We start from the raw sequence: 288358 nt of genomic DNA, 5'->3' as shown, positions 1-288358 counted from the left end.
ACTCATGTATAGGAATGTTTAAATTAGCTTTATTTGTAACAACCCCAAATGGTAAGCAATCCAAATGTCGTTTAGTGAATGAATGGTTAAACAAACTGTGGAATATCCTCACCATGGAATACTTCTCAGCAAGAAAAAAGCACCATCAATGCACACAGCAACTGGGATGGATCTCTCAGGAATCACTCTGAGTGCAAAAGACAACCTCAAAAATTTCATATTGCATGATTTTATTTATTTTTTTCAGACAGTTTCACTCTGTCGCTCAGGCTGGAGTGCAGTGGTGCAATCTCGGCTCACTGCAACATCGGCCCCCTGGGTTCAAGCAATTCTTGTGCCTCACCCTCCTGAGTAGCTGGGATTACAGGCGCAAGCCACCACGCCCAGCTAATTTTTGTATTTTTAGTAGAAAAGGGGTTTCGCCATGTTGGCCAGGCTGGTCTCAAACTCCTGACCTCAAATGATCTGCCTGTCTCGGCCTCCTAAAGTGCTGGGATTACAGGCGTGAGCCACTGTGCCTGGCCTGCAGGATTTGATTTTATATAGAGACAGGGTCTTGTCTGTTGCCCAGGCTGGAGTGCGGTGGCACAATCGTGCCTCACTGCAGCTTCAAACTATGGGCTCAAGGGATCCTCTTGCCTCAGCTTCCTGAAAAGCTGAGACTCTATTTTTATTTTATACTAAATAAAAATATATTTGTATAGAGATGGGGTCTGTCTGTGTTGCCCAGTCTGGTCTCAAACTCCTGAGCTCAAGTGATCCTCCCACTTCAGCCTTCCAAGTAGCTGAGATTACAGATGCAAGCCACTGCACCTGGCAATAATTTTACAATGACAAAACCATAGAGATGAAGAACAAGTTGTGGTTTCCAAGGGTTAAGGTGGTGGTAGGAAAATGGGGAGAGACAAGTGTGGCTATAAAGAGGCAGCATAAGGATCTTTGTGATGGTGATTCTGCAATTTTGGGTCTGGGTATATACTCCAGAAAATCGAAAGCAGGAACTCCAATGGATATTTGTACACCCATAGCAGCATTATTCACAATAACCAAAAAGGGAAACAACCTAAATGTCCATCAGTGGATGACTAGATGAGCAAAATGTAGCATGTGCATACAATGAAACTTCATTCAACCTTAAAACAGAATGAAATTCTGACACACGCTGCAGCATAGATGACCCTGGAAGACATGCTAAGGAGACAGGCTGGACATGAAAGCTTCAATATTCCATGATTCTGCTACCTGAGGTCCCTAGAATAGTCAAATTCGCAGCAGCCGAAAGTCGAGCAGTGATGAGCAGGGCCTGGGGATGGGGGAACCGGGAGCTTGTGTCAAATGGGGACACAGTTTCAGTTTGAGGTGATAAAAAATCCTAGAGATGACTGGTGGTCATGGTTGCACAAAAAGATGTGAATGAGGTTAATATCACTAAACTGTGCACTTAAAAATTGTTGAAATGGTAAATTTATGTTATGGATATTTTACCACAATTAAAAACAAAGCATTACTAGAGGTAAATAGGGTCACACACACACAAAAGGCAAACGTTGTCAAATACTTCCTCTCACTCACTATATTTTTTCTTTTGGCTCCAAAGATGAGTCAGTTTTACCACACATTTAAGTAAAATAATAACAGAAGGATGAATGGAAAACTGAAATAGTGCCAAGCAATGATTAGAAAAGTTAAACTTTCAACCTGGTATTTGCAGCTCTGTGCATTTCAACCTAAAGTCACAATTCCTGTTGTATTTACTTCTCTGGCTTCATGGAACTCAGTCTGATGAGGCTACTGTGGTGTTCTGAATGCACCTTATTCTTTCCCGACTCACACCATTTGTCCTCCCTCGAATGACCTCTGTTCTCTTTTTCTTCTCCACCTGTCCAAATAGTACCGTCCTCCAGATTCAGCTCAAATTCCACCTTCCCCAAGACAGTAATTCGGTGATTTCTCTCCCTCCTCTGCTCACCAGTTTTACTTCTTGTCCAGATCCGTGTTTCGGAATAGGCATTTTTTTTTGGTTAGATTTACAAATGCAGCTTTCATATTCCTCCAATTAGTGTGTAATATCCTCAAGGCACAAAACAAGTCATCAATCTCTTTGTAGCCACCAAATAAGTCAGTGCTGCGAATTTCAGAGTGGGTACCTGGTAAACTTCTAGAACCGATTAAACAGAAGTTTTCATCCATTTCCCTATTCAATTCTGAAACATTTGGGAAAAAAAACATAAATGAGAGAACTTAATGAAGACCTGGTCTATGAAGGATGGAGATACCTTAAAAATTCATGTTTATAGGCCGGACGCGGTGGCTCACGCCTGTAATCCCAGCACTTTGGGAGGCCGAGGCGGGCGGGTCACGAGGTCAGGAGATCAAGACCATCCTGGCTAACACGGTGAAACCCTGTCTCTATTAAAAATACATAAAAATTAGCCAGGTGTGGTGGCGGGCGCCTGTAGTCCCAGCTACTCAGGAGGCCGAGGCAGGAGAATGGCGTGAACCTGGGAGGCAGAGCTTGCAGTGAGCCGAGATTGCGCCACTGCACTCCGCGAGACTCCATCTAGAAAAAAAAAATCATGTTTATAGGAACTTTCTGATGTCTGAGAGTAGTGAGGAAGTGCTGGGATAAGAGATTTATGCTTTATAAAATCACAGATGGCTAGAACTGCAGGGAACCTTAGTCATTATCAACTGCAATGTCTATATCTCACAGAACAGGAAACAAATGCCCAGAAAGTCAGACATTGACCAAGAAACACACAAATGGTGCAGAGCTGGGTCTAGAACCCATGTCTTCTTCTAAGTTCCCACTTTTTTTTTCACTAACCACTGCTGCCTGATGGAATTATTTTGTTTATGTATGGGATATATGGTACATAGAAATGAGAAATGTCCATTATAATTTTCCACCTATGATGAAGCACATTAAATTAATGGTAAAAATAACCTTGAATGTTGAAATTAGTAGGTCCGTGGATGTAAACATGTTGTGCTGGCTGAGCTGAGATGCAGATGACCATTTGTGGTGTGGAAATGAAGACCACCCAAAGAGAACAAGCAAAGGCTATTTATTCAGAGCTTGCCATTGCTTGTATTTGGCAGAGACTCAAAGGCAGGCAGAGGAGTGGGAAAGCTTTATAGTGGAAACAAGCGAGAGCTTCAGGTGTGTCCTGGTAGGAGGCTGTTGGCCTGGGAAGCTGGAGGTGGGCTAACCAGAAGTGAGATCTCATCCTATGAGATTGGCTCAGGAGGATATTTGGCTTTCTCGGTCTGCTCCTAAGTTGGGAGTGGGGACAAAAATTAGGGAAGTTGTCAGTTATTAGTCAAGTCCTGGGCTTTTTGGGCTAGTTGTTTCAGAGGTTATTGTTTGGCCTCTTGGACCAGTTGCCAGAGATAGTGGTCTGACGTGTAGATTGTTGCTGGCTTTCTGGGCTGATTCCTATAGGTCATGGGTTGGTTTCCTGGTCTGGTTGCTGCAGATGGTGGGTCAGAGTTTTCATTCAGTCTGAGCATTGTCTGTTTGTATATTCAGTCTCTCCGCAGTTCCGCTTAAGGAAATTGGCTGCTTCTTGTTCTGTGAATGAGCATCACCCTCCTTAACCTGCCTTTTATAAGTCACAAGGCCCAGACTAAATTGAAGGGGCACGTTCAGGAGTCAAGTATGTTTTCCTGCCTGCTTGTCCTCAGGGAGCAGATCCTCTGCTGTATACGATTTCCCCAAAAGCCTTTTAAAAACCATTGCTGTTCTCATTTTAATCCCCTGCTAAAAAAATGTGCACTACCTCTGGCCTGGGTCCAACCCTCCTGTCCACCCTTTGGTCCTCTGTGGCCTGTGTCTGCTGCACTTGCCCAATGTTCCCTTCTTCCTTCATGCTTGGGGTGGAAACTTGGCTTCCCCAGGCAGATCCTGACTCCCCTGCCCTTCCCTCCATGGCTTCCAACTTCCTAAAATGCCTTCGCCTCTCTTCTCCAAATCCTGCCCGTCATTCAAGCTCCAGTCTGGAACCCGCCTCCTGTAGGAAGCATTTCCTCATAACTCCAGTGCATGTGAAAGTCTCCCTTTCCTGAACCCTGAGGGGCTGAACTTGCATTCCTTACTTGGGGTTTCCAAAGGCTTTGCATCGGAGATGCACCCGGGGAAGCATGACGGAAATGCAGAGTACTGGGTCCCACCCTTAGAGATGCTGGCTTGTTAGAGGTAGATCGGGCAAGTCACATTTGGACTTGCAGAGAAGAGAGGAGAGAGTGATTTTGTTCAAAAGTAACCAACATGAACAAAGGCATGGAGGTGGGAGAGTGTGCCCGTGTGTGTGTGTGTGCACATGTGTTTACTGCAAAGGAGGGAAAATTGTGAAAGACTGTGAAATGGACCAAAATGATAACTGGATTTCCCTCCTGCACTGTGGAAGGAGCTACTTGCATCTGTGGTTTATGTACATCTCTGTTCTTTGGTTTTTCCTTTGAACCAGTTCTAACATCTTCCTTGTTCTCTAATTAATTAAATAAAAATATTTGGCACAAGTCCATTTTCTACTTCTAGAGTCACAGTTACCTCTTTTAAAAAATTCTCTCTGTTATGCACACACACACACACACATGCACACACGCACACAGACACCATACACATGCACGTTTGTAAGCCCTGCGGGGCTCAGCCAACTCACCCTGAGAAAATGGTTAACTCGGTGAGAAAGACTGCGATCTGCTGAAACGCCAAACCATGCAACATGAATTTTATTAGGTAGTTTGCCTTTAAGATGGCCCTTCAAACTGTTGGAATCACCATTTTATAGTTATTCATCCCTCTAAGACACCATTGAACAAGAATGCATAGGAAGCATTGCTCTTGGATTTTTCTGTACATTTCTGGGAACTTGCCTCTGGGATTCTCAAACTGCCATACAAGGTAGAGTTGAGTAAGCTTTTCCATCTTTTCACGGCTGGTTCAGCAACAAATGCTGTTGGTTGCTTTGAGTTTCCTCACAGAATGTCTTGACTCTCTTTTTTTTTTTTCAGACAAAGTCTCACTGTATCACCCAGGCTGGAGTGTAATGGCACAATCGTGGCTCATTGCAACCTCTGCCTCCCAGGTTCAAGTGATCCTCTCACCTTAGCCTCCCGAGTAGTTAATTTTTGTACTTTTCATAGAGGTGGGATTTCGCCATGTTGCCCAGGCTGGTCTCGAACTCCTGGGCTCAAGTGATCTCTGCCTGCCTTGGCCTCCCAGAGCTCTGGAATTACACACAGGAGCCAGTGTGCCCGGTCTATCTTGACTTTTTCATCTGTAGGGGGCCAGAGAGAAAGAGAGAGAGAGAGAGAGAGAGTTGGCCTCGGGAGCCCACAGGCCTCTGCCTCCCCTGCTGTGTTATGCCTTCCACTGTGCTCTAGTGGGCCATGGTGCCAGAGCCACTGAGCCATCCTGAGGCCAGCAGCACCCCTGCCTAGTCACATGCACACCAAAGACACCCACCCCTCCCGGCTCAGGGCTGCTTCACTCTGTTTCTGGTCCTTGTTTTAAAACCATGAAGCAAAGGGTCCAGGTGCTTCCTGTGCCTTTTGCTTTGCAACTTTCCACTGACATAGGCTCTCTCCTTGACCATACTTTAGCTGGGCTCCCTGATCCCTCTTCTCAGTGAGGCCTCATCCTTGAGTCCTGCCTTCAACCTGCCTTGCCCAGTTGTTGCAATGATCCTGCTAAGTCAGTTTGGAGAGAATTCTACCACCCTCGATGCCTGATCATTCTTAAGGAATTTGATAACTGCTCAAATTCCTCATCCCCTACCTTTGGCATCTGATCGCCCTTGCCTGCCTTCAGCAAGAATCCTGGTAAGTCAGCATAGCAGCAATTCTCTCAGCACTTTTCCACCCACTGACCTCTCACTCTGCTCATCAGCTGTAAATCCCTAGCTCTCTTCCTTGCCTTCGGAGTTGAGCCCCATCTCCTTCCCCCATTTGATAGTCTTGACATCTATAGAAATCATCCTGAATCAAGTCTTCCTTATATTTTACCAAGTGTGAGAATAATTTTTTAACACCGTAAGGTCTGAGTCCAAAGAGTTGACTGCCCAGGCCATTTGGACCCCTATGGAAAGCTGACTTGAGCTGACTGGGGCCACATCCTGCTTTCTGAGACCCAGCCAAACCAAATCACCATCATTTGGTCTTCCAAGGCATCCTGTGGTGTGTTGTTAAGGGGATCCCTCTAGTCTGCCCTCCTGGAAGAGAATCACCCATTCCCCTTTTGCCTGGAAAACCTCTTTATGTGCAGACCGTTGTTTCAATTGCTGGAACATCCTGGACTTAAAGATCAAGGGAGATTTTGACCTCCAGGCTGGTGATCTCTGGCTTGGCTGAATGCTAAGCAGCCAGACCTCATGCACCATCTTCCAGCCCAGACTCCACATGCCATCTTCTAACCCAGACCCATGTGCCGTCTTCCTACCCAGACCCCATGCGCCATCTTCCTATTCAGACCCCACGTGCCACCTTTCTATCCACTTCTCTGTGGGTAGAAGGGGTCTGATGACTTTGTAACCCACCTGACAGGACCCCTTCGGGAGGCGTCTTATTCTTTAGAGGGAGGGAATTCTACATGCTTGGGACATTTCCCCCCCTTAATTTGCTCAGCCTCACAGAACCCAAACAGAAGTTAACCCCCAAGATGTGCAAGGACAAAAGGGGCAAGGAAATGGGCCTGAGCGGCTGAAACAACAAACCCTTTTCCTAAAGGGCAAAGAATGATTTCCTATGTTAGAAAGAATTTACAACCTCGGCTGCTTTCCTTTCTTATTTCTTTTTTCCAGCTTCCTCCTTCTCCCGCAATAAAGGAGACCCGTTTGTCCCAGAGCCCCTTCTTTTTGATGAGAGTCTGACTCTGGGAGAAGGACTGGGCTTCAAGGAACACATAAAAGTAAGTAGTAAAAAACAAAACACAACACACAACGCAATGCCACCCGCAGTCACCTCTGACAGGCAGGACCTTCTGGGGCTGGGTCCATCTGCATTGTGATGAGAGCAGTTTGTGAGTGATGTCAGCCTAATTAGGCAGGCTAATGTCTGGTTTCCTGGAGCGGGCTTTTGTGAAGTAATTGGCTGCCTTGGGGTCAAAATGCAGTAATTATAGGTCTTACAAAAAAAAAAAAAAAAAAACACAAAACTAAATGAGATAAACAGCCTTTGAATTCTTCAAGCAAGTAAGCCAATCACACCAAGAGACTTCTCTTTGTGCCCAGAACTGCAGTGGGTATTTTGACAGGTGATTTCAATACCATGTAGCTATTTATTTATTCTGGGTTTGGGACATAAACACAAACATCTTGGCCTACAATTCTACATGTTCACCAAATGTGGGGATTGCATGGCAGAGGGCCTGCTTCCAGCACTGAAATTGGAGAATAAGGTCAGCAGGTATTTTGAGCTAAAGCAGAAATTCCACCACAATTTTAAAGCTAACAGAAGAGAATTATCCATGTAAACCAGCTCCCTTTCTTCCAGTTGTTTGCTTATTTTCTTTGTAAAAATCAACAACAGGAGAGTCTGGAAGGCCATGGAAAGCTAATAAAGTTTGGAAACATCATTTCGATCTCAGGAGGCGTGGAGACTGGATCAAAGCTGAGCAGGATGTGAGCCTATTTTTACCAGTCCTGGTTGAGGTGAGGGTGGCTGACCCCACAGTTGTGAAGACCTGGAGATAGGAAGTGGAGAAATGTTTTATAGATGAAATAAGCCCTATTTCCGGGGTCCCAGTCCCTCCCACTGCATCACAAGCTGGCTAACCCTGGAAACCCCACACTCAACCCCAAACTGTGTATGCAGAGCCTGAGGCCCACTGCAGATCATCTGCATTATAATCTGCATTTTAACACAGTCCCCAGGGATTCCTATGCTTATTCACATAAACTACTTTGTGATGGGGTTTGTTCCTGATACCAGTGGCCCATTTTGAGCAAGTACATTGACAAGGCAGTAGTATGAGGGCAAAAGGTAAGTACCAGGGTGACAGCCTGCTCCATTTTCGTCTTTTAGAAGAGTGATTTGCAGATAATCATAGCCCACTTTTCTTAATGGTGAAACTTCTGTTGGTTGTTTGTGGGAATTTGAGCACATCCTCCTCTCCCTCACTGCTCCACCCAGGACACCTGACACCCAAGCGTGAAGGGTACAAGTTGGCTCTATCGCTGTCTCTGTAGATGTGGCTGTAGATGTAGCCTGACATTATAGATCAATCACCATGCATCAATTACCACCACTTCTCCCTAAACAAATTAAAAAAAATAGATATCTCTTAGCACTGACCATGCATATGGAAGTCTGGTAATTAACAGCTCGACTTGGGTCTGCATCTCAGCATTACCGCAACCTTAATGATTTACCTACCATGCTAGGCCTCCCTTATTATCTAATTTAATCCCAATACCCCACCATGTCTCTAAGAGGACAGGACCTACCCTAGCTTTCATGGAGCTTCCCATTTCATGGAGAAGCCAGACAATAGAAAATTCATTGCAAGTCTGATGGGTTTTACAGAAGGTTGCAATGGGAACATATCCGAGGGGGATCAAAGGCTTCCCAAATAAGTCATGTTTAAGTCGCAACTGAGAACTCCCGGGATAGGATTTTCGTGTTGAAGCTGGAGACAGATCAAGGTGAGCTTTGGTGAGCCATGAGGATGATGTTGGCAATGGAAAGCTGTTAAACTAAGGGAGAGAGTAATCCAATCCAACGAGAAACAACAGCAGGGCTATGGTTTAGAGAATGGATGGCTTGGAGGTGGCCAGGGAGGGTAGGGTGGGATGAAGATGGCTTAGGCTGGAGTATGAGCCATGTGATGAAGAACTATTTAGATGTGGGATCAGTGTCACTTGATTTAGCTTGGGGAGCAAGGGAAAGAGAGACTTTGACTCCAAGGTGTGAAACATATGTAGTAGTCTTTAGTGTAGACTCATCAACTTAATGAAATGTAATCAAGTATTACCAGTCATGCTGTAGAGAACCCTTTCTCCAAATTTTACCACCCCTATTGTGGGCTAGGCACTCTGCACAATGGCTTATCTACCTCTTATCCTTAATCTTCATTGACAACCCTTTGAGGCTAGCGCTGTTAGGATTCCCATTTCACAGGTGAGGAAGGCGAGGCTTAGGAGAGTGAGGAGGAGCTACGTTAAAGCTCAGATCTATCTGAGCATGGTCCTCGTGTCTCTGTTTCCCAAACTTATATGATGATAAGACTCACCTGGGACACTTGGTAAGTGTCCACACCGCCCAGTCCCCTCAGGCAGCTGCTGATTTGGTGAGTCAGAGCCCCAGAATCTGAGTTTCCATAGACCTTATCACCAGGCCACTTTGGGAAGCGCTGACTTATGCTGCCGAGACTTGGCCACCGAAGGAGCATTTGCCTTCATCTTACCCCTCACTCTGACTAGTTTTTATACACAGAACTTATTGCAACTTGAAATTTTTCTGTATTCTTTATTGATTTATGGTTTTTCAGCCCCTCTAGAATGTAAGCGCAAAGAGGGCAGCGATCAGACCAGCTCCTGGAACATGGCAGGACCAACACCCTCATCCGTGTGCCTATTCTCTTCCTGGAGGTCCTCCGGAGACTTCCTGCTCCCATTCTTGCTCCTCCTTCACCCACTTTCCATTTCCTGTGTGAAATGTAAATCTCATCCCCCATAGTCCTTAGAGCCAGACTAGCTGGCTTGGCCCATGCCCGCCCGCCCCTCCTTCCCAACTTTGTCCCTCAGCTCCAGGCTGCCACACAGGCCTCCAGGGTGTTTTCCAATCCCTCCAAGAGATCTTCAGCTCCCCAGGGCACCTTTCTTGGAGGGGCCAGTGCCGTTTGGTGGGGCGGCGAGGTTAAAGACCGCTCTCTCTAGTGACCACCCCTTTGCCCACTATCTTTCCTGGGCCTCCCCTGAGCTCTTCAAGAGAGAACCACTTGCTTAGAAGAGGCTTGGGAAGGATGTGTACAGTGGCCATGCCGCAGACCTGGGGTGGAAGGTGCAAGAAGGTGTCCTGAGCAGGAGGTCAGGAGGGCCGCTGAGCCATTTCCGAGGGGAACGGCGGGCCTTGGCTGGTCAGGGAGAGGGGAGACTGCCGGGAGGTCCCCTGCATGAGAACTCTGTGGCGGCTCCCTGGGTGGGCCAGGCCGGCACAGCCTCGCTGTGTTCTGTGCAGTTGAAAGAAAGCTGCGGAGCGGAGGGGGCCTGGCTGCTCGGGCCGCGGCCATGGGCTGCGCCACACATGGCTAAAGTACACAGACTATTAGCAATCAAGGAAAGACCTCCCTGCGAGGGAAAATGACATAGGGGTTACTTCACTGTAAACATCCCAAGAACAAGCACTGGTTCCTTTTAAGGGCTGTCTTTACTTCCTTTGAGAAGTTGCAAATGCACCCATGGCGGGCTTTGGCGCTCAGTCACACGTGGGGGAGGAGGGACTCCTATACACACAGTCACTCCCAATGGGAGAAAGCCCCAAATGCCATGAGGATTTGCCAGGAGTCTGCACCCTGAAATGGATTCTGCTGATGCATAGAACCAATAGCGCTTGCAACAGAAAACAGGGCTGCCTGCCGAGAAACGCAACCCCTGACAGCCGGGTGCAAACATTCTTTTCAGTTGCGTCCTCCCAGCACCTTTGTTTTACAGGTTGCTTTTAAGAGAAAAAAATGTAGTATTTGCTCCTTGCTTGTGTAAGAACAAATTGAAATCACATGGGTCATCTGTCAGGCTCTCGTGAGAAAAGGAGGGACAGAGACTTATCAGGTGTTTGGAACCTCAAATCCTATCCACGAATGTGAAGCCATAGCCCTCTGGGGTCTTTTCAATAAGGGGCTACAAGTTGTCTCCCTTCCTAGGAAGCTTAATAACGGCATTTTTTTTTTAAGAGGCAGGGTCTCAACTGTCACCCAGGCTGGAGTACAGTGGCACAATCATAGCTCACTGCAGCCCCCAACTCCTAGGCTCAAGTGATCCTTCCACCTTAGCCTCCCAAGCAGCTAGAACTATAGGCACATGCCACCACCCTTGGCTACTTGTTTTATCTTATTATTATTTGTAGAGATAGGGTCTTGCTCTGCTGCCCAGGCTGGTCTCAAACACCTGGCCTCAAGTGATCCTCCTGCCTCGGCCTCCCAAAGCACAGGGATTACAGCTGTGAGCCATTGTGCCTGGCCAGCAATTTTTGGAGAAAAAGATTTGTAGGTTGTGTTGATGGCTATTAAACTTGTGAGTGGCAGAAGGCCCTACACTAGCTTAAACAGAAAAGGACCTTTCTGGGCTTCTGTAGCTGGGCAGTTCGGGGACTCAGGGACTCAAGTGGTAACAGTGGAAGCTAATATGTATTGAGCATGGGGCACAGATCACACAAGTCCCTGCATCTAACCCTCACCAACTCATGACACAGGTTCTATCCTCAGGCCATTTTGCAGATGGAGAATTTGAGAAGCAAGAGTCACAGCTAGAAAGCAGCAAAGCCCAGCTGAGTCCCTAAGCCCTGCTCCGACTCAGTTCTGAGACCTGCATCCTCTGAACTTATTCCATTTTCTCCTACTGCTTCCTGCAGGGAGAAAGGCAGTGCCTGGAAGCCCCTGCTGGACAGCCTCCTTGCCCAGGGACTCCAGGCCAAGGGCAGTCTCCCCAGTTCGCTCTGCAGAGCAGGTCACAGGGCTCCACGGGAAGTAGAAATGTGTCTGGGTGCTGTGACAAGTGCAGATTCTGTGGCCCAGTCACAGCATTCCAGAGATGTAGTCCACTGTTGTCAGAACCTCCAATTCTCAAGAAAAGCCAGAAAGCTGGATTTTTTAAAATAAAAGTTTCTGCTTTGGGAAATGCTATGCAGTCCTGACAAAATACATCTTGGAGTCACCAGTATCAACCTCTGCTCTCCAGAAGAGCCCTGGAGAGTTCAGCTTCAGCTGCTCACCCACCCCTGAGGTAGACCCGGGCCTGGGGTGTTCTGCCCCATGTGGGACCTGGATCTGCTCCCTGGTAGAGGAGGGACTGTGACTGACAGCCCCACCAAGCCACCTGGTGTATGGACGGAAAGTCCCCAAAGAAGCCACAGGGTAAACTCTAGGCCTTTTCTAGAGCCACGTGTATGAATCCGTAGTCCCACAGGCCAAATCATCAGAGAAAATTATTCCATTCAAAAGTTGAAGTTGCTTATTTTTTTGAACAGTATCAAAGCAGAGATGAATACACTGGGCTGCTGTGAGCAGCAGTGCCTCTTCTCCAGCCTCCTCCAAGGAATGTGCCTTAGTCAGAAAGTAGGGGACCCTCTGAGGTTGAATTGAAAGTGTGTTTTTCATTTCCTATTCCCGTTTCAGCCTGTCTGATGAAATGAATACAAAGGAACCAGATCCCGCCCCTTTGTGACATTTGCTAATTACTCCAGAGACTTTGCTTGCAAGGCATTCCCACCTGGGCTGGGGTCTGGACTAGGATTAGCAACTTTCTGGGCCTTCCCAATTTCGGTTCTAGCTGCATAGCCCATCTGGAAGAAAATGTGGTGTGTGTACACTTGATTCATGGTAAACCTCAAGTTTATAATTGTTTAGTTCTCCAGAAATAAATCTTGTGACTATTCTCTCACACTTGATAGAAACCATCATTTCGAGCGAGGGCTTGATGTTGAGGTGTGCTACGTGGTGCAATGAGTTGAGTGCCAGCAGGGGACCCTTCTGACCTCAATCTTCATGCCCCTCACCCCCCGCACTTGTCACAGAACCAAATATCACATTAGTATTTGCTTTCCTCAAGTTGAATGCATTGTGCACCTATGTTAGCTTAAATGGGTTACACAGATCAGGGATGACAGTGTATTCTTACCTATAACATGACCTGCTATGGACTGAGTCTGAACTGTTTCATGTACTACACATACCCCTTTCTTTCATAACCAATCTAATAATGGGTATTTTGGGCCCATTTTTCTCAGAGGAAGAAACTGAGTTTTCAGGGCTTGAAATGAATCTATATGTGTGTGTATACACACATATATGGTTTTCTGTAAACTATATATTCCTTATACAGTATAAGCTCCTAATACAGGAGTATCAGGATGTTTTTGGCTACAGCTAATATAAACCCCCAACTCCAAATGACAAGGAAACATTGAATATAAGCATAAGTCCAGATGGATGGCTCTGAGGCTGGTTAATTTCACATCTGAAATGACAGCCTGGGAAACCCAGGTTCGTTCTTTCTGTCTGCCATCCTTGGCAGTAGCTGCATCCCATACAGATATGCCCTCACCCAGAGTGAGGGAGGTGGCCCAAGTGTGTTCTTGGGTGCCCAATTCCCTATTTCACACTTGATGTTCAACATTCTGCACCTCAGCCTCTCTGATTTTTGGTACCAGTGACATCAGTAATACCCATTTTCTTCCAATTAACAAGGAAGTTGAGAAGAGTTCTTAGCTTATGTTTTAGACAGGATGTGTGTATCAGTCAGGGCTGTGAACCAGTGAGAATTTTCTCCATTGAAAGTGACTCAAGTCGCGTGTCCTCATTTCTGGCTTCTGTTCTCTGTATTGATAGAGAGCTTGGATTTGGAAATCTGGTTCCACCACTTACAAGCTGTGTCTTTGTGCCTCAGTTTGTGCATCTGTTTAATGGGGATCTCATTAGAACCTGCCTCTAAAGGTTGCTGTAAGGATTAAGTAATTTAATACAGGGGAAATCCTTAGTACAGGGCCTGGCCTGTCGTAAATTATTAATGTTATTATCTAAGCTTCCTGCTGCTGCAGGGGACATGGAAGAAAACGCTCTGACATGATATCTGTACAACTTGTGTTCCAAAGGAAAAGAGAGGGCTACTCCTCCACCTCTGATCCCAGGGGAGGACTCCATGGGCCTGGATTGTGTGTGGTGCCCTCCTGCCAAGGCTAGGCCCTATGGCAAGGCCCTGTGAGGAATGTACTGAGCAGATAATACTCCAGGTGACCCATGACCACTTGGTTTCTTTTTGAATCCAGAGGAGTTGTCATTTTGACTGGATATGTTGAACATATTACATACCGTGTTAGCTGCTGTGGTTCTAACAAATATTTGGGTCATGATGTAATCCTTTATTCTCAGCTCTAGAGTGCAATCACATGTCTAACGATTCTCTCTGTATTTGATAGAATTTATATTGCTGAAAATGAAAATTTTGGAGGGGCAAATAACACCTTCAGCTTTAACAGACATTTAAAAAAACTGTTGTATTTTTTGTTATATAAGCATTACATATGAATAAAATTATGTGCAGATCTGAAATAACGCAGGCAGCAAAAGTGTGTCTCACTAGGGTAATGTTAATAATGTGCATTGCTTAGAAAGCACATGAAATACTTACATCAAAATGACCACCTTAGACTGTCCTGTGTCCTCTCCCACAGTGCTGTGGGCTCCTCCCAGCACTTAGCTTCTCCCACAATGCCGTGGTATCCTCCCGGCCCCGAGCTCCTCCTACAATGCCGGGGCTCCTCCCCAGACCTGGAGCTTCTTCATCAATGCCGGGGCTCCTCCCCAGACCCCAGGCTTCTCCCACAGTGCTGTGGGCTCCTCCCCAGCCCCTGAGCTTCTCCCACAATGCCGTGGGTTCCTCCCCAGGCCTGAGCTCACCACAGGGGTTTGCCTGCACCACCAGATTCTAGGATCTTCACGGGTAAAGAGGGAGCTTTTTCCACCTTTCTATCCCCAGCCCTCTCTGCAGTGACAGGAACACAGTAAGTGCTCTACAGCTGTTTTTTGAACAAAACTGATACTGTATATCAAAACGTATTTTTCTTTCTTATTTGTTTACTCTCAATTTGCAAATAAAAATTGTATATATTTATCATGTACAACACATTTTAAAGTGTGTATACATTGTGGAATAACTAAATCAGAGTAATTAACATGCATTACCTTACATACTTAGCTCTCTTTTCGCAGTGAGAACAATTAAAATGTACTCTCAGCAATTTTCAAGAATGCAGTACATTGTTATTAAATGGGGTCGCCATGTTGTGCAATAGATCTCTTGAACTCATTCCACCTATCTCACCAAAATTTTGTATCCTTTAACAAACATCTTCCCAGCATCCCTCCCCCATCCAGTCCCTGGTGCTCCTCTGAGTTTGACTTTTTAAGATTCCACATATGAGTGAGATCTTGAGGTATTTGTCTTTTGTGCCTGGCTTATTTCAGTTAACGTAATGTCCTCCAGGTTTACCCATATAGTTGGAAAATGACGGGGTTCCCTTATTTTTTTAAGGCTGAATACCACATTTTCTTTATTCATTCATCCACTGATGGACACTTAGATTGATTCCTTATCTTGGCTATTGTGAATAGCGCTTCAGTGAACACAGGACTAGAGGTATCTCTTGGGCATACTTAGACATACTGATACCATTTCCCATATCCACAAGTGAGATTGCTGGATCACATGGTCATTCTATTTTTAATTTTTTGAGGAGCCACCAACTGTTTTCCATAATGGTTGCACTAATTTACATTTCCACCATCAGTGTGCAAGGGTTCCCTTTTCTCCACATCCTGGCCAACACTTATTATCTTTCATCTTGATAAAACCCTCCTAACACATGTGAGGTGACATCTCATTGTGGTCAAACCACATTTTCTCAGGAGGGATGCAGTATAAATCATCGTTCTGGTGCCTAAAACTTGCCATGTGTGAGCAAGTATTTAGCAAGTACTTTAAAAAATGCTGATAGCATTGTTTCCTAAATGTCAAAGTCAGAGACCTCCAACAAACATTTTAACTTTAATTTTTATCAACATATGAACATAGTTTAATACAATTTTAAAAGTGAACGGATTTTACAACAACACAAAACCAAAGTAGTCTTGTCACCCGCCCCACTCACCCTCATTCCCACTCCTGTGGCAAACATTTTAACTCTTTTAGTTCTTTCTTCTGATGTTTATGTCCATACTGTGAAGCAACAAGTTTACGTTGCTATTTCCTAATTTTTTCAGTTTTAGATCTCAATTAACTTCTCACCATTAAATATAAATTTTGACTCCTTTTATTTAGACTTCCTCTCCACACTCTCCCAATATAGTTACCTCTACAGTTTAATTTTTGGTTAAATCAAAGTTCGGTTTTTACAATATCATGGTTATATAAACAACCAAGTGCAATAGTGTACTTTTTTTTTTTTTCTTTCATGATCACTGTTTTGTTTCCCTGGGAGTTTCTAGTTGCCTTAATTTTCATTTCCTATTGTGTAATATACCTGTCATTTACTCATCCTTAAATTCTTAGCCTGAGTATACATTTCTCAAAACGTTCCAATACATCAGGTAATCTATGTGACTCCTGTTTTTCTTGGTGATTATCTTCCTAGAGATTTCTGTTTAAATGTATCAGATATTCTACTCAGTTCTCCCTTTACCATAGATTTCTTTTCCATATCTTTTCCAGAACTTTTCTCTTCCAGTACGGACTGATGTTTCCTTAGGCCAGCTATAGGGCTGTCATCAACCTAGGGTTCTTCTCCATCACCCCCGGAGTTCTCATTTTTGATGGATATCCTGTTCCTGTGTCCTACATCTTCCTCATTCCTGGTATGTTTTCTTGCTTGATGACACACAACCTCCACCAGCTTCCTGAAAATAAAATCAATAAAAAGTAGTGGTGTTTTAATTAATATTTTGAGACTGGCATGTCTGAAAATGTGTTTATCTTACTTTCACACTTTTACTGAAAGTAAAATGTTTTTACATTGTGGGTTGGGGGCTAAAAATGCTAGGTTGGAAATCACTTGGAAGGCATCACTCTTCTGGCTTCTAGTCTTGCTCTTGAAAACCCCAGTACCATTCTGATTCCTGCTTGATATGGTTTGGCTGTGTCCCCACCCAAATGTCATCTTGAATTATAGCTCCCATAATCCCCACGTGTTGTGGGAGGCGATTGAATCATGATGGCAGGATTTCCTGTGCTGTTTTTGTGATAGTGAATAAGTCTCATGAGATCCGACAGTTATATAACGGGAAGTTGCCCCACACATGCTCTCTTGCCTGCCGCCATGTAAGATGTGCCTTTGCTCCTCCTTTGCCCTCCATCATGATTATAAGGCCTCCCCAGCCATGTGGAACTGTGAGTCCATTAAACCTCTTTTCTTTAATAAATTACCCAGTCTTGGGTATGTCTTTATTAACAGTGTAAGAACGGACTAGGGAGGCCGAGGCGGGTGGATCACGAGGTCAGGAGATCGAGACCATCCTGGCTAACACAGTGAAACCCCATCTCTAATAAAAATACAAAAAATTAGCCAGGTGGAGTGGTGGGCACCTGTAGTGCCAGCTGCTAGGGAGGCTGAGGCAGGAGAATGGTGTGTAACTGGGAGGTGGAGCTTGCAGTGAGCCGAGATTGTGCCACTGCACTCCAGCCTGGGTGACAGAGCGAGACTCTGTCTCAAAAAAAAAAAAAAAAAAAAAAAAAAGAATGGACTAATACACTGCTCCTTTATGTGGCTCTGGTTTTCTCTCCAGAAGATTTAGAGTTTTCTCACTTTTCCCAGTATTTTGAAATCCCAAGGTGATCTGTTGTCATAATACTACAGTAGTTGGTGGGACTCTTGTAATAGATTCATCTGCCCAATGCACAGCAGGTCAATATGCTGAGACACCAGGGAGCAGCAGAGAACAAATTAAATAATTATAGGGCAGCCTAATGAGATGGGAGGAAACCGCATATCCACCTCCCTGAGGAGTTTGGGGCTAGGGATGTTAAGGGGTTTGGAGTGGACTGAGGTGTGGGGATCATTGATTGATTGATGAATTCAGGGTAAAGTCATGGGAAGGGGAGATGAAGAAACATTCTCATGCTGATATAGTTCTTCTGTAAGGGTTTTCACACTGGTTGATGTCAGCTGTTCTGCTAGAATTCAGAATCTGAAAAACATTGTAAGCAATTCTTAAGCAAAAGCTCTATGATTCTAGCATCAGAGATCCTCTTTATCTTCCAACTTTTATGAGGAAGTTTTAAAATTTCATGTTGTCATTTTTATGTGTTCCTCTTAATATGGCACCTTGATCTTGTTTTATGGATGCAACATCTCCCTTTTTCACTAAAAAATAAGTTACAAATTTTATAAAGGTATCTTGTTCTCTATATTACCTCTCATTCCTTTATTATGTTTTTTTCTTTCTTTCGTAAAGACTTTCCTCAAAAATCTGCTACTCCTGAGTTCATTCATATTTAAAGGACAAATGGCTAGACTAAAAAGATGATTGGAAGCCAGGTGTGGTGGCTCATGCCTATAATCCCAGCACTTTGGGAGGCAAAGGTGGGAGGATTGCTGGAGCCCAGGAGTTCGAGACAAGCCTAGGTAACAAAGCAAGACCCTTTCTCTACAAAAAAAATTGAAAAATTAGCTGGGCATGTTGGCACATGCCTGTAGATCCAGCTACTTGGGAGGCTGAGGTGGGAGGATGGCTTGAGCCTGGGAAGTCAAAGTGGCAGTGAGCCATGATAACCCCACTGCACTCCAGCCTGGGTGAAACCACAAGACCCTGTCTCAAAATTTAAAAATAAACAAACAAACAAATAAATAAGGTTATTGGAAACTCTGCATGCAAAGGTTTTTCTTTCAGTAGGACTTCCCAGAAGGAAACTGGCTATTTTGTTGAGGAACTCTTAAACATTATTATCTGCAAATCCTATCTCTGGGATTGATGAGTTTCCCCAGAAAAGAATTCTCTAATTTCCTGAGCCTGGCCTAGTTCACAGCCAAGTGAGGAAAGGGGATGCCACAGGGCTTGATTTTTATTACACTCCACTGTTTTCACCTAGACCTGGGTCCTGAGCCTGGACTCCCTTTCCTTTGTCCTCTCTAGAAAGTGACAACAACTCCCCCCATCCACTTGTCTTCTTCTGGATGAGGGAGGGGTGGTCCCAGTCCTGAGTGAGGTAAGCAAGGGAATCTCTAACTTCTTCTTTTATAGATTTTCAATTAATCCTCTTGTTTTTAGCCCACTGGGATATTCCCCATGAGCAATGCCCTATGCTTCCACTTCCCGAGACTCCCTGGGTTCTGCGTTGTGAATCTGCCCAGCAGCTCCTGCCCCAGCCCTTGCAGTGCTAGCTTTCTGCATCCTGTGGTCTGCTCACTTACTCACTGCTAGATCTGACTTCCTCCTGCAGTCATTCAGTTGACCTCTCTCTGTTGTGACTCCTTTCATGTTCTCTTTGCTTTTTTGCGCCAATGTCTTTTTGTCTCTTTCCTGTCACTTTCATGGAGGGTTAGGAGGGAATAGAGACAAATGGCTGTGTGCAATTCATCATGCTTACATAAATTTCCATAAAGCCACAGCTCCTGACTTCGTTAACCGGCCCACCTGTGTGTTTCTTATCCACCCTCACCCCGCACTGGGGACAATCCCGTTGTCTCCTAACTGCTTACCACATTTCCAGTGAAATGACCTTGCCTTTCATTTGGATTTGGGGAGGGGCAGTGTGTTAGGATCTGCATAACAAGATCCCCCACTTTCAAAGTAGAATCAAGAATGGGAAATAAAGCAACCCCTGCTAGTTTCCAAAGTATTAGATACCACTCCTGGGTCTCAGTAACTCTGAATATGCCAGACTTTTATCAAGGAGTAAAACAGTCACCCACGCCTTTGTGAAAGCTCCCAAGTTTGAAATTGTGCCGAATGAGGAAAAGCTTCCACACCAGACAGTTCCAGGTGCCCCTCTGAAAGAGTTATCTCTTTGCCTCAAAAACAAAACAAGACACTACAAAAACAAACAAAAAAACCCCCCAAGAAACAATGACAACAACAACAACAACAAAACCCTCTGTGGTCACAATGGAGAAAAGGTAGGACTAGGGGGCAGCGGGGCTTGAGAACCCTGCCCTCAAATGTTTATACAAAAGGAAGAGCTGCCTGGCACGGTGGTAACTGAGCTGTGTCCCTTCCAGGCTGAGCTCTGTCTTCAGCTGGACAATTTGAGCCAGCTGTGCCTGTTTCTTCCCCAGGGCTGAGAAGGCTTTTATTCACAGGCAGTTTCCTGGGATTGCCATTAGTGAAGACAGGGATCAAGGACTCGCAGACAATGCCCTGCAAAGACAGCCACTCCCTTGGCAATTGGGGCAGAGTTTGCATCTTGGAGCTGGAACCTTGGCGGCCCCTGAGCACAGTGTTCTGGAGGAGTCTGTGCTGAAGGGCAGCCTGGAAGCCTGTGGGACATTGGGAACGGTACCAGCTGGGGCCTGGGCTTGCCCCTGGGTACAGAATGTTTTATTCAGTGGGCAAAGCAGTGCCAGGGTGGATGAATAAAGCCTTCAGATTCTGCATGGGGGTTTGTTTAACTCTCCCCCTTCTCATCCTCTGAACACAGCCAGAGGCATTTGGAACATGGCCCATATGATCATATCATTGGTGACAATGGAATCCAGGCCACCCAAAATCAATGAGTCTCTAACAAGGCACAACTGGCTGCTGGGACTTGTCTCCAGCATTGCAACGTTGCCAGCTATTCTTTGTCTAAGTGCACTCATGTTAATGTGTAAGCCATTTCCTTCCCAGTGAGAAGGTTCTTTGTGAGATTGCTCTGTATGCTCACACTTGGAGACTGAAAGTTGGACTCGTAGGTACTGAGCGTCTTGTTGTGGAGACCAGATGCAATGCCTGGGCCTCCTGCTCCAGCTCCCGTCCAGCCCTGGGTCAAAGCCTGCAGGCGAAGGACAGGACAGCAGAGTGAGCTCCAGGATGTGGAGGAAGGAAGATGAGGTGTGGTGGGGAAAGGGTAAGTGGGTGTGGAGGGTAGAAAAGTGTCCCCGAAAAGATAGCTCCAAGTCCTTACCCCGGTACTTGCAAATGTGACCTTATTTGGAAAAGAGATTTTTGCAGATATGATCTAGTTAAAGGTCTCAAGATGAGATCATCCTAGATTTAGGGTGGGACCTAAGTCCATTGACTAGCAGGTATTTTTGCAAGAGAAAGGAGAAGATTTGAGGCACAGAGAGACACAGAGGGAAGAAAGCCGTGTGAACTTGCACGCAGAGATGGGAGTGATGCTGTCACAGCTAAGAAATGCCAGGAAGCGCCACAAGTTGGAAGAGGCAAGGGAGGGATCCCCCCCAGAACCTTCAGAGAGATCGTGGCTCTGCCAACACATTGATTTTGGACTTTTGGTCTCCAAAACTGTGAGAGAGGAAGTTTCTCTTGTTTGTTTTTTGTTGTTGTTGGTGGTGGTTTTTCGTTTTTTGTTTTAGACGGAGTCTCGCTCTGTCGCCCAGGCTGGAGTGCAGTGGCGCGATCTCGGCTCACCGCAAGCTCCGCCTCCCGGGTTCACCATTCTCCTGCCTCAGCCTCCCGTGGAGCTGGGACTACAGGTGCCCGCCAACACACTCGGTTTTTTTTTTTTTTTGTATTTTTAGTAGAGACGGGGTTTCACCATGTTAGTTCTCTTGTTTTAAGCTGCCACATTTGTGGTACTTTTGTTATGGCAGCCCTAAGGAGCTAATTCACAGGAGAGATAGGGGAAGGGAAGAGGCAAGAAGATAGAAAGATGAGGAGGTGGGGACAGGGACAGCCATGCAGGCTGAGGCAGCAGGGGTGGAACAGCTCCCCTCCCTGTCATAGTTGCTTCATAACAAAATATCCTGGACTGGTGGCTTAAACAACAGAAATTAATTTTCTCAGAGTTCTGGAGGCTGGAAGTGAAAGATGAGGGCGCCAGCATGGTCAGTTTCTGGTGAGGGCTCTCTTTCCGACTGGTAAATGGCTGCCTTCTGGCTGTGTCCTCGTAGGAGAACAGAAGGCAAAGGAAAGCTCTCTAGCTTCTCTTCCACCACGAGCTTCAAATCTAAACCTGATTATCTCCCAAACACCATCACTTTGGGGGTTAGGGTGTCAACATATGAGTTTAGGGAGGATGCAATTCAGTTGATAGCAGGCCTTCAGTGCATGGGTGTCCCAGCATAGGTCTGGCAGTTTAGAGGCCAGAACTACATGGAATCTTGCTATGCAAAATAGGCAAAAACACCATTGATAGAAGGATAATTTAACCCGGAGCAGAGAAGTTACACTGAGAATCAAAGAATGACACCCTTGCCTTGGGGTTAACGAGGCCGAAAATAAAGACTAAACCAGCAGTAGTCTGGATGAAGGTGAAGGCAGGTGGGGCATCATTCATCAAACCTGGGAAGTGGGGGCGCAGGGCTTATCTGTTTGGGCCTCATCACTGCTCTCCCTATCATCTCCTGTAAGAAATAATTCCCTGACTGGTGTCCCTTCCGTTTCGGGATGAATTGTCCTCCAGCTGCTCCTGATTCCTATGTTAAAGTCCTGGTGTGATGGCTCACATCTCTCATCCCTGCACTTTGAGAGGTGAGAGGATTGCTTGAGGCCAGGAGTTCAAGACCAGCCTGGGCAACACAGTGAGACCCCATGTCCACAATAAAAGAAATTAGCCAGGCATGGTGGTGGATGCCTGTAGTCCCAGCTACTCAGGAGGCTGAGGCAGGAGGATTGCTCGAGCCCAGGAGTTGGAGGCTACAATGAGCTGTGATTGTGCCACCGCATTCCAGGCTGGGTGACAGAGTGAGACTCTGTCTCAAAACAAAAACAAAAACAAAGACAAAAACAAATGCTAACCCTTTAGTACTTCAGAATAAGACTGTATTTGGAGATAAGGCCTTTAAAGAGGCAATTATGTTAATGAGGTCATTAGGGTGGGTCCTGATCCAATATGATGGATGTCCTTGTAAGAAAAGGGGACTAGGACGCAGACATGTGCAGAGGAAAGACCATGCAAAGACACAGGGAGAAGACGGCCCTCTGCCAGTCAAGGAGACAGGCCTCAGAAAAAAATCAATCCTGCCAACACCTTGATCTCGGCAAAGCTCCAGGCATGTGAGAAAATAAGTTCTGCGGCAGCCACCCAGGCTGTGGTAGTTTGTTATGGCAACCATCACCCACTAAGACACCGTCTCCAAGTCCGTCCTCTATAGACAGACACCTGATGCCCAGACCACCCCTCAGATGCCAGGGGAAGCTGGCTGGGAAGAGCATGGGCTTTGGAGCCACCAGCTACACCCTGGAATCTCTGTTCATGGCCTTCTAACTGTGGGACCTTGAGCAAGTTACTCCATCTCTTTAGTCTTGGAGATCCATGAAGCTGGAGGTAATGAACTCTCCCCAGAGCTGTGCAAATTAAATGAACTAACATGTAAAAAGATAGATTTATTTATTTATTTTAGACAGGGCCTCCCTCTGTCACCCAGGCTGGAGTGAGTGCAGTGTGCGATCACAGCTCACTGCAGCCTCGACTTCCCAGGCTCAACTGATCTCAGCCTCTGAAGGAACTGGGATTACAGGTGTGTGCCACCATGCCCAGCTAATTTTTTCATCTTTTCTATGTTGCCCAGGCTGATCTCAAACTTCTGGGCTTAAGAGATCCTCCTGCCTTGGCCTCCTGAAGCGCTGGGATTATAAGCATGAGTCACCTCGCCCAGCCATGTAAAAAGATTTAATATGCCTGAGGCCCAACGACTCTAATACGTTCTCCAATTTTACCTACTCTAGGGGACATTTGCTGTGTTTTGCAGCCACACTGGGCAGCCTGTATCTTTGGAGGAAATGCCAAGATCTGCGGGGGTGTGGCCCTGTTTCCCACTGTGTGCAGATGAATCTTCTAACCACCTGTCTTCTGGAGGTGGGGACTGGAAGTGGGGACAGGAAGTTGGGACAGGAAGTGGAGCCAGTTCTGCCAGGTCCTCCCATTCAGATGGTGGGCTCCTGAAGAAGTGACATAGAGAACTCATGGAGGTGACAGTGGAGACAGGCTCCCAGCGGAGGGCAGCAAGGACCAATGATGGTGTGAGTGTCCACTGAGAGTGCCATTGGTGGCGTCCCAGGCAGCAGGTTCTGTAGGATGACCTCACTGTCATCTATGCTTGTTTCCCTGCTTGCAGTCAATCTCCGTGTCCTCTGCCTTGTCCTCTTGGGGCCTGTTCTTGGCTGGCAATCATATTGGAAAGTTATCTAACAAATTATTTCACACTGAAGTGAGAAAGATTTAGATAAGTAGTCATTTTCCTAAAGGCACTTGCATTTTAAGAAAGGAAAGGAAACAGGTAAGGCTAAGCATTTCATTTAACTGGCAGTGGAAAACGTAATCACTTTTTAAAATAATTTATAATTTTATAATTTTTAATTTTGTTTTTATAGAGACAAGGTCTCTCTATATTGCCCAGGCTTGTCAACTCCTGGCCTCAAGTGATCCTCCTGCTTTCGCAAATCCCAAAGTGCTGGGATTACAGGCGTGAGCCACCATTGCCCGGCAGGGAAAGTTCATTTTTAAGGCTGACTATGTATGTACCAGGGGCCTATTATGCCCCTGGGATGCTAGTGTTCAAGGCATTGTCTAGTCTGGCATAGCTGAGGCACATTCGAGTGGCCACCTCCCATGTTGCCTACTCGGCTGGCACGGTGGAGAGCTTAGCTGTCTTTTGAGTCTGTGACTTGTTTAGACTTTACTGGTTTAATCAGAAGGCTCTGAATTTCTTACTTAAATTCCCATTCAGGTGTCTGGCTGACCAACATTGGCAGGTAAAGGTGACATTTTGGTCAGATGAGGAAGGGGGTGCCGGGAGGCAACAAAGAGGTATTTTCCCCAATGTCTTACCCCTTTGTTCAGTTTTGATGACATGTAGCACGACTAAGAAAAGAACTTCTAGGCCAGTCCAGTGGCGTAGGGTGTGGGTAGGGTGGAGAACCGTACAAGATTGAGATCCCAAAGAGAGCCTGTGCCCAAATGCAAATTCCTGGTCAATTATTTCAGCCAGTTCACAGTGACTGCCTGCTTCTCCCCGCGTTATTTTCACTGGGACCTGAATCAACTCTTGATTCTTGAATCTAGAGAAGGGAAAGGAATCCAGGGCAGAAGGTGGGCAAAAAAGGCAGGAGCGTGAGGTGGCTGGGAAACGGGTGTTCTCCATTCATTTCTCACTTCCAAGTCTGACCTAAGCAGGTCTAGCAGGAAGGGCAGATTATCACGTGCAGCAAAGAGACAGGACTGAAGTTTGGCAAGTAGCACAATCCCATCCTCAGGCTCTTTATTTATGTCACTGCCATGAAATCCACTTTGTGAAATAAGGGGCCTTGTCTGTCTGCTCAAGACATGGTCTGGGAGAAGAGGTGGACACCTTCTCCACATTGAGAAGTCAGGGTGCCCTGAGCTTCTGCTATGGCGCTTACCCAGAGCCTGGGGAGAGGGGCTGCTGCCAAAGAAACAAATACATGGGTGTCTTTCCTGGTTCCCAAAGGGCTGACCTTAGAGTCACCCGATTGTGCTGCTTACATCCCTCCAGGGCTTTGAAACACATGCTTAGCTCTTGTGGCTAAGAAATGGACGCTGCTGAAATGGACGCTAAGCTCTTGTGGGGAAGCTCTTGTGGTGCCTAACTGCGTCAGAAGGCGATTCTGGCTTTGAGGCTGGGAAACTTTCGGAGGTGCTTTTCAAATGCAAGCTTATGTCACCTTTAGGAACACTTTTCAATTCACTTTCTGCTGGTCAGGCTTGCAGCTCCACGCTGTCGCCTGCTCCTGCCTCTCTGTGGCTCCCAATGTCCAGCAGGCACAGACTTGACGGTTGTCTCTGTGCAGAATTCCCCTCACTTTCTGCTTCCACAGGCTGACTTCGTTCATGCTGTTCCTGCTTCCTGCTCTGGTTACAGCCACAGGCTCCTCCACATTCTTCTGTCTGCCTCCAGTTTCTTCTTCTCACTTTAATCAGTCTTGTCCACCATTGCCAGATAATTAAAAAACAAAACAAAACAAAAACTAAGCTTCCATGTTACCTACAAAATAGTCAAGGTCTTTCTTCCATGTTATCTACAAAATATTCCAGGTTGTTCTTAGCCTTTTAGGAATCAGAGGAGAATTTCAACCCATTATGGGTTTAGGCCTCCAAGACTCTAACAGAGGAGTGACACGGTGGAAGAATAATGGGAAGTGGAAATCTTACCCCTGGCAGGGTGTCCTGGTTCTGGATGCATGCCCAAGGAAACACAAACGATAATTTTTACAAATCAAAGCCATGCAAGTCCCATGGAGACATATTAGAACATGTTTTCTTAGATTTGTAAGTCATAGGACCAAAATTGGTGGCTGAATGGCACCGAGGGAGAGTCTGATAGGTTACTAACTAAGGGGTGCTCTATGTTGCCCCAGACTAGGTGGAAAAGGAAGGGGTAGGGAAAGCCAGGGTGGTGATCCTGAGAAAGAAGTTGGATGAGAAGACTCTGCACCTTCTAGCCATGCTCAAATGCTAGTGATAAACACACACAGACAACATATAGTGAAGTACACAGACACAGAGTCTCACACACCTTGCACACCAACTCATTCATGCTCTTGGGCATCTACAGCACTCATTTCACTGTCAGGTTTTGCCTTTTCTTTGGACGTCGCTCTTGGGCGTCTAGAGCACTCATTTCACTGTCAGGTTTTGCCTTTTCTTTGGATGTCATTTTTCCTTGTGTGCATGTTGCCCATTCCCCTAAGAAGTACAGGAGAGGTGGGCACGGTGGCTCACACCTGTAATCCCAGCACTTTGGGAAGCCGAGGCGGGAGGATCACTTGAGGCCAGGGGTTGGAGAACAGGCTGGGCAACATGACGAGACCCTGTCTCTGCAAAAAAATCTTTAAAAAATTATCCAGATGTGGTGGCATGTGCATGTGGTCCCAGCTACTAAGGAGGCTGAGGCGGGAGGATCGCTTGAACCTGGGAAGTTGAAGATGCAGTCAGCTGTGATTGCATCACAGTACTCTTGCCTGGGCAATGGAGTGAAGCCCTGTCTCCAAAAACAACAAACAAACAAAAAAACCAAAAAACAAAATAGCAAAAGAGACGTACAGCAGATATGGAGCAGAAGTGCGAATGGTCTTCTAAATAGTCAATCTTTGGGGGCATCCTCCCCTCTCTTCTCCCCTCCCCTCCTTTTTTTCTTATACTTCTTCTTGCAGTCCAACATCCTTAGCAGTGCAAAATGAGTCAGAGGTTCCTCAAACTTTTGAGTGCTCAGCATTATATAATCATCACTTCCAAGTAGCATTCGGAGATGTCTTTAAGCTGCAACAGCTATTGTTAGTTGTTTAAGACACTCCATCACTGCCTTTGATCGGAAACTTTCTCATCACCATTATGTGCATCGGTGCAGGCACCTTAAATTTCACTGGGTCTTGGGATTAGTCATATTGTAGAGAGACACAGAGATGTGAGAAATAAATTGAAAAAAGGTCTGTAGCAACAGATTTTACACCATAAAAGAGTAAATTATTAGGTGTTGGGAAAAATATAAATGTTGCAAACGGTGTGTTTTATATACTGTTGCCAAGAATAAAAATATGCCAAATATGGGGGAAAAAGGTGTTGGTTAATCAGACTTCTGGCTGGCCCCCACCCTGCAGCTCTTAGCACTGCTGGGCTGTTTTATAGGGCAGTAACCCAGTCACCAAAGCAAAGAGAATTTGAATAAGGGACTTGGAAGATATGCCAACTTGGGGACTAATTATTGCCTTGTTAAACAGTGAGATGGGGTTATTGTACATTTTTGGGTATGGTAGTTAAAATGTATTTTAAAAAAGAAGTTTTTAGAAACCAAGAATTCCCCAAATTCAAGAAGTAACTGATAAAGTAGTTTATGGAAATGTAATCTCCCCATAGAACCAGATTGTGCAACAAAAAAGGAGAAGGAACGATGTTAAATGGGAAACAGAATGGGGGTGACCCTTCCAGATGGCTTTCTGGAAACTCCTTTCAAGCCAGCCACCCACCAGACGATGCTACCAAATGGCCCCTGTATTCGTTTTTTAGGGCTGCCATAACAAAGTGTCACAAGCTGGGTGGCTTACAACAATAAAAATCTACCATTTCTGGAGGCCACAAGTGTGAAATCAAGATGTCAGCAGTGCCATACTCTCTCTGAAGTCTGTTGGAGAGAACTCTTCTTTGTCTCTCCCAGTTTCTGGTGGTTTCCAGCAATCCGTGGCTTCCTTGGCTTGTCGTCGCATCATTCCAGTCTCAGTTATCATGCGGCCTCCTCACTATGTGTCTGTCTGTGTTTACATTTTCCTCTTCTCATAAGGGCAGCAGTAAATGGATTAGGCATGCTAGTATATCTTCTTCACTTGATGGCATCTGCAGACTCTGTTTCCAAATAAGGCCTTGTTCATGGGTACTGGGGTTAGGACTTCAACACCTCATTTCTAGTCTCCTATATCACCATGAAGAAAGCTATGCTAGAAAGCTGTGTCTTTGTTACTTATATAAAATGGTATTGATAATAGCTACCTACTCAAAACTACTCAGAATAAGATCAGTTTCTAGCATGACAGTATGAGGAGCCGCCTGACCCACTCCTCCAGGTAAACTGGTAAAAACAGCCATTTAAGGCTTCTGGAAATAGTCCCAAGGAAAAACATCAAAGGAAGGAACCTGTATTCAAGAAAATGTACTAATTTAGTAGAAGAGGTGAATCTGTGGGATTTGAAACAAGACCACTTCTTTCCTCCCCACTCCCAGCTCAGCACGGTGGCAATTTCCCTCCAGACAGCTATTGCCGAAACACAGGTCTCCTCTCCTCCCAGCACAGAGGGCCTCCTTCCAGGGAGGAGTAGGATGGCAGTGTCCTTCATCCTGCCTCCAGCTCCCTGTTGCTGAGGCTGTCTCAGATGAATGCAGTTGAGAGGTGGGGGCTGCCACCCCTACCTGCTACTCATGGAAGGAGACTCTACCTTGGGTGTGACATGCTGAGAAGACTGTGGCCCTGGTCACTTTTGCCCTGGCTCTTGAGGTGGTGTTTCCATGCCAGAAGCCTCAAGTTAAGAAAACCACTGGCTATCCCCAACTCCTCCACCAAGCACCCAGCCGCTAGGCAGGGGGTGTCACTCAGAGAAAAGCTTACCATTGTTTCTACCCCCAGCTCCAGAGCTCTGGTTCAGATATTTTGTTGCAAGGTAGGGGAGAAGAAGCAGTTCAGAGAAAAAAAGGTAATTCTTAATCTCTTCCCAAGGGAACTGACTTCATTTTCAACAGAGCTTGGAGAAAATTAAGCCTAAGGATGCTCTGAAAACACAGTGGAGGTTGTGGTGAACGGCAATTGGGAGAGGCTAGTTTGCAGGAAAGAACCCAGAATAAACCACTGGGAAGGAACCCTTCTGGGGGTCAGAACAAATATCAAACACTGACCTCAGAAACTATTCTTTCAAAGGAGCCACAGTTTAATGGGGTTAGTTTGTGGAACACTTTATGCCCCAGGATATTGTTGAAAACAATAGGGCAATTGGCCACCAATTAATGGAGCTTAACAGCTGGATGTGGTTAGGGAAGTGCCAGAGAGCCCTAGCAAAACCACTGTCATCCCAGCACGACTGTGGGCATATGCAAAGCTGAACCTCTTTAGGGAGCAATATGAGAGGCTTAATGCTTTGGGAGGGAAAATATACAGTTGACCTTTGGACAACACAGGTTTGAACTGCGTGAGTCCACCTATATATGAATTTTTTTCCACCACTGCTAACCTTGAGACAAGACTGACCCCTATTCTTCTCCCTCCTCTGCAGCATACTCTACATGCAGATGATGTGGATAAAGATCTTTATGATGATCTACTTCCACCTAATGAATAGTAAATGTGTTTTCTCTTCCTTAGGATTTTCTTAATAATATGCTCTTTTCTGTAACTTATTTTACTGAAAGAGTACAGTATATAATACATATAACACACAAAATATATGTTAATTGACTAGCTGTGTTATCAGTGAGGCTCCTTCTGGTCAACAGTAGGCTATTAGTAAAGTTCTGGGGCATCAAAAGTTATACACAATTATTTTACTGCATAGGCAGTCAATGCCCACAACCCCTACTTTGTTCAAGTGTCAACTTTACTTCATGAAAATAAACCAGCCAGTCACTAAAAAAAATCAATAAGCAAATAACCATAACAAGTCCTGAAGGAGGGGAAGACCAATATCCAGAGTCAGTAGAATATATTATCTAAAATGTCCAGTTTCTCACAAAAAATTACAAGGCATGCAAACAAACAAGAAAGTATAATATGATCCATACACCTGAAAAAAAGCAGAGAAAGAAACTAACTTTAAGAATGATAAGACATAGGCTGAGTGTGCCTGTAATCTCAGCACTTTGAGGGGTTGAGGTGGGAGGATTGCTTGAGCCCAGGAGAGTGAGGCTAGGCATCTATCACACCACTGTGCTCCAGCCTGGGTGACAAAGTGAGACCCTGTCAAAAAAAACAAAAACAAAAACAAAACCCTCAAAAAACCTGTTATAAGCATGTTCACAGAGCTAAAAGAAGGGATGATGACCATGTTCCATCAAATAGAGAATGCCAACAGAGAGATAGAATAATCAAATGGAAATTCTGGATTTGAAAAGTATAATAATTGAAATGAAATATTCACTAAAGAGGCTCAAAAGTAGATTTGAACTGGCAGAAGAAAGAATATGTGAACTTGAAGATAGATCAATAGAGACTATGCAAGCTGAAGAACAGAAGAAGGAATAATGAAAAGTGAAGAGCACTTCAGAAAATGTGAGACACCATTAAGTGCACCAACATACATGTAATGGAAGTATCAGAAGGAAAGGAGAGAAAGGAGTAGAAAAATCTTGAAGATTAAGTGGGAAGATCACTTGAGCTCAGGAGTTTGAGACCAGCCTGGGCAACCTAGTGAGACTTCACCTCTGCTAAAAAAAATTAGCTGGGTGTGGTGATGTGTACCTGTAGTCCCAGCTATTCAGAAGGCTGAAGTGGAAGATTTTTGTAAACTCGGGAGTTCTGCACTACAGTAAGCTATGATCGTGCCACTGCACTCCAGCCTGGGTGAAAGAGTGAGACCCTGTCTCAATTTTTTTTTTTCTGAAGAACTAGTGTCTGGAAGCTCCCCAAATGTACTGATAGATATTGGTCTGTAGTTTTCTTTTCTTGTAATGTCTTTTTCTGCTTTTGGTACTAGGATAATGCTAGCGTCATCAAATGAGTTAGAAAGTATTCCCTTTTCATCTATCTTCTGAAAGAGCTTATAAGGGAATTGGTATAGTTTCTTCCTGAAGTGTTGGTGGAATTCACCAATGAACTCATCTGGGCCTGGTGCTTTCTTCTTTTGGAAGGTTATTAATTATTGATTCAATTTCTTTAATAAATATAAGCCTATTCAGATTGTCTATTTCTTCTTGTGTGAGTTTTGCTAGATTGCATCCTTCAAAATATTGGTCTATTTCATCTAAGTTATCAGATTTTTGGGCATAGAACTGTTCATAGTATTCCCAAGTTTATTGAAAAGCAATAACCTACACATCCAGAAAGCTCAACAAACTTCAAGTAGGATAAATAAAAGCAAAGAGATACTAAACAGCCACGTCATAGTACAAATGCTGAATTAAAGATACAGAGAAAATCTTGAAAGGAGCAAGAGAAAAATTACTCTAAAAAAAAAAAAAAAAAACTATAAACCAAGAATTCTATATCCAGCAAAGCTTGCTTTTAAAAATGAAGGCAAAATACAGACTTTCCCAGATAAACAAAATGTGAGAGAATTTGCTGCTAGCAGACCTGCCTTACAGAAAATAGTAAAAGAAGTTTTTCAGGCTGAGAAAAAATGACCCCAAAATGTAATCTGAATTCACATGCAACAAACAAACACCACAGGTAACTCTGTAATTATAAAAGATAGTTTAAACGCAAATTTTTCTCCCTTCTCTTAACTGATTTTAAAAGTTAGTATAAAATAATATGTATATAATATATTTTGGGGTCTATAATGTATAAATATGTAGGATATACATATTTACCAGTAATGCACAAAGGAGGTGGGAGAAAGCAAAGCTCTATTGAACTAAGAAAGTGAAGATAGATGGTAAAATAATAATTATAAAAATGTATTGTTGGGTTTGTAACATTAATAGATCTAATATGTACAATAATGATTCTGCAACAAAGATGGGAGAATAGGGAATATAGCTATATAAGCATAATGTTTCTACATATCATTGGAATTAAGCTACTAATAGTATAAATCAGAAGTTGATTCTGATAAGATGTATAGGGTAAACTCAGAGCAACCATTAAAAAAACTAAAATAATATAGTGAAACAAATCAGTAAAGAAGATAAAATGTTACATTCAAAGATATTCACTTAATACAAAAGAACAGTAAAGGGAGAATAGAGGAACAAAAAAGATATGAGACATATAGAACATAAAAAGCAAAATGTCAGACATAAATTTAATTATATCAATAATAACATTAAAATGTGAATGAACAATCCAATCAAAATAAAGAAATTGTCACACTAGAATAAAAAAGACGTGATCCAACTATATGCTGTCTACAGGAGACACACATTAGATTCAAAGATACAAACAGACTGAACATAAAAGCAAGGAAAAAAGATATATTATGCAAACAACCACCACATAAAAGCTAGAGTGGCTATACTGATATCAGACAAAATAGACTCTAAAACAAAAACTGTTATTAGAGATAAAGAAGGATATTTTATAATGATAAAAGATCAACTCATCAGGAAGATATAACAATTATGAACATAAATCCACTTAATAATGTACTAAAATTCATGAAGGAAAAACAGAAAGAAATGAAGGGAGAAATAGCCAATTCAACAATAATAGTTGTAGACTTTAATACCTCAATTTCAATAAGGGATAGAACAACTAGACAAATGATTAACAAAGAAATAAAGGACCTAAACAACACTATAAACAAATGATACCTAACAGACATCTATAGAACACTCCACCCAACAACAACAGAATCTGCATTCTTCTCAAATGCACATGGCATGGTTTCCATGATAGGCCATGTGCTAGGCCATAAAACAAACGAGTAAATTTAGAAGACAGAAATAATACAAAAGTATGTCCTGTGACTGCAGTGAAATGAAAGTAGAAATCAAAGTAGAGAGTAGGAAGAATTTGGGAAACTTGTAGATAAGTGGAAATAAAACAACACACTCCCAAATAACCAGCAGGTCAAAGAAGTCAGGAGGGAAATCTGAAAAGAGTCTGAGATGAATGAAAATCAAGACCCAATATACCATAACTTTTGGTATTCAGTGAAAGCAGTGCTTAGAGGGAACTTTATAGCTGTAATGCCTATATTAAGAAAGAAGGCCGAGCACAGTGGCTCACACCTGTAATCTCAGCACTTTGGGAGGCTGAGGTGGGAGGATTGCTTGAAGCAAGGAGTTTGAGACCATCCTGGGCGACACAATGAGACCCTGTCTTTACAACAAAATAAAAATAAAAATTAGCTGGGCCTTGTGGTGCATGCTAGTAGTCCTAGCTACTTGGGAGGCTGAGGTGGGAGGATTGCTTGAGCCAAGGTTGAGGCTACAGTGAGCTATGATTGTGCCACTGCACTCCAGTGTGGGTGACAGAGCGAGACCCTGTATCCAAAAAAGAAAAGAAAAGGAAAGAAAAACGAAGGCCGGGTGCAGTGGCTTATGCTTCATGCCTATAATTTCATCACCTTGGGAAGCCAAGGTAGGATGATCACCTGACACTGGGATTTCAAGATCCGCCTGGGCAACATAGTGAGACCTTGTTTTTACTAAATAAATAAATAATTTAATGTAAAGAAAAAAGAAGAAAGATTTTAAACCAATAACCTAAACTTCCACCTTCCAACGTTAGAGAAAGAAGAGCTAAACCTAAAAGAAGCAGAAAAAGAAAATAATAAAGATTAGAGGCTGGCCCGATGGTAGTGGGTTATCAGAACTTATTAACATTAGTGCCACTGAAGCTGGTCTACTATCCCCTGCTCCTAAATCTGATTTTGTAGATTAATGGCTGCCTAGAAGTGGGGACTGGGAGTGCTGGAGGTCATGGTTAAAGAGTTTCGAGTTCTTTTTGAGGTGATTAAAATGTTCTGAAATTGACTGTGATGATATATGCTTCTGTTCACAGATACACATATCTGTGAATATACTTAAGCCCCCTGAATTGTACACTTGAAATGAGTGAATTGTGCCATATGTGGGCATTGGAGGGCATCCATAGTTTGGATGTCCCCTCCAAATCTCATGTTGAAATTTGATCTCCAGCATTGGAGGTGGGGCCTGGTGGGAGGTGACTGGATCATGGGGTTGACCCCTTACAAATGGCTTAGTGGCATCCCCTTGTTGGTGAGTGAGTTCTCACTTAGTTCACATGAGATCTGGTTGGTTGAATGAGTCTGGGTCCCCTCCTTCTCTCTCTCTCTCTCTCTCTTTTTTTTTTTTTTTGAGACAAAGTCTCACTCTGCTGTAGCCCAGGCTGGAGTGCAGTGGCACGATCTCAGCTCACCACAACTTCCGCCTCCTGGGTTTAAGCGATTTTCCTGCCTCAACCTCCAGAGTAGCTGGGATTACAGGTGTGCACCACTGCACCCGGCTAATTTTTTGTATTTTTATTAGAGACGGGGTTTCACCATGTTGGCCAGGCTGGTCTTGAATTCCCAACCTCAGGTAATCTGCCCGCCTCGGCCTCTCAAAGTGCTAGGATTACAGGCGTGAGTCACCATGCCCGGCCTCCTTCTTCTCCTTCTGTCTTGCTCACACTTCTACCTGCTCCCCCCTGGCCTTCTGTCATGATTGGAAGCTTCCTGAGGCCTCACCAGAAGCAGATGCTGGTGCCATGCTTCTGGTACAGCCTGCAGAACCATGAGCCAAACAAACCTCTTTTCTTGTAAGTTTCCCAGCCTCAGGTATTCCTTTACAGCAACACCAGAACGGAACTGTATCTTAACTAGTGAACTATATCTTACCTATATCTCAATTAAGCTGTTAAAAAAGCTAACAACAAACTACCCAGAGTGAAAACACAGCTCAGCACCAGAACTCCAGCCATTTAAGGCATCTTCTCACAATAGGGGTGTTACTGGAAAGGGGTCCTGATCCGCACCCCAGGAGAGGGTTCTTGGATCTCTCACAAGAAAGAATTCGGGGCGAGTCCATAGAATAAAGTGAAAGCAAGTTTATTGAGAAAGTAAAGGAATAAAAGAATGGCCACTCCATAGGCAGAGGAGCCCCAAGGGCTGCTGGTTGCCCATTTTTAGGTTATTTCTTGATGATATGCTAAACAAGGGGTGGATTATTCATGCCTCCCCTTTATAGACCGTACAGGTAACTTCCAGATGTTGCCGTGGCATCTGTAAACTGTCATGGCGCTGGTGGGAGTGTAGCAGTCAGGACGACCAGAGTCACTCTCGTCACCATCTTGGTTTTGGTGGGTTTTGGCCAGCTTCTTTACTGCAACCTGTTTTATCAGCAAGGTCTTTGTGATCTGTATCTTGTGCCGACCTCCTATCTCATCCTGTGACTTAGAATGCCTTATCTCCTGAGAATGCAGCCCAGTAGGTCTCAGCCTCATTTTACCCAGCCCCTATACAAGAGAGAGTCAATCTGGTTTAAACGCCTCTGACAGAGGCAGGCCAACCTGCAGCAACTATGTGCAAAGTCCCTATAAGTGGAAGGATGGCTTGAGATAGGAGAGGGGGCTGCTTTAATGCCACTTTCTTTTATGGAGTGCACTCAAGATGATTAGGGGCGTCCCACCTACCTTCTTCCCCTTGTTTTCCTCCTATTCTGTTATTCTTTTTCAACTCAGCTGCACAAAACCTGAAGCAGGGTATCCACTGGGACTAGAATAGTCATGGTGCTGAGGCCTGGGGAAGTAGAAACATACCTTCTATTTGTCTGCCTGAGGAGAGTTCTGAGCAGGAGCTGGTTGTATTGATGGGGGCTCCTGTCAGGCCTGGCAGAGAACAGAAGAGCATGTTGGACCCTTTCCCGTTACCCTCAGACTCTCCCATAATCTATAAGCTCTGTGGTTTATTTGTTCTTTAAAACCCTTTCTTTTTTTCCCCTTTTCGTTTTGCTTTATATAATGCACACTTATGTCATAATAGAGCCTGATTTTCTACAATGGGCTTTTTTGTGTGCTTTCGATTCAAACATAAAAAGCTCCACTTCAATGTAACAAATAAATTCCCAGCCATCATTGTACCAAATAATCCACAAACCTCAAACACACTTGGACTGGAAGGCACTTCCTGTTCCCCCTGCTGAAGCCACACACCCCTCCCCCAGCCTCACTGAGGAGCCTTGCAGACAGGAGCCTGTTTGTCACTATTTTGAGTATGAATCAGGTTGCTGTTGGGTGTTAGCCTGTCTCGGGACCCCCAGCCCTGCATCTGGACATGTCACTGATTTGCTTGCAAGCTGATTCTGTTTAGAGCATTTTCTGTGCTGTGGGCAGGATTCCCCACCTCACTGCCCACGTGCTGGGGGTGGGGGGCCTGGGGAGGATACAGCAACGTGGAGAGCCTGCCTCACCCGCACACTGTTCCTTTCTGGGCACCGCGGCTGGTTCTCATCTGCAGGCATTCACCCTCTGCCACAGAACCTGCCTTGGCCACCTCAGTTCACAGGTGACTCCTGGCCTGGGGCAGCCTCTAGGGGGTCGCCCTGTGTGCCCTCGCATTGCTGGTTAGCTTCATTAGGAGACGAGTTTGTGGGTCCACCTTCCCAGGGCTTCACTGGCCCTCTCCCGCCCTTCTCTGCTCTGCCTCCACCAGCCTGCTGCAAATCCATTGTGGATTCCTGGAAGGTAGAGTCCAAATATTAAAAGTCTTTATATTCACATGGTAGCCCCTCTTCTAGCCCCCAAGACCATATCTTTCAACCTATTTACATAAGAAACCCTTCTCTTTGCAAAGTCCACCCCCACCCGTTTCTGGGAATGCCATGGGGATGGCTCATCGGTGCCCATGGAAAGCCTCCATCCAATCCCCATCCACCAAGCACTCCTCTCTCATTACCTCTGCTGTGTCCACAGGGCCTCACTCCCTCTTCCTCTCCACTGTTCGGGATGCTCTTTTCCAGGCTGTGAGAGAATTTTACCAAATTGGGCTGTATTTCCTTTTGTTCTTACTGCATGCGAGTCAGAATGTTATGCGCCAGTACATGGAATGTCTGGTCCATCAGCTGAGCCCACACTCTATTCATATACAGGCACACCCGCTGGGGTACAGCTTAGGCTGAGAAACAAATGGGCCCCCAAATATGACAGCTTAAACCAGGGAAGAGTTTCTCTCTTCTCTAAAGGTAGGAGGATTCGTGGTGGGGCTCTTCGGCTGGCTCCATGGTACCCAGGCCCTGCCTCCTTTTCTCCGTGACTCTGCCGTCCCTTACAGATGTGTTTCTCACACAATCTGGAGTACGACTGTCATTATTTCTATTATCATTTAAATTTCCAATCGATCTCAGACCGCTATGTATCTTTATTGGGCTTAAAAAGTGCTTGACTCATGCCCAGGCCTGGTCAATATATTGAGGTGGGTCCACAGATCATATGCTTGAAGGTCAAGGCAATATCAAGGTACTATGAAAGTTTATCAAAGCTGACCCAATTTCTGTCCTTCTCACCTCACACACTGGGAGCGAGGTTCATACAGTAGCTCCTGTGTGCAGGGCAGATTGTGTGCAGAACCGCCCTGAAATGACACCTCTTCCATGCAGCTGAAGGTGCTCACCACCATGCCCGTGGCGTCCACAGCACCTATAGTGCCACAGTGTCTACTGCAGCAATTTTCTGGCAAGTGGAATGGAGAGGAGCGCAAGACCTGCTCCTTCCCTGCGTGGGCCATCTTCCTGAGCACACGTCTCTTCTACCCACATCCCATCAGCCAGGATTTGCCCACACACCACACGGAGCTGCAGGGGTGGTGGGAAAGGAAAGTCTTTATTTTGGGCAGCTACACACCCAGGTAAATTTCAGGGGTTCTGTTGCTAAAGAAAGAAGGGAAGAATGAATGTTAGGAGATGTGATACTAAATGTAAAACTACCCCAAGTCCCGTTGGTCAAATTCATAGGCAGTGCAGAGGCTCCTGCCGGCTTCCTTGCTTGGTCCAGATGCTCTAGGGCTTCCGCGTTAGCTTGGCTGAAGGAGCAGGAACTAAGCTGCATGCACACAGAGATGAAGAACTTCCTGGGCAGGGCAGAGTACAGGTCTCCTTAGCAATGGGTGCCTGTGCACTGCTGCTGCTGGTGGCCCTTGAAACACTGACCAGTGGGCATCACTATCCCCAGCAACGGCATGTTCCCAGTGAGGCACTTTGCTCTCCTCTGTGTCACTGACCAGCCCCTTTGTTAATTCTCCATCATAGCAGAGACCAGACGGTACCCTCTGTTTCATTTGTTTTTGGGGCAGAATCTTGCTATCACCTATGCTGGAGTGCAGTGGCGTGACCCTGCTCACTGCAGCCTTGGCCTCCTGGGCTCAAGTGATTCTCCCACCTCAGCCTCTGAAGTATCAGGGACCACAGGCGTGCACCACGATGTCTGGCTAATTTGTTTATTTATTTATTTTTTTAGAGATGGGGTCTTCCTATGTCAGCCAGGCTAGTATTGAACTCCTAGCCTCAAGCGGTCCTCCTGCCTTGGCCTCCCAAAGTGCTGGAATTACAGGTGTGAGCCACCGTGCCCCACCTCGGACTGTATCTTTTTATAAGAATAGGCTGAAGTTTGGCCAGGCGCGGTGGCTCACGCCTGTAATCCCAGCACTTTTGGAGGCCGAGGCGGGCGGATCACAAGGTCAGGAGATTGAGACCATCCTGGCTGACACTGTGAAATCCCGTCTCTACTAAAAATACAAAAAATTAGCCGGGCGTGGTGGTGGGCACCTTTAGTCCCAGCTACTCGGGAGACTGAGGCAGGAGAATGGTGTGAACCCAGGAGGCGGAGCTTGCAGTGAGCCTCTGAGATAGCGCCACTGCACTCCAGCCCGGGAGACAGAGCGACACTCCGCCTCAAAAAAAAAAAAAAAAAAAAAAAAAGAATAGGCTGAAGTTTGAGAAGCGCAGGATGGAAATACGGCACAGAGGAGAATTTACAGGAAATGCGTAGTCCAGCCCCTTCTAGGAGTCCTCACCAGGAGCGCTCTCTTCCTGCTGTGGGAAGTGCTCTGAGCATTGCTGCACTGCAAACTCTGGGCAGAAATGACCCTGAGGCTCCGGGGAGGAGGAAGCACATAATCCCATCTCTAAGCTCCACTTCCAGACCCCCTGTTTCTCATACTAGAACCTCCCTCTTCCCAGGGCAGTGACCATATCTATTCCTTATGGAACCATCCACAGGGTGTGGTATTAGCCCACAGTCCCAATAGTAATTACATAATTGTCAGACAGAACATTCCCCAGGTCTGGGCTATTAAGTTGTAAGCACCATCGCATGAAAGACAGATCAGCCCAACCCAGGTAGGGCTAAAACGATTGCAGTCCAGCTTTTATATAGCATCAATTATTCAATCCAGTTATTCACTCACCACCTTAGCCATATTAGAAATAAAAGGAATGCCTTCCTTTCTTTCCAAAGGACTCAGATTTAAGCCACAGCTGTTGGCTGGCAAACCAGACCCCTGCGTCGTTTTTTCCATTTCTCTAACTCGATACAGGATCTTCATCAGTTAGGACGGGTTTCACTGCAAGTCAAGCCTCTAGTAGTCAGAGATTCTAAGGTTGGCCTGATCCTGAAGACAGAGGGAGGCTCCGTGTAAGAGGTCACAGGAAGCTATACAATAGCCCTGGGTTATAAATTCATGTTCTGGATTGGCTTTTGGCAGTCCTGTCTGCCTAATTTATGATGACAATTTCTCAGACTCAGGACTAGTGAGCAGAGATGGAATTACCTAGGAAGGGGCTGATATCCTTCTGCACCCATGACTTTTATACCCAGAGCACACTCTTGAAACTGCTTCTGCCTTCTAAAGCAGTAGCTTCCCAACCCAATTCATTAGAAACTTGTGAGACCACCTTGGAGAATCCTATAACTAAAAAGCCATGTTCTGCAAAAGGGCAGTCCTGAGTTGTGCCTAATTTCATGCGGGATTTTGTTGTTTTCATGACACCAGTGCAATAAAAGGGCCCATCTCTTAATAACGTAAAAATCAGTGATGGTAATGTTCATAGCGGGCTTTTACACTAGATGGCAATGAAATCCTCAGCACATCTGCAGCTCCCTGCTCTTCTGTCCCTGGAATCTCCAGTGTTTATTTTATGTGAAGGAGGAACCAACACAGAACTTCTCGAACCCTTTATGTGGTTGAAATTGGGCCTTCTCTTCTATTAGGTAGTGTGTGTCTATATCACGTTCTTGTTCCTATGCCAGAAAAGCTTGACACGTTTTATTATTCATGGCATTACCTTGCTGTTTGAACTCGGAATTTCTTTGCCTGGAATCTCAAGTGTAATGAAATAGCAGGAAAATGTTCCAACCTTTGGTGGTGAAGTCTTCAGGTGAAAGAAATGGAGAAAAGAAAGGTGGAAGAGTAGAGATGGTAGGTCCTAGGAAGGAAGCCTTTTCTGTTTTCAGCAGAAATGTCACTGTGCCATGTGATGAAAGAGGAGGCCTCCGTGAGGCCCAGGGTGTGACACCTGGCAGGGAGCCCTGGTTCTTTTCTTCTCTGAAAACTCTCAACTTTTACAAATTAGAGTCTGGGCTTACAAGGCCATGGCCTTTGAGTTTCAAGTGTCTATTCAGAACTGAAAATCCAAGAATTTGATTTTTTGGTCTCTGTCTTTGGGTCCGTTCACCCAGCCATGAGTGACCAAGGGTAAGGAGGGCCACACAGCAGCTTCTGTGTGAGGATATAATTCTCTATCTCAGAAAGTTGTACCAGCATCCTGAGCTATAAATACTGGACAGTTCCAGATATGAGAAATTTCTATGGTGGTCACATTTTCTGACCCAGAAATGACACTGTTCTCTTCCTTATGGTGTGAGCACACTGAAAATTCCAATTTATATTTTATCACTGTATTAGTTCATTCTCAAGCTGCTACAAAGAACTGCCCAAGACTGAGCAATTTATAAAGGAAAGAGGTTCAATTGACTCGCAGTTCTACAGGGCTGGGGAGGCCTCAGGAAACTTAACAATCATGATGGAAGGGGAAGCAAACATGTCCTTCTTCACATGGTGGCAGGAAGGAGAAGTGCTGAGCAAAGGGGGAAATGTCGCTTATAAAATCATCAGATCTCATGAGAACTCACTCATTATCACGAGAACAGCAGCATGGGGGTAATTGCCCCCCATGATTCAGTTGCCTTCACCTGGTCCCACCCTTGATACATGGGAATTATTATAATTCAAGGTAAGATTTGGGTGGGGATACAGCCAAACCATATCAGGGAGAGCCAAACTGTGTCAATCACGTATCAACCTCTGAGGAAGACAGGGAGGAGAAGGAGGCACATGATAATGATGAGACTATTTTTGTCCCATTGGGAGATATAACAAGTGTATCTAGTGAAGAAGAAGAGGAGGAGGAGGATGGGAAGGAAGGAGGGGAAAGAAGGAGGAGGAGGAGAGAGATGATGGTCACTGGTGTTGGGGGAGGTGCCATATCCCTGTAAGTAATGGCACCAGGGCCTTGCTGATGGCAGGGAACATGGGACTCTGGCCATGAACACTTCCCTGGAGGAGCTGAGCATTTGTGCTATATGGAGGGTGAGGTTGGGTGAATTCAATCTCAGGGAGACACGACCTCAGCCTGCATTTATACACTCACACTTCTCAGGCTTCTCAGAGGAGCCACCTCTATTCTCCCAACATCCTCATGCCCTAAAAGGCTCAGCTAGACCTTTCCAGGGTCCCAGTGAGCACCCAGCAGTGAGGGCAGGACTGGCAGCATGGGTCAGGGGGTGCAACAGTGAGCAGTGCCTCCTGCACCCCCCCATATTTGGAAACGTGAGGGGACACGTTCAGTTGTCACACTGTGGGCTATAGTTGAGAAGCGCCTCCTGAATCAGCACTGAGGGCAGATGGTGGTAGCGTGCACGTGCACAAGCTCCTTCCCACGCAGAGTGCCATTCGGAAAACTTCCTCTGTGGAAAGAAATGGGGAGAGTGTGGATGGAGCCCATGGCGCATGGACGTCATGCACCTTGGCTTCCCCGTGTTCCAGGTTGTGGGATGAAACCAGCAGTGCCTGACTCACAAGCAGAAGGCAGAGGTTGGAAGGGGCAGAAAATGGTCTCACTTTCTGCCCTTTCAAAGCTTGTGAGCTCTCATTTTGAATCCTGAGTTAAATGGACGTCCTGCAATTCGGTAAAACAACCAAGTGACTTCTGCAGGGGGACATGAGAGGGGTGATGAGTGTGCTCCCCCCGCCTCCAGACCTGGGCTGCAGAGCCAAGCAACACTGCCTCTCCATCTCATGAGCGTGACTGAGGTGAGTGACTTTTAATTCCTCTGTGCCTCAGTTTCCTCTCCTGTGTGTTATGAAAGTATTTCCTCCTACAAGGTGAGACTCCCTGGGAAGTCTCACCCAGAAATGGAACTCACTACTTTATCACCACCCCAGGGAGCCGGTACAGCCTAGAGATAAGAGTTGGGGAGGAGCGGGGCCTTTGCTTTCTCATCTGTGAAAGCGGGTGGCTAATAGCCCTCTCAAAGGTGAGGTGGGAACCAGTGAGCTGAAACATGAAAAGTGGGGCTCCAAGATATTACCTGACGCTCTGGGGCCTCGAGAAAATCCAAAGCCACAGGTTGTAGCAGGCAGCACAGATTTCATTCTAGGTTTCTTGGAGACAAGAGAATGTGGTTAAGTGATATGCCACAAGGCAGTCTCCTCATTAACCGTGTCTGTCCTCGCCTTGACATTTCCCTTAGGCTGCCATCCATGGGAACCTCCCCTCCACCATGTTTGCCTATCTTGAATATTACTGTTACTATTATGGAAGTTTTATTTGGGATAATAGTGGACAGTCTTAGCAACACTATTTTAACAGGAGGCAGGGCTTGTTTAAAAGCAATCTGGCAGCAGTTTTATTATTATTATTATTATTATTATTATTATTATTATTATTATTTTCACTCTGCAACCTCCACCTCCTGGGTTCAAGTGATCTTCCTGCCTCAACCCCAAGTAGCTGGGATTACAGACACATGCCACCATTTTTGTATTTTTAGTAGAGACGTGGTGTCACTATGTTGGCCAGGCTGGCCTCAAACTCCTGAGCTCAAGTGATCTTCCCGCCTCAGCCTCCCAAAGTGTTAGGATTACAGGCATGAGCACCATGCCCGGCTAGGCAGCACTTACGAACACACGAAGCCCGCATGCAGCAATTCTGCTTCTACCTGCTTACGGGTCACGGGGGTGATGTCCCCCTCAACTGTGTGCTTCATTGCAGCACAGTCTAGAGGAGAGGGGGACTGTATGTGAGAGGTGCCTGAAGCAGGCAGTTTACGGCACTTAAAGGCAACAGACTAGGTGTACTGCCAGCAAGGAAGGTGATCTTGTAGCAGTTCAGAGTGAAAAGGCAGAAGCCAAACGCAGTCTAGAGCCTGTCACTGTAAGTGAGGGTGGGCGCCAGTGGCACAGGCAGAAATGCAGATTCTGCCTCCACCTCCTGAATCTGAATCTGCGGACAGGATGCCCAGGTGGGCACATTGAAGATGGGGAAGTGCAGTCTGTGGCACACAAAGCAGTGGCATTCTCCCTACAGCCACACATCAATACCTTAAGTCTTTGCCTTTGTGGGAAGGGTAGTGGGAGAGAACAGGGGAAAATGTTAATGAAGTTAAAACTCAGGCAAGAACTACACGGAGGCAGCACATATGTTTTCTCATGGTGAGCAAGGTTCTTGCAGGCACCTTCTACAAGAAAGATTGCTGAAGATATGGACAAGTTCACCAACAGCCCGTGTCTCATCCTCCCTCCCAGGCCTCAAGCCCCAAAGGTAACCTGTGATCCAAGAACAAGCCTGGGTCCAGGGTCCCAGCCCTTTCAATCCACTGCTTGCTGTTCTCACCTTGGGTAAGAGTCCCTCATTGTGCATTTGCTGCAGTACTCATTAAGGCAAAGCGCTTGCACATGAAGTCCTGTGGAAAAAAGGGAGGGGCATTTAAGGCCTAACCTTTGCTAGATGCAAACATAAGAAGGGAAGACTTTTTCATCAAACATTGATTCCCAGTCAAAGCAAAATTCCAGAGATTGTGAAGGGTGAAATAGATTAGTATTAAGCTGAAAATAATTTTGGGTTCTGTATTTCAGTACTCTGCCATTTGCTTACAGTATGTCTGTTGCCTTAATATAGTTACTTCAAAGCACTGGATGGTGAGTTAAGAAGGAACAATTAGTAACAGAAGCATGGTTTTAAAAAAACGTCTTGGGGAGTCAGGGTGGAGGTGGGGAGATGGGATAATCCCAGACCACTTCAATAGTTCCCAGAATATCTACATGAACTCCTCATTTATGGAGCTGGAAATGTCCATTGCAAGATACTGCTTTTTGGCATCCTTTTCCTTTCTCTCTCTTCTTTTCTTTCTTGTTTTTTGAACTCTTCAGCTCAGAGTCAGGAAAACGCTGGCATGATAATATGCTACCATTGGCAATTGTCCTTCCAAGATGGTTTATGCAGGAAACATCACGGAAGCAACTTTGCAAACCCGAGGCCTACATCTGCCCGGCCACCCTTCAGCTGTGGGGCCAGTAATAAAATGCTGTGGCAGCGATGGGTGAGACAGGGTCATCATAAACAGGAGAGAAGCAGCAACCTTTTAGAAAGGAAACAGAAAGTTGAGGCATTGAGTAGCACTGAGCCTGGGCAAAGGCACTCAGATCCCTGTTGGCAGCAGAGAGGAGGTGGCTGGGGGCTACTGCCCACTGATGAGGAGAAAACCTTTTACGGAAACTCATGAGGTCCTCATTGTCACTGAGTATTATTACTGCTCTACAGATGGGTTACAAATGAGTGACGGGAATTTATATAATCCAAGAGCACTAATTTCTCCAAACACATTGCTTGGGTATAGTAAAAAGTCTCCAAAATATCCAAATGTGTACATATATATTTGTGATTATCTTATCCTGTTCATGCTGCTATAACTAAATACCTTAGACTGGGTAATTTATAAATATTAGGAACTGATTTTTGGATTCTGGAGGCTGGGAAGTCCAAGGTCAAGGCACTAGAGATCCAGTGTCTGGTAAGGGCTGCTCTCTGCTTCCAAGATGGCACCTCTAGTGCATCCTCACACCATGGAGGGTGAAGGGGCATGAATGCTGTGTCCTCACATGGTGGGAGAGAGGGAAGGGCAAAGAGGAACTAGGGCTCTCCAACTTTTTTGTAAGAGTGTTAATCCATTCCTCAGAGTGGGGCCCTCATGACTTAATCACTTTCCCAAAAGTCCCACCTCTTAATACTACCACATTGGGTATTAAGTTCCAACATGGGAATTTTTGAGACACGAACATTTAAACCATAGCAGTGATCCTTGGAATTCTGTACTTGTTACCATTAATCTGTAAAATGCACAAAGTATCTCTCCTGTTTATCTTGTGGTGGTTCTAGAAGGATCAAAAGTAAAAGTAAAAAGGGTGTGCAAATACAGTGTCTACCACAAGAAACGAGCATAAGATATTTGTGCCAATAAAAGATATATTTGATGCTGTATTGATTCCTCTCACCCGAAACCCTTAGAGGGAGGCCACCTTCCTCCTGATGGCTCCATTTCTAGGTGTTCTAATGCTCTTCCCTCTCTTTTCTGTCCAGAACCTTCAATTACTCCATACAACTACAGTGAACCCTTCTAGGAGATAGGGGTTTCCAAATGCTAGCCCCAGAGCCTCTGCTCTGGAGGTGAAGTTTTCATGGTCCTTGGCAAAACATTAAAAAGCTCAGCATCACTGATCATTAGAGAAATGCAAATCAAAACCACAATGAGATACCATCTAACACCAGTCAGAATGGCTTGATTAAAAAAAAAATAACAGAAGATGGCAAGGTTGTGGAGAAAGAGGAACACTTATACTCTGTTGGTGGGGTGCAAATTAGTCCAGCCATTGTGGAAGACAGTGTGGTGATTCCACAAAGACCCAGAGACAGAAATACCATTTAACTCAGCAATCCCATTACTAAAGGAATATAAATCATTCTATTATAAAGACACATGCATGTATCATGTTCATTGCAGCACTAGTCACAATAGAAAAGACATGGAATCAACTTAATGCCCATCAATGATAGATTAGATAAAGAAAATGTTGTACCTCTACACCCTGGAATACTATGCAGCCATAAAAAAGAATGAGATCATGTCCTTTGCAGGAACACAGATGGAACTGTAGGTCATTATCCTTAGCAAACTAACACAGGAACTGAAAATGAAATACTGCATATCCTCACTTATAAGTGGGAGCTAAATGATGAGAACACATGGACACATAGAGGAGAACAACACACATTGGGCCTTTTCGGAGGGTGGAGGGTGAGAGGAGGGAGAGGATCAGGAAAAATAACTAATAGGTACTAGGCTTAATACCTGAGTGATGAAATAATCTGTTCAACAAACCCCCAAGACACAAGTTTACCTATGTAACAAACCTGTACCCCTGAACTTAAAATAAAAGTTAAAAGTAAAATAAAATAAAAATAAAGGCAGTGATGTGCATTTTTCACACCAAGCCAAATTTACTCAACTGAAAAAATTGTCATTGATTCTGAGATTGTCTTTCTTTTACTGGTGTTAAAATATCATTCTAACATGATTTGGTGTGAGAATGATAGGGCCCGTAGATGCTAGGTTTCTTTTTTTTTTTTCCTTAATGTGTTTACTTGGAAAAATTACAAGTTGGCCATCTTATATAGGTGCTCCAGTTCTTTTGTTTTAAAATTTTGATTGGCCTGTGAAATTTCACAGCCTGGGAATCACTGCTGAATGTTCCATTGCTTACTTTCCCAAGGCCTGAGGTGTGCCTTCAGGAAACGATGACAAAAACACACTAGAAGCTTTATCCAAGAGCCTGATGAAGAGGAACATGGGCTGGGTGTCTCTGACTTAGGAATGTGCCTTCCCAGAACTTTGGCAAGGGCATCTGTAGCTGGCGCCAGTAAGAGTGACAGAGCTCCATGGGCAGCCACCCCACCAAAGCTCAGGGGGCGCCTGCTGTGTCCTGCTGCTCTGGGGCACAGTCTTTCCCCAGAATCCTTAGTTAAAACTAACAGAAAGTAACCTTTGAACGGCCACTAGGGGTGATTCAAGCCACACTTTGCTCAACAGGTATAGTGCCCATTAATGAGAGCTTGGTGGGAGGGCTCAGGGCACCTATGGCAATTTATAGTTGTTTCTGAGGAAAAATGTATTCTGAGTACCAGGTTGCTAAATTAAAATTAAAGTCTTGGAGTGTTTCATACATTCTTGGATGGGCTGGAACCCATCCAAGAGGCTCAGCTGAATCCAGTAACAACAAAAGCACTTCCCTAGTGGGTCTTGTGCTTTACAGTCCTGGTGATCCCCATGGAAGAGGGTTGAAAGAGCTGGGTTCTAGAACTTCCAGGTCCTCTGTGTAGCCACCAGCCTCATGTGGCCATCAAGCACTTGAAATGTGGCTGGTCCAAGCGGTGATGGGCACTAAGTGTAAAATACACACTGGCTTTCAAATATGTAAAAAAAAAGAAAAAAGAATGTAAAATATTGATTACATTTTGAAATATTTTGGGTATATTGTGTTTATAAATACAGTATTAATTTCACTTAATTTTACTTTTAAAATTTGGCTAGAAAATGTTAAATTATACATGTGGCTCACATTTGTGGCTTGCATTGTTTCTACTGGACAGCACTCCTTTAGACCACATATAAGAAAACTATGGCCCCCAGGCGAAATCTAGCTGATCTGGGAATATTGTAAATAAAGTTTTATCGGAACACAGCACACAAATTTGTTCACATACTGTCTCTGGCTGCTTTTGAACTACAACAGCAGAGCTGAGTAGCTGTCACAGAGACTATATGGCCCACAAAGCCTAAAATATCTACCATCTGACTTTGTATTGAAAAAGTTTGTCCACATTTGGTCTAGACTATCAAGGTTCAAATCCTGGTTTCCCACTTAAGCTGTGTGACTTGGGCAAGGGCCTTTCTCTGTAAGTGCCTCCACTCCTCATGTGTTAAATGGGGATAATGATAAAGCAGACCTCCCCCCAGGGGTTCTCGTGAGGAATGAATGAAATACCACATATCAGCCATGGAGTAAATGTTGAACAGATGCATCATCCTCATATCATCATCATCGTCATCATCATTATCATCAAATCTCATTGTCATCATATCATCATCGTCATCGTTATCATTGTCATCATCTCATCATCAAATCTCATTGTCATCATCATATCATCATTGTCATCATCATCTTATCATCTCATCATTGTCATCATCATCGTCGTCATCGTCATCATCATCACTATCATCATCAATTCAGAGCACATGACTGGGCTCCGAGAGTTATCTGTGGTCCCTGGCCACAGTCACTTGGTTGGTAGGCAAAGAAAGTGAGGTTTCAAATTCTTGTGTTCTATCTCATATTTTATTATTTCATCCTAAGGCCCTCAGGAATTTGCAGCCGTTTTCAATGCACAACATATGGATGAAGAGCAATATGTCTCTGGTATGAGAAAACAACAGAGCAAATACAATCATAAACAGCAACTGATACTCAGCCTTTGGTATCAGAGAGCCAGAGGAAGGGGAGGGCCTGCCCAGGCATTTGTTGCCAGGAGGGAATGGAAGCCTACCATCTCCAGACAACCTTCCAGTTTCCAAAAGAAGGCTGAAGTATAAATTTCCATGTGAAATCTGCTTTTCCCAATGTAAGCCCAACCTTTAAAATCATATTGCCTGGGACAAGTTGACCCGTGAGCTTCTAGTTTTCAACACCTGCTTCACACTATTCCTGGGACGGCTCATCTTTTATGTGAAACACCTGTTGGCAAGATAGTCATGGGCAACTCATTCATCAGAGTACGGCACTGCTTCATGGTTGGTAAGAGAGGGAGGAAAGAAGAACAAGTTAATTATCGTGGGGCTGGGGAGTCACCAGGGGAAAAGGCGTTTCTATCATTTATTTACTAGTATTTACTCGCAGAGGAATAAATCAAAGTCACTGGTCCACCAGGAGCAGCGGGAGTGTCGGCAGCCGTGCCAGTCAGAATGCTCTTTCTTATGTGATGCGCACCTGGGGAGGGCTGGCTTCCAATTATCTCATGCAGCTCTTATCAGATTCCAGAGAAGAGAAGACAAAAGGAGAGGAGGACAGCCACAGTCACTTGAGAGATGCGCTGCTATCTGGAACAGGATGGAAGGAACAGGGCAGGCAAGGGAAGCCCCTGCTGGAGGAACCCCCAGAATCAGCCCACCTGAGGGCTGATCCATCCACCTGGGCAGGAGGCTGTTCCACCCCTGCCCAGCCCAACTCCCGAGGCCAAGGCCTTTTCTCACCATGGGAATCAAACAGCATTCAGTTCAGCAATGGTAGAAAAAAAAATCCTTCTTGTAGTATAATGAAGAGATACTCACGTTGCAGAGCTCCAGAAACAGACCTTGGCTGTGGTGGGTGATGGAGAGAGCATGTTGAAGTCCACACTTCGGCCACGCTGTACACATCCAGCGATTCCCTGAGTGTGAGGCCCCAGGCGACTGCAGCCTTCTGATGGGTGGCCCGAGGGGACAAAAGCCGTCCTGGGAACCACACCCCTCCAAGGTTCTGCTCAGGGCACTCCGGGGGGTCAGTAGGAGCCAGGGGTCTCCCCTTGCCTGCCATGCCCCCTTCCTTATAGTATCTGTGTGTGCCTGCGCCAGGGGTAGGTGTTGAGTTTGCTCGTTCATTCATTCAGCAAATGCTTATTGAGCGCCTTAAGGAACCAGGGCTTTCCCAGGCTCGGGGCACACAGCGCTTTCTTGGAGATGTCTTGGGCTCTCCTTGCAGGACTTTAGACCTCAAAGCTGAGGGGGATGGGCCATAGGTCAGGGAGACACCCAGCTCCTCTGTGACTGCTGGGTAGGTGACAGACAGGGCTTTCCATCCCAGTGTCCTCAGGGGGTCATATTTTCAAATGCAAAAAAGAGTTAAATTTTAGAAACATGTTTTTTTCTCACCTCCACTTCCAGGTGAAAGAGGCAGTCCGGGAGATACAGTTTCGGTAATGAAAATGGTATTTTCCAAATAATTTTGATGGTTCATGAGGACTGCTGGTTAGGGTATTGGAAATTAGGACTCCATAACACATTCCATGTGGGGTAAAATACACGTGGGATGAACATTAGAAACATGGAAATATGAAGGAGTGAGAATTGTAACTCTGGGGATAGAATGCTTATTTCTGAGGTGTGTGTAGCAGTAAAAAGGAGGATATTCATTGCTGGATGGGAAGATGCATTTATTTTGCATATGAGCATTAGTAGAAGTAATTAATAACTAATAATGGATAACATTTTTGAGTTCTTACTCTGTGTCAGATAGTATCTTTTTTTTTGAAACAGAGTCTTGCTCTGTTGCCCAGGCTGGAGTGCAGTGGTGCGATCTCAGCTCACTGCAACCTCCACCTCCCGGGTTCAAGCGATTCTTCTGCCTCAGCCTCCCGAGTAGCTGGGACTACAGACGCCCGCCACCAAGCCCGGCTAATTTTTTCTATTTTTAGTAGAGACGGGGTTTCACCGTGTTAGCCAGGATGGTCTCGATCTCCTGACCTCGTGATCTGCCTAACTTTGCACATATTATCTCACTTAATTTCTTCCGATAACCATCTGAAATGGGCACCCTTATAGATCCCACAGGTGACACATACAGGCAAAGCCTCCGGTTCCAAAGTGTCAGAAGCCTGCCTCTTGGACAATTGCTTGCTGCGCACTCTAGGCTGAATGTATGGGAACAGATGCTAAGTGACAGCTCCTCATGATGAAAAGCCTTGACGCAGAGTCAGAAAAGCCTCCTGTGAGCCCCATGTTACCACGTGTTGGCTAGGTGGCCTTGGCAAGTCGCTTCCTGGCTCTGCTGCCCAGGTCCCCTTCACTGGTTCACTCTGTCTCCCTCCTGCTCAGATGAAAGCCACGGGCCAGTGGCGCACACTGAGCACTTCTAGGGGAGACAAAGATGTGTGCAGTAAGGCTGTCTGCAGCCCTGAAAGCATGCCTCGAGGGAGGACACAGAGCAGGGAGCACAGGACTGCAGCTCTGTGTGACAGCAGAGCATACAAAGGGACGCACCAGTGACCACGAGTGAGCTGCCCGCATCTGGAGGGAGGCTCAGGGGAGGGCTCCAGGTCAGGTGCGGGAAGCTGAAGACTCCCCTGACCCCAGGTGGACGCAGCTGGACGTGGAGGGGCAGGTGCGGCCGCAGGCCAGTGAGAGTGTGGTCACTCCCAGCACAAGGCCCAAGGCCGGAGGCCTTGAATGCGAGGTGAGGACTGTGGCCTGAGCAGCTGTCAGTGATGAGCTGGTGGCAATAGGATGGGACGTACAGGAGCCATGCTATCCACCTTCCCATGTGGAATTAAGGTTAACTCCGGTGGCACAGGAGGGGCGGCAGCCATGGAAAGAGGTGGGAGGAATGGAAAGGGCAGGAAAGTGGAGGCAGGTGCCCCTCTGAGTTTGTTTCCAACTGGCCTCATCTAAACCCACCTCTAGGAAACTTTGATATGTGTAATTTGCAGTTGGAATTCAAAGCAGACTGAAACATTCCTTTTTGTTGTATTTCGTAACATAAAGAAAAGAAAAAGTGATTGCCTTTAAGCAGATGTACAAGATAGCTCAAGAGTATTTAAAAGTATTTAGAAGAGCCAACTATTTTTGATAGCTTGACCAATATCTTGGGAGAGGTCAGCCAGTGAAGTGCAGAAGGGTATTTCCTATTTATTTGATCAAGTTTGACCAGAACACCTTGGCAATGCTCTGCGACCCATGAATACGCACTGCTAGAATGGAAAACCATGAGAACACGTGGCCACATCTTTTTCTTTTTTTTTTTTTTGAGACACAGTCTTGCCGTGTCACCCAGGCTGGAGTGCAGTGGCACAATCTCGGCTCACTGCAACCTCCACCTCCTGGGTTCAAGCAATTCTACTGCTTCAGTCTCCCAAGTAGCTGAGACTACAGGCACCCGCCACCACACCCAGCTAATTTTTTTTTTTGTATTTTTAGTACAGATGGGGGTTTCACTCTGTTGGCCAGGCTGGTCTTGAACTCCTGACCTCATGATCCGCCTGCCTCAGCCTCCCAAAGTGCTGGGATTACAGGCGTGAACCACTGCGCCCGGCCGTGGCCACATCTTTTAACATATATCGCATAACACAATCATTTCCCTGCGTCTTTGGGTTCTCTCTGCCCCACCCGGTTAGCCTATATCAATGCAATTTAAAGTACCATCTCCAGCCAATTTCATTTCAGCACAATGAAAGCTAAAGGAACTTAATGGCCAGCAATTGAGGGTTCTGCTGAAATTTTCTTCTGGAAAAAGATGTAGAAGATAAAGCTTTTGATCAGCTTTGAGAGCATTCTTGCCTGCAGGCTGACCACAGTGGTCTGGACTTCCTCTGTGTTTATAGGAGTGGCGCTCCTGTCCTGGTCTTCCACCGCAAAGCCACAGGCACATCTGCAATGCCTCCACTTTTAGTGCCTGCAACTGAAGGGCTCAAAATATTCCATTTGTTTCCCGTGGCCCACCCCTAATTTTAGTTTAGTATTTTTTTTTTTTAACATTCCCATGCCCATAGGGAAACCGTTGGCTATTTTTGGCTAGATAAATGGTTCATCATCTACTGCAGTTGACTTCCTTTTATGATCAATTAGTTTGAGGTTGTCAGTGCTGCTTCAAAGCTGCTATGTATCTTTCACACCTCTCTACCCTGTAATTTATAAGCACTATGGGTTTCAAAAAAAGAAGAAAAAGAAAGAGAGAGACAAAAAAGAAACCCTACAGTACTTTTATTAGCTGCTGAAATGCATTAGGGTGCATATACTTTGAACTGCACAGGGGAAGATAACCGTGCCTGTAATTGGAATAACTCGCATCCGTCCCCTCTCGGCTCCCTTTAATAACCTCTGCATTGTTTTATCCCCAGGATTTATTGATGACCTGCAATGGCCCTCTCCTGGGCCCCCGCCCACTGGGGTGTTTGTGGGGGAAAGGGCAATGCATGTGGCCCACTCCCTGACCTGCGCCTCTCCATAAATCAGAGCCTGCATTCGCCCGTGATGGGGAGCCAGCTGGCAGCTGTTGTTGGAGGAGCTCAACAGGAATCAAGGCCTGTGATCTTTCCTGTTGCTAACAGGCCTGATTTTTTATGGCTGTCAGCATCCTTGGAACGGCCAAGGCAGGCACGAAGGGAGGCTGGGAGGGCAGGGGCCCGATGGCCCTGGATCTGTGCTTTCTTCTCCCAAGGGGGCAAGCCACAAAGGTCTCTCCCTCTTCCTCCCTAGCTGGGGGGCTTGGCCTTATATTCTGTTTCTGAAGAAGTTTCCTAGGGTGTGCGAGTGGTGAAGCTCAATGTAACCAAACACCTTCTAGAAAGGAAAATGGTGGCCAGCTTCCCTTTGCCGATGGTTCATGGACCTTTAGTGTCATGGCCCTATCTGAAAAATGACAGCTGTCCCTTTCCACTGGAGTGATGTCTAAAACAGTCTGGTCCTAAATGCCTTTGATGCTGAAGTAAAAGCCATTTCTTGAAACTACTTGGTGAGTCAGCTGGGCACGGTGGCTCATGCCTGTAATCCCAGCACTTTGGGAGGCCAAGGCGGGCGGATCACGAGGTCAGGATATCAAGACCATCCTGGCCAACATGGTGAAACCCTGTCTCTACTAAAGTACAAAAATTAGCTGGGCGTGGTGGCTCATGCCTGTAGTCTCAATTACTAGGGAGGCTGAGGCAGAGGAATCACTTGAACTCGGGAGGTGGACATTGCAGTGAGCCGAGACCGCGTCACTGCACACCAGCCTGGGTGACACAGCAAGACTCTGTCTCAAAAAACAAACAAACAAGCAAAACTACTTGGTGGGTCCAATGTTTGGATGTTTTGCTGTTTCAGAGTGTATGGACAGAAACTGCAAGGAAGATGAGACAGTAGGAGGTAAGGGGAAAGGATGAAAGGCAAAGAGCTTGCCAGACATGGGGAGAAACCCCAACCAGTTTTGAGGTGCCTAACTGGGGGCATTCACTGCAGAGATCAGTTCTTGAGGTGGAGCAGCGCCACGGTGGGTGCATGGGACTGGGCACCAGTGGGCGCAACCAGATGATGGGCAGTCCCTGTGTGGTCCGCAGTTTGCCTCCAACAGGCTCCGCCTCCAGCAACAGAGCCGGCCACAGGGCAGGGCTGTGTAGTCAGCACCGAACAGCCTGCAGAAGCCTGGAGGAGACAGGCATAGAATCCCAGGCGCAGCCCAGTGCTTTTATAGGGCAGAGAGCGAGTCTATTTATTTATGAGGGCTTGAAGCCAGTGTCAGACCCTAGGGATGCTAAACTTACACAGAAAGCAGACATACCCAAGATACCACATCCAGAATATTCCAGGGGACAATCCAGGTTCTTAGAGCCGTTTAGGTGCTGGCTGGAAAAAAGCCATTCAGGTGTTTCCCAGGAAGGGTGGATGCACACCTCTCTGCAGTCCAGTCGACTGCAATGGGCAGCAATGGGAGCAGAGGTTGCAGTGATGTGAATGTGGCTGGAAGGGGCTGCGAGCCAAGGAATATAGCAATCTCTAGAGCTGGGAAACAAGGATGTGGGTTCTCCCCTGGAGCCCCAGGATGCATGTAGTCCTGCAGGCACCTTGATGCTAGCCCACCACAGCCCATTTTGGACTCCTAACATTCAGAACTATAAGAAATAAATTTGTGTTGCGTTAAGCCTCTAAGTTTTTGGTACCTGTTACAGCAGTCGGCCTCTGTATCTGCAGGCTCTGCCTCCACTCATTCAACCAACCATGGGTAGGAAATATATAAAAGAAAACAATAAAAAATAACAATACAACAATAAAAATAATAGAAATTAAAAAGAATACGTACAACAACTATTTACATAGCGTTTACATTGTCTTCGGTATTGTAATTCATCCGGAGATGATTTAAAGCATTGGCAGGATGTGTGTGGGTTATATGCAAACACGACCCCAGTTTACATCAGCAACCTGCACATCCTTGGAGGTCCTGGTGCCGATCTCCCACAGATTCCGAGGGACGATTGTACACTCATCTTCATGCGATGGCTTTTCTCCATGTTAATTTCACTTTTTAAAAAAACATTTTTCCCCTCATACAAACTCTCAGTCTCCCTGTGACTGAATATTGCCAATGATGTTCTGAATGACTCAGGTGAAAAGTGAAGGATTGAGGTGGAATTTGTTGTTTGAGAACAGATCTAACAGCCGGAACAAATAAGTCTTGCATAGGAAGCCAAGTTGGGAGCCAGCGAGGAAGGATAAGGGGGCAGGGACTCAAAGTAGGCGGTCCACTTTCCCTTTGGGGGTAATTTCACTGGCACGGGGTGCTTTGTACAGGGCCCTCTGGCCATCTCGGTCTTATAGGTCTGGACCGGTGTTTGAGAGAGAAGTGACTAAATTTTTTTTTTCTAACTGATAAATCCAATTTAAGGAAGCAAATAAGCACACACAAGTACAGGCATACAAAAGCCTCACACATGATTTGATCCCTGCTGATTTCATTTCACACCTGAAGTATTGAGCTTGGCTTTCTACACAAGCTGTTGCACAGGTACGCAGTATCTGACAGTGGGTTAAACATGGGTGGGGTCTGAGAACTGGGGTGAATCAATGGCTTCTCTTCTTATTAGCTAGGTGACCTTGAGTAGTTCATGACTCTCACCAGCTCCATTTCCACGATGTGGTCCCACCTCATAGCATTGCTGAAAACATTAAATGACACTGATGCCCGCTGTGCCCTTATCACAGTGCTGGGCACACAGGCACACAGGCATGCTCCACGAATGTGAGTTTGTTATGTTAATAATTAATATTTGGCAGAACTAAATGCATGGCTTAATTATTCTTTTAACTCAGGTCATAATCTAACCCACAGACGATGAAGGTGGTAACGATAAAAACAGCCAGCATTTATTAATCACCTGCCATGTGCCTGCCAGACACTCTTTCAAGCCCTTTACATATGGAGTAATGAAAGTCCAGGGTGTTTCGGTAGCTTTCTGGATCACCTTGCTAGGCAGTGGCAGCACTTGGATTCGAACCCAAGTGGTCTGAGCCCAGAGCCTGACTGGCCTTTTGGTCATGCTACCATTCCAGGGAGACCTGTCCCGTGGCCTGACTAGGCACAGAAGGGCCAGCAGATCCACTTCTGCTCCTGATTTCCTTATGATCAGTGAGGCGCCCTGGACATTCTCCTTAAGATTAAATGACACTGACTAATATCTTGGAGATGGCAGCCAAGAAAAGTCTTGGCTTTCGATGGAATCTGGGAGGAGAGGTGGAGGAGGCCAGTTGATTCTTTAGCCAGGTGAGTTGAGGTAAGTCTTCTGGGAATTTCTCCAGCATCGTGGTTGGGGCAATCCCTGCGACTTCTAGTGATTGCTTAGAATGATTCACCTTGGCACTGCCTTCCGGACACAGGGTGAGTACCAGGGTGCTCACCTTTACTGAGTAAGTCATTGCCATGATTAGAACAGGAACTACTGTACTTTCCGGGATGTTGGAAAATGCGGATACAGAGCTCAGAGCAAGCCACCTTAAGGAAAAGGGTGACAATTTCGGGAGCTGATATTTGAAAAAGTACAGGACAAGTAGGAGTTAGGGAAAATAGGTAATACCGAATATCCTAGACATCAGAGAACAAAGTTATCACAAATGCCCAGGAAAGACTAAATCCTGGAAGAGGTTAAAAATCCGCTTCCAAAAATCCGCCTAGAAAGAGAAGTGAACACCGTGATTAAAATTCCTGATCTGTGATGAGACCTGAAGCGGGAAGACTAAGGATGAAGTGGGTAGCTGGGCTCAGTGACCTCACATATCCTTCCCAACTCAGGTTCTCTGATTCCCTCAGCAATCCACATCACGTAAGCTGTAGGGATTTCCCTTGCTCCATATAGCAGCTGCTCCATTTTACCCGAAGGAAAAATATTTCAGAATAGTTTCTAAACTAACTGCATCCTGCCTCCCCTCCAGTCCTATTGTTTGAGGAATTCTTTCATTCCTCTTCTTCAACCAACTCCTCTCTGCCTCCTTTTCTCTTTTCTCCCTTCATTTTCCTACTCCCTCCTTCCTCCTCTCCTTCTTCTTCTTCCTCTTCCTCCCTCTTCCTGCTTTCCTTCTACATTCTCTGCTTAAACTTCTGACTACTAGAATAATTTCCAATAGGATACAAAGAAAATGACCTGGCTTCGAAGATTTCCATGCTATCTGATACCACCTTCACACTGCACAGTTGGCAGTGCCCAGGGAACTGAAGTAAAGACATGGGTCTTCTGCTGAACGAAAGGCTAAATTAAAAAAAAAATTTTTTGGCTGTCATACTTTCAGTTTAAATCTCGCAGTTGTATTTTCATAAAATAAAAAATTAAAGTGAATTGCTTATGCATTGCAGGGTGATTAGGCTGTCCTTGAGGTTTGAGAAAAACAAAGTATAATTTAGTTCAAGCTCATGTTTTGATTCCGTAGTGGGAAGGCTGCAAATTTCCATTGCACAATAATAACATTTCAGCCGTGGCTTCTGAACCTGGGGGCGCTGTTGCTATAAATATTATTTCCATTGGATTATGTTGTGTTGAGGCCTGGATTATGTTAATATTTTAAAAGTCTTATCTCAGCTCTTACATGTTTTAAATACCAGGAAGAGTGTAATGGGGAAGCCAAGGTTATGTAGACTAAATGAACTGCTTAAAACGAGCTGTGCTTTCTCCCTGGTTGGTTACAGTGCAGATTGGGAGAGTTAGCAACTCTTTTCTCAGAAGCAACCACACAGAGCCAGCAGGAGCCTGCGGGAATGGGAGAAAACCTAAGCAGACAATGGAAACTCGGGAGGAGCAGAACTCACAGAGGCCAAGGACAGAGCAAAATAAATCAGTGGCAGAAGAAATAGGGCAAAGTTGATTTTCTACCCTCTTAATCCCTTCTTACATAGCCCAAATATCCTATTCAGTACTTCATTCATTCATTCATGCCACCCCCATCTTATTATCAGGAGAGATTTAGAGACAACGGAACCTCAAAAACAAAAGCAACAGCGTGAATGAAATGAACGTGGGGAACACGCAGAATGCAGCCGAAGGCATGAAGCCAATAGGAAGCTGGACAGTGGGATGTTGGTGGAGGGTTTTTTTTCAGTTTGACACAATCAAATTTCCTATTTCGTAAACTTTGGTTCTTGTTAGCCTAAATGCATTTTGATGCTTGCTAAAAAAGAGTAGGATAAATCCAACCACTTTGTTTATTTTCGTATTCATTTCAACGGAAATAATGGTGGGATTAGGGAATGCAAAGAGAGGGAGCTCTGTAGGTGTGACGATGAAGAGAGTTAACAGAGGATGGAAATCCGATGGGAAATGCAACAGAAGATGGATCCAGGGAAGCGGAAAAGGAGAAGAGGAAGCACCAGAGACAGCCATGGGGTGCCATGTCGGGGAGGACCCCTGGCCTGGGCTTCCCCAGCAGCCCAGGTGATGGGCAGCAGAAGGTTCCAGACTCCACCAGAGGCTCTGTTTAGCTTCTGTCACCTCAAGAGTCTTATCAGTTTCTACCTAGGTTTCCAACACAGTAGATGTTCCATAAATGCTTGTTACACTCAACCAAACTAAACCACTCAGGTCTAAAAGCGGTGAGTAGAAGAACTGCAAGGAAAAAAACCATACATTGTGTGAAATAGATAATAAAAAATAATAGTAAGAGACAAATCATAAAGGACTAAAAGAAGGGCGCCTTTCAGATGGTGTATGGGTCTTTCCTTCTAGAGTGGAGAAACCGCCTCCATCGCGGGCTTCCACGGCACCGTGCCCTATCTACTCCACAGTTCATAGAAACCTGGATTGTAAGTAACCACCGGGTCATCTTCCTTCCGACTGGACTTGAAACTTTGAGCAGATGGTGAGCGTGTCGGTTTTGTTCATTGTTGCACAGTGAGTCTAGCATGATGCCTGGCTGAAAATAGTTGCTCCATATATGTTATGTTGAATGAATGAGAAAAGGAGGCAAACTTAGAAGGGGCTCATGAAGAAATAGGGGGAATTTAAAAAAATTACTAAGGGCAAAAAAAGATGTTGAGACGTTTTGAATGAAGAAATTTAACTTGAAAAAAATTTTTTTTAAAAGCTCTGCAGTGAAAAAAGGAAAGAATGTTATCAATAATAACAAAAATAATAAAGATGTGTGTATAATCTCCTGGCATTTTCGTTTCTTTATCTGTAAAATGGACTTAATAATATCAACCTAAGAGGATTTTTTGGTGAGGATTAAATGAGACTATGTGTAAAATGTTCAGCATTTGTTGGTCTTTACAATTAATTAATATTGTTAAGTTGGAAGTGATAGAAGCCAGTTTGAACTTATGGGGGAAAAAAAAAAAAGCAGGGGGTTGCTTTACCTACAGTGTAGAGAAGCCAAGAGGAGGGCAGGGTGGGTGTGGGAGCTGGGAAGGCCTACCGGTCCCCTGGGTGTGTTGGCTTCGTCCTCACCATCCACAAACCTGCCACCATGGCCCCAGCCGCTCCAGACCCCTGTCTCAACAGCTTCACAGGTAGAGAGGAATGGACGTCTCTTCATTCAGCAGACCCCGAGGTCTTTGAGGAGCCCCATCTGAAATGTGTGCTCACCTCTCTGCCCCTCGCTGTGGCCAGAGACGGGATGTACCATGACTACCTTTGGCTGGGTCACATGCCCACCTTTCAAATAGAGACAGAGGTGCAGGGACCAGCCCCACAGGGTCGGTGGCTCTCTCCCCCTGTGCGGCGACGAGAGAGTGTAGAAATAAAGACACAAGACAGAGATAAAAGAAAAGACAGCTGGGCCCGGGGGACCGCTACCACCAATGCGCGGAGACCGGTAGTGGCCCCAAATGTCTGGCTGCGCTGTTATTTATTGGATACAAAGCAAAAGGGGCAGGGTAAAGAGTGTGAGTCATCTCCAATGATAGGTAAGGTCACGTGGGTCACGTGTCCACTGGACGGGGGCCCTTCCTTGCCTGGCAGCCGAGACAGAGAGAGAGAGGAGACAAAGAGAAAGACAGCTTACGCCATTATTTCTGCATATCAGAGACTTTTAGTACTTTCACTAATTTACTACTGCTATCTAGAAGGCAGAGCCAGGTGTACAGGATGGAACATGAAGGCAGACTAGGAGCGTGACCACTGAAGCACAGCATCACAGGGAGACGGTTAGGCCTCCGGATAACTGCGGGCAAGCCTGACTAATGTCAGGCCCTCCACAAGAGGTGGAGGAGCAGAGTCTTCTCTAAACTCCCCCGGGGAAAGGGAGACTCCCTTTCCCGGTCTGCTAAGTAGCGGGTGTTGTTCCTTGACACTTTTTGCTACCGCTAGACCACGGTCCGCCTGGCAACGGCGTCTTCCCAGACGCTGGTGTCACCGCTAGACCAAGGAGCCCTTCTGGTGGCCCTGTCTGGGCAAAACAGAAGGCTCGCACTCTTGTCTTCTGGTCACTTCTCACTGTGTCCCCTCAGCTCCTATCTCTGTATGACCTGGTTTTTCCTAGGTTACGATTATAGAGTGAGGATTATTATAATATTGGAATAAAGAGTAATTGCTACAAACTAATGATTAATGATATTCATATATAATCATGTCTATGCTCGAGATCTAGTAAAACTCTTGTTGTTTTATGTATTTTATTATACTGGAACAGCTCGTGCCCTCGGTCTCTTGCCTTGGCACCTGGGTGGCTTGCCGCCCACACAGAGGATTGAGGAAATCCTGGTAGACCAGGCAGTTGCCCCAATTTGTGTCTAGGATCTTCAATCCATGAAAGCTATGAATGGTGTTAGCTAGAGTAAAATGCAGTGGAAAAGCAACGGGAAGGAAACGTGCAGCTTTTCCTCACGATTTCCACTCTGTACATAGTTGAGTAAGCAGGTGCCCGCCACTGGCTTTGCGTCTTGACTGCTGCTCTGATAGCTTAAAGAACTAAGAAGCCAAATGTGAACGTGGTGAAATTCAATGTCCAGTCCTGCATGGTCTCAGAGTAGCTGCCCCTGGAAGCTGCCTTTCCTTTCCCCTCCTCCTCTTGTTTAAATAATTAAACATCAAGTTTCACAGAAGCAGCTGGGCGCATTGGCTCACACCTGTAATCCCAGCACTTTGGGAGGCCGAGGTGGGTGGATCACCTGAGGTCAGGAGTTCGAGGTCAGCCTGGCCAACATGGCGAAACCCCATCTCTACTAAAAATACAAAAATCAGCTGGGTGCAGTGACACGCGCCTATAATCCCAGCTACTCGGGAGGCTGAGGCAGGAGAATAGCTTGAACCTGGGAGGCAGAGGTTGCAGTGAGCTGAGATCGTGTCATTGTACTCCAGCCTGGCGACAGAGCGACTCCCTCTCAGAAACAAACAAACAAACACAAACAACAGTTCCACAGAAGCAGGCATCACAGCTTCTATTTCCCCTTGCATACTTCACATTAGACAGAGTGCCATGTTCCCGTGTTTACTGAGTGCTTTTTAAAAACAAATGGATAAACAGATGAGTAATATCATCCAACACCAACCAGCTTGCAAAATGAAACCATCGTGTCAAACTGGTTTCTGTGAAAGGAACTCGCTGAAAATAATGGAAAGTTTTGCCTCAGAAAATACGTCTCCTGACCTAGTTTAAAGTCCTTATTTGGATGCCGAGGATGTACAGATCTACCAGTGTGGCAGCCTCCTGAAGACACAGGAGATTTGGTCTCCGAGAAGGTTCCAATTAAATGGCTTCTTTATTGTTTTAAAGTAAGCTATTTTAATATTTCTCAGTGAAAGATTAATTTATCCCCTTGTATGTCAACCCTGAGCACTTTTTGCTATTCCTAAGCAAAATCTAGTCTGAAAAGGCAGCATAGAGATCCAAAGAACGCACTGACAAAGGAGCTTGCCACCAAGACCACAGTAACACAGTCCCTTGAACAGCTCCACTCGAGGCCACCCTGGTGGAGTGAGTGGATTCATGCGGTCCTGAAACGGCTCCTAAATAAAGTGAGCTTTGAATCATATTTTACAGAAAATTGGGGCTGGGCGTGGTGGCTCACACCTGTAATCCCAACACTTTGGGAAGCCAAGGTGGGTGGCTCACAAGGTCAAGAGATCGAGACCATCCTGGCCTATATGGTGAAACCCCATCTCTACTAAAAGATCAACATCCACCTGGCCAACATTGTGAAACCCGTCTCTACTAAAAATACAAAAAAATTAGCCAGGCCCGTGGTGGTGGGTGCCTGTAATCCCAGGTACTCTGGAGGCTGAGGCAGAAAAATCACTTGAACCTGGGAGGTGGAGGTTGCAGTGAGCTGAGATCGTGCCACTGCACTCCAGCCCGGGCAACAGTGCAAGACTCCATCTCAAAAAAAAAAAAAAAAATAATAATAATAATAAGTTAGAGCCATGCATTGAAGTCAAGAATAGGGCAGGAAACTGGAAAAATAAATTATCTAGTCATAAGCATGACTTTTAAAGCAAGACAGCTCTCTTTTTATCTGCCTTTAGGACAATATATTCCTCTGAGATTAATGAGGGGAAGGGAGGGGAAGTGTGAGATCGGACAGGGAATGGCTGGGAAGTTGCTCCAGTGAGCTGCCTCTTCCCTTTGGGCTATGTCCAGAAGCAGGATTGGCGTGAGAGGTGGGCACCGAGAGAGGGGCTTGGGAAGCCAGGGCCAGAGGAGCCGAGGTGTGAACACTTGGAGGATGCAGACAAGCTGCGGAAACTTGAGATCTCTCAGGGTAGCAAAGACAATCCCAGGGGTGGCTGGGAAGAGATAGGAGGGTAACTGGAAGAGGCCACAAAACATGTGTGAGGCACTTTGAAAGCAGCATCCAAGGGTCAATCTGGATTTACCAAGGTGATTAGAGTGAAAAAGAAGTGAGAGAGGAGGGAGGGAGAAAAACAGTAGGAGATAGAGGGAAGGAGAGAGGAGGGAGGGTACTGCTTGGTCAGGACAGTCTAGGTAACTTTAGTAACAGATAAATCCTGCACATCTGTGGTTAAACAGCCAAGGTTTGCTTTTTGCTCCCTTGCACGTCAGCCTCCCAGTGACTCAGAGGCCCAGCTGAGGGCATGCCAACTTGAGATATGTTATCACCATTGAAAAAGCAGGACAAGAACTGGCAGTTCTGGTTTTCAAAGCACGCACTGGCCCTCAAAGCTTCCTCCAGGAAATGGTGCACGTCTTTCCCACTCACATTTCACTGCAAGAACAAATCACATGTGCGATGATTTCAAAGGCGTGGAGAAGGTCAAGCCTATCAAATTCTGGAAGATATGGGGAGAGAAAATTGTGAACAGCACCACGGCTGACACAGGGAAGAATGGCGAATGCATAGCCGCAGAGGAGCTGCTGTAGCGACCTGGTGCTTGTAGAGAGCTCACCCTAAAAAGGATGCTCTGCCTTCATGACCCCGGGACAGTTTCTAGCCCTCTCGTCTCAATAAGACATATTTCAAATTCTCAAGCTTAACACTCTACAGTTTTCAATGTAAAATTAATCTTCATCTGCACAAATGTTAAAATCTGCCTGAAGAAGCTGTCCTCGGTGAAGGAGGCCTGTATTGTGTTCTTGGGCGAATCATCTGTGCTGAATGAAGGGCTGTGTGACAACAGAATATTCTTCGGGAGGTAGAGGCGTCAGATTGAGAGGCTGCCACAGTTTAGTGAAGACTTGCCACGGGGACCCCTAAAGAGAGGCACCGTTGCTTTGCGTTCTGCGGGGGCAGGCCCACAGTCAGGGCGCGGCAGAGCTGTGGGGGCCAGCAGCCCCCAGCATGGGCAGAGAGAGTGCCCAGGGAGTGGGCTGGGGGCTGATCAGATGTCTGCCTCTCTCAGGCTCTCTGTTTTGGTGGTAAGGCAATTGGGACAGTGATCTGTCCCCTGTCTGATAATCTGTGCCAAAATTTAGGAAGTAACACGTCCTTCAGGGATTAAAATATAAGATTGAAACACAGTGGTGTGGAGCAGTCATATGCAATGCGTGCTTGAAGGAGACGGGTGACCCTCAAGCCACCAAGGCCTGTATGTCCCTTAGTCATCTATCAAAAGCTTACTGGGCACCTCCTATGGACCAAGGATGTTGTGGACACTTGAGGTGTAGTGATGGGCAAGATAGACATGCTGGATGCTCTGATGTGCCCCCCAGGTCACCCTGAAGGAAGGACACTGCTGAGGACATTGCTAGCAGGGAGTCCTCAGCTGTCAGCCTTTTTGCGGACTGCCTGAGCCACAGGGAGCTGCTTCCCTCAAGATCACAGCGCATTTAGAGAGCAGCCCAGCACCAGTGACGGACCAATGAGGAGCACAAAGCCCAGTGGTGTGTGTGCTGACCTGGGACAAGGCCGCAGGGATAGCCCACCCTCAGAACTCTCTGCAGGGATAGCCCACCCTCAGAACTCCCTGCAGGGATAGCCCACCCTCAGAACTCCCTGCAGGGATAGCCCACCCTCAGAACTCCCTGCAGGGATAGCCCATCTTCAGAACTCTCTGCAGGGCTGGCTGATATTTCTGGTGAGCTGGCTGTGGTGTGCTTTCCCTCCTACCCAGTCCTATTCCCTTCCCTTCTCTTCCCTTCCCAAGATGGGGTTCCCGAGAGTACACCCTGGTAAATCTCCATCCTTGTCTCCGAGAGTCTGCTTCCTTGGGAGTCCAACCTGTCCCAGACACAGCCTGTCCTCATGGAGCCTACACACTAACGAGGAAGGCAAGTATCAAACAAGTAAAGAAACAAGCAAATGTCAGATGGCCATAAGTGTTATCAGGAAAATAAAACGGTGTAACAGGATGGTTACAGAAAAGGCAACACTGGGTGGAGCCGTCTGGGAGGGTTTGGTGGAGACATGATATCGAGCAGAAACCCGATTAATGGAAATCTAGAGGACAACATCCCAGAGAGAAGAACAAACATAAGGGCCCCAAGACTGAAAGAGGTCTGATACGTGTGAGAAAGGAAGAGAAGTGCCTTATGGCTAGGGTGATGTGCACAAGGGGAGGTCACCATGGGCTTAGTGAGGTCAGTGGGGGCAGGCCATTTTGGATTTTATTTAAGGGCAATGGGAGAAAGGGGGATCCCAGTCTATACAGGGGCTTTCTGTGATTTAGAAAAAGGAATCCCTCTCTTAAGTAAAAAAAAAAATCACATGAATGACTAGTTCAGTGCAGGACTTGAACAACCATTCACAGTGTCCCTGCAGGGGATAGTGGGAACTGCAAAAGGCTGAGCACTCAGCAGAGAATGTAAGCAGGAGAGGGGAGGGGAGTGAGGAGATAGAAGAGTGTCAGCTCTGGGGTTCAATCAGCAGTGTCCAGCCTAGTTTGCCGAAACAATCATTCCATGAGCCAAACTGCTGTTTAAATCGATGGCCAGACACATGCATCCTATTAGGAATTAGGCAAAGCTGCTGCTGGGAGGAGGCACTCCTTGACTCAGCCTGGCTTTCTCAGCCTGCTCACTGGTCACCCCTCAGCATGGGGTGCACATGCATCAACAGTGTGCCTCTGCCTCCCACAGACCCCCAAACCTGTACATGCCCCAAGTTGTCTAGCACAGCTGAGAGGCCTGTGTTTCTTTGGATGGTTAGCTCCATATCTCTAAATAATAAGCTCCATGTCTTATATTAGATAGAAATTATGTTCAGCTGCCAGCACAGAGAGCCAGCAAAAGTTGCTTAAACAAGATAAAGATTTGTTTCTCTGTCACATAAGAGAATCCATACGTGAGGAGCAGAAAGATGGAAGGAAATTGGACCCAAATGATTATGGATCCGCCGTAGCAACCCTGAAGTCCCCACATCTGGCAAGAAAGAGGCAGGAGAAAGGAAAAGGGGGATGTCCCAAGTGTTTTTTGACCTTTTAGGGAGCATGTTCATAAGTCCTACCAACAACTTTGGTGCAGACTTTATTGGCCCTAACTTAGTTACCTATGTCCTTGCCACCTCTGTCCTGATACAGATGTATCACTATTGTCGTTAAATTAAGAATCAAAATTTCTATATATATATATGTATTTTTGAGATGGAGTCCCACTCTGTCATTATCTCAGCTCACCGCAACCTCCACCTCCTGGGTTCAAGTGATTCTCCTGCCTCAGACTCCCAAGTAGCTGGGATTACAGGCACCTGCCACTGCGTGCAGCTAATTTTTGGTATTTTCAGTAGAGATAGGGTTTCATCATGTTGGCCGGGTTGGTCTTGAACTCCTGACCTTGTGATTTGCCTGCCTTGGCCTCCCAAAGCTGGGATTACAGGCATGAGCCACCGTGCCTGGCCCTCAAAATTTCTATTTTTATGACTACGTGGGTATTGTTTACGCTAGCTCCATGAAATACATCATTTCTTTTCTTATAAAGTTTGTTTTTCCTAGAGTTGTGAATAGGCTTTGTTTTTGTACTATCTGCCATCATCACAGCTTCAGCCTCCCTGCCCTCCTGTCTCTGCAGTCTCCATCATATCAGGTATTCTCCCTTTCTTCCTCACAAAGGCCTCCTCGCCTATGGCTGATATCAGGGTCCGCAGCACAGCTGTTATTCCTGGACTTGCTGTTACCACTCTTATGGGTTGTAGGCACTATTTCCTGGGTTCCATGTCTTTTTCCTTCATTTACTGGAATTTCTTTTCGCTGGAACTTTCCTGCTTGATTACTCCTAGAACAACAACCCAAGAGGTGCTGGTCCAGGCTCCAGACATACAGAGAAGAATGAAGCATAATCCCTGCCCTGAAGGGTTTCACAGCCTGTTGATCAGGAAGACATGTGGAAAGATACATAATAACACGTAAGTGCGCTTACATGCTCTGTGAGCAGGACAATGACATCTATTCTTGGGATCAGGCAAGGCTTCAGAGTAGAGGTGACACCAGGTTTTGAAAGAAGACTGACTATTTGTTCAGTGGAGAAGTAGAGGAAGGCAATTCCAGGGAGAGGTCACCACATGGGCAAATGCACCAAGGCATGGCAGACAGAGCCAGCTAGCAGAATGGTGAGTTCAGTGATGCGGAAGCATAGAATACGTCGCGTAGGTCAGGGCTCAAGCATACAGAACCGAGCATGCTTCCTAAGTTGCACACAACCCATTTGTAAACTGCTGAGCATGTCTTCTTATTTGCAAATTGTGGATGACCTAAGCAGGTCTGTAGAGGCGGACAGGGCATTTAAAAACCCATACATTTCTGCCCAGAAAATCAGGTCTCTTCAATTCTGATTGCCAGCTTTTCAGTCCCAATTCAGACAGGAAGCTGAAGGGTTTCCATCAGACCTACACAGCACTCAACGAGAAATCGCTTGAGTTTTCTCAAGAGATAAAGACTTTTTATTACAATGTAACGAAGTATAATTGGCTTAGTTAACCTAGTATGCAAAATCTTGGGTGTTCTCGTGGTGCTGTGAAATGTTATGATTCAAAAGAATTTCGGCTCCCTCTAGCACTGCAAACCTCCCCTGCCTTAAAGTGCTAAAATGTTTCTTACTTAGACTCACACTTTGATTTTCCTTCAAAACACAGAGCTTGCCCAAGTCACGGAGGGTAAAGACGTCCCTACCCCTTTCCCACCTTTTTGGATTATTGGTTTTTTTCTATATTCGTCACATTTCTAAGTGCTTCAAAGGGGACTGGGGCAGACATAACCTCACCTCATAGACTCCTTCTGGCTCCACATCACAAGTCTCCTGGGTATTTTTACATTATTATTGGTTGAAACATATTTAAAATATCTTTCCTCCATAAATGTGTGTGTGTGTACAGCTTCCCCGTCTCCCTGAAATGCCCATTTATAGGTAGGAAGTAGCCAGTTGGACAACTGTTTTATGGAGAGGCTCATACCTCAGAAAAACTATGGTCACACCCCTTCATATCAGAACCCAGAAAAAGGTTTTTATTCTCACTGTCATTTCAAATTGTTTTTGCCGTTATAGATCAAGGTGTTCCAGTGATTTTGTCAGGATAGCTCTTTAGAAAAAAAGGAATCAGGGAGGAAACAGCCAGTTAAATGGGTTGAAGGAACCATGGGAAGGTGTGTATGTGAGTGGGGAGGGGAGAGGGGGCTTAACACTAATAATATTTTGAAATGTACCTCTAAACTTGAAACCTAGTTGATAAATGTTGTTATGGAAATTCAAAAGTATTGGGTTTCATTTGTTTCTTTCTAGCAAATATCGCAGGAGCGCTAGTCAGATGCTGGGTGGTTGCCAGACAAGCAAGCCAGAGGAACACGAAGGCCCTGCCATCGAGGAACGTGCCAGATCTCAGGGCCCCTAGATCAGGAGTCCTTCAGGGGGGCCTGCCACACTCCTCATGTTTCAAAATGAATTTCCATGCTTAACATTACACCGTCTGTCAAGTTCAAAGAGCCTTCGTGTGTTGTTTGAAACCGGGTGTCGTTGTGTCGCCCAGGTTGGAGTGCAGTGGCACGACCTCGGCTCATTGCAGCCTTGACCTCCTGGGCTCAAGGGATCCTCCCACCTCAGCCCCCTGAGTAGCTGGGACTACAGGTATGTCCCACCACACCTGGCTAATTTTTGTATTTTTTGTAGAGATGGGGTTTTGCCATGTTGCCCAGCCAGATTGGTCTTGCACTCCTGAGCTCAAGCAATCCTCCTGCCTCAGCCTCCCAAAGTGTTGTGATTACAGGTGCGAGCCACTGTGCCTGGCTGCAGAAGATTTTCTTTGATTAAGCCCATCTCACTATGATTTTTCTTTCTATAAAACCCCCAGCATTCCCACTGAAGACCCTTGTTGCTTCTGGAAAGGAGTATTAAAGTATCAGTCTTCCTTTCCAAAATTCAAACCCAAGCCCATGTCCTTCTGGAATCATTTCTAGATGTGTGTGTGTACAGATATATATATATATGTATATAAGTATTTACATATTGTGTGTATATATTAAAATTTATATATTTACTCACATTCATGCGTGTATACATATATATTGTACACACATATGTGTATCTATGTATATGTATTTAAATTTGTTTGTGCCTCATTTTTTCTTCATACTAGAAAAATGCAATATTGAGAAAATCAAACATAAATTGGTTTGTGGTTCTAGATGTCACAGCAGTGATTGCAGGCATTTTGTAATGGTCACTGGGTCATCTCTCTAAGCCTGCCACCGTTTGGAAGTGAGTAATATTATACAGTTCCAGTTACAAAGCCACTGCACTTAACTAAATCCTCATGTGGCAGAGAGAAGCCCTCTGCCAGGGGGAGAAGCCCAGTCCCGTGATCAAATCCCTACTGGGCTGATCAGCTATTGGCAAGTTCCTGGGCATGCTGGCTGGGGTGCTGGGGGGTGTCCTCCAGGACAAGTTCTCAACTTCAGCGGCACATCGGAGTCACGGAGAGCTTCCAAAAACCCTCCTGTTGGGGTCCTTCCTTTATGGAGTCCCCTCTGATGGGCACGGGTGGAGGCTGGCTCAGGGATTTTGAAATGTGACGCCTATGTTGAGCCCAAGTCGGGAACCCTGGCAGCAGGGGTCATTGGTATTTGAGGACACAAAGTAAGAAGGCAGCCTGTCTTCTCTTTTCCCAGAGGTGGAAGGTGGTGGGAAGGAGCAGGAGGGGCATGTGCGGTGCCCCTGGAGGCCACCTGCCTGGGCTTTTTCGGGGCCAGCAGCCTCGGAGGCTGTGTGGAGGCTGCTGCCGCACATCTGGCCCTCAGCACTGCACAGACTGTGGAAACCCTGTAAGATAAGCTCCCAAGAATGAAAAGAAGGCGGTCTAAACTTTCTGGGTCCCAGCGCCAAAGCAGGAGGTCCCAAAACCGCAGGGTGGGGGCGGGATCATTTGCGGACACCAAAAGCCAAAGGCCAAGAGGACTCTGTTTTAGCAGATTAATTTATAAGAAAAATATCAGAAGCAAAGGCACACATGGGAATATTGTTATTGGAAAGAACATTTTGCAAAGGAATTTTTATAAATGGAAACTGCTTCAAGTTCAAGCCATATTTAAAAACACAACCACATGGGTGGCAGGAAGGAGGGTACCAGCTGTGTTCATATATTTTCCTAAAGGGACACCCAGCCCCCCTCAGCTGTCCCCAAAGGGGGCAGGAGGGTCTGTGGGTCCTGCTTACTTTGGGAGCCCTGGACTTGGCCCTCGGAGGCCTTGGTAGCCTGGTGAGGATAGTAAAACATGGGAGCTGTTCTGGGAGCGCCTTCTCCAGAGATAAAGACTGTTCTTCACCAAGATGATTCCAGGAAAGTTCATTTTAGAAATGGAGAAGAGAAATGGAGACAAAGTATGTACGAATCGCACCTGAGTGCAGAGTTAAGTCTATGGCATTTGCCCAAAGAATCACTCAGGAAATCTTCTTTCCCTTCCTTTGACTCACAGCAGAATAAAGGAGATTAATTTTGGGTGGACGGTTGGTGGCAGAAGTTGAGGGAATTTTGGAACATTGAAGAAAATAACTATTTGAATAGACCAGAAGTGAAGGTTTGCTGTGGTGTGCAGCCCAAAATCTAGTTCAGGCCATCTCCTGTGACATTTTTTTAAATTGCTGTGTTCGACACAACCTTAGGCCTGAGAAAACTTTACTTTCCTAGAAAAGCACATTTACATGTGAAACCCGGCATATGCCCCAGCACTCAATTGCAGGGAGTCGGCCCCCATTCCTCATGGCATCTGCGGAGCAGTGGCTGGCATGGGGCAGTCCCCCCAAGTGCATCCGTGCATAAAAGAGGTCCGGGAACACCTCCCCTGTGAAAGCCCGGGGAGCAGTTCTGAGGTAGACAAAAGACCCTCATGTATATTAATACATTTTCCCCCAAATTAATAATTTCGGTTCCAGGAAACAAAAAAAAGACTTTTTTGGACTTCTATATATTGCATCATAGCATATCAATGTAATCAGTAGAATCAACTCTGTTCCTCTTATTACTAACAATTAACACATTGTGAGCACACACTATAGACTCAGGCATTGTTTGAGAAGACTTCATTCGCATATTATTTTAAGTCTGTTTTCTATTGCTTGTAGTAGAATGCCTGAAACTGGGTAATTTATAAAGAAAAGGAATTTACTTCTTACATTTCTGTAGGCTGGGAAGTCCAAGTGGAGGGGGTGCATCTGGTGAGGACCCTCTTGCTGGCGGGGACTCTGCAGGGCCCCAGGGTGGTGCAAGGCATCCCATGACGAGGGGGCTGAGAGCACCAGCTCAGGTCTCTCTTCCTCTTCTTATAAAGCCACCCATTCCACTCCCTAATAACCCATCAGTCCATTAACCCAGTAATCCATTCATCATTCATCCATGAATGAATTAACCCATTCATGAGGGCAGAGCGCTTGTGACCCAATCACCTCTCAAGGCTACCACACTGGGGATTCAATTAAAAAGGAGTTTTGGAGGGGACACATATCAAAACCGTAACACATATATGAACTATGAATGCATTGTTATCCTCCAAACTGTATAAGAACTCCTATGCCCATTTCAGAGATGAGGAAATGGAGGCACAGAGGATTTAGTAATGACACACAGCTAATGAGTGGTGAAATGGAGACCCCAGCACAGGCAGCCTGCCCCTGAGCTTTGTCCCTCTAGCCACTCCCGCCTGTCCACTCTGAGGTTGTTGAGTGGATGCCCATGGATTTGCCTGCTCACACCTTGCGTCGAGATGCCCTGCCACGCACCACCAACATGGCTCCATGGCAGCTTTGATAGTATCGCCTGGCCCTGCCCCTGCCCATAGTTCACTGCTCTACAGACAAGCCCTGAACTCATTGTTAATGAATTCTTTCCCCAATATATTTGAACTTGAAACTACACAGGAGACAGGGTCTATTTCTCGCCAATAGTTGTAAAATCTGGAGCTGTTGGGAGCTGTATTTGTCACCACAGGGAGGAATGCACTCCACAGCCAGAGAGAAGGAAGCCAGGGCTCCAGAGAAACAGGAAGCAGAGGCAAGGAGAGTCCTGGGGCATGGAGCCTCTGCTTCCTATAGTGCCCAAGGCTGCTGCCTTCCTGCCACTGGGATCCACGATCACAGTAATGTTTCTCCTTTTGGCTGAAGCTACTTTGAATGGGGTTTCTGTCACTTGCAACCTAGATAGTTGTAACTAGTTAGAGGCAGAAACTCCATTCTGAGCCCCAAACCAAAGATGTCAGAGTCCTTTTGTCCTTTTTTTTTTTTTTCCTACAAAGAAGGCCTTTGTCCAGAGAGGAATGCAGGCCTCTCCTGCAAGGTCTTCCCCATAAAGCCAGGAGTGGTCAGGAGGACTTCACACCTGTGTTGCTACTCCAACCACTTCCAAAGATGGCTGCATCAATTTAGCCCATGATCTCGTGTGATGTGACTGTGCCACGACTTCCATCAGGAGGTGGAATCTGTTTCCCTTCCTCTTAAATTAGGGCATGACATGTGGCTTGCTTTGACCAACAGACTGCATCAGAGGTGGGGTTATGTGATCTCCAAGGCTTGACCTCCAAGTGGACCTTTCAGCCCAGCTGACCCTCCAGCTGAATGCAGCCATGGGAGCGAGCCCAGGTGAACCAGTGGAGAAACCAACCTTCAGAATCAAGAGCGATAATCGATTGTTGTCATTTTAAGTCTCTAGGCGTTCAGGTGGTTTCTCTCATAGCAGTAGAGAAGTGATACATCCAGCAGCCACTCTGGCCTGGGAGAATGGGCATGTCAGTTGCACAACGTGACTCTAACTGGCTAAAGCCCTGGGTGTCATGAGTTCTGGTGCAGCAAAGCTCCCTTGCTGGAAGGAGGCTCTGGGTTTTCGCACAGTGAGCCCAGAGCCACACGGCTCTGCATTCACTCTTCCAGGCCCACTAGTGCTCTTGCTTCGGGTGAAACAGATCCAGGTTTAATTACTAGTAGTAGCCAAAAACACAGGCTATGTCATATTTCCAAATCTGGAGTTCTTGTATACAGCCAGGGTGTTTAGAATTGTCACAGGCTTTACACCTTTTTTCCCGGTTACACCAGTTAGTCCAAGGAAGGCCTTTCTAATACTTTGCTGTTCCTCCCCCTAGGTATTGCTGGGGAGTTACGGGAGTTCAGAGCTGCAAGGCAGTAAGATACAATAGAGTAAAACTCATTTTACAAGAGAGAGGGAGCGTCTTGGATGACTTGAGACTCAGAGTTGGTGGGATGTGGAGTTCTGTGTTGGTTCCCAGGGGGCCTTTGTGTGCTCTGGGCAGACAGAACCATCTTAATTGTGACTAAGTTCTCAGGGTCACATAAACTGGAGTCCAGTCGTCTGGCCTGAATTTCCTAAGACCCCACTCAAAAGAACTTAAGCCACAAGTGAGATTCAAAAATGTCCGAAGGACTTGGGACCCTCTTGGAAATGGGAGTGCAGAGAATCCCCTGAGTAGGAAACTTCCCCAGGTAAGGAAGGCCTTCAGCACACTGGGTGGGTGGGACACTGGTGTGCCGTGAGAAGAGAGTGGCACACCCAGGCAAAGATATCTCCCTTACAGCTCCCTGAAGACACCAAGCCTTCCTCACCAGGGAGCCTCACTCTCATGGGGGCTGGGAGATAAAATGGGATAAAATACAGCATTCAGTCTCCAAGCACAGGGCCGTGGGAAGAGGCGTGTTCCCGGCCATGGGGAGATGGGCAGTGATGGCAGGCAGAGACGGAACTGGCTCTCCTGGGGGTCAAGGGAGTCAGGGACCAAGGGCAGGTGGCTGAGGCATGGAGCTCACTGTGAGTGGCACCTGCATGGAGAAACTGGGCCATGACACTGAACTGCTTGTGTAGAGCTTGAGCAGTGGGGCCCTGACTTCAGTGTAGACTAGTGGGGTAAACACAGACAGGTGGGTGGGCAGATGAGGAGGCCACACACAGCAGAGAGATTATGGGATTATTTATTGATATATGTGCACGCACACAGAGATGTATACTGTATTCACACACACACACATTCACACACATTCACACACACACATACTCAGGATTCCAGGAGACACAGTAAGAGAGGGCTGATGCGCCACCTCAGGGCAGGTGGGGATTCCAATCGAATTGTTCCAGTGACTCTGCTTGGGACCTGTAAACTGAAAGGTCACAGGGGATATTTGGAGAACTCATAGATGAAGACATTAGGACTCAGAGAGGTGAAGTGACTTATCAACAAGAGGTTTGCAGGCCATAGGAGGTTGAGGCTGCAGCCGGCTGTGATCGCACCACTGCATGCCAGCCTGGGTGACAAAGCCAGACCCTGTCTCAAAAAAAAAAAAGAAAAAAAGAAAGAAAGAAAAAAGAGACTTGCCGGCCAAATCTGGCCCACTGCCTGTTTTTGTAGGTAAAGTTACAGTGGGACGCAGCCGCACCATTTGTCATAACAGCATTGTCAGGAGAAGGGTAGCACCTCGCTCCATTGTGACCTTTGTTCCTGAGGTAGTGTTCCTTGCCCCTTCTACCAGGATCACAGAATAAGGGCAAGGGTGAAGCCCAGTGATGGTTCTGAGTAGATGTCATCGAAATAAGGGAGACTTGGAGCAAAGGGTTTTAGAGACTGTGTATCTTATAGCACCCAAGGCCGAGGACTTCACGAGGGCAGACTTAGGCTCTCACACTGAAACAATGGCTTGGCATGGAGTCAGTACAAAAGCATGGCTTCTGTGGGTTCCCTAAACAAGCATGTTTTAAGTTAACTCATTTCCAGTAATAACGTGCAACAACTTCAACTTTTGCTGATGCAAGCTTTTCTGGTGGAGGGAGGGGGACATGACATAATGAACATAAGAAACTTACAAAAAGCTTCTAGAGAAGATATGATCCAATCTTTGGCAACACTGACTGGATCCAGAGCTTTGTAAAACCAAAAGCACCAGAACTCTCTCTACCTCTATCCATCACAAATATGCAAGACGGGGGAGCAAGAAAGATTTAAATTGAGGAGACGAGGAGGGAAAACAGTGAAACAAACCAAATGGCTTCATAATCTTGCAACAGCTGCTTCAGAACCTCTAGGAGTTGACAGTCCCCAGAAGCCCAGTGACCAGTCACCCAAGCACATCCTGGAAGGCAGGGATGGCCCAGGAGCAAATGGAGGGGGAAGTGCTGAGCTAGGCAATGGCATCTGCACCCAGGAGGCTCGTGGCCATGCTGCAGCTACACACAGGGCTACGTCTGCTTCCCTGAGGCTGCAGCAGAATGAGATGTGGCTGGCTGTGCTGATTTGCAAAGCCAACGCAGCTATGCTCTTTCTTCACTAGCCACCAGCAGCCTCACAGGGACTGGGGTCCAGTCTCCCTCCCTCTCTTCCTTCCTTTCTTCATCCTCCAAGAAAGCAAATGGTGAGTCATAAGAAAGGACTCTGTAACTTCAGATAGATCATTTCAGCGGGCATCAGCACGCCCGTCTGAGAGAAGTGTGGATAAGAATAAGGAACTTCCAAACTTTTCTTTTAAACCAACCAATATCATTTTTCAAAGGAAATATTCATCAAGGCAAAGGGGAAACATTGTGGTTGAGGGACCAGGAGGGGGAGCAAGGAGCCTAATCGGGTGGCTGTGACAAAGCACCGCAAACAACAGAAGTTCTCTGTCTCCCAGTCTGGAGGCGAGAGCCACAGGATCCAGCATCATCAGGGCTGTTCCTCGTGAGGCCGTGAGGGAAGATCTCTCCCCTTTGCTTGTAGATGGCCGTCTTCTCCCTTCACATGGCCTTCCTTGTAAGCATATCTCTGTGTCCACCTTTCCCCTTTTCACAAGGACACTGGTCACACTGGATGAGGGCCCACCCTAGTGAGCTTACCTTCACTTGATGACCTCTGTAAAGCCCCTGTCTCCAAAGATGGTCACATTCCGAGTACCTCAGGGTTAGGACTTCAACTTAGGAAACTTGAGGGGACACAATTCAACCCATAACAGAGCCTTTCCTGCTCAGATCCATCCCCTCTGATGGGGGCTTGCAGGACAAAACCATGGAAATGTTCCTGAGCTGTAAAATGGCCAACAGAAAGATGGCAGACAGGCTGGAAAGGGGGAGAAACACAGATACAGCCGCACGTTGATGCCCAGGGAAGGAGCACCTTTAAAAGGCACCACACCCTTAGGGGCAAGGGCAGGGCTTGGGCTGGGGACTGACTGTGGCAGTTTTTTTGTTGGGAGAATGAGTGACACTAAAGGTACCATCTTCAAGCAACAGTAATCAAAACAGTGTGTCCCTACCATAAAGATAAACTTACAAATCAGCGAAATAGAATTGAGAGGTCAGAAACACACCCTATGTTCTCTCTCTTAGATAGATAGATAGATAGATAGATAGATAGATAGATAGATAGATAGATAGACAGATAGATAGATGCTAGAAAGATGACAGATACAGGCCGGGCGCAGTGGCTCACGCCTGTAATCCCAGCACTTTGGGAGGCTGAGGCAGGTGGATCACGAGGTCAGGAGATTGAGACCATCCTGACTAACATGGTGAAACCCTGTCTCTACTAAAAATACAAAATATCAGCCAGGCATGGTGGCACATGCCTGTAATCCCAGCTACTCGCGAGGCTGAGGCAGGAGAATCGCTTGAACCCGGGAGGCAGAGATTGTAGTGAGCTGAGATCGTGCCACTGCACTCCAGCCTGGGTGACAGAGTGAGACACCGTCTGAAAAAAAAAACAACAAACCAGAAAAAAAGAAAGATGACAGATACATAGATGATAGATATAAATAGATAGATAACAGAGAGAGTGGTATAGCAAATGTGGCAAAATGCTAACAATGAGTGAACCTGGGTGAAGGTTATATTGGTGTTCTTTGTATTAATACTATTTCTGCAAATTTTCTGTAATTTCTGTACATTTGAGCTATAAAAAAAAAAAGAATACATGTGGTCTAATATTACTTGTCAGCCTGGGTACAAGGCTCACGTCATCCAAAAATCCAGACCTGGGGACTCCGGCTGGGGAGCAGGAGTGTGTCTCCACTCAAAGGGGTACCTGTTTAAGCAGCTTTTGTGTTCTCACTCACGAAGGGCCAGTCTGCTCATTTAATATTGAAACCTCAGCACTAGAGAAAGCAGCCTGTGGGTTGAGCCTTTGTTTTTCGGTTTTCATCTATTTTTCTCTTTGGAACAGCTTTGATTGAATACCATACAATTCACATATTTAAAGTGCACAATTCAATGGTTTTTAATATATTCACAGAGTTGTGCACTCATCACCACAATCAACTTTAGAACACTCATCACCCTAAAAAGAAATGCTGTACCCTCTAGCTATCACCCCTAGCATCCCCACTGTGCTCCCAGCTCTGGCAGCCACTCATTTCCTGTCTGCGCTATAGATTTGCCTGCCTCATCTGTACGTTTGGTGTGGAATCATATTGTATGCGGTCTTCCATGTCTGGCTTCTTTCACTTAGCACAATTTGGTTGGGGTCATCCATTGTAGCACACACCAGCACTTCCTTCTCCTTGTATAAATGAGCCAAAGATGGCTTCTGAGTAGTGGCCTCTAGGTTGTTCATTTCTTCACTGAAGGCTGAGACCTCTGAGCTCAAAACCCCACTGGCATCAAACTCAGAAATGTACACATCCAGTTGTTTTGAGAACTGCAGAAACAAGCAGATTTTTAGCCATTTAGGGCCTGCCTGCTTTGCATTCCCCAGGAGACCTCACTCACTACCTGCCGGACACTGATAAGATTGAGCCTCGTGGTTTTAAGAACAGCCCCAAGGTGCTACTACCTTCCAAGGCTCTCGGACCCAGAGACTCCCCTCCATGCTGCCAAGCAGCAGCTCCTAGGCACAGAAGCCTCCTTTTTGGCCCCCTTCCCGTTTCCCTTGCCTCCTCCCCTTCTGGAAGGTGCAACCCCCTCCCCCAAGCCCCTGCCATAAGCTGCTCGAAGGTCTCATGCTGCAAGGGAGTTCCCTACTCATGCAACGTTGTCCCAGCACCGCCCAGTAAAGCTTGCGTGTGTCACTACCCCTCATGGTCAACCTCTTTTTCTTTGATCAGCCCCCAAATCTCTCAAGCCCTCTACAATTCCTTTTTACTGCTGAATAGCGTTCCATTGTACAGATATACCATATTTGTGTATCCATTCATCCACTGATGGACATTTAGTTATGCACACCTTTTGGCTATTATGGACAATGCTACTCTGAACATTTGTGCTGTTTTTGATTGAACACCTGTTTCCATTTCTCTTGGGTATAGACGTAATGGTAGAATTGCTGGTCATATGGCAACTCTGTTTAATCCTTTCAGAAGCTACCAGCCTGTTTTCCAAAGTGGCTTCACCATTTGCATTCCCATTAGCAAAGTGTATGATGGTTCCAATGATTCCACCTCCTTGCTAACACTTGTTATTGTCTGACTTTTCTATCCTACCCATCCTAGTGGGTGTAAGATGGTTTTGATTTCACTTCTCTGATGACTAATGATGCCAAGCATCTTTTCATGTGCCATTTGTATATACCTTCCTTGGAGAAATATCTATTCACACTTTGTGCTCATTTTTCAATTGGGTTACTTGGCTTTTTATTATGGAGTTGCAACAATTTTTTACACATTCTCGATACAAGTCCCTTATCAGATATATGATTTGCAAATATTTTTCCCTTTCTGTGCATTATTTTTTCACTTTGTTGATGGTGTCTTTTGAAGCACAAAAAATTTCTAATTTCAATTTATCTATTGTTTTCCTTTGTTGCTTATGCTTTTACTGTTATATCTAAGATACAGACTGTATCTTCATTGCCAAATCCAAGGTCATGAAGATTTACTCCTATGTTTTCCTCTAAGATTTTTATGGTTTTAGACCTTACATTTAGGTCTCTGATCCATTTTGAGTTATTTTTTTGTATATGGTGTTGGTTCTTTTGTGTGTGGCTATCCACTTGTCTCAGCACCATTTGTTGAAAGATAATTCTTTCCCTGTCAACTAAAAACCTTGTCCGCAATCAATTAAACGTACACATACAGGTACGTTTCTGGACTCTATTCTGTTTTGTTGATTTATGAGTTTATCCTCATGGCATGTGTTAGTCCATTCTTTGTTGCCATAAAGGAATACCTGAGGCTGAGTAATTTATAAAGAAAAGAGGTTTATTTGGCTCATGGATCTGCAGGCTATAGAGGAAGCACAGCACTGGCAATGGCTTCTGGTGAGGCCTCAGGAAGCTTCCAATCATGGCAGAAGGCTAAGGGGAGCCAGTGTGTCACATGGCAAGAGAGGGAGCAAGAGAGAGAAAGAGAGAAGAGCTGCCAGGCTCTTTTAAACAACCAGATCTCATGTGAACTCACAGAGTGAGTGAGGACATCACCAAGCCATTCATGAGGGATCCATCCCCATGACCCAAACACCTTCCACTAGGCCCCACCTCCAGCCCTGGAGGGCACATTTCAGCATGAGATTTGGAAGGCACAAAACACCCAAACCCATATCACACGCTGTCTTGAATGTTGTTGCTCAGGGGTGGAGCCTTTCATGTGACTCATTCCCCCTGCTGATGAGCTCCCAGTCAGGGCCCAGCCAGGTCCTGCCCCTGCCCCTGTGAGAGTGGGGCCTTTTAAAGGTGCTGCTGCCCTGGGTATTAGCACCTGACTATGTCTCTGGCCACATCCTGTGTTTCTTCTCCCTTCCGGCCCTTCTGTTGGTCTTCACAGCTCAGGAGCATCTCCATCAACCCATGGGCATGGCTTCTGAACACCTGGAGCAGTGTGAGTTTTGGTGGAGGGCAGTGATCACCCTGACAGCCTGCAGGAGGCAGGGGCTTCCACCACACTTCCTGATCCCCACCAACACAGGCCTTTGGGGTTGGCTGTACTTGTTCAGCTCTGGTGCAAGAATATCAAAGTTGAGAGACAGAGAAGATATTCCAATAAGAGAAGTTATACCTGAAAGAAAAAGAATATGGCCCAATCCCTCTTAACACTTAGACCACTAGGTGTCAAATATCCCTAGCCTTCCATCCTTTCAAAGGGAGGTCAGAAAAAGATGCTGAGAAGCAAATCCATTCATCCTCGGGAGTATCATGGCTTTAAGAACCTTCCTCAATCTGAAACTTTTCTTCAAAGAGAACGTTTACAAACTCACTAGAGAACACAATGGAATCTAAAACTGGAAAGACACCTGAAAAGGGGAGAAGATTGCTATCTTCAGGAGAGAAGTACCAGGGAAAAGACACGTCCCAAAAGAGTGCTTTTCACACAAATGAGGGACAGGCAGAGGGCTTGGATTGTATGTCTCCAGAACGAGGTCACTCAGGCGCCTTGCTGGGAAGTGAGAAGACCTTATATGATCTGGGGATGTCTTTAACCAAAGGATCACTGGCGATGGTTATGGACACAGAAAGCGTTGGCTAATCTATGTCATCTGGAGCCCAGCTGGAAGGGATGGGGGTGCAGGCAGAGAGTCCAAGGACACCCTGAAGGGCCTCTTTGTTTCCTAGACTAGGAAACAGCATCATCATTTTGCAAATAGGAAGTGAAACATAAGGAAGGCAGAGACCAATGCCTGGCTGAAGTTGTAAGATCAGAATTCCAGAATCTGTACCAGCACTATCACCACTAGCCCCACCCTTAGAGATAAGGGAGAGGTCACAGAAGGGAAGAATGTAAAGCCATAGAGAAAAGGTCATGGCACACAGGGCTGGCTTACACAGACCTGCCATGTCCAGAGAGGCTCATCTCAGGTCCCCAGTCTTCTATGCTGAGACGCTGGGGCCAGTCTTTTTTCCCCCCTTGCCTTTAACAGTGCCTTATTTCCAGTAAGCACTAGGAGAGTCCAGGGCTGCAGTGAGGAATTGAAGAGTGGACTTGAGGGTCTCCTTTGCACAAGGATCAAAGAATGCAAGATGGCGAGGGCCCCTGTGGCTGTGCTCTGTGGTGGTCCTGGGGCTTCAATCTGTTTCTAAGGTGTTGCAGGCAGGGATTTTCTTTCATACCATAACATTTTTTTTAGATGATAAATACATGTTCATTTTAAAAATGTGTTAAATCAAGTTTCACCTGAAGCTGCCTCCTTAGCTATTTTTAGTTTGGCCTAAAGGTTTTTCTGTACATCGTGAACTATAACAAGTATAGGTGTAAACAGACCTTAGCCTCCACTTGTACCAATCACTGAGTTTTGGCCAATCAAATGTAGCTGTTTGAACTCTATTCAAATAAGGCAAATGCCAAGCTGTAACCAATCTGGCTGCTTCTGTGCCTCACTTCTATTTTCCATAGGTCACTTTCCTTTTTCTGTCCATAAATCTTCTTCCACCACGTGGCTGCGCTGGAGTCCCTGATCCTACTCTGGCTGGGAAGGCTGCTCCATACATGAATCACTCATTGCTCAATTACACTCCTTTAAATTTAATTCAGCTGAAGTTTTTCTTTTATCAAATGCAAATAAGCAAAAGGATAATGACAGTTACCTGGAATCCCACCTGCCAAGTTAACTATTTGTGTCATTTTCATACCTTTTCTTCATGACTTAAAAATACACACATGCATGTAAACACACACACATATGATTTCTTCAAAAAATGGCATCTCACTACAATGCTCTTTTGTAAGTTTTTTTTTTTTCATTCACCTATATATGACGAATATCTTCCCATGTCAACTGGAGTCTTCCACGCATCCTTGTTTAGGCTGCTGAATGTTCCCTCCAATGGATGACGCATCTCAACCTTCTAGTGATGGTGCACCAGACTAATCATTATAAGTTGAGCAACACATTTTTGCCTCTCTTGCACACAGTTTACAACTTTTCTCAATGAAACAGAGGCCTAGAAAAAGGAGGACCAGCAAAAATAGTGGTCCCATGCCAGGCAAACACTGAATCCTGTTTACGAATTCCTTGTTTTTGATGGTTCCCTTAAGCTCCAGTGAAACCTATGGATTCCCTGAAATAGATAATACTTAGTGATCTGCAAGGTATAGCATTGCTATATAGTTGTTACACTAATAATAATAGTACTGTTATTATACATTAAGTTCTGGGCTTTGAGTCTATAGTGGAAACCTATAAGAAGCTTTAGAATTACACAAAGTGGTAGGCCTGCTTCACATGAGCCACAGATGTGCTCCTGAGAGTCTGGGACAATCTAAGTGTTTAATGGCTCAAATCATACATTTCCACTTAAACTTGGTGATATGGTTTGGCTCTGTGCCCCCACCTAAACCTCATTTTGAATTGTACTTCCATAATTCCCACGTGTTATGAGAGGGATCTGGTGGGAGATAATTGAATCATGGGGGAGGTTTCCTCCATATTGTTCTTGTGGTAGTGAATAGTCTCACAAGATCAGATAGTTTTATCAGGGGTTTCTGCTTTTGTGTCTTCCTCATTCTCTCTTTGCCTGCTGCTGTCCATGTAAGACATGACTTGCTCCTTCTTGCCTTCCGCCATGATTGTGAGGCTTTCCCAGCCACGTGGAACTGTAAGTCCAATTAAACCTCTTTCTTTTGTAAATTGCCCAGTCTTGGGTATGTCTTTATCAGCACTGTGAAAATGGACTAATACACTTGGAAATGGCTAAGTTCCCTTTTTAAATTGGTTTTCAATTTTCCCTGCTGTTAATACTTTAAAATTCTCCCAAGAAGTTAAGGCTGGGTGAACATTTAAACCTTCCAGAAGAACGTGCTAAAGGGTCATCCACGTGCAGAGTCCTTGTGTGCTGCTTCTGTCACCCCCAGACCCACTGTCCACCTGCCAGCCCCCTCCTGCCCTGGAAGCCTGCCCTGCATGGCTGCATGGACTGCACTCTACAACTCCTGGGCCCTCTGGCTTCTGGGTGGGTTTGGCCAGGGGTCAGGGGGAGCCCCAGCAGGAGTTCAGGGGGAGAGAGGAAGGTGAGGCTTCTCATTGCTCTGCATCCCCCGACTCTGTAAAATCACCTGTGGAGGGCCTGTCCTCCTCACAACTTTCTCCTTCCATGTTTCAGTTCTGATAACCTCTCCCTCCCTCACCCCACTGGATCTGGTGCGAGTGACAGCTCACCTGCTGTGGCCTGGGGTTCCTGCATGGCTCCCCTGCACCTGCCCACACCTTGTAGGTAGTCCGTATATAGAGAAACTCTCCTCTATGATGCTCATTTGAGTGTGCCTTCTGCTTCCTGTTGGGACCCTGCCTGATAAGGTCTGGAGAGCTTAGAAATCCTTTGACAGGAGAATGTGCCTTACCTCAATTTACCAGCAGCTTGAGGGCTTGAAGCCAGCAGAAGCTTTGCTACTTCTCACAAAGTCTCTGCAGAGTTAGGGATAAGGGCACATGAAAGAGGGATAGGTACAGGGGCAGCCATCAAGGTTCTGGGTGCTCATGGCAGAACCATCATCAGGGGAAGAGCAGAGTGCGTAGATACGTAAGTTTTGGTGCCGAGATGCCTGCATTCAAATGTAGTGCACCACTTACTGTGGCAGACAGACTCAAAGATGGCCTCCAGCCATCTTGGCCTCTTGGTGTTTTGTCTGTGTTCAGTCCCTCCACTTTTGAGTGTGCATGGGACTAGAGATCACTTCTAACCAATAGAATATGGCAAAAATGATGAGATGTCCCTTTTGTGGTGATGTTGCATGAGACTGCAAGTTCTTTGCCAGCAGGCTCCCTCCCTGGCTGGCTCTGAGCATGCAAGCTACCATGTGTAAGCAACCATACAGAAAGGCCGAGGAAGCAAGGAACTCTGGTGGCCTCTGGCCAATATCAGCAGGGAACTGAGGTCTTGGCTCCAATGGTGCTCAAGAACAGCCACTTGCCAAGAGCCACCGGGCTTGGCACCAGATCCTTCCCCAGTCAAGCCTCCAGATCAAACCCCAGCCCTGGGTGACACCTGGACTGCAGCCTCGTGAGAAGCCCTGAGCCCGATCACTCAGTTCAGCTGTGCCCAATTCCTGACCCACAAAATCTGGAGGACAACAGATGTACTTTGCTTTAAACTACCAGTAATCTGTTAGGCAACAATAGATACTAATAAACTTACTATCTGTGTAACCTTGAGCAAGTCACTAAATCAATTCATGCCTCAGTTTCCTCATCCATCAAATAGGAATTAAGATAATAATCATACAAATCTACTTTGCAGAGCTAAGGTGAGGATGTAATGAGTTGAGATACGCTTAAAGCAGTGCCTGCCACAGAGGTGGTTTCTCACACATAAATGTAGGCTAAGATTTTTGCAGCATCAACAGACTCTGCGGCCCCTTCAAGGATACACCACCGGGTTAGTCTGTTTTGCATTGTTATAAAGAAATACCTGAGACTGGGTAATTTATAAAGAAATGAGGTGTATTTGGCTCCTGTTTCTGCACGTTGTACAGCATGACACCCACATTTGCTTGGCTTCTGGTGAGACCTTAGGAAGCTTTTTCTCATAGTGGGAGATGAAGGGGGAGCTGGCTCATCACATGGTAAGAGAGGAAGCAAGAGAGAGAAGCCAAGCTCTTTAAAACAATCAGATCTTACAGTAACTAATAGAGAGCTCACTCACTATTATGAGGACAGCACCCAGGCTTTCAATGAGGGATCTGCCCCCCTGACCCAAACACCTCCCACCAGACCCCACCTCCAACACTGGGGGTCACATTTCAACATGAGATTTGGAGGGACAAACCTCCAAGCCATGTCACCCACCTTCCCTGCTTCAGAAGATTTGGTTGGCCCCTCTTCCCCTGTTCATCCCCCTGAGGTGCCCCAACTTTCCCCTAGTCTGTGTATTCGGTAAGTCTGGCAGGGAATGAGAGGACTTCGCAGAGCAGAAGGCACATTGCTGGGAAGCGCCGTGGCCCCCTCTGTCACCCACTGTATGGGTGCTCTCTCAGCTCCTCAGAAAATCAGCTGGAAACCTCGCTTGGCTGATGTGTGCGGAGCCCAGATGCAGAGCACAAATCTGGAAGCTTGTTGGTTGGCGTTTATCATAAGGCATCCCTGTGAGGCTGGCAGAGCATCAGCAGCTCCATGAGGCAGCTGGAGAAAACCGGCTTCCTGCTCTGCAGACCCCAAAACACAGCGTGCAGCTCCCAAAGGGTCATTCCACTGTTCTGCCAGACCTCAGATCCTTCTGTCCTCCTGGGGTTTGGTAAACTTTAGATGTCAAAGATCCTTTCCTGTCCATCTTCCTTACTCATACCTTCTCCTACAGAAACTCCAAACTTCCCTATCCATCTTTTCACCAGAGTGAGGCCAGGGCCTCTGAATGCCTTCCTCTCATTTCCTGTACCCACCCACCTTCCTTTTTCCTCACAGCCGCTCACAACCTAGACAATTTCTACTTTCCCACCTGGCAAGAAAATTCACTTCTACCTCCTGATCCCACATTGATTTGGTGGACATGGCTGTTTTTCGTTATCCCCAAAAGTCATATGCCTGTTTACCCATGTGTGTATGCCAGAGAGAGGTCCACTGCTCAGGTCACTTAAATCCTCTTCAAATGTACGTTGCCCCTTACGCTGCGGGGGAGGAAACAGACCCAAAGAGGAAGAGGATCTGCCCTGAATGAGCTGCCAGCTAGCCGTAACCCTAGGAATAAAACCCAGGTGCCCTGACCCAAACTGGAGACTGCTGGACAACAGAACTGGCCTGTTAGCTGGGTGCAATCAGCCAGGCAGGAATGATGGTTACTTCTCCACACTGCCAACAGGATCAGCTCCCGGTGAGCTGGACCTGATGAAGTAAGGGGCAACCTCCTATTGACCTTCACTACAGAGCCCTGGCTGTAGGAGATACCCAGGCGATATGGGTTGACTTGAATTCATCATTTATTTCAAAGCAGAGGGCAGAGGAGCTGGAAGAGGTCAGAGCTAGTTTGCCGACACAGAAAACCTCACTTCCTGGTGGATTCTTTCTAGGAGGTGCATTTCACAATGGCTGTTTCACCTCTTAGTGACCTGGCAGCTTCCACAGGGCCTTACTGCACACGTTCTGAGCGCCAGGAAAAATGATTCCTCTCACTGCCAACCATGGTTTTTAATATGTGAGCATATGGCTCTGCTGCTTCTTTTCAATCTCCCTCCACTAGTGCTGAGCTACGGCACTGGGGAGGAAACCAGAAACGCAGAGTGGGTTTGTCTGATTTGTCCAAGGGTGTATTTTAGTATTGGTAGCAGAATTCCCTCCGCTCCCCTCCCCTTTCCTCCCTCCCTCCCTTCCTTCCTCCCTCCTTCTTTCCTTCCCCACTTCCCTCCTTCTTATTCTCTCTTTCTTCTTTCCCTTGAGAGACACTGCAGCCATGTGGGTGGGTGGGCAGACAAGTGGGTGGATAGTAAGATGGAAGAGGGAGTTTCCTTCTTGGGATTCTCATAATTGGTGTGTGATTGACATTCCATTCATCTGGAGGACTGTGATATTAATCGGAAACAGCTTGAGCTAAAACTGCCTCTAGTGTCACAAACATGCTGAACTCGGGCAGGGTCTCCTGTCTCCCTTCTGCTGAGCAACTCCTTCTCTATTTTAAACAACACTCCCTCCAAGTGTCCTTCGCCTCGAGTAACCAGCACATGCAGTTTTTCTCATTTAAACTAAAAAGAACCCTAAACCGTACAGTGGAATGTACAGTGAAATTCCAGGTGCCTCTCCACACAGGAAACTTTTAATTGTTGTACACTGGCAGAAAAAGGTTCACTCCTAAATCAGTAAAGATGATGTGCTCCCTACTTACATAAAAGGAGTTTTTCTACACCCACAACTCCGGCCCTTGCTGATTTCACCTACTTCATATTAGAGATCACTGCAAACCAGCACACGGCCATTCCAGTTTACTCTTGATTGTGGCTGTATTGTATTCCATGGCATGGTTCTATTTAATTTGTTCAACCACTTTTCTACTAATGATCTTAGTCAGCTAGGGCTGCTCTAACAAATACCACAGAATGGGTGGCTTGAAAAACAGAAATGTATTTCTCACAGTTTGGAGCCTGGGAAGTCCGAGATGGAGGCACCAGGAGACCTGGTGTCTGGTGACGGTCCTCTTCCTGTTTTGCAGACAGACGCCTTTTTGCTGGTGGAGAAAGAGTCCCTCCTCTCTCTTCTTTTTTTTTTTTTCTTTTTTTTTTGAGACGGAGTCTCGCTCTGTCGCCCAGGCTGGAGTGCAGTGGTGCAATCTCGGCTCACTGCAAGCTCTGCCTCCCGGGTTCACGCCATTCTCCTGCCTCAGCCTCCCGAGTAGCTGGGACTACAGGCGCCCGCCACTGCGCCCGGCTAATTTTTTGTATTTTTAGTAGAGATGGGGTTTCACCGTGGTCTCGATCTCCTGACCTCGTGATCCGCCCACCTCAGCCTCCCAAAGTGCTGGGACTCTCTCTTCTTATAAGGGTGAGAAGTGAGGCCAGCTGGACTTCCTGGGTCAAGTGAGGACTTGGGGAGCTTTGCTGTCTTACCAGAGGATTGTAAAATGCGCCAATCAGCGCTCTGTGAAAGGCACCAATCAGTGCTCTGTAAAATGCACCAATCAGTGCTCTGTAAAACACACCAATCAGCAGAATTCTAAAAGCAGCCAATCGCAGGGAAGATTGAAAAAAGAGCACTCTGATAGGACAGATACAGAACATGGGTGGGGACAATAAGGGAATAAAAGCTGGCCACCCCCCCAGCCAGCCTTGGCAACCTGTTGGGGCTCTCTTGCAGTTGGTGTGGCTCTCCACAAAAAACCTTGCTACAGCTCGTTCTTTGGGTCTGTGCTATCTTTAAGAGCTGTAACACTTACGGAGAAGGTCCAGCAGCAAGACCACGAACCCGGCAGGAACCAACTCTGGACACAAGGGCATTAACCCTGTCACCTCCTAATCCCCTCCCAAGGGTCCTCCTCCAAACACCAGCACAATGGTGGGTAGGCTTTCAGTATATGGATTTGGGGGACACAAATACCCGATTCGCAGCATGTCACTTGGGTGCTTTGTAGTTTTTCATGGAGCTTGATTTACATGGGAGCTCTAGGGGTGGAAGAGTGTTCTCCCTGGAATGTGGGGCCTGGCCGTCCCTGCTGGAAGTCTTCCCTGATGTTGCCCTGCTTCTGGAGTCCACAGCAAGTGGTTGAGCCCACAGACCCTTGGCGATGTCACGGCTGGCAGTGAGGCCCTGCCCGTGGTGAGGGAACAGGGCCCAGGGGTTGAATGTGAAGGAGCCAGATAAAGGTGCTTGGGTTGCTGGGTTCACAAGTTGGGCTAACATCGGACGGGAGCCTCCAGAGAGCGGGGAGAACCCACTTCTGAAAGCCTGAAGATACAGGCTCTAGTCCCGCCTCTATCGAAGAGTGAAAAATGTCGGGCTCGGCTGACACACTCCTTGCGCTCCAGCTCTGTGGTCTCAGGCCACACCTGTCATGCCTTTCCTCTTCCCCAGCTACCGCACAGCGGGGTGGGAAGCTCCTGTGCTAAGCCCTGCCCCAGCAGCATTCATACTGAGGTGCTTCTCTGAGAAATCCTAGCTGGAGATTGTCTCCCTCCCACGCCCTCTCTGCCTTCCTTCCAGCCACACTCTTCTAATTGTTTCTGCACTCTTCCTTCAGAATCGAAGTGAGGTCAGCAAATCGTGACTGAGCACCTGCTCTGTGCAGCGCCCTGCTTTTCCCTTTTGCCTGCAGGCTTTCAAGTTAGGTGTGGAGGCAGTAGTCTAAGATTCCAAGGTCCGTGGTTTCCCTTTGGGCCACAGGGGTAAGAAGTCTGCTTCCAGCGGTCTCCGACGACGGCCCGTGGGGGACCATAGGGGATGGACGCAGCAGTGCAATCACAAGACGCCCCTTCTGACCTGAAGGGTGGCCCGCCGGAGGGATGACCAGCCGGGGGTCAGGCACGTCCTGTGTGCCTTGGCTGGCTCCTGCCATCTGGCGACTCTGGCATCGTGATGAGCGTGGGGTCCACGTGGACGCAGCTCTGAGTTTGTCTGAGGGCAGGGAGGCCTCACGCTGCCCAGGGTAGGGTTACGGGAGGCTTGAAGGGGAGGGGCTTAGAGGACCCTGCGGGATTAGTTGGGAAGACCCAACCAGGAGGTGTATGCAGGGGGGAAATGTCAGGTGGTCCCCACCACCCACCTTACCGGCCCCGGGGGGAGGTATGGGCTTCCCTAGGCCTCCAGCTGCCCCCAGCCTTAGGATGTCTGCAAACTGCTCCAAAGTTTGAGTTGCAGTAACAATGGTCCCCATTCACTGAGGAGTCCCCAAAGCCAGGCACTATCTAAGTCAGGCCGTTTTGTAAACCCCTCAGTGAGATGTCAATGCCCACATTTTATAGACGGGGAAAAGAGGAGCTCGGCTGGAAACTGTGCCCCGGGAACGCAGAGCATCCCGGGAGCCCGCCCCAGAGGAAGCCTGGGTAGCAGCCTGGGGTGGCAGGAGGGGGTCCTCGCCGGGCGGAGGCGGTCGCCTTAGCAAAGCCCTTCAGGCCCTGTCCTCCTTGAATGGGGCTATTTGTCCGTGAACCCATAATATCGGAGCAGACTGAACTTCCTGGCAAACTTTTTGGCAGGCTTTCCCTAATGGAATCTCCAGAGAGAAGAAGTCCCCTGTCCTCCTGGCGTCACTGGTAACCTCCGGCCTGCTCCGCTCCAGGCTGTGCCCAGGGCGCCCTGCCCAGGGAGCTTGTTTGCTCTGGCAGACAGGGAGCCCATTCAGGCCCTCGGTGGCACCCGGTGAGTCTGGCCCGGAGGCCTGGCTGGGCTCCGGCTGGCTCAGGGGGACCTGGCGGGGCCTCCAGAAGCCTCCTTTGGCTCGGGTGGGGCGGGGGCGCTGACTTGACTCTGGCCCATGAGAACGACTGACTTTACAGTTCCGTCTTGCTCCATAAACCAGAAAGCCACTTCCAGCTGGTGGTATGAAGTCTGGTGGGCGGGTGTCTGGTGCCATCCTGTCCGGGCAGGGAGGGGTCCAGCCTGTGGTCTGTCGCAGGCCGATTTTACAGGCCACCCGTCACCCGGAGCGGGAGCTCTGGCCGTGTCCACAGGGATAATATTTGTTGTACCTGCTCCCGACTTGGGACGCCCACAGCTTCCCAGCTTAGCATTTTAATTACGCTGCCATCAGAGAGCTTTCTTTTTCTATAAATAGGGGGTGCCTAGACTTTTATTTTTCAAAGGGTGGGAAACACTAGGTTAAGCTTAAACCACATCTGATTATGAAGAGGCTGTGAGTGATTCCACAGCCAGCCGCCACCCAGACTGCCCTGGGTGAGGGCGGCAGCGAGGGCTCTGGCCCGGAGCTCCCCCAGGGTCCCCACTTCCAGCTCTGAAACAGCAAGAGAGCTTGCGGCCTGGGCTGGCCCCGCACGGGGACAGCAGGCCCACCTGCGGGAACACGGGCAGCTTCGCCGCGCTCCTGACTTATTGCCTTGTTGGCTGAGCGGTTCACGAATAGCTGAAGGCTGGGATGTTTAAATATTAAAAATGCTTAGCTAAATAAGCTGGCCTGTTTGCTTTTGCTGATAGTCACAGTCTACCCACAGAGCCCTTTCAAACCTCGTCAGTGTTTTGGAAAGTGGATAAGGGACTCATTCAGTGAGGCTCAGGTTTACCCTGAGCCAGGAATGAAGCATGTATTTCATGAAATAAGGACTAGCCTGAGACCACACACAGAGGCGGCTGAACTCCAGCGGCCTCCCTCCCCTCCTTCCCCTCTCCCCCCCCCAACCTCCTCCTCCCTCTCTTCCTCCCCTTCTCCCTTTTCTCTCTCTCTCTCTCTCCCTGGCCCTGACAAACCGGCCATGACTGACACCAGGAAACCCGTAATCGGCGTCAGAGGGGGGTTTCCAGGGCTTAGGGGGCCCTTTGTTATCCTGGAGCTGATGAAAAAATGGATTACGACAGTGTGTGCAGCCCATACTAAAGAGAGCTCACAAAAAAGCCAGGGCCACCTCAACACGGCTTCTCAGAGAAGAAAACGTTGCAGCCAAATGGAATTGTTGAAATCACCTTTGTGTGGGAGGAAAGAAAAAAAAAAAAAACACCTCACACATTTTCCCCAAGAATAAGGCTGGTTTTGTCACAACTTGCCCCTAGTTCAGCGGGTCTGGTAGATGCCCCCACCCACCGGGCCCCGCGTCCCCAGCACAGCCTGAGGAGCCTGGCCGGCCTGGCTGCGTGGAGCAGTTGCTTATGTCAAATCCGTCACTGTGGGACACAGGGGAAACATGAGGTTATTAGGAGGAGGCTTCTTCGAGGACACACTGGGGCCACGTTACTTGCCCTCTCCTTGCCATCGCCCTCCCTGACTACAAACTTCAAGCCCAGCGAACTGCCTCTGACTGGGCGCTGTTTGAAGTTTGGGAGATGTGAGGCTTTCTTTTTTTCTTTTTGGACTTTTAGTTCAAAGTAGGCTCCCGTCTATTCAGGGAGAATGAGGCACTTAAATTCAAGAAATATTTATGGTGCTTCCTAGGTACAATGAACCAGGGTAAATTTTGCGGGGGGAAGGGTGAGGGCAGGGACTGGGCAGGGTGACAGGGGCACAGCCTAGCCCCTGCAGCCCCCAGGGCCTATTGAAATGCTGTAGGGGGCTCCCTATTAAAGGAGCCCAAATCTGCAGCCCATGCCGACATCAGCACTGCATCTGGCTGGCAAAGCTAGCAACGATGTGTCTTGGCTCTTGTTTTCCTTGCCATCCGCTCCCCGCCCCTGTGGGGTTGGGATTGGAGTCCCTTCCAAAGGCCCCAGGGTGCTTCAAGGAGAGTGGCTGGAGTGGCTTGGTGCCTTCTTTCTTCTTACACGCATGCTTTTTGAAATGAGATGTTTTTGCCAAAGACAAGTAAAAAGTGGGGCACGCTCCGGAGTTCTGGTTTGGTTTGAAATGAAGAACCCACCCAGCTCTAGGGTGTCTCAACGGGGCAGGCAGATCTCTGACCTCAAGCAGGGCCACCGGTCAGGAGAAAGCGTTCTTTCTCCTGAGCTTTCCCAGGGGTTTCCCGAAGCCACCTCAGAGTCTGTGACCGCCCCGGCTTCTCCAGCCCACAGCAGAAATCACAAAGAAGGAACAATGGACGACGCACAGGTTTTCCCTCCACCCATCCCCTTCTTGGGCTGAGAGGCCACCTGCCGCCTCTGCTGCGGGCACCACCACCCACGATCAGCTCAGTCCTCTTCCAACCCCAGAGCTGCTCCTTAATCCTCCTTGAGGTAAAAACAAACTGTTTTTCCTTTGCTCTCACCCCAGAGAAACTGACACAGATGACTTCTGTGACCAGCAAGCAGTCAATTCTGCAGCGTGGTGGGGCGTCCTTTAATTCAATTCAATTCCAACACTATCTACCTAGAGATAGCGGTGGATCCCACAGGTCGAGGGCTCAGTCCCACAAAACTGCCCTCCATTTCCGAGGTGGATCGCAAGCCCCTGATTGCCTACCCTGTCTTTCTGACCAGCCACCTATAAATCGAGGTTCCCACCACGTCCTCCATGGGTTTGATTGTTTTGCTAGAGAGGATCATAGAACTCAGGGAGACGCTTAAATTTACCAGTTCCTGATAAAGATATTGCTAAGGATACAAATGGAGAGACGCATAGAATGAGGTGTGGGGAAGAGGTGCGGAGTTTCCGTGCCCTCCCACAGGGCAGCCATCCTCCAGGAACCAGTTCGTGTTCAGCTGTCCAGAAGCTCTCCAAACCCTGTCTTTTTGGATTTTTATGGAAGCTTCATTATGTAGGCAGGATTGATTAAACCATTGGCCACTGGTGGTCAGCTTAACCTTCAGCCCCTCTGCCCTCCCTCTAATCCTGCCTTGGTCTTTCACCAGCTCCATCCTGAAGCTACCTAGGGGCTGCCAGCCATCAGCCCATTCATTAGCATAGAAAAGACAGCACTTCGGAGAGTCTAAGGATGTTAGGAGTTGTCTGCCAGGGAACCTGGTTGAAGATCACATATATATTTTACCATACCAAAGTGCACCTCAAGTCTTCGAACACAGATCCCCTTAAATTGAAAGGATAAACAACTCAGATACTGCCATATCAGTGGAACCCAATTCAGTCCATCAGATTGTATGAATGTCTGCCAGGGCAAGGCCACTCAGGTTTGCCAGTTTCCAGTCCATCTTGTCAGGTTCCAAAAGCGAGTGGTCTTGGCACACACATGGCTTCACCCTTTCAGGCATCTGGGATCACTGAGCTAAGAGACAGTACAGTCTCTCGCTCTGAGCCTCTTTCAAGGTGTTCATATAATATTGGATTTCCCTGTATTTATAATTCATTGATTCATTTCTTTACTCCCAGCTACCATTCCTTCTCTCTCCATTAATACCCAACTTTTCCACCTTTGGAAGGGGCATTAGAATCAGCCATTGTGCTGGTGTAGATTGCAGACAGCAATACTAGTAACTCCTCCTCAGTCCTCTTTCACCCAGATAGAATAAGGTGACATAAGTACTATAGAACTACCCATGTGTAGACCCCAGGGCCACCCCATCAGTCTCACTTGCCAGCTGTGTTCAGGGCCTTCCCACCACGGAACCTATCCCGGAGCCATTGGCAGTGTCTGTCTGTCTTACGGGCAGACAGAATAGTTCTTACTGGCATTTTGTGCCTGAGAGGGTGCAAGAGGAACGTGTCTAGACTCAGCCCATCTCTGCACTGCTGTAGTTCCCATAGCCACTCATTTCACGGACCCAGGTGGCCACCCTAAGTGAGAACAGCAAACAGGGATATCTGCCAATTCCAGGCAACTTTCCAACCTGGAACGGAGATTTTCTGATGGGCGTTTGATGTGTTGCTTTCATGCAACCCTCAGATTTCCACAGGGCCGGGCCCCATACGGGCATCCCTTTAACAGGCAAGGTTTCCATTGCCCCTCTGCCTGACCATGTCGCCAGGCCATTTGCCACTGCCCATGAGTCAGTGAAAACCAGACACAGAGGCTTCGCCACCGCTCAGTCACTGCTAGGAAAGCAGCATGCGGGTCGGCCACCGAGCTGATTTGCTTTTGACTTCCTTGATCGGAGTGGCAGCTTCCAAACAGAATGTTGTCCCCTTGCCTGGAACTGCCATTCACGAACCAAGCAGTGCTTTGCTGGTCAGTTGAGAGCTGGTTATAGGGCACGATCCAGGTGTCAGTAGGATCCAGCCGCTCCTACAACTCCTCACTCTAGTTCCAGAATGAGGCCGAGGGGAAAAGAGGCTCCTTGCTTGGGGTGTCTCCTTGCATTCATTCCCCAGGTAGCAGGATCCAGTAGAAACCATTTCCATTTCATTATGGAACGCTCCCGGGCACTGCTATTCCCATTAGAGTATTTATCTGACGTCACCCAAGACATCGTGGGTATTTCGGGTTTCAAGACCATTTTATGTCCTTCAGTCATACAGGTAGCTTCAATTAATGTCCCATAGCAAGGCAGTAATACCCTCAAGTCAAAATTCTCTGGTCCAAAGTCTCAGCAGTTGTTGGTGGGAGGCACTCACAGGCTTTTGCCATAAGCTCCAGTTATAGTCCACAGAGGACTTCAAAATAGGCCATCTGTCCCTCCCAGCAGTCCAGCCTCTATTCTTCACTGTGTGGGTTCGGGCAATCTTACTGTTCCCACAAGCATGTCCAATTCATATTGTTCTAAGGGTAGATTTGCATGCTTTCCATTTTATAGTACAAGGCAGGGAGAACATTCCCCAGGCAGATACAATATCCATCCCCATAATACAATCAGATAAAAGAGACGCAACCGTTTCACATGAAGGGTGTTCAAATACACCACCTCTCCCATGCAGGTTTACCTTAATTCCACCCAGCTGACTTTCTTAACTGTAGCCTCCACTCGGACTTTATCAACATGTTCTGGTTTTACAATACTGGGTAGGAAAAGTGTTCCCCAACCAGATACAATATCCATTCCTATGAAACATCCAGGTAAAGGAGGCAGAAATTCTTTGTTTTGAGACAGAGTCTCGCTCTGTTGCCCAGGCTGGAGTGCAGTGACACGATCTCAGCTCACTGCAACCTCCACCTCCCGGGTTCAAGTGATTCTCCTGCCTCAGCCTCCTGAGTAGCTGGGATTACAGGTGCGTGCCACCACGCCCGGATAATTTTTGTATTTTTAGTAGAGACGGGGTTTCACCATGTTGGTCAGGATGCTGCTTTCGAACTCCTGACCTCGTGATCTGCCCACCTCGGCCTCCCAAAGTGCTGGGATTACAGGCATGAGCCACCACGCCCAGCCAGAACCTCTTTAAATAAAATCTGTTTAAACATTCCCACTGCCATAACCCTACCAGCCCTGACATGCGTATATTCTGTCGGTCTAACTAGGGCCCTCATCAGGGCCTCCCATGTGGATTTCAGTACCACAGTGTGTGGAGTTCTCATTTCAAGGAGACCCAGGAATTTCTCCTCACCACTCCCTGGCCATTTTACCCACTTGTGCACCTAAGTGGGTCCCTAGCAGGGGTTGAGTCAAGGGACCCTTGCTTAGTTTTGTCAGTCTTTATCTTGATGAACTTGCGAAATTGCCCAGACAATTTCAGATCAGATTTCTGACTGTCATCTTTGCTCCTGACTTCTTAAATTTCTCCAAACTGGGGGAAATAATAGCAAACTTTAGTTTGCTAAACTAAAGTGATCTTAATTGAACAAAAACTGACATTGGTTGAATAACAAAAGACTTTTCGGGGTTTTTAATCATTAAAAAAATTCCACCCTCCTTTAATATTTGTAGATGTCCAGCAATATCTACTGTGTCTCTGCTAGTATTTTCCATTTTTCATCTCTAGAAATTTCTGGAATCTGCTAGTACTCTCTACAGTACGAGTCTAAAAGAATACAACATTGGCCAGGCACCATGGCTCATACCTGTAATCCCAGCACTTTGGGAGGCCGAGGCGGGTGGATCACGAGGTCAGGAGTTTGAGACCGGCCTGGCCAATATGGTGAAGCCCCATCTCTACCAAAAATATAAAAATTAGCTGGGTGTGGCTGCACGTGCCTGTAGTTCCAGCTGCTTGGGAGGCTGAGGCATGAGCATTGCTTGAATCTGGGAGGTGGAGGTTGCAGTGAGCTGAGATTGCACCACTACACTCCAGCCTGGGAAACAGAGCAAGACTCTGTCTCAAAAAAAAAAAAAAAAAAAAAAAAAGAACACAGCATTTAGAACTGCATTGAGATTCATCCACAGCCACAGGTGTTTAGATGTTGAGGATAGGAAGAGAAAGGCCTGTTCTGGTCTCCCTGTCTGTAGGCATTTGCTTCCTGACCACTGTGGTGGCGTGGCAGCTGGGGCTCAGCCTGCGTCTCATCTACCTTCTGGCTTATCTCCCTGATGCGCAGGGGCTGGAATGCTCAGCAACTTCACCAAACATTTTTGTACCTGAGCTTTTGTGCGTGAGTTGGAATTAGCCACTCAGTTATATTTGCGACAGATTTAGAAGGTAAGAGTGGGGTGGGGTCAGTGTCTGCAGTTTTTTGGCAAGTTCATGGGTATCTATCTAGAAGGCATGAGGGCCTCTGTTTAGCTGGGTCATGTGATTTCTGGAGCCTGCAGCAGCCGTGGCTGTTTCTTGATTACAGAAGAGACAGCTGCTTCTTGGTGGCTTGCTTCTACTGAATGGGTTTGGGAATCATCCCTGAAAGCTCAACCTCAAGTTGGTTTTTTTAGCCTTCCCATCAGTTATATCAGTCATTTTGCCTAATTAAGCCCAACTCATGTAAACTAGCTAGAGTGAATTCTGTTCTCTGCAACTGAGCCTGCACTGACCCAGCTATTCTATTAGGTCTCTATTTTGAATGTCTGCTATGAGTTCACATCGTACTGGACAAGAAGGGGCCATCAAAGAGCACAATAATCACTTGCAATGTGCCACACCAAAGTTAATTCAATCCTCTCCACAGCCATATGAACTAAGTACTATTAGTATCATACGGAAGAGGAAACTGAGTCACAGATGGATTAAAAGACTTGCCTGAGGTCTCACTCAAACAGAAAGAGGCAAAGCCATCCTCGTCCCTACCCAGTGTGGCTCCAGGTCCTACAGTCTTTACTGCCACCCTTTACGACCCTCCCAGTTGGTCTAATAGCGTGATTATTTTGCACAGAATTAGCCCAAACACCATAAAGTTTGCAGTTATGAAGTGATATCGGACGCTCTGATTATGAAACTAGTATTTGTTCAACTCAATTAGAGGGTTTATAAATCACATCTGAGAAACTTTCAAAGCTCTGACAGTCTCAAACAAGGGTCATCAGAGACCTCCCTCTGATTAGATTTCTCCTCATGGAGCACTCCCCCACACCACCCCTCATGAGAATGATCCTCATAAGCAGCCCATTTGCTCTTAGAAATGAGTTTCCCACGTTCTGCACTTGAAGCCTGGAATCGTAACCAAATAGTTGCTATTACAAAGATATTTTCAGTGTGTTTTTGCCCAGGGATGGGAATGTGCATCTTACACCCTGCCCAGTTTCTGCTTTCTTTGCAGGGGAGAGTAGTGGTGGAGCCGGGGGGCATGGCTTTTCTCCTCAGTCCTCCATGGAGACCATTTATCACTATTTGAAGAGTTGTATGTTTCTGTGGTTGCTTGGTCCTCAGTTTCGAGTTGCAACAGACACTCAGACTTCTGCAAAATTCTATTTATTTTCCACATGGAATGCAATTCAACCCTGATGGCTTCTATAGAGCTAAGTCATAGCCCTATTAATAATAGAATCCTTGGAGCCCACTGGCACCTGCAGCCTGGCCATCAAGGGAATTGAGAGCTCAGGTCTATGATGTCATTTCCATGTCTGAGCTCCTGCCCCGGACCCATGTCCTGCTCTATCCAGTACAAAAGGAAGCTATGCTAACTTGACAGAACTACAAAATGCCAAAACCATGCAAAAGAATGCAGCCCAGCCCGGGGTGTAGCGCGCATCTGCTAAATATGAGATCCTTTCCCGGAGTGAGGCCTCTAAAAACAAGGTCAGTGGGAAAGCCAAAGCTACCTTAGCCAGGGAGGGGCCGACGGCGCCGTGACAAACTCGCCAGCGGTTACCTCAGACAATGTAAATACAAACCTGGGGCTCATGTTTATTTAAAGTTATTGGCATCGGGCTCGTTCCTGGTAGACAAAGATTATCTTGTTTACAGCGGCATCCAGATGATGGACAAGACTCTGTATAATATAAATCCAGCTCTGCAGAGGGGACCCATTAGCATAAACAACTTCCCTCAAGCCAAACAAACCCTGCCAAGGCTCAAGCTGGAATTCATTTATTATACAGCTTCAAGTTGACTTGTCTCAACATTAAACAACTGCAAAAGCAAAGGGATAAAACTGATGGCCGAGGGCACGCCTTGCCTCTCCTTTCACTTCTAGCGTGTTTTGCAGAAGGCGTTTCTTTCTGGCTTTGTCATGGAGTAGTGTTCATGTCTCTGCAGATGCCGTTGCTCCTGTCATCTCCCCATGAGGTGTGGCCATGGGCCACGCATACGGACATGAGAGTCATGGCGGGGGGCAGGGACCACCCAGGAGTCACCATTGTCCTTGTGAAAGCCCTTAGCCTTGTGGGTAGGCCTGGACTTAGGAACCTTAGTGGGGTTAAGCACATAGGGACAGATCCCAGGATTTCAGGGGAGATACGCAGAGCTCCGAGGGCACCAGCACCTGGCTACGAGCTCTGCCAGTTTAGATTCAGACTTGCCTGGAATCAGAGGCCAGGCCTTCATGAGAATTGGTTCACACGAGGAACCGTGGGCCTCCTGGAAAGACTCACCTAAGGGCAGAGAGGATCTAGCCAACAAGCTAGACCCAGAGAAAGCAGTGACTCCAGGTCACGTCTCGTGACCATAGCAGCAGAGACTTCCAGTGGGAGAGTCGTGCCCAGGGAGGATGTGACGCCCAGAAAAAGGGGACGAGGACATGAGCAGGAAGAGTGCAGAGGCTGGCGGCCATCACAGCTGGGAGGCCCCCAGGGAATAAAGAGCTATTGTGGGGGTGCTTGGGGGGGTCAGGACTGTGTTTCTTGGAGACCCAGTTTCTCTGAGGGCTTTTCTGCCTTTGCTCTCTATTTCTCCTCTAGATAAGGACCATGTCTTTTTTTTTTAATTAGAGATGGGGCTTGCTATATTGCCCAAGCTGGTCTTGAACTCCTGGCCTCAAGTGATCCTCCTGCCTCAGCCTCCCAAAGTGCTGGGATTACAGGTGTGAGCCACCATGCCCGGCCTGGACCACATCTTTATCTGGTGTCCCTGGCATCCTGCAGATAGTAGATTCGACACTGTGGAGTGACTCAGCACCAGCCCTGCCGCTTGCCTGTCCACTGTAGCCTGCTCTCTCTTGGCCACACCATCCTCTGTGCAGCCCTGGGGGACAGAGACCCTTCTCACTCCCTGTCTTCTGCAGCCAGAAGGGGTGGAGCTGGCCTTCGGAGTCTTCTCTTGGGTGTTTACAGGCAGCTGTGCCTCCTGTCTTTGGGAAAACCTCCCTGCAGGGTCAAGCCACCCCAAGAAGCCACCTTCACCACCTGTAATCTCTAGTCCCCACCACTCCCCCGTAAGTTGAGGCCTTAGGCACTGGACAGTGTGTCTTTCTCCCCAAGCCAAGTCCCACTGCCACCCTGGCTACCCTGGCTGGCTTCACTGTCCAGGGGTCATGACTCTACTGTCCCTCCCCCTCCCCAAACTTTGCCACACCTTGAGCCGCATCCACCCAGAAACGTTCTCTCAAACAGGAAACTCCACTCTCTTCTCTACGCCTCAGCCCACATCTTTACTTTCATGGGGACCTCCAGTGCTATGATTCCTCCATTTCCTCTGGCCCCATTCAATCTTTTCTTCTCAAGCCACTAATCACTTGACCACATGGCCCCTTGCACCTCTGGCTGGGGCTTGCCTGCCCAACCTTCACTTGGGACCCACCCCATGCTCCACATTCTTTGCCCTCACACTTAGGCAGTGCAGGAGTTATCCAGTGCTGCTAACGAATCACCCCAAAGCCATAACAGCTTAAGCCGACAAGCACATCATCTCATACCACATCTGTGGGCTCAGCTGGGAAGTTGTGGCTTGGGTCTCTCGTGAGGTTGCAGTGAAGATGTCAGCCAGGACCATGGTCATCTGCGTGTGTTGGGGCTGGGGGAACTGTCTCCAAGGTGGTTCATCTCCACGGCTGTGGGCAGGAGGCCTCTGTCCCTTCCCACGTGGGCTCTCCATATGGCTGCTTGAGCTTCCTTATGACATGGCTGCTGGCTTCCTCCAGAACAAGTTTGAGAAGGAGCTTTGTGACCTGGAATCAGAAGTCACACATTGTTACTGCTGCTACATTTTGTTCATTAAAAGCAAATCGTGAAGTCCAGCCCCCATTCGGTATGAGGGGAATTAGACTCCACCTTTTGAAAAGAGTAAGATCAAAGAATCTGCAGACACATTTTAAAACCATCACAGTTCACTTCATTCTTCTCCCACATGACAGCAGTCACCCTTCTTTCCTGCCCCTTGACTGTAGCCAGAGCTGCCTTGTGAAGCCTTCACTCGAACAAAGTCACCATCCACACCTCTGCTTCTGCCCCTGGGCAGGGCAGCTAAGCCCTGAGGGAGACCAATCCCAGATGGCCATGTGGCCATGCCAATGTGTGCTTTCTGGCCCCGCTGAGCTCCTTCTGCTTCTGGCCTTCTTCAGGCCCAGGTGACTCCTACTGCTGTTCCAAAAGCCTGCCTCTCTCCCAGTGCCCAGACACCACTCCCTGCCCTGCTCAGCGGCAATGTGCTTCCTCACATATGACTCTGTAGTGTAGACTGTCTTCCCACATACTTCGGGGGAAGAGGGGCTTCTCTCCTTTTATTCGGGCTTGATTATTCTACATCCTTCCAGCAATCATCACAGATTCCTCCCAGTCTTTCACCTTTCCACTGGCTCTGCCTTCCTGCCTCCCCTGCTGATACAAACAAATGCAATTTTGCTCCAGGTATTTTTTTTTAAAAAGCTAAAACAAAATAATAATCCATCATTGGCCCAACATCCCTCCTCCACACAAGAACTTCACACCTGCCCTTCAGGGACTGCCCTGTCTCCTGACTCTGCAGCAGAACTTCTAGAAAGAGTGGTCTGCTCTCTTCCCCACTTCCCACCACCACCCACCTACCCACGCATGCCAATCCAGCCTCCACCTTCCTGGCTTCCATGATACCAGCTGCTCTGCCCTTATTCCAGCCGTCAAGGGCCACCACATGGCCAAATCCATAGATACTAGATTACCTGTTCTTTGTGGCCCCTGTGCCACCCTGGACACCTGTTGATACCTCTTTCCTTTTGATACTTTCTCTCTCTCCATCTCTTCCCATCTCCTCTGGCTCCTCCTTCTCCCTGCCACCTCATTCCTCTGCTTCTTTCTAGAATGTTATTGATCTGTCTGTGGGATCTCACCAAACTCATCCTTCATCCTTGCCCCAGCATTCCTCACCTGCTGTCCTGGCCCAGTCCTCGTTTAGGTGCTCAGAAGCTATTCTCTGGCCCTGCTCCCACTTGGACATCACTTGAACTTCCACCTCGACATGTGCCTGGCTCCATGCCCTCCCCGACTGTATTTCCTGCTTTGGTGGACAGCATCTCTCTCCACCTGGTTACTCAGGCCAGAACCTCCGGGCCTTCTATCTTCCCCCAGATATGACCAATCAGTTAATTTATCTTGGAAAATAAAACAAGACAATAATAACAAAAATAGGCAGAGGCCATACATGGGATTCACTGTTGCCTCTGTCACCCTCCTTCCTGCTGACTCAGGCAAGGCCCCCGGCCTCTCTGGGCTACTGTTTCCTCATCTGTTGGCTGGAGATCATACCGCAGCTACCTCCTGGGGCTGCTGTGTTGATCACACAACCAATGTGTGCAGGTGACAATAGCAGTTCCGACTGCTTTTCCTCTCCACGCACAGGGATGGGCACTGCCAGGCCATGCTACCTAAGGGCTGGCCAGCTCCAGAAGTGTTTGTTGTTGGTCTGCAGTGAGGTAAGTGTAGAAGGTGAGAGTAAGCATTTTAAACTACTACAGAAATTTGGCAGGGTAACTTTATACCTTTTGAGTCTAATAAATTAAAAAAAATGGGGCTTCACCTCATACCCATTAGGATGGCTACTAGGAAAAAAACATCAACTAATCCCCGTATTGGAAACGACGTGAGAAATTGGAACCTTTGTGCACTGTCAGTGGAAATGTAAAATGGTGCAGCCTCCGTGGAGAACAGTATAGTGATTCAAGAAATGAAAACTAGACTTCCCAGGTGATCCAGCAATTCCAGTTCTGGGTATGTGGCCAAGGCATGGCAAGCAGGCACTTGAAGAGATATCAACACCCAAATTCAGAGCAGCATGAACACCCATGAGGTGGACAACCCAAGTGTCCATCAATGGATGAATGGAGAAACAAAATGTGGAATATTATGCAGCCTTAAAAAGGAAGGAATTTCCAAAATATGCTACGACATGGATGAACCTTGAGGACATTATGCTAAGTGTAACAGGCCAGACACAAAGGGACAAATTCTGTGTACTTCCAATTATATTACATATATAGAGTTGTCAGATTCATAGGGACAGAAAGTAGAAGGGTTGTTGCCGGGGGCTGGGGGCGGGAAATGGGGAGATGCTGTTAAATGGGTAGTTTTGGTTTTGCCAAAGGAAAGCGTTCTGGAGACTAGCAGCATGGCAGTGTGAGTGTGCGTATTACTGGAATGTGCACTTAAATATGTTTGGGATGGTAAATGTGTGTTATCTTACCCCAATTAAAACAAAAATTTTTGAAGAAAAATGGGACTTGTATTTTGTATGTCTTTTAAAACTGTGTTTGTCTGGTAATTTATTTTCCAAAAGTTTCAGTCTAAGAAGGATTAGAAGCAAAAGGAGTCCTTCACTGCACATCACAGATGCTTCCAGACTCACTGCCCTGGCTCAGCTTCTCCTGGGTTCCTCACTGGTTTGCTGCTCCACTCTCCCACCTCCTCAACCCATCTCCTAACCTCTGGCCACAGTGATCTTTCTAGAACAAGCTTAACCTGTTGCCTATCTTGTCCAGTGTTCCTACATCCAGGAAGAATGAGGTAACTGAGGTACAATGAGGTAACTGAGGTATGCAGACAAGTGAAGGGTGAAGATGATGAAAAGGAGTTTATTGAGTGTTAGAACAGCTTAGAGGAGACCTACAGTGGATAGCTCCCCTCTGTAGGCAGGCAGGTCATTCTGTCGAGTGTTCAGGTTTCAGCAGAGAGGAGTCCCTGGAGAGGGTAGCTTCTCTCTGTCTGGCAGGTTGCCCCACTCTCTCTGCAGATCTCTGAAGCTATCAGTGGAGAGGGTAGCTCCTCTCTTTGGCTGACCATTCCAACCTCTCCCTGCCATATTCTGTCTCTGGCCATCCTCTACCCTGGCTGAGCACCAGGCTTTCATGGCCCTCAGAGGAGAGGAAGTGCCTGCCAGTTGGTCCATGGGCTGCCAGGGACAGGCTCGGAAGAGGCACCATGAATCTCCACTCTGGTCAGCGGGACTAGTGGCCCAGCCCCTAGCCTTCAGGCCCTCCCTGGCCTGAAGAAGGGGCCTTACTGGGACCCGCCCCCTTCTGCTCAGGAATCTGTCTGCCTCCTGCTGCCATTCATGGCCCCAGGCTCAGCACCAATCCCACTTGGAGATCTGAGCAGGTGTTGGGAGAGGAGAGAGGACAGGCAGTGGGATTGGACAGGCAGTAGGATCAGACACTCCCGAGCCTGCAGGGATGGGGGGTGTGGTAGGGGAGATGGGGAGTCCTTCCCAGGCCCCCAAGGGTGCAGGCTACAGAGACGCTCAGGTCCTGTGCCTGGGAGGGCAGTGGCAACTGTATCCAGGGAGCTCTCCCCTAGCCATCTCAGAAGGGGCAGGGCTCCTGCCTGCTCCATGGAGCGGGTGGCCCAGGTCTACAGCCATGGGTCAGGTGGTTGCAGCTTCATCCAGGAGGGCAGATCGTGCCTGCTTCTGGCTCCCTGCAAGAGCACAGAGAGGCTCGGGTCCACAGCCACAGTTTGGGTGGCTGTAGTCCCATCCAGGAGGGTGGGGCCCCTGTCTCCAGCTGCAGCTTGGGCAGCTGCAGCAGCACGCAGGGAATTCCCACCCAAACTCAGAAGGGGCAGGGCTCCCACCAGCTTCATGGAGTGTGCAGCCCCAGCCGTGCCTTCCTGCTGCAGCCGGCTCCCCACAAGCAGCCCGAGGCCTCTACATCTCACTTGCTGCCCTTTTGCTCATAATGCTCTTGCTTGTTTGTCAAAGACCGCCTCTCCCAGGAAGCTTTCCCTGAATGTCTAAGCACCACTATCACAGGTCATTCCACACCAGCCTCCTTTGCAAATTTAAGAAGCTGTAAAAGCAAGAGTTCAGGCACTTTGATGGGCATTGAGAAGGAAGCTTTAGGCAAGTGGGCTCCTTGGCTCTTCTCAAGGGATGCCTGGAAGGTCCTCCAGCCACTTGCAATGCGTTTGTGTCTTCCACCTACATTTACAGTTTCCTCCGACATCCACATTTACAAACCAGAGCAATACAGGTGTCCTTCAAAGCCTGCACATGTGCTGGTGGCATCAGACAAAAGGGACCAAGGTGAACCTTCTGGGGAACGTCAGCCGGATCCCCCTCCTGTCCCTACCCTGACTGCGTGCAGCACTGAGATGGGAGCACAGAGCCCTTGCCTTCATGCCTGCGAAGATGGATGTCCTTTCTTTCAGCCTGGGAGAATGGCAGCATCTGGGAGAATGGCCAGGTTTCTGATGGGTTTCCCAGTGACCGCAGAGCAGTGGTGCTCAGAGCTGGCAGCCACCCGGAGCACCTTGGCTGGTCACTCACATAAATCCTGGTGCAGACAACGGGCCCTTCTTTTGCAGTTGACGTCCCTGCACCAGGCAGGTGATGGTCTTCCTGGGCTTCTGAGCCCCGGTTTGCTTCCCTCCATTCTGCAGTGAAATCACCACTGCCTTTGACCAGGCACAGCCCAGATTCTGCACTGGGCATCTGGATTTGAATCGAGTGTGGAACCCCCTAAATAAGTTGTTTCTCAAAAATCTGCCAGATGACAACTGCAGACAGAAAGGGGCATCTCCTTTTATTTCATGGATAGAAACAGAAGGGACAGTGTTCTTCCAAGACCCAGCTCTTCTTTCCTGGGCACCCAGATCCCAGCCTCCTGGGGGTAATGACTTTGGGTTTTACTTTTTGTTTTGTATACAGCAAAAAACCTCTGTTATACATAGACTCAATGTAGAATTTAAGATTCATTTATGGCCAGACGTGGTGGTTCACACCTGTTATCCCAGCACTTTGGGAGGCCAAGGCAGGTGGATCACCTGAGGTCAGGAGTCCGAGACCAGCCTGGTCAATATGGTGAAAACCTGTCTCTACTGAAAATGCAAAAAATTTAGCCAGGCATGGTGGCGCGTGCCTGTCATCTCAGCTACTGGGAGGCTGAAGCATGAGAATCACTTGAACCCGAGAGTCGGAGGTTGCAGTGAGCTGAGACCACACCATTGCACTCCAGCCTGGGCAACAAGAATAAAACTCCGTCTCAAAAAAAAACAAACAAACCCAGAATCATTTATGGTTTCCTGCAATCCTCTCAGGTATAATATGTCAGATTCAAACTGGAAACAATGACTGGGCCTAAATCCTAATGGAAAATTTCTTGTGGTTCATATTTTTGACTGGTGACTGGCAGGTTTACACAAACAAATGAATATTATAATTTGGTAGATAAGCAAATACATTACATTTATAGGATTTAAGCACTTTCCATGAAAGCTTTGATTGCTCCAAGGGGATGCCACTGGTACAGGCTGCTAAATCACCGACACACGAGCCTGGATGCCTGGGTTTGAGATTAAACAAGTCTGGGCCATGCCTCTGTGGGGGTTCCTGCTCCAATGGGGAAGTAGAAAATGCTTGATAAGTAGAAAGAGTCATTGTTGACATTTTTAAGCCAGCTGGGAGCCTTGAGAATTTGAGATTTGACCTACAGACAAGGGAATGGACCTTCACAGACCATGAGGTGCTAGGTGGGGTTTGTAGAGGACAATGGCATGTCAGAGATGACCAGCGTTGCGTTCTAGGCCCACATAAGCCCTCTCCAGCTCTGCCAGCTCCGGGCTCCCGGTGAGGCAGCAACTGGTTCTCAGTTGCTGCAGGTGTGAGGGGTGGCTTCGAGTTTTTGTGGCTCTGGAGTGTGACATTCCTGATAGATGAAAGGGCTCCTGGAGGACACCCACCAAAGCGGAGGCTGTGTCTGAATGAACACCCAAGAAGCAGGTTTGCCAGGGAGGTGTGTGGTGGGAGGCAAACTCTGGATCGAGGCAAAGGTAAATGAGCCAGCTATGGCCCTCCAGCCAATTCATGCCGAGTTCCTAAGAGATGCTCTTTGAGGATCTGTCACTGACACAGACGGTGAGGCGCAAGGAGGCTGCGGAAGAGGATGCGGAGGAAGGCGCTGAGGGTGGTTTCCATTTGTAGAGCTGATTCTGCCTGGCCTAGCGGCAACTGCCCAACATGAATGGAGCTGCTCTTTCCTGGGGGTTTCCAGTGGAAGGCATGGGAGTGGCTTTTCAGATCTGGGGTCCCTGGCCTTTCCCTGATGAAGGGAGGTGTGTGGGGTGCTGGCTTTGGGGCTCAGGGTGAGTGTGGAAGGTTCCGGTGTGGAAGGTGAGGTGGCGGGGCCGGGGATACCCAGCCACAGCCTGGAAGCTTTGAGGAAGGGAGATGTGGAAGTAGCCCCTGCTCCCTGCTGATGGGCTTAGAGACTGACCCATACTATGCCAGTGACTCATGATGTGCCACCCACAGGTTGAGGGCTTGTGATTTAAATTGTTCTACTTTTCTTGACTGCAATGTTGTCCAAAGTCAGTGGGATCTAAATTTTTTAAAGAAGGGGTGGGAATGTTTGTTTGCTGTTTACACGGACTCAGGACGGCCACTCAGGATGTGCCCAGCAAGTAGGAGGGCTTCCAGACCAGGCCTGTGGCAGTAGGGTCAAGTCTGCAGTGCCCAGGGTCAAGCTTGTGTTCCTGGGAAGCTGAACTAGGCAGTGGGTCCCCAGGGATGGTGGGAAGTGACGAGGGCTCAGGGATCTGCCCACTTACTCTTTATTTGCAAACAGTATGTAAACACACATGCAAGCTGTCACTGCCCTCAGGGCGCTGGCATGCTGCCACCCCAGCCCCTGGATCCTGGTGCTTGGGCGCCTCGGCTTTATAGCATTTGGAAAGCAACTTGATTGGAGCAGGCTGTGGACTTTGCTGATGCCGGGAAATTATTTTCTCTTGGATGGAAGCCCTACTTTGCTTGTTGGGAAAGGGACAGAGTTTGTTCTGGCTGAGCACCAGTGGCAGATACATCATGTTGGTTATTTTGGAGGCCTCAAGGCCCCTAGCACAGACCTGTGGGTGCCCTTGGTATACAAGGAACAATTCGGACTGTGGCTGAAGTGTCACCTCCTTAGGGAGACCTTCCCTGACCACTGTTCCTTAAAAAACAACCCCCAAGCCCAAAGAAACAAAACAAAACAACCCACCATGGTCCATTGTATTCACACCACTTCACCCTGTCTGGAAATATTTCTCTTTGCTGAATGATCTCTCTCCATTAGACACTGGGCTCCTTGAGCACAGCACCTTGCTTGCAGAGACACTGCTCTATCCCAACACTGAAAACAGTGCACGAAACACAGCAGGTGCTTTGGAAATTGTGACATGAATGCAGTGCTTTAAAATGTGTCCGGGACTTGTTTTAATCAGGTATGGGAAGACACGAGGACACTGAGATGACTGTCCTGAAGGAAGATGCTTTTATACTCACAGACCCCTGGAAGCAGGGGGCGCGACAAGCACCAGGGCCTGTCCGGAGGCACCAGGGAGGGGAAAGCCTGGGCAAAGGCTTCACTGCGGTTTGGTTTCCCCGGAAGGAATGAAGGCTCAGAAGGTTTAGGATCGGATGGCTTGAATACATGAGGTGTGCCCTGGGCTGTCCTGTGTGCCCCAGTTGTCCTGGTTTGTCCGGAGTTTGTTCCTTCCGGTGTGTTCGTGGTGTCGCTGGAGCCACGGACCTTCGCGGTGAGTGTTACAGCTTTTTTTTTTTTTTTTGAGATGGAGTCTCGCTTTGTCGCCCAGGCTGGAGTGCAGTGGCGCAATCTCGGCTCACTGCAAGCTCCGCCTCCCGGGCTCACACCATCCTCCTGCCTTGGCCTCCCCAGTAGCTGGGACTACAGGCGCCTGCCACCACACCCGGCTAATTTTTTTGTATTTTTTTTTTAGTAGAGACAGGGTTTCACCGTGTTAGCCAGGATAGTCTAGATCGCCTGACATCGTGATCCGCCTGCTTTGGCCTCCCAAAGTGCTGGGATTACAGGCGTGAGAGTACTACAGCTCTTAAAGATGGCACGGACCCAAAGAGTGAGCAACACCAACATTTATTGTGAAGAGTGAAAGAACAAAGCTTCCACAGCATGGAAGGGAACCCGAGCGTGTTGCCGCTGCTGGTTGGGTGGGTGGGGTGGCCAGCTTTTATTCCCTTATTTGTCCCCGCCCATGTCCTGCTGATTGGTCCATTTTACAGAGTGCTGATTGGCCCATTTTACAGGGTGCTGATTGGTCCATTTTACAAACCTCTAGCTAGCCATGGAGCGCTGACTGGTGCGTTTTACAATCCTAACTACAGAGTGCTGACTGGGGCATTTTACAATCCTCTTGTAAGACAGAAAAGTTCTCCAAGTCCCCACTCGACCCAGGAGGTCCAGCTGGCTTCACCTCTCACTGGGATTGGGGCAGAGGAAGGCTGCCTCCTGGAAGTGTAAAAGCCAAATAGAGGAGGTGGCTAGTGTCCTGGCTCTGGACTGGTCAGCTTGCAAAGCAAAGGCACGCCCAACAGCGAGTCGTTTGCTCTCTGGAGGACTCAGCTAACCCTGGGAGGGGCAGTTCCTTCCTAAGACCACAAGGCCCCAAGGATGAAGCAGCATAAAATCAGTAGAAAAACAAACAAACAAACAAAAAAACCATGATCAATACAGAATGACTGTTTGACATGTGTGGCAATGTAAAGATTGTGCGTGCAGATGTTTAGATAAATATGAGAACCAAACATACGTGAAGTAAACTGAGACGACTTGGTGTATCATTCAATTTCTATTGGTCCTGAAATCAACACGTTTCATTTGCGTGGTTTTGCAAAAGGAATCCCTCAGTGGGGAAACAATCTTTTCTGATACCCACCTCCGAAACTTTTTGTTGGAGTACAACATACATTCAGAAAATCACATCTATCCTAAGGTTAGAGCTCATGAATGTTCACAAACTGGACACATCCAGGAAACCAGCAAGCAGACCAAGAACAGTGTGGTAAGGGCAGCTGGAAGCCTTCTTGTATTCCCTCCTTTTCATCTGTATCCTAACGTCTTATCCTAACTAACTTATCCTAAGTGTACCATCCTAATTTTTTTTTGTTTTTTTTTTTTGAGACGGAGTCTTGCTCTGTCACCCAGGCTAGAGTGCAGTGGCGCGATCTCAGCTCACTGCAACCTCCGCCTCCTGGGTTCAAGCAATTCTCTTACCTTAGCCTCCCGAGTAGCTGGGATTACAGTCACGTGCCACCACGCCCGGCTAATTTTTTGTATTTTTAGTAGAGACGGGGTTTCACCATGTTAGCCAGGATGGTCTCGATCTCCTGACCTCGTGATCCGCCCACCTTGGCCTCCCAAAGTGCTGGGATTACAGGCCTGAGCCACCGCGCCCAGTCCCCCATCCTAACTTCTAACAACATAGGTTAGTTTTGCTGGCTTTTCCCTTCTTATAAATGAATTCAAATTGTGTCTAGCTCATTGTGTTCAAATTGTATTTGGAAATTCACGCACATTATTGCCTAAGGTTGAAGATAGTTTATTTTTGTTGCTGTGCCGTATGTGTGAATATATCACACAATGTATATGACGTATACTTATCCATTCCAATGCTAGGGTGAACGTGGGAAATTTCTAGTTTGGAATGGTAATCCCTTCACTGACTTTTTGCCTGCTGGTCTGTGTCAGAGTCTTTTAGTTGCAAGAAACAGAACTTCCTCTGGACAACCTGACTCAGAAAGATGGGTTTGCCAGAACCATTCTGCCTAGCTCATAGAATAGAAGGAAAAGGGGAACAGCCAGGCTTTATTAGGGACGCCCTTACTAGGGGACCCTGGTGGCAAGAACTCGAGGACAACCTCTCTGAGACGGAAGGGCAAGTGGCTCGACTTGCCTAGAGCAGGGTTCCTACCTCTGTTGCGTGGGGCCCTAGTGGTCCCCAGGAATTTTAGAGTGTGCCATGGAGGAAAACAAGACCTGTGGCTCATTCAGTTGGAAAAGTGGTTTAAAAAGGTTACACCTCTCAGGACCTTTCACAGGAGAGGGCACACTCTAATCTCAAGGAAGGGATATTCCTGAACTTGGCTTTTCTCGTGGGGCATCTACTCATATCTGAAGGGCACTCGTGCTCCAAGAAACACAGCTTGGGAAAATGCTAAGCCAAAGCCAAGTGAACAGAGGGGAGAAGTGGAAAATACGTTTTGGCCTGCATTTTTAATGCACAGATAGGGACTTTTTTTTTTTTTTCTGGAAAATAGGAAACTCTGAAAACAGATGCTCAGTGTGACCCTTCAGGAAGCGCCGTCTGGCAAGTGTGAGAGTTACAGTTTGCAGGGTGCCTTCGGGTCCACTATCGCATCCGTTCCCAGGGCTGGGTGGTATGGGTGGGATAGCCCAGATGACGGAACTGGCCGCCGATGTCACGCGCTCCTAGAAAGCGGAGAATACAGGGCAGAGTTAGAGTCAGACCTAGGCTCTCGCAGAGAACTGCATCGCGCTCCCAGCTCTGCTGCCTCGGTGCGGGGACGGGGCTCTGCATGAGGACTGGGAATGTAAATCCCGGGCCTGGACAGGCGCCCCTGGGAGCTAGCCTGGAGGAGATCCAGTAGAAGGCTGAGGAGTTGGCTTGGAGGGTCTCGGCAAGGCCGCGCGGATGGAGATGAAACTGCGAAGAATGCTGAGAAAGGGCGGCCGGGGGCCTTGGAGGGAAGCTAGGGAAACGCTGCGGGGGCAGCCGAGGCGGCCGGCGCCCCGGGAGAAGGTGCATGTGGAGTGGCGCTGGGGGGACGGGTGGGCGCTGGGCGGCGGCGGCGCCGGCCTGGAGGTGCGGCCTGGGCTCCTTCTGGACCCGCCCGGCCGGCGCAGGGGCTGCAGCCTCCACGCGGGGGCCTTCGGTTCCGCCTCAGCTTTCCAGCCGGGCCGCCTTCTCCCACGGCGTGTGACTGAGCCGCGCACACGCAGCCTCTCCCGCGCCGGGCTGCCCCGGCCAGGGTCTTTCCTCCCTCGCCCAGTCGCTGCCCTCTCCTTTCCCGCAGCCCGCGGGGCCTGGGCTCTCCCTGCCCGCTCCTCCTGTGTCCACTTCAGCTTTCCCGGTTCCCCAGGCAGCCTGTCCTGCCGGTCACTCCGTCTCCCACCTGCTTTGCGGGGAACTAGAGCACACACCACACAGGAGGCGGGAGAGGGGCGCGAGAGGTGGGTGTTGGAGGCGGGGGTGTGGTGTGGCTGTGGTGTGATGTGTGGTGTGTGGTGTGCGTGTGTGTGGTGTGGTGCATGTGGGGTGTGTGTAGTGTGTGTGTGGTGTGGTGGTGTGTGTGTGGTGTGTGTGGTGTGTGTAGTGTGTGGGGTGGTGTGGGGTATGTGTGTGGGGTAGGTGGTGTGTGTGTGTAGTGTGGTGTGTGTGTGGTGTGTTTGTGTGGTGTGGTGTGTTTGGTGTAGTGTGTGTTGTGGTATGTGTGGGGTGTGTGCGTGTGGTGTGTTTGGTGCATGTGTGTTTGGGTGTAGTGTGTGTTGTGGTATGTGTGGTGTGTGGGGTCTGTGTGGTGTGTTTGTGTGGTGTGTGGCGTGTTTGGTGCGTGTGGTGAGTTTGGTGTGTGTTGTGGTATGTGTGTGGTGTGTGTGGGGTGTGTGTGGTGTTTGTGTGTGGTGTGTTTGTAGTGTGTGTGGGCTGTGTGTGTGGTGTGGTGTGTTTGTGTGGTGTGTGGGGTGTGTGTGGCGTTTGTGTGTAGTGTGGTGTGTGTGGTGTGTTTGTGTGTGGTGTGTATAGTGTGGTGTGTGTAGTGTGTTTGTGTGTGTGGTGCGGTGTGTATGCGGTGGGCGTGTGCAGAAACAACAAGCCCCTGCTCCGCATGGGGTGTGGAGCAGATGCTGCGGAAGCCGCCTGGCCTGTGGGCGTTGGCAGTGGGAACCGGCTGACCCAGAGACTCCGCGCTTCCCCGCGCTTCCCCCACCCCCGCCCCACTGCGGCGCTCCGGGGCGCACTGAGTTCCGAATCCACCTCCTGGGCTCCGCGCCCTGGCTACCAGGCCCCGAGCCTTCTGCGGGCCAGCGAGCTCCCGCCAGGTTCTGCCAACAGGGGGCCCCAGAGGGCGGCGTGGCGGCCGCAGATCGCAGGACAGGAGCCTGTTCCCGTCAGCAGAGCCCCAGTAACCCCCGGGACTCCCAACGGTGGCGCGGTCATGCCCAGTTTTCTAGCTTGCTTCATGCACTCCCAGGACCTGCCTGCCCACATCCCGCCCGGGCCGGCTGGTCCATCTCGGAGATTTGAGTCCAGCTCTCCGGGAGGCCCCAGGGCCAGGCAAGTGCAGAGGTCCGGTTCCACTCCCCAGGGCCCCTTCTCCAGCTTCCAGGACCTCGGTTCTCAGAACCCTCATGACTTCTCTTTGCTCTTTAGAGACCTTCACTGCTTCTATCAGTCACCATATCTGAATCTTGGCTTGCCACTCTATCCTCCAATATTGACCAACAACAGGAGATTCTATCTGAGGGGGGAGGTGTGTTTCCCTGACTAGACTCTAAATACAAATCCTCCACTTCTCCATCTGTCTCTCCAGTGATCTCAGAGGCATGGTCTTAACACCGTGCACAGTTCCTTGCAAGTTGAAGAGTAGACCCAAATGATCAGTTCTAAAATTCTATTCTTATTGAAGATTACTGGTGGAAATATCAATGCAAACAAAATGAAAAAGTTCAACAATGATTAATACTTCATTTCAACAGAAGAATCAAATCATCTTGACAAAACTTCAATGGGCAAAATTTGCCTTGGGGAATTTTATGCAGGGGAATCCATGGGTCTGATGCATGGTGGGCTTTGGATGTGTTGTGTAGCTCAGTGTCCCTTCCTGCTACTCCTAGTCATCTCCAGAAACTCAGACCATCCATCTACTAAAGGCAGGTGGACGAGCAAGGGGGCCTCGGAGGCATTCCAGATCACACTGAACCTGAGCCCCACCGCCTGACCCACTCAGTGTCGCTGTTAACAGAAACTCGCTGCCATCTGGCCTCAGGCCTGCCTCCTTCCTATAGAACTTGACACTGGAAGCACCAGGCGAGCTGGACCTTCTGCTGCTACTGCACTCCCATGATGCAGCCTGAGAATGAAGCCCACCAGAGTGACAGAGAGCAGACCTGAGTGGTGAGCTGGTGACACAGGGTGTGGGTGGTGTCCCTTGAGCTTCGACACCACGCCACACCTGAAACCAGCCTGACATCCATGATTTTGCTTTTTTGCTTAAACCAGTCTGCGTCATTTTCAACAAAAGAGTTCTACTAGATATGACAAATTTCTCTAGAAGACCTAAGAAGTGAAAGACTTGAAGCTATTGCAGTGGTTCAGGAACTAGGACACTGGTAGGAAACTGGAAAGAAGGCATCAGAGTTAAGGAAATATTTATGAGGTCAACTCTGGAAGTCTTGGTTACTGAGTGAATACAGTGGCTGAGAGGAATGGAAGCATCCAACCAAATAAAAAAAGACGGTGCTGAGATTTGGGTTACGAGGTCAATGACTGATGCAATGCGATTAACTGAGTTAGGAGTCTCAAATATAGAAGGATGAGTGCAGAGTTGAGGATGAAGAATTCTGCTTTGGACACAATGAGTGTGAGGTGCCCAAGGATAACCCAATGGGAAGCAGTCACACCAAAGCAACAGGGTGTGCACCTGAAACTCAGAAGGGCGATTGGGCTATGGTGAAGATTCCTGATCACCCATAAATGAATTCATTAAAAGCATGAGAGTGAGTGGAGGGGCCCCTGGAATATGGTGGGTGCATGAGACTAACCCTAGATTGGGGATAGCTCCCTGGGAAATCCAAGGGACAAGGTGAGGAGGAGGAGGAGCCCACAAAGGAAACCAGAAAGAGACTGCTGGAGAGGTCTGAGGACAGCAAGGAGCACAGCCTTCAAGTCTGGGAGCCAACTATCCAAGAAGGGAGTGGTTTGCTACGGATGCCGTAGGCCACCACGTCCCATCTAGGAAAGCAAGTTGACTTCTCTCTTGAATACATTGGGATTGATTACCCAGACTTTAAAGAATCTATGTCCCCTACTTCCCTTAATTCACTCTGCTCTTTACCTTCTCCTCTTCCCTGGTCACCAGCACCTCTGCTAAAGGGTGGAGAAAGGAACTTCTGATCAGTTACAGAAAAGCTTTGGGGTTACGTGGTGCAAGCCGCTCTGCCTCTGTTTGTGAAGAAATTAGACTATGGCCAGCCATGGGAGTGGGATCACTTTGGTTTCTGGAGCAATAGTTAGTAGCAACTTTTAGAGGTGGTCATTTCGGTTCCCTTCTGGAAAGCGATTCGTGTTTAAGAAAAATAGATGCAAAGTTGCTAAGTACACCTAACATTTAAACAGTCTCCAGCAGATAAATGCTGATACTGACACTCCTCACCAGAAAAAGAGAAATACCCATTATGAGGAAGAGAAATGACTTTTGTTCCGTTATGCTCCTGGGTCCCCTTTCACTGGAGGGATATCTCAGCTTTCTGAGCCCCTGGTTACTGCAATCCTCGGTTCCAGAACCCAGCAATTCCTATCATCACAATTGTTTCAAGTCTTATCCAAGCCCTGTATATTTCAGATCATCCTTAATTTCTTGTTCTGTACCCAGAGGAGATCGGGAAAACCTTTAAGTCTCTATGTGAGGCAAATACATCCTCCTCACTGCCTCAGCCCCATGTGATTGATGAAGCACCTGAGGAAGAAAAGTAGGGTGCTTCTGGCACGGGAGGAGCGCAGTGCTGAGAAACTCCGGGCTCCATTCGGAAATAGCACTGATTTCTTAGTGTACTTTTTTTTGGTGTTAATATAGAAAACATCAAAAACACAGTTAAAAGAATGAAGCATGTCTACATATGTGTGGCCAGAAAGACTGACCAGAAGCTGGTAGCAGTGAGGGATGACAGTGCTTGCCCCTGGGTTGAATAGTGGAAGAGTTAGGGGGGAAACAGTCTGCTCTTTGAGACCCTTTCAATTTCATGTGATGGATTTACAGAGACAGATGAATTAAACATTATATAAAAAAGGAATAAAACCACTGGTAGGATCTGTATTCCAGGAAGAAAAAAGCATATTACATAATAGGTCAATGCACAGAAATAAAAAAAGGAATTTAACTAGAGCCTATGCTAATCATAAATCCCTTCCCTGTTCCAGAGTCCTGTTGTCTCTGGGGTCTTGGCCTGTCTTATCTAGGCCATGGAGTGGTGGGGGTGGGATGCTGCTAGTTCCTAGGCAGGAAATAGTGGCCAGTTACCCTTGTGGTGTCATTTCTGGGTCCTGGAAAGGAGAACACTGCTGACCCCTGACTCACCAACCAACAACTAATGATGGAAATCCCACCGGCCTCCCCGGACAAAGGCAGCCCAGACCTGGACTCATTCACATGCAAAGGAAGTGGCCAGAAGAGGCTGCTGTTGGCAGGGGTGAGGGACGGGAGAGCGCGCTAAGTGGTCTGTGTCTGTGGGGGAGGGAGAGGGTGGAGCAGCACAAGCCGGCCTGAGGTTAGGAGCCTGCGGTGTCTCCAGGAAAACAGAGGCGGCTGTGGGGGGCGCAGGGGCTGAAGAGCCAAGTGTGGAGACTGCTCCGTCTTGCCCATCTCCAGAAACTCAAGACCACCCATCCACTAAAGGCAGGTGGATGAGCAAGGGGGCCTCGCAGGCATTCCAGATCACACTGAACCTGTGCCCCACTGCCTGACCGACTCATTATCCCTATTAACAGACACTCGCTGCCGTCTGGCCTGGACCCCGCTGGCGCTGCGGGTCCTTCCACCCCAGTTAGGAAGGGTCATGGTTCCCGCGGAAGCCCCTGCCAGGGTGAATAGACTCGGCGTGGGGCTGACGGGCTCTGAATTACTCCGTTGCTTACAAGCCGAGTTCCCCTCTGTGCCTCAGTTTCTCCCTCTATAAAACAATACGAATACCGGCCCAGAAGCGTTGTTGGGCAGATTAAACGAGAAAATCCACTGGAAGTGTTTAACAAACGACACACAGTATGGGCTTCATACCTGCCAGCCGATGTCCCCTGCAGCCTTTATTCCCTACCCAATCCCCCTTAGCCTGCTATGTGGAGATACAGGAGGCTTGCACCCGCCGCGGTCCCGATGTATTTTAACAGGTTCCCGGGGAAGCGGTGTGGAAAATGGATTAGGGAGGGAGGAGGCCAGAGCCTCAGAACCCGGGGAGAGGTCTGCAGGCATCCAGATGGGAGCTGGAAGGGCGGGACAGGGCCCTTGGCAGGGGGATCCAGGAAATATTTTGGAGAAATTCTCTCTAGGACTTGGTAACAGGTTGAGAGCGGCCACTTGGCCGGGGGCGCCGGCTTCGGAGGCGGGAGGGAGGTGGAGGAAGGGAAGGCAGCTGCAGGGACGACCTGCGGGGTGGGCCTGAGGCCGGGGGCTCGGGGCCGCAGGGTTTCGGCCTGGAGGAGCGGCGTGGGGGCGCCGGGGCCCCGATTCCATCCTGGGCGGGTCGGCCCCGCAGCCGCTGCGCTCGGAACCCCCTAGGCGCCCCGCAGTATCCGGCGTCCTTCCTGCCTCCTCCTCGCCCCTGTCCTCCGTCCGAGCCCCGGTCCCGCCGACCCTGCCGGCGCCTCCGCCCTCCCGCCCTCGGCTTCCCACGACCTCCGCGCGACGCGCGCGGGATCCAGTGGAGCCTGCTTTCCCATAGGCCGCCATCCAGGGCGGGGAAGGGAGGGGACCCTCCCGGCTCCAGGTGCCTGGGCCCCCGGCGGCCTGCGGAGGCCTCGCCCCACGCCACCCGCCCACTGGCCTCGTCTTCGCGCGGGGGTGAGAGCAAAGGAGGCACTCGGCCCATCGCCAGCCCGGGTCCCCTTCCCGCCCGTCGCTATCCGAGAATTTGCCCCGTGTCCCCCAGGCCGCGGGGGTCGGGAGAACCGAGGGGCGGACCCCGCAGAGGGTTGCGCCGCCCTCCCTTCTCTCCCCGCGGGAAGCAGCCCCCAGGACCGCCCCTCGCTCCCTGCCCTGGAGGGACTGGGCTTCCCCGAGGTGTGCCGCTCCTGGAGAACTCGCTTTCCCGTTTCCAGCCGGCCAAGCCATCAGTTAATCGCTGGCTTTCTCTTTTCTTCACAGAGAAAAGCAGCCTGATTCGGAGGAACGGATTGCTTGGGGCGGCTCCCAGCTCGAGTTGTGGGCCCCGCCGCGGGTGCCCTTCGGAAACGCGCGGACACCAGGCGAAGCCGCCTCTGCCCGGACGCAGCCCGACACTTGGCCCGCGGGGTTCCCCGGGACGCCTGAGAGTAATGGGCGCGAGGGGGAAAGCCGAACGGCCTCCCTGTGCCCGGCGCAGGCGGTGCCCCCTAGCTGGGTTCGCCGCGGCGGCGCTGCGAGCCCCCGACACGGAGGACTTTTGGTCCAACAGTCCGACGGGGCCCGGTGCGCCGTTCCCTCCGCCCTCTCCCCGCTCCCCGGCCCGCGCGTCTTGGAGGGTGGGTGAACTGTCGGAAGCGCTCTATGCCTGGCCAACCCAAACCAGGAACCTCCGCACCAAACAGCCCACGTTGCTGCTGCTCTGGGGTTTTAACGGCCAAGGGAGACTGGAGAAGGGGTGTTCTGCCTTCCCATTCTCTTAGGCCCGTCCACCCCCCATCCCCACAGTTTGGAAGTGGCCTTTTCTGAGGACTCCAGCGCAAAGCATGTTTCTCCTTTTGAGCTGCGGAAGCCTTGCTTGTTCCCGCCTTTGGGAGGGCATTCCATCATCTGCAGCTGCGTTCCTCGGTGGGCCTTGTCCCTTAGCGTCCACCTAGGGGACATTCTAAGCTTCTTGAGACCTGCTTGTCCACCCCAACATGTCTCAGCATATGGCTGTGCCCTAAGGGGTCTTTGAGGGCATTTTAGGAGGTGAGCGGCGCCCCTACCTGGGCTCCGCGGGGCCGATTCGGTTTGCCCTTTGCTAGCATGTCAGTGAATTAACTGCTGTCCTTGGGATGACCTGCCCTATGATTTGGCCTCTGGAGCATCCCGGGTGTGTATTTCAGAACTCCTCCCATCTTATCCACCTGCTGAAGGCCTGGCCCCCTGATATGGTTTGGCTCTGTGTCCCCACCCAAATCTCACCTTGAATTTTAATAATCCCCACGTGTCATGGGCGGGACCAGGTGGAGGTAATTGAATCATGGAGGTGGTTTCCTGAACGCTGCTCTCGTGACAGTGAGTTCTCACAAGATCTTTTTTTTTTTTTTTTAACGGCGTATCACTCTGTCACTCAGGCTGGAGTGCAGTGGCGCGATCTCGGTTCACTGCAACCTCTGCCTCCCGGGTTCAAGAGATTCTCCTGCCTCAGCCTCCCCAGTAGCTGGGATTACAGGTGTGTGCCATCACGCCCGGCTAATGTGTATTTTTAGTAGAGAAAGGGTTTCACCATGTTGGTTAGGCTGGTCTCGAACTCCTGACCTTGTGATCTGCCTGCCTCGGCCTCCCAAAGTGCTGGGATTACACGCGTGAGCCACTGTGCCCAGCCGATCTGATGCTTTTATAAGGGGCTTCCCCCATCCCCCTTCCTCTCTCTCACCACCCTGTGAGAAAGGTGCCTTTCTTCCCCCTTCACGTGAACTGCCTCCATGATTGTAAGCTTCCTGAGGCCTCCCCAGCTATAAGGAACTGTGAGCCAATTAAACTGCTTTATAAATTAACCCAGGTATTTCTCGGGTATTTCTTCATAGCAGCGTGAGAACGGACTGATACACCCCCAATGTGGAGTAGGGGAAGCTGAGGGAGTTAGGAGGTCCCAGCAAGGTGAAGGTGTGATGGGGTCTTGGGACAGTGAGAGTGCTGCCTCAGGCAACAGTGGGCAGGTCATTGAGGCGCCATTGAGCTTGGTGAGCAGGAAGCTCAGAGAGGGAGGTGTTGATTCAGGAGTCAGGGGTGACATGGAAGGAACCTAGGGCTTTGCCAGGCACAGGTGAAGGAAGGCCACTTAGGTACTGGCAGTGGGAAGAGAGGGCAGGGAGTGGTGGACAGAGAGGAAGAGAAAGCTGAACACTGGAGCACAATGCGGGTGCTGGGAGGCAAGCAGAGGGGGCTGGGGGCTTCTCATATGGTGCATCCTGGCATTTATATTTTGAAAAATAATTGTTTTGTTCCCATTAGTGCTTTTATAATAGTTTTAGGAAAGAAGAGAAAATATGAGTTAGCTATTATGAGGCTTCTTTTGAAGTTTCTTTCAGTTCAGAAACATATCCCACTTTACAAAAAAATTAAGAAAATTCAAAGTTAAAAAATGTATGGAGGTCAATAATTGACATTTTAGTCTGACAAGACAACTCACTGGAGTTTCCTTAGAGACGTATTAGAAATTCAGAGCTGCACACGCATTTTTCCCCCTGCCAGATAAACTGAAACAATATAAGGTGAGTTTTAGTTATTTCTTTCAACGAGACTGCGAGGCCTATTTAGCTAACGAAAAAGGTATCTGTAGAAAGAAGCATTCTTGATTCTTATCTACAAGACAGAGCAGTAAAAAACCAAGAATGTCAGATGAGTATTATCTCTGTCCATGGCAGAAAGGTATCATGTTGGTATAATTAAGATTGGTCTTAATGGAAACTTAGGCAATAAATATAACCATCATAGTTTAACCTGCAGCAGAGCAAATAAAATACATGAAATATAATAGAAAAACAATGCAGGCAAAGGCAGGCAGATTGCTTGAGTTCAGAAGTTCAAGACCAGACCTGGGCAACATGGCGAAACCCTGTCTCTACAAAAAAAAAAAAAAAAAAATGCAAAAATTAGCCGGGCAGGGTGGTGCACATCTGTGGTCCCAGCTACTTGGGAGGCTGAGGTGGGAAGATCCCTTGAGCCTGGGAGGTCGAGGCTGCAGTGAGCTATGATTGCGCCATTGCACTCCAACCTAGGTGACAGAGTGAGACTCTGTCTTACAAAAAAAGAAAAACAATGCTATGTGTGAATTTTTTTCCAATCTTTTAATAAGGAAAATGTTTTTTTTTTCAAAATAATGGCTTATATGGAGTGTCAACATAAAAACCATATAATTTCAAATTGATAAGTAAAATATAGTCAGCAATCTCACATACGTCAACATTTGGTATATAACGCACATTCTGGAGAGAAGTGTTGCTTTTGGTCTTACTTTTTTTCCATTTTTAAAATTGTAAAATACATACAAAATTTAGCATTTTAATGACTTTTAAGTGTACACTTCAGTGTCATTAAATTCACATTGCTGTGCAACCATCACGACCATCCATCTTCAGGCCACTTTTCATCCTGTATAACAGAAACTACACCCATTAATAACTCCCCTTTCTCCCCTTCCTCCAGCGTCTAGCAACCACCATTCTACTTTGTCTCTATGAATCTGACTAATCTAGGTACTTTATATAAGTGGAATCATACAGTATTTGTCCTTCTGTGTCTGATTTATTTCACTTTGCATACCGTCCTCAAGATTCATCTATGTTGTAGCACGTGTCCCAATTTCCTTTCAAGGCTGAATAATATTCCTGTGTGTGTAATATTTTGCTTATTCATCGATAGGTACTTGGAATGCTTTCTTCGTGTTGTAGCCATTGTGAATAATGCCACTATGAACACAGATGTTCAAATATGTGTGGACATTTTTGTAGGAATGTAACAACAACAAAAAGCACACAGTGGGCTCCATCATGAGCTCAGCTGCATATAGAGATGGGGGGCGCTGGAAGTCGTGGTGGGGCAACTGAAGCACCTCTCTGGAAATACTGTGTCCCAGGGGGACAGAAGGTCAGGCAGGTGAGTCCTGCCCAAGGACAAACCTGACAATCACTGGCACATCAGAATTCCTGTGAAACTGCAAAAACAAAAAGAGTGCCTGTGCTGAGCCCTAGACCCCCTGATTCAGGGGTAAAATGCAAGTCTGTTGCTTCAAGCAACACCACTGTGGCTCCATGGAGCACTAGTTTGAAAACCACAGAGATGAGATCATTTCTAAGAAAACCTTTCAAGTGTCTGTTCTCAGGTCATCAATGGTTGAACCAAATCTTTCCATCATTCCATTGCAGGGAGTCCACTCCACCTGACAGTTTCCGTTCTGAAACAGGCCACTGTGCCCGGCCTAAAAGTTTCTTTAATAGCATTTATTGGCTGGGCATGGTGGCTCACACCTGTAATCCCAGCACTTTGGGAGGACAAGGCAGGTGGATCGCTTGCGGCCAGGAGATCGAGACCACCCTGGCCAACATGGTGAAACCCCATCCCTACTAAAAATACAAAAAAAATTAGCTGAGCATGGTGGCACACACCTGTAGTCCCAGCTACTCGGGAGGCTGAGGCAGGAGAATTGCTTGACCCACGGGGCGGAGGCTGCAGTGAGCCGAGATCGAGCCACTGCACTCCAGCCTGGTGACAGAGTGAGACTCCGTCTCAAAAAAAAAAAAAAAAGTTTAGCTGAGTGTGGTGGTACACACCTGTAATCCTAGCTACTCAGGAGGCTGAGGCATAAGAGTTGTTTGGGAGGGAGGTGGAGGTTGCAGTGAGCCAAGATCATGCCACTGTACTCCAGCCTGGGTGACAGAGTGAGACTCAATCTCAAAAAACAAAACAAAAAAAAAAAAAAACTGTACATATATGAAGACTATAGAGCTAATATTTATATGAATATCATAATTTACAAGGTATTAAAATGTTTGAACTACATTGTCTTGTATATAAACTGAAATGAAGTGGTATCTACTTACTGGAGTTCCTCAGATAGCTGATCACACTGTAGGCTGAAAACATCTACAAGTCAAGTCTATCAAGGACCACATCATGCACTCATTGTGTAGAAGGCCCCTCAATGGCAAAACATACCATCTGATAAGTCTGGACACAACTCAGCTGCACACAGCAAACAAATGACGAACTCATATAATTTAAAACAGCGTTTTCACACTGTGGATCTTAACCATGGGCCATGAAATTCAATTCAGTGGGTTGTGAGAGGATTAACACACACACAAACCCACTGCCCTACCAAACACAATCCTAGAAGAGAAAAATGTCAAAGTATGTTACATGGCTTATGAGTAAATATTTCATAAACATTTTATTCCAATCATATATGTACGAACACATATGTACTGAGTCATGACATAAAATATATTTAACAATTCTCTAGGGCAAAACATTGCTCTAAAGAAAAGCATACTTGGCCGATCAGTCCCTTGAGAAGACTTTTGTTTTTGATTTTTTGTTCACTTCTGAGCAATGACTCTACATCCTGAGTACACAGAAGCCCTCTCTCCTCAACTTGATAGCAGTGCTCTTTAGCACAGCCAGTTCCCAGCTCAGGCTGTTTTCTGGAGGGATGTGTCCTCCTCTTGCAGCCCTGTGAACTAACTGAAGGACAGCTGCAGTGGTGCATCTGAACCTGCAGCGGAGGCAGCTCAGGTCCTGCCTACAGCATGCACATGTGATGCCAGGGGCTTTCCACCATGATTTTTCACTGACATGATTTCCTTTCATTCACCTGTAGCTCTGCCTTACCTGTAGAGCTCAAGCTCCTAGCACAGAACACAGGGGCTGAGTAAAGGCTTCTAAATACATGCATTCAACAATAAGCACATTCATTTTGCTATAAACCATAAACATTACACTCAAAATATAACAGTTTCCAATAAAATAAAAAGTTTACCCATTTCTTCATACTTAAGAACTACAAAAGTACTATACAAACCTTTATTTACATTAAATCACAATAGGTACATAAAAAGTTGAGGCACTGGTGTCTGTGGCTAATGGTAGTAATCACAGCTCGTAAAGTGTATAACATTAACCTTTTAATTTTGAGCTGTTGCAAAATTACCATTTTAATATTATATATACCATATATTCAGTACTAATTATGACTTTTTTCTAAAATAATAATAGAACATGATGCCCAGGGAAAAAGAAAATACTTAATAACTTTCCCAAGTGCTAGTAAAAAACACATTGGTATACACCTGATTTGAGGGGCAGACATTATTCAGCCTATGAGCCATTAGGAGAGCAAAGCAAAGCTTTTTTAAACTGAAGGACACTCATGCTGATTCAGTACAGACCCTTCATCTTTCATACTGGGAAACAATGCTCACCAGGGCAAGTGTCACATCATTATGTAATACAGTAAGAAAGATGTCCCAGGTCTCCTATTAACAAACCTAGAATCTTTTCTAATTCATAACAGAGGTTTATACTATAAATACAATCATATTCTTGAAAGATCAAATCAAATATCAAGAAAAACAGATCCATGACAATACTTTAGACTTCAAAAAATCCTAAAGCAATAATTTAATAAAAATATATGTCAACAACTGTGTTCAAGATAATAGAATCAGTGTGGAATCCAGTGCCGTAAACAGTGATGGCAGCAGTTTACTGGTGCAGTCATTCATTTATATGCTTATGTGGTACTCTGTGTATTGGTTGCGTTTTCATCTGTATCACTTGGGCTAAATTTCTTCCATAAAAATTTCTCATTTGATTTCCAAAGAGAAGTTGCTGGCTCTTCTCTCCTTTTGGAGGGAGCTGCTAGAGGTGCTTTTTCACACAGAGTCTCTATTACTGCCAAGTCTGTGAGTTTACTAAGACTCTCATCATTCTGCTCATTCAAGATGTCCCAGAAATCTTTTGGTCTCTGTTTTGCTTTTTCCATGGGCCCTGAAAGAACTTTCTTTGGCAGTTGTGTGGGACTGTTCCCATGACTTTTAAAAAGGTCATCAAGAATAGAGGTATCACCAAGTAAGCTTATCACAGAAGTATTTTCCAGCACTGGATTTTCTATCTTTTTGTTTTCCAATTTGAGAAGGGGTTCTTTTCTTGAAATGCCCGTTCTCGTGAGGTCCTGTTGGTCTTTCATGGTATTTTCTAATCTTCTCTCATGTGTTTCAGACTCACTGTTCAGAGAACGGGATGTCACAGTATCTTCGGATGCTTGGCTGTTTTTCCCACTGTCAATCTCTTGAGTAGAACTAACAGGTGATTTCTTAGTTTCTGCATCATTAAAAAACACCTCTTCTCTACAGGAACTATGATTCTGAAACTTAACTGATTTTCTTTTATATGTTTTTAGGCTGCAAACTTGAGAAATTTTGTTGGTAGAATCTTTAAATGACAAGGTTTCAGAATCTGACAGCCTTGGTTTTATAAGAGATTCTCTTTTATCAGATTTCTTCCGGGTGTGCTGCTCTCCTTTCTCAAAGGAAGAATTGTTGAATTGTGACACAGAATCCACAAAAAATTCTTTTACCTCTGGATATTGAGAAGCATAAAAGTCTCTCAGCATTTTCTGTCGTTCTTCTGATGTGGCATTGGTTATATGTTTAGCAAATTCGTTTACAGAAGACGAGTTAAAATAAGAGGCCATTTCTTCAAATTGTTTTCTAAAGATTAAATGAACAAAACTAGTGGTTATTTTCATTACATTTTATTTTGAAAGAACTCATCACCAGTAACAGGAAATGCAGAGGCCACAGAAGGTAATCTTGTTCCTTTAGCATATGTCTGCTGAATTCCACAATGAAAACGCATTTTATCCTAGTAGAGTGAGGCCTCTACCCTTATGCTACTGAGAAAAGTATTTTAGCTCACAAAATCACCAGCTTTGTAAGTTTTGATTTATTCTATTATATTAGGTATTTCCTGGGAATTATGGAGGCCCAGCATGCTACTCCTCCTTTGAGCCAATTTATGACTGACATGAGGATCATGATTTATAGACTCTGTACTTGAAAATCTATATTGTATTCAAGTCTCATGAAATGAAATTGTCAAAGAATCTTAACGAAAAGAGCAAATTCTGAAAAATTAAGAAAGACATTTTCTTCCCTTCCCTCTCCTTTTCCCCTTCTTTTACAAATACAACATAGAAATCGCACAAGACTTTTTGATGAGCCCAAAGGAAAGTTCTAAACTGATAAACCTAGACTATTTTTTCCCCAGTTGGCATGGACACCTAAGCTAAGGAGTGAGATGCTATTAGAAGAAGTGTGTTGTATTCTTAGTGTAAGATACTAATAAAAGCTGTTATATGCATGTATGAGGAAATGGGCCTTCAAGAATCTTGGTAAGATAGAGGCAGAAAGATTTAGGGACCTGGGCAATGAGCCCTGCTCCTTTCCCTAAATGAGGGTGCCATGGACTAAACTGTGCCCCTCCCCCAAATCATGCAGAAGCCTCCTGACCCAGGACATAACAGTATTTGGAGTTAGAGCCTTCAGGAGGTAATTAAGGTTAAATGAAGTCATACGGGTGGGACCCTGATCCAACAGGATTAGTGTCCTTAGAAGAGATGCCAGAGAACCCACACAGTTTCTTTCTCTTCTGTCTCTTCCTCTCTGCCATGTAAGGATACAGGGAGATGGTGGCCACCTGCCAGCCAGGAAGGGGGCCCTCACCAGAAACTGAATCAGCTAACTTCTTGTTGTTGGCCATCCAGCCTCCAGAACTGTGGACACGAATTTCTGTTGTTTAAGCCACCCAGTCTATAGTATTTTGTTATGGCAATCCAAGCAGACTAAGACAATGGGTATTGCTTTGCTGATGATGAGTTTGGGCCATGAGATAGAACAGCTCAATGTTTATAAATACTCCTTTGAACAAAAGTCATAGATAGTGAGTGCAGCAGCTCTTGATTAAAAGTCCTAAAGTTTTAGAAATTATGTTTTACACCATAGTTCCTTAAAACATTCATTTATTTATTCACTTAACAAATATTTATAGAGTCTGTTATGTGCTAAGCACTATAGCAGGAACTATATAACAGCAAATAAGACTCCGTTTCCTATCTTCAAGGAGTTTAGTTTACTTGGGCTAGACAAATGCATGAAAATCAAAGTAGAATAGAGTGATAAACCCATAATGTAAATTTACCATGAGGTAAATATGGGGCACTACTGGCATTCATAGAAAGGGAACCTAGGTCAGTGATTGGTGGTAGGCAAGGTGGGTAGAAAGGGTGTCTCTTCCTGACAAGTCAGTCAGGTAATGATGAGTGAGGAAGTCTCCCAGGGGGAGAGGGTGCATGTACAGGCTCAGGTCCAAGATGACCTGGTTCACAGAGGGGCAGGAGAAACTGCAAGGAAGATGCTAAAAATCATAGGGGGTCTGTAGGCCAAGTTTAGAAGTTTGAATTTTATCCTATGCACAACAGAGAATCCTTAGCATTAAAAAAATTACTTTTAATGTATGTTAGTAGGAGCTTCAATGCCACTTTTATTTTTGCCATGTAGACCAGGTTACATAGTTTGTGTTTCCTTTGCTTTTAGTGGCAGACCATAAAGCACACTCACAACTTTCTTTTGTGGCTTCAGATGGGCCCGTGGCTTCTAGTCCTCACTACACTGTCTTGTTAACTTCCCGAAATCCAGATACTATACATGCTTGATCAACAGCCACTTTCATCTCCAACAGAATATTTAGTAACACATACACATGACTCCAAATTTCTGTCCTGGAAATTGCCAATGTTCTTGTTGGAAAGTAACAAGCATGTTCTTAAGAGGTTCCAGTTTTCACTTCACATGAAGTAATGAGATATTATTCTGTCTATTTTTCATCTTCAAATCAATTTTCATGGCCCTTCTATTAAATATTTGTGTTTGTAAAGATTAAGTGATTGGCAAGGTTACAAGCTGATGTCTTTTATTTATCCAAGGCTTGGTGGTGTCTCAGCAACTGCCAAAGTAACTTCACCTCTGCTGTGCTGAAACCACGACCTCACCCGTGACCCTGTGAGCTGTCACCTCTGGGAGGAGAGCTGCTTCTAACCTCATTTTATCTGAGTAGTCTGCAAGTACACTATGCCACATGGTTGCTGCTTACAGGATAAGCTATAATTATCATTCACTTTATTTCTGCCTTTTAACTGGCTTTCCTAATTCTGGGCCTTCAGAATTTTCTCTAAGAATTTAAGGAACTGCAGGGTACAAACAGGGGGCATAAGCCAGCCAGTTTGTGAAGAAAAATTAGTTAACTAGAGTAGACTTCCATAACCCACTTAGGGAAAGGGGGAAAAAAAGAAACCAAAGATATGTATCTTTCAGCAAGTGTATCAAAAGCAGTTATGTATCATGGATACAATTCAAAATCCTCTCTCTTTCTGGAGGAAGGGAGGTGGAACACAGCTAAATTCATCTTCTGTCTGCCTAAGCTTCCGGAAGGAGAGGAGGACTGAACACTTCATTCAGATGATCATGTGACTGCAGTAGAGGGAGGTGCAGTCTTGATTCTGATTGACTAGGACAGTTAATGGAAAAGAGGGTGGTAAAATGTACATGGTTGGACAGTTTTACTTCTACATCCCTAATTGGTAACCAAAGCCAATAAGGCACATAGTGATTGAAACACTTGAACATGCCACTAGAACTCAACGAAGCTGACGAGTCTGTCATCGCTCTGCCCACGGCTCAAGATGAGTATGCAGCATGCTGTACAGCATTGTGTCCATTCCAAAAGCAAACTCCCCGACCACAGCAGGTGCTGTATCAGTCACTTTCACAATGCTGATTGCAACATCTGATCTGGTGCCGGAGCTGAAGGATTTCATCAGGCTGGACAGATCAATTGTTGAAGAGAAAGGCAAAATAAAAATAGCACCATGGTGCATACCTGACTGGAAAAACGGGTAATGTTACCACCAAGTGCAAGGCTGTGAAGGCTGCTTTCTCGCTTATCTATAATGCTGTGTGCAAACCCAGCTGTAACCTGATGCAGCAGATAAACAAAAGATTCAGTGCCCTACTCTCAGCTGTCAAGCCAGGAGGCACCACAACCTCTGTCGAACTCAACCCAGCATGTGACTTCAACGAAGCCGCAGCATGACTAGCTAGCAAGGGTCTTGACATCAAGATAACATGATTACTCTTTCAACTTGGTGCCGACCCTAACCTTGGGGTCACTGGGTGTGCCTTCATAAGTCAGTTTAAGCTCATCACAACCTTTTCTGAAATGACCTCATATGTTATAATGTGAAGTTTCATTGAGGAAGGATTCAATCATGCCTCACTGCTCCCTGGTGCAGGTTGTGTGTGACATAATGAAATTCATGAGCATTGAAGGACGACTCATTGAGAAACATGGGGAAGAACTTCCATTTCTTAGTCTTCTGACTCAGAGGGCACAAAGAATTAGCACTTGCAAAGTTCCCTAATCGCTGTAAGCTCACAAATACATGGAAAAGAAAGCTAGATAATTCACTCAGAGACTACCAGTCAACAAAGGAGTCCCCCTCCAAACTTACTGATCATGAGGTTGAAGAGGCAGCTTCAAAAACACCTTTTAAGAAGGCACTGGTGAGCAAAGAAGATGAAAAAGGACTATAAGCAGCATACAATATATCTAGGGAAGATATTAAAGTTGCACTGACATTGAAGCCCAGAACAGAACAAACCAGTGTCCTAACATGGCTCTTGGAGGCGATCGAGAACAGAGAACGCATGCAAACTTAGGGAAAAAAAGGTATATGGTCAGTCTCCTGGCAAAATATTTGCCCAAAGTGAAAAGGCACACTCTGCAAAAATCCTTGTTGCCGATCTGTTCTGTGGGGAGGTACACTGTGTGGCAGTGTGGAAGGTGGTCACCTTTCTCTGCAACGGCAGAGAGCTGAGAGCCATACTCCAACCAGCTACGCCAGCACTCCAAAGAGCTGCGGGGCCAGCTCTTCCCTGGGCAGCTGAGGAACCAGCTGTCTGGGAGTCGCCAAACCCCTGCAGGAAGTACTTTGAACCTAGAGACATTTCCCACTGCCCCCAGAAGCCAGCAGGACCAGTCCAACCATGCCTCCCATCCCTGTTCACTTCCGTCACCCATTACCACTGGCCTCTCATCTCCTCCTACTGTACATCTTGATCTAATCCAATTCCTCACCCTTCCAAGCCATCCCTCCGTGCCCCTGGAACCAAGAGTCCCCCGAGTCTTCTGCTTCTATGCTGAATGGTCCTGCGCTCTGCTGATATTGCCTCTTCCCATGCGGCCCTTGCAAGGCAACGCTCTTGCATCTCACAGCTCTCCAACCTCAGGGTTAGTGCTTCCAGACAATGCTGCTTCCAGACCATTCTTTTCTCAGAAAACTCCCTCCCCTCTTTAACATTTATGCCATCCAGCTAAACTGTTCTCTCCTCAATCTTCAGTGACCCCTTCACTGCTTCCTGCTAGCAGCTAAACTCTCAAGATCCTGGATTAATCTTGCTTCCCACCCCATCTCTTGCCATCATTCTTGATAACATCAATATCCATGTGGATGTCCCACCCAATATCTGGCCCACCACTTTCTTTAGCTCACCTCCAAACTCATCTCAACTCCATGTTAGCCCCTACTCCCAAGTTTATAAATTGCCATTGTCATTACCATCAACAGCTCAACCTCCATGTCCCTGACTTAGTCACCTAAGGCTCCAGCTCAGCTGCTTGATGATTGCCCACAACAGCAATGCTGGGGGATATGCTGGTAACCTCAAGTCCTCAAATTCACTGACTCTTGTGCTTTTACACTATCCATCAGCCTCCCTTGTCCAGCTTAGGTTTAACTTTATAATCACTCCTTTACAAACATTCTTCAGCTTCCTTGCTTCTCTCTCCCTCCATTCTAACCCCTGGTCAGACCCAGCCATCTCTCTACTTGTTTCTGCAACAGAGCAACTGAAGCTTGCTGAATAAAATGTGCATACTGGACAGATGATTTTCCTGAAATTATTCTCAAATGGGAACTTAACACCACCCAGAAATTCTGGTCCCATTAAGCCTGCTTTCCTACTTTATAAATGATTTGTCTCCTAACTTCTCTCTCCCTAAATCTTTCTCCCTCTGAACTTATGGCTTCAGTTCTCAACTCATTGAGAAAATGTCACATCTGTGCCTGTGTTTGTCCCTTCTCTTTCAATGCCTCTCAAAGGCCAGACCGTGGCCTGTGGTTTGGGTACTGCCCTCCACTGCTTCCAGGCCCTCCCTCTTTCTGTTTTCACCTCTCTGACATGATCTCTTTTTTTCCTACAAGTCTTTTCCCTCAACACACAACAGGTTCTGTTATCTCAACTGTAAGACCCACAGTGCCCTCCAGCTGCTGCTACTTTTTACATTCAAACTTACAGCACCGGCCACCTCCCGCCAGGGCCCGCGCACTGCTTCCATCCGAACTCATAGCACCGGCCACCTCCCGCCAGGGCCTGTGCACTGCTTCCCAGGCTGCTCCTGCCAAGGTGCCTGCTGAGTGCTCTGCTGCTGTCTTCAGTGGGCAGTTTCCCACTTCATCTGCTTCTGGTTCTCAGCAGTATTTGACAAACTCCCTCCTTTTAAGATCCTCTCGCTACTCCTGCACTTCAGGACCTGATACTGTGCCTCTTACGCCTCCTCCAGAAGTAGCTGCTGCCTCCAGTCTGTGTCCTAGGACTTCTTTCCTCCTCTCTGTGCTCTATTTTTACGCTGCTCACATAGTCTCACAGTTCTGAAGACCATTTATAAACTCTATGCTCATGACTCCCAAATTTAAACTTTTAATCCCCAAACCAGGAGTAGCTCATACATACATTGCCTACTGAACCTTCCCACAGAATGTCACATTTAATACGTGCAAAAGGGAACTCCTGATTTTTTTCCTCTCTTGTTTCTCTCTGGTTTTCCCCATTCAGTACCTCCACTCTGTTGCTCAAAACAGAAAGAAGTAATCTTGTTCTCTTTCTTTCCCGAACCAGTCCATCACCAAATTGAATTCATCTACTTGGCTCTATCCTCATGGCAACCACTCTGGTACAAACCCCCATCACCGAGTTCCTTCTCATTACCCCTTGTTCATTCTGCACTCTTCTACAGGAAAGCTGGAACCATCTTTTAAAAAGATACATCTGATTGTGCCATTCTTCAACAGTTTTCCACTGCACTTGGAACAAAATCCAAACTCTTTCTGTAGCCCCCAAGGGTTGGCATGCTCCAGCCCTACCTGCGTCCCTACCCTCCATCTCATGCTACTCTCTGCTTGGTTTATTCTGCACTAAGGCCACCAGTCTTCTCCCAGCTCCTTGACCACACCAAACCTCTTCCCTCCTTGGAGATGCTCCTACTCTGGTTCTTTGCATGGTTATCCTTCAGCTCTTAACTTAAATGCTACCCATGTAGACAGTCTTCCCTGACTTCCCAAAAGAAAGGTGGTTCCATGTCCCCTCCCCATCCTATTATTCTCTTTCTCTTTTTTCTTATAACACATCATTTTATAATTATTTATAGGTTTACTTTTTAAAACTTCATGGTTTGATGCCAACCCCATTCCTCTGTACTGGAGGCTCTATGTCTGTCCTTTTTTTTTTGAGACAGAGTCTCGCTCTGTCGCCCAGGTTGGAGTGCAGTGGCGCAATCTCGGCTCCACTGCAAGCTCCGCCTCCCAGGTTCACTCCATTCTCCTGCCTCAGCCTCCTGAGTAGGTGGGACTACAGGTGCCCGCCACCACGCCCGGCTAATTTTTTGCATTTTTAGTAGAGACGGGGTTTCACCGTGTTAGCCAGGATGGTCTCGATCTCCTGACCTCATGATCCACCCGCCTCGGCCTCCCAAAGTGCTGAGATTACAAGTGTGAGCCACCGCACCCGGCTGTCCTTTTTTTACACTGCATACTCAAGACTCAGCACAATGCCTGGGCATATATTAGGTGCTCAAAATATATTCATTGACTGAATGAATAAAATGCACTTAAGTATTTCATTTCTTTGTATAACATGATTTCCCTTTTTATGGTAATCAATTCAGGGATTAGCCTTCTAACAACATCTAAAACATTTGCAATTTATTTTTGAAATTCAGATTTTTCTGAAATATTCAGATGTCAGTTATGGTTATAATTCAAGTATTTACATATTTTACTAATGAGCTACATTTCCTTTGAGAATTATTCTTCAAGTCTAGTATTGGCAGAGACAATATACCTGCGGATTCCTTTTGGTGTTTCTCCAATTATGAAGGTGGTCTGGTTTGTATGGTAGACTTTTTTCTTCTTCTGGTTTACAGGATTTGAAATGTAAAGAGGAAGTGAAATGCTGCCTTCACTCGGTTGCTGGCCTTTCTTTGTGTGTGGCAATGTATCTGCATCCACTTTTTCTTTATATGCCTGAAAAAAAGAGGAAACAAAAGCTATGTCTGAAAAAATAGTCATTGTTGGTCAAATAATATCTTACTTTTTCTCAATACTCTTTATAATGAAGTAAATCATATTCTTCAACTGAAATCAATGTCAGAAGATATTAACCTAGGTCTTTAAGAAGATGACACAGGGAAAAAATTATTTTTATACCTTTCTTTAAGTTATACAAGTATTGGCAATAATATGTTATTTCCATTGTCAAGACTTGGGCATACTGATACATATGTTGATACCTACTATACCAAAGAAGGATAAAAATTAATGATTATATACACTATGGCATAAACATGGGATATCTAAAATTTTCTAATTTAGTAATTGCAAAATTATTAAGCAGTCTTTCAGTTGTCTAATTTCATTAATGGATACATTTAAAAAATACCAATCTTTATGTAATAATTAAATAAATAAGAAATCATAAATCTTACATTTCAACCTCTGCTGGGTTGCAAGAATATTTAGTGATTTTGAGATGCTAACTACAGTTGGCTGAATTATAGATGGAATCATACTCCTTTTACAGAGACCATGAATTGCCTGCCTAACATAAATTTTACTGACAGGCAAGAAAAATAAACTTTATACAGTCTCAGTTTTCCTGACAAGATGATACAGTATGAATAGGTAGAAAGTCCTCATCCTATTCCAAAAAGAGAAATACTAAATACAATTTAACAATAACAACAACAAAATTACACTGGAGCTCAAAAGTAAGAAAGCAGAATGTCTAGGTGCCCCAAACAAGGAAGTCCCACAGTGGTGAGTGGGAGCTGAAGCTCAGCAGCCCTAGTAGGGTAGGACCTTAAGTTATAGCACCCATGTGGAATATAGCACCATGTGGGTGCTATAGTCTATAGCACCCATGTGGAAATGGGAGATGGAAATGGTTTAACTCCCTGCATTAAACAACAAAGAAACACAAAACAGGAATGAGGAGTCAAATTTGCAAATTAAAGCCAGGAAAGCCAAACCTGGGACACAGGCTAGAAGTAGGCCACTTTCTTACTCTAGATAGAAAGAATCACTGGTGACAAACACGAATGCCCAGCCAGTGCCATGTGTGGAATGCAATTTGTACCACCTGGTGGTATGGGAACTCTAAGCTGAAAATTAACATAAACAATTTGTCCAGAACTAGTGAAAACCATAGATCTCAATGAGGGGTGAATAAAAAACACACCATAAGAAGACTGCCATAAGCCAGAGAATGCTTTTGATTCCAATGAAAACAGAAGGAGTTCAGACAAAAATTATGAAGAACATATAAAACCTACCATCATGACATTGAGCACATGTAACAAATATAAGAACTGAAATCCGAGGAATTACCTATAATAAAGCAATCTGAAAAAGATATTTATTTATGAATGAATAAACACATAGCAGAGTTTCACTTTGTCACCCAGGCTGGAGCGCAGTGGCATGATCACAGCTCACTGCAGTTGATAAACTGGAAGGATAAAATTACTCAGAATGAAGTGCAGAGATTAAAAAAAATAGGGAAGTTAAGAGACAGAAGACATATAAAAGTTTCTAAAATGCTAAAAGGACAGAATAGAGAAAATGGAAGAGATAATGCCAGAGACCTGCAAAAGAAAGGAATCCTCAAACTGAAAAAGGAGGAAGAATCCCTAGTAGGAAAAATGAAAATAAACCTGCATTTTGTTATATCACAGATAAAGGGCAAACCTTAAAAACCACCAGAGAAAGAGGATAAGACATCCTACAAAGAAATGTCAAATTAGGCCAGGCACAGTGGCTCACACTTGTAATCCCAGCACTTTGGGAGGCTGAGGTGGGCAGATTACTTTAAGCCCAGGATTTCAAGACCAACCACATTTGCCTGGCAATGTAGCAAAACCTTTTCTCTACAAAAAAATACAAAAACTAGCTTGGTGTGCTGGCGTGCCCCTGTAGTCCCAGCTACTCTGGAGGCTGAGGTGGGAGGACGGCTTGAGCCCAGGAGGCAGAAGTTGCAATGAGCCAAGATCGTGCTACTGCATTCCAGCCTGGGTGACAGGGCCAGATCTTGTCTCAGGAAAAAAAAAAAAAAAAAAAAGCCATACTAACATCCGTCTTCTCATTAACATCACAATCCTATCCACCAAAAGAAAATGGGATATCTTCAACATGCAGAGAAAAAAAACAAAACAAAACAAAAAACCCTGGCAACCTAGAATTCTATACCCAGTTAAACTATTGAGAGGTGACAGCGTGCTGGCAGTCCTCAGAGCCCCCGCTTGCTCTCGGCACCTCCCCTGCCTGGGCTCCCACTTTGGTGGCATTTGAGGAGCCCTTCAGTCCCCCACTGCACTGTGGGAGCCCCTTTCTGGGCTGGCCAAGGCTGGAGCCCACTCCCTCAGCTTGCAGGGAGGTGTGGAGGGAGAGGCACGAGCGGGAACCGGGGCTGTGTGTGGCGCTTGTGGGCCAGCTGGAGTTCCAGGTGGGCGTGGGCTTGGTGGGCCCTGCACTCGGAGCAGCCAGCCAGCCCTGCTGGCCCTGGGCAATGGGGGACTTAGCACCCAGGCCAGTGGCTGCGGAGGGTGTACTGAGTCCCCCAGCAGTGCTGGCCCACCGGCGCTACGCTCGATTTCTCGCCGGGCCTTGGCTGCCTTCCCACGGGGCAGGGCTCAGGACCTGCAGCCCGCCATGCCTGAGCCTCCCACCCACTCCATGGGCTCCTGTGCGACTGGAGCCTCCCCGACGAGCGCCACCCCCTGCTCCACGGCGCCCAGTCCCATCAACCACCCAAGGGCTGAGGAATGCAAGCGCACGGTGCAGGACTGGCAGGCAGCTCCACCTGCAGCCCCGGTGCGGGATCCACTGGGTGAAGCCAGCTGAGCTCCTGAGTCTGGTGGGGACGTGGAGAGTCTTTATATCTAGCTCAGGGATTGTAAATACACCAATCAGCACCCTGTGTTTAGCTCAAGGTTTGTAAGTTCACCAATCGACACTCTGTATCTAGCTGCTCTGGTGAGGACGTGGAGAACCTTTATGTCTAGCTCAAGGATTGTAAATACACCAATCAGCACTCTGTATCTAGCTCAAGGTTTGTAAACACACCAATCAGCACCCTGTGTTTAGCTCAAGGTTTGTGAGTGCACCAATCGACACTCTGTATCTAGCTGCTCTGGTGAGGACGTGGAGAGTCTTTATGTCTGGCTCAGGGATTGTAAATACACCAATTGGCACTCTGTATCTAGCTCAAGGTTTGTAAATACACCAATCAGCACCCTGTGTTTAGCTCAAGGTTTGTGAATGCACCAATCGACACTCTGTATCTAGCTGCTCTGGTGGGGCCTTGGAGAACCTGTGTGAGGAAACTCTGTATCTAACTAATCTGATGGGGATGTGGAGAACCTTTGTATCTAGCTCAGGGATTGTAAACGCACCAATCAGCACCCTGACAAAACAGGCCACTCGGCTCCACCAATCAGCAGGATGTGGGTGGGGCCAGATAAGAGAATAAAAGCAGGCTGCCCAAGCCAGCATTGGCAACCCGCTCGGGTCCCCTTCCACACTGTGGAAGCTTTGTTCTTTCGCTCTTTGCAATAAATCTTGCTACTGCTCACTCTTTGGGTCCACGCTGCTTTTATGAGCTGTAACACTCACCGCGAAGATCTGCAGCTTCACTCCTGAGCCCAGCGAGCTCATGAGCCCACCGGGAGGAACAAACAACTCCAGACGCGCTGCCTTAAGAGCGGTAACACTCACCGCGAAGGTCTGCAGCTTCACTCCTGAGCCAGCGAGACCACGAACCCACCAGAAGGAAGAAACTCCCAACACATCTGAACATCAGAAGGGACAGACTCCAGACACGCCACCTTAAGAGCTGTAACACTCACTGCGAGGGTCCACAGCTTCATTCTTGAAGTCAGTGAGACCAAGAACCCACCAATTCCGGACACACTATCATGTAAGAACTTTTCAGACATACAAAGCACGAGCCCACAGGCTGAGCTAATTTTTCTATTATTTTATAGACATGGGGTCTTGCTATGTCACCCAGATTGGCATAGGTAACATTGCAAGACCCTGGGCTCAAAAGCAATCCTCCTGCCTCAACCTCCCAAAGTGTTGGGATTATGGAGTGAGCCACTGTGTCTGGTCTTTTTTTTAATAGAAGTTCAATGGGATTGAAGCAGTGATACATTCAATGAATGTGGGCAAGGAATGACTTTTAATTCCACAAATATTTACTAAGCACCTATTACGTTCCTGCCAACATGCTATGCATTTGAGATGCAAAGATATTTATATATACAAATATTCCCCTACCCTTAAGGGATTTAAAAGTGACAAGCCATTTTTAAAAATATGATGTTTATCTTTTTTCTTTTTTGTATAAGACATTTACCTCTATAACTTATATTCTGGTTCGTTTTATTGAAACTGACAAAAGCAAGTGTATGTTCTTTAGTAACAAACCATTTCTAAGGAAAATTGACATCTTCAAAAGCTACTGTGGTTCAGATGGACAAACACAAAATGCCAGGTGGTCAGGTTGAACCAGGGCTTTATATCAGTAATGTTAAAAGTACTTTCCTTAAAAATATATTTTTAAAAATTGTATCTTGGCCAGGCGCGGTGGCTCACACCTGTAATCCCAGCACTTTGGGAGGCCGAGGTGGGCGGATCACGAGGCCAGGAGATCGAGACCATCCTGGCCAACATGGTGAAATCTCATCTCTACTAAAAATAAAAAAATTGGCTGGGTGTGGTGGTACGTGCCTGTAATCCCAGCTACTCGGGAGACTGAGACAAGAGAATCACTTGAACCAGGGAGTCGGAGGCTGCAGTGAGCTGAGATCACGTCACTGCACTCCAGCCTGGCAATGGAGTGAGACTGTCTCAAAAAAAAAAATTGTATCTTAAAACATTAATAGAAAGAAAAATGTTAATCTTTAAAGTTTGAAAGAGATTTGATGCATTTATTTACTATCACAAAACAAAATGAATACCAAAAGTTCCTAATACAGAGACTCATCATCCTAGATTATACCCCCAAGAAAATAATCATTCGTTACTATGAGATGAGATGGTATTGCTTACATGAAGGTAAAGACAAGAAGGAACTGGGCCAATCAAGAAAATTCCATCCTCATATTTTGCAATTTCTGAAGCCATAGAGAAATCATGCCAAGCAATGGCAATTGTCAATTATTTACGTGTTTACTCTGGGTCTTGCAATGACCCTGGTAGCATTGCAAAGCTCACATGTATACAGATACATTTTTCTTAAATTGGTTTTATAACTTCTTTGGGAAAATTCAGCTTTTGCAACCATAGCTATTAGACACGTGGATCTTTAATTTTTGCCAAACATTCCACATTTAAAAATCTGATTCTTTTAGGCAATAATAAAAGGAAATTTTTTTTTTTTTTGAGACAGATCTCACTCTCTCGCCCAGGCTGGAGTGCAGCGACGTGATCTCGGCTGACTGCAAGCTCCACCTCCTGGGTTCACGCCATTCTCCTGCCTCAGCCTCCTGAGTAGCTGGGACTACAGGCGCCCACCACCACGCCTGGCTAATTTTTTTGTATTTTTAGTAGAGAGGGGGTTTCACCCTGTTAGCCAGGATGGTCTGGATCTCCTGACTTCGTGATCTGCCTGCCTCGACCTCCCAAAGTGCTGGGATTACAGGAGTGAGCCACCGCACCCGGCCAGGAAAATCATTCTTATTTAACATGGGCTCAATAGCTATCTTTTGTTTTTAAAAATCTATCTAGTTTCATATTTCCATTTTAGCAGGGAACTTTAATACTTTACTGAAACAAGGCTATGAAACAAAATAGTTATATTAAAAATAAATTTTAGGAATCAATGTGCCATTTAGGCTTATTCTGAATGAAAGCTCTAAAGGTTACATGTATAAACTATGTATGGGTTGGGGGCAGTGTACTGGATTAGTTTCCTATTGCTGCCATAACAGAGTATCACAAAACGAGTGACTTAAAACAACATAAATTCATTATCTTATACTTCTGTAGGTCAGAAGCTTGACATGGGTCTCACTAAGCTAAAGTCAAGATGTTGGCAGGGCTGCATTCCTTTTTGAAGGCTCTGGGATAATGAATTTCTTTGCTTTTCCAGCTCCTGGAGGCTGCCCACAATCCTTGTCTTGTGGTCCCCTTCCAAAGCTAGCAACCCTTCTTCTCTAACTGTTCTTCACAGTCACATCACCCTCTCACCACAGCCAGGAAAGGCGCTCTGCTTTTAATAACTAATGTGATTAGACTGGGCCTATCCAGATAATCCACGAGCAAAGTGGGTTAATTAACATCCTTAACTGCATACATCCAATTGACCCATCTCAAGGTCAGCTGATTCAACCTTAATTGCATCTAAAACCTTAATTCCTTTTCCTGTTTGCTGGGTAATGTAATGTATTCATAGGTTCCAGAAATGAGTTAACAGACATCTTTGAGGGGGGCATTAATTGTTTTCCACTGGCAGGGAGAGTGGGGGTCTTAACCTGGGTCCACTGAACCTCCAAAGGCTCTGTAGATGGGTTTCAGGGACTTCAGAAAGGGATATCTATGAATCCCCTGAAGCAGTATTTGCACATTTGAACATGAACACGTTTTTCAAAAAAAAGAGCCCATGGCTTTAATCATGTTCTTAAAGGTGTATATGGCCAGAAAGAGTTGAAAAACCCCTGTTTTAAGCAGCAGCACCATTGGTATACTTTTCAAATATTCTTGTTTTTTGAAAAACAATATCTACTCTATAAACATTTTGGTGCTCGTTAGAAAAGTTGGTTTCACTAAAATAGTAGTCAATCTTTCACAATAAATGGTACAAGATAAATAATGCTGCAGTGCAGTTGCTATTGTAGTGACAATTATAACTTATTATAAAACAACGTACAAGGCTAGGATGAAAAGATTCTAGATTATGTGAACTTAACTCAAACTTGTTCACTACCAATTATGTCAAAGCTGTGAAGTCATGACACTGTGGCAACACGATGAAACAGCAATAGTAATGAAGATTCAAGTAATAAAAGATTCAGTAAAATGATTTGGAATAGGAATTTAAAAGATAATACAGGCATACCTCTGATATACTGCAGATTTAGTCCTGAACCACCACCACAAATTTTTTGGTTTGTCAGTACATAGAAAAGTTATGCTTACACTATATTGTAGTCTATTAGGTGTGCATACATTATGCCACTGCTTTATCAACTAAGTTTATGTAACATTCTAAATTCTTTGTTGCTATTTCAACAATGTTCACAGCATCTTCACTAGGATAGAGTCCATCTTAAGAAATCACTCTTTGGTAATCCATAAGAAGCAATTCCTTACCTGTTAAAGTTTTATCATGAGATTGCAGCAGTTCAGTCCCATCTTCAGGTTCCATTTCTAATTCTAGTTCTCTCGCTGCTTCCACCACATCTGCAGTTAGTTCCCCCACTAAAGTCTTGAATCTCTCAAAGTCATCCATGAGGGCTGGAATCAACTTCTTCCAAACTTCTGTTAATGTAGACATTTTGACATGCTCCCATGAATCAAAGATGTTTTCAATGGCATCTAAAATGGTGACTCCTTTCCAGAAGGTTAACAACTGACTTTGCCCAAGTCCACCAGAGAAATCATTATTGATGCCAGTTACAGTCTTATGAAACTTATTTTCTTTTCAAATTTAATTTTTAGAGATGGAGTCTCACCAAGTGGACCAGGCTGGCCTTGAACTCCTGGTTTCAAGTGATTCTCCCAGGTCAGCCTTCTGAGTAGCTAGAACTACAGGCATGTGCCACTGTGCCCAGCTCTGTATTTCTTAAATAAGACTTGAAAGCCAAAATTACTCCTTGATCTACGGGCTGCAGAATAAATGCCGTGTTAGTAGGCATGAAAACAACATTCATTTCCTTGTACATTTCCATCTCTCTCTTGGGTGACTAGATGCACTGTCAATTAGCAGCAATATTTTGAAAGGAATCTTCTTTTCTGAGTAGCATGTCTCAATAGTGGGCATGAAATATTCAGTAAGCCATGCCATAAACAGATGGGCTGTCATCCAGGCTTTGTTGGTTCATTTATAGAGCACAAGTGGAATAGATTTGGCATAATCCTTAAGGGCCCTAGGATTTTCCAAATGGTAAATTATCACTGGCTTCTACTTAAAGTCCCCAGCTGCACTAGTCCCTAACAAGAGCGTCAGCCTGTCCTTTGAAGCCAGGCATTGACTTCTCCCCTCTAGCTATGAAAATCCTAGGTGACATCTTCCAACAGAAGGCTGTTTTGTCTTCATTGAAAATCTATTGTTTAGTGTAGCCACCTTCATCAGTGATCTTAGCTAGGTCTTCTGGATAACTTGCTGCAGCTTCTACATCAGCACTTGCTGCTGCTATGGGGACAGCTTCTTAGCTTAAATGTCATGAACTTCTGTTAGCTTCAAATTTTTTCTTCTACAGCTTTCTCACCTCTCTCAGCTTTCACAGAATTGAAGTGCATTAGAGCCTTGCTCTGGATTAGGCTGTGGCTTAAGGGAATATTATGGCTGGTTTGATCTTTGATCCAGACCACTACAACTTTCTCCATGTCAGAGATAAGGCTGTTTCACTTTCTTATTGTTTGTGTATTCACTGAAGTAGCACTTTTAATCTCTTTCCAGAACTTTCCTTTGCATTCACAACTTGGCTGTTAGGCACAGGTGCCTAGTTTTCAGCCTATTTTGGCTTTTGACATGCCTTTCTAATGAAGCATCATCATTTCTAGCTTTTGATGTGAGAGATGTGAGACTCTTCCTTTAAAGTTGAACAATTAAAGGCCATTGTAGGATTATTAATTGGCCTAACTTCAATACTGTTGCATTTCAGTGAATGGGGAGGTCTAAGGAGAGGGATAGAGGGGAAATGGCTGGTTGTAGAGCAGTCAGAACACACACATTTATTAAGTTTGCCATCTTGAATGTGTGCAGTTGGTGCCCAACAGTTACAACAGGAACATAAAAGATCATGCATGTGATCTGTGGATCACCTTGACAGATATAATAATAATGAAAAACTTCAAAATATTGTGAGAATTACCAAAATGTGACTCAGAGACACAAAGTGAGCACATATTGTTGGAAAAATGATGGCAATAGCCTTGTGTGAAGCAGGGTGGCCACAAAACTTCAATTTGTAAAAAAGGCATTATCTACAAAGTGCAATCAAATGAAGTACACTAAAACAAGGAATGCCTATGTATTATGATTACAATAAACAAGAAGGTACTTTTGTAGGAAAAACTTTCTTCTTCCAGAGTAGGCAGAATGAGTCCACCCTAGATCTACTAACTATCCATAATTCTCTATAACTTACTTCTTACTTTTAGGTTTTAGGTTTATACTGGTTAACAGCAGAAAAGTTCCTTATCTTCATTTAGATTGATAGTATGAAACATTCAAATGAACTTTGATAATACTTTTTCTTTTGAACCAAAAGTGTATTCTGTGTATTTTAATGCATTAGATCTAAACCAAGTTGCATTATTTTCATTGAAATGATATTTATTGAAAGGCTCAACTGAAAAAAGTTAAGATTTTTGATATGAAAGGGTAAGTAAAAACAAAATCAACTCTTAACTTTGCAGATAGCTATCTTTGATGTCAGTATACTTAAAAATATAAGGAAGATTCCTCCCTACCTCACAGGCACATGATTAAATTAGCAGTTTTCTATTTACTCAGCTACATATGGAATCTATCTTTATATAGCAGAAGGCTATACTAGAATTGTTCAGAGAATGTTTATGAAATAAGAAACCCTCTATTAATATTCTCCAAGCAAAAAGTAATTTTGGAGGTAAGTTACTAAAGAACAGTAGAGGGCACCTAGGTAGGAATAGCAAAGAAGTGAAAAAAGCTGATAGGGAGGAATCGTTCCCACACCCATACACTGTAACAAATGAGGCAAAAAAGTTACAATCCAGGAGAGCAAGTTTCAAATGCAATCAAGAACAGCCTCTAGTTCCCATTTCGGCAGGAGAAATATTATCAGTAATCTCTGCATCTTTCTAAATCTCTTTGGGCGAATTCCTGGAGACACAGCTATAGCTGATAATCTGCAGATAATCTGATTCATTCTCCCCTGCTCATCTGTATACTCCAAGGTGCAGAGAAGGCTTGGGAGGATGGTGCACAGGGAAGCAGAACAGCCTGACAGTTGTCCACAGGAGGCCATGAGGAAGTAGTGAAATCTTTTATTAAGCAAGTGTGGAATGGATCTATCTACTGGGCTGGCTTCTCCAGAATATACCTCACGGAGCAAACATAACAAAGAGCAGTGCATGCTAAACAGCTGCACCAACTCTTCCATAACCAGATGATTAGGCTTGGTAAGTCAGTGAGAAAACTGGAAACAAGGAGGAGATCTTCAAAGCCACTGGAAGGTCCTGATGGCTCTGACCCACTGAGAAGCTAGAGTGGAAGGCTTAATTAAAAGTTCTGATTCTAAGGTCAAAAAGGATCTGCCCATCCCAGGATAGCTCTTTGTACACCTTGTTCCTGAGCTTCACAAGACACTCTAAGGTCATCACAGGTGGGCACACCATGTGGCCACAAGCCCTCATATCCACCTGATCATGCCAACTCTGCCATAAAGCAGACAATAAAACATTTCGGGATTTTTGCTTAAGTATGAAAATCCTCAACATCATTTAAGGTTTGTGCCTGGAGATAGAAAATGTTACTGTAAATGCAGTTTTCCAATACTCAACAAGAACCTAAGGCAACTATGAGCTATCCCTGAATTGTCTTAACTCACTATCTGCAGAAAAGCCAGCTGGTCAGAGGATCCACCACAAATATATATAGAGTCAAATTTTCTGCCTATGTTTAAAAATGATGTTCAAATCTGAAAAAAACAGCAGCATTTAGATTCAAATCCAAAACCTTTTCTGGGGAGAGAGGGAGATGAAAGTTTTTAACCATGGGTCTGCTTTCTTCCTGGAAGGAGTAATACTTATTATATAATCCAGCTAAACTCTTTTTTCAATAGTGCTTTGCTTTCTGAGTGAGCCACATAAGGACAACTTTATATTGGCTGTCCTGAGCCTGCTTTTATTTCAAGAATAATGGAAGTATCTCTTCAAATAAACACATATCAAACTAAATCTGATAGAAGCTGCTTGTGGAAATTCAGCATCACTTATAGGGGTGACTCATTGTTCAAGAAACCCATCTATCTGAAATGATGCGAAGTGGCAGCATTAGGGGGGAGCAGGTGAATGCCATGTGCTACAGGGGACATGTGCTACAGACAGAAACACAGGAACTCCATCTCCCTGGGGTCTGCTGACCTGCTGGCTCTGTGGGAAAGGGCCAAGCGAGACCATAGCAATTACCTTCACCAAAGCTTGCAGATGTGCAATGGAAAATTTCGCTAATACCCTCAGTTCACCATGAGAGTACAGCCCAGGAGTAAATTCCCTTTAATTCCTCCTACAGACAAAGGCTAGAGCAGGATAGAAGCCTTTCCAGATAGCAGTCTGAGCACTGGACTCAGCACCATAGCCCTGGCATCCAGGCCCTACTTTGCCACTTACTCTTTCCATTTGGGGAGATTCTGTACCTTTCTGAGGATCATCTTGGGGATAATGAAAGATTTGGAGACTGGGATCTAGGAGAAGGGAGATTTGGATCTGGGACTCCTACCAGTCTCTTTCGTATTTAAAATTCATAATTCTACTAGTCTTTATAGGATCTCCAGTAAGTACTAATAGATAGGTCCATCACATCTTGTAGCCTTGACCTCAATTTCAAATCTCTGTATGTACTAAGTTTTATTTGTATTACTATATTTTCTATAAAGACTACCTGAAGATCTCATATGAAATAATACTTGTTATATGTGACCTCATATGAAATAATACCTGTTATATGTCGTATCACTGGCAACAAAGATCACAGAAGAATGGTGCTGGTGAAAAAAAATTAACCATAGAAAGCCTTTCTTGGCAGGCACCCACTGCTGCCTGTGTTTTCCAGTGGCTAGCTTAGGCTCCTCATGTCCCTCCACCCTGGCCTCCAGCTGGGCCACTTAGGCTGATTTGATTAGAAGGCAACCAAATGGCTCTCCAGTGTCTGGGGAAGAAGATTTCAAGCACGTACCACAAATGACACTGAGACATTACAACTAGTTGTGAGATTTGATGTAATTATTTATTATTAATAATAAAGTGCTAAAGTATGTGAAAGATTCAGCTTTTTTAGTAAATTAGAGTTAATTCCCTATAATCACATCATCTTTACTCTCTTCTATTCTGACATGCTTTCTTTGGTTATGCATTAGAGAAAGTAACATTTTCACACAGAGAAAGACCAAATGGAAGCATATCCTGCTAAAAGTGAATTTAATGATAAGGCAACTGTTTTCATATGGGTCTAAGACAGCAGTTCTGAAGCTTTTTGGTCTTAGAACCCCTTTATACTTCAAAAATTATTGAGAATCTCAAGGAGTTTTTGTTTGTGTGGGTTATATCTACTGAAAATTTAAAGTCTTTATCACCTAATTAAAATAACAAAAGCCCATTACATGTTAACATAAGGAACTTTTTAAAACAAAAGTAACTATATTTTCCAAAGCAAAAAACCAAAAAGTTAGTGAGAAGCGTGGCTATGTTTTACATTTTTACAAATGTCTTTAATATTTGGCTTAATAAAAGTCAGCTGAATTCTTCTGTTTCTACATTCAATCTGTTGTGACACGTTGTTTTGGTTGAAGCTTATGAAGAAAATTGGTCTCATACAGATACGTAGTTAGAAAAGGGAAAAATATTTTAATAGATATTTTCAGATTTGGAGATAATTATGGATTTTCTTTTTTGACACTATACCAAAACTCAAGGTTAATTTCATTAAAAATCTGAAACCTTTCAGTAAAATTTTTATATTGTTAAAATTCATTGGTGTATCTTGAACTTTGGGTAAATCTTTTCCCCATGTGTGATTTTTAATATCATTCACTGGTCATTTAGAAAATACTTATTAATAGAGTTATACAGATCTTCAAAACACGGACACATTTAATTATACCACGTTACAAATATCACTTTTGTCATTATCAGAAAAATACGTATTGGGAAGGTGTCAGTGCTATGGTGGTAGATACAAGCTTTTCAGTATTTTAACTTTCACTTGAAAGCTTGAATTTTATCACTGGCAACAAGCACTATCCATTGTTTTCCTTGAAGTGACATGCTCACTAGGTTCATTTTTTTGGGGAAGTGCCAAATACCCAAGTCTGAATAACCAGTCTGTTTATCAGTCATTCTTTCAAGTACAAATGGTGTTCTATAAAAAAGAGGCTAGTTCAATTTGCAACTCAAACAATTATACAAGTGCTTTATGCAAACTTCCCATTTCACCATACAGAACATAAAAAAGATGGGCAGTAAAGGGTTGAGATTTGCTAAAATTAATTTTGCTGCTTCCTCAAAGATATTCATAACAGAAAGCAGTTTCTTTTTCCTGCAAGAATGTGGTGGTAAAGAATCCATTAACTACTAGTGATATAGAAGAGCTGGGCTCCCATCTAAACCCCACCCTTAAGCTCAGCCTAGATCCGTGGCCCTACGTGGAAACAGCTGACCCCATTTTTCCACCCAAACGTTGTCTTTTTGGCTTGCCCCTTACCCCCATCCTGGGCCCATAAAAGACTTAGCTGGCAGAGCAACACAAGCAGCTGAGCGGCAAGCAGAGAAGCAACTGAGCATCGGAGCCTACGGACAGATGCAGCTAACTTCAGACGGTGCAGCTTGGAGAGGGGCCTGGCTGGAGACGGCCAGGCTTCAGGGAAAGATCACCTTCCCATCCCCTTTCCAGCCTCCCTTTCTGCTGAGAGCCGCCCACCGCTCAATAAAGTCTTCCGCATGCATCACCTTTCAAACAGTTCATATGACCTGATTCTTCCTGGACACCAGACAAGAACCCACGTGCCAAGAGGGCAGGGGCTGCCACTCTGATTCTCCACTGAGCTGGCTGGCACTTGGCTGTCCCCGGATGGGAGAGCTTAAAGTGCATTGGTTGTAACACACTTGGACACTGCTGCAGGGCCCTCACAGAGCCTGCTCCCACCAGAGAGGAGTGACTGGCTGGTTGCAGCGTTTGTTCGCTCCTGTTCCTATAGTTGCTTGCTCACTTGTACACTCTCTCCTATGAGCAGTGGCCAGCAGCGGGCTGAAACGAGCCACTCCAGTTCCTGCCTGCGAAGGGGGTCAAGGGAGCTATCCTGTCTCACTACTACAATTAAGGGCCACTGCCTGTTCATGCTAATCTGCCAGCAGGCTCCCCAACATGGCTTTTGAATAGTAAATGTCAACAAGTGAAAAGGTGGACCACCCCCCCCCCCCCCGAGTCTTGGGGCTATCTTAGGGTCCATGGACCACACTTTGAGAACTGCCAGTCTCTAATAATTAAACTGGAATGTCTTCATTCAACACATACTTGATACCTTCATGTTGGCAAATTTGACCAAGATAACCAAGAGTGGGCTTCACCCAGCTTTATGTCCACACACATGAAATGGTCCCCCACTTGTTGAGTGAAAATATAATAGTCTTTCTGTCTAGAATAATCATTACATCAACCTGCTCCAGCCTGGCTCCTGGCCTTCTTCACTGTGGAATGGTTAGGTATTTGGCACCTGTCAAAGAATAAAGCCTAACATCTCAGTCTGTTCAGGTCAGTTTAACATTTATTGATTATTGCCCTAAATGAAAGGCCCTTCATGACTTTTTCTTAACCCCCTATGTGCCTTACTGCTCTCTGTTGTCCAATATAAGTCTGCCTGGTCAGTCCGGTCTTCTCACTAGCTGCCAAACACATTGTCACATTTCTGGCTCCAGATTTCCTCAGAACCCGGCTTCTTGCCCAACACTGTCCTACCTGTACTCAAAGGTACAGCTTTACAAGACTTCCCTTGCATACTCTTTTCTTGCATTATTATGTTGATTTCTCATTTGGCAGCTTTATTATAAAATGGTATGCACCTTGATTTAAGATTTTATGTCATCTCATACAACATACCAAACCAAGCATCCAATAATGCTGCACATAGGCCAAAGATCCTAATTTCATCCATAAAAGAAATATAATGAAATCTAGAGGTTCTCTTTGAATAGGTAGGGCCCCCTGTACTATTTGAAATTACTTTGATTGTTTAGGTCTATTTAACTTTTTAACTAGATCACACTCCTCTAATCCAGAGAGCAACCATGTATTTTTATTGCACTAAGTCTGAGTCATGCCCGATAGGCTCTCAATAAATGCTTGCTGTATGAATATAAACTTACACAAATATGACTGTGATATTGTGAAATAGATATTTGGTCTTTGTCCCAGCTTCCTGGCATACAACCCCTAAAATCCTTGAAATAAAGTGATGTGCTTTTCTATGCTAATGAATTGGCTGGTGGCTGGCAGCCCCCTAGGAGCTTCAGGATGGGGCTGGTCACCTGAAAGACCAAGGCAGGGTCAGAGGGTTGGGACTGTCAGCCCCACCCCCCAACTTTCAGGGAGGGAACAGGGGCTGATGGTTAAGCTGATCACCAATGGCTTAACCATCATAACCATTACATAGGTATGATTGATTCAATACCTATGTAATGAAGCCTCCATAAAAACCCAAAGTACTGGATTCTGAGAGCATCTGGATAGCTGAGAAGGTGGACATTCCCAGAGGGCACAGCACTCAGGACAGAGTGTGGAAGCTCTGCACCTCTTCCCCCATACCTCACCCTGCGCAGCTCTTCATCTCTATCCTAATGAAATGGTAACCCTAAGTATTTCCTTGAGTTCTGTGAGCTGCTCTGGAAAATTAAACAAGCCCCAGGAGGGGGTTGTGGGAACCCTGATTTATAGCTGGTTGGTAAGAAGCACAGGTAAAACAAACTGGGTCTTGTAACTGACAAGCTGTAGGTAGTCTTGTGGGACTGAGTGTTCAACCTGTTGGATCTGATACTGTATCCAGGCAGATAGTATTGGAATTGAATCGGAGGATACCCAGGCATCTGCTACAGAATTGACTGCTTGCTGGTGTAAGGGAAAATCCCCCACACAGTTGGTCACAGAAGTCTTCTGTGTTGACTGTTGTGGGGTGAGAACAGAGGAAAAACAGGGTGATTTTTTTTCCCACTCAACAACAAAGAAAATTAAATTTCTGGAGAATATTTGCCAAAAAAGTTTTTTGAACAAGATAAAAAGTTCTTGCTGTTAAGGCATTCAATTATTTCATCTGCAACAAAATAGCCTTACATAGCAAATGAAATAGTGGGATACAGCTTTCCAATCCATTTTGAAGCAGGTAATGTTAGTCATGAGACTTGTTTATAGATTAACTGAAATTTGACTCCGATACTAAGTAATGCAGCTAACAAGATGACTGACGTCTCCAAAATAAAACATCAACTTACCATCTTGCTGTAAAAGCTGTGAGAGCAGATCGTAGTTATATTAAAGGGGTATTATCTTCATCAGATAATTTGCAAAATATCACAAATTCCAGTTCAGACGTATTGTCTTATCTAATGCCAACTCACCACAAAAGAGTTATGCTCATACCAACAAATTAGAATAATTATTCACATTTTCATTTATAGAATCTCTTTGAGAAGGAAAATGTCTCCAGGGTATGTCAGAGACCTTTGCGGCAGCCCCTCCCATCACAGGCCCTGAGGCCCAGGAAGAAAAAATGGTTTCGTAGAAAAATGGTAGAGGCTTGGTCTCCTGTGTCCTAGCCGCTCTAGCCATGGCTAAAAGGGTCCAAGGTACAGCTTGGGCCATGGCTTCAGAGAGGGCAAGCCCCAAGCCTTGGCAGCTTCCATGTGGTGTTGAGCCTATGGGTGCACAGAAGTCAAGAATTGAGGTTTGGGAACCATCACCTAGATTTTAAAGGATGGATGGAAACCCTTGGATGTCCAGGCAGACGTTTGCTGCAGGGGTGGGGCCCTCATGGAGAACCTCTGCTAGGGCAGTGCAGAAGGGAAATGTGGGGTCGGAGTCCCCACACAGAGTTCCCAATAGGGCACTGCCTAGTGGAGGTGTGAGAAGAGGGCCACCATACTCCAGGCCCCATAATGGTAGATCCACTGACAGCATGCATTGTGTACCTGGAAAAGCCACAGCCACTCAATGCTAGCCCATGGAAGCAGTCATGAGAGAGGCTGTATCCTGCAAAGCCACAGGGGCAGAGCTGCTCAAGACGATGGGAACCCACCTCTTGTATCAGTGTGACCTGGATGTTGAGACATGAAGTCCAAGGAGATCATTTTGGAGCTTTAAGATTTGACTGCCCCACTGGATTCTGGACTTGCATGGGGCCTTTAGCACCTTCATTTTGGCCAATTTTCTCCCATTTGGAATGGGTGTATTTATCCAATTCCTGTACGTCCATTGTATCTAGAAAGTAACTAACTTGCTTTTGATTTTACAGGCTCATAGGCAGAAAGGACTTGCCTTGTCTCAAATGAGACTTTGGACTGTGGACATTTGAATTAATGCTGAAATGAGTTAAGACTTTGGAGGACTGTTGGGAAGGCATGATTGGTTTTGAAATGTGAGGACATGAGATTTGGGAGGGGCCAGGGGCAGAATGATATGGTTTGGCTCTGTGTCCCCACCCAAATCTCATCTTGAATTGTAGCTCCCATAATTCTCCTGTGTTGTGGGAAGTACTCAGTGGGAGATAATTGAATCACAGGGGCAATTTCACTCATACTGTTCTCGTGGTAGTGAATAAGTCTCATGAGATGTGATGGTTTAATAAGGGGTTGCTCCTTTCTCTTGGCTCTCATTTTTCTTTTTGCCTGCTGCCATGTAAGGTATGACTTTTACCTTCCACCATGATTGTGAGGCCTCCTCAGCCATGTGGAACTGTGAGTCCATTAAACCTTTTTCTTTATAAATTACCCAGTCTCTGGTATGTCTTTAACAGCAATGTGAAAATGGACTAATACACCTGACAAAAGGAGAGAGATAAGGCTGGGCATGGTGGCTCATGCCTGTAATCCCAGCACTTTGGGAGGCCAGTGTGGGTGGATCACCTGAGGTCGGGAGTTTGAGACCAGCCTCAGCAACATGGCAAAACCCTGTTTCTACTAAAAACACAAAAATTAGCCAGCTGTGGTGATGTGTGCCTGTAGTCCCAGCTACTCAGGAGGCTGAGGCAGAAGAATCACTTGAACTCGGGAGGCAGGGGTTGCAGTGAGCAGAGACTACATCACTGCACACTGGCCTGGGTGACACCAAGACTCTGTCTCAAAAAAAAAAAAAAAAAAAAAGGAGAGAGATATATGAAGACAATCATACATCCCTGTCCTCAGAATACATCTGTGTGAGGAAATGAGTTCTTGAGTTGCAGTAGTTATCTGGCAACATGAAACAAAAGACCTAAGGACTAAAAGTTAATTTACTAAAGATAGTGGGGCAGAAAAGGAAAGAGCCTGAATCCCTATGGTGTCATGGGGCTGTCACACCTGAAAATGCCTCCTTCCAGACCTGCTGTTATTTGAATTAGTTTAGTGACTTACTATATAGCCCAATTTTTGATGGTTATTCTATTGCCTGCACTCAAAAGCATCTTGTACATATGCATATAGTATTGTATAATACAATGAGATAATGGCTATAGCAGATAAACACACACAAGTAAAGAGAAAGATGAGGAAAAATTTACACTGCTTTGGAGGAGAGTTGGGGGAGAGCTGTCACAGATGATACAAGGGGTAGGAGTTCAATCAGCAGACACAGGTGACAAGGAATTTTAAACAAGGAACCATAGAAGCAAAGGCTTGGAAGGCCTAACTAAGCATGTTTGGAGAATAGTTCACAAACTGAAGGCTGTCTAAGAAGAGCCTGTTTGTTCATCTTTGTATCTCTGGTGTTTAGTACATAACAGAATATAAATAGAATCTGCTCTCACAGCTTTTTACTATGTTGTTGGTACATACTCTGTGGTTGGTATGTACCAAGATTATTGGTACATAATTCATGTCAATAATCTTGATTAGGTGAGTGTCTTGGAATGAGACTAGAAAAGCACGCTAGGGCCAAATTGAGACAGGCCTCGTATACTGCGGAAAGGACACAATAAGACACTTGACAGCTTTGGAAGATACAAAGCGACTCTGAAAGCCACACAATGACTCTCTAGATTTATTATTGCTATATGAGGATGCATGGGTTCCAGGAATATCTTTCTGACACCATTCTTCATGTTCTCTCTTCTTGAGTCGATTTCCTATGCCAGCATTACGGCCAACAGATGACAAATAATGACGATGAAGAACACCAGCATTTATGCTGCTCAAAGGTGACTCATAACTTTACATTAGCTGCCAGCCAGTATACTCACTTTAACATTAACTTGTGGTGCAAAGAGTTGAGGAGACTTAACTTGTGAAAATGGTTGTAGGGACTGGCCTCACGCAGTACTTCCATGCGGGAATTATCACAAACATTTTCTAAACTCCCACTCTGTGCTGCCCACGGCTAAGTGGTAGTGTTTACAGGAGTATATGAGAGTGTCCCATGGTCCTGATTCTTAAGTAGCTTGTAACATACATGAGGAAAAAACGAATCCACATGAGGTAAGTAACAACAGTGACAGGTATACCACATCTACAGTGATGACTGGCATAGAGAATGGGCACTAAAGGAACCTGAAACTGAGTGATCCCTGAAGACTGAGGCTTTGTGGAAAAAACGGAACTTGAATTGGGTCAAATTGGAGTGGAACATCAGATAGGAGTTGATATGGCTGGAGGTGTAGGATAAGTTAATCCATCCAACACCATGATTGCCAGGCAAACCTGAAAACACTTCTCACTGAGAGAAAGAGATCATTCCCCTGACTGATTAACTATGTTCGTAATATATTTAATCAATGAACAATGAACAATGTCATCTCTAAATAATTTCCAGAGAAACTATGAAAGTTGTTCATGGAATAAATCATCTTTAAAATTCTCAGAACATAAAGGTGGGGTTCATTGTACCCTGACAAAAACTGAAAACCTGACTTTATCCCAGAAGTATTTATTCATAAAGTATTAATTATATGTAAGATTATTTTAGGTTATCAAAGATGAATCAGACATATCTTACTATTTCAAAGTTCAGAGTTTATTAGAAAAGAGAGATATGTATATAACCATAATAAAAAATTTGAAAGTCATACTTTAGAATAATCATAGAAAGTACTACTGGCTGAAGCAGAAAGAGTGTAAGAGGAAGGCTTCTTATTTCCAGCTGAGGGAAGAACTAGGGCAGACTTTGTGGAAGAGAGGATGCATTTGAGGTAGATCTTGAATGGGAGAGTGATGTGGAGATTTGGGGGATCAGAAACATAAGGCTGAAGGTTATTCCAGGTAGAAAAAAAGCTTAAGAAGAAAAAACTAAAAACTACATAGCTATGTAGTTTACACATGTATTACATATATATAATATATATTTATGCATATATAACATATAACATGTATATCATATACATGACAACATACATGTATGTATGTTGTTACATAACATATATAACTTATAACATGTATATCATATACATGACATAACATACATGTATGTATGTTGTTACATAACATATATAACGTATATTATACTTTATCCATATACATGTTAGAGATGTACATATTTGTATGTATAATATATGTAACATATATACATTATATGTATATATGTATTATGTATTATACATATACGTATAAACATATATGTTATATATGTTTTATATATACACATGTATATATATCTTAAAGGAAGGATACATTCAACCCATGTGAGGTTTTTGGGTAACTGCTAAAGTGAAGGTAATTCTTCACAGACAAGTTATCTTGAAAAATTAAAAGACTGGTTTGTCATATTGGAAAAGTAAAATTGAAATCGCCAGAACAAAGTAGACACCAAAGGAATTGAGGGAAAAGCACAAGAAGACACGAAAGGGTCAAAGACCACAGGGATGTAAGCCTCCGGCCATTGTTGAGCCCTGGGGCCTGTAGGGAGTTACTTATCCTCTTATTTTCAAAATTTAGGAAAATGAGATGTTTGGGTTAAATAGTCTTCAAGAATCCTTCAAATTCTGAAATACTGTAATTCCTTTAATCTGTAATTTTGCTTTATTCACCTATAAAAATTCAGAATTCCTAAGACAGAGGCAGGATTTTCAGATGACAAGGCAATAGGTGTTTCCATTAGGGGGCCATGTCCAATTGATACTATGGTTTTCAGAGAAGGATAAAATAGAATTTGAAAAGGGCTGTTAAGTGCGTAACATTCTTTAATTCACTAGTTAGAGTCAGTCAGAGTTGAATGAGGCCTCTATTCCTAAATTTTTATATCATTACCTTGAAGGCATTATTTGAAGAACTACTATTACTATTTTTTAACTATTTAGATCTTGTGACTATTCTCAACAGAGAAACTGTTCAAAGAAGACTTATAGCTATTTTCTATACAATTGGAACAGTGACCAGCTAGGAGAAGAGTTGGAATCAAACTACTTCCTAACAAGCAAAGATCATTTCTGTCATTCCCAGTCCATTTTAAAATTAGCTTATAAATTCCTTTCAAAAACATTTTTCTCTATTAGCATTTTTCATTAGAAATCAGCCACAGTCCAAGGCAGGAACTTCACATAAAATTAAAGGACTGGACTAGATATCTTTTTAAGGTAGTCTAAAATATTCTGAGTACTATTAGCAACAAAAATTATAGCAGGCTACTGTAGAGACTTATTTACGCATCACCCCTATTGGTAAGCAATAATCATAATTACAATAATAAAAATGTACATTTTTTGAGTAATTTCAATGCCTTTCTTGCAAGGTGTTGAATGTGTTTTGCACACATCAGCTCATCAGTTACATTAGTGCATGAATCCTGGTATCATCACTGTGTGGAAAGATGCCACAGCTTCTCGCAGCCTCCAGCTAGCAGGGGAATAGGTCTCTATGTTTATAGTTTAAAAACTGGATTCTCCTTCCTCTAAGTAGCAGGTATTTTCTACTCAAATGACGTATTATATTCTGAATCAGAATGCTATCTACAATCAATCCTAGTTCTAGGTGTAGAAACACAAAAACCTTTTTCGTGTCAATACCAGTCACATAATTTCATATATATATATATACACATATTTTAAAATCTTGATTTCTACTAAAATTATTTGAAAGGATAACTTTCTGATACAAATGCCATAAAATTACTGTCTAGCTACAAAAAGAAAAATGATAAGACCATGAAATATCCCACCCAGTAAGAGTTACATGCTGAAACCATAAACCTTGCTTACTGGACTACTTTGTAAACCAGCCATTTGTGAACAATTACTTTAAAGCATCATGCCATTCATTATCCTGAAAAACAGGATAATGGAATGCTCTATCTCCCCAAAGTCTGCTCACTGTAAACAGTCCATCCCTCCTTGCTGACTCCAAAAGCTGTATAAACATACTGCAATCAAACCCACCGTAGCTCACAGAAATCCTTTCTTTAAGTAATCTACAGAATGCCAATCTAATACAAATACAAGAAAGAGAAGTTCTTACTAACACAATATTTGTATTTACAGTATTCTGAACAGTGCTTAAACCTGCACTGGTTATATAAAAGACACTCCCCCACGCTACCTCCCACCCCAGGCTGACAGCATGCTTAGTTCTCTCATTTACACCACACTGCAATAACATAAAGAGGGGCTTACTATTAATCCAGGTTTTACTACAAAGCAACCCGTTATTTCTCTGTCAAACACTTGCAAGAGTGCCAAGTGTCTGTCATCCAATTCAAGGGATTAAGTCTTCTTTTATAGTCTGATACTTGTACCAATTTATAAAAATACAGATATAGTTTCTTAGAGTTGGTCACAGTCTATATTTTGGCTTGGATTCAGGCAGCAGAGGTTGACTATGACAGCTGGCAGGAAACTGAGGGGAGAATACATCCTCCCCCTTCAGTCACCACATCTCAGTTGCCATAGTGATTAATCCTTAATTGAAGGCTGTCTTTGTACATTTCTTTTCAGAAAATTTTAAGTAAACTTAAGTTGAAAACGTGCAGTTGACTGAGAAAAGGAGGTATCACATCACAAACAGGTACAGTTCAGCTCCGTGACATACTTTCATATAGTAAAAGAACAGATGAACTCTAATAAAGGTATTATCAGTTCCTTCAAATGCTTAAAACACTTCTTTTTCGCCTGAGCGAAAAAGTCAGACAGGTTTTCTCTTCTGTTATCAGACATCTCGTCTTGTTAAAATGAGCTGTTTTCAGAAATGGTTCTAAAATATCAAAATACAATTTAAGGCAAAATGTGTTCTTATTTTGCATATTACTTTACATAATTTGTACTATCAAATAACAATGGTATAATTCAAAATTTATGTTAGGAGAGACAGAACATCTATAAAATATGTTCTATGAAGTTAATTTATAAAATTATAAACTGTAAGAAACCAAAGGAAACACTGAAAACAGTACATTTTACTCCTTTTTAAGATACATGGTTGAATTTGAAGAGTAGATTCAGTTTTTGTCATTTTGGTTATCAGTAATTACTGTACATCAAATAATTACTGTATATGGAAAAACTCTGAAAGACCATAGGATCTTATCTAGGATTATGGTGTTTATTACTTCTTTTTTACAAGTTTTCAATTTAGTATATTCCTTTGCAATCTAGTTAAAGGTTCTAATTCAGACTCTATGGTATTCTTTAGAAATTGAAATACTGGTACACTGTGGCAACTGTTATTTGTGTACTGATTTCATAAAACAAATAGGATTTATTTTCTTACTGAGACAATACGTCTGCAACTGGCTACAGACACGCATGCACACAATCTTTCCAAACACAGTAAAGTTCTTTAATAAAACTGTGATGACAGACATGAAGCACTCAGAGGAATTACCAGGAACCGAAAAGATTCTAGATTGAGCCCCAGATGAAAGATACTGTAACATCGGTGGGAGGTCTGAGGTTTTTTGGAGACTTCAGGATCAAGAAGTTTGCAGGTATTTTCTAACACTATGATTGAGTCTCTTTTGTTCTTGCTTCATTTCCCTTTCCCTTTGTTTATTCTCTTTTCTTCTCATAACTTTTTAATTTTTTTCAAAACTGCAAATTCACTATTGCCACCCACTGCCACACCAGCTGCAAAACCTCTGAGTAACATAAATCTCTCTAGCCAAAGATGATGAGTGTGTTTCAATGATTTCCTCATTAAAGGTGCTGAAGTAATATTGACGCGATATGATGAAATCAGTGATTGGGAACACTTTTTTCTCAGAAATTCTGAGACAGCTTTGAAATGTTAGAATGAAATTTTGCTGTATCAATTACTGACTGAAGTCAGCCACTGAAATGAGTGTTTCTGCAGACTGTGTTTGGGCTGCTAGCAATGGTGCCACGGGAATGGACCTCCCATTTAGTGGCTTTAAAACTTCACCACAATGTAGTCATTAAACAGCTAATTCCTTTATCTTCTCTGAAAAGGGTTTATATTAAGTTGGTGTATGTGTGATGAGGGAGATAGATGGCCTCGAAGGGTATATTATAACCCCCAGGGAGTAGGTATTCCAATTTGTTTCCTAGCAAGAGATGCCCCTCCCTCTGAAAATCACTGTGAAGAGACAAGGTTTCTAATGAGATTGTGTTGTCCACCTCAAAAATATTTGGACTGAAAGAGCTCACAGGCCAACTGTGTTTCCAGCATTTTCGTTTTTATAACTTTGCTTAAGAAACAGGTTGCTTCTCAGGTCAATTGTTGCAGAAATTATATGCTTGTAAATTTCTTTTCTGATAAATAGATAAGCTAATGACCAGTATATCCAGTTATTTCATTAACATCCACTACAGCGGTTTGCCAAATTATCTGACCTTTCACATTAAAATTTGTTTGTATGGAGAAGGACATGGTTTTAAAAAAGGGCACAGTTTAAAAAAAAACCTAATAAAAAATTAGCTACCTGTTTAAAAGATTCTGATATACTCTTTATCCTAACAAAGCAAGTTTCTGGAAAACCCAACATAATTCTGCCTGCCTTTTTCAGATGGCACATACAAGGCCGTCAAACTGTAGAAATGCTGTTTAAAGTGTTGGTTGAGAGATGGTACATTCCTGGATCAAATGAGAAGATGAGTATAAAAAGCATATTTGGGTCATGAAAGAATGCTTTCACGAGTTGTAGTCCGGCACTGGGCCTATGGATTACATTGAAAAATGCTAGAAAGGATAGCCTTTCAAAGTCTGTTATTAGATTTATTCTAGGGATATTATAAGACAACTGACTCTTCACTATATCGTTCTGCGGTCCCCAAAAAAACCCCAAGTGACAAATTTCCTTCAAAGTGAGTGCTAGGAAAAGCTTTGCTTCTCCTAGAACCAGTGTTATTTTTTTCTTTTTCCTTAAGGACAAACATTTCACTCAGCCTTTCTCAGCAGGGTGTTATGGCATTTTGGGCAGAACAATTCTTTGCATATGGGAGTGCCTCCCCATTGGCCCCCTCAACCCAGTCCCCTGTCCAGGATAGCCATTTGGAATCCCTGGCTTCCAGACATTAATGCCAGCTAGGCATTCAGTCATTGTGACCACCCAAACTGCCCACACACATTTCCACATGCACTAGCTGAGATATCACTACATAGATAGCTTACCTCCTTTGTTTTTCTACCAGGAAAGTCAATAAAATTAGCCATTTTAATATAATATCTGGGTAGAACATATTATGTTCTATGCATTTGCATTCTAACTTTCTCCCTGTCTTAAACTTTCAGTTTAATTTGTATTTTCTCTGATCCTAAATTTCATTTTATACTCTGGTTTTATTGTTAAGGTAATTTAATTCCTTTGTCAAACCAGTGAGGTACGAATAAATTAATTCCCTTGATAGTTCAGAGGAATTCTACCCTCACCTTCATTCTTAAAAGTATAATAGCACTAAGTTGAAATAAAATATTGGTATTATATACAGTATGCATTCTGAACTCTTGCCCATAAAGTAATAGTAAAATTACTCCTGAGGCACTTAGCTCTTAGAAAATAATAAAGAATAATAAGCCAAACACAAGAAAATATTTTTTAAAAACCTTTGATGAAAGTGACTATGTATAAACACAAATATCACAACAGCAATTTTAAGTGGGAAGAGCCCATAGGAAGTATTTATGACTTTTAACAGTATAAAAACCCTTTTGCTAAAAATATAAATTCTATATGAAATGAGTTTTCTATGTGGGTCTTCATTTTAGGTGAAAAATTGTGGAGCAACCTAATCACACACTTTCCTTTTTCCATATGAGCAGAAATGGTTTTGGTTCTGATTGAACTACATGATTCCCTCAGATTCCTTTTCATTTTGGGAGTACTGGCCAATTTTTATTGAGAGAAACTATTAAGCAACTCAACATGATTAGGTATTTGGGTATAAATTTGTTGTTTAATCTAAAACATCTTCAATGACTACAGTTCCCAAATGGTGTTTTGATTTTTACACTTATTTGTATGTCACTTACAGTTTTTGTTGCTACTTTTGAGGGAGTACTTAGAGAAGATCCTATTGAGTAACTTCTGTGAAAAATGAGGTAACTAAAGATGATACTACCCTATATTTTTCTTACCTTAGAACTGCAAACAGCTATGTTAGCAGGCAGCTGAGAAAACTGCTTCAACTCAAATACGTCATGTGCTGCCCATCGGCTCATGTGATTTTCAGCTTTGCTCGATCCAATCACATTCTGGTTTGAGTGAATATAAGCCACTTCCTGAACGCCATCTAGGAGGTAATTTATGTTTATTAAGTGATGTATCAGTATAAAGCAATATGGTTCCATAAAAACACATTATTCTTATTTTTAATACTCAAGAGAAACATCAACATCACAATATTCTTTAGGAAAAATATTGAAAAGAGAAAGAGTTCAAATATGTTAGTCTGGGTTACCTTGGAAATGACTTTTCCTTCTCATCAATGTGAGATGAGAACTACTGATGATAGGTAACAATCTTTAAACCTGAAATGGAGGTTTTGGCCCAAAGAAAAGTCAGGGTTGAGTAGGGTCCTCTCTATGAATTTGTTTTCATTGTTAATTAAAAAAAAAAAAAGATGTTCATTAATTTAAAGAATGAAACTAACCTTATCTGTTCCTTTAAACATGTACTTGATTACACTGATGGAATGAGAGCATGGGGTTTATGACCAGGGAGTTTCGTTTGATTGGCTTTGCTCAGTTTTACTGTTTGTATTTTGTCTTTTTTGTACATATGCCCAGAGAATGTCAAGATGAGAGCTTTTTAGGAAATGAAAAAAATTAACTCATGGCTTTTATCTGAAAGAGGTTTAAAAAATGGCTACAATTTTTATTGCTTTGCTTCTAGGCACCTATAATTCATTTTTGAATTGTGATCATAAAAGAGAAAGCTAGAACCAAGGCCTGTAAAAGCTCCCTCCAACAGCTCTGGCAATGAACCTCAGGTATGACCTTCAACAATTGTGCTGTTTTAGTCCCGAACCTCTTCAATCAGAAATTGCCAATCATGCAAACACAAGACGTTGTTAAATAATATGACGAGACAGTAACTAGCATAACATTCTCCTTCATTTCAGAATACCAGGTACTATATATGGCACATAGTTTCAAAACCTTCATGGCAGAAAATTTACTCAGATGTTTCTTAATTTTGATGACACGTTATCCATTATTCAAAACAGCATTAGTTCCAAATTAACTACTGACACCTTTTACACACTAAAAACAAACAAAAAACTCAGTTGATTATTTTAAAAAGTTTATGCAATACCTCAAACCTAAAATCTAACTGTAGCACACCAACCAAAGGGTAATTCAGTACTTATTTATAATGACACCAAGATATAAATCATAATTAACTCTTAAACGAGAATGCTAATAGCCACAAAGAAAGCCTCATTTGTATATAATCAAACACAACAATTAAGATTTCTATAGCAAAATGTCCTTGCTTATATCTCAGCTTCTTTCATATAATTTTTGGGGAATAAATCAGACACTTGTGAAGGCAATGCTAACTCTTAAAATCACCATACAGATTCTGGGCAGAGGGTGGTAACAGCAGAAGCAGGAGAATCTCTGAATCTGTATACAAAAACAGACAGCAACTAGACAGCAAAACCAAAAGCCCATGGACATTTACAACAAAATTAGATAACAAGATACCCTCATGACACCTAAAGTACAAGCAGGTGGGGAAAATCTCCACTAGCTATGAACTCTGCATGGTTTCAGTATCTGTGCGAAAGGAGGAAGCAACAGGGCGCCTGACAGACCTAAGAACAGGAGACCCCAGAACTGCCAACAGGTATTCACCAGAAAGCACAAGGGGCCAGCTGGAGAACAGCAGCTGAATCTGGGAAGGTTTCCTGCTCTTCAATGCTGAGAGGGTGCAGGGGGGACACAGTAAGAAGGCCTGGAGGGGCTGGAGCAGGCCAACCACCAGAACTCCCCAAACTGACTCACCAGGGCTCCCACCCAGGTCAGGGCCCAATAAAGAGGAAAAACTGCTGGGAGAGAATCAAAATAAGTAGGATAGGAAGAACAAGGATGAGGGCAAGAAAAGACCTAGAGCAAAGCAAGGGAGAGAGAGCGAGAGGAAAGCCCACCACAGTGCAGCACTCTACATGGAAATAACATACGGATCTCTGTGAAGTGAGAAAAGATTTCCTAAGCTCTGCTTCATTTGTAAAATTCAGGGGAAATAATTTCATATAAAAATGACCAAGGGAAAAGCAGCAGGGTCAAATCTCAAAAAAATTATTGTGAGAAAAAAGAGAACAAGCAGAGTAATATCCCTTCAATGAAAATGTGCTAGAAAGATGGGCTCACAAAACAGAAAAAGACATGAATCAACGTAAATCAGAATTAGAGCAACTCAAATGAGAGATAAGAACTTAGGAAAGACTTAGAAATTTTTTTTTAAATTTCAAAAATGAAGACTAAACTAGAAGGAACATAAGTGGGAATAAACACAACAGATAAGCCTTAAGAGAAACAAAACAACATTTTAAAAAAGCGAAACAAAATGAACAGATAAAGATTTGAGAGAATGTGACAACAACTGAAGATAGGCAAAGAAGACTGAACATCTGAAAAGAAGTCCCTGAAGAAGAAAGCCAAACCAAAGGAATAGAACAAGTAACTAAAAACACTGGTACAAGCAAGTCTTTCCCAAAATAAAATTTGAGTGAAAACAACACTGTGTATATCAGAATATGGACCCAGGATAACCAACATGAAGACACAAGCTAGTAAAATTATTGGACAACAATGAAAAGAAAAAAACCCCCTGGGCATCCAGGGAGAGGCAAAAAAAAAAAAAAGAACATATAATACCACACTTTATGCCAGAAGAAAACAAAGCTACATATTTAAGATGCTCAAGAAAAGACAATGTGAGCCAAGTATTTTACATCCAGCAAAACTGACTTTTAGGTATAAGGGCACAAAACTGTTACTCCAAGAATCTCAGGGAATATTATTCTCATGAACACTTCTTGAGCAATCTACTAGACAGTAAGATTCAGACAACCAGAACGATGCGAGGAAGACTGACATTAAGGACTGATGGGGAGCCTGAAATGTGTAGTTACCTGTGGACCAACAGTAAGTGAAGTCTAAGAGGGGAGTAGTATACAATGCAATGTATCTTTGACAATGAAGACATAGTATATCCATTTTTAAAATGGAAGAAAAGGGAGAGTAGAGGCAAAAACAGATAAACCCTAAATGTTGCCAGCAATCAAATGGTGGTAGTACTGTTATTTTATTCTTTGTGTAATATGGGATAAAGCAAATGAGCAACCATGGGGCATTAAAAGTAAATCATTCCCTATATGCTTGAGAACCAGAATTATCAATATTGTAGAAACAGTATTCACATATAACAAAGAGGCTAAATAAGAGCTCTATATTCTCAAATTAAGTATCAATACAAATATGGACGTATAACCTCGAGGTATTTTATCATCACATATATGTGTACATACATATATAAAATATATATCACAAATATACGTATACATACACGTGTATAAATATAAATATAAATACACACACACACACACACACACAAATCTGGCCACTGAAAAGGCCCAAAAATAATAACCAAGTCAACAGTAGCAATGATCATTACTAGCATCAGACTGTGGTCTTGAAACACACTTTCTCTCTAAAAGAAACCAAGACTTCTTGGAATAATGACTGATTGTAGGTCCGGGACAGAAAATGTATGAGGTGTTCCTGGAACATCTTGTAAGACTAGACTACAAGGAAGCTTCCAAAATGACCAGCAGCATGCCAAAATGCTTCAGGAACCAAAATATTCATGTCAGAGATTCCCCTCTACCCACAGATAGGACAATGGAGCCTTAATAATATTATTAATTGCAATGAATTGAGACCCACTAAATGTGTTTGAATCAATTACTAAGAAAAGAATGGGTCATCCTTATGGCATATAGACATATTTAGTTTAATACTAAAAACTGGTAAATAAAGAAAGCAATTAGCATTTTTCCTGTCTCTCCCATATGAACTGTGCCACTGGATAAGCAATAATGAGGGAAGTAGTGAAGTACCTCTTTACAAAAGCATTCTAAATAAATGAAAATGAAATCGAAAGAAAGAGAAAATATTTTGCTACTCTGAATGAATAAATAAGTATAGGTATTAAGTATCAATGGCTGCTAGGATCATAAAGAGAGAGAATAAACATTTTGTGCCTACTATAGTCTTGTTAAACACTAACTTATATCTTGCCAAAGGAACTGAACCTGAGTCTGATCCAGTCTCAGGAACCAACTGCTCTTTTGCAGGTAATATAGAAGACAGAAGAACATGTTTAACTGCATGGAGAGGGTACAAGTAGCAAAATGCAAACTGAGGGAAACTCTGTAAGAGATGGTCCAGGTACTTCCATAGTTACATTGTAAGGCAATGAAAGGTATGAGGATTCCTGTAGATTAAAAAAGACTATATACTATTTTTACAAAATGGATGAGACTGAACCATAATACCTAGTGATATGGTTTGGCTGTGTCCCCACTCAAATCTCATCTTGAATTGTAGCTCCCACAATCCCCATGTGTCATGGGAGGGACCTGGTGGGAGGTAACTGAATCATGGGGGCAGGTCTTTCCCATGCTGTTCTCGTGATAGTGAATAAGTCTCATGAGATCTGATGGTGTTATAAACAGGAGTTCCCCTCTACAAGCTCTCTCTCTTTTCCTGCCACCATCCATGTAAGACATGACTTGCTCCTCACTGCCTTCCGCCATGATTGTGAGGCCTCCCTAGCCATGTGGAACTGTGAATCCATTAAACCCCTTTTTCTTCAGTCTCAAGTATGTCTTTATCAGCAGCATGAAAACAGATTAATTCACCTGGGGATGCACATTTGGTGATAAAACCATATAAATGTAAATACGTAATTACTATAGAAGCTAGAATAATTGGTATTTATGGGGGCAGAGGAGCTGTGATTTAGATGGGCACATGGAGGGGGTCCCGGGGTAGATGGCAACATTCTCTATCTTGACCTATATGTGGTCTCCCATTTATTCTGCTACCCAACCCTTCCTTATTTGTGGCTCAATGCAGCATCTTGATTTTAGGGCTGTTTTACAAGTTAATTCAAAGCGTCTCACAGAACTATTTGATAAAATAAATATACTTTTTAAAAGTTTTGAGAATGTGTCTTTAGTTACCTAAAAATTTATCCATTGATTCATACGACTGCTCTTGATTAACAACTTTCTCATTTGAACATTTCATTGGTTTTCTTGGAATAAAAGTGCTATTTTTCTTATTATGGCTAGGCAATTTTGAAGAAAAACTAGTTCTGTCTCTTATAGTTCTTGGTCTGTGGCTCTGTTTAGAGAAACTGAAGTGGCTGACAGATAAACTCTCATCTGAGGATGAATAATCATCAATAAACTGAGAGTTATGATCCTCATTTGCTGCATACACTTGGTTTGTTTTGTTCATTGTTTTGGGAGAATTGTGAAGTTCTTTTTTGGTTTCTTTTATTCTCTTAAACCTCAATGAACTAGCTCTCTTTCTTACTCTTGACTTGGAAGAAATTTCAATGTCATCAGATTCATCACTGATATCACTGGTGCCTTTTCTTTTCAAAATAGATTTCAGGGTTGTGTTCTCAGGACTTAACTTTTTTGAAATTATTCCATTTCTTTTGTCATCAGTGTTTCGACTATTATCATTATTTCTTGTTTTTACAGTGTGTTCTGTTTCAGAATCCTCAGATCCTTCCAAGGGTGGCTTAAACCTTATACTACTGTCGGAGAATCTCTCAGTTGTGTATTGTGTAGGACAGATGACATCACTATCTTCTGATTCTGTGACATTCTGTAAAATGCAATGTTTATCTGTATTTTTAATTTTTTTCTCATCAGACTTGGAAGAAACATTCTGTTCTAAAATCTTCTCACTTTTATAAAAAATATGCTTTTCTTTTGGATTTAGGATGTTATCTAATTTCTGATGTTTTGAAGTACCAAGAGAGTCCTGATTTTTCTCACAACCAGCATCTTTGGCTTCTGTTGAAAGGCATGTGGGCTGCTCATCAGAACTTTCATCATCAGAGGCAGTATTTCCATCACTATCCTCAACTGCTTTACATTTTGTTTCAAGCAATTTCGAGAAACCACACTGGAGTAAGGTAAGCTGTCCTGGAGAGCTGGAAGCTTTACTTGAATCGGGTGCTTTGTTTTTGGCAGTCTTTATTCCTGTGGCTCCCACTGGCTCTTCATCACTGAAGTCGCTGCAGAGATCACACGCTTCCTTTGCCAGTGGCTCTGCAGCTTGTTCTGTACCTCTGCATTCCTGACAGTCAGGCTCTCTAGGCTATAGAAGAAACAATGACAAAAACATCAGAAAACCTCAAGATATAATATGGAATCAACTGAAAAGTACTCAACTTTGGGCAGGTAATTTAGGTACAAGTATATCACTTAATATTTTCTAAAAGTACAACATTTAATAAACAAATGTAAAGGGTTTAATATCATAGTCTGATAGTCTTTTCTCTTTCCATGTTGAATATTGTTGCAAAATAAAAAAATTTAAACTAGAGTACCATATAATCAAAGTATTTTGAAGAAAAACACAAAGTGGAGTGTTTGGCTTCTAAGATGCAAGGACACATAATTCTGGCCTCGAAAGTGAAAAGCATACAACTTACTGCTTAAGAATTACTGGAGTTTACTGTCATCTAGCAGATACTTCCAATCATGCTTTAAGAATAAGACAGATTACAGGAGTTAACAAGGTAAAGAATTCACGACTGGAAAATTGTTCTAATTGATTAAAAAGGCCGATAGGATCTTGATCACCAGAAATAAAGAATTTTGAAGTAAAATTTGCTACAAATTTAAATTCAATATGTAACCTTTGCACATTAATCAGAGTTAAATATATCCTAGTTTTCTAAAACTGAGGCTCTACTAGTAAAATATTGCGGAAAGTATTATCTGATAATACTTTTGCCAATATTTGAGATTCATATATTTCTCTAAATTTATAGAAATTTCATCCCCAATTTAAACTCATTGGACTGGTATAAATTGATAGTTAAGACTCTAAAAACAAACAAGAAAAAACCAGCAACAATAACAAAAAAACCTTCCACACATGTTTTTTACCTTTAAGATGGCCTTATGATGAAATAAAGATTTGGTGGTACATGAGATGACAAGCTACTAAAAAGATCACAAAATTAAGGAATCAAATATCTACTTTCAGGTTAGAGAATAATTTTGATATTTGGGTTCAATAATTTTAAATACACATTGATGGTGATTTTTCCATTTAACTTACCATTTAGTCAAAAATTATTTATTTGGGATGGGTTAGTTATCTAGGTGGTACTGGATTTACAGTTTGGTGTAGTTAAAATTCAGTTTAGCTGTAAATGCCTGAACTGCTCCTGAATTTGTTCTTATAATATGAATGTTAAATCAGCCTTAATTATTAATTTTATCCATAGTCCTCTGACTTTGTGTCCTTGACTCTTAATTTTTTTTTTTTACAGGTTATAAAATTAAGGAAAAAGGAAAAGAAACAAAATTGTCACAGTACATGTTTTCTAGGTGTTGTAGTCTACAGGTTCAAATATTACATACCATTTCCAGTTTGTGTGCTGGAGGTCCCTCTTTCAACCATGTCGTGGCTGTCATGATCCCTGCTTCCACTTGGCCTTCTCTCTATAATGTCAGTAAGAAAGAATGCAAATAGCTATGCAACACAGCGGGTAGCAACAACCAGATAAACAACAGCAATGCATGCTATTCTTGGAGCTAAGAAAGAAAAATTGCATGCAGCTTGCTTTAGCATTCTTAATGTTATTTTTCAACTTGCTAATTAAGAAACTCATATATAAACATTTATATAACATTCTAAAAATACTCTTAATTCTTATGTTAAAGTTTACTTTTACATACACAGAAAACTAATACTTTCCAGACAACTTCATTAAAAGTACTAGTGGGAAGAGGGAGAGTGAAGAAATGTGAAATATTTACCCAGTATGATATCCATAACAACCATTCCCATACAATAATTATGGTAAGGACATATTAACATTTCAAACACCACAATGTTGAATATTGGGAACTTGATATTCTAGCCTATATTGTTACTATATTTATTGTTCATAATCATTTAAAAATACCCCTTAGGTGTAGGAGACATCAAAATGAAAAGGTCCACCCTAATATGAAACTAAAAACAATATTCTAGTTATATAACAGGCTTGCTATCTTTTGGGAAAGTATTTGGACTTTAAAGCTTCTGGGATATCATTTAGCAGAAGTTCTAACGGCCTAGATTCTAGAATATTAAATTCTCCTCAAAAGGAAATCAATTCTCTTTTTAAGGCTATATTTGTTGATAGAGCAAGGAGAAATAATACTACCATCACTAGAGTTACAAATGCCCAACTTAAGAATACACAGACATACTAATGGTGTGGTTCCAGCCACCTGGTATCCAGGGCAATGAGTGAGAATCTCCCCTATGGAACTCTAGGGAATGATAGTTTCTGAATTGCTGCAAGTCCTTTATTCTCCATGCCTGGAGGCTATTACAGCAATGGGATGGGAAGCCTCATTCCCAGGCTACCATTTATCTCTGTAACAGAAGCTAAATGACTACAACAGGTGAAAGTGGCAGTACTAGAAATCTTAAAGCTGTTGAAACTCCATTATTATAGATAAATGGCCACTCCAGTCTTAAGTTGTTCAGGCCAAACACCTTGGAGCCATCCTTAACTCTTCTCTTTTACTCATACCCTGTATCTGACCCATCAGCAAATCCTGTCAGTGCCACCTGGATAATATATACAGCATCCAGCCACTTCTCATGCCACCCACCACAACCACCCTGGCTCAAGCCGACATCATCTCTCAGCTGGATTACTGCAGTATCCTCCTAACTGGCTTCTTGCTTCTGTCCTTGTACTTCTATAGTCTAGTTTTCAATAGTAAGTCAAGCTAATATAAATCAGACTATGTCATCTTTCTGTTCAGAACCCTCTAATTGCTTTTTGTCTCATTCAAGTAAAAGTCAAAGTTCCTGCATGGTCTGGCTCTCTGTCATCTCTCTGGCTCCATCTCTTGCTCTCTTGCTGACCCCACTCTAACCACTCTGGCCTCCCTGACACTGGAGATCACACGGGGCATGTTCCTCCCTCAGGACCTCTGCATTTGTTTCCCCTATCTAAAACACACCTTCCTCCCTCACCTCTTTGAATACTCAAATGCAGCCTTCAGAGTGAGGGCTTCCTTGACTACCCCATCTAAAACTGCAATGCTCCTTCCTTAACAGTTTCTATTTCCCTTCCCTGTTCTATTTTTTATCCTTAGAACCTATCATAATACATTCCATATTTCACTTATTTATTCTGTTTATCATTTGTCTCCCCATATAGAATGCAGACTTCTGGTAGACAGGATCGTTTTGTCTATTTTGTTCTTTTATGTATGCAAAGCTCTATGAACAGTACCTGACATTTAGCAGATGCTCAACAAATACTTGTAAAATGAACTCTCAATATCTATCTTTGAAGAGAAACCATAATATACATAATGGAAAGTCAATGCAAAACAGAATGAAATTGCCCAGAAATCATAAGATTATAAGTGTAAATATTCAAATTTTTACATCTTAAAACATTTTAAAAGAGATTTTATACAACCTTTAAAAATTAAAAATGTCTCACATGAAGTGAAATACTCCTTTTACTTTATGATAGGTACTCCCATTATATGTGGCTAATAATAATATTTAGAAGCACCTTTTGGCCCAAAGCAGCATGAATCTAACCAACCCTGAATTAAGTTTACATTCTGATTGATGACAAATGAGTAATTTTAATTCAAAATTTAACTTAATAATCAAGTGCCAATGATATGCCTAGCAAGACAAATGTAGGACATGGATGGCCTTGTCACCCCTTATTAATATCAATTAGAAAATAGGTTAATATTCTTAGTGTTCTGGTATATTAAAGAACTTAAAAGATATTTTTAAAAAAGAAAATGTAAGACATGGATGGTCCTGTCATTAATAAACACTTCTGAAGGTGAAACAAGATATTCTTAGAATAGCCAGTGAACAAGAGAACTTTTTTTGTTTGTTTGTTTTTTGTTTTTAAGACAAGACTCTTGCTTTGTTCCCCAGGCTGGAGTGCAGTGGCACGATAAACAAGGGAACTTTTTCTACTTAATAACCTGTCATCATGATATGTCTCATATAACACTTCTTTAAAGAAATAGGTGGTTATTCTGATAAAAACAAGTAACTATGTCATATATGACAGAAAACAGGATAAATAATATAATGCTAATATTTTTATAGACAATTGACTTTAACATCAATATAGGCATGTCAAGTAGTACTCTGAGATGGGGAGGTAGCAGCTGGGTTCGGGAGCTGGAGGGCAAACAAAGTTATTGATATGAAAAGGGAAACTGGAAAGAACAAATTCATGAAAGAAACAGCGTATTTAAAAAGCAAGGGGAAAAAACCCCAAAAAGTAGGACTCCAAATGGGCCACTGAATTCAGAATTAAATATAGTTACTATAAAATAGAAACTCAGCAGTATATATCAGAAACTGTATAATAGTAACAACATTTATAGGATTCAAATAATATATACCTTCCTCTCCCCCAGCCATCCATGGTCTACTGCTTAACGTGTTCAGCATACGATTCCTGACATTACGTGGTTATTATGTAAACGTTCTCTTCCACCTCCGGTCAAGATGGTTTAAGTTCCTCAAGGACAGGAACCAATTGCTCCTTGAACTGCCTTTATGGTACTTACTGAATAAATGAAGTACATTAAGATTTTACTACAAAGTCCTGGAAGTCAAGAGAAATATCCTGAAGTTCTCTAAGACTCAGTTTCCTCATCTATACCATGAGGAGGTTGAAAAAGATGATACTCCAGGATTTTATGATACCTATACGAATATCAATTAGAAAACAGGTTAATATCCTTAGTATTCTGGCATATAAAAGAACTTAAAAGATTTTTTTAAAAAAGGATATAAAATATTTTGTTTGAGGAATAAGAAACATCTGTATGCTGAGGATGAACACAACAGGGAGACTTTAAAATATTGGTGTGGAATTTTTATTGGGAACAGAAAACAAAAATCTCCATGAGACATGAGAGTACATCTCAGGGAGTATTTGGTAACTTTTAATTAAAAAACATTTTATATTTTTGTTTATTTAGGAAAACCTCTTTTTTTAGTTCCTGACTTCAGCAGCTGTTTTCAAAACTATAAACTTCTGCCTATTTAAAATGGCCTTGGAGTTCATACTACCCAGCATATACATTTGTGTGTGTGCATTATTTGTAATTATGCATGGGAAAATCTTAGTTTAGAGGTACAATAATTCATTTCTTATTCTCTAAAAGTAAAAATTCCAAGGCATTTTTGATAAAGAAAACCAAAAGTTTCTCTGAAAAGGCAACAGCAATTGTATTTCAGATTTCCTGAGGAAGAAAAACTGTATTTAAAATTGAAAAGGTCAGAGAAGAAGTTCACACCTCCAGGATGTCCTTCGTAAGACAAGACCCTTGGGACCTAAATTTGAAGAGGTTATGGATCCCAAAAAGCTCTCCTTGATGCTCTTTAGATCCTTGAACTGCTTCAAAATATCGTTTGGCATTTTCACTTCCAACCACCACACAGTGAAGTTGCTAAAACAGAAAAAACACAAGACATTTTTGAAGTGTTTGCTCCAACAATATGTCAGAATTTCCTGGCATTCCCTGTATATACACAGCTTTAGCTGGAGCAGGCAGAATCTCCTTAGGGAGGAAATTTTGTTTTAATTTCCCTGGCAGATGTTGCCATTATGGTGAAATAATAATAATCTGGCCAGTCTTATTGAAACAGAGATCTTATATTTCCTGTTTTATCTGTTTTCTAACAACTGAGTCAAGATTACATCTCTATAGAATATCCACCTGACATAAATGTTTAATAATAAAAGCATACATTTGAATACACTTTTCTCCTTTTAAAACTCTTATTACAATAGCAACTACTAAAACTGGCAGAAGTAATTACTATATTACTGAAGTTAAATTACAATCTAAAGTAATGATATGATAACCACCTTGGTGTCAAACTAATTGTGGCTTGACTACATTGCCTACTAACAGCAAAAACCCTATCACTGTTTTAAGAAACACTGCATCTTTGACATAATTTTGAATACAGAAAGAACACTGACATGGAACATTTAAAAACACCATTTCAGTATCAACATTAATATGCACTATTTGCTGGATATTTTACTAAATGTAATATAAATATGTAAAATTAAAATACAATCTGATTAACCCCATGTGTACTTTAAAATTCCTTGAAAGAAACAAAGAATGCACAGAATGGAAAATAACTTCAGCCCACTGATGGAGAAATCAGTAAAAAATGATGCTTAAGGGCCGGGTGCAATGGCTCATGCCTGTAATTCCAGCACTTTGGGAGGTGGAGGTGGAGGCAGGAGGAACACTTGATTTCAGGAGTCAGAGCCCAACCTGGTCAATGTGGTGAAACCCCCTCTCTACTAAAATACAAAAATTAGCTGGGCATGGTGGTGGGTGCCTGTAATCCCAGCTACTCGGGAGGCTGAGGCAGGAGAATTGCTTGAACCTAGTGGAATCTGCAAGCAACCTGAGGTGGCGCCACTGCACTCCAGCCTGGGTGACAAAGACTCCATCACAAAAAACAAAAAAAGAGAAATGCTTAACTATTGAGATTATCATCAGAGTTCATTTGCACTGTAATAAGTTACTCTAGGCAACTAAAATTCTTAATAACAGCTGCCATTTACTGAACATTTATTACATGTATAGCATTTTATTTCCATACTCTCATTTAATCCTTACAACCTTATATCATCTCAATTTTCGAAATAAAATAACTAAAATTTCTGTGTTTTAAAAATAAAGTAACTTAAGTTTAGAGAAATTAAGTGACTTGCTCACAGCTGCCAGCTAAGAAGTGTCATTCCTAGAATTTGAACCTTGGTTTGGCTGAATCTAAAATTTATACTATTAACTAATTTCTCACTTTCAAGATGCCTCTCTTAAAAAAAAACCCTCGGGACCTTCATTTAAAGAAGTTATGGATCAACATACCAACTTGATCAATTTGATACCAATGAACATGGGCTGTAATCCTGGGAGTACAGAATTACAATAACAATTGATACAAGTGATAGCCCGGGTACCTATCTATTTTACCCTTGTTACTGAAACTACCTTAAACACTGATATTGTCAGACTGCAGGACCTGTAACTATAATCACCAAGGTAATTTGTAAGCCTTAATTTGAGTCTTTATAAGATTCCTAGCAAAGTTTTATTACAAAATTTATAAAAAGCACATTATTTTGTACTAAAGTGGCTCCAGTAAAAGTGGAAACCAGGTGCTTCCATCTGTAGGCTAACTAAAAATGAAATCATGTTCAAATTCAAGAAGTCAGGAGGAAAATAGTAACTAAAAAATGTAGCTTAGTTTGTAGCTTATGAAAAATCCATACAAGGGAGAAAATGCTTGGATCTCATCATAACAATAGACAAAATAAAGAAAGAAGTAAAAAGAAAAGAACATTTATGATGTTAAGAAGTTCATGGCCGTTCTTCCATCTTCAAGGCCAGCAGTGTGGCATCTTCATTATTTTTCTCTCTGACCCTTTGCTTCCTTACCACGGGTTATTAGGCAGTAGGGTCAGAGCAAGCAGAGATGAAGATGTGCACATCTGACCCTTATAAAAAATCCCTTGTGATTACATTGGCCCATCTGGATAACCCAGGCGGTTTGGGGGATTACAATGTGAACATCTTTGGGAGACTATTATTCAGCCTACCACAGTAAAGAAGTGCAAAAAGAATGATGGGAGCAAGTCGAAAAGACACAGAAGCCACCCTAATGGGTTCCCATTGGCCAAATATAAGACAATGTGAACATCAAATAAATAGTGATATTCAATGTGTTGTAATCTATTACTAAAATAGGAAGCCATGAGACCACACAAATTAAATAAATAGAAGGGAAAGCTCTTTTTTAAATGGTAGAGTGCCAAACAACAACCAAGAAGGATAATGGAAATAGAAAAATCACCACCTGACAACCATTATAGTGGTAGCTGACTCAGGCAGGAATCACGAATGAACACTAAGGGTTATGCGTGCAGGTCTGATGAGGAACTGGCAGTCTCAGAGGATCTCCCCATAAACTACATATCAATTACAAAGAAAAAAATAGTAACTTTGCAGTGGAGAAACTTAGCAGACACAAACTTGACCTGCGATCAAGGTTAACGTGAGCAGTAGTAGGGCAGGTCACCCCCATGTGCCTTCTGACTGATGCAACGAGAAGAGCACAGTATCATGTCTGTGGTATTCCTGCCAATACTGCTTGGCCTGAGTCTGGACATGAGGAAACATCAAATGGACCTAGACTGAAGGACATCCTACACAAAGGCCTTATTCTTTAAAGCTGTCAAGGTCTTGAAAGACAAAGCCTGGATAATATTCCAGGCTGAAGAAAACTGAAGAGACACAAGTAAATGGAGCCATGAACCTTGATGAAACCCTGGACCAGAAAGGAAAAAGAGAGAGGTGGGGAAACTGAATGGGTCCTATGGATTACAGCATCATGTTTTATCAGTGTTAATTTCTTCATGTGAATAACTGCACTTTGGAGAGGAGTGTGGGGGGTGGGGAAAGCGAGTTGTAGAACCGTATATACAACTGAGTGTTTAGAATGCATAAAACTGTTTTTTATGTATATTTAAGTAGGAGTGTACTTCTTTTGGGGAAATACATACTGGAAAATTTAGAGTGTTGGTAGGAGAGTGTTGCTTCTTTGGGGAAATACATACTGATGAGAAGTCTAACTCTCTCAAATGGCTCAGAAAAAGAATAAAGATAATGGCTGAGACAAAGAGAAAGCAAGTGTGTAAAATGTCAGCAAATAGGGAATTTGAGTGATTTGAGTGAAGCTAACTGGGGGTTCTTTCTGCTGTTCTTGCAATTCTTCTGCAAACACTTACAAATAAAATTTACACGCACACACACACACACACACACACACACACACACACAGATGAGATGACTTTCTGAATGCCAAACTTTAGATTGTTTAAATGCTCCAAACCTGAAGGAGCACAGCTGCTGTAAAAGTGATGTTTATATTTTTAAAATGTATAAAATATCTGAATGCATCATCACAACAGATGCAACAAAAGATATCAAAATAAAAGCCCCTGATGAACAATACAGGTCACTCCTTATTAGTCTAACCAGTGCTGTAACGTTTAGGTGCATCCTTCTAGGTATCTTTCAATGAAGTTAAAGCTATTTATACATACAGATGCTCCTTAATTTATGATGGGGCTATATCTAGATAAACCCATTGTAAGTTGAAAACACCATTAGGTCTAAAGTGAGTTTTGGACTTACGATAGGCTTATCTGGATGTGGCCCCATCATAAGTAGAGGAACATACTTCATACATAAATAGGTATCATTTTAGCACCATCATAAAACTGAAAAACATTAAGTTGAACCATGTCATAAATCAGGGACAGTCTGTCACACAGAAATAGCTTTATTTCTAAACACACTGAAACACTGTAGATATTGTTCTGTATATTGCTTTTTCAACTCAATTAAAAATGTCTTCAGACATCTTGCCACATCAGTACATTTGATCTGACTATAATTTTTTAAATTTTGCTGTCACAAAGTAATATAGGTATCAGAATTTATTCTGTTACTGTCGGACATTTAGGTTGTTTCCTTTGTTTTTTAAACAAATGCAAGCAATGCTAAGTAAAAGCCCTTGTCATCCTTCACTGTGCATATGTGAGAGGATTTCTGTCAGTTAGCTATGGAGACTCTACAATACCTATACCAGTTGTACTCTCAACAGTAGTATATGAGCATCTCTCAAATGCCCCAACCAACAATGAACAGCACCAATCTCCCCAACCCCCCCAAAACCACCTCAATATGCATTTTTTAAAAAAGCTTTTGCAGAATATACAATGCAAATGGTCTTATTTTATTTCCTATCTCTAGATTATGAGTGTGGTTAAAAAGATCTTTTCACATACGTTAACCACTTGCATTTTTAATTCAGTGAAATGCCTATTATTCTTTTCATTGGTTTGTAGGTGATACGGTTTGGCTGTGTTCCCACCCAAATCTCATCTTGAATTGCAGCTCCCATAATTCCCATGTGTTGTGGGAGGGACCCAGTGGGAGATAACTGAATCATGTGGGCAGTTCCCCCCTACTGTTCTCGTGGTAGTGAATAAGTCTCACGAGATCTGATGGTTTTATAAGGGGAAACCCCTTTCGTTTGATTCTCATTCTCTTTGTCTGCCTCCATGTAAGATGTGCCTTTTGCCTTCTGCCATGATTGTGAGGCCTCCCCAGCCATGCAGAACTGTCAGTCCATTAAACCTCTTCTTTATAACCCAGTCTCTGGGATGTCTTTACCAGCAGCATGAAAACAGACTAATACAGTGGGAGTTCTTTATATTTTGTAGATGCTGCTCTTTTATTACATATATGGCAAACATATGCTCCTAGTCTGCCTTTGAATTTGGTTTGCAGTTCCTTTGTCATACAGAAGTTTCATACAAAAATATAGTCAAATTTACAATACTCTGTATTTGCCTTAGAGGCTGCACTAGTTTCCCAATTCTGCTGTAACAAAGTACTACAAATTGGATGTCTTAAAACAATAGAAATTTATTTTCTCATAGTTGTGCAGGCTAAATCTGAAATCAAGGTGCCCATAGGGCCATGCTCTGTCTGAAGATTTTAGGGAATGATCCTTCCTTGCCTCTTTCTAGCTTCTGGTAGTTGCTGGTAATCCGTAGCATTCTTTGGCTTGTGGTGGCATCACTCCAATCTCTGCCTCCATTGTCACATGGTGCTCTTCCTCTGTGGCTGTCTGTATCCAAATTTCCCCCTTCTTATAAGGTATCAGTCAATGGATTAGGGACCACTCTCATCCAGTGTGATCTCATCTTAACCTCATCTGCAAAGACCCTACTTACAAATAAGATCACATTCACAGGTACCAAGGGTTAGGACTTCAACCTATCTTTTGAGGGGAAAGGGCGCAATGGACTCAAAACAGATGCTTGGTTAAAGATTTTCATATTTATATTCATGAGATATTCATCTGTCATTTTCTCTTCTTGCACTGTCTTTGTCAAGTTTGGTATCAGGATTCTACTGTTTTTGTGAAGTAAGTTGGAAGTGTTCCCTCTTCTTCTGTTTTCAAAAACAATACTAAGTGTTTGATAGAATTTACCACTGAAGTCATCTGGGCTAGAATCTATCTTTGTGGGAGAGTTCTGAATTAACAACACAGTTTCAACCAGCCTGGGCAACAGAGTGAAACTCTATCTCTACAAAAATAAAAATAAAAAATTGGCTCAGTGTGGTAGCACACACCAATATAGTTCCAGCTACTTGGGATGCTGAGGTGGGAGGATCATTTGAGCCTCTCACAGTTCTGGGAGCCAGAAATCTGAAATCAGTATCACTAAACTGAAATCAAGGTGTTGGCAGGACCACGACCACACTCCTTCTGGAGGCTCTAGGAAAGAATCTACTTCTTGCCTCTTCCAGCTTGCGGTGGCTGCCACCATTCCTTAGCTTCTGGCACACTACTCCAATCAATGCCTCTGTGGTTACACTGTCTTCTCCTCTTCTGTCTGTGTCTAATTGTCCTGTAGCTCTTTCTTATAAGGACACTTGTGGATAATCCAAGATAATCCCCGAATCTCAAGACCCATAATTTAATCACATCTGCAAAGATCCTTTTTCCATATAAAGTACCATTTACAATTTCCAGGGATTAGAAATTGTTATTTTTTGGGGCCAGTATTCAGCCTGCTATAGTGCCTTTTTCAAAGTGTTTATTTTCCTAAACTGTTGGGTAATTATTTTTGGCTGGGCTATTCATCTGCCTTTAAATACTTCACATGCTTATCTCTGTCTACTGCAGTGCTTATCTGAAATAAAGTGGAGGGTGCAAGTAATTAGTCTTCTGGGCAACAGGAGGGACTTTCTTCTGAATATTAGAAAAATTTGGAGCTCTGTCTTGCTTCTTTGCTTCCAGTACTTCTACTTATTGTTCTCACTTGACAGTAGACACCTCTGCTGGCTGTAATTTGGTCCAAATGGGATAGGATTATAAGGGCTAAACCGTCTTGTTACACCATCAGTGATACCCTGAAGAGGGCTCCACAGTTACCCCAAGGCTCCCTTCTTTTTTAGTATCTGCTGACTCTAAGCTTGGAATATCCAGAGGCTGCACCTACCTTTTCAGTAGTCGTCTTCTGAGTTTAACTTGGCTTCTTCCTTCAATCTGATCCCAACTTCCTTTTGTCTTTTAGGACTCCTTACAATTTTGGGGCCACCAAGAAAACTCTTCTTGCTTTCTAACATTTTTACGGGTTTGTTTTTTTTTTAAGAACATAATTTTTTTTTTGAGAAGTGTCTGTTCATGTCCTTCGCCCACTTTTTGATGGGGTTGTTTTTTTCTTGTAAATTTGTTTGAGTTCATTGTAGATTCTGGATATTAGCCCTTTGTCAGATGAGTAGGTTGCGAAAATTTTCTCCCATTTTGTAGGCTGCCTGTTCACTCTGATGGTAGTTTCTTTTGCTGTGCAGAAGCTCTTTAATTAGATCCCATCTGTCAATTTTGGCTTTTGTTGCCATTGCTTTTGGTGTTTTAGACATGAAGTCCTTGCCCATGCCTATGTCATGAATGGTAATGCCTAGGTTTTCTTCTAGGGTTTTTATGGTTTTAGGTCTAACGTTTAAGTCTTTAATCCATCTTGAATTAATTTTTGTATAAGGTGTAAGGAAAGGATCCAGTTTCAGCATTCTACATATGGCTAGCCAGTTTTCCCAGCACCATTTATTAAATAGGGAATCCTTTCCCCATTGCTTGTTTTTCTCAGGTTTGTCAAAGATCAGATAGTTGTAGATATGCGGCGTTATTTCTGAGGGCTCTGTTCTGTTCCATTGATCTATATCTCTGTTTTGGTACCAGTACCATGCTGTTTTGGTTACTGTAGCCTTGTAGTATAGTTTGAAGTCAGGTAGCATGATGCCTCCAGCTTTGTTCTTTTGGCTTAGGATTGAGACTTGGCGATGCGGGCTCTTTTTTGGTTCCATATGAACTTTAAGGTAGTTTTTTCCAATTCTGTGAAGAAAGTCATTGGTAGCTTGATGGGGATGGCATTGAATCTATAAATTACCTTGGGCAGTATGGCCATTTTCACGATATTGATTCTTCCTACCCATGAGCATGGAATGTTCTTCCATTTCTGTGTACCCTCTTTTATTTCATTGAGCAGTGGTTTGCAGTTCTCCTTGAAGAGGTCCTTCATGTCCCTTGTAAGTAGGATTCCTAGGTATTTTATTCTCTTTGAAGCAATTGTGAATGGGAGTTCACTCATGATTTGGCTCTCTGTTTGTCTGTTATTGGTGTATGAGAATGCTTGTGATTTTTGTACATTGATTTTGTATCCCGAGACTTTGCTGAAGTTGCTTATCAGCTTAAGGAGATTTTTGCAGCCAAAAACACATGAAAAAATGCTCACCGTCACTGGCCATCAGAGAAATGCAAATCAAAACCACAATGAGATACCATCTCACACCAGTTAGAATGGCAATCATTAAAAAGTCAGGAAACAACAGGTGCTGGAGAGGATGTGGAGAAATAGGAACACTTTTACACTGTTGGTGGGACTGTAAACTAGTTCAACCATTGTGGAAGTCAGTGTGGCAATTCCTCAGGGACCTAGAACTAGAAATACCATTTGACCCAGCCATCCCATTACTGGGTATATACCCAAAGGACTATGAATCATGCTGCTATAAAGACACATGCACACTATTCACAATAGCAAAGACTTGGAACCAACCCAAATGCCCAACAATGATAGACTAGGTTAAGAAAATGTGGCACATATACACCATGGAATACTATGCAGCCATAAAAAATGATGAGTTCATGTCCTTTGTAGGGACATGGATGAAATTGGAAATCATCATTCTCAGTAAACTATCGCAAGAACAAAAAACCAAACACCGCATGTTCTCACTCATAGGTGGGAATTGAACATTGAGAATACATGGACACAGGAAGGGGAACATCACACTCTGGGGACTGCTGTGGGGTGGGGGGAGGGGGGAGGGATAGCATTAGGAGATATACCTAATGTTAAATGACAAGTTAATGGGTGCAGCACACCAACATGGCACATGTATACATATGTAACTAACCTGCACATTGTGCACATGAACCCTAAAACTTAAAGTACAATTTAAAAAAAAAAAAAAGAACATAATTTTTGGATTTTTTTTCCCCAAAAGATTGAAGGCCAGCCTGGGAGGCTAGAAGGTGTGCTCCATTGGTTAAAATTCCAAACTAACTTTAAACCCTATTTAGTGCCTTTTCCTTCCATGATTGCCATCTTATCTTTATTTGTGTCATATAAAGTTCTTAAATTACCTTATAACAAGACATTTCATTAAATGAGTCGCATGAATAGGTAAAAAGGAAATGTATATAGTAATGGACTGAAAAAAATTACTACATAATTGAGGAAAGACTCTTACTTGAGAGTAGTCTAAGACAGTACTCAAAAGAACAGCTCCTAAGATGAGTAACTTCCCACTTTTTCCCAAGGTTGGTTAAATAGGTTAGAAAAAAATAATTTTCAAGTAGCTGTGCTATACCAAAAAAAAAAAAAAAAAAAAAATGAACTGTTTATTACAGAGCTAAAAGCTTTAAGACAAAACAAAACTGCTGTGTACAATTCTATTTTTAGAATGAAGAAAATAGCATAAATTTACGATTGGATCATTCTTAGGTTAACTGCCAACACATGTGGCAGATGTTTGCTCTTAAATAGATGCCAACTGAACACATAGGAAGCAATTCAAATGTAATATTTATGATTACACGTGAACCTTATTCCAGATTGTCTCAAGTATCCAGTTGTAAACTAAATAAATATTGTTTGTTTAGAGGCATAAATGAAGTAGTAATTGATATGTCAAGCATATTAAAGAGTTAATGCAATTTCGGAAGAATACTAAAAGTACCAGGAAAGTAGTTAGCACACTTAAGTTCTATTCCTGTAATTTCATTTACTGGGGCATCTCTGGGGTCCCAGTTTCATCATGTACATCATGTACCTCTAAGGTAGTGCTCCCTAATCTTCATGTGGTGGCACATGTAGAAAATGGTAACATATGAATATCTACCTGGTGTAAAAAGAAGAGGTTACTCAAGGCTGGCAGCTAGCTGATATGGTTTCGCTGTGTCCCTACCCAAATTTTATCTTGAATTACAGTTCCCATAATCCCCACATGCTGTGGCAGGGATCCAGTGGGTAACTGAATCATGGGGGCAGTTATACCCATGCTGCTGTTCTCAGGATATTGAGTTCTCAAGAGATCTGATGGTTTTATAAGTGGTTTTTCCCTCTTTGCTCAGCACTTCTCCTTCCTGCCATCCTGTGAAGAAGGGAATGCTTGCTTCCCCTTCCACCATGATGGTTAAGTTTCCTGAGGCCTCCCCCGCCATGTGAAACTGTGAGTCAATTAAACCTCTTTCCTTTATAAATTACCCAGTCTTGGGCAGTTCTTTATGGCAGCATGAGAATGAACTAACACACTGGCTTAGGTACTCCTGCTGTCCAGAAAGCTGTGGGACCAACATCTCAGTGCACCTGTAGCCCATTTGTGGTAAACCATTACATCTTGGCCTGTAGTTTGGGGAGCTGTGACCTTGCTACTCAAAATGTGGGCTGCTGATTAGTTTTACTAGGACTCCTGGGAGCTAGTTAAAAATTCCACATCATGGGCTCTAACTCAGACCTACTAAATCAGAATCAGTATTTTGACAAGATCCCTTGGTAATTCACATGTACACTAAAGTTTAAGAGGTACTGCTCTAGAAAACTTTCAGCTCAAAAATTCAGTGAACCAAAGAATCTGTTTCATAAAAGTGTATTCAAGGGTAATTTTTATAATCTTATTAAATTCCACAATACAGTAAGATTTAAAACTTACATTTTACACAAATTTGTTCCTAATTTTTCAAAACAGATAAATGTTGACCTCTGAAACAGAAAAAGGGAAACATATTTACCTGCTTGTATATCTGTCGTAAATACATGATTTCCTCCACAGTTCCCAAGGATATCAGCCTAAGCACTTTGACATCTCTACACTGTCCAATCCTATATGCTCTGTAAAAGGATTAAAAATACAAACAAAAATCAAGTGAAACAACTTTGGGTTGAAGAGGTAACTTGGGGACATAAAAATGGAAAATCATTAAATTTTTAATTAATTCAAAAATAAACATTTTATGTTTAAATATGCTCTATTTAGTAATAATTCAAAAATTCAAATTCATATAAAAAGATTAAGGAGAAAAAATATTACAGAAAACCTACAAGTATCAACTTCATTTTTGTTATAAACATCACTTTCCACTGTCTAAAAACATTTCCTAAATTCAGGTTTTTCTTTTATAGCAGCTTTAAGCTTACAGATTGTTCCCCAAAGATTTCATTTATATAAAAATCCCCAAAATGCCAACTAATCCATAGTGCCAGAAAGCAGACTAGTGGTTGCTTGGGGATAAGGGGATGGGGAAGAATGGGAGAGGTGGGTCACAAAGGGGCAGAAGGAAAATTCTGGCATGATGGGTATGTTTATTATGTTAATTGTGGTGATGGTTTTACAGGTACATAAGTCAAAACTTATCAATTGTATACTTGAAGTATGTACAGTTTATTGCATGTCAATTATACTTTATTAAAACTGTTAAAAAGTAAAAAAACCACAACTTAGCAAAAAGTAATTAATCAACTGTAAAGTCTATGAAGTGCTGGTCTACAGTCCTCATCTGTAGATGAGGTGGATCTGACTGAATCACTCAGTTTACTGGCATCCAAGGTGTTTCCATACAGACCATAGTGCTAATTAAAATTCTAAACTGATTCATCACAGTGGTTTAACTATAGGTCTATTCCCCACAGCTTCTCTCATATGGAGGCTTTATAGGATGCTCTGTGTGAGCACCCAATGCCTGTTACAGTTGCTGAGGGGAACCGGGGCAAGGCCATACTGCCTATATGCTTGAAAATGTCACAATTTGGGGGAAATTTATCTTTGAACTTGTAAGGTCACCCATATGTTACATTTGATGTTCTCTCTGCCTCCTTTACCTGTCCCTCCTCACAATGGACTTTTACTCGAGGACATCTTGGATCCTGCAAATCTCACATCTCCAGCAGGAAATGGAGGCTCCTGTGACACAGCACCACCAGGGGTAAGGTACTGCATTCTCACTTCCATTCTGCAACCCAGGAGCAGAGGAGAGGGGCTCAGCATCCCTTTCTCTCCTACAATGTGTTTGGGTTCTAAAGAAAACCAGAAATGGATCTAAGATAATGTCCTTTGGATGTATGCTTAAGCCAGTTGTTTGGTGAATGGGAGAGATTCCATTAGGATGCACATCCTTTAATCTTTACAGACAAAAATTTTAGACACTTGTTACTGTGCGCCTATACTTCATCATTTCTTGATCCATAAAGCAAGGATTTGTAAGTGATGAGTTTTCACCACGTGGAGACAAGTGTTGAGGAACTGTTATACAATAGGTAGGTCATTAGCTTTATTTCTGTTCTCAGTTCCGGCTGTCAGAGTCAGTGGAAGGACAGGGAGAGGAAAAGGAATGCCATTTATTCAGTTTTATTGTGAACTAACTTTCAGTGAATACCAAAGCACAGTACACTGTGCTTGGAAGAATACTGGGATAAATAATATGTCTCGATGACCTAATGAAAAAGTACAAAATACAACAAGTGTCATTAAGATCAAAAAAAAGGGGGGGAAATTTTTCTGTGGTTTTCATTTTGACCAATTTCCTTGACAGCTGTCGGTGGAGAGAGGCTGATTAAAAGTGTAAGCTTTGCAGTAAGACCACATGGATTCAGATCCTGACCCTGCCACTTATTGGCTATGACCTTGAGCAAGTTACTTAAGTGCACTGTGCCTCAGCTTTCTCATATGTAAAATGGGTATAATAGTGCCTATCACATATGGATATTCTGAGTATTAAATGAGATAATCCATGGAAAGCACCAAGAATGACAGTTCCTACCTTACCATAAACACTCAATAAGTGCAGCCATTATTCCTTTGTCCTTATTCTTCCAAATGTACTTGAATAAAATTGTACACAAAATATTAAGTATTATAAATAAACACTGTTATTGGTTAGATGGCCTTTCTGCTTCTTAAGTGTTTCTATGTATTTGACTTTTTCCCTCAGATTAGACTTTTCAAAAGTGTCTCTATTTTATTCTTCTCAATGAATTAGTTAAAATTTATATTATGTTCTTATTTTTATCTTAATAATGTAATAATGTGTATAATTCTATTTACTTTGTTCCTTTTCTAGTTTTCTAAATTACTCTTTTACTTTTGGCCTTTCTTTTTTAATAAATGAATTTAAAAATTGAAATTAGCACCAGAATTTAAATATTGATCCACAGTAATTTCTTTTTTTTTTTTTTTTTTTTGAGACGGAGTCTCACTCTGTCTCCCAGGCTGGAGTGCAATGGCTCAATCTAGGCTCACTGCAAGCTCCACCTCCTGGTTCACACCATTCTCCTGCCTCAGCCTCCCAAGTAGCTGGGACTACAGGTGCCCACCACCACGCCCAGCTAATTTTTTGTATTTTTAGTAGAGACGGGGTTTCACCGTGTTAGCTAGGATGGTCTTGACCTCCTGATCTCATGATCCGCCCGCCTCGGCCTCCCAAAGTGTTGGGATTACAGGCGTGAGCCACCGCAACCGGCCTCGTTGTTTCTAAATAGCAAATTTTTCTCTCTTGATTTCCTCTTATTGTGGCAAAATACACAAAACAAAAAATTTAATCATTTTAAGCACTGCAAAATATACAAAACAAAATATTTAATCATTTTAAGCATTTTTAAGTGTACAGTTAAGTGGCATTAGGTATATCCACACTGTTATGCAACTATAACACCTATATAGCTACAGGCACTTTCCAAACTGAAACTCTGTACTCATTAAACAATAACTCCCCATTCCCCAAGCTACTAGCAACTACCATTCTCTTTTCTGTCTTTGTGAATTTGATGACTCTAGGTACAACATGAAATCATACAATCTTTGTCCTTTTCTGGCAAAAACAGGTATCCATTCTTTGTAGCTGATATTAGAGGAAAAACAATTCAATCATGACACCACTGAGTACGATGTTAGCTCTGGGTTTTTCATAAATGACCTTATATGTTGAAGTAGTTTCCTTTTTTTTTTTTTTATTGAGACGGAGTCACTCTGTTGCCCAGGCTGGAGTGCAGTGTTGCAATCTCAGCAAACTGCAACCTCCGTCTCCCAGGCTTAAGTGATTCTCGTGCCTTGGCCACCCAAGCAAGCAGCTGGGACTACAGGCATGCACCACCATGCTGGCTAATTTTTATATTTTTTTTTGTAGAGATGTGGTTTCACCATGTTGGTCAGGCGGGCCTTGAACTCCTGACCTCAAGAGGCGCGAGCCAACGTGCCTGGCTTGTTTCCTTTTATTTTTAATGTGTTGTTTTTGTCATCTTTAAAAAGATGTTGAATTTTGTCAAATGCTTTTTCTGCATCAATGAAATGATTATGTGTCTTTTTTCCTTCATTCGTTAATGTGGCATATTACACCGATTTTTGTGGGATGTTGAACTGTTTTTGAATTCCAGGAATAAATCCTACTTTGTGTATCATCCTTTCAATATGCTGCTGAAATTCAGTTTGCTGGCATTTTACTGAGTATTTTTGCATTAACATTCATAAAGATTATTGGTCTGTAGTTTTCTTTCCTGTAGAGTCTTTGATTTTGGTATTGGGGTAATGCTGGCTTTATAGAATTAATTGGAATGTGTTTCTTCCTCTTCAGTTTTTTGGAAGCATTTGAGAAGGATTGGTGCAAATTCTTTTTTTTTTTTTTTTTTTTAAGATGGAGTCTCACTCTGTTGCCAGGCTGGAGTGCAATGGCTTGATCTCGGCTCACTGCAACCTCCAACTCCCTCGTTTAAGCTATTCTCCTGCCTCAGCCTCCTGAGTAGCTGGGATTACAGGCACACGCCACCACGCCCAGCTAATTTTTGTATTTTTAGTAGAGATGGGGTTTCAGTGTGTTGGCCAGGATGGTCTCGAACTCCTGAACTCGTGATCCGCCTGCCTCGGCCTCCTAAAATGCTGTGATTACAGGTGTGAACCACCGTGCCTGGCTGGATTGGTGCAAATTCTTTAAATGCTTGGTAGAATTAATCAGCAAAGCCTTAAGGTCCTGGGCTTTACTTTATTGGGAGGTTTTTGATTACTGACTCAATCTCCTTACACAGTTATAGTTATATTCAGGTTTTCTATGTCTTCATGACAGTCTTCCTAGGTTGTGTATTTCTAGCAATTCATCCATTTCACGTAGACTATTCAATTTGTTGGTATACAAATGTTCACAGTACTCTCTTGAACTCCTTTTTATTTCTGTAAAATCAGTAGCAATGTCCCCTTTCATTTTTGATGTTAATTATTTGAGTCTTCTTTCTCTTAGTCAATCTAACTAAAGATTTATCCACCATTTTCTTGATCTTTTCAAACAACCAACTCTTGGTTTCATTGATTGCCTCTGTTGTTTTTCTATTCTTTGTTTTACTTATCTCTGTTCTAATATTTGTTATTTCCTTCCTCTGGCTAGCTCTGGGGGTTTTTCCTTTTCCTAGCTCCTTAAGGTGGAAAGTTAACTGTTGATTTAGACCTTTATTCTTTTTTAATGTAAGCATTTACAGCTATAAATTTCCCTCTTAGCATTACTTTTGCTGCATCCTGTAAGTTGTGGTGTGTGTTTTCATTTGTTTCAAGCTATTTTCTAACTTCCCTTGTGAATTCTTCTTCAACTCTTTTGTTAAGTGTGTGTTGTTTAACTTCCACATATTTATGAATTTTTCAATTTTTCTTCCGCTGTTGATTTCTAGTTTCATTGTACTGTGATTGGAAAAAAATGAATGATTTCAATCTTTTAAAATGTATTAAAAACTTGTTTTGTGGCCTAACACATGATTTATCCTGGAGAGTGTTCATTGTGTACTTAAGAAAAATATGTATTCTGCTGTTGTTGGAAGGAAAATTCTATATAGCTGTTAGGTCCAATTTGTCTATATTGCTGTTCAAATCCTCTCCTTACTTATTGATCTTCTGTCTGAATGTTTTACCTATTATGAAACTCGGGTGTTGAAGTCCCCCATTATTATTGCAGAGCTGTTTCTCCCTTCAATTCTGTCAATGTTTGCTTCATACACTTTGGGGCTCCATTGTTTGTTGAATTTATGTATGTAATTGTTAAATCTCCTTGGTGAATCCACTTTTTACCATCAGATAATGTCTTTCTTCTAACAGTTGTCGACTTGAAGTCTATTTTGTCTAACATTAATACAACCATTCCTGTTCTCTTTTGGTTACTATTTGCATGAAATATCTTTTTCCATGCTTTTATTTTCAACCTGTGTATATTCTTGGACCTAAAGTCAGTCTCTTACGGATAGCATATATTTGGACACTGTTTTTTAAATCTGTTCTGCCAATCTACATCTTTTAATTATGGAATTTGATCCATTTACATTTGAAATAATTAAGAACAAGGAAGAACTCATTTTTGCCACTTTATTTATTTTCTATATGTCTTATAACTATTTTGCCCCTAAATTCCTCCATTACTGCCTTCCTTTGTGTTTAATTGATGTTTCTTAGTGACATATTTTTATTCCTTTCTCATTTCCTTTTACATATACTTTAGATATTTTTGTTGTGGTTACCACAGGGATTACATATAATATCCTAAAGTTATAACAACCTTAAATCAATTGATTTTACATTGATATCAATGTACTTGTCAACATAGATTTATAATTATTTTATGCATGTGTCTTTTAAATCCTGTAGAAGATAAAAAAGCAGAGTTATAAGCCAAAATTACGATACTGGTATTTATATTTGTCCATGTACTTACCTTAACTGGAGATCTTTATCTTTTTGTATGACTTTGAGTTACTGTCTAGTGTACTTTTATTTCATCTTGAAGGTCTCCCTTTAGGATTTTTTTTCTTTTTTTTTTTTGAGACGGAGTTTCACCCTGTCTCCCAGGCTGGAGTGTAGTGGCGCAATCTCGGCATCTCAGCTCACTGCAAGCTCCGTCTCCCAGGTTCAAGCAATTCTCTGCCTCAGCCTCCCGAGTAGCTGGGATTATAGGCGCCTGCCACCATGCCTGGCTAATTTTTGTATTTTTAGTAGAGACGGGGTTTCACCATCTTGACCAGGCTGGTCTTGAACTCCTGACCTCATGATCCACCCATCTTGGCCTCCCAAAGTGCTGGGATTACAGGCGTGAGCCACTGCACCAGGGATAGGATTCCTTACAGGGCTGGTCTAGTGGTAATGAACTCCCTCAAGCTTTTGTCTGTCTGCAAATATCTTAACCCTCATTTTTGAAGGGCAGTTTTGCCCAACATAAAATTCTTGGTAAACACTTTTTCTTTGTTTCTCAGTTGACTGTTTGTTTTTTTTCTTCCCCCAATACATTAAATATATTATCCCACTGCCTTCTGGATTGCAAAGTTTCTACTGACAAATCCACTGATAATCTTAATGGAAATTCCTTGTACATGACATGTTGCTTTTCTCTTGCTGCTTTCAAGATGCTCTCTTTGTGGACAGTTTGATTATAATGTGCCACAGTGTGGATCTCACTGGGTTTATACTATCTAGACTTGGTTGATCTTCTTGTATTTGTATATCCATATTTTCTCTCAAATTTGGAGAGCTTTTCATTATTCCTTAATCTACCCTTTTGTCCTTTTCCCTTTCTTCTGGGCCTCCATAACGTACATATTGGGTCCATTTGATAGTGTCCTATATGTTCACTTCCCCTTTTTGTTTTGCTCCTCAGATTAAATAATTTTAAATAACCTATCTTCAAGTTTGCAGATTTTTTTCTCCCTATTTTGGTCTGCTGTTGAACTCCTCTAGTGAATTTTTCAATTCCAAAATTGAATTTCATGTCCAGAATTTGTTTGGTTCTTTCTTTTTCTTTTTTTAATTTCTATCTCTTTGTTGATATTCTCATCTTGCTCATATATCCTTTTCCTCACTAGTTCTTTCTCTGTGTTTTACTTTCACTCTTGGAGTATTTAAGACACTTGTTGTAAAGTCTTTGTCTAGTAGCTCCAATGCCTGTTTTGCTTCAGGGACAGTTAGTTTCTGGAGATTTATTTTGTTACTCTGAATGAGCTGTATTTTCATTTTCTTTCTTTTCTTTTTTTTTTTTCTAATGTCTTGTGGTCTTTTCTTGAAAACTACCATTTGGAAAGACAGCCAACTCCCCAAGTCTTTACAAACTGGTAAGGAAGACCTTCACTAATTAGCAGGGTGTGTCTTGAGCCTTGGGAACAACATGGTGTGAAGGCTAACAGTCTTCTCAGGTCATTTCTGGGTATACATCCTGCCTGGGTACGCTGCCATCTTGGCTAACTGCAGCCTCCACCTCCCGGGTTTAAACGATTCTCAGCCTCCTGAGTAGCTGGGACCACAGGCACATGCCACCACACCCGGCTAATTTTAGTAATTTTAGGAGAGATGGGGTTTGACCATGTTGGCCAGGCTGGTCTCAAACTCCTGACCTCAAGTGATCCACCCGCCCTGGCCTCCCAAAATGTTGGGATTACAGGCATGAGCCACTGTGCCTGACCTCATTAAAGTTTTATCATGATATTGCAACAATTTAGTCACATCACCAGGCTTTGTTTCTAATTCTAGTTCTCTATTTCCACCACATCTGGAATTACTTCCTCTACTAAAGTCGAACTCCTCAAAGTCATCCATGAGGGTTGGAATCAACTTCTTCCAAACTCCTGTTTGATATTTTGACCTCTTCTCATGAATCACAAATGTTCTTAAATGGTATCTAGAATAGTGAATCCTTTCCAGAAGGTTTTTAACAGACTTTGACCAGATCCATCAGAGAAATCACTATATATGACAGCTATAGCCTTACAAAATGTGTTTCTTAAATAATAAGAGTTCAAAGTCAAAAGTACAACTTGATCCATGGGCTACAGAATGGATGTTGTGTTACTGCATAAACAACATTAATCTCCTTGTGTATCTCCATCAGAACACTTGGGTGACTAGGGGCATTGTCAGTAAGCAGTTAATATTTGGAAAGAAATCTTTTTTTTTCTGAGCAGTAGGTCTCAACAATGGGATTAAAATATTCAGTAAACCATCCTGTAAAGAGATATGCTGTTATCCAGGCTTTGTTGTTCCATTTTATAAAGCACAGGCAGAGTAGAGTTAGCATAACTTTTAAAGGCCCTCAGATTTTCAGAATGGTAAATGAGCACTGGCTTTAACTTGAAGTCACCAGCTGCATTAGTCTCTAACAAGAGAGTCAGCCTATCTTTTGAAGCCAGGTATTAACTCTCCTCTTTAGTGACTACAGTTCTCAATGACATGTTCTTCCAATATAAGGTTGTTTTGTTCTCATTGAAAGTCTGTTGTTTTGTTCTCATTGAAAGTCTGTTGTTTAATGTAGGTACCTTCAACAATGATCTTAGCTAGATCTTCTGGATAACTTGCTGCAGCTTTTCTACATCAACACTTGCTGCTTCACCTTGCACTTTTTTGTTATGGAGGTGGCTGCTTTCCTTAAACATCATTAACCAATCCCTGCAGCTTCAAACTTTTCTTCTGCTACTTCCTTGTGTCTCTTTGCCTTCAAAGAACTGAAGTGTGTTAGAGACTTGCTCTGGATTAGGCTGTGGTTTAATGGAATGCTGTGGCTGGTTTGATCTTTGATCCAGACCACTAAAACTTTCTTTGTATCAGAAATAAGGCTGTTTGGTGCTCTTGTCATTCATGTGTTCACTGGAGTAGCACTTTTAATTTCCTTCAAGAACTTTTCCTTTGCATTCACAACTTGGCCAACTGCTAGCTTTTGGCCCATCCTGGCTTTCAACATGCCCTCCTCACTAAGCTTAATCATTTTTAGCTTTCGATGTAAAGTGAGAGACGTGCAACTCTTCCTTTCACTTGACCACTTAAAGGCCATTGCAGAGTTACTAATTGGCTTAATTTAAATACTGTGTCTCAGGGAAGAGGGAGGCCCAAGGGAGGGAATAAGACAGGGGAATGGCCAGTAAGCAGAGCAGTCAGAACACACACATTTACCAATTAAGTTCATCTTCTTATAGGGGCATGGTTCATGGTGTCCTAAAACAAATACAATTGTAACTTCAAAGATCAGTGATCACAGATCACCATCACAGATGTGATAATGAAAAAATCTGAAATAATGTGAGAATTACATTCTCACAGAGACACAAGTGAGCATATGCCATGGAAAAATGGTGCTGGAAGACTTGCTTGACTCAAGATCTCTACAAACCTTCAATTTGTAAACAAGGCAATTATCTGCGAAGCACAACGAAGTGAAGTGCAATAAAATGAGATTATCTGTATATACAATTATTAAATTATGGTAGATAACTTTTATTCAAGTAATTTATATACTTATTTAGCCTAGTGGATTTATTATTATTATTTAATTTTATTTTTTTGAGATGGAGTCTCGCTCTGTCGCCCAGGCTGGAATGCAGTGGCCCAATCTCAGCTCACTGCAAGTTCCGCCTCCCGGGTTCACGCCATTCTCCTGCCTCAGCCTCCCAAGTAGCTGGGACTACACGCGCCTGCCACCACGCCCGGCTAATTTTTGATAGTTTTACTAGAGACAGGGTTTCACTGTGTTAGCCAGGATGGTCTCGATCACCTGACCTTGTGATCCGCCCACACTGGCCTCCCAAAGTGCTGGGATTACAGGTGTGAGCCACTGCACCCGGCCAATTTATTATTTTTTAAGAGAGAAATATGGAGTTTCCCATTATAGTTGTGGATTTGTCTGTTTCTCATCATATATAAGAGTTTTGGCTTTGTTATGTAGTGACTATTACAACTTCCTAGTGGACTGTGGTCCTCTTTGTTTTGCTTAATGCCTTTTGTCTTGAATTTTATTAATAATTTGATATTAACATTGCCATCCATTCTTAATTTTTGTTACCATCTCCCTGATTTGATTTTTTTATCTTATTTTCAACTTCCTGTGTCTTTTTTATTTACATATATGTTTCATAATAAGCATAAACCTGAGTCTAATTTTTCCTTTCTGCCAGCCCCACTTTTTTCCTTCTTTCTAAAAAAAGTCTCAACATATTCATATTTATGTTTGGATTTAGTTCTGACATTTCATTGGTCATGCTTTCTGAGTTTCCTCCATCTTCCCAACACAACTATGTATTTCCTATCACGTACTAAAATAATTACATTTTCTTGGTACTCTTATTTCTTTTGGAAGTTTTACACCTGTTGCGGGAAGTCAGGGACCCTGAACGGAGGGACTGGCTGAAGCCATGGCAGAAGAACATAAATTGTGAAGATTTCATGGACATTTATTAGTTCCCCAAATTAACACTTTTATAATTTCTTACACCTGTCTTTATTTCAATCTCTGAACATAAATTGTGAAGATTTCATGGACACTTATCACTTCCCCAGTCAATACCCTTGTGATATCCTATGCCTGTCTTTACTTTAATCTCTTAATCCCATCATCTTCATAAGCTGAGGAGGATGAGTGTTGCCTCAGGACCCTGTGATTATTGCGTTAACTGCACAAATTGTTTGTACAGCATGTGTGTTTAAACAATATGAAATCTGGGCACCTTGAAAAAAGAACAGGATAACAGCAAAGTTCAGGGAACAAGAGAGATAACCTTAAACTCTGACTGCCAGTGAGCCGGGTGGAACAGAGCCATATTTCTCTTCTTTCAAAAGCAAATGGGAGAAATATCGCTGAATTCTTTTTCTCAGCAAGGAACATCCCTGAGAAAGAGAATGTATCCCTGAGGGTAGGCCTCTGAAATGGCCGCTTCGGGTGCGGCCGTCTTTTATGGTCACTGCTGTAGGGATGAAATAAGCCCCAGTCTCCTGTAGTGCTCCCAGGCTTATTAGGACGAGGAAATTCCCACCTAATAAATTTTGGTCAGACCAGTTGTCTGCTCTCAAATCCTGTCTCCTGATAAGATGTTATCAATGACAATGCATGCCCAAAACTTCATTAGCAATTTTAATTTCGCCCCGGTCCTGTGGTCCTGTGATCTCGCCCTGCCTCCATTTGCCTTGTGATATCTTATTACCTTGTGAAGCATGCGCTCTCTGTGACCCACACCCTATTCGTACACTCCCTCCCCTTTTGAAAATCGCTAATAAAAACTTGCTGGTTTTGCAGCTCAGGGGGCATCACGGAACCTGCCGACATGTGATGTCTCCCCCAGACACCCAGCTTTAAAATTTCTCTCTTTTGTACTGTCTATTTCTCAGACCGGCCGACACTTAGGGAAAATAGAAAAAAACCTATGTGAAATATTGGGGGTGAATTTCGCCCGATATCTGGCTGCATTTCCCCGATACACCTAATATCCAGTGTTTTTCAAAGTGGAGTTGAGAACCAATTGTATCATAATCACCGTGGGTGGCTTTTAAAATTAATTGTGGCAAAACATACAAAACGATTTACCATTTTAGCTATTTTTAAGAGTACAGTGCAACAGCATTAAGTAAATTCAGTTTTCCAGCCATCACCACTATCCATTGCTACAACTTTTTTATTATCCTAAACTGAAATTCCATGCCCATTACACAATAATTCCCCATTCCTCTCTATCCTTGTCCCCTAATAAGCACCATTCTACTTTCTATCTCTATTGATTTGACTATTTCAGGTATTTCATATAAGTAGAATCATATAATATTTGTCCTTTCACATCTGGCTTATTTCATGTAGTATAATGTCTTCAAGGTTTGTCTATGTTGTAGCATTTATCAGAATTTCATTTCTTTTTAAGGCTGAATAGTATTCCATTTTATGTATAAACTGTATTTTGTTTATCCATTCATCCATCGATGGACACTTGAGTTGCTTCCACATTTTAGCTATTGTGAATACAGGTGCTATGAACATGAGTGTACAAGTATCTCTTCAAGTCTCTGCTTTCAACTCTTTTTGGTATATACCCAAAGTGGAAGTGTAATTGCTGGATCACATGGTCATTTTATGTTTAATTTTTTGAGGAACCACCATGCTGTTTTCCACAGCAGCTGTGCCACTTGACATTTCCATCAACAATGCACAAGGGTTCTGGGTTCTAATTTCTCCATATCCTCAACTAGGACTTGTTTTCTGTTGTTGCTTTTATTTTTACAATAGTCATCCAATGTGTGTGAAGTTGTATCTCATCATAGTTCTGATATGCATTTCCCTAATGATTAGTGATGCTGAGCATCTCTTCATGTGCTTAATGGCCACTTATATACCTTGTATACCTTCTTTGGAGAAATGTCCTATGCATTGTTAGATTGGGTTGTGTTTTTTGTTGTTGTTGAGTTTTAGGAGTTCTTTTTATATTCTAGATATTAATACTTTATCAGATATGTGATTTGCAAATATTTTCTCCCATTCTGTAGACTGCCTTTTTTCTCTGTTGATAGTGTCCTTTGATCCACAACCTGGGTGTTTTTTAAAATGTAGAATGTTGAGTCCCATTCTACATCTACATAAACAGAATGCCTGCAGGGTGGAGTTTGAGCATCTGTGTTTTTGAAAATTGTACCAGGTAATTATTATAACTCACTCTTTTAGTTGTTGCCCCTAAATTTTTTGCTAGCATTTAAAAACATTTGTTGGCATACAATTTGAGAACCGACCAGGGTATCCTGGTCCTTTTCTGAGGAAAAAAAAAACAATTCTAAGACAACTTTACCCACCTCTACCCTTATTCTGACAATTATCAAAATTTATATAACAGTTTAGTTCTTGTTACTAATTTTTTCATACCATCCCTTCATATTTCAGGGAATTCTTTCTTTACAACTGCATGAAGCCTATCAGCCACACTCCCAGTAATTTTTTAGACTTAAAATTTTAGCCACAAATTGTAAATACAACTCAAAATAATTTTCTTCCACATATAGCCATATAAATTTTTTCACTTTGACAACTCTGTTGTCATTCTAGAATCCTATAATGCTGATGAAATGTATGTTCTTCAAAGTCTGATCTGCTGAATTAAGTCTGATTCTCATTTCTTTGTTAACAATGTTATCTTTTCCTTTTTGTTGCAGTTTTTATAAATCATTCTCTCCCTGTTTCTCACTCTGGAACCTTTTAGCCCTTCTCTTTATCTTTGAAACTTAGAAATATTACTAACATGTATGTTTTCTCTCTCAGTCATTATTCCTACTTCATACTAAATGCCCCTTCAAAATTAATAACAATTTTCTCCAATCACGTCATCAATTATCTCCCGTCCTCCAGTCTCTCTGTTCATTATTTCTGGAATACACAGATGATGATTTCTCGGATCTTTCCTCAATTTCTCTTTACTCATATTTCACATCTATTTGTTACTTGACTTTATGTTTTAAAATATTCATTCCTTTTATCTTCCATATCCTTCTCCATTTTTCCATTAGCCCTCTCCATTTTTTTTCAGACCTTCATTTTTTTCCATATCCTTCCATTAGCCCTCTCCATTTTTTCCCCCAGACCTTCTACTGAGTCACTTTATTTTGGCAATAGTTTTAATTTATAAGAACTAATTTTTTTTTATGTACTTTTTTCCTTGGCATCCTATTCTTATTTTATTCCTTTCAATGTCTGTTTTTCACCTTTGTCCTTTGTTTTCTTGCTAGGTTAATTTTATTAAAATGTTTCATAATTCTTCATTTCCCATTCATAATTAAAATGACGACTAGGTGAATCACTGGAAAGCCGGTCTGTGTTTCCACGCAGGTAACACGTGTATTTCCCTTTTTCATGTCCTGGGGAGATCTGGAAGTACTTCAGGCTTGGCTCTGGCTTTATGATCTGGTTCCAACATCCATTCTAGGAAGCTTTCTACAGTCAGATTCCCCATTTGTTTATAAAATGTGTAAAATTATTCAGCTTTAATCAAAGAGTACCTGTTATGGCCAATCTCTCTGTAAAGTAGGGTGTCAGAGGGGAATCTGTATTAGAGTCAGGACATTATCAATTTCCCAGAACGATGCACTCTGTCTACTCCCACATACTGTAGTTGCAACCCCATGCTTAAAATTTCTGTACTCTTTCCTGCAGACTTTGGATTGTAGTATTTCTCTGCTGATACCCTGATCACAGATTCTACTTGCTTTCTATCTTCCAGGAGTTTCTCAAAACTTCTGATCTACTAGTACAGAACTATCCTATTTTCCTACAGTATTAGGAATTTATTCTTTCTTCTTAAAGTCATTTCTGTCATATTAATAGGATTCTGAGATGGATGAAAAATGGCTATTTTTGGACTGTTATTTGGATTGAGAAGGTCAGGATTATATTAAATGTACGTTTTTACCAGTTTCCCCCTTTCTTCTAATCATAGTCATAGTATAAGCAACCTTAAAAGTTCAAGAGTATTTTTAGATTAAAAGTATTTGCAGATCACTTTAAATTTTGTCAGTGTTATACCTGTCAATGGCTTGAAGATCATTGGCTGGATTCCAAGTAGGATCAAATAATACAACAACATTGGCACCGACAAAATTGAGGCCTAGTCCACCAGCCCTGGAGGAAAGAGAAAAAAAAAGCACATTAGAACAGCAAAAACTAACTGTTGTGCTATAACTCAACTGTGCCAGGTTTCTATAGCCAAAACAGCACAATACTGCATTAATTTCATCAAAGTAAGGTGGTGATTAAAATACAAATATGCCACAAATTAAATATTTAAGGCACAATTTTATTTCTACCACTCTAGCAAATCCCTAAAAAACTGGTCATTAGAGCCCACGTAAATAGTTTGTGCTGGTTTTTACTTTTTTTTGATACTCAAATACTACTTCTGCAAGATTTTCCTAATATAATTTTTAAAAAGTGTTAGTACATTCTAGCTAAATAAAGTAATACATACATTAAAAAACTCAATTCAGGAATAGATGCACATCTTATTCTTCCACTAAGTGCAGCTAAAACTCTGGATATTACATAGAAAATAAACGTAAAACTCTGAAAGGTACAGAGAAGATAGGCAGGCTAGGGACTACAAGGCCTAAGGAATGGCATGGCAGTGAGTCATGGCTTTCCTGAAAAAAAGGAATGGCTTTTCCAAAAAAGAAAGCTTCCATGGCTTTTCCAAAAAAGAAAGCCTAGCTGAAGGAGTCCCACATTCAGCAACTGATGGAACTCCTAGAGAGAAAATTGGCAAGGATATAAAAGAACAAACTGACCAACCAACAGGATTTAAATGACATACACAGAACACACCACCTAGAACAGCACAACACACACACTTTTTTTTCCTGGTTCCTATAGAACATTCACCAAGATAGACCAAATCCTGGGCCATAAAACAAACCTCAACAAATTTAAAAGAACTGAAATTATACTGGTATATACTGAGTATAATGGTATTATACTGAGTATGTTCTCTAACAATAACGGAATCAAACTAGCAATACATTTCAGGAGGACAACAAAATAAATTCCACACACGTGGAAACTAAACAACATACATTTAAATAGCTCATGAGTCACACAAAATCTGAAATCCAAAAAAACTGTGAAAAGAAAGTCTAGCTTTCTTTTTTGCTTAAGATACCACAAGCTGGGTTCTTAACATATCCCAAGCTGTTGGTAATGCCAAAAGTCACAGACTATAAAAATATATATATATCCTAAGAAAAGCCTTTTCTCTTTAGCCAAAGAACCAGGAAAGGTATAGCCTTGAAAGGCAGAAAAATGTGAGACAATAACCACTCTACTCCTGCCAAACACCAAGGAACAATCTGTGGCCCCATCCCTACCTTAGTCAGCAAAGGCTGAATGAGGATGCTAGACTTCTACCCTTGCCTGGCTATAATGAGACACTACCACTGATTCCTGCTGGGGTGGTGTCAGAGAAGACTGAGTGAAGAGCTAGAGCTTTCATTTTCTTCCCAATGATAACAGGGTCTCCCTCCATGGTGTCAGGGGACGCCAGGTGGGAGCAGTAGTAAAGCACTTCCCTCTCAGGCTATCAGCAGAGGCCAAAGACGGAACCCAACTTTCCACCCCTACTTGGCTGGCATGGTGTCAAAGAGGAGGTGTACTAAAATGGAAGATTTAAATCACATGCAGAGTCTCATAACACAATACTCAAAATGTCCAAGACACAATGATACAATAAAAAATCACTTATACCAAGAACCAGGAAAATTGCAGCCTGAATAAGAAAAGACTGAGATGAATCAGATGTTGGAATTACCTGACAAGAATTTTAACAAAGCCATCATAAAAATGTTTCAACAAGCAATTACAAATACATGCTTGAAACAAACAAAAAAATTGAGTCTCAGCAAAAACAAACAAAACAAAAATGGATATAAAGAGCAAAATAAAAATTTTGGAACGGAAAAATAGCTGAAATACAAAACTTGCCAAACGGGCTGAACAGTACAGTGGAAAAGACAAAAGACAGAATCAGTAAGCATGATGAGAACCAGTATCATTTACGAAATGTGAACAACAGAGAGAAACATCAGAAACCATGGATATCAGAAGAAAGTGGAATTATCTTTCAAGTGCTGAAAGAAAAGAACTGTCAACCCAGAATTCTATACTCAGTGAAAATATCCTTCAGAAAGGGAAAGGAGATAAGACATTCTCAGACTAACGAAAACTAAGAGCACCTGTTACCAGCAGACTTAACCTAAAAGATTGGTGGCTAGAAAGTTCATAAGGAAAAAAAAAAAGCAGAATAAGGCTTGGAACTAGAACAGAAAGGAAAGACGAAGATCAGAATAGGTTAAAATAGGGGTGAATATAAATACTATTTTATTTCTCATGAATTTCATAAATCACATTTCATGGTTAAAGGAAAAATGCAATACAATCTGATATGCTGCTTAGGGCATGTAGAGGAAATATCTAAGACAATAATATCTTAAAAGTGGAGTAGGAAAAGAAGCTTAAATGTAAGTAAAATTTCTATACTTCATTCAAACTGGTAAACCTGTATACCAGTAGACTGTGAGAAGTTACTATGTACAATGTAATACCCAGAGCAACCACCAGGAAGCTACATAAAGCAATATACTAAAAAACACTATACATAAACAAATACAGAATCCTAAAGAAATGTCTGAATAAGAGAAACAGTGGAACTAGAAATAGGAGATAAAAAAGATAAAAGTTAAATAAAAAATATCAATAATGACCTTCAATATAATGGCCTAAATATACCATTTAAAATCATAAGATTGGCAGGGTAGTTTGAAAAACAATATGCTCTCCACAAAAAACAAAACAAAACACTTTAAATATGATGACACAGCTAGGCTGAGAGTGAAAGGATGATAAAAGATATACCAGGCAATTATTAAAGAAAAAAGCAAGACTGGCTATATTAATATTAGTCCAAGTATATGTCAGAGCAAAGAAAGTTAATAGTTAAAAGAGGGACAATGCACAATGACAAAAAGATCAATCTGCCAAAACACCAAACAGCACCAAAACAGCAGAGCTGAAAGATACATGAAGTCAAATTAATTAAGCTGAAAAGAGAAACAGGCAAATGCACAATTATAGTTGAGGATTTCAATATCCCACATTCAGCAACTGATAGAACTCCTAGAGAGAAAATTGGCAAGGATATAAAAGAACAAAATGACCAACCAATGACATACACAGAACACTCCACCTAGAACAGCACAACACACACACTTTTTTTTCCTGGTTCCTATAGAATATTCACCAAGATAGACCAAATCCTGGGCCATAAAACAAACCTCAACAAATTTAAAAGAACTGAAACTATACTGGTATATACTGAGTATAATGGTATTATACTGAGTATGTTCTCTAACGATAATGGAGTCAAACTAGCAATACATTTCAGGAGGACAACAAAAAAAATTCCAAACACTTGGAAATTAAACAACATACATCTAAATAGTTCAAGAGTCAAACAAAATCTGAAATCCAAAAAAACTGTGAAAAAAAATACAAGGAGAAATAAATAATAATGTAACACAAATGAAAATACAACATATCAAAATATGTAGGATGCAGCTAAGCAGAGCTTAGGAAAATTTGTAACATTAAATGCTTATATTAGAAAAAAATTAAAGGTCTCAAACCAATAATCTGAGGTCCTCCCCCTAAGAAACTAGAAAAAGAAGCAAAAAAAGCAAGCAGAAGAAAGGAAATAATAAATAAAAAAGCAGAATCAATAAAACTGAACACAGAAAAATAACAGAGAAAAATCAGTGAAAAAAAGCTGATTCGTTGCTAAACTAGCAATGACAAAGATAAAAGAGAATACACAAATTACCAATATTAGAAATGAAACAAGGGATATCACTACAGATCCTACAGCTATTAAAAGGATAAATGAATACTATAAAAAATTTTATGGTCATAAATTCAACAAGTTAGAAGAGAAACAGTTCCTCAAAAACCGCAAACCACTGAACTCAACTAAATGAAACAGACAACCTGAATAGTCCTATAACTATTAAAGAAATTGAGTATGTTATTTTCAAAACTCTTAGGGAAAAAAATAACCCCTCCAGGCCCAGATGATTCCACTGGAGAATTTTACCATTTACAGAAGCATTAACACCAGCTTTATACAATAAGCACATGAAAAGATGTTTAATATCATTAGAGATTAGGTAAATGCAAATCCAAACCACAATGACATGTCTCTACATGCTCATCAGAATGGCTAAAATGAAAAAAATAGTGACGATAGCAAACGTTAGTGAAAATGCAGAGGAACTTGATCACTCACACACTGCTGTTGGGAATGTAAAACCATATAGCCACTTTGTTAACAGTTTAGCAATTTCTTATAAAACGAAATATGCAACTATCACATAATGCAGCAGTTGCAATATTTAGCATTTATCCCAGAGGAATGAAAACTAATGTTCAAACAAAAATCTGTACACAAATGTTAATAGCTTTATCTGTCACAGCCGAAAACTGGAAACAACCCAGATGCCCTTCAACAGGTGAATGTATAAACAAACTGTGGTGTATCCATATCATGAATACTAAGAGCAATAAAAAGAAAAGAACCATTGATACATACAACAACTGGATGAATTTACAGGGAATTACGCTGAGTGAAAATAGCCAATCCCAAAAGGTTACATACTTTATGACTCCCTTTACATAACATTCTTGATTATGTTGTTCTAAATTACAGAAATTGAGAACAGATAAGTGGTTTCCAGGGCTCAGGGAGAAAGGGGAGAGAGGAAAGCAGATGTGACTACAAAAGGACCGCATGAGGGATTCTGGTGATGGAAATGTTCTGCTCTTCACTGTATCAACATCAGTATCCTGGTTGTGATAATGTACTACAGTTTTACAAGATATTACATTGGGGGAACTGGGTAAAGAGTGCATGGGATCATTCTGTATTATTTCTTAAAACTACTTGTGAATCTAGAAATATCTCAGAATAAAAAGTTTAATTTTAAAATGTGGCTAACATCCATATAGCCTTAACAGAGAATGGATTCTTAAGTACAGATTATTTCCACCATCACATGTTGATCACAAGGCAGGCAGTCAGGGTGCTACCGCATATGCTTCAGGCTTGTCATAGTGAATACAGAGAGAGCCAAGAGTTACACTGCAACAGGATGCCATATGTTCTCTCTCCAAAAGGAAGAGAACAAGATGAAATAACATCAATGCTCATTTTATAATGAGCTACATCTAATACTTCCCTGGACCCAGAGTTCTTTTTCTCCATATATTTCCTGGTGATACCACCCATATACTCACTCATCAAAGCCAAAAGCCATGCTAAGTATCACTATAGACTTCTTCTTCTCCATCACTACTTCCCTTTCTCACTAAAAGCTAACCAGTATCAAGTCCTGTCATACTTAGCTCAGAAATGTTTTTCTCTTGAGTCCCTTCTCCATTCCTATTACCACTGCCCTTTTCAGAGCTGTTATTAGATTGCACTTGCATGTATTACTTCTTTGGTCTTCTGATTGTCCTCTCTTACTTCAGACCTTACATCCATGCCCATTCTCACATTACATAAAAATTATTTTAAGCACAGAATATACAGAACTAAGTGTACTACTCATCTGGAAAATTTTACTTTTGCAGTATAGTACCCCAAATCCTTAACTTAATCTTTACAAGTTAATAAGTATGAAAGCATTGTAGTTCAAATTACAGGGTTTGCTTAGAAAGCTGTTTGTAGCTTAAAACCCATTAATTCCTATTCATCAGAGACCAATAGGCCTCAATGACCAGGCCTACCGTCTCTGCAGCTGGTATCACACCAGTCATTCTTGATATCTATACCACAAGTGACCAAAACATTTAAAGTTGCCTTCATACAATTTTCTCTGCTCTCTTATTTGCCTAACTTTTCCTTGTCCTTCAAGTGTCATTAACAAAGCCTGAACTAAATCTTTCTCCTCTGTGCCTCCTCCTACCCTGCATTCGCCATACTGTATTGAACTATCCTTTTACATGTTTCTGAACAACTCCTCCTGTACCCCTCTACTTTTTGAGTTATAAACTTTAAGAGACCTGTCTCCTCCAGGGCCTGTCACAGAGTGGATACTTACACTCTCTTTGTTAAACTGAGCTTCGTTAATATAACTCATGAGTTCTCCTATGTAGTCATACACCCAAGCTGTTGCCTCCACATATCCTAAGCACTAAACACGTAAGTTCTCTAGTTATTTTGGTACCTATGCTATTCTCTGTGCCTAAAATGCCCTTTACCAAAACCTGCTTTTCCTTTTCTTTTTAATAAAATCTTATCTCTAAAGAACCAGTTAAAACATCACCATCCTTCTATGGGATTTTTTGATCTATCTATTTCTTAAATGCCTATGGATCTTCACACATAAACTCCAGTAAAGCATTTATTGCATTATATTGCTCTTCAAAGGCAAAAATTCTCTTATTTTTCTTGCTGCACATTAAGGGTCCATGAAGATATTAGTAGTTGAACAAAAAGGTGTGAGACTGAGACAAAATAAAGCAGTAAAGGCAGATTTTAACAAAAGGCATATAATATGATTCTCATTATTTATTTGAAAAGAGTGGTTTAGAATCTCTTTCTCTTGGGGTACATAACAAAAGAAATGTCCTCATCTTTCTGGGAAAGTTGACAGTGTTTTGGAATAATGTTATGAGAGACAGAAAATGATGTTTCTCCAGATCCTTTCAAAGCTCATGATTCCTGGTGTTGGACTACCTAGAGGTACTTGTATCATCTGGAAAATACTACTTTTGCAGTATGGTACCCCAAATCCTTAACTTAATCCTCACAAGTTAGTAAGTATGAATAAAGCATTGTATTTCAAATTATAGGGTTTGCTTAGAAAGCTGTTTGTAGTCAACTAGTGTATGATTCTGAAAGTCAAAACCAAGAATGAAGTTGTGCCTAGTATTCACGCTACAGAGTCTTTTTGACACTTAAATGGAAGCCAAAAGTTTTGTCTTCATTTAACTTGACCTGTGGTTAAGGTAACAGTGAAGAGAAGTCACTAAAGACATATTTTTTGGCAGTTTTTATTATTAGTATAAAAATTATGTATTGGTTTTGCTAGATTCATTTTTTTCTATCAGCATACTACTTATTTCTTTTGGAATAAAATTTCTAAAGGAAACTTTTGGCAAAACTGAATGTATATAATGTTTGTATACTGAGTTGAAGATTCCAGCTGCCTGTATAATTTAATAGATTTTTAAATAACAACAATTGTGATCTTTTCATGTTTTGAACTATCTGATCTACATATCCTGTATTTAATACTCTGTAAGACAACGATGATAAATTTTTACATTTTTACAAAGAAAAGGCAAAACCAAAATCCAAGAACACAATGATTTTCTTTCTCTTCCTCAACTGTTTTCCTGAGCCCAGCTGTCTTTCAGGCTTTCCTCTGAGGCTTTGCATTGCCATTTTCCCTCATCAGCTGCCTACACTGTATCACAAAACAACTCACACTTAGATAATGCTTTACACTGGATGCTAATCATCCAGGGGAAGAAAAATGATAATCTTTTCTCCTACAATTTCTATCAAAAATGCAAATAAATTAACCTTTATTGAGCATCTACTATATATCAGGAACTATGCAAGGTATTTTCATATATGCTAGTTCTTTTGCTCTCAAGACTTTTTTTTTTTTTTTTTTTTTGAGACAGAGTCTTGCTCTGTCTTGTCCAGGATGGAGTGCAGTGGCGCCATCTCAGCTTACTGCAGCCTCCACCTCCTGGGTTCAAACAATTCTCCCATCTCAGCCTCCTGAGTAGCTGGGACTACAGGCATGAACTGCTGCACCTGGCTAATTTTGTATTTTTAGTAGAGATGGGGTTTCACCATGTCAGCCAGGCTGGTCTCGAACTCCTGACCTCAGGTGATCCATCCGTTTTGGCCTCCCAAAGTGCTGGGAATACAGGCGTGAGCCACTGCACCTGGCCTGCTCTAAAGACTTCTATAAGCAAAATATCCTGATTTTTCAGGCGAGAAAACTGACAATCACAAAAATTAATTTGTTCAAGGTCTCCTAAGTAGCAAGTGTCTCGATTCAAACCCAAATGTCCTGATTGAAAGTTCAGTGCTCAGTAGAAACTGAATTTTCTCCTTTGGAAAACTGCTTATTAGACATACCATGAAGATGTCATAGAGACTTGACTGAACTCTAAGAAAAGAGTGAGGTGGGATAGGGAGAAAGTATTAGAAAGGATTAAAAAATGGGTAAGTTAGGGGATTGGGTGGAATTTAGACAGCAAAAAAGCAGAAAAAAAGTTAAAGGTTTCTATGTTGAATAAATCTAATCAACAGTTCCAGTTACCTTCTTGATGGCAAGGTCAGGCATAACCATGTATGATGCCATCTCAGATGCCATATATGAGCCACAGATAAGATCTCTACTAGTTGAGGTAGCAATCTTCCAAGAGATTCTGAAGTAATAACTTCAGTCCTTGCTGAAGAAGCAAAGCTCCCTTTAAAGAAGAAGAAAAAACCCCTAGACTCTTTCTCTCTCTGAAGACGAGATAATTCTCCATTTGATGATAATACAACTCAGAAACCTAAACTTTAAAACTTGTCACTCTGTTCTTACATGGTTAACAGCAAAGGGTTACTTGTTAAGCCAAAAAAAATTTAATATTGCTCTTTTCGAACTGAGGACTGGTATTTGAGACACTTAATGAGTATGCAGGCTGTTTATTCCTTAGGTCTGCCACATGCTCTTCCTGTATCAAATAAGTGTATCAGAAAGTACACCTTAACTACATCTTAATGTTCTACAAACATGTCTTTGATGAAATAAGTTTTATTATTATGTATTAAGTATTATAAAAGGTCAAACGAAGTATCCATTTGAACAATGCTTCTAAGAAAACCTAAATAAATATAAAGAGATACCATGTTTATGGATAAGGTGGCTTCATACCTTAAAAACTCCAATTTTCCTCAAACTCATTAATAAATTCATTGATTCTCCAAAAACAAAAAACAAACCCCAGGAAAAATGCCAGATAATCATTCTTTAAATAAACTGAATGAAATGACTATAAAAAGCTAGAGTTTAACACACTGATGTTCTAAAACAAAAGGTAACTGCAAAAACAAAAGAGGTCAGAAAGCAAGAAAAACTTTAGATTAAAAATGTGATGGCGGGCATGGTGGCTCACACCTGTAATCCCAGCACTTTGGGAGGGCGAGGCAGGTAGATCACAAGGTCAGGAGTTCAAGACCAGCCTGGATAATATGGTGAAATCCTGTCTCTACTAAAAACACAAAAATTAGCTGAGTGGGGTGGCACGGGCCTGTAGTCCCAGCTGCTCGGGAAGCTGAGGCAGGAGAATTGCTTGAAATCCGGGAGGCGGAGGTTGCAGTGAGCCAAGATTGCACCATACAGCCTGGGCCACAGAGTGAGACACTGTCTTAAAAAAAAAAAAAAGTGATCATTTCAAACAAAATAATAAGATTGAAAAATGACATTTCTCAGAACAGAGCAAAAAGACAAAGTCTGAGAGAAAAGTTCAGAGATTTAAAGAACCAATATAGTTTGAAAGTTTGAAAGTCTGATGACCTGCCATGCCAGAGGGAGCAGAGAAAAAGGAAGAAAAAAAAAAGCCATTGTTAAAGAAATAATAAAAAAGCATTTTCCAGAGTTGAAAAAGAACATAAGCCTTCAGAATACAAGCCTACTGTACCCAGCACAAAAAAATGAACGAAGATCCATACCAAGACTCAAATATCACCGTGAAATTTTAGAATAGCGTAGATGAAGAAAAACTCTTACGAGTTCCCAAAAAGGAATGAAAGTCAGATTGGCACTGCACATCTGTTTAGCCACACCATCTATCAGAAAACAATGCTGCAAGCCCTTCAAAGATCTAAGAGGAAATGATTTTCAATTTAGAATTATATAGTTGGACAAAGTATCAATTAAGTGAGAGAGCAATAAAAGACATTTTCTGTATTTACAGATGCAGAAAATTTACTTCCTATATATTCTGGCTTAAAAAGTTACCAGAGGATATTTCCTAGGAAAACAAAGGGGCAAGTCAAGAATGAAAACAGCATGGAACCCAGGAAAAAGATCCAACGCAGAAGAGCAGTGAAAGAAAGCTTCAACATGACAGTTCTTTATCAGGCCTAGAAAACAACTGGGCCAGATTGAAACTAAGGAATAAAAGTTTCAGGAGGCAGGTTCAGGATACAGAGGACTCAACAGAAGAGAATGTGTGAATGAGAATTAGTAACATTGAGGATTATTACAAAGGGCAAAAACAGACTGAGAGGGGGAAAAGACTGAAAAAGTCATGATTGAAATTTGAAGTGAACTGAACAGTGCAAACATAAAACATGGATGAAATCTTAGGAAAGAGAAGTGATATGAGGTTGATGTTAAGACTAATCTTGCATTGACCAAAAGGTCGTGAACATTAAGAGAAATTATCTTAGCACTACTTGCCCCTGCATTAAAGATGTTTAGTTTATAAAAACATAGTAATGTAAACGCTTTTTTGCCTTCAAATTTTAATGCCAACCTATGGACAATAACCAGTTACTGGTACAGGGCTTATTGAAAACATTAATACCTTTGACAAAGTAAAAGTTAAAATAGTTAACATAATATGTATAGGTGACAAAAGTAGAAGGGTGGGTGGGTGTGTGCTAATGCTAATACCACCATTACAAAGACTTAGAAGGCATGTGGAAAGTTAATGGACCGAACATCAAAACTTGAATCATTTTCCAGTAAAACATGGTGGCAAACCAAGAAAGAAGAAGACACGGGATCCAGGAAAAAGATCTAAGAGGAAATTCAATGGATCTAATGCAGAAGTACAAAGACTGAAAGTTACAAAAGTAGTTTATAGACAAATAATTTTAAAATAGCAAACATTGTGAGAAAAAAAGGGGGAGAGCGTAGTGAAAGTAGCCTAATCATCTTTCTTAAGAGAAGTTCCAACTTATGTAAAGTTGATAAACTAAAAGATAATGAAGACTTTGTACTCTGGCAAGATAATGGCTAAGCCAATGTGAAAACATTTCTGTCACAATATATTAAATATAAACCCTTGCAAAATGATAGAAACTAAACAAAAACTGAGCTTATGTGTCTTTTGCAAAACACAGCTGAGGAATGTATTTATTACATTACGTAAGGTTCCTTATATAATGACTTATGAAATAAATTACTCAAATTGTCACAGAAAAATAGGAATCCAAAACTTTTTCCCTTGTCTTGTCAGGATGCCCAGCAGAAGCCAAAGCAAAACCACACAAGCGGAAAACTCCTACAACCGGTCTCCAAAGGATTTCCAGAGGAAAAAAATCCCATTGAAGGTAAGCTCAAAAGAAAAAAAATGACCAAACTTGAAGAAACTATCAACCATAAGCAAGAGCCAGAGGAAACAACAAATAGAAGGATCAGCACCACCAAGTACAGGAGTTAATGGAGCAAAAATGCCATCCAAAAAGATGTTTTTTGAAGTATGATTAAAATTAAAAATTCAATGGATAGGTTAAATAGCAATTTCTGACAGATAGAGGTGAAGGGGTAATTAGGAACTTTATGGAGGATCTCAGTAAATGAGCTGGAAGTGAGCAGAAGAAGGATAAGAGACTACTGCTTGTCATTATAGAGTCTATTATTGGAACCATTGTTTAGTGCATCTATCAATTGGAAACACTTTAAAGTTAGAATGCTTATATGTTTTACGAAATTTAATTGACCACAGTATTCTATGTCATTTAGTGCTCTGTATGTAAGGACACATGAAAAAAATTACTTCTTGCATTCCTTTATAGGAAAATGGGAATCCAAAGCTTTTCCCCATTTGCCTTAGTGGTAGGAATTCAAGAATAATTAAAGTGCTCAACAATGTTGGCTCATTCATATTTTATTCCCCATTTTAAGTTAATTTCTATTCTGATTTAATTTTTACTTTGTGCATTTTATATATGTTTATTTTTAAAGTCCATTGAAATTCTGAAAGACAGTGGGAGTGAATCTATAAAATTCTTATTACACAGGATGTCAAAAGTTATTGATTTGTTCCTTCCTAAAATGGGATTAATCTTAGGTGTTTATGTTGATTTAAATCTTTTCAGAAGTGTGTATATTCTCTAAAAGGTCTTAAAGGGATATTCATACATAGGGGTTAGAACCAATTTACCTTTCATAAAATCTCTAACTGCAGAGCTGCTCCAGTTGAGATGAGGTAGAGGCAGAGGAGGGAAACGTGAGCCCCTAGCCCCAGTGGGCTCTCAAGGGCTCCCTGACACGGTGGGAAAACTGCTGCTACAGTGAGTCTCAGTTATCCAGTTAATAAGAAGTCTGATTATTCTCACCAGGAGACTTGGGTCAAAACGCTACCACAGAAAATTCATAGGAGGAAGTATCAATTTTTTTATTGTTACCTTTATAAACCCAGACTTATAAGAGGAATTCAGTGTTGATAAAGGAAATGAGAGAAAAGCTTAGCTAAAACTTAAGACATTGAAATTTCGGTCATAATAGTATTTTTGCTGCTTCTAAATAAGCATAGCCATTAAAAATTAATCCAGTAATAGTTTTAAAAATTACGCTAAATCTCAAAAACAATTGGATAAAAATCTAGTTATTAAATTTAATTTTCTTACATTGTAGAGACAAGGCAAATGTTAACATCTTGTGTACTGTTGAACTCTTTTACAATCTTGAGTCTTTCCTCTGATTTTGTACTTCCATCAAGTCGTCGGTAATCAAGCCCAGACGCCATACAGTACTGCTGTAGCACGTCAAGCAACTAGACGAGAGGTATGAAGATGGGCAAACATGAATCTTGGTTAAGTAAGTTTCAGACCATTACAAAGTTGAGACTTGTTAAGCATTAATTATTGGTGTTCATAATTTCCTTCTTATAATTCCAAGAACAATAAATATTTTTCTCACTTCTGACCCATGTATTTATTCCTGTTTTCCTGCAACATTATGGCTTTAACATTCAGAACTTGTTTTAAAAATCAATCTTTTCATTTTTAAGAAACAAACAATATTACTGGCCAAATCATTTACATAAATATATGTGTGCTATTTTCTAAGTTCTAAAATATATGAAATGTCTTAAAGAACATTGTAATTATTAAGAACATCAACAGAAAATAAAAATCTATCTTTGAGTTTGATATTTAGCAACCCTGAAACAATTGAAATTTTAGTGTCTGTTTAAAAACTTCAAGTTGCTTACCTCACTATTTCCTACTGTGTAGATAAGAGAAAATGTGGCTGTAAGGTGTCATGTAGGCATATGCTTTATTCTTTATGCCTCAAAAGTTGAGGCCGGCCAATCAAGGATATACTTTAGATGAACTCACCTTGGTGGAAAAAGAAAAGAGAAGAACTTTATCTCTGTTTTTCCTGCAATGATTTAAAAGCTGCTGAAGGACCTGAAAATGAACCACAGAAAATCAGTGAACCAGTTCCAACTAAAAGTACACTTTATACATATAAACATCACTTGAGAATTTCTTTAAAATTATCTTCATACAATACTAACCTCATTCATTTTTTCTAATTCCTTTCATTTTTTCCAAGTTAGAGAAATAAAGTATTAGCTATTACATCAAATGTTATTCATCATCATATTGTCAATAAGGAGGTAAAGTTCCCAAAGACCTTTATTTCATCTCATCTGGTTTTAATAAAAAGGAAGCATTTTGGATTATGGGATGCATTTAAATGGATTAATTTAATTTCCAAAATACACTTTCTTTATACCTACAATATGCTAAGAAACTAAATTATAGAGCAGCATTCCTTTTAGGAAGTATTTAAATTGTCCCTAGATGGACGTAATGAAATGTGTTCAATTACATCTAGGTTCTAAAAGTCTTGATATTTATTTTCTTAGAATAATCAGTCAGATACACACCTCTTCTCATTTTCTCCCCTTTGTTTCTCTATTTACAGTAAGCTCTGACTTCCAGATCTGATTTTGACCTCAAAATGCCAGTAATCTGCCCCCACACACAGTGCTTTCAGGGAGGAAGCAAACAGTCCAAAGCCTTGTGTATAACAGTCACACCGTTACTTTTATTTCCACATCTGACAATGACAGCTCCAGAACAATGTGGAAAAGCAATCCACAGAGGCGAAAAAGAAATTTTCTATACAAAGTCTAAATTCTTCTGAAAGATGAAACAAACACTAAAACAATTTATTTAATGATAAACATTTAAGCTTTTAAATAAAAAAATACTCAATATAACACTTACTCAATCAAGAGAAGCTATTGTGCTAACTTTGACCTCTACCTCCCCCCAGTCCCTCAAAAAAAGCTATGGAGTTAAAAAAAACTTCTACTCAGATAACCAAATTTATTTATCAAATGGTAAATAAAAATGTTATGGATCAGGTAAACATTACTTTCATATTTGGAGAACATATGAAGTTTTATTTGCATTTAGTTCATTTTTTAATAAAATAACTGATTCTATATGAAGTACGTAATTTGAATTTCACATAAGACTTTTTAAATTGGTAGATATTATTTTTTCTGTTTTACAGAACTGAGTAGAAAATGCACAGAACTCCTCTTTCCCTACTTCCAACCTCCTCCACACTTTCTCTTATTAATATCTGTATTAATATTATTAGAAAATATAACATCAAGTATTATTAGTATTGGTGTGGTATATTTGTAACAACTGATGAGTGAATATTGATACATTATTATTAGCTAAAGTCCATAATTTACATTAGGGTTTATTCATTGTGTTACATAGTTCTATGGGTTTTGACAAATATATCATGACATGTATCTACCATTACAGTATCATACACAATTGTTTCATTGCCCTAAAAATTCCTTGTGCTTCACCTACTCACTCTTTCCTCCCCCAGAACCCATAGCAACCACTGATCTTTTTACTGTCTCCATAGTTTTGCCTTTTGATAGTATTATATAGTTGGAATTATACAGTATGTAGCCTTTTCAGACTGGTTTCTTTCACTCAGCAATATGCATCTAAGGTTCTTCCATGTCTTTTGGTAGCTTGATAGCTCATTTCTTTTTATTGCTAAATAGTACTCCACAGTATGGCTGTACCACAGCTTTTTAAATCCATTTACCTACTGAAGGACATCTTAGTTGCTTCCAAGCTTTGGCAATTATAAATACACTCATAGGTTCTTGTCGGGATGTAAGTTTCTAACTCATTAAAACTCAATAAAATTTAATTCATTATAACTCATTTGGGTAAATACCAAGGGGCACAATTGCTGGATCATATGGTAAGACTATTTAAGGTAATAGTTTTTAGTTAAGAGCTTTGTGAGAAACCACTGAACTGTCTTCCAAAGTGACTATACCATTTTGCATTCCCACCAGCAGCAGATGGGAGTTCTTGTTACTCCACATCCTCACCAGCATTTGGGCTTGACAGTGTTCTGGATTTTGGCCGTTCTAATAGGTATCTAGTGGTATCTCCTTGCTGTTTTAATTTGCAATTCTTTAATGACATATGTTGTTGAGCATCTTTTCACATGCTTATTTGCCATCTCTATTATCTTCTTTGGGAAAGTACCTGTTCAGATCCTTTGCCCATTTTTAAATTGGATTGTTTGCTTTCCTACTGTTGAGCTTTAAGAGTTACCTGTACATTTGTAAACCAGTCCTTTATTGTTTTGCTAATATTTTCTCCCAGTCTGTGGTTTGTTTTTCATTCTTCTTAAGATATTAACATTTTAAACCAAGGATATATTGTATAGAAATCCATTCTCATTATTTGGGGTGGTATCATAACTATTGCAACTTCAAGTGTTTTCAAGTATTTTACAGTAAAAACAAAAACAAGTCACAGGAAAAGTAAATGTTTTTAGACTGGAGATCTTAATTAGGCTAGTTTAAAGAGACTAACTAAATGAACGACTATAAATTAAGATCCCAGAAATCTCCAAAATGACAATGTAATCAACAGATGTTGGAGTCTTAACAATATAGACCCAATGTTTTATCACTCAGTTGTCCTCCACAGAACAAGACAATCCACCTATAAAGGAATCGTATTATTTGGGGGTGTTAACAGCAAGGAACCTTGGATCTTAACTTTGCTCAACTTGGTCAGGCCTAGAAAGATGAACATGACCCTTGTGTGACTTCAGCAGCACCAAGCTGGATTCCTAGTCTTTTTTTCCACCCTCCACAGTAAGTGGCTCTGCGGCATTTCTCAAGAGGAAGAAAAGTGAAGATTTTCATCAGGTGAATGATTGCAACTTGTGACTAACCCCTTGAATGATAGTTGAGGTCAAAACTCTGACACTCAAGAGAAAGAGGTGGGGTCATAAGTGTAGCTTTGAGGCTATAAAGATTATAGCAGGCATTCTTTTCAGAGTCCTTGCACCTGCAGGCTGACCTGTGACAAGACAAGCTAAACAAAGATCTTTTATCACCTGAATTCAAAAAGTAAATGCAACTCAATTCTTAGAGTTCTTAAACCCATAGGCAATGATTCTACGATAAGCCTGTAAGTCTGCATTACCAAATCAATATATGACCAGATGATGCTGTTAGTCAAATGATTTAACATAGTCCTAAAAATATATCCCTAGCTTATTACTACCCATCTGTTTGGTTGGTGCTCTCTCACAAACCAAGTAAATTACCTGCATCATTCACATATAAAAATACTACCCAGCCTCCAGCAACAATTTATGCTTACCTTTTCCCTCCTAAAAATTAAAATAAAATTAAATTTAATCATTCTCTTAATCAGACACTATTATTCCTAGGGAGATTAACTTTAAAAGTATATTTTACAAGTATATATTAATGAATATATAAAATATATAAAATGCAGAGTTATAAAACTTAATTTCAAGACTGGTAATTTTTTAGTGAAGAGTCACAGGGAATAAAATTTAAATGAGTAGCAATGGCTAATGCAGTTTTCAGAGGAGGCTATAATTTCTGGAAATGTTCTACTGGTTTAAACTGTGGGATAGTAAGTGCTCAGTTCTAAACTGGACTTTTTATATATTTTAATTTAAAAATAATTAAAGTCAATGAAATGGATGACAAAAATAGATTTGCTACCTTAGGAAATATCATTAGATTTGAATTATTTGTTGTGGTAATAAATCACATGATATCCTCATTAATATAAACATTTATTTTTTAAAAGCAAGTTTTTAATGCAATAGTCTTTATGTATGTATGTATATTCCTATCTTCTATTTTATTTCATTGATTTTAGAGGTCCCAAGCAAACTAAACCATGATGAACTTATCTAGATCAATTGCTAAAAGTATTTCTATAACAAAAAAAAAAACAAAAACTGCTTTGAACTACTTGCTTTTTATTCATGTCAAAAAGAACTTACCTTTTAAAAATTATAACAAAGTTGAGTTTTGTTCTGTAAAAATCTGTGAATCTACAAATAAAGATTCTTGATAGACACTAAGGGGTTAAACAAACTCTGTTGTTGCAAGGAGGCAGGAAGCTGTCAGCATTTCATGCTGCTGCCACAGGCAATGCCCAAGGCCTGGGTCAAGGTTGGAGAACTTAGCCTTACTTTTCGCACCCTTCCCTCGGTAACACATTACCAAGAGCAGCACAGCTACGGGTCAATTTTCCTGTGTATGACAAATGACTATTTGCAACTTTACGATCTAGTTCTGCAAGTAAAAACAACATGCAGAAAATTCTAGACATACAGACCTTGCCCATCTTAAACTCTTCAAGAAATTCCTTTCTCTAATTCCAAGCTAAGGCCTTTCCTTACCCCCCTGTTTTGCATTAGCTTTTATATTTCTGGTAGGTTATTTCCTTAAACATTTGAAGACAAGCTATTATCTATGTGGTAACAGCACACGCATTTTAAGAGGGCATAAGTCCAATATATCAATAAGGAAAATTTGAAGTATATTTGAAGCAACTACTACAGAGGACCTATCGAGTGCACACCATCTGTATTCGGGGTTCATAGTGACCTAGTAAATGCTGATACAACTGCACCACTTGTCCATAGCCACCATCTCTTCTGAATGACTGAGCACCTGTTCTGATTAGTTGGTGTCTCTGTCATACCACTGAATAAATATTTTGTGTATCATGTCTGTATGCAACCTGAAAGAGGAGCACTTACCTTCATTTTTCCACTGTATTTAGGGTCAGAAAGTGTTTCAAAGGCTGCATCTTTGCTTTTCTGCACAAAATCTGGGAATCTGGAAAATACCTGATCACATATCCTTTTGATAAGTGTGTCCTTGAAGGGAAAAGGCAGAAGAAAAGATATTTCCACTTAACACATTCAAACCTGTATAAATTGAAATAATTTATGAAAAAAAATTCTTTTTAGAAAGAATGTATTACTTTAAAGATTTTTGCTTCCCTAAGTCAGACTAAGAATTCAAAAACTCTTAAAGTTATATGTTAAACGTATGGCGTTGAATTCTTAATGATGTGGTTATTAACTTGATCATTACTTTTCAAAGATTTTTTAAGATTTCCAAAACAAGGTGCTAAATACTCCCAAAGAGTAAAGAGTACTATCAAAGAACAATATCAAATTCTTAAGAGATTTCAAAATTACATTTAAATGGCATCAACTATAACAGAAAAAAATGTAAAATCATTACAAAAACATCTTTTCATTTATGTGTGCTCTAGAATAAAAGGAAACAACCAAAGTAAACTTTGAAATTACTGATTTTTGCCAGTTTGGTAAACAGCCCTAATATTTAATATACAAATTATTATAAATCCTCATTTTACCCAGTAGATTAAATACCATTACAGACATTATTAGAGGAATAGAACTGACCCATCAAATATGTTATTTAGTAATTATACCAAAGACTGTTTTGAAAAATGAAGATATGAACATTATTAAAGGCATAAAAGATAGTTCTTATTTTAAATTAAGCTTACATTTGTTCACTTTGATTAAAAACTTAAGTGCACATACTCCTTGATATCTACATTTAAAAATAAGCAAATCAGTTTCCTCTTAAATTTCATCCACAAAAACTTTATTTAATAACTATTTTAAAACTTTATAAAATATTCACAACAATAGCATCACAAAGAAATGTAAAATGCCAACCAAACCTGTTGTTTGGAAGTACTAGCAGCTTGCAGTAGTGCGACATGGTTAGCTACCTTCTGAAGGACTGTAAGGTAACTGAGATACAAGGTTTTCACTGTTTCACCGTGAGAATTGGTCTGTAACCAGAAAAATATAGAAAATAAAAAGGACCAGCATAGCTATGCACCTGCTTACATCATAAAATGTATCACTTACAATAACATTTATTATCTGGTTACTTTGGCACAATAAATTCCAAGAAAATGATGGTCAATTATTACACAAAATATCCACAAATAGCTAATGTGGAATCATACTTTTGGTAAATCATAATAAATTATATTTTTCATAAAGGGAGAAAATCCTTATTACAGAAAGTATTTATCCTCATGACACACAGTGATGGAAATGTTGCTGTTACGAGGTGCCTGGTAACAAAATCTAAGTGCAGTGGCAGTGCTATGCAGACCCCTTCTCATTTACGCTCCAAGGCTCCTAGGAAACTGGGCTATTACAAAAAAGGGAAGTAGTTAAAAACAGCAAAATAAATGAGACCAAATAAATATCAAACTAGATAAATATTCACTTAGGGTTTCTCTACATACACAGATATGTGACATAATTTAATAAAACAGAGGTGAAACATGAGCAGGAAATATAAACAGAAGGTTAAAAAAAGTACAAATAAATTTTGTTTCTTTTAAAAAAACACTTTCTTTGATACTCAGTTTCTATTAAATTGACACTATATCTAACATCAGAATAGTATTTTAAGCCTCCTATACAAGAGTATGTTCGTTTACTATTAGTGGATAATGAGAAACTTCTTGAAAATGAAATGAAATTTCAAAATGAAAGGATACTTCCCAAGAAAAGCTAAAATGGAGGATATCAAAATTAAGCTCACTTTCTGAAATTAACTTTTTGAAAATATATTTGAATATTGTATTTTATATGTGATTACTATTTGATATTGTAAAATATTTTTGAAAACTATTTTTTAAGACACAGCTTTAAAGAACTGTCTGAGGAAAAGGTATTTTATCATCTGCTACTTTCTTTTACACTAGAAGAGAGTACTATGTAATCAAAAGCATGATTATAAAGATATATTGAAATGCTTGCCTTATAACAACAATTTCTCCTTTTTCGGCCACTCCTACAGGTACAAGGCTCAGAAGACTGAAGTATCAAAGTCACATCCTCTGTTTCTAACACTGTTTGATAGACAGCTTTCTGGAAATCTGTCAAAGAACAATACACCATCTGCCAAGATAAAATACAAGGTAGTTATTAGTATTTTGTTTATAACAATAAAAATCATAATCTACATCTGATTTCATAGATTATAACAGTGAAAATTGGCCAGGCACAGAGGCTCACGCCTGTAATCCCAATACTTTGGGAAGCCAAGGAGGGCGGATCACAAGGTCAAGAGATAAAGACCATCCTGGCCAACATGGTGAAACCTCATCTCTACTAAAAATACAAAAATTAGCTGGGCGTGGTGCCACGCGCCTGTAGTCCCAGCTACTCGGGAGGCTGAGGCAGGAGAATCGCTTGAACCAAGGAGTCAGAGGTTGCAGTGAGCTGAGATCACGCCACTGCACTCCAGTCTGGGCGACAGAGTGAGACTCCGTCTCAAAAAAAACAGTGAAAATTGCTATAAACTAATTTTTCCCTCTATTTACATCATTATGATGATTTCTACTGACTGTCTTATATTCTTTGCTCTCCACCCCACCCTGGATAATATAAAGTATAATTTCATTTTCAAATAAACCTCATAGAATTTTTTTAATTAAAAGAAATCATAATATGAACAAACAAATGATGTTCCTTACACAGTTGACTCTTGAACATGGATGGTGCTAGGGTGCTAACTCCCCACACAGTCAAAAGTCCATGTATAACTTCTGACTCCCCAAAAACATAACTACTAATAGCCTACTGTTGACTGGAAGCCTTAACAACAGTATAAATAGTTGAGAAACACTACTTTGTGTATCTATTATATATTATATTCTTACGATAAAACTAGAAAAAAAGAAAATGTTATTAAGAAAATCACAAAAAAGTGAAAATATCTTTACTGTTCATTAAGTGGAAGTAGGTCATCATAAAGGGCTTCATATTGAGTAGGCTGAGGAGAATAAGGAAGAGGAGAGGTTGGTCTTGTTTTCTCATGGTTGGCAGAAATGAAGAGGTGAAGGAAGTGAAAAGGAAGTCAAGGGAGGCAGGAGAGGCAGGCACACTTGGTGTAACTTTACAGAAACATGTCGTAATTTCTGTCTCACATTTCTGCTTTTCATTTCTCTAAAAAAAGTTTCTATATGGTGCCAGTCCTTCTTCCACCATTTGCTTTAGTTTCAGTGCCCATATCATAGAAGGGTCCATGTCACAAAAGAAGTCAAAAGCAGTCTCAAATAATCAGAATCCCTCTGCCACATTATTTAATGTCAATTTGTTTTCTGGCACTGCTTTTTCTGCGTCTTGTTCCTCATTGTCTGGCTCTGGTTTGAAAGCACTTATCTGCATCATGTCATCTTCGATTAATTCCTCTGGTGTGGTGTCCTGAATTTCTTTAAATTAGCTCTTGAATTTCTCCAAGATCCGTCTCTTGAAACCCTTCACCTTTTTTGCCTCTCATGATTTATTTGATTGGCTCTGTTGTAAATCCTGTGAAGTCATGCACATCTGGACACAGTTTTCTCCAGCAGGAATTTACTATTCCAGGAATGATGGCTTTCATGGCTTTTTCTATAACAATGACGGTATCTTTAAATGGTGTAATCCTTCCAGACATTCATGATGTTCTATCAGGGTTCTTCTTCACAGCATTGACAATCCTTTCCATAGAGAACCAGGTGTAATAAGCCTTAAAGGTCCTTATGACCCTCTGATCTAGAAGCTGAATTAGACATGTTGTGTTTGGGGGCAAGTGGACCACTTTGACGCCTTTGATGTTGAACTCATGGGGTTCTGGGTGGCCACAAGGATTATCCAATATCAAAAGAACTTTAAAAGGTAGTCCTTTACGGGCAAGGCACTTCTTGACTTCAGGGACAAAGCAGTGACATTTTTTTATTTGTAAAATACAAATATATAAATACTTGTAAATATTTATATGCTTATATCACTACAACAGATTATTGGCAATAAACAGGCAAAGGTGCATACAAGCAAATACAGTAATGTCTCTATAAAATAATGCTAATTTTTTTTCCTAAATGCCGTGTTTATTCTGTAAACAGGCTCAGAAATGTAGACACAGGCCGGGCGTGGTGGCTCACGCCTGTAATCCAAGCACTTTGGGAGGCAGGCAGATCACGAGGTCAGGAGTTCAAGACCAGCCTGGCCAAGATGGTGAAACCCTGTCTCTACTACAAATACAAAAATTAACTGGGCATGGTGGCGTGCGCCTGTAGTCCCAGCTACTTGGGAGGCTGAGGCAGAATAATCACTTGAACCCAGGGAGGCGGAGCTTGCAGTGAGCCAAGATCATGCCACTGCACTCCAGCCTGGGTGACAGAGTGAAACTCCGTCTTAAAAAAAAAAATAGACACAATTTGTAGGTTGAGAAATCTCTGTGTAGTTGTTACTTCACAACAGCAGGACTGACGATGGCTTCTGAGCATATTAACCTACCATTTTTCTGTTTTTAAAAAACACAATGAGAATGGATTCCAAATGGCTTATTTCTCTAACTGATGGTCACATTTTTCTGCTCTAGTCTTTAAGAACAAGTCGAGCCCTCACTTGAGCCACCACCTCTTTGGCTCTTAGGCCTCAACAATCCCAAGAGTAGACACGAAGCCAGTCCTAGGCACCCCCGACTTGTAAAAATCAGGCTGTCCTTTTCCACACAATTCTCAGAGTAGCTGTAATGACTTCCATTCATCATTTTGTCTTTAGCAAGTAGGTATGTTGTAACTTTACTTCCAAAACCTATTTCATGAGCCAACAGACCTGCAGGACCTGCATAAATGGTAGCTATGAGGCCCTTCTCGTTTTCTTGTTCCTTCAGTATCTCTCTCAAGGCAGCAGACTCAAATAAAATCTGTGCACCCAGATTACCTCCTGTTAGAAACATCGTGTCATTTGGTCCCTCTTTTTTGCATCTTCAAGACTGACATCAGGACAAATAACAACATCACAGCTACACTGTACTGGGTCTTTTCCAGCCAGACCTGCAATGGTGACCTTAATCTCAGCTTGTCTCATCATGCCTACAGGGCTGACTGCCTCCATTTCCTCTGCTCCTTTAGCCAGGATGACCACAACTCTTTTGGAAGCTATTTTTATCTTTTATTTTTTAAAGACCCAAACCAGACTGAAGAAGGATGCATGGCAGCACACATCCAGCCTGCCCCCTCCCAATGCTAGATTTTTAAAAAATGTTTATGTAAAATATTTAGTACAGCCTGACCCCAACCTTAAATATAAAAGTACATATAAGAAAAAAAGAGAATACAGAAGTTGGTGGTCAATGATTGAAGTACAAAGGTATCTTGAGTTATTTATTATTATTAAACATAGTGCCAATTACTCAATATTTCTTGTGTGTCATGCATTTCAGAGTAACCATGTGAGGCAGGCGCTATTATCATCACTACCATTTAACAGAGGAAGAAACCCAGGTTCCAGGGCCTCACAAATTGCTCCAAGTCACAAAACTCTAAGCAGAGGTGCTCCAAGTCACAAATACTCTAATCAAATAGTATTTGATTTCAGAGCCCAAGCTCTAAACCTCTATGAACAATTCTTTTCTTATACTTTTGTACTGTTCCTACTAGACAGATAGCTAAATCACATATATGAAGTTGCATAAAACATTTTTAAAAGTGAGAGTTCATGAAGTATCTCAATTTAGTAACAATATTTGCTTTAGATAAGTATCAAAAGTCAGATGTATCTATTTCCCCAACCTGCATATCAATATCATATTTTCCTTTCAAATCTATCTTTTTAAAGAAACAATCAAGAGGATACACTAAAATTAGAGGGCATTTCATAGGATTGCCCTTATTTGGGACAACATTAATTAGGTTTAGTTCCATAGTAATCTACAGAACCTTTATTCCATTGCCCAAGCTAGAAGAAACACAAGATGAAGAACTATAGAAGAAGACTACTATATTTTTTAAAAATCCTCTTGAAGTCCACTCCTCATATTTTCTTAAACAATTTAACAATGTAGTTTTCCTACAAATTCTAAAAGTTAGGTTAGTTGTGTAACTGCAAATAGCATTCTACAAGAAACAAACCTATATATTTTTTAAAAAGCTCTTAACCACTTTGGTCCTACAGCTAGAATTAAGGTACCAAAGAATACACTGTGTGCTGGATAGTACACAGTATAGGAAGGACAACGTGTGAACAGAAAACACACTGCAGAGAGAAGCTCTTCCTTCTTTACTGGGGAAAAAGTGCATCAAAAGTTTTGATGAGGCCAGGCACGGTGGCTCACGCCTGTAATTCCAGTACTTTGGGAGACTGAGGCAGGTGGATCACCTGAGGTCAGGAGTTCGAAACCAGCCTAGACAACATGGTGAAACCCTGTCTCTACTAAAAATAGAAAAAAATTAGCCAGGCGTGGTGGTGCACATATGTAATCCCAGTTACTCGGGAGGCTGAAGCTGCAGAATCGCTTGAACTTGGGAGGCGGAGGTTGCAGTGAGCCAAGATCGCGCCACTGCACTCCAGCCTGGGTGACAGAGCCCAACTCTGTCTCAAAAAAAAAAAAAAAAAAAAGGTTTTGATGAGAAATGAGTTTAATGTATACTAATAATAAACCTGTTAGCTAACAGGTTAATAAAGTCAGTAAGGAAAACAACTGAGCTCAATCAATGGTTTCTGAAATTCTGCGCATAACAATTTTTTTCCATACAGAATAAAAGGCAAAAAACTGTATTTACAAAATGCCACAGGAGACAGACTTTTTCTTAAAAAGGAAAAAAAAATATGACCACAAATTAATAATATATACAAATGCGGTTCTTACCCGGTCTTCCTTCTTAGGCAACTGATCCTTGATAAGAGTCTTGGTGCGCCTGAGAAACCAGCCAGACATCTTTTCGGCAAGTCTTTGCATGGCCTTTCGGCCCGTGGCTAGTTCTCTCTTTGTTGCCGTGTGTCTCTGACCATGTTCTACTGGGTCAGAAAACTGCTTCTTGAAGTAGGTCCCGCTCCCTAAAAGGCCTGGCACAGCCCTTTATAAAGACAATAAGAAAAATGTAAGGGCTTTATTATCTAAAAACACTAACTTCTTGCTTCTAAGAGATATACTACATTACTTGATCATCAATGGTAACAAAAACAAAAGCCAAGAAAACAGAATGTTCTTTCTTTACGACAGTTTCAGGTTCTAACTATGATATGAGGATGAAACTGGCAGTGAACATGTATATTTACTTCAGGGACCAAGAGTAATATATATAAAGATAGGTTTTCATGGGACTCTCTACTCTGTATACCACGTCTGGGATCAAACACATCTAAAACCAGGCAAATGACTGTTTCGTTTGTTTGGAAACTAATGATTAGCAAACAAGACAGTATTCAGCTGAAAAACTATTAAACAATTTTTTAAAAAGTGTTTTCCCTCACCAGTCCATAACACACCACAGTTCCTTCATGTTGTTCTGAAGGATGGTTCCAGTGAGGCCAATGCGGACATTACATTTCAAAGCTTTCATAACTTCTGTTACTCTAGCTTTTGGATTCTTGATTCTATGAGCTTCATCCACAATGACAGCTGACCATTCCAAACTATAAAGTAAGAAAAAAGAAGGGTGAGGTTGAGAAAACTTCCTTTCTTAGTCCTTACAATTTTAGACAGTAGCTTTCGCTATCAAAGTTTTGGAATTATTTTTTCCTTTTTACTCTTTGATGACTCCATTGGATTCTTACCCACTTAGTTAAATGGTCACACCATTGGACAGTCGACAAAAATAAAATGCGTAGAAAAGAAAGGGTATAGACATTCTTTAATGATGGTAAAAAGAAAAATTTCATTTAAACATCACTGAAATGACAATAAAAGAATTTTTTAAAGTAACAAACCAGAAAAACAAATATAAAAAATAAAACTTGCAATGTTTTATTGCAATATTTTTCTGAATGAAAAATATCAATATAAACTCATGATTTTTAAAAGCTGTATTCCATAGCCCTGTCCACTAAGAAAGTTTAGAGTTGATTGTTACCCCAGTAGCAATGAGCACCCATAGTGGTCTCTTTACTGAAAGGAATGAGAGCCTCACGGAAGAATGGAGAAACAGCTGATTTCAGGCATATGTTGGGGGAAACACTGAACAGCCGAAAAGCACAGATGTATCTAAAGACAAATGCGAATATGTCCAAAGAATAGAGATGCCAGCCTAATTGGAATATTTGAGCATTGTTACAAATATTGACTACAATTGAAAATATTGAATAAACAAAAATCCAGGAGTTCTATGAAAAAAATGAATTTAGACACTTACTTCACACCACACATGAAAATTAACTAAAAACAGATCACAGACCTAAATATGAACTCAAACTTTTAAAAAATGGGAAAAAAAATTTTTGACTCTGGATTAGGCACGTATTTCTTAGATATGACACAAAACTTATAGTCAATTAAAAATAGTGTGATAAGTTGGACTTCATCAAAGTTAAAAACTTTTGCTCTTCCAATGACACCATTAAGAAAATAAAAAGACATGCTACAGACGAGGCAAAAATATTTGCAAATCATAATCTGATACAGGACTTGTATACAGAATATATAAAGAATTATTACAACTCAGCCAGGCACAGTGGCTCATGCTTGTAATCCCAGCACTTTGGGAGGCTGAGGCGGGTGGATCACGAGGTCAGAAGATCAAGACCATCCTGGCCAACATGGTGAAATCTTGTCTCTACTAAAAATACAAAAATTAGCTGAGCGCAGTGGCGTGTGCCTGTAGTCCCGGCTACTCAGGAGGCTGAGGCAGGAGAATCACTTGAACCAGGGAGTCAGAGGTTGCAGTGAGCCCAGATTGCGCCACTGCACTCTAGCCTGGTGACACAGCAAGACTCCGTCTCAAAAAAAAAAAAAATTATTATAACTCAACAAAATTTAAAACAACCCAATTAAAACATGAGCAAAAGATTCTAATAGACACCAAATGTCTATTTGAAGATACAGATGTCAAATAAGCACATTAAAAAATTCTCAGCATCATTAGTTATTAGAGAACTGCAAATTAAGACATGAAATACCACAACACACCCACTAGAATGGCTATGATAAAAATGATTAATAATATCAAGTGTTGGTAAGGATGTGGAGAAACTAGAATCCTCATACACTGCTTTTGGAAAAGCACAGCGACTGTTTTAAAACAGCTGGCAGTTTCTTAAAAAGTTAAACATATACTTAGCATAAGACCTCACAATTCCATTCCTAGGTATCTATCCAAGAAAAATGAAAACTTAGGTGCAAAGACTTGTATGTGAATTGTCACAGCAGCAAATTTGTATAGCCATAAACTGGAAACAATTAAATGTCCATCAGCTGGTGAATGGACAAAATAACAGGATAGCTGTATAATAGTACCATTCAGCAATAAAAAAAAGGAACAAACTACTGAAATGTGCCACAATATGGATGAACTTCAAAAACATTATGTTAAGTGAAAGAAGCCAGACACCAAAGACTTTATATTGAATGGCTCCATTTATATGAAATGCCCAGTTAAGGCAAATCTATAGAAAGAGAAAGCAGATCAGTAGTTGCCAGGGACTGGAGATGGAAGCAGGGACTGACTACAGACAAATAACTTTCTGAGGTGATGGAAATGTTCTACAACTAGATTGTGGTAATAGCACAACTTTTAAAATTCACTAAAAATCATTCTAACTTACAAGGGTACATTTTATGTCAAATATACTTCAATAATCCTCAAGTCCATAGCAATATTCAGAAAGAAAGAAAGAAAGAGAGAAAGCAAGCAAGCGGGCAAGCAAGCGAAGGGTGTAAGAAACTTTGCCACCATTGTAGATGACCATTATGCTAACTTCTTACTCCAAAAATTGGTCATTAAAGAAAAAGTATCAAGCATTCACCTTGCTTTTTTAAAGTCAAAATTGTGGTTAATTCCTAATTAATGGAGAAAGCTTTCCTTTTCAGGAGAATACCAGTAATTAATGCGTAGAAAAGAAATAATAAAATTAGAAAAATATTATTTTGCCAAACATAATAAAGTAACTGATTCAGACAAGAACAATTAGTATCTGCTAATACTACTAAGTAAAAGGATTGAGGGATACCAGAATATTTAAATGGTGGCAAAGTATCACTCCACAGATTACTTGATCATTACAAAGGGAGAAACATATCTTTACAATGGAGAGATCTGATGATGGTAACCTTCTTAACCTGTGGGACAAACTTGGCATCACTGACAGTGAAACAACCTGACATTAGGTACCTCCTGAAGTGATGCAATATGAAGTCCACAGCATCATTTATGAAGCATTCTTGCCAAAAATGTTTAATCTGAATCTACTTAGGCCTTTGGGCCAAAACCACTTTACTAAAATATAGATGACAGATGAATATATCTTGAGAAAGTAATCAGACAAATCTAATATGTGAGATATCCTAAAACAACTAACTGGCCTGGTCCTCTCAAAAAGTCATATAATTAAAAAATACAAGTTGGAAAAATGATGTAGATTAGAAGAATAAACACACAACCAAATTCATCACCTGAACCTTTATTGAATCCTGCTTTATAAACATAAGATATTAAAGATGTTTTGAGAATAACTGAGGAAATTTTAATTGTTATTAATATTCTTGTGTGTGACAGTGATAATGTGGTATGACAAGAAGTATCACTACTTTTAGGAAATCCATGCTAAAATACTTAGGGATAAGGATGTCATGTTTTATGCAACTTGCTGAAATGACTCATTACCACCACCGTACACAAAGACATAGACATAGACACACACATTTACATACATTAACTTATATTTTGCCAACATTTGAATGTATATACATACATACACACACACACACAACTGTTGGAATCTAGATGCTCATGTACTGTTATTTTAACTTTTCAATAGGTTTCATCATTTTCTTAATATAAAGCTGAAAAAAGCTAGAAGCCTCAAGAACAAAGACAGGAGAAAAATAGCAAAAATTCTAGAAGCTAAAAAGAACATGGACAAGATGGCTGACAAAAGCAGAGACTAGTGTCCTATGCCAATAGTAGAAAAAGCCAAGAAGCAATCTAATTCATATTATTTACACATTCTTGAAAAGTTAAGAATTGGTGGCTCCAGATGCCTCTGGAAATTGGAGTCATGTAAATGCTCAATAGTCTGTTTAAGAATCTTCCCACTGCACAAAGTAGATGGGCCAGGTCATCCTAAAGCGGGCAAGAGAAGGGCAAAAATCCTAATTTTCCTTAAAAAGAAATCAATAGATGATGCTGAAAACTAAAGAAAAATTGAAAAGTTGCAGCATAAACATGTTCTTTAGCAATAAGGAAGTAAAGACTATGAAGATCAGTAAGAGTTGAGATAAAGGTAATTGGCGGACAGTGAACTGCAGTTTTTCACTAAAAGCCTTTTATCATGTTTGGCTCTTTAAATCATATACATAATTAACTTTGATAAAAACTGAAATGAAGTAAAAAATATAACAGCAATAAGAAAAAAACTATAGCTCACTCACATTCAGTTCATAGCACGTTCATCCCCTCCACGGAGTATCTGTGATAAATGCACAGAGCACTATCCTCACAAAAACAACTTAATATTTGCTCAGGTAAAATATTAATTATTTTAAATATTTGCCAAACACAAACAAAATAAAGGCATTTGAACAAATAAATTCAACTAAATAAATATAAAATCATAAACATTCCTCTAATCTTATAAATATATGATTTATAGTTACATAATTCTACTTCAGAATTCTTAATATTTATAACAATATTTATAACAATCAGAAAAAAACAGTCACCTAAAAAACATTTATTTGGCAACTCTTATGTGCTAAAAGTACTGAGATACAGAAATTAAAGATAAAAATCTCCTACACCAAAGAGCTTACAGTCTAAGGGGACAGACAGGTAAGAAATAATTAAAATACGACTGATGCTATGATAGAAGAATTTATTACATTTATCTAATTGCAAAACATCTTTTGGGGTGGTACAGTATATTGGTTAAAAACCTAAGGTTTGGCCAGGCATGGTGACTCCCACCTATAATCCCAGCACTTTGGGAGGCCGAGGTGGGAGGATCACTTGAGTCCAAAAGTTTGAGATCAACCTGGGCAACACAGGGAGACTTTGTCTCTACAAAAAAACAAAAACATTTTCCAGGCATGGTGGCGCATGCCTGTAGTCCTAGTTACTTGGAAGGCTGAGGTGGGAGACTGAGGGTACAGTGAGCTGTGATAGCACCACTGCACTCCAGCCTGGGCAACAGAGCAAGGCTCTGTCTCAAAAAAAAAAAAAAAAACAAAACCTGAGGTCTGGCGTTAGATGGTCAAGGTTCAGTCCTCATGTCTGCCACTGACTTAGTTGTGAAGGCCTAGAAAAATTATTTAACCTCTCTATGCCTCAGATTAGTCTTCTGTCAGGATCCATGAAATAGTAACAGGCCAATTTATTAGCTTATAAGTTTGATTTATAAAATTAAATCCCAGACCTGACAAAAATGGTAGCTCCATATCCAATTTTACCAATAATTATATTCAAAGTGAATGGTCTAAATACCCAAATAAGAGGCAAAGATTATCTGAATGGATGAAAAAGCAATATTTGGAGACTCACTCCAAATATTAAGAACAGATATACTGCAATAAAAACAGGAAAAGCTATTTACATGCAGTAAGCATAAGACTCAGCATAAGACAGCAGCATTAGTCATACAGTCAAAAACTGGAAACAATTCAAATGTCCATCAACTGGTGAATGGATAAAATATGGGATAGCTATATAATAGTACCATCGGCAATAAAAAGGAACAAACTACTGAAATGTACCACAATATGGCTATGCTCATATCAGATAAAACATCAAGATAAGAGATATTATTAGAAATAAATAGGTGTATTTTTTAAAGATAAAGGATCAATTCATCAGGAAAAAATAACAATCATAAATGCATGTGCACCTCATAAAAGAGCTTCAAAATACTAAATTAAATGCTGACAGAAGTGAAAGGAGAAATAAACATATCTACAATTATAATTGAAGATTTCAACTCTCCTCTCTCAGATACTGTAAGCCAATCAAAAAGGAAATCAGCAAAGATAGAAATCACCTGAGCAACATCTTAACCAATCTAGTCTTATTGATATTTATAAACACTACATCCAATAATTATAGAATAAACATTGTTTTCCAAGTGCACATGGATCAGAAAAATGCAAATTACACTACAAGATACTACTACACACCTACTAAAACAGCTAAAACAAAAAGACTGACAATACCAAACGTTGCTGAGAATACAAAGCAACTGAACTCTCACACATTGCTAGCTGGAGTAAAACCACTGTGGAAAATGGTTTGGGAGTTTCTTCTAAAGCTAAACCTACAGTTAACCATATAATACAGTAATGCTACTCCAAGAGAAATGAAAACATATGTCCAAAAAAGGCTTACATACAAATATCCCTTGAAGTTTTATCCATAATAATTCAACTGGAAAAACCCAAAAATCCATCCTCAAATGAATGGGTAACAAAATGTGCATATTGATGAAATGGAATACAATGCAACATTAAGAAAGAACAATCACTGATACACTCTACAACATGAATGAATCTCAAAAAACATGCTGAACAAAAGATGTGACACACACAAAAGGGTGCTTCCTGTATAATACCATTGACGTGCTCCATAATAGCTTAAACTCACCTATAAGTGGCAGAAATTAAAATCAGTAGTTGCCCAAGGCGAGGGTTGAGGAAAAGCCACTGTAAAGAGGTAAAAGAAAAGTCCTGGGATGATAAAAATAGTTTTTACCTTGTTTGAGATAGTGATTGCACTCATTTGTCAAAACTAGGACAGTATACTACTGCCCATGGCCAAATCCAGCCCATGGCCACTTTTGTATGGTAAGCTAAGAGTAGTTTTTACATTTTAAAGGGTCATAAAAATAAAAAAGAAGAATATGCAACCGAGACTATATGTGGCCCAAAAGGCTAAAATATTTACTATCTGGCCCTTTACAGAAAAAATTTACCAATCCCTGGTCAAGATTCGTCAAATTGTATTCCTGAAATGGCATAATTATTCTATACAAACTAACTCTCATTAAAATTGATTTTAATACAACTCTCCAGCTGGGCTTGAGGGGCTAGTTTTCACAAAGACTGATTTAATTCATCCTCTGTCATTTTCCAGATGGGCTAATTTACCCAAAGCCACATAGCTAATTAGTGATTTTTTTACTCTCTTTTTTGTGTGCTCATAAAATTTGAGACAACTATCAATTGTTCATCATTTTTATCCTATGCTAAATCATTTTAATGCTGATGTGAAAGTATCACCTTAAAAAAATTACCAATTTTCTAAACTTTGGTTGACTTTGGGGGAATATCATTAACTCCTTCATTAGCAGTAGTTCAAATTGAGTATAACTATAATGTCTAAACATTTTAAAGACTTACTAGATAACTGTTTCTAATGCCATGCTTTAATCTTCACCTAAAAGGTTGTATCCCTGTAGAGGCAAATCTAGGCTACAAGCAGATGGAAACTAATGATTTTACCAAGGCCCAGCCTACTGCTGGAACAACTATGAAGACTTCAGACCTCACTACCATGGTCCCGTGACCACATTACTATAAAAGCCTTGTATTGGTTTGCTAGGGCTACCAAAATAAAATACCACACACTGGATGGCTTAAAACAACCAAAATTTATTTCCTCACAATCCTGGAAGCTCGAATTTCAAGAGCAAGGTGTCAGCAAATTTGGTTTCTCCTGAGGCCTCTCCCCTTGGCTTGCAGATGACTGCCTTCTTGCTGTGTCCTCACAAGTCCCTTCCTCTGTGGTGTGTGTGTGTCCTCGGTGTCTCTGTCTCTTCCTATAAGGATACCAGTCATACTGGACCCAGGCCCCACCCAATCAGCCTCGGTTTTAAGCACCTCTTTAAAACTTAATCAAAGAGACCTGTCTCTAAACACAGTTACATTCTGAGGTGCTGGGGTTGAGACCTGAACATTTAAATTGTGGAAGGGGGGTTGAGGAGAAGCGACACAATTCAGCACATAACAAGCCTCTTAATTGGTCTTTCTCCATTCAGCTTGGCTCTCCTTTATCTGCACACACAGCAGCTAAGGTATTTACAAAGTGCAAATCTGATCATTTTTAACCTATCGGTAATCTGCTGACAACACTGTAGGGGGCACTCTATTGCTCTCAGGATAAAGACCAAAATCCTCAAAGTACCTTCCAATACTCTCTATAATCTTTTCCCTGCTTATCTCACTGGTGTTTCTTGGCCACTTCTCTCTCACACTCTATGCTACAGTGGGTGTGTGGGGGTGTGTGTGTGTGTGTGTGTGTGTGTGTAGTTTTTGCCCCTCTATATTCACAACAGACTCCCATAATTGAAATAATTCATGAAAATTACTGACCTAGCTCAGAAGCAGGGTCTGCATAAAAGGCTGTACATGAGATTTAGGACAAGTCTTATCATTCTTTAACAGTCAGTGTTTGAAGAAGTATCCTGTATTCAATGTAATAAATAGAATAAGAAATTCTAGAAAACCTGATGCAGGTTTTTCCTTCTCAGAGAGTAAGTTATTATGAACTAAATATTTCAATAATTCTAAAATGAAATTAAATCAAGCAAAGGAATAATCATTATTCCTTTTTAAAAAATCACAATATAGGCTGGGCACGGTGGCTCACACCTACAATCCTAGCACTTTGGAAGGCTGAGGTGGGTGGATTGCCTGAGCTCAGGAGTTCCAGACCAGCCTGGGCAACGTGGCGAAACTCCGTCTCTACTAAAAACACAAAAGCAAGACTCTCTCTCAAAAAAAAAAAAAAAAAAAACTCTTAATATAAAGGGATGTAAGCAGACTATTAATACAATCATTCCTATTCCTATTATTCCCATTACCTGTTAAGTTCATCCAGGCATAAGCGCAGTGTTTCATAAGTTGTTAGAGCAATTTCACATTTCCTCTGCTTTACACGAATTAATTCATTATCTTTTCTGTTTCCATGTAAAACAGTGACTCTGAAATATCCCCAGGTGTCCAATTCATCCTTCCAGTTGTAGAGGACAGAAAGAGGAGCAACTATTAAGAACATCTAAAACAAGAATAAAAAAATTTTGCTGTTTTTTAAAAACTGAAAAAGAATCCCAAAGTGAAATCCACGATATCAATATCAATAGTCCTCTTCCTTAATTTTGACATCTAGTTAGTAACAATAAATACAACTGAGTGATTAGCTATATCTGGACACTGAAGATTCTCAAAAAATACTTTGCTGTTTTAATTAGCTTTTTATCAGGACAAGATAGACACCTAACCTTGCTCAAAGAAACACGTGTTTTTTATTTCCCCTACCAAAAAGGCACTGAGAAATGAGAGAGAAGTAACTTTCCAAAAGAGAGAAAAGAATAAAATCTGGATCCCAGTAATAGCTTCAAAGGCCAAGTGGATAATGTACATACACAAGCAGGCCACGTGTTCTTGAAATATATGGTCTCCTGGAGCTCTCTTTCCTTCTGCATTTTCCTAGCCCATTTCCTCTCCCCCTCTTTCAGATACTCTCAGTTAAAGAACTGGAAAATTCACTGGAAAATTGAAGCAATCGGAAGAAAACCTCCTGGATGAACTTCTCTCAGTATCCTATCAATAACCTATCTATATTCATTTCCATATATTTTGCCCTCCCACCTGTTGCCATGGGTAAGCTGCTCATGTTCTTCTCCAAAAAAACCCCTCATACAGTGGCTCCCATTCCTTCTTGCCAACCTAAAGTCAATGCTGCAGGAACTGCCCCCAATCTCCCCTACCTGATTAACTTTTCCATTTTAATGAACCACATCACCTATGGACAAGCATGTTAGAATATTTCCCAGGGTTAAAAAAATCCGAAAAACAAAAATTTTTAAAAATTTATTTTCCTTAACCCAACATCTATCTCTATTACCTCATTACTCTACTCTCCCTATAGCAAAGATCCTCAAGAGTTATCAATGCTTAACTCTCCTCCTGTTCTCTCTTGAAACTCAGGTAAATGGGACTTGTCCCCTAATAATGCCTACCAAATCAGTCCCTCTGAGGATTACCAACATAACTCTCTGGTTATTCCTCACATTCATGTACCTTTTCTGTACTAACCCAGAATCCTGCTGTCATCAACCATTTTAACTTTTTAATGTTTTTATTTCTCCCTGTTACCACTATTCCTATCCTGTTAAGTTTAATAGGGTTACCAGTATGATTATTTTCTAAAGTTTCATACTTGATCTACTTGATAGAGATGAACCAATTAAACATACTGAAAAAATTCCGTTTAACCAAGAAATAATACAATACTACTCTAAATTCTACTCTGTTTTCTGTGAAACATTTAACCTAGGCCATTTGTCAACTCTAAAAAGTCAAATTTGTGACTGTGTTTTGGAAAGAGAAAGAAGAAAACGAAAGAAAATCAACATGCTGAACATGAGAGTTCCTTTTTCCCAAGCCATCATCAAGCATATGTAAGTACTTCTTATACTTGATTCATCTCAAGTATGTCCGTCCTTTGGGTGAAGGTTAATCCTATGATTTCCATTTTTATCTTTCAAATATGAAATTAGGCCTCCAAGTACTAAGTCCAATTACAGTGTCTCCCTTTGATTTTTTTGTATATTACGAGATGACAATGCTAGCTGCAAATTGCATCTGAGCACTCTTAGTAGTTTTCCACTTGAGAGGCCATTCATCAAAGGTGCCAATGAATCTAAAGAGTCCTGGCATCAGCCCTAAGATTCCAGAAGATGTTTAAAAATTAAGGTGACAACATAATTCTTGATATTTCTTACAAACACTGGTCTTCAAAATTATGAAAGGTGAAATAATGGTTCAAAAATTCATTTTGGTAGTGAAAGATGTCAGAGAACTGAGTTATGCTATTATGCAGAGTCCAGGGAAAGTACTTAAGAACTTAGCATTTCCTACAATCCAATAAATAATATTTCATTTAATAAGTCTTTTTTAAGCAAATGATGCCAAAATAATAAAATGGAAAGCAGTGTCCAACTGCTAAATCACTACACACAAAGCAACTCTGGGAGCTGTTCCTCTAATCCAAGTACTAACCGGGTCCGACCCTGCTTAGCTTCCAAGATCAGACGAGATGTGGTGTGTTCAGAGTGGTATTGCTGTAGACATGGGGGAAGGGTGATAATTCTTATTCTGAAGCTAAAATACAATTTTATAAAACTGAATATAAAATTAACACAAATAAAATTAAAATTCATTTGCTTACGTATTATTAAAATTAACACAAATAAAATTAAAATTCATTTGCTTACGTATTATTAAAATTAACAGAAGCTAGGTTAAATAATGCAACTAGAGAATACTGAATTATTTATATCTTTCAATAAATCTTGCTCAATTATTAAGGAGTTTTCTATCAAATCTGATTCCTCAGGAACTACGGCATAGAAGAATGATGTAGTGTGGACTGTGATGAGATACTCAAAGATTAACATGTGACAATTTTTGTGGCAGAAGTAGTAATAGTATTAATAATAACACAACAATTATTGAGCACTTACTGTGTGCCAAGGCCTTTAGAAGTAGTTTACAGAAATTAATTCAGGGACTTTACCCAGAAACACAGATGAGGAAACTGAGGTACAGAGATATTAAGTAACACACTCAAGGTCATACTGCTATTAAGTAGCAAAGTAAGTATTTGAACCCAGGTCTGCCTAATTCTAAAACTCTTAACTACCATGACATATCCTGTTAGCACCTTCAATCAAAAAGTCTATGTCCTTGAGATGTGTAACTTTATTTACCTTAACTTCAGTACTTCATATAGTACCTAGAAAATAGAAGGTATTCAGTTGATGAATGAATACATGAAACCATACATGTCAATGCTAAGTTCGGAATAATAATATATGTTCAGAGGACAGTGAGATTACAGTAGAGTTGAAACAAAGGTTCCACATGGAAAGAAGTGTGATATCAAAATGAAAAATAAATTATACCTTTACAGAAAAATTATGGAACAGAAAATTGGAATCTTTGCTAGAAAACTCAAAGGTCTAAAAAAAGCCTTGTATTTATTGCCACAACCTTAACCCTCTCAAAAATACCTAACATAATTAATTTACACCCTACTGTGTGTATAGCTGATCATTTTTTCCTTCAGTATGCTGCAGTTATTTCATATACAGAAATTTCAGTTTAGAATCCATTGTAGTCAGGGGCTCTTCTAAGTCCTTTGTATAAAAACAGCCTAATTTTTGACAGAATATCAAGTTTTGGCATTAAATAAATTACCTATGTTGGGTATTTTTGAGAGAGTTAAGATTGTAGAGATAAATACAACAACTTTTTTTTAGTACTTTGAGTTTTCTAGCAAAGATTTCAATTTTACATTCTGTAATTTTTCTGTAAAGGTATAATTTATTTTTCATTTTGATATCACACTTCTTCCCATGTGAAACCTTTGTTTCAACTCTACTGTCACTGTCCTCTGAACATACATTATTAGTCCTAACTTAGCACTGACATGTATGGCTTCAATTATTAATTCATTCATCAATTGAACACCTTCTATTTTCTAAGTACTATATGAAGTACTAAAGTTTGGCATTATGCCAAAACTTGATATTCTATCAAAACAGGAAGTTACAAACCAGATCAATAAATATCAACTCTTGCAATTAAAAAAGAGAAGTAAATAAGAAATATAAGAATGGAAATGACAAGCAAAGTTAACTATAAATTCAACACAACATCAACTAATATATCAATAGGTTTTGAGGAGAAATTTGAGAAAATTTATTTTTCATAAGTTGAGAAAACTTGAGGAGTAACTACCAAATAATAAATTACATTATAAAGCTAAAATAACTAAAACTGTTTAGCACTGGAAGAGAAATGAACAAATAATTAGGACAGAATAATATGTCTAGAAATATAAATGAGTTTAATTTTACACCAAAGTAGCCCTTCAAATCACTGTGGAAAAGCAGGCTTATTCAACAAATGACATTAAGATAACTGGTTAACCAACTAAGGAAAATAAAATTGGATTACTAGACACCTACAGCAAAATAAATTCTAGCTGAAACAAAGATATAAAGGTATAAAATAAAATCACACATATTATAAAAGAACCATGAGTGAATGTATTTATAAATTTAGAGTACAAAAAGCTTTTCTAGGCAAACATAAAACCCAGAAACTATACAGACCAATACATGTAACCACATAAACATTTTTAAAAAATCAATAAATAATTCAAAGCTGACTCTACATGACGAAGAAATATTTTCAAAATATATAATGAACAAAAAATTAGATTCCAGGATATATCGTTAAGGACTATTAATCAAGGACTATGATTAAAAACGAGAATTAGATTTAAAAATAGCTTTTAAACATCTGAAATGCTACAGCTTCACTCATTAAGAAATGTAAATCAAAGCAAGATAAAAATTTTAAATCTCTCAGGTAGTCATAAATTTATGTTTGCTAATACCTAGTGCAAATGAAAAGGTGGAAACAGACATTCTTATACATCACTCGTGGGGATATGGGGTAATTTAACTCCAGTTATCAAAAAGTAATCCCCTAAATCCAGCTCTACCTGCTATCCAATTCCAGTACTAAGAATTTATCCTATAGTTATTATTGCAAAAGTTGTGCATAAGGATGCTCACGGTAGCATCATGTGCAACATAATCCTCTTGGTACATATGAAGAACTAAAAAAATAGTGTATAGTAAATAAAATAATTACAAAATATTTTTGTTAAATTGTCATTGAAATTGCTTCCGATGCTGGTATTGTGATTGCTACAAAAATCCTCCTCTTTTGCATTAATTATGAATTTTACTTAGAATCTCTAAAGCTTCATCATGCAAGATAGTAATATTTTATAATAAATTTATTGTGATTCATAAAAATTGAATTTCAATCAAAACTTAGCCTACATCTAAAGAACCATTCCAAAAATCAATGTTTAAAATGTAGAGCTTGTGTCTTTTCCTTTAAGAATTTATTCTTGGCACAAAACATTCATGCATTCTTAGATGATTTATTCACACTGGAAAAGTTTTTAAATGTATATGAGATGTATCGTATCACACACACATACCTTAGACCCACCACTCCTTAATTTGTAACACTCAGTTCATTAAAGGGCTTTCTTCAACAAGCTTCAACATTAATTTTTCAGAATTCAATTGTAATTCTGGCATTAGCATAATAAATACAAAAGAAATGATTTCTTCTCCATTTCATAAACTGTCTTTTTAAAACATACATTGTTTTAAATGAACCAATACAAATTTATCTTTTAAAACTTTCAAAGTTATAATTTTTGTTTGTATTTACTTCTGGGAAATACTGTAGAATGTCACTGGTGATGCCATTAAAAACTCTAAATTCCAGTTCAAATGACTAACTCAACACATGTTTGTATTGATGCCAATGAAACAAAAGAACAAACATAATAAATCCATAATAGTGGCAGAATACCTGGAAGGGCAGTACCAGCAGGTCAGAACAGTGCAGGAGCAGATGAGAACTGGCACACCTGAAGAACTGAGCAATCCGCCCTACACCTCTGAAAGCGAAAACCCCCCCTGCCCTCTCCCGCTAAAAAATTTACTTTTCCTAGAAGGAACCTAAAAACAACGACAAGCAAAACAAAACTCAACAAAACAGCTAAGGTAGTTGGAAAGACTGAGTCAAGAAAAATAATGGCCAAGTAATTTTAAGAAGGAAAAGTTACACCAGTCATCAAAGAAACTGATTCTAGCATCAGTATGCAACTTTCCCTGCATAAAGCACTGTATATATATTTTCTAAAGCAAAACTTATTTGGAAGAATTCAATGGTGAGTGTTAGGGCTCATGGAAATTTCCGAATTTCATCAATTAAAAAAGTCCTTAATACTTCCAAACAATTAAAAAAAAAATCCTTTCCAAGGAAAAAAATCGGGTTGACATTGAACTCTCATCTGCAATATGGAGTGACAGAAGATGTTTTGTCATTATAAAAGAAAATTTTGAACTTAAAATTCCATAGGCAGATAAGCCTATGGATAATCAAGTGTGAGAGCAATATACAAACGCATAAAATTTACTGAAGAATTTTTTTTTTTTTTTTCTGAGACAGAGTCCCACTCTGTCACCCAAGCTGGAGTGCAGTGGCACAATCATGGCTCACTGCAGCCTCAACCTCCTGAGCTCAAGTGATCCTACTACCTCAGCCTCCTGAGTAGCTGGGACTACAGGCACAAACCACCACACCTGGCCTCTGAAGAATTAACTGAAGACATTAAGCAAAAGTTGGTATGAACACAAAGAGAAATAAACTGAAAGTCATAACAAGAAAATTTAACATTTTTCTTTCCAGATCCAACTGCTCAGACAAAAAGAAAATAACACTATTAAACATTTTAACAATGCAATTAACAAACATGATTAAATAGAAATATATAAAACCACGTGACCATGATTACAAAGAATGCACAATATAAGCAACATTTTAAAACAACAGAGACTACACAATGCACAACATCAAAGCATAAAAACTGATCCATGGATGTAATCACAAAGAAAAAAATATCAAGGCTGTTATCTGATGCAACAAAACTAGAAATTGTCAAAAAGGGTTCAGCCCTCCCATCATCCTGAGCCCCAACAATAGCTATTCACTTGGAAATTTTTAAATTTCTCTTTTAAATAGTACTTGGGTAAAAGAGAATAAAAATTAGGGCCACAGATAATTTAGAAAAGACTAATGAAAAAACTACATATTAAAAACTATAGAACACAGACAAAGGAGTACTGAAAGGAACTTTTTTTTTTTTGAGACAGGGTCTTCTCTGTTGCCCAGGCTGGAGTGCATTGGCATGATCACGGCTCACTGCAGCCTAGAACTCCTGGGCTCATGCGATTCTCTCACCTCAGCCTCCCCAGTAGCTGAGACCACAGACACACACTACCACACCTGGCTAATTGTTTTATTTTTTTATTTTCTGTAAAGACAGGGTCTTCTTATGGTGCGCAGGCCGATCTCAAACTCCTGGGCGATCCTCCCATGTCAGCCTCCCAAAGTGCTGGGATTACAGGTGTGAGCAACCATGCCTGGCCCAAAGGAACACTTATAGCTTTAAGGTAATTTATTAGAATACAAAAAGACTGAAAATAAATTAAGAAATCGACTGAAGAAGGTAAATAGCAATGTACATTATAGCAAGGAATTTACAGTTCCTCCATATCTGTGGGTTTCATATCAGTGGATTCAACTAACTACAAATTGAAATACTAAAAAATTCCATCTGCACTAAACATGTACGCAGACCTTGTCATTATTTCCTAAACAATACAATATAAAAGCTATTTATGCAGACTTTACATTGCACTAAGTAAACTACAGATGATTTAAAGTATATGGGAGGATAACAGGTTATATGCAAATACACTATTTTATATCAAGGACTTGAGAATCCACACATTTTGGTATCCAAGAGAGGTCCTGGAACCAATCCCACATGGATACCAAGGGACAACTGTATATGTGTGTGTGTGATATGATACATCGCATATGCATACATACACACACACATACATATATATATAGAGAGAGAGAGAAAAAAAAGAAAGGAAAGAAGGAAGGAGAGGAACTGGAGTCAACTGAGGTAACTATTATAAGCATATTTTACCACATTATCAAATGAGTATCTTTGTTAACTTTCTTTTCTTTCATTCTTGTTCTTTTTTGAGACAGGGGTCTCACCTTATTGCCCTGGCTGGAGTGCAGTGGTGCAAACATGGCTCACCGCAGCCTCAACCTCCCCAGGCTCAGGTGATCCTCCCACTTCAGCCTCTGAAGTACCTGGGACTACTGGCACACACCACCACACCTGACTAATTTTCTGTATTTTAGTAGGGAAGAGGTTTTGACATGTTGCCCAAGCTGGTCTTTAACTCCTGGGCTCAAGCAATTCGTCTTCCTTGGCCTCCCAAAGTACTGGGATTACAGGCATGAATCACTGCGCCTGGTCCATTCTTGTTCTATAATATTTTAAATATCTTTAAGTATTTTAATATATTTAAAATATTACTTTTCCCTCTTTTGTTCTCTCTTGTATCTGCTGTCACAGTGGCATAAAAGAGATATATATAGGCTCTGTGGTGACATTTAGAACCAGGGAACAACTGAATCCAGATCTAAAAACAGTACTTGAGCTACTGAATACTTAAAATACATTAAGAACCATTATTCTCTTCAGGATCACATTGAATCTGATACTCAGGATACATTTATTCTACTGAAAAATTAAGAGAATTTAAAATGATAGCAATTATAATATCTTTAGCCAGTAGTTCTGAAAAGTTTGCATTGAAATGGTCTTTATGATAGACAAGAGTAAACTTGGACTTCTCAGCAATCTTGTACATAAGACTTGTATAAAAGAGTCTGTTTTAAAACTTGCTGTAAGTAGCTCATTACCAAATATAATAAAAGATTTCATAAAATCACTTCATTTTTATTCTTATCTGGTTTCCTGGAGGCTGAGGATAATATTTTTTAAAAGACATGTAAGTATAATATACTTTTTAATATTTCATTGCTTTATTAGAAATCTTTTTTGTAAGAATCATATATAACATATTTATAAACATACATTTATGAAGGAGAAAACTGAAGTATGGATATGAATAGCATTCAGTCATATGGGCAGAAAGAGAAATAAGCACAGACCTACCTAGTCCTTCTGATTCCAACTTTCCTGTATTGGTAGAACTTTTTTCATATTTTTTGGATGCAATTAGCTAGGCAACTTGAAATAAGTCAATGATGCACTTTTGTTACCAATATCTGTAACTATCGCCTTTTCATTCTCACATAAATAAAAAACAATATAATGAAGGTTTCAATTAACTTTACATATACATTCTGTAAGTTTAACAAATCAACCTAAGTAAATCTTGTAAATCCAGCCAACCAACAGATTAAAACCCCAAAGCAAAACCAAGCTGAAATTCTGTTTTGCCATGACAGTCAATCAAATTTAACTTGGGAATAAAATTGGTAATCTTTCAAAAATTAGGCCTATAAAACAAATATTTTAATAACATCTTTAAATTCTTAGGTTTTAAAATTTATACCAATACATTTTAATGTGTGATATTTAAATATTTCTATATGCTTTTGTAATACCAGCATCATGAGTAGAATATACATTGTCTAGAGATTTTACCTTTTTTGCTGTAGAAGAAAGGGGTTCCTTTTTCATACTTCTTAGTAAAAACTCTGGCATGTTATTTTCAATATCCTCACGAGTTCCCTTTTTATGCAAAACTGCAGCCAGAAATGAAATAACCTGGGGAAAAAACACTTTTTCAATCACTGTGTATAATGTATCATGACGTACAAAATTTCACTGCTTACATGACTATTCAATTAGTGACAAAGTATGTACAAAGAGATTTGTTGAGGGAAATAGAACATGAAATATTAGTACTGATTTTCTTTATTTGTAATAACAAACTGTTTTTCACTCTTGTAAACAAACAAAAATCCTCACATTACCATCTTTTCATAACTTCTACCTACCCAATGAATTCTTTCTTAATTCCATCACTTGAGACACTACCTTCTTATTTGTTTCTAACCATGGAAACTATCTCTTCGTATCCTCTATCAGAATAAACTGTATACATTCTTGTTTCCATGTAGAAAATAAATTCCTTAAGGGGGATAATATTTGGCCCATAAATTTGTACACTTCTATTTATCTAATAAATATAGGTGAAATGGCAAAATGTTATTTTAAGACAGACTAATTCATTAATGTATGCAACATTTTGAATAACAGCTCATCTCCAAAAATCAAGTGAGCGAAACAGAAAAAAGGAACCATAACCTCATATAATGAATTAGAGCAAGAAATACTAAATTGATTTGACTTTGATTCAAATGTTAGCTCTGATTGCTTGGCTGCTCTGTGAAGTTGGGCAAGGGCGTTAACCTCTCTGAATAATATCTGTAAAAATGGCAAAAAATAATTTTGGCAAGGTTGTTTTAAAGATTGGGAAGAAAGGTATATGAGGTATCCATATGGAAGAAAATAACTGATCATTACCTTACAAAAATAAATAAGAAGAAAAACTATATAAAACAAAAAACTATGTGAGAATTAGAAAAATTATAGAAAAAAGTATACTTAACAAGGGTGTGAATACCTATAATCTGAATCCCAAATGATAGAAGAAAAGAAATGATACAGAAGTATCTGAAGAAATAAAAGCTGAAAACTTAACTGATTTTAAAAATCAAGCCACAGATTCAAGATCTTCTTCTAAGAACCAGAACCAAAACCAAAACAAAATGAAAACCAAAAACAAACTAACAAAAAACCACAAGCAGGTGCTTGAGACAGCAAAATGTTTGTTAAAAGCAGCCAGAAGAAATAACAACAGATCACCTACAAAAAAGCAACAACTGGTCTGGCCACGGTGGCTCACCCATGTAATCCCAGCACTTTGGGAGGCTAAGACGGGAGGATCATTTTAGCCCAGGAATTCGAGACCAGCGTGGGCAACATGGCAAAACCCCATCTCTACAAAAATTAGAAAAATTAGCTGGGCACAGGGTGGCTCATGCCTGTATCACTAGCTACCTGGAAAGCTTAAGTAGGAGGACTTCTTGAGCCTAGGAGAATGAGGCTGCAGTGGGCCATGATTGCACCACTGCACTCCAGCCTGGGCCACACAGCAAGACCCTGTCTCAAAATAAAAAAATAAAAATAAAAAAAATAAAAAAATAAAAAAAAAAACCCAAAAAACAAATAGACAAGTAGCTGACCTTGCAGGAAAAAGAATGGAAGATACTATACAACAGAATATTTTCAAAGTGATAATAAAAGCAACCTAGACTTTTATACCTACGGATGATATTCAAGAATGAAGGGTAAAGATTTTCAGACAACCAAAAAGTGAGCCAATTCATCACCAAAAGAGCCACACTAAAGAAACTAACTAAAGAATGTTTTCAGGTACAAGGAAAATGACTCTAGTTAGAAGATCAGTGACACAGGGAAAGATAAAGAGCAACAAAAATGGTAAATATATACAAAATATATATGTACATTGATTGACATTATGAAACAATAAAAAAGTTTGGTTGAAATCAAGTAACAGGTTAAAAGCTATGACAGCCTGTAATCCCAGCACTTTGGGAGGCCAAGGCGGGTGGATCACGAGGTCAGGAGATCAAGACCATCCTGGCTAACACGGTGAAACCCTGTCTCTACTAAAAATACAAAAAAATTAGCCGGGCACGGTGGCGGGCACCTGTAGTCCCAGCTATTCGGGAGGCTAAGGCAGGAGAATGGCGTGAACCTGGGAGAGGGAGTTTGCAGTGAGCCGAGATCACGCCACTACACTCCAGCCTGGGCAACAGAACAAGACTCTGTCTCAAAAAAAAAAAAAAAAAAAGCTATGACAACAAATGTATATGAGTCAGAAGGAGCACAAGTGTAGTTATAATATTCTGAGGTCACTATGCTGTAGGGAGGAAACTAAAGTACTAATTTATGTTAGATTATGATAAATCAATGGTATCTGTTGTAATCTCTAGGGTAACCATTAATAGAAGAATAAAAGAATGTGTACCTAATAAAAGGGGATAATAAAGTAATAGGAAACAATCTACCCAAAAGGACACAAAAAAAGTGGGAAAAACATGACATGGAATAAATAAAAAGCAAACAGTAAAATACTAAGTTTAAATCCAAATATATTAGAAAGCACATTATATGGAAATGGACTAAACTGTCTAAACAAAAGATAAAGACTGTCCAAATAAAATATATTTCCTTGTCATTTACAAGAAAAACTTCTTAAAAAAAGGGATAAAAATTCTAATTAGAAAATAAAAATGACAGACCATGTAAACAAAAATCAAAGAAAATTGATATAGCTATATTCATATCAGATAAAGATGCTGAGGCAAAAAAGCATTATGAAATTAAAGAGGCACACTTTAACTTAATATTGATAATAAAATTAGTTCACTCGGAAATTTTAAGAAGTCTAAATTTATCAATAAAGAAAAATTCATTGAAATAAAAGTAGACAAATCCACAAGCACAATGGTAGATTTTAAAACAACTCAGCAAGAACAAACAAAATAATCAGTAAAGATACAGAAGACTTTAATAACATGATTGTCAACCTTCACCTAACGAATATTTGCTAGAACACTGCACACTACTGCAAAGCAGTTTCATTTTAAGTACCCACGAAATATTTACCGAAGTTGACATACCGGGCCTGGTGCAGTAGCTCACGCCTGTAATCCCAGCATTTTGGGAGGCCGAGGCGGGCGGATCACCTGAGGTCAGGAGTTCGAAACCAGCCTGGCTAACATGGTGAAATCCCGTTTCTACTAAAATTATAAAAAATTAGCTGGGCATGGTGGCGTGTGCCTGTAATCCCAGCTACTTGGAAGGCTGAGGCAGGAGAATCACTTGAACCCAGGAGGTGGAGGTTGCGGTGAGCCAAGATCACACCACTGCACTCCATCTTGGGCAATAAGAGTGAAACTCCGTCTCAAAAAAAAAAAAAAAAAAAAAAAAAAGCCTGACATATGCCAGGCCACAGAAGTCTCAATACATTTCAGTAGACAGAAACCATACAGAATATGTTCTTTGATCACAATACAAGAAACTAGAAATAACAAAAATATAAGCATAAAATCTCCAAATGTTTGGACAGTAAGGAACACAGTTCAAACAACTCACAATACAAATTATAAAATATTTGAATTAAATAATGAGTAACAATACATGTTGAATTTGTAGAATATAGCTAAAGCTGTACCTTAGGGACTTAAATGACTATTACAGACAGTCCCCAACTTATGATAGCTCAACTTGCAATTTTTCAATTTACAATGGTATAAAAATAATACACATTCAGTATAACTGTAAATCAAGTACCCAATCATTGTTTTTCACTTTTTAGCAAAATATTCAATAAACTATATGAGATTCAACACTTTAGTATGAAACAGGCATTGTGTTAGATGATTCTGCCCAAGTATATGCTAACGTAAGTGTTCTGAGAATGTTTAAGGTAGGATAGGCTAAGCTATAACGTTCAGTAGGTTAGGTGTATTAAATGTGTTTTCAACTTACAATATTTTCAACTTACAATGGGTTTATGGGGACATAACCCCACCGTAAGTCAAGGAGCATCTGTATTAGGAAAGAAGAGGGACTATTAATCAGTTATCAAAGAATCTATCTCAAAAACTTATGAAAATAACAAAAAATTTAACACAAAAAAGCAGAAATTACTAAAGCATACAATGAAAATGATCAACAATGCCAAATGATCATCCTTTGAAAGAATTTTTTCAATAAACCCTGGCAAAATTGATGAAGAAAAAATAGAAGAGAAAAGGCAAACAAAAAATATGTATAACCCATAATAATGCTTTGCCAATAAATGTAAAAATTTAGAGGAAATTTAGAAATAGAACTTATCAAAAACCAACACAAGAAAAGGAAATTTAAATACTCATAAAACCATGAAATAAACCTGAATATGTAATTATAAACCTTCCACAAAGAAAGTTAAGGGCCAGATAGTTTCACCAACAAATTCTACCTAATGCTTAAGAAAAATGTAACGCCAATCTGTAACAGACCCTTTCAGGGTTTAGAAAAAGGGAAAAATACTGTGACCTCGTTTTATGAGTTCAGTGTAACTTTGATAAGAAAACCTGACAAGAACATTATAATACAGGAAATTTACAAGCCAATTTACCTTACTCATGTAGAAGCCAAACTCTTAAACAAAATATTAGCACACAGAACACAGCAATTTAAAAAATGAAATAATATATACCAAAACCAAACTGGGTATATTCTGCAAATATAAGTTTGACTTAACCTTTGAAATTTAGGTATTAGGTAGTTATCAGCTAGGTATATTAGGCATTACACTTAGCATTCCTAACTCTTAGATTCCTTAAAATGAGAATAGAATGACCTATTTACAAGAAACATATTTTATCTGAAGCAGTACATTATTAGGTACATTGCAAGAAGTTGAGAATGTATATTTTATCATTAGAGCAACCACTAAAAATAAAAAGCAAAGAAGTATAGATAAAAAGTCAATAGAAAAATTAAAATAAAATTCTAAAAAATATCGTAGCAACCCAAAAGGCAAATCAGACTGTTTCTGAATGAACAGATATGTTATATCCAAATCCATACATAAGAATTACATTAAATGTAAATGAACTAAATATTCCAATTAAATATCAGAGATTGTCAGAATGAATAAAAGAGCTGTCTACAAGGGACACTTCATAGTAAAAAAATGGTCAATTCATCAGGAAGATATAACAATCACAAAGGTTTGTGACCCTAATAACGGAGCTTCAAAATATATGAAGGTAAAACTAGTAGATTAAAAGAAATAGACACATCTGGCTGGGCGCAGTTGTTCACACCTATAATCCCAGCACTGTGGGAGGTCTAGGTGGGTGGATCACTTGAGGTCAGGAGTCTGAGACCAGCCTGGCCAACATGGTGAAACCCTGCTTCTACTAAAAATACAAAAATTAGCTGGGTGTGGTGGCACATGCCTATAATCCCAGCTACTTGGGAGGCTGAGGCATGGGAATCACTTGAACCAGGACGCAGAGGTTGCAGTGAGCTGAGATCACCATCACGCTCCAGCCTGGGTGAGGGAGCAGGACCTTGCCTCAAAAAAAAAAAAAAAAGATGTATACACTTCACCGAGAAACTTGACTTTTAGGAATCTATCCTACAGAGAAATACTCTTAGAATTCTATCCTACAGATATTCACTATTTGCTATTTCCTAAAATAGGCAACAACCCAAAAATCCTTCTCCCTAGGTCCCTAGAGGAACGGTAAAATAAGTTACAGAACATATAATCTATAGTATGCAGTAATTTATTAATTAATGAATGGGGACAATCCTTATGTACCAACATAAAAAGATCTCCAAGACCTATGTTTAAGTGAAAAAAACAAGGAGTAGAATAACATATAGAAATAATAGTCCTATTTTTTAAATTTATTTACACATACATTAAAATTATAACTTGTTCAACCAAATAAAAAAACAGATTGAACTTCATAAAACTTAACTTTCATGCATCAAAGTAAAATAACAAGCAAATAAAAAGACAACTATAGAACGGGAGAAAATATTTGCAAATCATATATCTGATGAGGGATTAGTATCCAAAATACATAAAAATTCTTACAACTCAACAATAAAGACAATGAAATTAAAAAACAGGCAAAAGACTTAAATATATATTTCTTTCTCTAAAGATCTACAAAGGGCCAAAAAAGCACATGAAAATATGTTCAACATCATTGGCCATTACAGAAATGCAAATCAAAACCGTAATGAAATACCACTTAACACACAGTAGGATGGCTATAATGAAGAAAACCAAAAAATAAAAAGTGTTGGCAATGATGCGGAGGCATAGGAAACCTGGACAATTGTTGGTAGGAATGTAAAATGTTTTAGCCATTGTGGAAAATAGTATTGCAGTTCCTCGAAAAAAAAAAAAGAAACACTGAATTACCATAAAACCCAGTAATTCCAATTCTAGGAATACACACAAGAGAAATGTTTGTACACAAATGTTCACAGAAGCATTATTCATAATAACTAAAAGTGGAAACAACCCAGACACTAGAAAGAGGTGGGAGTTGCACAACATTCTGAATGAATTAAATGCACTCAATTAATCATTTTAAATAATGAATTAATGCTGTGTGCACTTATCCTCAATTTAAAAATTACAGCTTGCATTTTTATAAGAATGCGTTTGTGTATTACAGTGTAATCAGAATTATTTTTATTCTAGAAAAAAGTTAAAAAGTATGTACGTAAAGTGTCAAGTCAGTAAATATCAATGATTCAATAAACAGGAGCTTTTTTTTGAGACAGAGTTAGGGACACTCTTGTTGCCCAGGCTGGAGTGTAATGGCGCGATCTTGACTCACCGCAACCTCCGCCTCCCGGCTGCAAGTGATTCTCCTGCCTCAGCCTCCTGAGTTAGCTGGGATTACAGGCATGCGCCACCATGCCCAGCTAATTTTGTATTTTTAGTAGAGACAGGGTTTCTCCATGTTGGTCAGTCTGGTCTTGAACTCCCGACCACTGGTGATCTGCCCACCTTAGCCTCCCAAAGTGCTGAGATTACAGGCAAACAGTAGCTATTTTTAATCCCAGCACTTTAGGAGGCAGAAGCGGGCAAGCTCAGGAGTTTAAGGCCAGCCTGGGCAGCATGGTGAAATCCCACCTCTACAAAAAGTACAAAAATTACCCAGGCCTGGTAGTGCGCATCTGTAGTCCCAGCTACTCGGGAGGCTGAGGTGGGGAGGATCACTTGAGCCCAGGAGGTCAAGGCTGCAGTGAGCCAACACTGCACCACTGCATTCCAGCCTGGGCAAAAGAGCGAGACACTCTCTCAAAAAACAAAAACACATTAGCTATTTTTCGGGCATCATTCCTTAAGGTAGAAGGCTTTGTTTCTTGCATATGATCTTGTATATAACAAACAAAGTAGCTTTTGCAAATTATGTTGTCTAAAATATTATAAAAAGATGAAAAATAGGATGGTTTAAACTTGTCCTAAGTTTTAAAATATTCTAACAAAATTCGCATGTCAATTTGCAGGACTTATCACAAAGACTTTGGTGTCTGACCAACCAGTTTCATACTAGCTATGTGACATTGGGCAATTTACATAAACTTTCTATAAATTTCAATATTTTCACCAATTAAATAGAGGCAAGAATATCTAATTAACATGAATGTTTAATGGAAAATGTTTATCATAGAGCCTGGCAAATATAGACAATATAAGTTATAACCATAGAACCATAATGTTATCCAATTCAACTTAAAATTCACTAACACATTCAATAAAAATATATTTATTACCTACTCAATACCAAGATGCTGGAATAGTCTAGGTGAAAGGCTATTTCTAGATGCTGGAATAGTCTAGATGAAAGGCTATTTCTATCATTCAGTAGTGTGAAATCAAGCTGATTTGGGGTGGCAGGGAAGAGGTAGTTAGGAGATGTGCTGAAGGAGCATGGTTGAGAAAAAAGTGGACAAATGAACAGAAAATAAACAGTTACTAAAGAATCCAGTGAGAGATTAATGTGCGCAAACTGGCTGATGTAGAACATAAATTAAAAGAAAGAGAAAGGATACTCCACAAATAACTGAGTTTAGGCATTGGACAATTTAAATATTGTTAACACCACCTAAGTAAAAGATCTCTGATGCATGTTCACAATTTTCATTTTATAAATATTTTTAAAGTTATGTTTTCTATTTAAAAATACATCACCTAATATTAGAATTTACTGAATTCCTTGATGGTGTAAATAAGCATAACATTTTGGGTTCTGACTACCTTTTGGAATATAACTTAACACTGATCACAGAAAATTTATAATTAAAAGTATAGGTAATTGGCATATTGACTGGAAAGGGGCATGAAAAAACTTTTTAGGGTAATGGAATTGTCCTATATTTTGATTAGTATATTAGTTACACAGACATAGACATTTGTCAAAGCTCATTAAGCAGTATACCTGAGATCTGTGCATTTTACAGTTTAAGTGTACCTTAATTAAAGAATTAAAGATACACACATGCACACACACACACACATATATTGATAGATATACTCTTTTTAATTTTAGGCAACTGGTCCTCAAAGGCTACTGAAAAGACAAGAGAGATACCTATTAGATACCATAATAATTTAAATGAGGTAATATAAGATCTCATCCACTGATTTGCTCTTAACTCACCTACAGATTGTTTCATTATAGGAAAATTATATTCCTAATTGTGCAAATTCATAATTCAATTTGCTCATCTATCCAAGGTGATATACAATTTTAATTCTAACTTCATTTTTCAAATTCTCTAAAACAAAGATATGTGAAATGTACCTTGTGTTTAAGAATCTCAGATCTTTGGAAGATATTTCATAGGTGGCAGCTAAATTTATAAACTCTAAGTATAGATTAGCTTTACTTAATTCACTAAATCCACTAATGATTTTTAAAAATCTTTGTATCTCATTTAAATCATCTACACTACCTCTTAACACTACTTATCCACCCCCCCCCCAAAAACTTAAGTTGAAATAGTAATAAACTTTGGTTGAGAATACAAACTGGAGAAGCTAGCTAAAACCACTAACAAACTCTTAGCTATATATTAATTATATTAATTAAAATATACTAATAGGTATTGTGGTAATGCTAGTAGTAAAGTGTCAATACACAAAAGACAGGGAAGGGAGGATGTGAAGAACAGCACAGGTGGATTTTATGGACTAGGACTATAAATGGCACTCATCACTTCTACCCTTATTTCTGCTGGCGGAACCCAGTCACAAGCTCCACTGACATGCAAGGAGATTTGGGAAATGCAGTCTCTGTCAGCTAGCCCAAACTCTAAGAAGGCAAAGGAAATATGTATTTTGGGTGGAGATCTAGCCATCTTACCACACTATAGTGGTCCAGTAGAGGTCTATCAAAATATTAATTCACAGAAGACTAAAGACACATTTACAATGAAGGTTTACAAAACTTATCTGCAAAGAAAAAGCCAGAACATGTTTTATTGTGGAATAGTTCCAAAATTGCTTATAGATGAAAAGAACAAAAACAAATATTTAAATCAGTCGCCTCTAGAATAGTGAAAGGCCAAAAACTGCATTTCAGAAATGAAATATCACTCTGGGAAAGCTTTCTGTTTTTACATGTATTCCTTTCTAAACTCTGTCAAGCCAACAGTTTTATAAGTCATCTTTCCTCACAGAGTCAGCTCATGACATACTGAGTAAATCTGAGGCTGGGAAAAAGGGCATAAACCTTCCCTTAGACCAGAACAGAGGAAGGCATAGCAAAAATTGTCTATTTCTTACAGAACAAAAAGAAAAAAATGTTTACTACCTTATTTTTCAACTCCCTGGGAGATACAAAGGTACAGAGAGAGTGGTTCAGAACCACACTTCAAAAGTATTTTTACTCGCTTTGAAAAAAAAAAAAACCCCAAAGTGCTGTTTTGAAATGGGGTCTAGCTCACTTATCTTTACAAAGCTCTCCCCTAAAATCAGAACTACATGCCAAAAGAAGAAATACAATTTTATCTGTGAAATACTAGTACATTTTTGTTTCTGCTTAAAAGGGCTCAGGGATCTGGGGGCTAATTAACCTTCCACACTGAATATTATAGCATTTTCTCAATGAATGAAAATAAAGACAATATTATTTTTCTCTTTATTACTATATTCCTGAGTGAATAACATGACTTGAGATCCCAAGAATCTTCATATTTTAGTATAGTTTTGAATCTACTGAAGATCTTATTATCCAAAAAAGGTACTGAAAATAACCTAAGAAACCTTTAATTATCAGCAATCCCATTTCTCTCAAGAGTGAGGTTTACTATACATCTTTTTAATACGACAGCCTTCAGTAATGACATTTTCAATAATGTAATATCTAATAATATAGAAACAAAAATTCAAAGAATGTCTTCATGCTTTGCAAAATTCTATCTCTGCTACTCAAAAAGTACTGTTATCTTCTTTGCATAGCAGATGAGAAAAAAAAATAATATGGTAAGACATATTACTGCATCTGCTTAATAGTAGTCCTTAAGACTGGTGTCTGTAAAAGCTAATTACCACACTACGATTAAAAACTAAATTATTTTGATTCAATGAATTTGAGCTCTTCTCTTGTGATAAACCTTTCAAATACTATATTAGAGCTATGCCTTCAGTAAAAAATAAAATTCATTAAAACTCAATTCAAAACTCAAAGTTTGGTGGGTTTCCAAAAGCAAAGTATGAAAACACCAATTTCCCTGTGGAGTCTTCTTTGACACCCCCAGGCAGGCTTGTTTCTCCCCCCCAACCCACTTACCAGACTAGATGATGACTCTTGGCCTCATTTCCTCATATTACTCTTTTGTGAACTCTGTAAGGTAGGTGTATTAGGGTTCTCTAGAGGGACAGAACTAATGGAATAGAGATATATGGGGAGTTTATTAAGTATTATCTCACACGATCACGAAGTGCCACAATAGCATGTCTGCAGGCTGAAGAGCAAGGAGAGCCAGTCCAAGTTCCAAAACTGAAGAACTTGAGTCCGACGTTCAAGGACAGGAAGCATCCAGCATGGGAAAAAGATGCAGGCTGGGAGGCTAGGCCAGTCTCTCTTTTCACATTTTTCTGCCTGCTTACATTCTAGCCACGCTGGCAGCTGATAAGACTGTGCCTGCCAGATTAAGGATGGGTCTGTCTTTCCCAGCCCACTGACTCAAATATTAATCTCTTTTGGCATCACCCTCACAGACACACCCTAGATCAATACTTTGTATCCTTCAATTCAATCAAGTTGACACTCACTAGTAACCATCACAGTAGGTATTATATGCATTTATATTCATATTGGCTCTTCAGTGCCAATCACGGTGCCTGGCCCAGAGTGAGTACTTATCAAATGTCAACCAATTGAACAAATGGTTAAAAGTTGAGTAAAAGGCTTTTAATTAACTGTATTATTAAGTCAAAAGAAGGCAGTAGATGATAGAAGAGGAAAAAAATAACAGTTCTAGAATAGAAATGAAAATTATTACTTCTGTGCCTGACCCTAGATAGGGAAGTCATTCCTGTGCCTGTTTTACGTGCTAAGTTAAAAAGCTGAACAAAATTATCTCTAATATCATTTCCATTTCTAAATGTATTTTTTTTTTAAATGAAATGATCATCATCCTATGTATACATATTAACACAGAGGCCAGGCACAGTAGTTCCTGCCTGTAATCCCAGCACTTTGAGAGGTCAAGGCAGGCAGATCACTTGAGCTCAGGAGTTCAAGACCAGCCTGGGCAACTTGGGAAAACCCCATCTTTACCAAAAATACAAAAAATTGGCTGGGCGTGGTGGTGAGCAACTACGGTCCCAGCTACTTGGGAGGCTGAGGTGGGAGGATCACTTGGGCCCCGGAGGCGGACTTTGCAGTGAGCCAAGATCTCGCTACTGCACTCCACCCTGAATGACAGAATGAGACCCCCATCTCAAAAAAACAAAAAGAGAACAACAACAAAAAAGATTCACATAGACCAAACATCCCTTAACCAATGTTCACTGAACTCACCAGATTAATCAAAGTTTTCTAACCCTTTGAAAAACATACCATCTGAGCAAAGGCTCTCAAACTTTAGTAGGCCTTGGAATTACCTGAAGCATCTGTTAAAACACAGATTGCCGTCCTCTCCTACTCCCCCCGAGTTCACAATTCAGTATGTCTGCAGTGAGACCCCGGAATTTACAATCCTAACAAGTTCCCAGGTGACACTAATGCTGCTGACCCAAATATCCACTTTAGAGAACCACTACTCCATGGTAAGCACCCACTCACCTCTTTTCCTATCATTGAGTTGTCTGATTACCAAAGGTCAGGTTCCCAAACCTGTATACTCCAGTTGAAATTGTTTATTGTACTTAAACTAGCTAATTATCACGTAAATGTACAAAAGGGATTCATTTTCAAGTTACCTGTTGAATTAGATGTGAAAATTCTGTGAAATATTGGGAGACAGTCATAAAAATCTTGGATTTTGTATTCAAATTTCCTCAAGTATCTTTAATTTTTCAGTCCCACTAAAACCAAAAATAGTAGGTGATGAACTGCATGGTGTTGAACATATCAAGGGCACAATGGACATGAGGAAATCTAGGAGTGATAGATATGTTCATTGTCTTGGCTGTGATGATCTTTTCTTGGATATGTGTATGTGGGATAAAATGTATTAATGTCTGCTATTTTAAAATGCAACAAAAGATGGATGGATATTACAAAACCATGTATAATGAAATATTAACAGAATCTAAGTGGTGAGAATATGGCTTTTCATTGTACCATTCTTTTAACTCTTCTATGTTTTAGAAAAATGTCAGAAGGTATTGGGAAAAATTAGTTCATAATCTTTGACAAAAAAAAATCTGCAATCTGCTTATAAGATAGTAGTTATGTGACTCCATTCTTTGCATATGTATGTTTGTGTGTGTGTTTTCAGAAGTACATGTATGTATGTGGGCATATCATTACGTATGTTGCATATTTATCTGTGCCCTCTTCACCAGATCTGTCCTTCCAATTCACTTTAAAAATACTCAAGTCTTTCCTACCCCCAAACAATACAAAACAAACAAAAAAGAAACCCCCTCAAATTCTCGTCTCTCTCTTCACCTACTACTAGGTCACTTTTATTCCCTTTCGAAGCCATATTTCTTAAAGAGGTAAATATACGTTCTATGTCCACGTCTTCACCTACTCCATTATGGCTTGTGTCTGAAAGCTCCAGCAAAATGGCTCTTGCTCAGCATACCAATGATTTCTATGTCACTAGAACAAATGGACATTTTTCAATTCTCATCCCCTGTAGAGTGTAAAATATTAAATTCACCTACTTTTAAATTTGAAATGAGGGAAGGAAACTTTATTTGGTATGTAAAACAAGCTTTAAAAAGACTTCAATTTCATATCATGGCCAAATTAGAATACAAAAAAGGGGAAACTAAAGGGATGAAATCAAGAAACAGGAAAAAAAAAAAGAAGAAAAGAAGATAAAACTATAGCTCAAACAGTAAATGTCAATGGTCTATTTTCATTATCAATTAATTTTACTACATTCTGAAATTTTAGTTAACACAGTAATCATTCACATTTCTTCAAATGGCTTAGTCATATCTATAGAAGCTTTATCTATCTATAGAAGCTCTACCTTAAATGGGTCTTTCAAACCACCTATCTATGTAGAAATTATTCCCCGAGTTACAACAACAATAACCAGAGAACTAGGTCCCCAAGCATCAGACAAATCCACCTGAGTATCAAAATTAGTGCAGAAACCATTTCCTAATCTTCAGACAGTACTCCCTCAAAGACTTGCACAGCACACTAACAGCATGTACCAGAACATCTCCAAGTCCTTCAATGATTACAGTGTATCAGGAATAGAAAATTCTGCAGTAAAATCAGCTCCTTTAAAAATAATCCTATGAACTGTAAAATAAAGTAAATTTCTTTGTAACATGGGCCTCAGAGATGAAAGACAGCCTTCAAATTTGAGACTAAAATGGGCACAAGAATTTGAATTCGAATTGTATTTAAGCTGCAGGATGGTGGTTCCCAAACAGATCACTTTTTGTATGTAGTACCCTCATGTTTCTTCTTTTTTTGTATGTGAGACAGAGTCTCACTCTGTTGCCAGACTGGAGTGCAGTGGCACAATCTCGACTTACTGCAACCTCTGCCTCCCAGGTTCAAGAGATTCTCCTGCCTTGGCCTCCCAAGTAGCTGGGACTACAGGCGTGGGCCACCATGCCCAGCTAATTTTTGTATTTTTGTAGAAATGGCCAGGATGGTCTTGATCTCTTGACCTCGTGATCCGCCCGCCTTGGCCTCCCAAAGTGCTGGGATTACAGGTGTGAACCACCAAACCCAGCCTCATGTTTATTTTGAAGCTGAACATGCACTGGCTAATCAAAGAATTGCGGTAACAAACATTCTACCACAGGCAAAAACAGTAGAAGTATATGCGAAAACAGTTACAGCAGGGCTTTAATTAATTTATTAATTTTCCTCTAGTACTCATCTGTAATCTTGGTCACAGATGGCGTTACTGAAACACCACGCAGGTTCGGTCTAAGACCTGCTACTCACCATACAGCCAGCCAATCACTGAGACAACACGTATTGCCAAGGAAAAATGCTTTAATCAGGCACTGTAGCCAAGGATCAGTCTCAAATCCATCTCCCTGATTAAAATTAGGAGTTTTTACAGCAGAGAAGAAATATAACAATGTATGGGAAAACAGGAACTTGGGAGGGCTAAGGAAGTAATCTGATGAATGAGAGGCCTGGTGTCTCAATGTCTGAATTCTATGATCTGGTGAGTTTCAGTTCTTTGATACTTTTTGAGAGGCCTGGGGGGCCTTTCCTGAGGAAGGAACTCAGATAAAACAAATACAAGTTTAAAGCTTTATGACCAGAAGGGTCAATTTCTATGTTTATCCAAAAACAAGCAAACAAACAAACAAAACTGTCTGTGGGACTGTTGGGTCAGTTTCAGAGGTAATTTCTTGAAGGCTCCTTTCTTTATTCTTGCTGTCTATCCTCCACCTACAGGCCGGCGTGCTAAATGATAGTTTGTGGAATAAACGAAGAAGGTAAATTCATTTATTCCACAAACAATCATTTAGCACGTCCAGTGTGCATGTCTAAACTATCTGCACTGCCTAGGCTTGAAGGAACATAGAGTATGGTTAATGGTAATATGATTATTAAAAGACTTTATTTTAGCCTAGTTTTTCACACCAGACCTTTACACACAGTAGCATTATTTGGCTATTTTTTTCTTTTCTTTTTCCTTATTCCATCATTGGTGTCTGAAATTTGGCTATTTATAAATGTTAAATTTAGTTTTCCACTTACCTTTGAGTTCCAATAACTAATGGAGGTAATACGAAGAAGAAAATAAGTTAAACTCAATTATAAGAAAGGAAGCAGAATAACTTAATCACAAACTAGGCACACACTCCTGAAAATCTAAAGTGATCGTTTAGTATAAAATCTAGATTCAAAACTCTATTCTTCTTGGATCACAAACCTCTTTGAAAATCTAAGGAAAGCTAAAGACCCTGTAGCAGGCAGCTTCTGACAGGACTCCCAACAATACCCACCTCTTCATATTCCCAGTCCTGTTTAATCTCCTTCCCTTGAGTTCTGGCTGGACTTAGCAACTTGCTTCTAACGAGAAGAATGTGACAAAAGTGAAGGGATGTCTCTTGTGTTATTACATCACCAAAGACCATGACTTCTGTTTTACTAGTGCTGTCTCTTGCCCTCCTACTTGCTCTCCTTTTATGAAGCAAACTACCTTGTGTGAGATGCCCCATGAAGAGGTCCATGTGTCAAGGAAGCAAAGGAGGCCTCCAGCCAACAGCTCACAAGAAACTGAGGCCAAGAACCCACAAGGAACTGAATCCTGCCAACAAACAGGTGGGCTAGGAAGTGAATCTTCCCCAGTCACCTTGAGATGACTGCAGCCCTGTGAGAGGCAAAGCTAGAGGACCAGGCTAGGCGGCAGCTGGATTCCCAACCCACAGAAACTGTGAGACAATACATGAATATTGTTTTAAGCTGCTAAATTTGGCATAATTTGTTATACAGAAACAGATTAACTACAACAAATCCCCTCTTTAGGAAAGTATGTATGTGTACAAATTCTAGTACACATTTTAGGGAATCTTGAAGTCTCTCTAAAGTTCACAAACAGAACTGCTAGTGACCCCGGGATTCCAGATTAAGAAACTTCTAACATGATAAACTTCGAACAATATGCACAAAACGCCTATAGGAACAATTTAACCATGCTATGTGGCATAACAAATGTTAGAATGCTTTCCTTCCATTAAGTATGAAGAAAGTTAAATGACTTCAAATATATTGATATCTTAGTACCAGTATTACCAAAGGTAAAATCAAACCAAGTGGTACCAAAACATTATTCTGGAATAAAATATTTCATAGGTACTGAAGAATGATAAAATAACTGAGACATTGTCCTCAACTTTGAGGACTTCACTATCTAGTTACTGAGACAAACACAAACATACACAGGAACACACAAAATAGCTATCATAACAGCAGTACAAATAAAGATTTACATATAGTATCCACTCATGTACACAGTAAAGTGACTTTACTGTTATAACATAATTAAAATAAATACCTGTACTGTTTTTCCAAGTCCCATGTCATCACCCAGAATGCACCCTCCTCCATGGATGTAGTGTCCATAAAGAAACCGGGTTCCTTCTCTTTGGTAGTCTCTCAAATACCTATTGATGGTATAAGGAATAGAGTCTCCATCGTCAGATAATTTAAAAGCAACACAAGATGATGGAAATTTTCGGTTTGGGAAATAAGGTTTTTCCAAATCTTCATCATCAAATATAAGATTCCTAGGGCAATCTTTAACAAATTTCACTTCTTGAAGCTGTTTAAGAGGTATTTTCCTTTCTTGAAAATCTGCATATAAGACGACTGCAAATGACTTGCCATTTTCATCCACTGTGACAGATTTTATGCTTGCTTCACAAAGTTTTCCATTATCTGGAGAAGGGGCAAGACATCTTTCTCCTGGATGCCATATGTCTGCAAGAATAAAGAAAATAAAGTTTCCAAAGCTAGCTTATAAAGTAACACCTCATTTATTCACAGCTGTGAGAAACAATATACACCTCACATAAATGCCTTTTCCAAAAAACTGGAACAAGATAAATTATAACATGTATAGATATTTTTCTAAAATAGACTTTCAGATATTCTCCTATAATAAACAGAATAAAGGGTACATACTTTATTTCCAGTGGTTCTTACCCTAACTGTGTGTCATCATCTCCCCTGGAGTTTAAAAATATACATTCTTAGACACCACCTCTAGTGATTCTTATTCAGTGGATAGGGGTCACGGGCATCTGGTTTTATTGTTTTGTTTGGTTGTTATTGTTGAATTCAAAAGATCATTCTGACGCACAGCCAGGGTTGAGAGCCACTGACTAAAATATTGACTCATGAACATATATATATACATATATTTCATGATACGGTAGAGTAATCGTGAATAGGACTTGGTAATGAGTAAACTAAAATCCTCTGGACAGCAATGCTTTGTGGTTCATCTGTCTTTTCTACAGTTATTCCATTGCCTTTCTCTAGAAACAGCTGTTTCTTTTCACTGCAATATTGCTGCCTCTAAACCTTTACTTTAACCACTGCTTGTATACAGCTAACCATGGGAACCTCCAATTCAACTACAGTGATGTCACAGGTTTTTCTCTTCCGGGTTTTGAATATTTATTTTAAGAGATGAATTCTAAGATCTCTTTCTGCAAAGATCCTATTACTCTTTAAAGAGTATTACCTCTCTCTTTATGAACTTATTCTGTGACTAACCGTACAGCTATTTTATTTTCCCAGAAAATATACCACTATGAATGAGGAGGGAGTCCACAGAGTATACTATTGGTACAATTAAAAAGTATCAAATAAAGAAAACTAAGTAAAAATAATTTTCCAAATGGAATTTCTTATGGCAAGAATCCAAAAATAATTCTATGGCTACAAACATAAGAACACTAGGAATTATTTTTCTTATACATTTCTCACTGAGATCAGATAACCACTGGCAGTTTCCTAGGGTCTTCCTGATGACCTCCAGTTAGATATTTATAACTACAACATGACATGTTTATACTATCTAAAGCAAGAATAGCTCATTATATTCCTCATCCATCAGTTGTTCCTCAAAAGTAAAGCCACTAACTTTGATGAGGTTATTTTACCATAACAATAATGAGTACAGAGGGAAAAACCTTCTCTCCCATTCTACTCTCTGGACCCAAACTGTTGACAACTGTTACACCATTCTAAAAGAGTGTTTTAATGTCAAACTAAAGCCTCGATCCACTGTACAAGTAAAACAACATATAGGTCAATGGGCCCAATTTTCATAACAGTACTATTTGCACCTTAAAACCTAAAGCAACCCTTACAGCAATTCTTAACACATTACTTATATTTCCCATTATGTGTTTGCCTACCCTATCATTTTTTAAGACTTATTTTATTATCTATTATTCAACATGTGATTTAAGCACAAATTATTCACCAAATATTATACCACACAATGGGTATAAAATGAAGAAAACTAATGTCAAAAATGATGGTGACTAATAGTCTTCCTGCATCTTATTAACTGGCATCATCTCAGAGAAATGCAAATCAAAACCACAATGAGATACCATCTCACACCAGTTAGAATGGCAATCATTAAAAAGTCAGGAAACAACAGGTACTGGAGAGGATGTGGAGAAATAGGAACACTTTTACACTGCTGGTGGGACTGTAAACTAGTTCAACCATTGTGGAAGTCAGTGTGGCAATTCCTCAGGGATCTAGAACTAGAAATACCATTTGACCCAGCCATCCCATTACTGGGTATATACCCAAAGGACTATAAATCATGCTGCTATAAAGACACATGCACACGTATGTTTATTGCGGCACTATTCACAATAGCAAAGACTTGGAACCAACCCAAATGTCCAACAATGATAGACTGGATTAAGAAAATGTGGCACATATACACCATGGAATACTATGCAGCCATAAAAAATGATGAGTTCATGTCCTTTGTAGGGACATGGATGAAATTGGAAATCATCATTCTCAGTAAACTATCGCAAGAACAAAAAACCAAACACCGCATATTCTCACTCATAGGTGGGAATTGAACAATGAGAACACATGGACACAGGAAGGGGAACATCACACTCTGGGTACTGTTGTGGGGTGGGGAGAAGGGGGGAGGGATAGCTTTAGGAGATATACCTAATGCTAAATGACAAGTTAATGGGTGCAGCACACCAGCATGGCACATGTATACATATGTAACTAACCTGCACATTGTGCACACGTACCCTAAAACTTAAAGTATAATTAAAAAAAAAAGCTGGCATTTAAAAAAAAAACAAAAAACTGGCATCATCATCTAACCAACTTTTCAAGGTAGAAAACCATTAGTCAGCCCTTAAACCTCATTTAATATTACTCCTTACATCCAATCCATCAGAATATCCTGGTTCTACTTCAAAAATGAATCACTTTCCTCCATGCCACCATCTCTCTAAAGCAAAGGCTGGCAAACATTTTCTTTAGAGTCAGTTATTAGCTATTTGTTACTTTAGATTTTGTAGGCCACACAGTGTCTTGCCCTTGTAATGCAAAAGCAACCAGACAATACATAAACAAATGGGCACAGTTGTGTTCCAAGAAAACTTTATTTACAAAAAAAAAGTGTCAGACCAGTTTTAGCCCACAGGCAGTAGTTTGCAGACCTCTGTCTTAAAGCATACCACCATCAACTTTCCCTAAATTATGCCTAACCAGTCTCTCTGCTCCCAGTCCACCTATTTAGCGCAGGGTACCCATTATTCTCTATCTCATCATTTTATTGCCTCTGTAGCACTCATCATAACATTTAATTATCATGTCCACTTGTTTTTTGTCTTTTCCTTCCAGTAGAGAGTAATTTCCTTTCCAAGAAAAAGTCTGTACTGTTATAAATTTTATCCCCAGGACCAACACAGAGTCACACAGCAGACATTCAATGAACATGCGAATTTATTACACATTCTTTTTTTTTTCTTTTTTTTTTTTTTAGACAAGAGTGTCTCTGTCACCCAGTCTGGAGTGTCATGGCACAATTATAGCTGACTGTAAACTCCGACTCCTGAGCTCAGCCATCCTCCCGCCTCAGCCTCCTGAGTAGCTGGGACTACAGGTGTGCACCACCATGCCTGGCTAAATTTTTTATTTTTAGTAGAGACAGAGTCTCGCTTATGTTGTCCAGGCTGGCCTCAAACTATCCTCCCGCCTCAGCTTCCCCAAAGTACTGGGATTACAGGTGTGAGCCACTGCGCCTGGCCTATTACAAATTATCAATCTCACAAATCCTTGATATCTTGTGAGAAAACTAAAAAGTACACAAACATATACATAACTGTAAAAAGTGCATTGGAAGAAGAGTGCTATGAGAAGGGAGTATTGAGAAATGTAATTTAAAAGGGAAAGGGGTCTAAGAACTGTATCTCAGATAAGTGTACAGCATGTGCCAAAAAAAAAAAAAAAGCCTTAAGGGGATCACACAACTTATTGGAGTATTTTGGGTTTGAGTTCGGATAATTTCTAGGACGAAATAAATTCAGTTAAGTTTGAGTTAGAAATGGAATCTCTCAGTATCCAAACTACAGAACAACTGCTTAAATTGTTAAGATTTCCTGTTGGATTTAACAGGGAAATGGGTTAAGTCTCCTATAATTTAATGAGTCGAAATCATTTGTTTTGGTTTAAACTAATTACCAACTCAACTCATTCTGGTGATAGGATCTCTCTCTCCCTCTTTCTTTCACTCCAAAGGCCTCCTCAAGCATTCCTCAAGGGTGTTCCCACTTCGGGGCCCTGGAACTTTCTGCTCCTTCCACCAATTTCCCTAAATACCAGAGTGACTAGATTTATCAAAAGGAATGAGCGTCCCAGTCACAATATCCACTCGACAGCTTCATCTATTTTTAGCTGCCAGTCTCCTATAGGTATTTATATGTTTGGTCCCTGAATTACAGCATCATCAATGCCTAGACCTCAGAATTCAGGCTTGTAACTTGCCCTCTCTGAGCTTTAGCTCTGAATTCATCTATTTAATGAGATCGATATCTTCCTCAAAGGAAAGCAAGTAAACAATCAGCATATTGCTGGGCTCAGGAAAATCACTCAATACCTGGTAGCTTTTGTTATACAGCACAATTATTAATGAAAACTACTCATTCGGGTGCCAGAAGGCATCCTAGGTGACTTGTGGTAGATAATCACACCTTCTTTAAACCTCCTATTTAAGGCAGAATATAATACCCTGACTCAACAGGCAATAAAACTCAATTGAACTAAATATCTCAACCTTCATTTATCTACTTACAACAAACTTCTGCCATTCACTAACAACTGGGGCATACAAGAATAAAGAATGAAAATAACGTTTACTGAGTGCTTAATATGGGCCAGACGCGGGGTCACATAAATACTTTGCGTATTCCTTGCGTATTCCCCACGTCATTTAATAATCGCAAGAACCTAGTAATGAACCCAGTTTTACAGATGAGGAGCCTGCCCAAAGCTGCTCAGCAAGTAACTGTCAGAGGCAGCACTAGATCCCAGGGGCTGCCTCCCGAGTCCAGGTTCTCAACACTGAATCGGAGATTTGGTTCCAGGCCTGGAGGGGTTCACAATCTGCAGCTGTCACTGAAGAGGATCTACAGGACAAAACCCCAACCCGAAGGGCACCGGCACGAACTGGTCCAACGCGACGCAGTACACAGGCCTCTGCGTAAGGGGCGAGCGCGGAGCTGGTACCTTTGCCTGAGGTTTCCGCGCGGGGCTGTGGCGCCGACGGATCCATCCGGCCAGGGGGAGGGGCCGAGCCCAGCTGCACGTAACACCCGGAAGGCGGCGGAGGACAGCGAGGTGGCTGGCCGGCAGGCCAACGGCGGCCAACGCCACTTCCGGCCGCCCTCCGAGCATCGCACTCCGGCAACCCGAAGCCACAGGATGGAGGAGGGGGATCCCAGCAAAGGTAGCGACTAAGGGGACCCAAGGAGAACGGGAGGGCGACGTCCGGAGCGGCGGCAGAGCCAGGGGACGCTATGTGAGGCTGGCAAAGCGGTGTTCACCTAGTTCTCTCGGGCTCCGCCGCCGCCGGAGGAGGACAGGAGGCCGGCAAGGCGACCCCCAAATCTTCCTAGGCTCTGACCTCCGTCTCCTAACCCCCGCAACTTCCAACCCGGTCTTGGAAAATCCCGCGAGAACGGGCTCCCGAATTGTCATTGGGATCTCACGAGAACGAAATCTTCCTTTCTGTGGGCGGAGCAATCTTCTCGATGTCTCTCCCCTCTGAGGCCTGTAGCAGGAAGGGCCGCGGGAGTTGCGAGTATCGCGAGGTTTGAGGTCGCTCGGTGGGCCGGGCGCTGTGTGCGAAGCTAGAAATAACTGGGGGCATTGAGAATGCGGTGGCTGTAAAGGGCCGCTGAGGCGGTGGAGGCCTGGCAGAGGGCGTCCCCGCGGTCGCGGCTTCTGGCTTCTCTGTGGAGCTTGGTTCTTCCGTGGTGGTGCAGCACCCCAGGAACTTCAGGAACCAGTCCTTCCTTGGAGAGCTCCCCGGGACAGCCACGGGGGCCAAGTGAAACTAGCGCGTTTTCTTGGATCCTACACTTTATAGTGAATCATAAATACTTTAAATACAAAGCCAACAACATTTGCTGCAAATAAACGTAAAAATACTGTTAAAGTGTAAAGTGTTTTCCTCCGTACCATCTGACGTTTCTGGCGGTTCGTTGAATGCGGGAGAACGCTGAGCCATCTGCACTGAGCCCGGGAGCATCTTCAGGGCAGCGCCGCCCACGCGCGAGGTGAATGAAGGACACGGCCTCTTGACACTCCTAGGCAGCACAGATAGACGGATCCGTAAGTGGCTCCCGCGCATGTTAAAATTTGTATACTGTAAGGTATTTCATGGATTGAGTGAATACCTGACAGGGCCTGTATCCGTTCCCTATTGCCACAATAACCAATAACCACAAACTTTGTAGCTTGAAACAGCACAAATGTATCATCTGACAGACAATGCATTTATTATCTCGCGGTTCTGTAGATCAGAAGTGCTACCTGGGTGTCACCCGGGCTGCACTCCTTTCTGGTGACTCCACAGGACAATCCTTAGCTTGCCTTTGCCAGCTTCTGTCCACATTCCTTGGCTTTGGTCCCTTCCTCCATCTTCAAAGCCAGTGATGTGCCATCTCTCTGAACCTTCCATCCTCAAGTCTACCGCTGATTGCAGCTGGAAAAGATTCTGAGAGCTCACCTGAGTAATCCAGGATCATCTTCCCGTTTCCAGGTCTCTGCCCTTGATCACATCAGCAGAATCCTTTTGCCATGTAAGCTAATATATTCACGAATTCCGGAGATTAGGAGATAAACATCTTTGGGGGATCATTATTCTGCCTACAGTAGTGTCTTAAGAAAACAATATGGCTGTTTGCAAATAGATCTCAATTCTATGGCAGATACTAAAAACTAGTAGTATGTGTTCATAAAATGCTTCATTTAAAATATCACTTGTTTGCTTACCAGCAGGCAATAACTTTAAGCCTAAGTGAAACATCTAACTCAGCCATCTGTGTGTGAGTTGTTGGCCAGATCACTTCTCCGTGTTTTATTGTACTCACCTATCACCATTACAGTGAAGCTAATAATAGTAAACTACCTAAAAATGGTAATTGTAAAAAATTAGATAATTAAGTAAAACTCCTAAAACAGTGGCTGGTCATAGTAAGGAATATATGTGTTGTTATTACTATTATTATCAATGGAATGCATCCACTTGAAAGTTGCATTCTACATAGCCATTATGTCAGTTTAATATTTTGGCTAATAGGCCGGGCGCGGTGGCTCATGCCTGTAATCCCAGCACTCTGGGAGGCCAAGGTGAGCGGATCATGAGGTCAAGAGATCGAGACCATCCTGGCCAACATGGTGAAACCCCGTCTCTAATAAAAATATAAAAATTAGCTGGGCGTAGTGGCACATGCCTGTAGTCCCAGCTACTCAGGAGGCTGAGGCAGGAGAATCGCTTGAACCCAGGAGGTCTATAGAGGTTGGAGTGAGCCGAGTTTGCGCCACCGCACTCTAATCTGGCGACACAGTGAAAAACACTACTAATTATAATTGTAATTCTTGATTCTGACATACACCCTGATATTGGAAATCTTAAAATCTAGAAAAATCTGCTGCTTGTTATTGATGGATTATATCTCTTTTCACATTGTCTCTAAAATCAAAATGGCAAATTGAAATTTTAATCAAGCTTCTTTTTTTCCCCTACAACTACCAGGGAAAAAGTTTGATTTTTTTTCCCTTCTCTGAAATGACTAGTTGTGTAATTTTGTCTTATTTTTCCAGAGGTCCATTGAGTTAAGATGTAGCTCTTGACAGAGCTGACCTCTTAATAGAAGTGATAAGCAAATTCAGAAATAAATTTTGATTTAAATGGAAGGTATCATCTGGTTGAAGGAATACCCTTGTGACTAACAAAAGAGGAGGATACCTCATTTTCTGAGTGTTTATTATTTAACCTCACTGCTGTACTTACAGTGTATACTGAAGCAGAAATAATCATGACATGAAAATATGTCCTAGTGAACTAGTTGCCTCATAAAGTTAGACATTCTCAAATATTCCTTCCCCCAGTAGCTTTTGTCTTTGCATTGACATCCTTGTCTAGGTGCTGATATTGTGAACATCTGACGCTGTCAGACCAGTCACTTCAAAGTTAAACTGAATATCTTGTAAAATATTAAGGAATTCCTGTAGTTAATATGTGTGATGTTGGATAAATCACATGAATGAACTGAATCACATACAAAACTTTTGGCAAAGGAGGATCTAGCAAAAATTAAGCCAATTAAAACTACAAAAGAGAAAAAAATAACACAGATGGTGATAACACAGGCATTTCAAAAGAGGCTCATGGAAGGATGATTAAACCCACCAATAATTTGCCAAAAAATAGTCTCTCTTTATCTTCACACTGCAAAAGTCAAATATATATCTGTATGTGGTTGACAGATCTCCAGAACTGTGAGTTAATCTAGCAAAAAGGCTCCAGAAAAAAATAGATATGAAACTCTAAGACAACACAAGAAATTAAGTCTTTCGAGTTTTAGTTAGATGATTTTAGGTTGCAGCGTTTCTCCCTTCATACGTCGTTCCAGCCAATAAGGAAGCAAAGATGAGTGAAGGCAAGAGAAAGGAGATAAAATAGACCTGTCCTTCCTTGCCACAAATAACCTAAATCTTAAAGTTTAAAACTCAACGTTGCACAACAGTTTGAACATACTTAACACTATTAAACCGTACACTTAAAAATGGTTAAGAAGGTACATTTTATATAATATGTTCTTTCTTATCACAATTTAAAAAGCAAAACACAACAAAAAAGCTCCGGCCAAAGAAAGGAAAATTTGAGGCTTGAATGAGGTATAGTGAAAGATATATAGAGTCAGTGTTAGAAGTATGTCATGGTCCCATATAATGAATATCATTACACCTTGAATATTCACCAACACCATTTTTACTTCATAGACTCAATAAATAGACGCAAATAATAGAACATTTAATACCTCATGTCACATAAGTATAAAAATCCTGCAACAAAACACCAAGAAATACTGGTTGAAACATGTTTATAAAAACTCTCAAAATATAAAAGCGAATGCTTATACACTGTTGATGGGAATGTAAATTAGTACAACCTCTATGGAAAACAGTATGGAGATTTCTCAAAGAACTAAAAGTAGAATAACCATTTGATGCACGAATCCCACTACTGAGTACCCAAAGGAAAATAAATCATTATATTGAAAAGACACCCACACTTGTATGTTACCACAGTAAAGTTCACAATAACAACGTCATGGAATCAATCTAAGTGTCTATCAAGAGATGACTGGATAAAGAAAATGTGGTATATAAACACCATGGAATATATTGCAGCCATAAAAAAAAAAAGAATAAAACCATGTCTTTTGCAGCAACATGGATGGAGCTGGAGGCCATTATCCTAAGTGAAATGACTCAGAAACAGAAAATCAAATACCATGTGTTTTCACTTAAAAGTGGGAGCTAACTAATAGATACATATGGACATGCAGAAGGAAATAATAGACACAGAGGACTCCAAAAGTGGGTAGGATGGGAGAGAGGTGAGGGTTGAAAAATTATCTGTTGGGAACAACTTTCACTCTGAGTGACGGGTACACTAGAAGTGCAAACCTCACCATTATGCAATATACCCATGTAACAAACCTGTACTGTACCCTCTGAATCTATAAAAATTTAAAAAATAAAAAAATCTCAGAATGCATAGCTGAGCTTTCAAGAAGTACGTGAAATACTCATAGATCAAAAATAAGGAAGGAACTGAAAACTAGTTTATTAAGATGGCACTTATACCACTCCTTTCCTGGACACATTTGTCTGGCTCAGTTACAAAAAGGTCTGAATTTTCACAGGCTTGTGGGAGCAGAAGACATGGTCTTAAGCTCCCACAAGGTCCCACATTGAAACTGAGCCTCCCATTTGAAATCAGAAAGCTTGAAAGGTAACATCCTTAGTGAAATGGTGAGCTAGAAGAAAAAAGTCTGGATAGCAGAAAAGAAGGAGGATGAAGAGGGATTTGTCTGCCTTGGCATGGGATTTTTGAAGGGGTATTCTTAATTCCCTCTGAAATTTTGAAACCACAGCTATGCCCTCAAATTTAGGATTTGAATGTATACAATCTGCGTTACCTAAGAAACTCCAAGCCAAGATAATAGCATAATGTAGTGCCTGGTTAACTGCATCTAGGTTGCTAGAAAGAAGCATGCACATCCTGGCCTGGCCCTTGTTCCTTGTTTTTGTCTCTTTTTCCAAATCGTCCCTAAAGAAGTTGGACGCAGCTTAGAAAGTAGGAGAGGAAGGTGAGGCATAAATCATATAAAAGAAGCAATCACCCCCACATTTTCCCCTGCCAACCACTTGCCTGTACCAAGTGTGAGCTCTGAAAGGGGACGTCTTTAAGGTTAAACAAGTGTTGAAGTCTTAATTTTTTTTATTACATGGACTTTACCAAACTGACTTTTTGTTTGTCTCTTTTTAGTGGCTAGAAGTGACCCCAGGATTTTTTTATTATCAAGAGAGACTAGAAGAATCATGAGACTTTTCCTAGTTGCCTTTCAAGAATATGAAGAAAAAAATGGTTCTCAAAGTGGGTTTGAATGAGTATTGTTCCAATAAATGAACTTATATTCATATTTCATCCCCTGAGTCCTGGTGTTTCAACATCCATTAGAACTGAATAATCATACTGCATATCAAAGTTTGTGGGAAATTGCTAAAGTGTAAAAAATGCTTATATTGAAAAAAGAAAAGCTGAAAATTAATTGTGCTTCCAACTTAACTTTAAAAAAGGACAACAAGCTAATCCTAAAGAAACTAGAATAAAAGGAAAAAATAAACAGAAGTTAAAGAGTAATTTTAAAAAACACAATAGAAATGATCGACGAAGCCAAAAGTTGATTCTTTGAAAAGATTAATGAAGTAGGCAAACCACTGGTGAAATGAATCAAGAAAAATAGAGAAAAGACTCAAATAAACATTAGGAATGGAAAATAGGGCAATGCTAAAGAGAATTCAAAGATCAGAAAAATATGGGAGTATACTAAAAACGATTTCATGCCCAAGTGTTCAAATCTATATTGCCTTTAAAAATATATTAAAAAGGAGCCAGACACTGTGTCTCATGCCTATAATCCCAGCACTTTGGAAGGCTGAGATGGGTGAATTACAAGGTCAAGAGATCAAGACCATCCTGGCTAACACAGGGAAAACCCGTCTCTACTAAAAATACAAAAAATTAGCTGGGCGTGGTGGCACATGCTTATAGTCCCAGCTACTCAGGAGGCTGAGGCAGGAGAATTGCTTGAACCCATGAGGCAGAGGTTGCAGTGAGTGGAGATGGCCCCACTGGACTCCAGCCTGGGCGACAGAGCGAGACTCCACCTCAAAAAAAAAAAAAAAAATCAAAAAGGAAAAGAAGCACTGAAGAAATCTATAACCGTTGGAGAAGCTTGAATCACTAGTTGATAATGTCCCTCCAAGAAAAGACCAGATGTAAGTGACTGTACAGGAAAGTTCTGCCAAATGTCAAAGGGAATAGATAAATATCACATAAACTCTTCCAGAGAATACAAGAAAAGGAACACGCCCCAACTTATTTTATAAACTTGGTTAAATCTTGATAGCAAAATTTAATAAGGACACCATGACAAATGAAATTATAAGCAAATTTTACTTACAGTTATATGCAAAAGTTCTAAACAAAATACTGGACAACTGAATCTAATTTTGAATAATACTAGCAAGAATAATAATAATAATAATAATAATGCATCATGACCAAGTTGGGTTTACCTCAAGAATGCAAATATAGTTTAAAACTGGAAAATCTAGTAGTGAAATTTACCACACTAAGAAATAAAGAAGAAAAATTATGTCATCTCAACAGATGGAAAATTTTCTAAAATCCAACCAAATATTAGCAAAAAAGCAATAAAGGAAAATTTCTTAACTTAATAAAGAGTATCTATTCAAAACCTGCAGCAAGCATGATAGTTAATGATGAAATGTTAGACACTGTCTTTTTAAAACCATAAACACAATGATATCTGTTATCACTACTTCTACTCATCATTGATCTTAACCATTTCAATAATAAAAGATACTATATATAAATTATAGATATTGAGAAGGAAGACCAAAACTGCTACTATTCACAAACAATATTATTATTCACCTAAAAAGCAAGAGAATATGCAAGTAAATCTTTAGAATAAGAGAATTCAATATGGTTTGAGGATACAAGTACAATTTATAAAAATCAACTGTATTTCTATACACTAGCTACACAAGTTAGAAAATATAATTTTTAAAATGTATTTTTACAGTAGCAACCAATAATATATAAGAATAGCTAATGATTATCTAAAAATGTGTGCAAGTTGCTTATAGAAGCAATAATAAAACCATATTGTAAACCTACATAAAGGAGAGATATACCATGTTCATGGTATGAAAAAATATAGATGTCAATTTTTCCAAAATTATTCATAGTGCAATTGCTTGCCAGATTACTGGCAGGTTTTTTTTCCCTGGACCTTGACAAGAGGATTGTAAAATTTATATGAAGGCGTAAAGTGCCAAGAATGATCAAGGCAATTTTGATAAAACATAAAAAAGGAACAGAGGAATAAATGGTGATGGAACTTCCCACAGAGGAGGGAAATAGGGTTGAACTTCTTATCCTATACACAAAGTTAAATTCCAAGTAAATTAAAAACAAAATGTAAAATGCAAAACTTTTAGAAAACTTTAAAATTAGAAAAAATGTAAAAACCAATCCAACAAGTTATTTTTACACATCCAAATTTTCCAGTCATCCCAGCACAGTTGTCAAATATCAAATGAGTGGTAAAGTACTAGAATGATGAAAGAAGTGGTATAATTATACCACTTGTAGGACTACTTACAAAGCAGCTGCCTTCCTAGACATGCTTTTATTCTAACTCTTTAAATGAATAGGATTGTATTATATTGTTTACATGTCAAAATTTGCATGTCAATGATGCATATATGGTTATGTTCAGAGCATTCCTTTTGGCATTCTTTTGTTTTTTAATGTAAGATTTTAATTTAATGACAAATGCAAAAAATATAAACATGAAACATGAGATTTATGTCATATATGGTTAACTTCTTTTAAAAATAATCAGCATAAAACACTAGCATGTCCATATAAGAACATGCTACTCAGCTTTGTTAGCCTTAAATAAACAAAGGTAGGTTGTTTAAAATGTAAATCAATAGATTAATATTGCTTTAATAAATACAACAAATGCAGACTTAATTACAATAAAATTTAAAATGCTAAAACTAATTATTGAAAGTTAAATTATAAATTGAATAAGATTTCACATAAAATATTGACATAATACTCGGACTTAATCCTTATCATTCTTCCCTCATACATATCCAAAAATGTTGTAGCATAGAGAGCTGGCTGATGTAAGTTCCACAGAAAGACTTTTTCCCATCTAGAAAATTACAAAATTGTATTTTTCCAACGAATAAGCTGCAAAAGTCAATTACATATTCATAATAGAATCTACCTCCTCCACCCCATAAAGATTCTAAAGTAATATGAATTACATTTGAAGGACATCAAGATAATCCCTCCCAAAATGTAGATTTACAATATTGTGTAAATCTTCATGGAAACATTACATATTTGAATCATGGTGAAATCATAGGGTGAAAAATTTTTTCTATTCTTACCATGGACTCCACTAGTGGTCTTCAGATTACATGACCTATAGGCTCCATTTCAACTCTAAAATTCTATATGATTTCTGCTGAAGATAACTTTTATCTCAGTTATTTTAGAATGCATCACCTCATCTTTGGCAACTTTCCTTGAATTGAATTTTGATTGCTTAAATTCTTCAAGCAAGGCAGACTTTTTCAAAAGAGAAGCTATATAGACATGGTTTAAATATTTTAGGTTCAAATTTTAAACCATGTCTATATACTTTGTAAAGATGATTGCCAAAGTTTTACTTTTCAAAAATGTTCCCAAAGTAATTGACAGCTTAGGTGCCATGAAACAAGGGTAAAGAGAATTCTATGGCCATTACAAGATATGCAGACTTGAATAGTGATTCTGAATGCAAATATAATCTTATACTTCATTTATAAGAATCATTTTTATCACGTTGCCCTAAATTGGAATGCAATGGCATGATCTGGGAATTGACAGTGTTTGGTTAAAAAGAAATTAACTTGAGGAATTAATTAAGACAGGGAAACGTAAAAAGCATGTAAAAGGTAAGTGAGTTTATTTTTAAACTGGATACTATTTTTTTTTAATATAAAGCAACTCTTTCAGGGGAACTGCTGTCTCCAATTTATGCACAGATTATTTGACAGACTGGTTGAAATATCCCACACCACTTTTGCACAGTGGAAATGCAAAACCCAAAGAATTCATATTTTCAAGACTGTTAACACCTTCTCAAATTTCTATAATTCATTCAATTTCTGTAGAAAAACATGAGCTTTATTTTTCTTACTATTAATTATTTATATAGTTCAGTTTCACAAATAGGTTCTCAATATCTAAAAGCCTGCAATAATTTCACTGTCGAAAACATTTTCTTAAAGTTTTTATGCATTTACTAGTGTTGTCACAATAAGGCCTTGTATGGCTGTGAATTGTCCTTGGGCTTTTGATATTCACAACCAGGAGAGGATCTCTTTTCTTTTTCTGTCAACCTTTTTAATACTTTTCTTTCTTTTTTTTTTTTTTTTTTTTGAGACGGAGTCTTGCTCTGTCTGGAGTGCAATTGCGCAGGCGCGATCTCGCCTCACTTCAAGCTCTGCCTTCCAGGTTCAAGCGAGTCTCCTGCCTCCGCCTCCGAGTAGCTGGGATTACAGGCACCCACCACCACGCCTGGCTAATTTTTTGCATTTTTAGTAGAGACGGGGTTTCACCGTGTTAGCCAGGATGGTCTCGATCTCCTGACCTTGTGATCCCCCCCGCCTCAGCCTCCCAAAGTGCTGGGATTACAGGCATGAGCCACCGCGCTGGCCGTATTACTTTTTTTAAAGAAAGACTATGTCAGTTCCTAAGTCTGTGGCACCTTGAAAATTTACATGCCTGTTAAAGGTGGACATTTGTACTGTATTTTTAGATGATAGTTAAGAAAAGGAGATGATGGGGGGAGTTCACACATGGTCAAATATCATTAGAAAATAATAATTCCACTAAGCAAAATAAGCCTAAGACTATAACAAAGATGAATTAAACGAAGAAAGTCCACATTCTGTCTTCCACTTTTGTTTGTGTTTTAACTTAGCATTCATTGATAAAAGAGGATATTCTTGAAGGAAAAAAGTTAAAATTACCACTTTTTTCTGCTTTTAAGTATTTTAATTATTGTGGTACGTATCACTAGTCTAAAGGAATAAAGTATAAATTTCTTGTCATCTATATTACTCCTTCAAAAACATGGTTTTTCCAAGTTGGTCACAGTTTAGCAGGGAAGAAAGGGTTGTAAACCAAGTATAGTGTGATACTATACAGTGACTCATACTGTATAAATACATACTGATGCATTTTTGACCAAGACTAGTATCTTTCAGATTTCAGATATGAGTGTATAAGCCAATGATAATTTGCATGGTTCTTTTCCTAACTATGGATTTTTTAATATTTCTTATAACCTGTAGACCACTTACTGAAACTAACTCAGTTTAGTGTTAAATTCTATTAGATGTCTTTTTCTTATTTGTCTGCTGTAAAAAAATCCCTAGTTATTGAGACAAATTGCAAAAGAAATAATATATTTTAGAAAATCTTAGAAAAGTTGCCAGTCACCTGGGTGACGATTCAGTTATTCATTCATTCAACAAATATTTGTTTAGTACATCTGCCATATACTAAGAACACCGCTAGGCACTGAAGATAACAGCTATGAAACAGAAAAACATAGTTCCTACCCTCATAAAACCCAAAGTCATCAATGTCTCCAAAAATTTTGGCTAAAACATGGAGAGTACACAAATTCTTACGTAGTTAAATAGTACAGCTATTATTGGAATCATTTTCATACTTAGACACATTATATAGTAAAATTTAAGAATATCAAAGGCAAATTTCTAAAAGTTTTCAGAAAGAAACATCCCTTACAAATGAACAGGTAACATATTCATATTAGACACTTTAAAAACTTCTGCAAAAATGACAACTGAGTTGGCTGGGCATAGTGGCTCATGCCTGTAATCCCAGCACTTTGGGAGGATGAGGCGGGTGGATCACGAAGTCAGGAGTTCGTGACCAGCCTGGCCAACATGGTGAAAACCCAGCTCTACTAAATATACAAAAATTAGCTGGGCATGGTGGCATGCACCTGTAATCTCAGCACTTTGAGAGGCCGAGGTGGGCAGATCACAAAGTCAGGAGTTCAAGACCAGCCTGGCCAACGTGGTGAAAGCCCACCTCTACTAAATATACAAAACTTAGCTGGGTGTGGTGGTGCATGCCTGTAATCCCAGCTACTCGGGAGTCTGAGGCAGGAGAATTGCTTGACCCCGGGAGGCAGAAGTTGCAGTGAGCCGAGTTTGCACCACTGCACTCCAGCCTGGGTGACAGAGTGAGACTCCATCTCAAAAAACAAAACAGAACGAAACAAAAAACTGAGATATAGTTTTTTTTTTTTTTTTTTTTGAGACAGAGTCTCGCTCTGTCACCAGGCTAGAGTGCAGTGGCGCAATCGGCTCACTACAACCTCTGCCTCCCAGTGTCAAGCGATTCTCCTGCCTCAGCCTCCCAAGTAGCTGGGACTACAGGCACGCACCACCATGCCCGGCTAATTTTTGTATTTTTAGTAGAGATGGGGTTACACCATGTTGGCCAGGATGGTCTCAATCTCTTGACCTCATGATCCACCTGCCTTGGCCTCCCAAAATGCTGGGATTACAGGCGTTAGCTACCATGCCCTGCCTGAGTTATACTTTTTTAGTATTGGAGAAAAAAATCTTTGAAGCTAGAATCTTGCACTCATCCAGATTGGCATTTAAATATGAAAAGTGCAATAGAAATAATCTCAGCCATATAAAACCTCAGAAAGGTTGCCACACAAAGACCCTATTGAAAATATTGGCTACAATAATAGTAGGAGACTTTAATACCACATTCTCAATGGCAAATATTACAAGTAGACAGAAAATAAATAAATAACACAAACAACACAGTAGACAAATTGGACTAACAGACATATAGAGAATACTATGCCCAACAACAGCAGAATATATATTTTTCTCAACTGCACAGGGAGCATTCTCCAGGGTAGACCATATGTTAGGTCACAAAACGAGCCTGAATAAATTTTAAAAGATTGAAATCATACTGTGTATCTTTCCCAATCAAAATGGAATGAAACTAGAAATCAACAGCAGAAGAAAAAAAGAAAAATTCACAAATTGTGGAAAGTAAACAACATACTCTTAAACATCTAAAGGGTCAAAGAAGAAATCACAAGGGAAATTAGAAAATATCTTGAGACAAATGAAAATAAAAACAACATACTAAAACTTACAGGATGCTGTGAATGTAGTCAGAAGAAGGAAAATTATAGCTGTAAATGCTTACATTAAAAAAGAAGAAAGGTCTCAAATCAGTGCTCTAACTTTCTACCTTATGGAACTAGAAAAAACAAGTACAAACCAAACCCAAGCCTAGCAAAGGGAAAAAAATAACAAAGATTAGAATAGACATGGAGAATAGAAAAATAATGGAGAAAATCAGCAAAACTGAGAGTTGGTTCTTTTAAAAGCTCAAGAAAATTGACAAACTTTTAGCTAGATTGACTAAAAAAAAGATGACTCAAGTGATTGAAATAAAAAGAAAAAAATGCTGATTTTATAAAAATAAAAAGAATTATGACAGTAGCATGAACAATTGTAAACCAACAAATTAGATAACCCAGATGAAACTGACAAATTCCTAGAAACACACAACCTACCAAAACTAAATTATAAAGAAATATAAAATCTGAGTAGACCTTTTTAATGAGTAAGGCAATTGAATTAATAATCAAAAACCTCCTAACAAAGAAAAGCCTTGGAGCAGGTGTCTTCACTGGTGAATTCTACCAAACATTCAAAGAAAGATTAATGCCAGTCCTTCTCAAACTCTTCCAAAAAAATAAAGAGGAGTGAGCAGTTCTTATCTAAGTCTGTAAGTCCAGCATTACTTGATATCAAAGCCAGAGAAATATGCTACCAGGAAAGAAAACTAATATCCCTTAAGATTATTGAGGCAAAATACTCAACAAAATACTAGGAAGCCAAATTCAAGAGTATATTAAAAGGATTACACACCATGACCAGGTGGGATTTATTACTGGAATACAAGGATGGCTCAATGCACAAAAATCAGTGTAATGCACCACATTAACAAGTAAAGGAAATAAAAACACATAATCATCTCAATTGATACAGAGAAAGCATTTGACATAGTTCAATACCCTTTCATGATTAGAAAAAAAAAAACAAGCTCAACAAACTAGGACTAGAAGGAAATTACCACAACATAATAAAAGCCATATATGAACAACCCGCAGCTCAAACCTCATACTCAATGGTGAAAGAGTGAAAGCGTTTCCTCTAAGATCAGGAATAAGGCAAGGATGCTGTTTTGCCACTTCTATTCAACATAGTACTAGAATTCATAGTCAGTGCAGTGAAGTAAGAAAGAAAAAGGCATCGCAGTTGGAAAAGAAGGAATAACATTGTCTCTGTTCACAGATGACATCATTTTATATGTAGAAAACCCTAAAGATTTTACACAAATCTGTTAGAGCTAATAAACTGATTTGGGAAAGTTGCAAAATCACAAAATTGACGTGCAAAAATCATTGCTTTTCTAAACATTAGCAATGAATAAACCAAAAAGGAAGTTAAGAAAATATTTCAACTTACAATAGCATCTCCTCCAGCCAAAAACAACAAAAGCCACTTAGGAATTAATACAACTAAGGAGTTGAAAGACTTGTACACTAAAAACTACAAAATATTGCTGAAAGATATTAAAGAAGACACAAATAAATGGAAAAAACCAGTGTTCATGAATTGGAAGACTCGATATTGTTGAGATGTCACTGCTACCCAAAGCATTCCACAGATTCAATGCAATCCCTATTGATATTCCAATGCTTTTTCGTAGCAATAAAAAATCCATTCTGAAATTCATACAGAATCTCAAGAGACTTCGTATAGCCAACTCAATCTTGTAAAATAACAAAGTTGAAGGTCATATACTTTCTTATTTCAAAGCTACAGTAATCAAAATAGTGTGATACTGAAAGACAGAAAGACAGACATAGAGCAATGTTGTTGCTATTGTAATAGCAACATTATCACAATAGCCAAAAGTGGAAGCAACTCAAGTGTCCACTGATAGATGAATGCAGACAAAATATGGTATATACATACAATGAAATAGTCAGCCTTTAAAAAGAATGAAATTCTGGTACATACTACAACATGGATGAAACTTTAAGACATTATGTTAAGTGAAATAAGCCCCAGTCAAAAAGGACAACTTAGGGATAACTTACTAGAAGAATAAATTAGAATATAAATCTCAAAGCAGCAGAAATCATTTTTGTGTATTTGGAAGAACACAAGATGAACTAGGAAGAGGAAGAAGAAGCCACATAGTAAAAGGAAATATAAAATGAAAAAATAAATCCTGATAAAACAGTAATTATAGTAAATGGCACTCATATTGGATTACAAAACAAAGCGCTAAGTATAAGACATTCTTACACTTTAAAACAAAAAGACATAGAAAGGTAGAAATTAAAAGCACTAAAAACATATGCAAAAGAAATATAAACAATAAAAAAGGCCAGAGTACCAATCTTGATCTTAAATCTATCAAAAGACTTAAAGCCAAAAATATCTTCTAAAGGCAAAGAGTAGCATTACACATAGATATTATAACAGGTCAAGAAGGTAAAACAAATCAAGAAGTTCAGCAAAGTTGCTGGATACAAGATCAGTTTTAAAAAGTCCATAACATTTCTCTGCAGCAGCAATGACCATCTAGAAAACATAATTAGGAAATAAGCTGCTGTACACAGCAGTAAAAACAACTATAACGTCGTAAACTTTTGAAAGAATGTGAAAGACCTCCATGGTTAAAGTTTTAAAAACCTATTACGAGATGCGAAGTTCTAAATAAATGGAGAAATAGTTTATCTTTACAGATAAGATCATTTAACATTCTAAAAGTATCCACACCCCCCACTGACAAATGATTCATAAATCTATAGCATGCGAATTGAAACTCTAGCTAGATGTTTTTAAGGACTTTACTTATTTTAAAATGTATATAGAAGAATGAAGATCCACAAATAGTTAAATCAATTTTGAAAAATAAGACTAAAGGGCAGGAATTTGTTCTGCCAAAACTTAAGATTAAAACAAAGCTATAGTAATTTAGAAAAAAACCACACAAACAATAGTATGGTACTGGTGTAAAAACGTAAATGAAGAAATGGAACAGAACGGAGATCTCAGATGGAAGTCTTAGATACGATAAACATGACACCACAAATCCTTGGGGATAGAAAAACCGGTTTATGGTAATGGGAAAATAAGTTTACCATATTGAGAAAAAACAGATTTATATCTCATACCATATACATATATATACATATGCATATAGAGAGGAGTGTGTGTATATATGTGAGTGAAAATATATATGTATATATGTGTATATGTACTAAACATCTAAATATGAATAGCAAAACTATAAAGCTACAGAAGAAACTATAGGTTATGACACTGGTATGGGAAAGAACTCTTAAGCAAGTTACCAAAAGCACAAACAAAATGTAAGGAATTGTTCATTTGACTTCATCAGAATTGTTCAGCGAAGGACCCCACAGCCAAACTGAAACCAATGTGTTAACTAGTATTTAAACTGATAAGAACAGTTAACTAGACTTGATCTTAGCCAAAAGGCCTAACTTGTATTTAGGATATACAAGAAAACATATGCAAATCATTCGATAATAAAGAGTCAGGAAAACTAATTGAAAAATAGACAAAGAATGTATATAGGCAATTTGCAGAAGTGGAAACCTAAATGGCTAAAGGATATATGAAGAATGCTCAAATGTATTAAAAATCAGCTAAGAGTGATTTAAACAAATTCAAAAACTACAACTAGATATCCATGAGATAAACAAGCATTAGAAAATCAGATAAGGCCAAGTATTTGCAAGGATGTGGGAAAATAATAACCTAAGTGAACTACTAGTGAGAGTAGACTGGTACAGCTAGTCAAATTCAGTACTTAGTCAATTTCAACATGCATACACCTTATTACCCAGCCAGCCCTTACCTGGGTATATATATTGTAAAGAAGTTTTCACACTTAAGAGTCATGTATTATCTATTTGTGGCTTCCAGTGATTAGGGGAAATCTTGGTGTTCATTCCTGGAGGAAGGGGTGAGTAAAATGTGCAGACTGCATAATATTGAGTATTCTATGGCAGCTTGAAGTAACAAACCAAGTGTCAACAGAGCAATATGAATAGATCTTAAAAACACAGCGCTTTGGGAGGCTGAGGTGGGTGGATCACCTGAGGTCAGGAGTTTGAGACCAGCCTGGCCAACATGGTGAAACCCCATCTCTACTAAAAATACGAAAATTAGCCAGGCGTGGTGGCGGGTGCCTATAATCCCAGCTACTAGGAGGCTTAGGCAGGAGAATTGCTTGAACCCGGGAGGCTGAGGTTGCAGTGAGCCCAGATCGTGCCATTGCACTCCAGCCCGGGCAACAAGAGCAAAACCCTGTCTCAACAAAACAAAACAAAACCACAGCGCTGAGTAAAAAAATAAGTAGAACAAAGTCTAATAAGATACAGTAGACTATATTATTATATTTTGCAAGAGTATGTATACACGTGTTAGACTTCAAACTCATTAGAGCAGTTGTCTATGGAAAGAGGGGAATGGGAGAAGGAACGGTAACAGAATGAGATGAAAAAGGAATAAATATCTAAATTCAGTGTTTTGCTTCAACTCTAATGATCAGGTGATATGAACTGAGGAATATGATTAGTTCAACTCTGGCACTGAGGTCATTTGAAAATATTGATAAGATATAATATCTGTATTTGATGAATGTGCAGTGTAAATGAGGAAGATGACACAAGTTTTACTTTATAGTAAAAACATGCTGAGTAATATAAGTCAAGTAAATGTAGGTGTGATCAGAGATTAGTGTAATCAGAAAGAAGGCATTCTGGAAGAGATAAGCTTTTAGCTGGCATTGAAGAATAGTTATATTTAGATGTGTCAGTTAGATAAAATATTATTCTACACAAGGTAAACTTTGAGAAAAGTCAGAAAATGGAAAAAGTTCATGTCAAGTGTGAAAAACCAGTGATTAAGTTTTGCTGGAGTATTTGCTGCCTGAAGGGGATTAGTGAGAGAAAGGGTTCCTGGAAGATTTTAAAGGTGAGGCTAGAGAGTCCAGTTATTCCAAGGCAGTAGAGATCCACTGAAGACTTTATAGCAGGAGAGTGACATCCCAAGGACACAGGGGTCATTGCTGATGCTCCCAAAGTGCCTGCTGATCTGAGCTGCCAGGGCCATTTGATTAGTATCAATGACTTCAGGGACTCATCTAGAGTTCTCACATTTCCTTGTACTTCCATTTGACTGAAGAATAAAGGACTTAGAAAATTGGAGCCCTAAGAAACAGTGAAAATAAGTCTGGGAAAATCCCTGGAGCCTAAAATTAAGCTCTGCCTGTTCTTGGTTTCTTGTTGCTCTCTGGCAACTTCATTAAGTTTCTATTCCTCTTTCCACTCCAACATATTGCAGCCCTTTGATGCCTTTAGATTAGCAAGTTCAATACCTTTTTTGGACTGTAGGTATGAAGACCCAGTTTTGAGCTAGGCTGACATTGGACAAGCTGGAAGGCCAGCAGTTCCTGCATCAAGTCAGCGCAGGGAAGTAGGTACTAAAGAGCTGAGCCAGAGCCCTGGGTGCCAGGGCTGGGAAGAAGGCTGGTCTGGCAATCTCAGAATGGCATGGTATTGATAGGTGAGAGCAAACACTCATGATTATGGAGGTCTAACTTGAAGTTGCCAGGTTGTCGTGACCTACAGACTTAGTCTCATTGTTCTTTAAACTTAGTTTGAAAATTTAGAAAGCAACAGAATGAAAAAAGTTCCGCTTAGTTATCTTGCCTTCTCTTGTCACTCAGGTGAGAATGTGAATGCAACTGGACTCTTTTTCTCCTTGCCCAGTTCCTACACGTAAAGATTCCTTTACCAGGAACAGCCCTAAGTCTTTCATGTCAGTTGTTTAATTCTCTGGAAACTGACCTCTGTTTCCCCATATGCTTCTTGCCTAACTTGTAGATTTCCTGGAGTTTGTCTCCCTGCAGCTGAAATTCTGGCAGCCAATAGGGGACTCAGCCTCACCCCAGTCTCTAGAATCAAACCAGGTATTAATAGGAGGGATTAAGTTGCTGTGACTCAACACTTAGGTACTCTAGCAGCAAAGATGCTTGATGTTGTCCAGCCCTGATCTTGGGCCCCAGTTTTCACAACAGGCTTCTATCTTGCTCCTAATCTGCTCTTTACACAGCTGCAAAAGCCCCTGCCTTGGCAACGTTCCTGGTAACAAGATCCCTCTGGGGAATGGCTCAGCCTTGGTCTTCCACTCCTCCTCCCCCCCTTCACTTCTGCTGCCCCTCATATACTGAAGCCTTGCCCTTGAACACTGTCTTCTTGATATTTACACGTTGTGCTCAGTATGATGCTTGGGTCACAGACGATTAGTAAAGACATGAACTATGTTCATCATTCCTAGGGGGAAGGGGAAGGGCCAGAGTTCACTAAAAGGGTGTCATTCATTGCTGATGTCCTAGAAACTGCAAACTGCCAATTTGAGTTTAGGAAACACCTATTATTCTACCTTGATTGTATCTAAAAATGGGGTGAGAAGGAAAGTGGTTTAGTGAACTCCACCCTCAGGAATAAATGCGGAGGGCAACACCTCAGTGAAGTGTGGTGGTCTGCAATGTATATTTCAGACATCTGCCATTCGATGTCCTAGGTATGTACCTCTACCCTGCCCTTGGAATAGGAAAGTAGTCCTTGTATTCAAGCCAAATTGATATTAGGAGATCCACATATGATCTTATCAGGGACACTACAGTCTGTACTCTCTTTCTTTGCTGCCTTTCAGGGAACATATACCAGACCTAGAACACTGATGACTATTCAGGAAAGGTATGGAAGAGTGGGCACAAGGTGGGACCCTGACTATTTTCTGGAGTCACCACCAGCTGGGACCCAGTTCTGCTGACTGTTGTAGTCCTGTTGTAACAATTGCTTTCATGTTTGCTAAAATAAATAAATATCAATGTGTTTAACCAATAATGATAACCACTTTGCTTTTTGGCAAATCCTAAAGAGATAAAACTAATTCATATAATTTAGCGGGGAGAGAAAAAGGCACACACAAAAGTCTCATCCTCCTAGATCCATTTACCATCTTGAAAGGGACAAGTAACAGATAACTTGATAATTATGGAAGGATTCTATAACCTTACTCACGTCTACCAGATTGGTTACTTCATTATCCTATTTCTTTTCAGAGATCAGGAATAAGATCCTTAAATTTTTTAGGTTTCTGTGCTTATCTACAGATGTAGAAGAAAATGCAAAATGAGGGAGATTATGCAGTGGTATGAAACAAAATCTGAAGGGATAGAAAGGATGGCTGAGTTGCTGGAGAGGAAAGAAAGCTGAGTTCCTGGGGCCTGCTTTGAAGATGAAAGGAAGGCACCAGGAGATAAACTGGGCCAGAGATAGGTCTTGTGAGGCTTTGCAGTTAAAAAACCTGCAGATGGTTTTTGGATGGGATCAAATATCAGAAAGGCAGATAAGCCACAAACCCAAATTAGTTTCCAGTTAAGTTATTGCTCTCACATACAATACTCAATACAATCCTTGGCATTTTGTTTCACATGCAAGCTTTTTCCTATCATTCTTTCAATAAACATTTACTAAATGTCTATTCTGCAGCAGGCACAGCTGTAGGTAAATTAGCCAGAAATCAATTGATTGAAAACCAGTCCTCTATAAGTCAACTTAGCAAAGCATCAATTTGCCTAAAAACAATTTGCTAAATTTACCCAATTTATCACAAGTATATTTTTAAGGATTATTCTTCTTGAATATTCTTCTTAAATGTAGTATTCATGGGAATATTTTTAGGACTATTCAAGTTGTAGCAAGTGAGGACGTAGGTGGTCTAGGGTTTTTCAGACATTTTTCCTAGTCTAGATTTTTGCTAAGTATTGGTTGATGGTTTGTCTCTAGGTTTGTTGTATTTGCAGTTCCTTCAGTCTGGACTGCCCTTCCTCAGATATTTTCATGTTCGCTTTCCAAATTGCCTGTCATTTTGTCAGACGTATCACTGGATCCAGCTAAAAGGTGAATTTTTAAAACACTAAAATGTTTCCCTAAAGCAAATATTGTACAGAAATAGTCAAATCAGTCACAAATAAAAATTCAGCTTTCATTTTATCTTAAGAATTTAAAGGACCAACTTATCAATGGTAATCAATTTGTAATTAGTTTAATTTACAATCACTCTGAAACCCTCAAACATCACTTTTTCAGATATAGCTTGGATTAATTAAAAATTTCACACTTGTCTAGAGACTATTCTACTTCATGTTACTGCACATTCTAGAATTAGCATACAGATTTCTCTCACACTTAGTTGGTACACTAAAGAATTTAGTTATTTTTATAAATTGCATTAATTTCTAGGTTTTTCTAAAATACATTATTACCCTAGAAGTAGATAACCAGATGTTTAAAGTTTCAGACTTTAACTGCCTATCAGTAGAAAAGAATATATTTAATTAAAAATCTCCAAAGAGATAATCCTAAGGAAAAACAGACAGCATATTGGCAGGAAAAGAGTAATTTTGAGTGTAGTACACCACATTCTAAGTGAAAAATTTTGGATGACTTACAAGAATCCAGAGAGATTGAATCTGAATGGTGTGATTCAGATGGTAAATATGTGCTATGCATTTACTAAGAAGTCATAAAGTACAGGAGAGAGGTCTCACTTAGAGGCACTTATATTTTATAAAATCAGAAAGACTTTAGTTTATTGAATAAGGTCAAGTCTTATTTACATGCAACGATAGAAAAGCCAACATAAGTGGCTATAACTAGGATCAAATATTTAAGATGCAGCTAAAGGACTTCAACTTACAGTTTATGACAAATACACAGGAGATGAACCAGCTATAGGACACTATGAAGAAATAAACATATTTGAGACATGATACAAAACAACGGTCCTGGATGCTTTAAAAATTCAATGCCAAAGAAAAGAAGATGTGTTGGGGCATGAGGGTGCTACTGAGAACACTGTTGCGTTAAAAGAGATTAAAAGAAATACAGAAACAAAATGCAATATATAAACCTGGATTTAAAACAAAACCCAGCCATTCAACACATGCTTAAATATATATCTGAGGAACAAATGAGAAAATTTGTACATGATCTGGGTATAAGATAATATTATAATAATTGCTAATTTTCTTGGATGTGTTAGTAGTATTGTGATCATGTAGTGGAATGCCCTATTTTTAGGAGATGACCCTGAAATATTTAGGGAAGAATATCATGAAGTCTGTTGCTTATTTTGATATAGGTTCAGCAAACAACATACACACACAAGTGCACACACCCACTTATCTGGCAAAATGTTAACAATTGTTGAATCTAAATGGTAGGTGTCTAAGTGATATGAGTGTTCATTGTATTTTTCTTCTGAATTTTCTATATGTTAGAAAATGTTCATAATAAAACATTGGAAAAAATAAAAATTATTAAAGTTTTTGTAGTAAAAGACCGGTGCTTTTAGAATTTTGAAAAAAAGGATCTTAAGGAATTATCGTTATTTAAGAAACAGAGCTAAACTTAAGAATAAGATAGCCATTAGCCTATTCCTAAATAAAATGCCAAGCAAATAATGATAATTATTCTTAAGACATAGGCAATTGACCTTACAATACCAATTATCTGTGTTTCTAACTATCCTGCATCCTCTCAGGGTAAATAAGGATGTTAATAGCTTACAGCACTATACCACTGTAAGCTCATAGAGGTCAGTATATTATAAATTATTTTCAGTGTTATAGGCATCCAACCTTTACACAAATGTCAGAAAGGAGGCAGATGAAATTCTGGCTTAGTATAAAATCTAACAATCTTTGTAAGCAGAATGGTTGAATAAATATTTTTCCATTTAGCTAACATAGCACATGAATTAGTTGAATTTACCTGAGTAAGTGTGGAGCTCACTGAGGTTGTGACTTGGCATCGCTGGAATATTGCAGTAAGTGCAAAATGCTTCCCAAAGGATGCTGCTTTTTCACAGCCCAGGCTGGAGAAACCAACTTAGTAGCAAATTGGTCTACCTGTTAAACAAGAAAATGAAACATGGAGCAGAAGAAATGTCTGTCAGTGTTATAGACTAGAGCTCCTGTAACAGCCAACCCCTTCTCAAGGTCCTAGATGATCCCAGTGGGCCTCAAAACCCACCATGGGTGATGTGCAGAGTGCCTCAGGGCAGTTAGGACTAGAAGACCTGGCATGCACGGCAGTCTAACAGGAAGGAGTTTAGTTTTCTATTTACCTGCAACTGAATATAGATTTCCACCTTGCATGCAAAAGCCCGCTTTTCAGTCAGCTGCATTCAGAGATCTGATGCTGGATAACAGCTTCTTCGAAGGAGCGTTCTTATTTTTTTGAAAATCTGAAACACAAGAAAAGTATTATTCTTGGGCACCAAATAAAGACCTGGTAAAAATCCTTATTGCCACAGAAAGTCATCATCTTCTGACATTGTGAGAGGTAGAACTTGGAGGCAGCAAACACTCTGCAATAATACATCAACATTCAGATCTCTTTGAAAGAAAGTTTCCCGTTATAGACTTGGCTAATTGTTATACTCTAGGTGAAGACCACCTGGAGGGAAATGTGTACACAGCGACTCATTTCTTCTACTAGAAGATGTCAAAAGTAGAAGCTGCTTAGTCATAGCAAGATTGCTGTCACCAGTGAACATGTCAACTGAGTCATACAAGGAACGTCTAAAATGGACTTCTCAGAAGTTGAAAATGTTGCTTCTCTTGATTAGTAGTGCAGGAAGGGGAGAAATAGGTATTCCTTGATTAATGGGCAAACACACCATTTCCCAGAGACTCAGACAGTTGGAGAAACCCATGAATGAATAAGTCAGAGAGGAAAAAAAATAGTGCCGATATAAACAAGAACCGTTTATTTTCTCCTTGTTTCCATGAAGAATGCCTTTTTGTTTGCTGATCCTCACTACTGCAGCAACCCAGAGAATAGAGGAAATTATGCCAATAGCTAAAGCAAAACTTGAAGATTTCTTTAAAGTACCTAATTATGGTTTTAAAAAATTCTCCATCTCGATTTGCTGGAAGTTGAGACCCAGGTCTTTTGCAAGCTTGTGAAGTGAAAGAAATTTCTAACAACCTTCCCTGGACCAAACCATTCTCTCCAATCTCTGTCCCTTCCTGTCTTTTCATTGCTGGTCATGCCTCCTTTGTGTACATTCAGGCTCATGATTCTCTGATTCTCTGCCAGAACATACCTCTTCTCTCAAGGGCCTGCTAAATGGCTTGATACTCTGGCCAGTAAACAATTTGAAACCCTCCATTAGTATTTTATGGCAACGTTGCTTATGGACAATTGGGATTTCAGTTTAAAAAATAAAGCATATTTTTAAAGTGAATTCTATTTTGTGATGTGGCTGTTGATTTCGTTTTAAAATTAGAGATGAGGACCAGGTTGAAAGACAAGCTGAGGGAAAGACTATGCCGTGCAGCAAAGTGCACAAAACTTAAGTGTATACGGCTTGGTGAATTTTTGGATATGAATCCACCTGTGTAACCACCATCTGGAGCAAAATATTGAACATTTTAAGCATCCCAGAAGATTCTATCATGCTTCCTCCTAGCTCTAACCTCCTTCCGCCTAAAGGTAATCATGATCCTGATTTCTATCACCAGGGATTCATTTCACCTGTTCTTAAACTTTATGTGAATGAAACAACACAAGATGTAATCTCTTGTGTCTTTTATGTGTGTGGGATACACTCATGTTGTTACATGCAGCTGTGGTTTGTTCTTTTTCATTGCTATGGAGTATTCCACTATATGCAAATTCTTCCATTTCCATTCTGTTGCTTTGGTTGTTACAAAATATGTCATTTCATGGGCATGTGCACTTTAAAAAAACAGACTTCATAGGTCGGGCGTGGTGGCTCATGCCTGTAATCCCAACACTTTGGGAGGCTGAGGCAAGCGGATCACGAGGTCAGGAGATCGACACCATCCTGGCTAACACGGTGAAACCCCATTCTACTAAAAATACAAAAAAATTAGCTGGGCGTGGTGGTAGGCGCCTGTAGTCCCAGCTACTCGGGAGGCTGAGGCAGGAGAATGGCGTGAACCCGGAAGGCAGAGGTTGCAGTGAGCCATGATTGCACCACTGCACTCTAGCCTGGGCAACAGAGCGAGACTCAGTCTCAAAAAAAAAAAAAAAAAAGACTTTATAGAGCAGTTATAGGTTCACAGCAAAATTAATCAGAAAGTACAGAGTTTCTATCAACTCCCTGGCTCCACAAACATACAGCCTCTGCCACTATCAACATCCCCCTACAGAGTACTACATTTGTTATGATCGATAAACCTTTATTGACACATTGTTATCACCCAAATTGACCCCTTTCATTATGAAATGCCCTTCCAAAATCCCTAACAACTCCTGTGCTCTGAACTCTTCTCTTTCTGAAGTTAATATCATTATTCCTGCTTTCTATTAGTGTTGGCACAGTATATCTTTCTCCATCCATTTACTTTTAATATATGTGTCTTTATATTTAATGTGGGTTTCTTGTAGAGAACATATAGCTGGGTCTTGTTTTTTGATGTACTCTGACAATCTGTCTTCTGGTTGGTACATTTAACCATTGACATTTAAAGTAATTATTGATATAGTTGGATTAATATCTACCATATTTATTACTGTTTTCTATCAATTGCCTTTGTTTTTTGTTTTTATTTTTAAATTCCATTCCTTTTGTGCCTTTGGAGGTCATAATTGATAATTTTAGATTATTCCGTTTTCTCTCCTTTCTAAGATACTTTTTTTGTTGCTTTTTTTAGTAGTTGCCTTAGAGTTTGCAATATACATTTACAACTAATCTAAGTCACCTTTCAAATAACGCTATATCCCTTCATAGGTAGTACAAGTACTTTACAACAAAAAAAACTTATTCCTCCCTCCTGTCCCTTGTATCATTGTTGTCATTCATTTCACTTATCCATAAGCACATACACATATATGTATTCGTATACATATATGTAAGCATGCATAATCAAATGCATTGTTGCCACTATTATTTTGAAGAAACTGTTTTCTGTTAGATCAATTAAGAATAATTGTTTAAATTTTCTAAATGTTTAAAATTTTTAAAATGTTTAAAATTTTCCTTCACTTATTCCTTCTCCAATACTTTTCTTTCTACAGATCCCAGTTTCTGACCTGTAGCATGGTCCCTCTCTCTGAAGAACTTCCTGTAATATTTCTTGCGAGGTGAGTCTGTTGGCAATAAATTCACTCAATTTTTGTTTGTCTGAGAAAGTCTGTATTTCTTCTTCACTTTTGAAGAATAGTTTTGCAGAGTAGAGAGCTCTAGGTTGGTGGCTATTTTTTTTTTTTTTTTCTTGAGACGGAGTCTTGCTCTGTCACCCAGGCTGAAGTGCAGTGGCGCAATCTCGGCTCACTGCAAGCTTCACCTCCCGGGTTCACGCCTTTCTCCTGCCTCAGCCTCCTGAGTAGCTGGGACTACAGGCGCCCACCACCACCATGCCCAGCTAATTTTTTGTATTTTTAGTAGAGATGGGGTTTCACTGTGCTAGCCAGGATGGTCTCGATCACCTGACCTCGTGATCCGCCCGCCTCAGCCTCCCAAAGCGCTGGGATTACAGGCGTGAGCTACCGCACCCGGCCTGTTGGTGGCTATTTTCTCTCAACACATCAAATATTTCACTCTACTCTCTTCTTGCTCGCGTAGTTTCTGAGGAGATTATGACATAATTCTTATCCTTGTTCCTCTACAGATAAGGTGTTTTTCCTCCTCTGGCTTCTTTCAAATTTTTTTTTTTATCTTTCATTTCTGCAGTTTGAATATGATATAGCTAGGTGCGGTTTTTTGGCATTAATCCTGCTTGGTGTTCTCTGAGCTTTCTGGATCTCTGCTTTGGTATCTGACATTAATTTAGGGAAATTCTCAGTCATTATTGCCACCACTATTTGTTCTGTACCTTTCTCTCTTTCTTGTTTCCATTATGCTAATGTTACACACAGTTCTTAGATATTCTGGGGTTTTGTTTGTTTTTGTTTTTGTCATTTTCCTATGACTTCTCAATTTTGGGAGTTTCTACTGACAAATCCTCAAGACCAGAAATTCTTCTGTCATCTATCCAGGATGATGGGCTCATGAGTAATGAGTCCATCAAAAGTATTCGTTTCTGTTACAGTGTTTCTGATTTATAGTATTTTTATTATTTCCTAGAATTCCTATCTTTCTGCTTACATCACACATCGATTCTTGCATGTTATTGACTTTTTTCACTGGAGCCCTTAGCATGTTTATCATAGTTGTTTTGAATTTCCAGTCTGATAACTCTAACATTCCTGCCATACCTGAATTGATTTGGATGCTTATTCTGTCTCTTCAAAGTGTAATTCTTGCCTTTTAGTATGCCTTGTAATTTTCTGTTGAAAGCCAGACTCACCAAAGCTCCTGGATTCTCATGTGCATAGACACTTAGGAGCCCAGCCAGGTCTCCTGACACTTCTGAGTGTGGCCAGGTCTCATGATGAGTACAGTCCCGTCTCCAGTGGAGGCTCTGCTATGCTTAAGTACATCACAGGTACAATTAGAGAATTTCAAGTTTTAATTCTATGGAGTTTTATTGAACAGAAAATATCAGAGATAGGAATTGAATACTTTTTGTCATGGCTACAATTTTTTTTTCTAAAAGCCAGTCAGAATTTGCAGTTCACAAAGACCCCCAAACCAAAATTTAATATTGAGTGACTGTCATCAACTCCTGACATTGAGGGCTGGTTATTGTGAAGCCACAGCTTGATAAAGGCCTTTTGATAATAGAAGCTGTCTTCTACCTTTGTTACGGGAAAAGGGTCCTGATCCAGACCCCAAGAGAGTGTTCTTGGATTTTGTGCAAGAAAGAATTCCAGGCAAATCCATAGAGTAAAGTGAAAGCAAGTTTATTAAGAAAGTAAAGGAATACAAGAATAACTACTCCATAGGCAGAGCAGCCCCGAGGGCTGCTGGTTGCCCATTTTTATGGTTATTCCTTGATGATATGCTA

At 41.5% G+C, this 288358-nt stretch overlaps 2 protein-coding genes, 1 long non-coding RNA gene and 1 pseudogene across 9 annotated transcripts; 1 reads left to right on the top strand and 3 right to left on the bottom strand.

Moving 5' to 3' along the window:
• Window positions 1-34995: 34995 nt before the first annotated feature.
• Window positions 34996-71060, bottom strand: LOC109028242 (uncharacterized). The gene is made up of 9 exons (XR_004071431.3): window positions 71035-71060; window positions 43848-43917; window positions 42544-42616; window positions 41604-41919; window positions 39362-39565; window positions 36857-37826; window positions 36372-36638; window positions 35596-35790; window positions 34996-35292 (listed from the first exon to the last, which is right to left on the bottom strand). It is a non-coding gene; the product is annotated as an uncharacterized lncRNA (long non-coding RNA).
• A 26763-nt stretch (window positions 71061-97823) lies between these two features.
• On the bottom strand, window positions 97824-283884 carry ERCC6L2 (ERCC excision repair 6 like 2). Of its 7 annotated transcripts, XM_055349986.2 has the most exons (20): window positions 283564-283884; window positions 283209-283345; window positions 255770-256194; window positions 239117-239239; window positions 229773-229966; window positions 221244-221405; window positions 220639-220846; window positions 215760-215900; window positions 214658-214771; window positions 213693-213812; window positions 208922-208993; window positions 208208-208353; window positions 195538-195633; window positions 181015-181114; window positions 170349-170501; window positions 166410-166490; window positions 163977-165132; window positions 158857-159011; window positions 132026-132207; window positions 122800-124501 (listed from the first exon to the last, which is right to left on the bottom strand). In XM_055349986.2, exons 2-20 carry the CDS (start codon window positions 283246-283248, stop codon window positions 123523-123525), a joined length of 4647 nt encoding a protein of 1548 aa, XP_055205961.2. In that variant the 5' UTR covers window positions 283249-283345; window positions 283564-283884; the 3' UTR covers window positions 122800-123522. The 7 variants fall into 7 exon arrangements, with proteins under 7 accessions (XP_063552654.1, XP_055205964.2, XP_055205961.2 ...); XM_063696584.1 differs by lacking the exons at window positions 122800-124501; window positions 283209-283345; window positions 283564-283884 and adding exons at window positions 97824-100044; window positions 261007-261565; XM_055349989.2 differs by lacking the exons at window positions 122800-124501; window positions 283209-283345; window positions 283564-283884 and adding exons at window positions 110252-110565; window positions 261007-261565.
• Window positions 110509-112035, top strand: LOC134756889 (uncharacterized). Its single transcript, XM_063696585.1, has one exon. The coding sequence runs from the start codon at window positions 110789-110791 to the stop codon at window positions 111503-111505; it is 717 nt and encodes a 238-aa protein (XP_063552655.1). The 5' UTR covers window positions 110509-110788; the 3' UTR covers window positions 111506-112035.
• On the bottom strand, window positions 215910-219568 carry LOC109028151 (Parkinson disease protein 7 homolog; annotated as a pseudogene).
• Window positions 283885-288358: the final 4474 nt, after the last annotated feature.

The sequence above is a fragment of the Gorilla gorilla genome, chromosome 13, assembly GCF_029281585.2.
Source record: "Gorilla gorilla gorilla isolate KB3781 chromosome 13, NHGRI_mGorGor1-v2.1_pri, whole genome shotgun sequence".
Lineage (NCBI taxonomy): Eukaryota > Metazoa > Chordata > Mammalia > Primates > Hominidae > Gorilla > Gorilla gorilla.
The sequence above is the reverse complement of the archived record's forward strand: the minus strand, read 5'-3'. Positions and strand labels throughout refer to the sequence as shown.

Coding starts and splice junctions, on each gene's coding strand:
- LOC134756889 (XM_063696585.1), top strand. CDS start 110,789: ATGGAGATGAAACTGCGAAGAATGCTGAGAAAGGGCGGCCGGGGGCCT.
- ERCC6L2 (XM_004048303.5), bottom strand. CDS start 261,052: ATGGATCCGTCGGCGCCACAGCCCCGCGCGGAAACCTCAGGCAAAG. Junction 221,406..229,772: donor TGCCTGGATGAACTTAACAG/GTAATGGGAATA, acceptor CTTACTTTATAG/TTTGGAATGGTCAGCTGTCA. Junction 181,115..195,537: donor GATCTTCAAGCCATTGACAG/GTATAACACTGA, acceptor ATCCTTTTACAG/AGCATATAGGATTGGACAGT.